At 31.8% G+C, this 223,388-nt stretch overlaps 8 protein-coding genes and 6 long non-coding RNA genes across 20 annotated transcripts; 5 read left to right on the forward strand and 9 right to left on the reverse strand.

The window, feature by feature from the left end:
* Window positions 1-299: 299 nt before the first annotated feature.
* Window positions 300-4,437, reverse strand: LOC105322028 (uncharacterized). The gene is made up of 4 exons (XM_020064762.3): window positions 4,314-4,437; window positions 1,691-2,130; window positions 1,432-1,494; window positions 300-1,263 (listed from the first exon to the last, which is right to left on the reverse strand). The coding sequence occupies exons 2-4, from the start codon at window positions 2,021-2,023 to the stop codon at window positions 949-951; spliced, it is 711 nt and encodes a 236-aa protein (XP_019920321.3). The 5' UTR covers window positions 2,024-2,130; window positions 4,314-4,437; the 3' UTR covers window positions 300-948.
* Window positions 4,438-5,523: 1,086 nt separating this feature from the next.
* On the reverse strand, window positions 5,524-8,321 carry LOC136270971 (uncharacterized). Its single transcript, XM_066070011.1, has 4 exons — window positions 8,193-8,321; window positions 7,660-7,877; window positions 7,115-7,177; window positions 5,524-7,014 (listed from the first exon to the last, which is right to left on the reverse strand). The coding sequence occupies exons 1-4, from the start codon at window positions 8,212-8,214 to the stop codon at window positions 6,667-6,669; spliced, it is 651 nt and encodes a 216-aa protein (XP_065926083.1). The 5' UTR covers window positions 8,215-8,321; the 3' UTR covers window positions 5,524-6,666.
* A 3,851-nt stretch (window positions 8,322-12,172) lies between these two features.
* On the reverse strand, window positions 12,173-13,869 carry LOC105322029 (uncharacterized). Its single transcript, XR_010708829.1, has 3 exons — window positions 13,685-13,869; window positions 13,216-13,284; window positions 12,173-12,736 (listed from the first exon to the last, which is right to left on the reverse strand). It is a non-coding gene; the product is annotated as an uncharacterized lncRNA (long non-coding RNA).
* Window positions 13,870-26,938: 13,069 nt separating this feature from the next.
* On the reverse strand, window positions 26,939-28,848 carry LOC136270942 (uncharacterized). Its single transcript, XR_010708800.1, has 4 exons — window positions 28,795-28,848; window positions 28,420-28,613; window positions 28,104-28,193; window positions 26,939-27,964 (listed from the first exon to the last, which is right to left on the reverse strand). It is a non-coding gene; the product is annotated as an uncharacterized lncRNA (long non-coding RNA).
* Window positions 28,849-30,919: 2,071 nt separating this feature from the next.
* On the reverse strand, window positions 30,920-40,551 carry LOC117686754 (uncharacterized). The gene is made up of 5 exons (XM_034462454.2): window positions 40,413-40,551; window positions 40,085-40,287; window positions 39,864-39,947; window positions 39,280-39,654; window positions 30,920-31,003 (listed from the first exon to the last, which is right to left on the reverse strand). Exons 1-5 carry the CDS (start codon window positions 40,420-40,422, stop codon window positions 30,920-30,922), a joined length of 756 nt encoding a protein of 251 aa, XP_034318345.2. The 5' UTR covers window positions 40,423-40,551.
* Window positions 40,552-57,022: 16,471 nt separating this feature from the next.
* Window positions 57,023-125,635, reverse strand: LOC105347492 (alpha-1A adrenergic receptor-like). Of its 3 annotated transcripts, XM_066068725.1 has the most exons (5): window positions 125,458-125,635; window positions 113,726-114,883; window positions 58,770-58,894; window positions 57,462-57,542; window positions 57,023-57,329 (listed from the first exon to the last, which is right to left on the reverse strand). In XM_066068725.1, the coding sequence occupies exons 2-5, from the start codon at window positions 114,600-114,602 to the stop codon at window positions 57,033-57,035; spliced, it is 1,380 nt and encodes a 459-aa protein (XP_065924797.1). In that variant the 5' UTR covers window positions 114,603-114,883; window positions 125,458-125,635; the 3' UTR covers window positions 57,023-57,032. The 3 variants fall into 3 exon arrangements, with proteins under 3 accessions (XP_065924797.1, XP_065924796.1, XP_065924798.1); XM_066068724.1 differs by lacking the exon at window positions 125,458-125,635 and having other exon boundaries at window positions 113,726-115,124; XM_066068726.1 differs by lacking the exons at window positions 57,023-57,329; window positions 57,462-57,542; window positions 58,770-58,894; window positions 125,458-125,635 and adding an exon at window positions 72,497-73,082 and having other exon boundaries at window positions 113,726-115,110.
* LOC136270603 (uncharacterized) lies at window positions 78,124-83,519 on the forward strand. Its single transcript, XR_010708439.1, has 2 exons — window positions 78,124-78,487; window positions 83,228-83,519. It is a non-coding gene; the product is annotated as an uncharacterized lncRNA (long non-coding RNA).
* A 7,100-nt stretch (window positions 125,636-132,735) lies between the features above and the next one.
* Window positions 132,736-133,793, forward strand: LOC136271088 (uncharacterized). The gene is made up of 3 exons (XR_010708907.1): window positions 132,736-132,879; window positions 133,072-133,227; window positions 133,631-133,793. It is a non-coding gene; the product is annotated as an uncharacterized lncRNA (long non-coding RNA).
* A 1,852-nt stretch (window positions 133,794-135,645) lies between these two features.
* On the forward strand, window positions 135,646-136,524 carry LOC105324640 (uncharacterized). Its single transcript, XR_010708279.1, has 3 exons — window positions 135,646-135,801; window positions 136,137-136,283; window positions 136,439-136,524. It is a non-coding gene; the product is annotated as an uncharacterized lncRNA (long non-coding RNA).
* A 4,542-nt stretch (window positions 136,525-141,066) lies between these two features.
* LOC105324639 (uncharacterized) lies at window positions 141,067-143,559 on the forward strand. The gene is made up of 3 exons (XR_899603.4): window positions 141,067-141,358; window positions 143,195-143,341; window positions 143,459-143,559. It is a non-coding gene; the product is annotated as an uncharacterized lncRNA (long non-coding RNA).
* Window positions 143,560-148,678: 5,119 nt separating this feature from the next.
* LOC105324638 (uncharacterized) lies at window positions 148,679-184,697 on the reverse strand. Of its 3 annotated transcripts, XM_011423761.4 has the most exons (22): window positions 184,559-184,697; window positions 184,396-184,471; window positions 174,343-174,491; window positions 171,433-171,511; window positions 170,833-171,014; window positions 167,583-167,712; window positions 166,203-166,301; window positions 163,954-164,030; window positions 163,213-163,384; window positions 162,372-162,592; window positions 162,144-162,264; window positions 161,534-161,575; window positions 161,039-161,175; window positions 160,234-160,429; window positions 159,700-159,884; window positions 159,023-159,107; window positions 157,725-157,778; window positions 157,355-157,419; window positions 156,822-157,036; window positions 156,248-156,385; window positions 155,898-156,059; window positions 148,679-149,260 (listed from the first exon to the last, which is right to left on the reverse strand). In XM_011423761.4, exons 3-22 carry the CDS (start codon window positions 174,475-174,477, stop codon window positions 148,816-148,818), a joined length of 2,940 nt encoding a protein of 979 aa, XP_011422063.3. In that variant the 5' UTR covers window positions 174,478-174,491; window positions 184,396-184,471; window positions 184,559-184,697; the 3' UTR covers window positions 148,679-148,815. The 3 variants fall into 3 exon arrangements, with proteins under 3 accessions (XP_011422063.3, XP_011422062.3, XP_011422061.3); XM_011423760.4 differs by lacking the exons at window positions 184,396-184,471; window positions 184,559-184,697 and adding an exon at window positions 176,026-176,091; XM_011423759.4 differs by lacking the exons at window positions 184,396-184,471; window positions 184,559-184,697 and adding an exon at window positions 176,026-176,091 and having other exon boundaries at window positions 174,343-174,519.
* Window positions 184,698-196,372: 11,675 nt separating this feature from the next.
* On the forward strand, window positions 196,373-203,325 carry LOC105324636 (organic cation transporter protein). Of its 2 annotated transcripts, XM_034473559.2 has the most exons (11): window positions 196,373-196,509; window positions 196,873-197,024; window positions 198,368-198,763; window positions 199,073-199,494; window positions 199,748-199,978; window positions 200,215-200,349; window positions 201,677-201,759; window positions 202,096-202,213; window positions 202,310-202,382; window positions 202,474-202,627; window positions 202,760-203,325. In XM_034473559.2, exons 3-11 carry the CDS (start codon window positions 198,431-198,433, stop codon window positions 202,792-202,794), a joined length of 1,584 nt encoding a protein of 527 aa, XP_034329450.2. In that variant the 5' UTR covers window positions 196,373-196,509; window positions 196,873-197,024; window positions 198,368-198,430; the 3' UTR covers window positions 202,795-203,325. The 2 variants fall into 2 exon arrangements, with proteins under 2 accessions (XP_034329450.2, XP_011422060.2); XM_011423758.4 differs by lacking the exon at window positions 196,373-196,509 and having other exon boundaries at window positions 196,850-197,024.
* LOC105345908 (solute carrier family 22 member 6-A) lies at window positions 202,944-209,976 on the reverse strand. The gene is made up of 8 exons (XM_034473561.2): window positions 209,561-209,976; window positions 208,783-209,204; window positions 207,444-207,668; window positions 206,505-206,639; window positions 205,752-205,834; window positions 205,207-205,324; window positions 203,565-203,637; window positions 202,944-203,365 (listed from the first exon to the last, which is right to left on the reverse strand). The coding sequence occupies exons 1-8, from the start codon at window positions 209,882-209,884 to the stop codon at window positions 203,183-203,185; spliced, it is 1,563 nt and encodes a 520-aa protein (XP_034329452.2). The 5' UTR covers window positions 209,885-209,976; the 3' UTR covers window positions 202,944-203,182.
* A 3,737-nt stretch (window positions 209,977-213,713) lies between these two features.
* On the reverse strand, window positions 213,714-220,736 carry LOC105339738 (uncharacterized). Of its 2 annotated transcripts, none has more exons than XM_066068696.1 (2): window positions 220,659-220,736; window positions 213,714-215,945 (listed from the first exon to the last, which is right to left on the reverse strand). In XM_066068696.1, exon 2 carries the CDS (start codon window positions 215,344-215,346, stop codon window positions 213,832-213,834), a length of 1,515 nt encoding a protein of 504 aa, XP_065924768.1. In that variant the 5' UTR covers window positions 215,347-215,945; window positions 220,659-220,736; the 3' UTR covers window positions 213,714-213,831. The 2 variants fall into 2 exon arrangements, with proteins under 2 accessions (XP_065924768.1, XP_034329449.2); XM_034473558.2 differs by lacking the exon at window positions 220,659-220,736 and adding an exon at window positions 219,298-219,549.
* Between the last annotated feature and the right edge of the window lie 2,652 nt (window positions 220,737-223,388).

The raw sequence follows: 223,388 nt of genomic DNA on the forward strand, positions 1-223,388 counted from the left end.
TAACACAAATGAAACCAAGGGGAAAAAGATAAAGACTTGCACAGGTATTAAAAGTTTTTCATAAGATGATAATTCATGTTATTGCACTTAATTTTTTTAAATGGTTTTATATTGATATTATATCACTTTCCTGCTAAACTGAGTGTCTGTAAAAGAAAGATATTTACAGAAAACGATGAATCTTGAACCATTTTGTTGACAAAGGTGTTAAAAAATGAACAAAGATGCCGTTTTCTTGTGGTTTATTCTGTAATTACAATATTCAACACGACATATTGCTAAAAAATTCATGAAATTAATTGTAGCCAAAAATTAGAAAATTATGTTTTTCAACAAACAAGACTGGGTTAAGTCATTAAAAGAATATAAATTTACTGCATAATAAATACAAACAGAAAAGCAAGCAATATAAACATACATAAAAAAATATTCCAAACTTTCCAAAATGGTTTGGTTTAGCTGCCAAGAAGTGTTTGGATGAGAATCATCAATCATGCTTAGCATGTAACATAAAAAATAAATGTTTTCATTCCATGGATAATACTGACAAATCATAAAACGAATTGAGTGAATTGCAGTGTCTGAAACATTTTTTTTCTACCTACAAGAAACCAAAACGCAAACTAATTCAAATTCTATAGATCTGCCATACCGATTGAGTACAATATGACTCGAGATCAGAGAACACACAATTTTAAAATCACAAATGCAGAGATATTTAAAGTTAATATTTTAGAGAGTATTAAAAACAATTTTATATCTAGTTGTAAAACTAGAAGAACAGTTTAGAAGAACAGAAAGGACAAAATCATTACCAAAAATCAAATCATGTTGTTCTTGAAAACAAATAAGTAAGATGAGGATACTTTAAAAAACATAGAAAAAAAAAAACATGCAAAAATCTTAAAAAAAACCCATAAAAAATAAACTAAATGGAAATAGTAATCTCTAATTTGTATGACAGCGATCCCAAGTCATCGCAACAGTGGCATCTGTGTGCAGGCATTGCAGAATGTAGATAGTTTGTGAGAGAAAAGTTGTCGAATCACGTGACAAACATGTGGTTAGAGATGGCGGTACTATGGGCATACCGTTGTCAAGGTCACATAACACAGAGAGCAGGTTATGTCTGATGAAGTCAAATTGTAGAGATTTGAGTTGAGAGAACTTCGCTGAGTAGATGGAGCTAGCCTCAGACAGATAGAGAAAGTAGGTTTGAAGTGAGTTCTCCAATTCCTTGAGTTGGGCGTCTAGAGGTGTTGTCTGTGAAAAAAAATGTTCAGCCTTAATGTATATGATTTTATTTTTCTTGTACATTGTATTCTTAACCCTTTATTTTCAATGTTAACAGAAGTACCAGCTATAGGGTATTTGATTAATTGCAAAATCACAAATTTTGACTCTTTTAAATAAATTATAACGACTTCTTACTTTGCTCAGCCTGTCCAACTTTATATCCGGAATACCACTGTCGCCATCGAAAGTAAAATTAGTCTGTCAAAACATTAATAACTCTTAAATATGTTTTCTATGTATAAATAAGTTGTGTACTTTATTACTTATCATTTTATCATTATCCTTATATTATCATTCAGCGTTAGGAAATCTTATTCAAAGATACTTTAGAAATTCTTTCATAATATAATATAAACACTTTCACTTTGCTTGCATTTAAGAAAAAAACACTTACAAGCGTTTGAAGCAGCATCTTAGCGCCCTGTTTCACGTGAAATATATTGTTGATGTTACAAACACTTCGTCTGGGTGGCTCCCGTACCCCACAAGGCGAGGCCAGGTAGCTCCTTGTCCTCTGGGACACACACTCAGCGTCCGAGTGCTTCATGCCATCGGTGGGTTCTTGGGACCAGTTGACGTCATCATCTGTTTCGGTAGTTTCTAGATCCTTCCACGGATCCGTTGTCAAATTCCCAGCATTCCCCTCCTCATGGACTATAGTTGTATTTTCGACGTCCAAAGACTGAATTGTTGCATTCAGAGGGTTGGGGGTGGTACTGTTAAACATGGCGTCCTCTACGACAGCAAGATTGGTGACATTTTGATGTTGATCACTTCGAGGTAAAGGATACGACTGCGCATGGGCGCAAAGTGTTATAAAAATGATAAAAAGACCTGTAAAAACAAAAAGGTGAATAAGAACAAAATAACCTTAGGAAATATATTATTGTGTTTTGTATATTAAATTTAAGATCATAATTTAAAACAAAACTTTTGTGAATATGACATAAAAATGCACGTATTTACACGGAATATAAGGTTATAGTTACTTAATAAACGATTTTGCATCACAAAAATGATTTGTTAACATAGAAAACAAATCCAATAAAACTTACACATCTTTAAAACTCGTTTGTGGGTTTTCTTTACACTATCAGTAAGTTTAAATAAAATTTTGTGGATAGATTGTACTCTGACGTTGTAATTGACAAGTTCTAGCCACAGAGAAAAACTATGAATGAATGCTTTACAACAACCAAAGATGTTTAATTATATGAATTAATGAAAAACCCCTGGTGTAAATTTAGTATTTCATTGACCTTGTTGCATTTACCGGCTGCTGAAACCAAGGGTCTATTTTTAGTAATTTAGACCAAGGGTTACCCTCTGGTTACGGTTACCCGATGGTCGATTGTTGTTTAACCAATCAATTACACCGTTACAATTTTATCGTTAGGTTATCTCGTATGTTGACATTATCACTTATATGAACAGTAGCAAATCTATATTAAACAATGCATGAAGTACTATAAGTACTTCAGTTTCAACAATAAACAAACAAAAGAAGAATACCCAATTCGCAGAGATTTTCCTAAAGAGGGGGCGATAATGTCTACTCTGTGACACAAACTCAAAAAATATAATAGAAATTTGACCTAACGTGCAAATGTTGGCTAATATAATTTGCAATATAAGTAGCAACAAAATACGTATCAAATCAAATAGTTTCGCATCCAAATATTGAATTCTTCAATCATAATAAGACATTGCGATTCAATTGCATTGCGCACCAGTTTTGTAACTTTGCAATGGGTTTGAAATATATAAAAAAAACAACAACAAACAAGACAGTTTTTGAATTAATTGAATCACAATATAAGGTTAATACCAAGAATTGCATTCAAGAGTTATCTAAATCAACTATTGAGAGAAAGAAAAAAAAAGAGAGAGAGAGAGAGAGAGCTAAACAATATCAGCTTATATTCTATATAATAGATGAAATTAAAACAAAATTGTAATTGAACTTAACTTTAAGAACAATACGAAGAGAGATTAGAAACGCTTCGCCATAAATGATCACTTAATTTACTTTAAGATTATCTCACTTTAGTTCTACAGTTTGGCAAATGTTTTTCATAGATGATGCAAAATAAAACAATATGATACTTACGCATTATTTCTAATTTTGAATATATGAGGTTTGTACTGTATCCTTCAGATTTAGCAATGCAATTTATAGCTTCTGTTTTACCTGTGTAACACCTTTACTAACTTCTAATGAAATGATGCTCGCCATGTTTAATTATATATGTCTATGTTTAAAATTTCTAAAACCCATAATGATATTACATTTGGGGAAAATATGAGCGTTTGACAATCTATCTGCAGATGCAGTCAATCAGCAGTTACGAGCCATCCTTATAGAAAGGGGTAAACCTTTGGTTGCAGTTTGCGCTTGCATTATACTATAGACCAAACCAGTCAATCATCCAATCACAACGACGGAGTGACGTCATCTCATCGTTATCACTGATATGTATGTAAATATTATAAAGTATATGTGAGTTTATCGATATCATAATATTTCTTAAAGCTTAAAGGATATTTGCTAGAGAGTTGTTTTATAATAACGCATTTTCTCGATGGTGCTTATTGTTTGCATGTCTTTTTCGAAAGCACTTTTAAAAAGGTTCATCCTAGAATGTCAGATATGTATAATTGCAAGGCAAACATGATTTACTATACGATGCAGAAGAGTGTTGCACAGATTGAGCATTTAATTACCTCTCTAATTTAAGGATTCTATGGATACATCAAAAGAAGCATAAAAAAACCTCATCTCTTCCTTCAGACTGAAAGAAGCAAGCAAAACCAGAGCCATCCCCCACCCCTCGCCTAAAAAACAAACAAAATAATAGTTGTTTAACAAATGATTGTCAAATTTTATTTCTAGCAACTGGAAGATATTATTTGTTTCACAGAATGAACATTTTGTTCTTTTGATAATAGCATGTATGTAACTTGGTAGCCCAAGAAAAAAGATATAACTGAAAGCCTCCAATTAGGAAAATACTTACCCTTTTTTATAACATTGTCTCATCTGTATGGAATTCCCAGTCATCTACGTGTACTAGAATCGTCTCTTTCAACCTCATCCTCGTATGCCCTCCAACTATAGGGTTCATATCTATAAGCATGTCGTTATCGCATGGTAGAGTCCGACTCATAATCTTATCTTACTATAATTTGAAGAAATGTCAAAGTTTGAATGGCTGTCATGAAATGGAAGGCAAAATGATAAAAAATATACGCTTAAGTTTATAATCTTGAAAAAAGAAACTTAAATGGTGTAGCAATTTTATTCTGTTGCTTTTATAATTATTAAGTCTTTACTTTTTGCATTATATATTTTAAATCAGAATGATTACATGTATTGTTTTATTGGAGTAAACTAATTCAACATACAACTTTTTTTGTTATACGAGTAATATCATTCACTGGAATGTGTTAACAATTTATTTTGAAATTAAATTATTTTTTCTTTTAAATAGTTTTAATGAAAAGAAAAAAATAATAATCTGTGAAACAAGTATATCAATATAAGACGGATGTTTATTGCAAACAGATAATAGTAACTGTTATTAATTGCAATTATTTCTTTATCTGTTATCAATGTTTTTTTAATAGCAATTAAATATATATGAGAGAAATAAGAAATACTGACGTTTCTAGTCAATAAGTTTATTCATCTATTATAATAGTCTGTTGGATTTCCGAATTGTTCTTGTTTCACATTTTCGAGTTTACTCGCAAGATATATCTTAATCAACGTAAAACATTTAGGATTTAACATTTTCTAGGAATATTTGTATTATCCTATAATATGTTCAATATATTTGCGAATAAATCATATATTAACATATATTTAGAATAATATTTGTCATTAGTGTTCCTTTTTTATTTTTTCAAATATGTTACCAGACACTGAGAAAAAAGTTTCATATTTTGCATATATTTAGATATACATTTATATCATAAAGTTGAAGACGATATCCAGAATAGATTATACATGTGCATTTCTCGTGAACGAGTTATTTTCCATACGGAGAATTGATTTAATTTTCAAAGCACAAAAAAGAAAGAATTGTAATGATAGATATTGTAAAATATGGTGCTCCCATCACAGTGATAGAAACAAGTATTTGATACAAACAAAGGAAGCCACACGATTATGAATTGAGCGTAATAAAGCTTATTTTATTAAATTAAATAAATAATATCAAATACAAAAGACATCAGAAATAAATTATAATGCAACATTAAGAGATCAGTACAAACATAATACATATGTCTAAAACATACAACATTTCTACACAATAAAATGAGACATTTCAAATATAATGATGATGTAGAGTATAAAATCAAGAAAATTAATATAATGTCTGTAGTAATCATCAAAGTCATCTGAGTTTCATCAAAGGGATATTTGTGAGATTTTTTTTTTTGGAAATAAAACATTTAAATTTTTGAAATTACATGTATGAAGAAGAAAAAGGGCACGTAAGTGTACGATAAATACAGTCAACACGATCTGACGATACAGAGAAACTTTGTTACAAAAAAGTTGAGTATCGAAGAATAAAATATTATGATGATCAAACAGTCTGATGAACATAACTATCAATAAATTAAATAAAACACATGTACACAGAGACACTGAAATTAAATAAGATTGAAAAGGCAATATAAGCACATTTGTTACAGAAATTTTATCACAAAATTGTCTACGAAATCTTAGAAAAAACATGTACGTGTATATTTCAATGGCCGACAAAATACTAGAGTAGCATAAAATATCATTCAGACGATCTTGTTATCATTCAAACAATAAATAAAACATTTATTCCATTCATATGCTAAGCTTGCTCTCTTTACCGTGTAAGTTACAAATAGGTGAAACAGCTTACCAAAAGAGGATTGACTCTGAGACATAAACTTATGTATAACGGAGTTATTATTTCATTTTATTTTAAGACAGCAGGGATTGCAAGAAGCTGTTTAGCGTAAGAAAAAAGGCATTATCATTAAAAAATGTTTTCTATATATCTACATGGCTTATAAATAAATATTCTTTGGTTTCACACAGAAAATGGGACTAACTTGAGATCAATTCTACATTTCCCTGAGAAGGATTCTCCTTTTTTCAATGAGGAAACACAAAACAAAATTTAGACTCTACTGATCGTTCTACAAGTCTTATTTTCGTTTTAAACAAGTTCTGAATATAATAGATAAAAATTGTACTTACTGATTTCACTTAAACTACATTTTTGCTGCAATTTATTCATCTGGGTTTTTTTGTGTTTTTCCTCAAATAAAAGAAGAATACGAAAAACGAAATATACTCAAACACTTCACAAGAATTCCTTTTCAACAAACGGATGTTGTTTCTCCACCATTGTGTTTCATGATAGCACACAAAAATCCATGGAATCTTTCAAATAGCTCCTTAAAAGTGTAGTGGTAGTTAGGAGTGGGGACCTTTACGGACGATTTGATAGCCTTCGATCTTTCCTGGAGCTCGATTTGATTTGTTTCTCCCATTCTGTACAGGTTACATAGTATCTTGATGATAGCTCTGTTGATGATGCAGAGTTTGTCCGGGATTTCGTTTTGTAGCTGGCGCTGTTGTTCTTTAAGAATCAACTGCTCCACATACAGAAACATGGACTCCATGGTATGCTTGATTTGCGTGGTATTTCTTGAGATGGACACATCCTGTACAGAAAAAAGACGTTAATGAAGAACACAACATCAATAATTAGAAAATAAACAGACGTCAATCCGCGATGACGGAAGTAAATAATAACAATGTTACCTGGACTGGCTTAGGTAAGAGGATGTCTACGCTTGGATTTGGAGAATGGTAGCGTTCCTTTTTCTAGAGGAATATATATAAAAATAAAATGAAGAATGCAATCAAATGGTCGTAAAAAATACGTTACACACAATTAATATGTTTATTGAGAGTAGTTTCTGCTTCGTAAACGTGTGTAGTCCGTAACATAAGAACAATAATTTCTTTGATTACTCATAATTTGCAATTTTTTTTTTCCTTAACCACAATTAACGATAAACGATATGAGAAATTAAGGTGGTGTTTCTTTCATTGAGGAAAAACATGTTGATCATATGATGCATTGGGTATGAAACATTTTCTGATTGAGCTTCCTGTGTAACAAAAAGTGCATGCTTTTTTGTTTTTCATAAGATGATATACTTCTAGATTTAAAACTTCTATGTTAAAGGGGAAATTCTGATCGAAAGAAAATTTGCAAACCACCAATCATGTCTTTTTAAAACACAGAAGTAAATTAATGATTTTATAAATGTGGAGGTGGATAGTGAACATGAAATACCTACCACAACATCCAGTACGCTTTTGATATGAACTCTCAAATCTCCAGCGTGCTTGCCAATGAGTTGAAGAGTTCTGTTTTCCGCAGCTGGTTTCACCTTGTTAACGTGGTCATCGCATGGATTTTGTAGAATACTCAGGGCAGACGGGTTGATACATGATGTTGGTATGGCTGCTGAGTAGATCTGTGGAGCGCTATGCAGCAAGAAGATGGCAAAGTAAACTGCAAAAGAAAAATAAAGACGAAGATGAGGAAATAGTCATCGTTAGATTAACCTATGAGCAGCTTTTTAAAAAGAATTAAGAATCTTCATTTTAATAAAAAAAATGACGAACTAAAATAAAAAAAAAGATATAAAGATTAAAAAGACCGTAAAAACAAATTTGTAATGAAATATTCATGTAAATCCAGGTCCATATATTTCAAATAAAATCAATCTTCATGTAAGCATAAAAGATGACATATCAAAATAGAGTTGTATATCTCTTTTAATTAGCGATGAGCCTAAACAATTTTGATAAAGGCCCTTTTGCTTACAGATAACTTGAACAGATTCCATTGTGACCGTAGCTGTACAATCTTTGACGATATCGGCGTGAACTGAGAATTTATACCGTGTCGCCGGGTTTTACACAGAAATCCCTTTTTGCGGAAGTTAAGCGTTTCCACTTCGAAAATTACGTTGTCACGGTCAATCCACCTGCAGGGATACAAACAATGTCGGAATAGTTTTCTAGAGCACCTTTTTTCAATTTAAGTGTCGTCTGCCAAAAAAAGAAGAACACCTACCACTAAATAAAAAATTTGGATCGAGAAAGTGCCGCTTAACCTTTGAATTCTAACGGTTTTCCAATCAAATCAAAGAATTCATGGAAAGTAATAAAAATTCATTGATTCAAATTGCATTAGTTAATGATTTTTGTCGATGCTAATTATCAGTCAAGGACGATTTGTGATTTGCGGTTTTGGGTACAATACATTTATTTATAATATTTGGAACATTAGCTGTATATAGTGTGATGCTTTTGATGTGATGTTTATCTATTATTTCTATTCAAGTTTGTATTAAACAGTTTATTCCGCCAATGTGTTTGATGAATAAAATTGTTACTTTAAGATTATTTATTCAAAATAACCTTTAATTCACTATCTATATTAGTTATCGGCTTCGTTTTATTTATTTGTCATCAGTTCATCAACGACATTGATTATCAATCACTGTGATTAATCAATCAAATAATTTATCGAAAGAGTAAGAAACTGCATGTTAACTAAAAAGCTGTTCATCGAAGGTCAAATATCTGTCAGTCAAGAGGTATGCATCCCATCGTGAGTCGATTCATTAATATTCATGTATGCTTATAGAGGTCATGAACCACTTGTATACGTCGATGTAATAGACTTGCACGTGTATATCTGTCATTTTATCAGGTAGTGTACTTAAGACTGTCATCCCCTCCAGGTAAAGGTAATTGAAATACAGCCGACCGTATTGAAGTGAATTATCTTTCAAGTAAATATGTTAAAATGCTACGATTGTTTTCCGCCCCTTCAAGGACCCAGGGATTTAAGGAGTTATCCGTTATACAATGAGGAAATGGGCTGCAAGTCGAAACGGAAAAAAAGGAAATATACTCAAAGTGGCCACTTTTATCATGCAGGAAGGCACCTTGAGCATTTTAAGAATAAACATTTTAAAAGTTGATGTATTGCTTAATTCGCGATGATATTTCCGACGAAAGTTAATCCATGATATAAGTAGCATAATGTAATTAATAAATACGATTGCAAAATACATATGGACTTGATATAATTTATAAACGGACATGGTATACAAATATGCACTCGATGACACAAGAATGCCCGAACTTAGAAATGCGCATAAAAAAGTATTACTCAGCGGCAAAATGCATCTTGGGACATGATAACTTGTTAAAAAAAATATTAAAATGAAAATAAATAAATAAATAAAATGTTATGCTAAAGTGAAAAATAAATGTCTATATACACATACATAAAAACGAATGTTTTCTTTGACAATAGACATTATAATGATTATTTACTATGCATAACGGTCCATGTTATAGCTATAAGCCCCGTTTGAATATTCCATCATGAAAAATTAAATTATTGGTAACATGTTTTCATGGACAGCATTACCAAATGAAACATTAAAATTAAAAAAAAAATGATATATTACTAATATTCAAGTCAACTGTCTTTATTTTTACTGCATATGTAATTTGTCCTCAGGAAACAAAAAAAAAATGATAAACAAATTAAAAAATACCCTGAAATATAATGATAAAGCATAATACATATTGTCTAATATTGCTGCTTTGATTTTGATACACAAAGCATATACATTAGAAGTCATTTTGAAATCAGTCTCTCGATACGAAGTTACAATAGTTTCCCCTAATTCCCCTAGAGTCTATAAATTGAGTAAGATTTTGATTAATAACCGTTATGAAACGTAGTTCAGACAAACGTACGTCACTCTGAAAGGTGCTGCTTCTAATTATACAATTACAACTTTTAGCTGTAGAGAAGTTATTAATGGCAAGGATGTTTCATTATCATGGCAATCCGGAAGACAATACCATTATAACTGTTTATAGATGTCAAACGTCAATTACAGTCCCCTAAGTGACACAGCATAAACGTTTTAGGAGTTGTAAATGTATTTATGATCACTTTCAAGATGAAACTGATTTTGAATGATGTATTTTAGTGCTTGTACACCGACCTTGTCTTAATTTTAGTCTGAAATTGATTCTACGTTAGAACTACTCCTTATGCATCTTGGTCAATTTTAGACTTTGCATTAAGTTATTGACATGGGACTGGTCATTTTATTCTTGAAATGTTCTTTTTGCATCCATGTCTTGCTTTACGAATTACTATTGAATGAAATATATTAGTTTTAAAGAAATCAGACTTTGTATACATATTTTATTTCACAACTGTAACTGTAGCTACATGTATGTAAGGTTTGTCTTTGACCATGAATAATTATGATGTATCAACTTTCCGAATGCATAAGAAAATTTTGTTATCATATTATATTCATTACATTCTATAAGATTATCGAACTATTGTTTTTTTTCAACATTTTAAAATTTGCTTCATTCAATAGTCTGTCAAGTACTTTTTATAACAATGTGTCGATGTATCGATCTATTTATTGATGAATCCGATACATCGATATTGTATTCGATACATATGTTTGATCAATACGATAGACGCTGTTACTTCTTTTTCTCAACTCAAACTATAGTGGAAACCAGTGAACTATTTGATCAGCATTTGCTTTTCAGTAATGTCATTCAACACAAGAATACGGTGCCTGCAATTAATGAAGCGAGTCACCATATGGCGGTCTTAAGTTCTAATTTTTCTAAACAAAATTAGCATACTTAATTCTTAGACTGCTCTCGATAAGAGAGGAATAACACAAAGGTAATTTTTGGGCGTCTTCCAGAAAGAAATTTAGTGTTTACAGAAAAGGTAATAAATTATGCTTTAACGGCTGAAAAATTCTAAATATGGTATACATTACGAGCTATAATTTTCCCTTCGGAGTTTGATCCTGTATCATCTTTATATACGCAGGCAAACAAATATGCATGTATTGATATTAAATTAAATTGTTTTGATCTAGAAAATGGTCATGTCAAAAACCAGGAAATGAAATGTTCTAAAATATAGAATTATATGGAAATTGAAATATATTGGGGGGGAAACTTTTTCAGATTACGTCAATATTACATACCTGTAGCTGATATTTGACGTAACTATGTCTTACCTTCTAAAGAAAATATAAATGTCACAACACTCCATATTTCTTCATACCGTTAATAAAATTTGATCCAGTTACATAAATGGCATTTAATAGGTCTTTTTTTGTTTTCACAGTTAGTAAAGTAAAACAGTTCCATCAAGAATTAAAATCGTTGCGTAACCTACTGCGTTTCTCATTTTTCTGTTTTAGAAATTACGAACTTAAGGAAAGTCCGCGATAACAGTAATTACAATCGGTGCTATTGATCACTAGCATCATTGAGGTAAAGTTGTTCTTTGTTTTGTTTTGTTAAACATCTTTCATGACTGTTAAGTAATGCTTTTCGGAAAATATCAATCAGATTAAATTCAATCTTTATAAAATCATTCTGAAAATTAATGAATTTTTGTATAAGCTACCTGTTATTTACAAAGACGACATTGTGGCATTTTGTTTAATTTTTGAAATTGAATTACTTTTCAATTTTCGAATTCGGTTTTTTAATGTTAATCATTGTGTCTGTGTTCGTTCATGTTCTTCTATTTTGTTCGGACAGTATTACCTACTTTATTAAGAATTGCTTTAAATCAGTTTGATACCTAATGCATATAAACTTGTAAAATAGATAACATGATGCCTACTAAACAGGGGCTTGCAAATTATATTACTACTGCAACACATCACATTATGTTTTCTATAATTACTGTTTGAATGAATAAAAACATGCTTATTAAAAGAGAAGTTTATTTAAAGACAAATGAACATAAAAAAGTACAAATAGTAAAAAGACTGTAAAATAAATGCTTACAAAAATTATTAAAAGGATAAAAAATAAAACAACAACATGGATGTAAAAAAATAAATGTATACACTAAAATACGAGTTTTACATGTACATGTGTTTTTCTTTGTTTTTGAACAAACCTGCTGCATGCATCTACACAAATAACTAAACAGTATTTCAAACACTATGCGGACAATCCGAATAAACGTAAACTTTGGAAATATGAGTTTAAATTTTTCATGATGATTTGCTTTTGTGTTTGATGTCTCAATAATTCTGTTGATAAACAGTGTCGAGATACAATTGGAATTTGAGCAACAAAATGTGCGTCTTGCAACCCGGCAGCAATGTCTCTCATAATATGCAACAATGTCATATCAATGTAATTTATGAAGTGTGGTGGAGAGAATTGTAAATTTGAATCTTGCTCAAACTGTTTAACTTGCAAACAGAATGTGAAGTATATTGCAAGATCCACATATGTTCGTTTTAATGTTTCTTCATATGTATCCATCTAAAAAAGAAGAAAAAGAGAACAAAAATTAAAATTGTAAATTAAAAACTGTCAATAAATTTTACTTTAGATCTAGATTTTACAAAGTTTACCTTTGTACTCAATATTTTTTATTTCAGAATTAAATCAATACTTTTACCTGTGTATATATGTATCATGAGAATGTTTTAAAACTCAAGTGTAGTAAATCTTTCACTATAGGTCTTTTTATTTCTTATTTTGGCCTTTACTTCCAAAACATGGCGAGGGCGTTTAAGATTACCAAAGAAAACCCACTGTAAAACTTTAAATAATGCATAAGTTCATTACCATAAAAATGTTAGGCCAATGTTCCAAATCTTTTAGTCAAATTTGCAAGAATCGTGTTCGAGAAAAATAAAAATCTACATAATAAAAGTACGCTTCTTATATTCATATCACTTGAGTACATAGCCCCTTTGAATTGTAAGTCGGGATCATATAATATTATATAAACGTACCTTTTGAAATAATGGGAAATTCATATGGTCAAGCTCTGGACTCGTTTGTTGGAAAATGAAAGTTCTACTCTACAAAAAACAAATACAACAAATGCACAAAAAGATGTAAACTTTCAATGTAACAAGAAATTAAAAAGAAGATGTGTAGGGTACAAATACAGACATTTCTAGTGAGACAAAATAATGAACTACATAGCTAAAACTAATAGTGTTAATTGTACGTTATGATAGGATGTATATTAGCAAGTATTTATCTATAAAGCTCAGTATTGTTTTCAATATTATAATGTAGTAAATCAATAAGATTATCATTCAATTTATCAATCAATCAATCTATTCATTCTATTTATTAAAATATAATGATTGAGATAAGTTTTATGATTGATTTAAAAGTATTTTCAAATTATTTGTCATTCATCAATCATTTCAATTTATTTATCAAAAAAAATAATCGAGGTTGTTTTCTTACTTGACTTAGGTAACTGGCTATTTCCTTATTTGCCCTTCCCGCCATATTCGAAACTTGCGTCATCACAGAGTCACGGGTAAGGTGTAAACACAGTCCCCCGCAGGGATTAGAGTAGTATTGATGAGCTTGGTTTATTGTAACCTTGCATCCCGGATCTATTTCTGTGGTCGGGGCACTTTGCACACTGCACACAATGAAGACTGCTATCCCTGTAATTTCTAATAGAAATAGTGTTTGTAAGCGATATTTTGAGGACTTCTTGACAAAAGTTACTTTCTTATATAAGTAAACTATCATAATTTCCTATTTAGAATTACCCTGCTCCTATCAGTTTTATTTCTAACTAAATAGCATGTTACAACGTTAGCGATAAACAATATATTGCGTATCATTGATGTACTATAATTTAAAAAATAGCGCAATGTTTTAATGAATTATAGCTCTCCATTCATAAATGCAATCGTATTTGCAATGCATCTTTTTCAATAGAAACAACACGAACAGACTTTATGTTACCAAGAATTGACAATACAATATTATATTGCTAATTAACCATTATTCTTCATTTCTAAAAGGTGTGTTAATTTTTCTTTAGATAATACGCAGTGTTTATAAATCTAAATCTAAATATAACTAACATGTTTTGTCATACTTATGCCATTAACGAATTGGGATGTATATATCTGCGTTTTAATATATTTACAATACTTAATATTAAACCAATTAATATTAAACTAATTAATTTGAGAGAGAATGTAAATGTGCATACTTATTTCCATTGTTTTCTATTTACCTTGTTTGATTGCCATGATGCTAACATAAGCAAACTCAATCCAATGCAAAGGTGTTCAAGTCAATATCTTTCTAAGTATATAATATGTTAACTATTAACAAATATATATAACCGATTAATGAAAATTTCTTAAGAACTATATAACCAATGAGGTTTTTCTTTACATTGAAACCAAATATAAATACGATACAAATTCTGTATGATATAAGACTTATAGATAATAGTTTATAGATAATGGTCTTCATACATATTTATATCTTTGAATGGTACTTTTGTGAATTGGATTATCCACTAAGGCCACTGCAATGTTTCTCGTCACGATAATGGTGGTTTTGGTTCCAAATTACCAAACAGTGATAGAATATTCTAGACTTATGTTTATTCGTCCATCTGTGGATTTGTAATTACTGCTCAATAAAATGGATATCTTTATCGAATATGGTTTCATTTTCTCTTAAGAAGGTTATATTAACGTTCATGGAGAAGTAAAAAAAGACATAAATATATTACGCATTTAGTTTTATAAAAAAGAAAATCGCCTTTGATAATTATCTGTAACAACTTGCCTTACAGTGCTGCCATATTTAACATTTTTGAGTGAGGCACGTATAACTTTCTAGTTGTTTTCAGTTTTATAAATAGTTTAAAAGAAACTGAGCTTTAAAGACGTTTCTCATGAGGTGTATGTCAAGAAAAACTGATCTCTTTGATGAAGTCCAGAAAAAGAAACAGAAATATCACCCCAATGTTTTATTTCTTTGCTTTGCAAAGTTCTTACAGGTGTTTATCATAATCTCGTCCTTTAACATGCTGAGTCAGTCATAAAGATCATTATACTTCGGGGTCGTTAAATGAATACTATAACAAGGTAGACCGTTTAAAAGGTGAGAAATTTTTTTTAAGAAGTACAGTTTGAATATTACACTGACAAAATGAAGGTTACAACTTTTTAATACGTTTTGGTGGTTTATAACTACTTTAGCCATGGGTCAAACCTTTAATATTCCAAATATATTTAAAATTGACATGGTTCAAAAATTCTAAAATAACAAAACCTTCATGCTAGTTATATGACAATTACTTTTGTAATAACATTTACTAAGTATTTTTAGAAATTTAATTGCTTTAGAGGTATCCATTTAATAATTCTTTTGAATGATTAAACCTTGTAATCAAAAACATAAAGCAAGAATATGGTCTAGTCTAGGTAACGTAAAGTAAACAAACTGCTTGTTGCGTGAATTTTTTTCGAAATAAAGAAATTCACAGAACAACTGCTTTTTTGCATGTATCATGTATAACGAGTGACAAATACCTATAAAGAAACCTTTTTTGTTTTTTTACAATTTAAAGATAGCCTCAACCAAAATTAAATTCAATAAGATAAACAATCATATTGCACTATTGGGTAAAATAATACATTTTGAGATCTTAAAGTCATGATTCTTCGATATACCAAAAGTCGAAAAAAAATCATTAAGAATACGTCTGTAAAAAGAATATAATGTGTACATCTAAGTGATCATTCATCATATCATTATGCACGTATTATTTCGATCGCTCAACTACACTCCCACACCTTATTCTTATGTGTCAATGCGGATTCACAAACAAAACAATGATTCGCTTAAACAGCATAAGAGGTACTTAAGGTTGCTCACTACAAAAAGTTTAATACTTTTAGTGACACAACGTCACAAAGTGGCGATTGAAATGTTTTGTAAAATCGTTTATATTGGTCAATTTAATTGAATATCATCATATATATGTAGATAAGTGGTTGAGGTGTTTTGTGAACAGCTGATCCCATGTTCGCATTCGCCTACGACTTTTCATATTTACAAAATTAAAGTGTAGAAAATCCTATTTTCCTTAAAATCTTGCCGATCTTTCGCCTATTTGACGTATAAACTTCTTATGCATCGAGCTATCTTTTAAAATAATTATCTGCTGACTTTAAAAAATCATTAAAGTATATTGAGTTACATTATTTAATTGTGTTTTTAAAGAATATGATATTAAAGGGATGTCATAATGTCAATTTGAACGAATAACTAATATGGTAAAGCAGTTCATGTTTTTTTTATCAACAACAATGACATTTTTAAAGTTTTCCACATGAATTATTTTATAACATCTGAACACTCTATGCTGTCATATAATACAAGTTATAGCAGATGGGGTATGACACCGTTAAAATTCGTATCGGTGAATGGCCTTTGTTGATATTCAATATGAGAATAGTGTGGCTTAGTCTTGATTTAATATAAAAAAAGAATTAAACTGACCCTTTAATAAAGCAAAGCTATAGATCTGTTTTAACATCAGTGTAATAACAAGGACGATTTGATAGAAATCAATGGCCAGCAGAGTGGATAAAGCAGTAACTTCCCCACAATTATCAGTCTCATAAAACTATACAGTCTTTTCTCCAGCTTTTGTCTGCATGACTGATAGTCATTTTGATCCGACGTAAAAAAAAATGCGGATTGCAAAACATAGTACATAGAATCATCCCCTATAACCGATTGAAAATTTGTTGAATGCTGATTTTTTAATTTGAACTATGAAGGGAATTCACGTACACTTTATTTTTCCGTAATTGGTATTTCCATTCATGTTTAAGTCGGACAAAGCAATGCGGTTTACCAGTATTGTTTTGGTATGCCACTATTCGCAAGCCTAGTGATACTCCCAACAACTTAAACAACTTACATTGAGGATGTAAGACATTAATGAACACAACTCCAACACATTGTAATCAGCATTCATAAAATAGTTTCCTTTACCTGGAAACCTTCGAACAAGTACTAGAAAAATATTCCAAATATTCTCACTCGCCGATTACACAAAAAGTGAAGTGTAGAACTTCAAAGAATTCCAGATACTGATTTTCATAGAAAAAAATAACAACTGATCGTTCTTGAAATTCAATTTATGTTAGAAGTGTAAACAAAACAAATTTAGGTAAATAAAAAAAGGTAATACATAAATATCTGACATTAAAAAAGTATCAAATAAATAACACAACAAAATTATTTCATAATCAATGTACAAAATTCACAATGTGCATGCATATCACAAGTACAAAAAATATAAGTAAGAAAGAAAAATGGATTACTGTAAAGGGGAAATAATAAAGTGAGACGAACACATTCAAAATAAATATGAACACATCATTAACATGAACACTGTTCATATGAAATGGCCGTACTTCAAGGACTTAAAAAGCTTTTATCCGAATTAGGCAATTGTCAGTTACTTTTTTGTGGTTTACATCGACGCTTACCTCTAATTTTATGGGTACCGATCTTAGAAAGTAAATTTTCGAACACCCTAAAAGTTGACTGAATATATATAGCATCAGGGCTTACGCAAATACTCTCGATTTCCTTCTTTTGTTTGAGACCTTCATTCCTATATACACGACACAAAATATGGATCACAAGTCTTTGTATTTGTAGCAATCTCTTCTTAGAACCATTCTTAAGGGGATTCGAATGTTCTTTTTCTAAAAGTTGGACTGAATAAGTGTACACCGCCTCCAACACTCGTTTAATTGGTTTAAAGCCATTTTCCAAACGTTTGCCCTATAAAAAAATGCGCTTCAAAGGTAACACAACTAGTACAGTTCAAAAATTAAAATATAGTAGTAATAAATTTTTTAAAGATGAAATAAAAGTCAATTGTGTTGAATATTAACTTTTGTACACTTTCCCACAACAACTCTGCACTAACGTTAAATTTCGATATGGTATTTGCAGTCAGACGTTGAAAACTATTTCAGACATGTGCAGTAATGTGTCGTAAGAACTCTTGTTCTCACGCCTTTTAAGACACTGGACATTATTGAGGAATTTGATTTGGTAAGCAGCATGCTTTGTACTTCTTAGTACTCGACACGTTAACATGTCAAACGACATAAACTGTATAAAATATTTACCTTAATCAACTCAGGAAACAGTCTCGGTAGGTCACTTCGGAGCGTTGATTGATAGCGTATTCTTCCCTGTTAAGAACATTATTGAAATACATTAGCAAACATTTGCACGTAAACATAAATAAAGCAGACATTCCATTGCAAGGAAAAGTGATTTGTCCTCTTATCTCAACTTTATTCGTTTTGTTGTACGTTTCAAAAGGAATGAAATATCAGATTGTTTGTAATGGGGTGCAATATGTACATCCAATATAAACCACATTCACTTGAGTAGACCGAGTGTTGCATTTTCTTTAACTATAGAATCGTCTTTTTCATATTTAGAGATTTCGTATATAATCAATAATATACCAGTTATATTCTCTAAAATGATTTTATATATAAATAATTTCAGCAAAAAGCAATGTTTTGTGATTGTTTAAAAAAATATAAAACTCTTATTCCCCTCTTTTCAAAAACTTTCTGTGCAATTAACAAACAAAGATATACTTTTGTACCAATGTAGTCAAATTACATAAGCATAGCTGACATGAAGTTTTCGACCCTATTATTTTTTTTCACTTTTAAGCAGGGTCTTTTATTTAGAATTCATCATTTCAAAATGATTAAAATTATTTACTCTGTTAATGAATCCAAACATAAATGGTAGGCGTTTCATAATAAATATTTGTACCATATGTTTAAGCTCGTAATATTGTAGATCAAGGTGGGTAAAGAGAATTTGCAGTAGACTCGAACTCGTTACTTTTGAATTAGCAAATTCCTATCAGAAAGAACATTTGAAAGCTTTTACAAACGTTTAGCAGACAGTCAGAGCAGCAGAGCAGATTCGAAGTTGTATGCTTAAAAAATCCACATTAATCAACAAATAAAGCGTACTGGAGTTGAATGTGAGAGAAAAAAGAAAGCCTCAATTCTTGCTACACAGATCACTACCTGTTTTTTCATGATGGCTTTAATTTTTTGTCTTAAACGCGTGATCTGCTGAAGCACAACTTTCTTTTCCGCCATATACTTTTTATGGCATTGAGTCTGTGATCCGTGGCATGCAGTGAAGTCGCAAGACAACGATATGTTAACAGCACAACTGGGTGGATCGAGTTCGTCACGGTGCACGGGTATGGCCCCAATAAAACCAGCGCCTATCACAAGAACTGAAAAAGAGTATCCTCTGGTTTGTAAAAAAATAACGTGTGTTATACAAGTTTTAACAGTTTTTCCGGCAATTTGATTTAATGTCGATTATAGATATTTTTGACGTGCTTGTTTTTATCTAATTCACATTCTATTTAACCAAATATCATAGGTATTTAAAAAAACAATCCTTGTCATATATGACATATTGCTTTCTTTCAGAACTTACTTATAGTCCTGACCAACATTTTGCTTTTGAAAGACTGCCATAAACATTGTCTTATATACTAAAAAGGTTCGAAAGTAAAAGAAATAAAAAAAAATATATACTAAAAAGTGAAAAATTACAAAATAAATTGAACGTATATGTTCCCATATACCAGTGTTACCTTGGTTTCGGTGTTTATTCGCATTACACTTTATATTACCTTTCATTGTTAAAAAAACCTTCCGGGTATTTAAATATAACTTTATCCTTAACAGGTGAAAAATATAAATATATATATTCTTTTTTTCAATTGCTAAAAATAAGCATAGTAAAAATTGACATGTGTTTCTAAAGAGCCTGAAAAAGACTATGTATAGTGCATAGAATACTCTTTTCTTTTTAGAAGACATAATTTGCAGTATCACTAATATATAATATAATAAATCTAAATATATTACTCTAACTGAGTTATGTGTTGCGTTTTGTGCATGTAGTTTCTAAACAGAGTTCGTTTTTTAATACAACGATGCTTATAATTCAAAACCTAGCTAATTAGGTTTATAACATTAAAATGTCTAAATATAACACGACATTGACCGTCTTATTAATTACTTTGAGACAGGTTGTATGCGTTTTTAATATAAATGTAACCATCTGAATACATTAATCGACTTTGTTCATTGATTTTGGTTTATCAAAAACGGAGCTTCCTCATGTCCATATATCTATGTACTACTTGTTTTATAAAAGCCTGAATCACAAGTATTTTGTTAAAATACATTTATGACACTATAGATTAATTAAATCTATTACCATATACATTTCTAGTTTTTCTTTTCCTGCAAAACGTTATTTTAAGCTCTGTATTTACATGTAATTTAGCCTTTCTCATTTTATAAAGAGGACCATAAGGTTTATGGCATTTATTGAATTTAATCTAAATTCGCATTTCGAAATACTCTAAACAAAAGTTCACATATTATATTTCTATAGCGTGACATTTTCATACCATTTCTTTAAAATAAGATATTTTTATCATAGCTTGGCAGTAAAAAAAATATTAAATATGACGGAAATCCAAAAAAAAGTTAACATCATCAACAATTTGCTAGTTCGTCATTACCGCAAAATATATTTTAAGCGAAAAAGAAACAATTAATGTATGTTGAAAATTAACAAATTTTGAGAAAAACAAATTTCTTGTCACGTATCAATAATGACTCGAATAACTCTTTGCAGAAAGCAACGCAAATGTTTGTTTGCCTTTTTTTATTAAAAAAAAAGAAATTTATCATGTTTTATATTTATTTCATATTTAAACAAACTTTTGAAAGCACAATTTTTCATATAAACTTTCTAGCATGTTGATATAATTTTTTTTTTTACGAAAAAAATAAAAAATTGTATTCAATGTATGCTTATTGTCATAGATATTAATTCATATAAAATTACTCTCTTTGGTAAAATAGATAGAAATAATGACTGTGAACTTATGTGTGTTTTAAATGTGTTTTGCTTTTATCATGCGAGATAGAATTATAAATAATTATCTTAAAAGAATCTTCGATTTGAAATTTATTGCACATTAAGATAAACCATGTTTTGTTTTTGCATTTTTTGGAAGTGAAAAAGATGTTTCCAAAAATTAACTCTTAAGTTTTGGAAAAAAGGAAAGGGATAGGAAACAAACATTTAACGCGTAAGTGGGCTGATAAAGAAATGTATAAGCATATAAAAAGCCCATTAAGGGAAAGTATCTGGAATGTTCAATAACTAAATGGCAAGGTATTACTGAATACAAAAAAGAAATGTGTTTACTGTGGATTACTGAAATGTTAAAACAATTTTTAAAAGGATATGTTTTCGAACTCTAAGATGAGTATGATACCATTTTTTCACACTAATAAGCAATTAAACTTATTAATAGTTAAACAATGAACATTTGTTTTACCTCAAAACAGAAAAATTCTGACAGTAAGTTAAAAGACGACACGAAAAAAAAAATAAAGGAAAAAAATAACAGAAATTTGTAGAAAGACTGCATGTAAATGCACTGATTGATAAGATATATTGTGTCATTGTTTTGAGTTTTACTTTTTAATTTTTTAAATCTTAAATTTTGTTGTTAATTTTGTTGTTTGTTCACATGAAGCAGCCCTTTATAACGCTCTACCGCGTGTTTTATTTTAGCACAAGACTGTAGCTTCACGAAATGTACGGGTTATAAATTAGTTTGCACTCTACGAATCGGTGAAGTAAATGCATTGTACTTCACATCATATACTGCTGATAGGAGAAATGGCTTCATAGATATATTTATATATATTTCCTGTATTAAATGAAACAGTTTTATATTTTTAACATGCGCGCGTATTTGAATGAAATCTAAAGATGTAGTCGATGTGACAGTTCATGCAAGTATAATATAGTTAATTTTCTGAAATTAACAAGCATATGCTTTAATTACTGCAGTTGAATGCAGTAAGTTCTTCGGAAGGTCGGTGATAAATTTGACCAATGAAACAAATATTAGGAAAAGATTTTTGATATTGTATCAATTTGATTGGCCAAAACATTTGATGTCAACAAAACAATTAGAGAAATTACATTTCCGTATACGCACATAAAACGGGTCTATTTTTTAGCTATATAATAATGAGTTTTTTCTCAATTAACAACATTTAACATTTATTGTGACACAAAGTGTGACATCGTTTCCTTTCTTAGAATTTTACAATCAATCATAGTTAGTGCATATGCATATAAGAATAAATCTTGTTGTGATCAGCAATATTAAAACGAAGGGAACAAAACGATAAAGAGGTCTTGTGTTTTAAAGTTTACGTAAACTAACGATTGGTGTTTTTAAAGCGATTTGAAACAAATATAATTACTATAAAAAATATCAGTATATCCCAAACATTACCTTTTAGAAACACAGATTTATATTTAAAACGTTTGAACATTACAACCAAAAAGATGTACATCCTTGAAGACTTGCTATCATCTAAAAGTTTTATTTTCGAAAAAAAAAAGTAAAATATAAAACAAAATTAATGAACTTCTACGAAGTCAACAAGGAAAATTAACATTCATTACTGGAAAACATCAAATTAAACAAACACAATTTTTTCAAAGAAAAATAATAAAAAAATGTTTATCAAAATGTTTTAGTTTAGGGATTATTTTAGTAAAGTTTAGTTTTAGGAATATTTACAAGTTGATTGACCGTAAAAGCGCCAGACTAATCCTTTTTGGCATCACAGCTAAATATCTACCACCGCAATAAATTTATGTGCCCCTTAACAAAAATCATTTGAACTTTACAGCATTTAAATACAACAAAATTGGTCCATATTCCATTAAACGCAATTTCGGCTTCACATTCACATAGATCGAAAACTTTCTCGACTTTACGTGCTAATGTAATTCTTCTTACATTCTCCAGTTAACTTAACTATAAATATGTGTAATCGTTAATATTTATTTGTACTGATGGCCTACTCAGCTGAACAGTTAATAAGAACTGAATTGGACTGAATTGACCGGCGAAAAACTACAAAGAACAGCGATTGAACAACGTGAGAATACACATATATCTGTACGAAAATGTATAATTAAACACTTATTCACTTATTATTTGTCATTTTTTATACTTGTTGTAACTCTCCTTTTAGTTAAAAGTGACCGTTTTGATCATTCGTCCAATACTTTTTATTATTTTGCCTGTAATACAACTACGTGGAATGTCTACGTTAGTGCTGATTAGCTGTTCTTCCTAAAATGTATAAATTATCTCAATGTTTTGTTATATTTCATAGATAAATAATTGAACGCATATACATGTATATTTGGCCCAATGCATGAAAAATTTAAGAAATCAATGAGCAGACTGCTACTAAAAAAACCACAAAAACAATTTAAAAAAACACATTTTGATACAAAATACTGCAACTTAATACTAGTTATGAAATTCGTAATTTGCGTGAACAATTTTTACATTGGACACTTTTTTGTTTTTCCGAGGCTAATTCGATGTCAATATGTTCTTTTTAAATCGATTATAAGCAGATTATAGTACATGCATCTTTTTTAAACATATAGGTTAATTACCTAATCATTTGTGCTTTTATCTGTTGGGTAAACTTATTATTGATTCTTTAAAATAATGTTGTTTCACACTTTGCGCCATAGTAAAGTTTTAGATTATGAAGCGGTTTTTTTTTTAGAAACGTTTGATCAATTCAAATATAGATTGATTTGCCTTTATTAGTGTGTTATATTATAATATCTTAATAAATGATACCGATGATAATATTAAATCAGCTATTTAGCTAATTAAATACGTAATTTTAGAAGACGATAATATATTGTTAGAGAGTTTGTTAAAGGAAATTTGAATTTTAGTAATATAGTATTAATTTGAAAAAAGAAAAAAAAAACTTCTTACAATGACATTTGTTCATTTTCTAATAACCAGAGATATTACAGTAATTTTATCCTACACGAGTCCCGTTCCGTTGATCACATGTCCTGTTTCTTTCCAAATAATTATCATTTCTCATACCGTTATAATTTTGCGCTTCGTCTAAGAACAAGGTACTTTTTATCAAATTAGATATCTTAATTAATTTTTTTCATTCTGTTTGACATGAAATGTTGAGAGTAATTGGAAATGAAAGCATATTCAATGCATTGTTGTAAAAACTTTTTTAATCACTTTAAATCATTCTGTTTGTTTCAACTTCAATCTGTATTCAAACAATGCATATGTATAAATTCATACTGGATATGAAACAAGGAGATATAATATATTTGTAAAAAAGCTGCTTATATATTGTCATTAAATCTTTGGTTTTTTGATAAAGATTTATTCCTAATTGATCATCTTTTTAGACATAACTCCTTAAAATAGTTTCAACAATTTTTATCCAATCAATTTCTTTACTCACGCTTAAAGAAATTATTGGTTTTCTAGCTGACCAATGTAAATAAGATTTGCTTTGTGGACATTTCCGAAACTTATTCTAAATATAAGTTACACTATTGTACATTGTGTGCTAAAAGATTTCTATAAATAAATTTGAAAGTGAAAGTAAAATTTCATTCGTCGTTCTTATCAGGTACATGTAAGGAGTTGTCAAGATAAAGTTCAATTTCGTCATAACCTTATAAGAAATTGAGGTATGTTACTTTGTCGTTGTATCTACACTATAGCAATGAACATACTTCCTGAAATGATACATTTCTATATTTCTTTATATATATCTTTTGACCTTTCCTTGAGCGCTTTCATTAACAACTGTGATATCCGATTGTTTAAGACCATATGCGTCATTGTTGCATTAAATTTATCTTTATTTGTGTACCGTATTGATTCCTTTTCTCACGATTTAATATCGTAGTTATAATGCAATTTGCTTTAATGTTCTTATCTAACAGTCTATTATAGTATCGTGTTTAATCTTTTGAAAATGAATTCAATAAATATGTAAATTAATAGGCCCAGTAATCCTTACCCTTCAAAACGGATTGGTTGCGTTCGTGTGCAAATATTGATTTCTATTAAAACAATGTAAAAAAAGAATTGCCTTAATATTAGAATTATTTTATTAGAGAATTATAAAAATTATAGAGAGTTATAAAAAAAAAGTGCTGTCACATGGGAAATGTCATAAGCGACTGTTACCCATCTCTCCAAAAACTTGTAGTTTGTGATATTATATAACAGTTTTCATATCATAGTTTTCTTGGAAGTTGTCATTGTTTGTCATCCTGCATCACCAGTTCCCGTCAGTGATGGGTGAATACAGCGTAGGGAAAAACTTTTTTAGAATACATCAGGAAATAGGCGAGGCGTACCGTTGATTTTGGAGACAAAATTATTAAAGTTTATATGAATTTATGCTGCATATGTACACAGATATTACATAACATTGATCTATGTTTAATTCATCCGATCATTAAAAAACACTGGTTCCTTTATCTGTACAGATGAAACTTAACACATTTCAGTTTTAAGTTCTACATATCTCTTCAAAGATATATTAAGCTATGTATTACCATAAATTAAAGTTTATTATAATTAGCCTCTCTGCAAATATTTAACTTTAAAGAAAGTGTTATAAGCTGTGTTGTAACAACAAATTTTAATTTAAGTTAAATTGAATATTCTGCAATATCAAATAAGTTATATGCATACATAAATAAAATTATGTCAGTTGAAGGTTGTTATCTTATTAAATTATTAGGTAATTGTTGAAAATTGTATGCGTTTTTGTGTCAATTTGTTAATGAAGCTATGCATCCCTGGATAGTCAACGCCATCAGGTTATCAGTTTTCTATGCTTTATAACACACGAATGTTTCATGATGAAAAGTAATACCAAAGTAATATTTCTAATAATGCTAATTTTCTTTTTATATTATGTGTTTTCACTGCTTTTTCTCAATGAATGCATATATTACTGGGTGATCAATAAAGTTTCTTATACAAGTTCAAACGATTATAGAACACCTTTTAATATAGACTGCTGGAAATTTCTAGAATCTAAATATATGCAGAAAGTAAAACTATATCTACATTATTCTCCTATTAGATCAAAGCATTTGTCTGAGAATGAAATTCAGGGTTATTACTATATAAGCGCCCCTATATCGAGGAGCAATTTTCGGAAAACGTGCGCAACGTTTTCTTAAAATCCTATAAATAGAAGTTGGATTTCTGTCTCTTTATAAATAGAAAATAAGCACAGGTAAATTCTTTCGGTAACTTGACCTGGTTGTGGGCGGAATGAACTAGGTCAAATGAATTCTTCCATTCTCATCGACACTGATAAAACACCTTGTTAGCTCAGATGATTCATGTATGTAGAGAAAACTGAGTTTTCATGAATGAATTATAGACGGATCTTTTGAAATACCTACACAAAGAAACTTAAATAGGTGTTATACCGTGCGACGGATTTATACAGAAAAAGCAAGACGATATACCTCTAAAATTGTCAGATTAGTGTTAACAACTTTAAATTCAAAAAAACAAAATCTTTTAATACTTGCATTTTTAATCTAATTTCTGCTTCTCTGTATTAGATTTTAGTCTTGAAATCTTAAACAGTAATAAACTAAGATTTGTAGAGATATGTAAAATTACATATTTTACATCAATCGAAACCAGTACTGTGATGTATATATTTAACAATATATAATTACCAAGATGAGCTATAAAACGTCCTATGTTTAAATATTTTGTTAATGCTCTAAGTATTACCCATGAAATACATAAGTAACCAATTTCAGTAATCTTATTCAACGATTAAACTATTTTCATAATACTTAATCTTTAAGAAAAAGATGTTTTTACTGACGATTGCGTGCTAAACACAATAAGATACAATAATTGCTTTATTATTCAAAGTATATATTTGCTCTTAGACGATTCTTAACAACAAAGCTATACGTTATAGACATAAAAAACATAACTAATGGCATAAAACAGCAAAAAGAATATAATTTCAAGAAATACAAAAGATTAAGGGTCTGTTAGGTATTATATAATATAATTATAAAATGAGTCGGATATTATATAATTCATGCATTTTGTAATTAATGGTACAATTTGCTGCCTTTTTTATGATAAACAAATATCACAGATAATGCAAAACTGTCTTTAGGTATAAGCACTGATAATTGACGGTAATCAGTATGCCTTATATATAATGAAAGTTTTGGTTTTCGTCTTCTTCCTCGTGATTGTGAATTCCTTTTTTAGTGTTAACTTTTTCTTTTGCATTTCTTCTTGTTTTTTCTACGTCTACACTTTCGCCTCAAAAAGAGATGGCCCCTCTTATATCTAACACAATCCTTCCAAAACGAAAGAGTATTATTCAATATCTCAAGAGTCGTACGAGTACCTACCAAAGCTCTGCGTTCAATACACTTATTAGATTCAGAGCAATTTTTTGCAGACTTTGATCGTCCTTTTTTGAAAGACTTAATTTTGTTTTTCTTACAACTAGTTGTAGCACTGAAAGTTAATGCTTTCTTTGGACAATGAAATCTATTATTTTCCTGATGCATTAGGCACAACAGATTTTTAACACGTTTCAAGATATTTGTTCCATTAATGTCAAAGACATCGCCAACTCTTTCCAGCACGTGATATACAAATGTTAAATTTTCATAGGTTTCATGGATGAATCTAATCTGAAAAATGAAACATAATTTCATAAACATTTTCACTTAACAGAGGTGTAACTTTCTTTCATTAGTAAAGAAACTATACTTTATTTGCATTCAACGTAAACTTTTAGAATTAAACAAAGAAAAACTGCCAGTTTCTTACCTTTTTGTGGATTTTCTTGCGTTTCCTTAATCGACAAGGCAAGTGTTCTTTAGAAAATTCACTTGTTTTTATCATGTTGAGCTTTTCTTCCTGTTTGCAGTAAAAGAGCACGGAATAAGCAAATTTTGTATAACCTTGTTTTACTTTCGCTTTTTATGAACGAAAATAACATTGAAAAAATCAAAATGTCTTCCTGTGACTTTTTTTGCAAAACATTTTTTTCAGTCGAAGAGCAATAAAATCTATAAGACTTATTTGGAGAAAGAGAAATATTTTTATAACAAATCAGAACATCTTATTTAGGATAAATTCTTACCTCCTTTTCTATCAATTTGTCAATATCCGATAGTAACGAATCCATATTCTGAATAACATTATCCTTATGGACGCTGTGATTACAATTTGAAATGTTTTTTGTTTGTTCTCCATGGCACATAGAGCACACATTTGTAGTAAAAACCAAACGTGCAAAACAACCAGCTATCAATAAAGCACTATATAGCGTAAATGCTGAAAAAGATAAAGCGTCTTGTTAAACATTTAAAAAATTCCCAGGTAAGGATATTTTAGGTCACTCAGTGCAAGACTCCTAATCTATTTTACGTATGCTTTTTTCATTAATTGAGATAATTCATTTGCAAACATAAATTTATGATTTAATAAAATGCAAACTATTAATTAGAAATGTTACCATAATCCATAGTGCCTCATTAGGCGGTCGGATAAAATTGAAATTGTCGGAGGCTATATTTATAGTGGAAGTTTCAGAAATACCAAATTACTCGGATTGTAAATCGCCTACTATATCCGTATTTATTTTAAGGGTTTTTCTTATGAATGAGACCCTGATTTTGCTTTCCAATGCTATTTTGAATATTTTCCATAATTGCACAATTTTAGTCTTTTACATATAAAAGAAAAGTGCATTCTAACGTTATACTGTTTTGTTTTTAATTCAGTTTATTTTGAAGCAGTGTGTTCATAGTGGAAGAGGCTTAAATAAGGAGTCTATCCTCTTTAGAAACAACAGCAAAAAATATTCTGAGACTATTAAACATTGGTACAATAAGAATATTTACATAGATATACAATTATTGTTGATGCATTTTAATTTATCATGCACTTTCTGACATAATGTTTGTCTGCACTGGGAATACGTATAACTGTATTCCGCATTGTTAAGATAGTATCTTGTTTCCTGATAATTAACTTTGCATATAACCTCACATATTTAATCTCTTATTCATGGTACGTTGCTTCGACATTCTGCATATATGTGCAATTAATGTTTTTGACAATAGTGCATTCAGAGCTTACTACTTTCCTATTATTTAGTTATGTATGTATTAGCAATAGAAAAAAATATATAAAACTTTTTTTTTGTCAGCATTATATTTTTTTATGTTCATAACATTACCTATATGATAAGTATTTGACAATTTCATTTCTTGATGTGAAGGAAATGCGGACTTTGTATTGAGAATAATAAACTAATATAAACTTCGTGGGAGAGCTATTTCAATAGTCAAACGTATTTCAGTATTATATTAGAGGGCTGTAACCTCTTTTTGTGAAGGCAATCGGTGTGTTTGTCTGACGGTATATTTCCAGATATTTTTCATTCATGCACTGATATTGCTAGAACGACCACACTTGGAATTGAAGGGATATATGCCAAAATTGATGAAATATATTTTCACCAGATAATAGATAATATAACTGCAGCTGTTAGATAGATAGATAGATAGATAGATAGATAGATAGATAGATAGATAGATAGATAGATAGATAGATAGATGAGTGGATGGATGGATTGATAGATACATTTTCAAGCAATAGTGCAGTAAAATTTAAAATAAATACCTGAGGGATTCAGTGAATCATTCTTATCATTTATGCAATACACATAGACTGATGTCTGCTTTTTTAAATTTGACAGGTTGTTAAATTTACGGAATTTCTGAGATGTTTATGCAATCAAGTGGAAAGTTTTCTTATTTGTTGTCTTTCTCTAAATTAAGTCAATACAAAAAGCAATTGTAATTATCTTTGTTAAAATAAAGAGTAAAATGTATATACATCGTTTGCAGTACCATGGCATATGATGCTTTCTTAGCATACATATAGCTAATCAAAAGGGAGAATCCTTAACTTGAAAAAAAAATGAATAATAAAAATATATGTTTGTGATACATGTATCTATAGCAAAATTTGCAAAGCTGTTTTAAAAATGCATACAATTTTTTGGTGATAAGTCATTCTCTTTAAATATAAATGTTAATGACTGGTAGAGAAATGATCAGGCTTTATTGTATTAAAAATTCGGAGCACTAATAAGACGATTTAATTAGATATACATTCAACCACTTATTATTATGGTAAAAAAAAACCGTTACAAACAGGGATTAAGCTTTAAGAAATTGTGTCTATTTGTATTAGAAATCTGCGATTTTAAGAAATGAAATATAGTTATCCATACTTAAACGAATATATCCCGGGTCAAATTCTTTTTTCGCCAAAATTTGTTTTTGTTTTCAGTACTAGCAGTAGTAGTAGTAGTAGTAGTAGTAGTAGTAGTAGTAGTAGTATTAGTAGTAGTAGTAGTAGGAGTAGTAGTACTAGCAGTAGTAGTTGAAGTAGTAGTAGTAGTAGTAGTAGTAGTAGAAGTAGTAGTAGTAGTAGTACTAGCAGTAGTAGTAGTAGTAGTAGTACTAGCAGTAGTAGTAGTAGTAGTAGTAGTAGTAGTAGAAGTAGTAGTAGTCGTAGTAGTAGAAGTAGTAGTAGTAGTAGTAGTAGTAGTAGTAGGAGTAGTAGTACTAGCAGTAGTAGTTGAAGTAGTAGTAGTAGTAGTAGTAGTAGTAGTAGTAGTAGTAGTACTTGTAGTAGTAGGAGTAGTAGTACTAGCAGTAGTAGTAAAAGTGGTAGTAGTAGTAGTAGTAGCAGTAGTAGTACTAGTAGTAGTAGTAATTAGTAGTAGTACTAATTGTAATACTAGTAGTAGCAATAGAAGTAGTAGTAGTAGCAGTAGTAATAATAATAGTAGTAGTAAGAGTTGTAAGTAGAAGTCGTTGCTGTAGTGGGGGATTAAGTAATAGTAGTAATTCAAATATTACAGCATCGGCATAGCATAGGGAAGTAATTTGAAAAAAAGTATGTGTACAATAATGTTTACGATTCTTGGAATACATGTATTTGCATTCTACGCATTGTACAAATATTTAAATCACCATGATTCATACTTTTAAACTGAAGGTAAAGTGAATGGCAAACTTAACTGGAATTCGGCCAGCTTGAGGGAGTAGTATGTAGAAATATATCTAAGCAGTTATAAATTAGTTAGTCATGGGAAATGAACATCTGGAAATTTTTGGGTTATGATGTTTCACAGAAATGTAGCATTTGAAGAGCAGTTTACAATAATGCATAAATAGTAAAAATCTTTATTCACCTTAGTCGCTTTAAAAAAAGTTTCTTAGGTTTTTATAATTTTTGACAAAAGTTTTCTTTCTTAACATGTAACTATAAGACAAAGAAGTTGAAACAAGCCTTCATAAGTGTTCGATATGCAACCCTTTTGTTGCATGGTTTCTTGATCGAGTGATCGAATGTTTTAGCTGCAGCACGTAGTTAGATGGACATACAGATTGCATATATATTTTTGAGATATATTCACAAATATCATAGTAAACATAGATCTATCCAATCATTAAATATTATTATTCATTTAAAAGGAAACTCAACCTGAGCAATCATTTGAGTAAAATATTAAAAAAGAAGATGATCACCATGCTCATATATGACAGTTACCGTTCAGGGCCGTTTACCTGAGATTTTAAATGAAAACAGCCAAACATGAAATCCTAGAGAACTACATCCTTATGAATCAGTGAAACAGAGACCTACATTTATATGCATATTATTGTGTCTTATATCAAGAGTCAAGTTTTTTTATCACGAAAATATTGATAAAAAACTGTTTAAGTACCTTTCGTTATTGTACATACATACTTGGATACTATCAAATTAGAGTTAATAGCTTTAACCTAAGTGATGTAGTTGACTATTGTCAGTGACACCTCTTGACTAAATCAGCAACATAATGTGCCACAAATTTTTCGATCTCTACACCTGAAGTTATTCTCTGTGTTGAATGAAGTTGTTTATTGTAATGTTTAATAAAATGTCCAAATGCATTTTGATACTAAAACCATTATAGGCCTCACACAAATATATGATTTTTTTTCTTTTGGAATATATTAACTTTAAAACCTAGAAAAGATACCATTTTCAGAGTTTATTTTTTTAATTTATTCTGATAAATTCAATTTTTTAATACATTTATAACGTACACAAAGGAGCAATTTACTCATGTATATCGTTTTGCAGTAAGTCAAAATTTATATTGACTTTACCTTGATGTAAGTTAAGTAATAGATCAGCTTTTAAAACCTTTAAACAGTTAAGAAATAAAGATTATTGATAAGGCAATGCTCAAATATTTACATCCCGTTTGAAAATTGATTCATCATTTTCAATTAAAAATATAGTTTAGTTTCTCAACCATAGTATGTTTATGCATTGGATTGAAAATTTTTTTTAAAGAATATGAATGAGCAAAATGAAATTTTACCTATGTAAAGGTGCATGTATTACAGAAAAATCAATGTCAAGGGCATGCTAAATAGCCTTACTGAATTTTAAAAATAAACCAGGATACAATTTCACCCTTCCTTCTCACTGGTAAATTCTTTAAATATCTTGACCCACATATACGGGAAAATACTTTCATCAGCTCAACATTTTTAGAATCAGTTTTGCAAATTCTTGGCATAACTTGCATGTAACAATATCAGTGTTTACCTTTCTAATAAAATTCAAAGTGGCATTGATAAGTAATAGAGTTATTTTCATTTAACCGGAATCGCCAAATTTGTCGGATTTACCCTCCGCCTATCACTGAAAACCACATTGCCATCTAATACAGTTTACAACATAATATTACAAATGACTTTTAATTTTTGAGAATACGTTTGATCAAATGATAAATGTTATATCTTTTTAATGTTGTGACCATTTACCTTTGTATTTGTGACGTTGTTAACCGTTTCTCTAATCCATAAGTACATACTTTTTCTATAATGTAACCTACTTGACAACGTTTGATTGAAGGCATCTTTGATATGCCTTTTTTAATAATTGAATTGATAAAATATTATGATAAACAATATACTCACCAATTGGTAGATCGTTAGTTCTCAGTTTTATGAAACTTGTATTTACCTGAGATTAAAAAAATGAAAGAGCATACATAAAGTTACATATATTGCTTTTATGACAATGGCAATCATTAATACAACAGATGCTTGCCCGTTGTAATTGGAAAAATGAAAAAGGAGCGTTCCTAAATAGTTTGCTTAACAAAAGGGTCTGATTGAATGTTAATATTCTTTGCAGGGGATTGGTTGCACCATCACTGTACATCTTTATTTTTTAAGGGCATCAAAACGATTTTTTGGAAAATACAAATTTTGACATTGTAATATATTGATTCATTTTTTAGGGTTAAAAATATGGCTTTTTACATTTTTATATTGATTTTTTCAGAGCAGAATACTTTGGGTAAATATTTTTAATGTTACCTATAAGACTGTATTAGACTATCTTATATATATATAATTTCTTATGATTGGTGATAACACATGATTATTATCCAAAAAAATTGCAATATCTGGGAAAGAGAATGAATAGATAAAAATTAGATACATGGATTCACTGAGGTTTACTGTAAAAAAAACCACCCAAAATTAAAGTCAATATCTACTAAATGAATCCAAGGTGTCTTTTTGTGTTGAACCATTCTGACCTCATAATCGATTTGATAAATCTGTTCCCCCTACTTTATAGCTTCAAAAGGATTATGTAGAAAATGAAACAATTTACAAAAATCAATTTGACATTATATGACCTTAAATGAACATCATCATTTTACTGTAATTCTCCGTTTTCTTTGTACAGAAATATATGTGATGTTTCTACATTATTTTCATTTTGATTCACCTGCCCGCAGTTTAGAAACACAACTTCGTAAAGACAATCTTTTCCCGCCATTTTTGCATTTTTAGCTTAAAACAGCTTGTTTTCAAAGTTTTTCTTTCAGAAAACATAGAGCTCATGCTTGAACAAACAAAATATTTTAACCAGAGATGTATCTAGCCAAGATTAAAAAGTGAGAGAAAAATTTTCCTTGTTCGAGCATGCGCTCTATATTTCCCATTCGTTAAAAGTAAATGCCAATTTTTGACTGATTTTGACTTTATTATAGAAATGGCGTTCCTTCTGACGTCATACACTGCCAGTGAGTGCAAATAAATAAAAAAAAATTCGGTGAAAAAATATTTTATTTCAACTCTTCTAAAAAATAACATTACATTTTATTGTGCCCAAAACACTTTCAAAAATGGCAAATTATGGGGGCCAAATTCAACTCATATTATATAAAGTTTTTTGTTTAATATTTCATAAATATTTCATGGAACACGACAGCTAATAGCACGATTCTCCAAAATATTGTGTTTACCAAATATTTAGCCCCAACATACCATTTCAAACAAACATTTTGTCATTAAGCATCATTAAAAAATATATATTGATTTTCATCAATCTGTAGCTATAGGCTACTTTTTACTAGATATTGACCTTAAAGTTTTTCATCTACTCCAAATTGGTGCATACTTGTATTGAATGCTATACACACTTTTTGAAACTAAATTGTTTTCAAAATATTTTGAAAGCTTTACAAACCAATGAATGTGTATTTTTGAAAAGATTATCCTATGTAAGCACTTGTTTACTTATAATTGCGGCACATATATGGGTCAAGATTTGTGTAGCACGAACACTGATACATGTACAGACAAATCTTGGATATAGCAAAGTTTTGTGGAATCCCCGGCAAGATTCATAACAAACTTTTGCTTTACTGCTATGACAAAGTAGGTTAAAACGAATTTACTGATATTACAAACTGATTTTGAGTCCCGTAGAGGTGAAGAATAACGAAATTTTACATTTTTTACAGCGAATAGTTTTGATAACTTCAAAATTTTGAAATACTAATTGACACAGTGTATTAAGCCATAAACCCTTCACTTAACTAGTATTGCAAAGTTTATAAACTGATCCCAAATTCTAATGTTTACACGGTTTGACATGTCCAATATTTTAAAACAGTTTTATTTTGTTGAAAGTATTTCAATATTTATCAAAGCAAAATATAAAGGAATGCATTTCTTGGTAGCATTGCATTTGGTTTCTTTAAAAAAATAATGGTTTACGTTTTGATTTCTTATTTGATCATAAAAATGGTAAAAGAAATAGTATCACGCCATCTGTAATCTGTTAAGCTTGGCTTAGAGTGTTCTCCTCCTATATGCAGAATGATAGTCAAGCTTAGTTAATATCTTTTTACCTACTAGGAATAAAGAGATAAACAATAAAAAACAACATAAGAATGTTTTTTTTTTCATTCCAAGGTAGATGTTGGTAGGGTATAATTCATTTGTTCTATATCTATACATGTATGTGTCATTCAGATTAAAAAAGAAATCGTAAAAGTTTTATGATATCTCATCTTATAAGTTTTGTTTTGGTCGTGTACATACGACTTAGATATATTCTGTGTTCGATGTAATATCCCATTATATTGACTTTTTTTTTCTTGTTTTTGTTATTTAAGATATCGTATCCCTTGTTTCCAACTACATGTGAACATTGTTCATCAACAATCATGAAAACTTAGTCGAGAGTAAATTTTGTTGAACATATTTGTTTTTATTTGTTGAAAATTCCATCAAGAATAGTCAACGAAAACCTGAAAAGGCATATAGGGGATGTCTCCCATGAAGCAATTTAATTTATGCAGATACTCAAATTAGCGCGTCTATATCCGTGTTCAAAGCATAACCTAACCTCATGTCCAACTATAAAAATAAATATTCATTTGATTTCAAACTATTTTTATATAATCTTGATCGTACAAGTATTATCTGATTGAGGGTTGTTATTTTCAAAATTGTATCCAACATTTTCCCATGGGCAGAATAGTCCACCCTATTTACAGGGATGGGTTCTAGACCATGAGTCCTCCATTTAAATATTTAAACATTTGCATGGATTCAAAAAGAATTTTAAAGATGATGTTATCATAGCAAATAGAAATATTTTTAACGCCAACATCATTAAATTAATTTGAGCACGTATTGGTATAGGACCCAGACATACTGAATAATTACACTGATCTCAAGGGAAAAAGGACAAATATTTGAAAAGGATGGATTATATTACTTATTCCACAATTCTTGACGAATACTATAAAACAATTGAATTTACATGTACAACGACTTACTATGTTATTGTACATATCGGTTTAAGAAATAATATATTTTAGTTGTAACTCGTTATTTTTTGAAAGATATGTTGTCTTTTAATTGTAGCCCCCCCCCCCCCCCCCCTGTGCATACAAATTCAGTAACATGCGTTAACGCGTTATGGATTTTTTGCACGTTGATGTAATTATGAGATTATATATTTCATAAAATAATGATTTAATGCTAATATGTAATTTTTTATACCTAATCAAAACAATATTATCCGTAGGGCATGTTCAAATTAATGGAAGTGCTCTCATTACATCCAAAAACGTGAACTTTGATTTTTGCATTTGACGTTGCAGTTTAACCACTTTTAATATTATATCATTTTACCCTCTCTTTGTGTTATGATAGTGTATCTGCAGTAGCTTTTCACAAACCATATATGCAAAAATTATTCAATGTGAAAATATGTATATAACATATTATATAAATATTGTATTTTCGTAAAAACTAAAATGCACCCTCTTATGCTAAATAAACAACACAGCGAATAAAATAATATTGTTGGTAGTTTTTAAATCTATCTCCTCCTTTTTCAGTTTCAGTTCGATTTGTACAGGAACACGAATTTAAGCCACAAGTTTCCCGGATAGAATTTAATGAAAAAGGATTTATGCATGTATTCAGGTTTTTGATTCTTTATACTGTGGAATCATTAAAATTTGTAGTGGCTCAAAATTCGTGGTATTCATGATACAAATTTACATCCTTGACGAAAACATAATTTTTTAAATAGTTATATTACTGATACTGAAAACTGATCCATAAATGAAATTATATCCCCAGGAATGAGCAAAAAAGTAGAAAAAAAGATCAAAATATAATAAAATTAGCCCTCACGAATTTAAATGATTCCATACTATACTAAACTAAATAATTATAATGAAAAAGCTTATAAAACAAAGTCCAGCATTGAATCATTATTTTTAAAATATATGCGCTGTGTGCCTAGCGCGTTGTGAAAAATTATGAGAACCGTTAGGGAGACTATATATTTAAAAAAAACACACATTAATTTAATGCATAAATTTACATTTTGTTAACTTAATGCCTTGTCTGTAGAGTAGTTTATACCTCAAAATTACAGTATTTTAGTAAGGGTAAGTTGAAATACACGAAAGATCTATTGTAGCAGCAACAAGCATGCACTTGATTTTTTAGCTTGTGATTGTAACATTTCATTCTAACAGCGTTTAACGTTTGTGATATCATACTAAATCTCTTAATATTTTACGTTTAAGTTATTTGTTTGTGCTATGGGGGTATATCTGCTGTAATTTGCTGTGCAAAATATATGTAAAAATCTTGAATTCTTAGTTCATTGGGATTATGTATAACTGATCAGAATAAACCTCTTTGATGATCTGTTAATTTGATATTTGCAATAAAAATACTTTTCGTAAATATCTTAATATCTGTGATCGTGTTACAATATAGCTTTATTGGTAAATTATAAATAATACAGGATGGGCTGATAGGCATTCGCTCAAATTACACCTAAGATTTATGGAACGCGTTGGAATGAACAGCATCGCTCTTCTTAGAAAATTGTCGTTTCCTTATCTCAGTTTTAAACTTTTTGCTTTATTTAGCCACCTTACGATAGTCAATAACAAACGTTTATCGATGAATTACGTTTCCTTTAAACCAATATCATTAATTCAGTACTAAGACAAAATTCACCTGCATTCTAATTAAAAAAAACATCCAGCAGACCTCCAAGAGATGTTTCAAAAATCAAGTGACATTTTTTTTTACCAAAAAACCTGTAAATTCAGGAGGGACGGAACAATCTTGTCGTCCCAAAGGAGTTCTTGTTGTATCCAGTGAACGATTAATCGAAATTGGAATTAAAAAAAGAACGTATACGCAACGAAAAACCAGAAAAGGTATTTACTTTTTCGTAAAAAAGGTGATCATTATATTATTATTACCCTTATCATTATATTAAATATCTTCCGATGTAGATATGATTTTTCAGTTCAAACCCTAATTTTACATGTTCTAAGAGCAATTTTCCTTAATCAGGCTATGCATATTATTAGAAAAAGACAAAGTTGTCTTACCTAAGAATGGTTTTTCTCATATCATATATATTCCGGAAAACATTTTAGGGCAGTCAAAGCATTTTAGTATTGCAAATATATTTGTTTTTCCGGCAATTTAATCTGATAATCAATGTACATGTTTTAAAGAAAAAAAAAATTGTTAAATTACTTGTTTAAAGAAGAAACAATAACAATATTTCTTTAATTATTTTATAGATTTATTTCAAGTATAAAGACAAAATAAATAGATGTGATACAACATTACACGTTCAATATTTGAGATGGATATAAAATCAAGCTTTGATGAAAGCATTATCAACTTTTATATTTATACAAATACATTTGTTATTGAAAGCTTAATATCATTGCGATATACATAAAAATGTTGGGAAATTTTTTAATGACTTGATATAATTTACATATTTAGGATGACAATTTTAAGCATAAAGAAAAAATATCAGGTAATCAGCAATTATAAAGATGAACTATTTTTCATTTGAATTTTTTGTAAAAGAAAACACATATTTGGAAGATTAAAATAAAAATTAAACAAATTTATTTTATTTTGTTAGAAAAATCCTATTTTTTCTCTTTTCAAAAGTATTGTTTTTTGTTTTTTCTTGAATTTTTGTGTTTCCTGTTTTTTCTTCTGCGGGATTTCCGAAGACGGTTTCTTTTTCTTATGTTCAGGTTTACTTTTTTGCCTTTTTTGGCAATTACTAATCGGCCTCTCTTTTTTTCAAAAACATAATTCTCCCAAAACTCCAGTGTTTTAACTAAAATTACAGCAGCAGATTTTGCTTGGTTCAAGGCTTGTAATTCCTTTGGTGTTGTTTTATTCCGTTCAAAATCATTTATTTTACAAGCTCCAGACTTACGAAAGTCTATCCACTTTCTTCTCTTTTTTATCTTTTTACACTGTAGTTTTTCGTTGACCTGGTACAATGTACACCTACCGTTGCGGAGGAGACTTGTTAGATTCTTTTCGTTGTATGGGAATGTTCTAAGAACACCTGATATCAGGTTTTGTACGTGCGTAAAATTTGCATATGTCTCATGCACAAAAGATATCTAAGAAAGAAAGAAAACAATTTGATCATTAAAAATTAATTATATTCTATAATCGGTAATGAATCGTTTTGTAAGATTTTAAGAACATTTTACATTACATTAAAAGTACACTGTACTTCTTTTTCATAGTATTTCAAGTAATGACACATGTTAATGTGTCAATAAAAAATTCTTTGAAAAGTATTCTTAGTTCTCTTTCTTTATCTTACTTTTCTGTTAACTTTTGGAAAGGCTAGGGGCAATTGTAATTGGGTCTTAAAGGCTGCAGTGTGTACCATGTTCAGTTTGTTCTCCTGTGTATGGTTAAAGAAATACATAAAGGAATGACAAAAAATATTGCTAAATATTCTATGAGATTTTTTTTTAAAACTTAGGCCTATATTAAAAATTTCTAATAGATTTCTACCTGTTAAAAGATAAAAATTCTTACAATGTTTTCAATAAGTTTGTTGAGACCGTTGATGGTATCGTTGATGTTCTTTTTAACGTCTTTTAGTAAAACGACATGGTCACAGGATCGGATTTCATCGTTGGTTTTTGTAGATATCCCTACTTCACACGGGTCACACAGATGACTTTGACTTGCAAACGTTAGTTTAAGTGCTACGGCAAAAATGCCAGCAGTTTGCAGAGCTGTAATAAAATCCCAGAATCAATAACAAATGAACGACAAGTCCTCTATTTCAAACCGAAAGTAAACGACTATAATTTTATACTTTGATATTTACTAATTAAATGCTTAATTAATGCAAACTTACCAAATGCCATATGCTATTCCGTAAGTTGTGTACATGTATCCGAACATCGCAAATATTTATAGTATTTTTCTTTAAGGAAAACCAAGGTCTTAGGAACTCGCCTACCAGTATCCGTGTTGAAATGAGTAATCAAACTTTGGCGAAAACGGAAAAATCCCATGCTATCCGAGACAAGTCTAAGCTCTCCAATTATCATTGTTATTGATTTGATTGGATGTGCTTTTTGTATATTGTACTATACATATATCTATGCTTTTTAATTGAATGGATTATGAGTAAATTTTGAATTTTTGCATTAAAATTTCTGCGAGAAAATTTTATTTTTAATTTGTCATTTTAGACACTTTGAGCGAACACCAATAGAGTGAAAAATATGCAATTTCTTTATAAATCAAAAATACATACTGAACTATGACTGTGCAACATATTTTATTAAAAACATACGCTAGAAAAGAAACTTATGAGACGTTGGCGCCAAACAATATATTACAAAATGAAAGTACTACGTGTAAACACTGTCTATTAACCGACTTTTTTTCCTTGTTTGCAAAGGAAACAGCGGAGTTACTATGACAATCGCCTTAAGTTTTCACAATCTAATTTTTAATAGAAATATTTTATAAAACAATGAACTATAATTAAAAATGCATATTGTAGTCTTCTACCGGATTGTCTTATGTGGTCTATAGCAAATATATTTAAGAATATTCATAAGAAGAAGCTCTGCAATTCAGTTAACTAAATATCAACTGTAAGGTCTGGAAAGGAAGCTAATGGCAGAACCTATGCCGTGTCTTAATACCCTTAAATACCCTCTGAAATTTAAATACCTCTCAGTAACTATTTGTAAACAGAATATCAGAGTTATTTCCTGTGATCCGAATTAAAAACTACCCAACACTACCATGAAGTCATTAGAATCGGTGTTGGCACAAATTTGTGGTATTCGTGATTAGCCCTGCCCAACCAATTTACATCCTAAACGAAAAGAAATTTCGAGAGACTGATCTTTTCTACATACATTAAAAACCGAAAATACATTCCCGCGAATAAGCAAAAAAATCCCAACCCACGAACATTGTCCCCCACGAATCTAAATGATTTCCCAGTATATGTTGAATATTCTGTAGTATCAATTTTACAAAGCAAAGTCGCAATTTGCAATTCAAATATCAAGGTTTATCATGAATAGTTGGCCTCCAATATTTTCATAGCTTTACGTCTTACATCCAAATTTTAAATATAACCTTAAGTACAGTCAAATGTCTTAATTTAACACATAAATAAGTGAAAGTTGCAATTTAAAAACATAGAAGCATTAAATTTTGACGCCCTCTTTATATAGAAAGCCTGGGTTTTAAATCGAGAAAATTCTAAACCATGAAGTCTTGAATCCTACATGTAGGTTTGTGTTATTCTCTTGAAAAGAGAGAGGTGGATTGACTTCATACTCTAAAAAGCATTTTGTGAATCAGATGATAGAAATGGCGACAATATTTTGTATCTGCGGTTTTGTACGAATAAAACACTCTTCTGGATGACTGCTTTCTTTGAAATTTTTGCCACAGAGTAAAAGAAGCAAAATAATCTTATAATCATGTTACAAGTGTTACATAATTTATACGGCACATATTTTTCCGTTCAGATTTAAAAGTAACTTTTAATTGCTGTTAAAGGCCAAAACCATTTCTTTGTGTAAATGAAAAAACCCATCTCATGACTTTTTCCACCAACAGCCTAAACTATCGTCTGGACGACACAATCATGAAGCTGATGAAATTCGAGCACTGTCATAACAAATTATATTGCATTTCAAAATAACTTAATTTTTAGTGAACTATTTGTTATCAAATTTCATTAAAATATGTTGAAATTAACATACAACGTACCCAAGCTTCTTGTAGTGTAGCAATTATAACTCTTAGATAAAAAAAACGGAAATAAATCTTTTGTTAATTTACGATTATTATGATCTTTAAAAAGAATGTGATCATTAAAAAAATTGAAAAGATCGAATGAAATGAAACAGGGAATGTGTAGTTGAAAAAAAAAAATATAGAACACACTTGATTGATTTCGAAGATAAATCAACGTATCCAACTTTTGCCACAAATATATGACGTTGCCGTTTATTCTAAATATGGAACATGATTATACTCGTATTTTTTTAACCACTGTGAAACTTGGTTATAGCAAAGTCCTTGGGACCATTTGTTTAACTTCGTTATATCCGTAATTCGTTCTTATCGTATAACGAATTCGTAATAATTACTATTGCGAATTCACTATATGTTTTTATTTATTATTTTTTTTTATTATATATGTTTTTTTTTCACCAGACTACAATTTTTGCTAATTGAGGCTTTGAATGAAAATATGCTTTTTAGTACCATTGATAATCGTCTTGTAAATTTAAGAATTTATGTGAAAATAAATTCACTTAAACTGTTTTGTGAAATTATGATTTAATCTTTTTTAACTGTCAAGAAATTCGTTATAAAAGGATTCAATTTCGTCATTATTCAGCTCTAAGGAATTCGGAATCAGATTGCTTTATCCGTAAATTCGTTGTAACCGAATTCATTATAACCGTTAAGAGTGTTACTTGGAACTAAAAAAAAAACTCAGAAATTTCGCTATAGCCAATTTTGTACTTAACAAATTTTACTGTAAACGATTAGCAATTTTTTCATAATTCATAAATGATGCATGTTTAAACGACTGTTGCGTAAATATCAGCTTATTGTCTCATCAGACTAAAATACAAACACCCATTGACATGACACTTTTAAAAACTGGAAAAAACCCACTGAATATATATTCATATTATGAATGTGAAAATTTGAAAATGAAAAACATAAATCAACATCTTTGCCATGGCAATGAAGCAGATGTTTGTCTTGCCGATGCAAATCTTCAACTATTTCCGACAGTTGGTAAGATTAATAATGACCAGTTGCTTAACGAGATTTGTTCCTTTATTAGATATCACTTCGGTTTGGTTGAATTTCTCCCAGATCTTTCTTGGTTTCTGGTGGAAAAGACGTGACACTGATCATAGCCATGAAAAAAAAATCTTAATTTTTTTAAACAGATTGCCAAACATTTAGAACAATAAAGAGGACACAATGAACGCTAAATTAAAATCAAGCATATCCAGTGGTAAGAACAATCCAGACGCTAATAATCCCTAGGCTTTAGCTTGTTCCACAATGATCAATCACCCAATTTTAAATGTCATACATTTGAAACTGTTACAAAGACATACCAATTGCAAAGAGAAGCAATTTATCAGAAAACATGTGCTAAAAATTACCAATTTCGAGGTTTTAAGATTTGTCTCAGATAACTACAATTTTACATTTCACTGTGTCGCATGCTGACTGACGTTTTTTATATGAACTGTTCGACCATAAATATTCATCTTATTGTCTACGGAATTTTCTGTTTTTTCCCCGATTACCACAAAGAGCACACGGCGGGTGTGACCAGTCAGCAGAGAATGCTCACTCTTCTTTGGCACCTGATCCTACATCTATCTTTTTACAGGTTTGTGTTGCACTGCTTTGAATTTGTATTTCGTTTTACGGATTTTTGAGATGGTTGGCAATTTGTTATTGTCATATTTTCTCAAGCATGTGCTAAAAAAAACTAATTTCTTGATTCTGGGATTCGCCTCATATAATTGCTTTCAATCGATGTTTTTATTTATTATTTGTGCTATTCTTTATGAAGACAAATCGTATACACAATTTTAAAATTACATTTCACCAGAAATTTCAATATTTATATCAAAACTTGTTTATATGATAAAAAATTCTAAATTGAAAAAAAAACCAGTACTTGGGCCCCAGGAGGGTTTTCAGACCCAACCTAACACAAGAGTAAACCCAAACTAAACCCCAGGTTTCCTTTCAGGATTTACTTGGGGTTTTACTCTGGGTCCTGATTTGAAAATTTGCGTCCATCCAGGGGTTACTTTTGGTCCATTCAGGGTTTACTTGTGTTTACTTTTGGGGTCCACTTTACGCACTGAATTGTGAAGCAGACCCGTCTTTTATCTTGCCATCTTACTGCCTGTAATTCTTGCCCCTTGTTCATTCCAAGTACAAATGTAGCTTCTGCTTTCAGGGGTATACTTCTGATTAGGATTTACCCTCTGTGTCTAACTTGGGTTCACTTTGGGTTTACTCCAGGTTTACTAGAGTAGACCCAGAGTAAATTCAGAGTAAACCCTGTAATTAAACCAAGGGTTTAGTTTGACATCATTGACAAAATGAACATATCTATTAAAGGAAACTAAAAGAAACGTTACAACTAAATGTAATTAAAATACGTTTCACAGCAGATTTAAAATTTTAAACGAAAGAGTATGTATGTATTGTTTTTTAAAAAACAAAAGGAGGTTAAATCTCAATTCATCAAAATAAAGTTCTTTGAATTTACCCTAAGAGAAAACAAATCTTAAAAACAAAAGATAAATAATGCATTCATTACCAATCTAATATACTCCAGTTCGCCTTTGAAAAAATAGTTCAGGAAACATTGAACGCAAGCATGGAGAGATAAAACAATGCCATCAATAGTTTATATACTGGTAACTAAATCCTATCTGTAACTGACTAATAATTATTGAAAGTTCCGTTCAATGTTCCCTTTTTGGTAAATATGAAGAAAAATGTGTCTCATTTTTCATTGAATTCTAAAAATTGTGGTAATTTTGATGTCGGTTTCTGCCACCGATTAAATGATGCAAATAGATGAAAAGCATTTCTTTAATCAACTCCTCTTTAAAATAAAAAACAACCAAACATAGCCATAAACTTTTAAAATTACGATCTTATGGGCGAATTTGAAACTTTGAAAATAGTTCATTTAATATATATAAAGTATGTCTTTAACTTTTTTAACACACATTATGACTTTACCGCTGCTGAACAATTTAGTAGTGATATTAACATCAAGGGATGGGCTTTTTTAAAATACATTTGCAAAGTCACATTTGCTTGCATTTGTACTTAAAGATAAACCCGCATTGCTTTGATTTGGAAAAAGAGCCCTTCCTGTTAAAGTATGCATCGATTTTCACATAAATACTTAAACATCTCGACTGCATACCTTTCATGAGAAAACATAGTCTACAAAAACTTATATATCCGGTCTTTAAAAAATTACATTCTAATATTGACAAAATAAGCTGAACGAACAACACAATGATGATTTCAATGATTTTATTGTTTTTAATGGTAATGTTATGCATTTGATATAACATCTTGTTAATTTATGTACAATTAATAGAAGTTCATTTTACTATTTCTTCCAGCATTTGAATCTACAATCTATTCGAACAATTTAGAAATCTTTTGCACAATATAACAATCTATTGCACAATGTATTACTTACGATCAGTTTATGATATTTAATATGTAAACGTTGTCGTGGAAACAATTGGCGATGACCACTTTTAAAAAGCGAGACCCCCCCCCCCCCGAAAAAAAAAGTACAAAAAAAATTTAATTTTAAACATGAAAAAAACAACAAAACAATCAAACCAACATTTTTACAATGTATCTCTAGAAATGAAATGAAAGTAAAAGAATATGAACAAATAGAAATTACCTTTAAATCATATGTATAGTAGTTGGTAATATCGACAATTATTATCATATAAAAAGACTAGGTATGCAAAAGGCTATCATTTCATACATTAATAATGTGTTAATATATACATGTAACATAACTTTTGGCGAACATAGTTTGTACTCTACACAGCATGTAAATTATTTTTCGGACATAATCACTCTTGCTTTCTCAATTCTCACATACTCACTTTTTCTTCCTATATTGTAATACTTATAGTAATAAAGAACAGGATAGTTGCTCGAGATAATTTTAAAATTGATTGCCTTAAATAAGCAGTACAAGTACAATTCGTGAGAAAAAAGAAGAATAAACAGAAGAAATGCTTAAGTGATGTACTATTGCACTTATGTCACATCTTACACTGCCATTTGATTAATAAGACAATTCCATTGAGACCATGCTTTTTTCAAATTCTTCAATATCTGATTTCTGAATATAAATAGACTTTTCAATTTTGTTTCTTTGATTTATATAGTCTAAAAAACCCTAAAACAGTTGGCGTCTTATTTTGTTTTAAGCATGAAAATCTATTTTGCATTGTAAAATTCTGTTCTCTCCGTTAAAGGGATAAACTAGAAAAGACATTACAAACATTAAAACTAAAAAAATTGTAGCATTGTTTATATATAAGAATACTAGGTGCATTCCATTTTCAGATATATCGATACAAAACGAACAGCAATCAGGTAGAATTTTTAATTTTTCACCTGCAAAATACTTTATGATGCGATATGAAAGAAATAATAGTATGTGATAAAGATCTTCTAATGGCAAACATCTTGACCCTTAACAATTATTTTAGTTTTTAAGTGCTTGACATTTATTTTTGGGAGTTGATTTTAATCAACTCTCCTATGCAGTTACTCAGACAAACCGAAAGTGAAACAGTGTTTGGACCTCAGCACAAATCATTGCTGCTGACAAGACTTAGTTCTTGAAAATAATTGATAAATTCGATGTAATGTATACTAAAGCATTGTTTTTCAAGGAAGCTTATTTACAAATACCTTAAAAATGGTCAGATTTTAAATGGTACGAACAAATTAAATATTTTTTGTAGTCATATGTATTCCTACGCCGGAGTTTAATATAGTCTTGTTCAAATTGACGCTCGGCTGTCTCCGTAAATCCTTGTCGGAGATTTACGGTGTCAGCCGAGCGTTTGGGTGAACGAGACTAGAGTTTAATATTGCTTAAATCCATCCAATTTTCGAGAAATATTTCTATTACTGATACATAGTTTGATTGAATTAATTTTATCTTTAAATATTATTTAACATGATTCATATGGGGGTTGCTCGACATTCTTTCGAAAAAGTCCAAAAATTCATATTATAAAAATGTGCGAAATTCAAATTAGAAATTACATCTTAGTACATGTACTTGTCATGCAAAATAACATATCATTGATTTTAAAATAGATAAACATCGACAAAATCAACTCCCGTCAGTTCTTCAGTACTTTGATTCATTTTGATACTTAATGTATAACCTTTTTTTTTTTTTTTAGATACGTTAGACGTATAATTATCAATTTAGAATGTATCTTTACATTACTGCATTCAATGAAATTCTAAGGTTTCTCATTTAGAGTTTAATTTTAAATTCCCATTCCCCCTTAATTCCCATTTTGAATATATTGTCCATATACGCCATTTTTGGATTGTTCTTTTGACATTTTCTTGCAACCATTAATCGATTTCTTCTATTTTCTACAACACAATTTTTCCAGAATTCCAAAGTTTCCTTTAGGATTGCTGCAGCTGACTTCGCATGTATCAAAGACTGCAATTCTTTTGGATACAGTCCGTCCAAATTTCGATCTTTTATGTCATCTTTGACTTTGCAAGCTCCAGACCTCTGGAAGTCTATCCATCTTTTATTCTTTTTAATTCTTTTACACTGCAGTTTTGCGTTGACTTGGTACAAGAAACACAAGACTGGTCGAACTGATAAATCCAAATCGTTGTACGAAAAGGTCCTTAAAACACTTGTGATAAGGTCTTCTACTATTATTAAGATATAATAAGTTTTATGAACAAACGATATCTGAAATACAAGGAGAAGAGTGGAAGGAATTAAATATTTAAAAAAAGAATGGCAATGGGATTTGCAAAACAAATATACATGTATATATTTGTATGAAACTATCATCTTACCTTTTTGTTGACTTTCAGAGGGACAAATGCTATTTGGTTCTGGTTTGCTCCTACATCTGCGATGTCAATTATATTCATTTGTTTTTCCTTTAAGTAATAGAACAAAAACAAAAAAAAATTGCTTGTAGAATGAATTTTAGAGTCTTTTTTATGATAAAAATTAATTTTCCAATAACAACTGAGCATACTCGCGTTTGTATCAGTTACATTGTAAAACTATTTTGAAATAAAAAGTGTAATGATTGACCATTCTTATTCCTTAACTAATGTCTTTAGATGAATTGTGTCAAACAGTACATGACCATATTATTCAATTATTACAGTTACAGCCTAAATTTAAAAATTCCTATAATACACTTTGAAGTAACTGTATTACTTTTCAAATTGGTATATGTTATATATAAACACCCACTCTATAACGTAAGCAGGTTATGATATAATAGATTGTGTACTTACTATACTTTGAATAAGTAGGTTAAACTTGTTAATAGTCGTATTCAATGAACTTGTTATGCTGTCAACAGGTACAGCATGATCACATGAACGCTCTGCATGGTTTGATTTTGTTAATATTCCATACACACATGGTGAGCAAATTTCACTAGTAGCTACCAAGTGTAAGGAGACCACCAAAATGCCAATGATATGAAGTACTGAAATATAATTACAAAATCAGTGTGAACACAGGAAGATAACCCTTGTAAAATCAAATTTAATGTTGATATTAAATGCCATAAAGTATGCAAACTTACCAAATGCCATATTTCGATTTTGCTTGACTTTTTTCGCGACATGGCATACATTTATAGTATCTTTCTTTGAGAAAAACCGATGTCTTTGGAAATCGCACCTTCACCAATATCCGTGATTAAATGAGTAACCCCATTTTAACCAAAAGTAGGAAAATCCCGGGCTATCCGAGAGAGATCTTAATTCCTTAATTTTGAGAATAAGTTGTGATCTAATAATTAGCGTGTGAATCTGTATTACTTTTATTTATGTACCATCTCCGAGGTGGTTTGCATACTATTGGTCTTATTCATATTTCTTATTTTAGAAACATCGAAACCGGTAATTATGCTTACGGATATATGCTCTAACTGAATCATTGATGCCTGAATTAATCAAAAGCTTTGAATGATTTGAAATTGAAATTTAAATAATTCTAAATTCATTCAATATATTAGTACAAACTGCAATGTTTGTAATGAGCCCCACTGACATAGTAAGGTTGTGAATACTATCAGTAAATGGGCATTATGTGTTCCTAAAAACTTTTTCTTAACAGCAATTTTGGTTGTTTGAACGTGCATGCAACTTGCAGCTTTCAGAGCTTCCTCGAATTACAAATGGCCATAATAAGATTATTTGTTTATTGTTTGTCCCAAGATATTTAATGTTTCACCTTTGGACAATAGTTAATAAAAGTACACGTACCGATGAAAAAGTGCAATTGAAATCGATTGAAGGGAAAATATCTAAGATAACTTCATTAGCAGACTAGCATTTTTTCACCCGGAAAACTCATTTCTAACGGAGATTTATAATGGTTAATGTTGAGATCTTTTTCTTCATTCGAAAGTCACTCGGACTACCTCGCTCATATGTTTAACTTTATCATGCAAGTCTCTTGTAATGTTAAATTGCCATAGGCGCCTTTGTTTTTAGCCTTGTATTGAAACCTTATAAGCTAGAGGGGCGTTTTACTGGAAATCTCTTGGATATTTTTTTTCTCTTTTGAATGAACATCGCCTGAGGTATCGAGTAATTAAGCAAAATGCGTATATAGGATATTTTTGGACAAAGTATAGTACACGATCGTTTAGCCAATGGAGGGCATTTTTTACCTCCTCAATTAAAACAGCGGGATTTTAGATATCTGCAGGCATCGAAACAATGGCATTTTTTCAATAGCCATTTACTCCTTCCCGGGGTTATAAAGCAGATTAACTATTTGCTTATTCTTCCCTACAGGAAAGGTTGCTTTTTAATGTGATTGTCTTATATCCTTTCCTTTCCAATATTTTGTATGGTCAACTATTCGTCACCACATATAGCAACATTAGATAAGACATCAATATGTTTAATTTAAAATAGATATATATGTGACTGCCTGTACGAGAAAAGGACCAAAAAGGTCAGAATTTTACAATTCATACTTTTTGTCAAATTTGAGTGCGCAGCACTTTCTAAATATAAATGTAAGTACATGTATAAAAATAACTGTTAAGATAACAATTACGATTACAATGGAATCGAACGCTAACCTGATCTCATGAATTGCTAAGTTAACAAAAAAACTAGATAGACAATTATTTTTTAAAAGTTCTTTTATATGTTTTTTAGAATTAGATATATCTCTGGAGACATAGATGATCAATTGTGACTTCTTGGGCTGAGGACACTAACTACTTCAAGGTAAGTAACATTGACCACCATGTTTTCAAGCAACGCTCATCATAAATATCTTTTGTTATTACCCTTTGTATGAGTTGGAGAAAAACACTTCGCCACCACTCATAGCTCCCATAATTAATCAATACTGTCCCCTAACAAATAAATATTTGTTAAGCGTTATCAAGCAAAGTTAATGATAGAAAATAACCGAATAAAAAATGTGTTGTACATGTATTAGTTTTTCATATCAAAACGCGAGTAATACCGGTATATACAAAAGCAGTACTGGCTTTAATAAAAATAAATAGAAAAGCATTGATTGCAAGCTACTTAATTTGTTGATATGCATTCCAACCATAAAATCATTTGTTAAAAGCAGAATGTTTAATTTAATTAATATTCAACTACTGAAAATTTTAGGGTCAGAAATCACTGCAAAAAAAGTGCATGCATAATGATCTAATTTTGAATTGGATTCCAGTATATATAAAAGTAACAAAAATTGATAGTGTTCGTTTCGATCATACCGGTATTAAATCGTTCTTCTTCAAATTTCAATTTTCCGTAATCTTTTATAATTTCATTTTTTTCCCACCTTTTCTCTACTTCTTTTTTTTTTTTTTGTTTCTTTGAATTTTCAGATTTATTCATGGAGACTTTTGTGAAACCGGTATTCTGCCTTGTTTTTCAACCATATATTTTCCCCAACATCCAAAAGTCCTTACTAATATTGAAACAACAGATTCGAATCTTTCCAGGATTGCAATTTGTTTGGATTTTTTATGCCCCTTTTTTAATTTGAATTATTTTTATTAAGTGTACAAGCTCCAGATCTGTCAAAATCTATTAATACTATTCATGTTTCTTTGCATTTTTCTTTCACAGCAGTTTTCTGTTTGTCTGTTGCAGTAAGTACAAAGAATGTCAAAGATAAAGAATAAAAAATTAAGTAGGTGTAAAAAAAAAAAAAGATATTTGAAGATTTAAAATCATTTAGCTCAAAAATGATAAAAGTATGATGTAAGACGAGTTACATGCAGGCCAGTAAATTTATGTTTCCTTTTTCTTGACAATTTTGAAGACTGAAAGATTTATGTTTTGGGATATTTGCAGTACCGTCATTATGTACTATGTTCATTTTGGTCTCCTGGAAAAGTTAAGACTATTTTAATCTAGTTTTTTTTAATGTTTTTTCACAATAAAAATATAAGACAATTGATAGAAATTGATAGAAAACATTTGTTTAAAAACAGTTTAAGAAGGTAAACATTTTAACACTTTACTGATGAGAATGTCGTTGAATACTCAAAGTCTGTAGTTTGCCTTGTAAAAAGGTCAGTGTATCGATTTCACTTAAAAAGTAATTTTCATATGGTTTTATCTCTATAAATTGTTTTAGTCAAACTCTAGTTTGTCCCCAAAATTGCATCCTTTCTGTTATCCAAATGCCAAATGCCTCTTAACATATCTAGATTCTTTTATCATGAATTATGTAAGATTTTCGTTATAAAAACCAAAGAAATATAAAATGATAAAAATAGTGGTTTTTTTAAGTGATTGTTATTTTGTTATATTTTTACTTCTTTGCAGTGGGTGTCTCTCTTATTTAAATGCATTGCAATTTCTAATATATTGATTCACGAAAGTATACTCCAGTTAAATATTTTTCTATTAAAGTCACTACATATAAACCATAAGGCAGCATGATCATTTTATCACGATGCCAACATATTATTAGTCAGCGAGAGAAATCAACTAAGTTGTATGTGAGGTCTCTAGAATGCTGGTTTTAAGGTCTCAAACAAATGTTAAAAAAGCACAAATGCACAATGTATTCAAAAACAAATTAAGTTGATTACAAAATGACAAAAAAATGTGTTTAAAAACCAAAACATTTATTTTCATTTATATTTGGTTGAAAAGGTACATGAATGAAATAATATGTACATGTGGTAAAAATTAATATATATCTAAAGGGTCAATGTATCTGGAACATATTGATGTCTCAATTGCAAGCAATATTCATTTTTTCTCTCATTTCAACATTAATTAAAAGAATATTTTGTTTTAGAGTAAGCTAACATTCAAATGTCAAAACCCGTCACATACTTATATAATATACATTCATCATAAGTATGATCTTTAATACTTCTACATGGAATCATAAGCCCAATCGTGAAATAATTAGCTCAGTTCTTCCAGTTCTTACAATTAAGGTTTTTGAATTTGTTCATGATCATGTCTAAAGAGTGTTTTTGGAAATTTGTCTACAGAAACAATGTCAGTACAGGAAACCTTGCATTTGTGATTCGCTTTTCTTTTATGACTTTACAAAATGACTAAATATCATTTTCAACAGTTAAAAAACAACCAAACGTAAGCCAATACATTTGAACAAAATATTGTTAAAAAAATGAAATTTGTGAAGATAACTTTTTTAAACCGAAAGTACAACAAAAAAACAAACATAAGGGGGATTCTATAGTTTATGCTTATCATGAAAACTAATGCAAGATTCTCAAGAATCCACATTTTAATTCCTAATGATAATAGTTTTAGATTTTTAAGGTCCAATTGCAATAAAACTGTCTGTCCTTGGGAAACTCGCCTACTTGTATCCAAAATTGAGTAACCCAAATTTGCTGGAAAAGGAAAAATCCCCACGTTATTCGAGATTATGCTTAGGCGTTAGATGCAATTAGACTAAGGTAACTCTAAGCATATTTCTATTCTTACAGCGATGTCTGGTTAGCTATTAAATATAAGTAAGTCTAGTTTATTTGTTGAAGTCGAAATGTCTTTTTTTTTCAAATTCAGTACTTATGAGAGTTTGCGCAGTAGCGAAGATTTGTAATCGATACACACAACATACAGACAGCGTGTCATTGTTTGGCTTGATTATTTCAATCTGTGTTTCAATCAACTCACTGCTTGCCACAGCACGGTTACCGGTGGACGGAATGTAAACAAACCAAACTGAATTTTAATTAAAAAAAAAAAATCCGTCGATATAAATTAGGTTGATGCAAAAATACTTTTTAATATATTATGTCAAAAACAGACATAGTAGCAGGTTTGCAAATTATGTTATCTTCAGACTGATATTTAACATACATTTACAATACAATATTTTTTCTCAATAACAAAAAAAAAACCAAAAAAAAAAAAACCAAAAAAAAAAAAAATAAAATACAAAAAACCAAAACACCCACTGAATTATTTTGATTAACAACGTACGTGTACACAGAGCACTACCAGAAATAGTAATTATGAACATTTTGTTAAAGTTAAAAATGCTTGCGTGAAAAATTATAATAGGTACCAAATAATTCTGCACTGCTTAATTAATAATATTACCAACCATCCACCCACCCCAATTAGTTTGCTTCTGAAGCAAGTTTATTAACTATTTTCAAATATCTCTACAGGATATCAGCATATGAAACATTAAAATAATTAAAAACTGGTACCGTCAATATTGAAAACTTTGTCATGAAATGCAACTTCTATCATTCTACTGTTTTTTCGACAGTGATTATTATCTGTTATTCATAACTGGTAAAAAGAGACCGAAAGGAAACTGTGAAATTTAATAGGGATTTTTATGCGTTTATGGACCATTTCCATAACAATGTTGACAAGAATGACAGACCCGTTGTACTTTTGATTTACCAAATGCTATCGACTTAATATAACCCTAGCTTAGTGTTTACAGAGTAAATATTGTGTTAAGAACCGTGAACATGTTAGTTCCTGGATTGTTCTTACGACAGGATGAACGTACGTTTAATTATTTGTTTATATCGTCCTCGAAAATTATCTGGATGTTCGGAAATAAGTTTTTAAAAAGTTATTTTTCGATATTTTCATCTGATATAAGTGGTACGTTTTGTTCATCGATAGTACAGTAATCTATAAGCTCTGGGCTTATCTTAACCCAACTGGAAGTGGTAGTGCTATTATCTAGCAAACACCTAAATCTAGGGTCGCAATCAAAGGTAAAGATTGCTTTAATAGTTCTTAACCACTTGATAGTTACGAGGAAATCAGTAAAAACAAAGGCAAGAGAAACGAATGTGATATTTCGTATGATCAAGACATTAAGTGTGTTTAACCTCACGAATTATTTTAATTTTTTGAAACCTATGTATTGCAAATTTCATAATATTGTTCATATATAAGTTTCGTATCATTGATTTGTAATGATAACACATTTTGGTTATGCAACATTGTGGCAACCCTTGGATTTGGAAAAATATTTAATATATAAATAAAAACAAATAGTATCATAAATAAAATTTTATCGACGCTATATACATGCTATATGACTTGGATAGCAACACCAACAACAACAACATAAGATGTGCAGGGTACGAATGCAAAGAGAGGAGTGTTTAGCTGCCTTCAAAATTGTCTAGTGTTTATATACAATGCCGGACAACAGAGCATAATATTTGAATTGTCCTTCTTTTCAAAACGCTAATCCTTTCCCCGTATCTTTCTACTTCTTTTACTTTTTCCTCCATTTCGCTGCTTTCTGATTTTACCCTTTCGAAATTTCTTGAAAGTTTGTTTTTTTCTGGAAAATCGTTTCGCTGCTCGACATTTTTTTGCTACAATTAGTCGACCTCTCTTTTTTTCTACTACACAAGTTTCCCAATACTCCAAAGTATTCACTAAAATTGCAGCTGCAGATTTTGCATGCTTCAGGGCTTCAAATTCTTTTAGATTAACACCGTCCTGTTTTAGGTTCCGCATGCTATTATTTATTTTACATGCCCCAGACCTCTCAAAGTTTGTCCATTTTCTATTACGTTTTATTCTTTTACATTGAAGTTTTGAGTTAACTTGATATAACATACACATTATGGGTTGCAAAGATAAGTCCACTTTGTAAAATATGAAGTACTCTAAAAAGCTTTTCGTAAGGGTTTGCACCAAGGTCAAATTGGCGTATGTCTCATGCACAAAAAATATCTGAAATTGAGATTAAGAAAATATTAAGTTATTGTTTTAAAATGAGGAAATGAAAGAACGAAGTATTTTAATATCACAAACGTATATTTGATGATATACAAAATTTAAAGTATCAAATAAAATGAAAATATCACATGTTCTTTCAAAGGTACATTGTGCATGTATGAAATATAATTTATCTGACCTTTCTGTTGACTTGTCGAGAAAGTAAGGGTTTATGGCTGTGAATTCTGCGAATGTTGGTATAATGCACCATATTTATCTTCTTTTCCTTAGGAATTAAATTAAATAGTTTATAAATCAAAAGGAATAAATAGATAAAAGCAGTTTCTTTAAATCTTACGTCGTATCAAATATGAAATTATATATATATATATATATATATATATATATATATATATATATATATATATTTATATATATATATATATATATATATATATATATATATATATAAAATATTAGCTTGTATATAAAAATATACACACTGACCAACTGTTTAGCAATTATTGAATCAAATGCATGTACTTACAAGGCTGTGTATCAGAATTTTAAAGTTGTTGATTGTGCTATTTATGGAGTTTTTGATGATATCCAAAGAGACAATATGATTACATGATATTTCTACATTGTTGCTTTTCGCATTTTCTCCAATATCACATGGTGAACAAATTTCACTTGCTACTGTCAATTGCAAAACGATGACTGAAACGCCAAGAAATGCTGTAACAAATCATGAAATCCTTGAGAGGAAGATAACTCGTTGTTGTAAAATCGAAAGTAGAGTATTATAGTTAAAATACAATTATGCTCAAACGGGGGGAAAGTTTACAAGCCAATAATGCCAAAACTAATGCAAACTCACCCAATACCATGTTTTGATTCTGCTTGGTCGGTATCTCGCCATTGCTTGTTTTTATAGTCTGGTTCTTGATGAAAACCCATTGTCTTGGAATACTGGTAAATGAGTCACCCTCCCCGCCAAAATAGAAAAAAATCCCCATGTTATCCAAGATAAGTCGAAGTACAAGAATTTCAAGTAGATTATTTTATACAATAGTTTCTATTTATTTGTCTTCCTTTTATTAGTTAAGAACAATCAACCGTAATTGTATGTTAAATTTCATTTCTATATCAAGATTTTATGCCAAGACGTCATGATGAAAAAACATTAACTGAATGCTTTAATTATAATTGATCAGGTGAAGAATATATTTTAAGATATATGTTTTAAATTTTACTCTCAGTTGACTTAATATGCTTTCATCATGTGAAAAGTGAAGAAAATAACAGACTGAAGATATTTCAGATAATAAATTAAAAACCACTTAAACGCTATAATTCTCAAATATTTTATTTTTAATCTTTGAAAAAAAACACAAAAACAATAACATACAAAGTAATTCATTTGAAAAACTTATTTATAATACTTTGTAAATACTATTTAACAAGAACGTATAATAGTGTGGGTATAAGTCTGTAAACTATATATATGACTTAAAATGCAAGATCTATTTGTAAAACGAAGGCGGAAAAACTCGATAGTCTCATGTTCACAACATGGCACTTCGCCCAGAAGCTCTGTTGTAAGAATCTGAATGTTCACTATTGAAGGCAAGATGAACCTGGATATGAACGGCGAAAAATCATGCGGCACCTCTCCTCGGCTAGTTTTTAGTATTTCTTCCTCGTGCAAAAACAACATGAAAATTTCCATCCGATGTATGACCAAAGGTAAGTTCTATAGATGAAATACGAAAAAAAAATCATAAGTTGACCATATTGTTCTAATTTTAATAAATTGTGTACGAGGGAATTCATGGATATAAAAATCAAAACAAAATATGTATACGAGGTTTCGTATTTACCATACCTCGAATGAATCGAGCTGTCTTGATACCGGACATCTGTTATTTGGTATTATGTAGGATAATGGAAGATTGTCTTGCTTTAACTAAAATAAATGAGTAGAAATAATGTCATTTGTGTCCTTTGATCGTAATCATTTAATTATTTGTCATCTCTAGTCCGTATTTTTTTGCACCAAATAAAACATTGACATTGAACACGTAAGACCTTAAAACTGATTTGCATTTATTTGTGGTCGTTATTTGGACAAAGTTACGCAGATAATACATCAAATGGAAAATGGGAATCTATTTAATCAAACTGTTTTCAAACCATAGCAAATTACTCGTGTTATTAAACCCGCTGAATCTTTTTTTTCATAAATTATTTAAACGCTGTAGAGTTCTCTTAAAATGACATTTTTTGGGGGCAGTGACTTCCTGTTCAAAATATTAAGGAAAATTTATTAGGCTATTTGTTTGATGGAATAGGAATTTTTTGCAAATAGTTGTAAATTATTTTATTTCAAGTTTATTTAATTGTGATGCCCGTGATTTAAACAGCTTTTCCTGATTAAAAATACATATCAAATATATCAAACCCGATGACTAGAGATGTACAAAAAACCTATCATAAGCACATTTAAATAGTAGGACATGCACCCTTTGTATTGTCTTTATTAAAGCCAGTAAACTCATCCCAAAAAAGATAACAAAGTTCTATGATTTCGAAAGTCTTAAAAGTTGTTTGTCTAAAGTCAGACACCCTTTAACAATGTGTACGATTGCTACACGTTTGTGATGTTCGATTTGCCGCAAACGTAACTTTAAATTTGTCGCCTTTTTAAAGAACAATCTATTTTTCTATAGACATTGACATGACAGTCTCTTCTAAAATGACAAAATTTCTTCGAGAAACAGGCAAGAACGAGCTAGTGAGTTGTTTTTTTTTTAATTTATCCTAAACGTGAACAGTTTTCTGAAATGCTACATGGTAATTTTTACGTTGTATTAAACTTTGAGAAAAATTCATCCGTTTATGGGCCATGAACCAGCAACCAGTCTTGAACAAGTGCTATACACTACTTTGAGAGACGTGCGGCACGTCTACTTTTTCGAATGAACATTAATTTAGGGGAATCAGTTACTTTCTTTAACTGTGACTTTTCATTCGCGATTCGATTCGCAACGCTATCAAGTAAATGAATACACATTGTTTCGTGGAAAAAATACCACATATAACTAACCAAATGTGTTTGCCATTACATGTACTACAATTTTTCAGACTGAGTGTCGTTCAAAACCATCCCCTACCACCTAAACAAATTACTTACCATTTTTCGCAGTAGTGAAGAAATAGAACGGTGTAATAGAGTCATGTGTGGTAACACAGCTCTGCAGTTTTCTACCGTGTCACGAAGTGGGGTCGGTAACACTGGAGTTACAACCACCAACAGAACTGTAATATAACACCATACCATACATGTTTTACATAGTAAATATAGTTCGTAGGGTCTATGTTCACTACACTTTCATACAAAAAGGTATTTAATCTTAAAGATTAGATTTCATGTTAAATCTTCCTTTTCAAAAAGCACATTTGTATAATGTTTTGCACTATTATCAAATTCTAATAAACATACCAGGGTACCTGAACATCATCTAGCAGCAGCGATGAATTTGATAATGTGACATAAGAAATCAATATGTATGATTTGATGAACAGAACATTTCAGTAATGAGTGCATTACTTTGACTTCAATTTAATTACTTTACAATTGTGTTTTATTTTTTTTCCTTAAACACTTCCTTATCAAAAATTTGGATAAATGTCGATTGCTTGCCGACTCTCTACTTTTTTATCTAAAGATGTATAATGACATTCTCTAGCAATTATAATCTATATACGTAAAAAAAAAGCAAAGAGTATCAATAAAACAAATTTCATATTTTAAGATTAAAAAAAGATGATTAATAACAATTACTTACTTGCATGAAGAATAATTTTCCGTTTCATTGTATAGAAATAAGTTAAATAAAAGAGTGATAACAAATTATCTGTGAGTGTTTCGATTTCTGTCTAGATTTATATAAGCATTGTCTGTGTTATATTTCAAGGAAAAGCCCAGTGGAAAAACAATTACTTAAAGCTGTAATTTAATGAAACACAATATTTTACATGGGTCGCAATACCTTATTGGATTATTGTAGTATGGGAATATGACAATTTTCAAGAATGCCTATCCCTTGTTTCATATCTTTTTTCCATAGTATCAGACAGCTAAGCATTGGTGTATCACGTTAAAAAGAAAGAAAATGATATAAAAATATATTTTCTATTTAGATTTTAGGTAAACGCTTTTGTTTGAAGAAAATTAAAGTACATTTGATTCTGTTTCCTAGTATAATGTATCAAGAAAGAGATTAATTGTCGTTATATATAACAGTACAAATTGGATACATTCGTGTCGATCGATTACCTATGTTGCATACATTCCGTCAAAAGGTTTTGTCAGTACAATTACAACTCACCTACATTTACCTTTCTTCGGTAGAAAAAGATAAATGTTTGTTCAATTGATTGATTTTTTGAAAACATCATTTCGTTTTAATGATAACCAATGTTAAAAAGATTATACTTGTATTAAAGTGTGTAGGATTTATTTTATTATAACATGTAGCTGTATGTATATACTGGTACTGTGCTATAAAAAAGAAACAAATAAAAACAATGTAGCTATGTTTAATTATAGATTTTGCAATCTTGACTTTAGGACATTCTTTAACCAAAATCAGATTTATATTGTGTTGTCCTCCTATAATCTCTTACGTTATTAATTATTTTATGACATTCCCCAGGCAGTGCGAGGATAAAGATAGTTGATCGTCATCATTAACCTAACAATTGTGAACCTCGATTAAAAGATATTATTACTGTGATAACATTATAAAATTAAAATAAAGCATGCAATATTCATAGGTTTGGATGATAGATAAGTTTAATCCCATGTTAAAAATCATAAGAAGAAACAAACCTGTCATTCTATAGTTTAAATGTATGTCAAAACCCTGTATTTTATGGATCAATGGGACAAATTTAAACCTATCCAAATTGAACTGTCATCTTTTCTACGAAATAGGTAGTGAGATATCTTGGAGGGGATTAAAAAAGAAACTCCCCTTTAAATACTACACATATCAAGTAAAAACTGGTCCGTATCTGAATAGTTTAATTTCAAATAGTTTAAATATTTGAAATACAGAAGTCATGAAAAATTTACATAGTAAGCAAACGGGGTCTTTCTTGATATGATGCATCAACATAAACTACATGTTCGGAAAAACTTGCATGTAACCTAACCAAATTTATAAAATATTGAAATGTATTACTGAAAACTTTCTTCTTTACACAGTTTGTTGTTAAAACAATGCAAGCTGTACGAACGGTCCTTTATTATAACATGTGGTAATATGCAAAACAGTTGCACATTGACTCTACTTTTACCATATTCAATTTGTACATAAATTTCGTTGGTTGATGCAAACCTTCTGTTCTTAACAACATTAAATTTTAATGAGACCGATAGGGACTCGTTTCTGGTTTTTTTAATGAATGATTTATCTTAAATCCTTGGCTAATTGATTACCGCCCACACTTCTTAAGGCGTATTTGAATTCACTGAAGGGTGTACTTTAAAACAAAACAAATTCATCAAACCTATTAAGATTCATTCTAGCTGTTTGTGAAGAATATTGATTTCTCTCTATACATATGCATACAAAATCCATCAAGTCTCCCAAATTGCGTCAAATGTTCAATATGGAACAAGGTTAAGATATTTAAAGATAACTAAAGAATGCGGAGATTTAAAGAACACTTAAGAACGCTGTTGCCTACATTTACTGCTAGAGTTTTCGTTTTATGAATCACCTTTAAATTTTAGTTTTTTCGATATGTTTGTATCATTGTCATTTTTTTATTTTCTATAATACGTTCGCACCTCTTACTTTCACACTTATCAAGTAAAATTTCGTCAGATGTTTTATGCGATTGTAGGGGAAAATACTTTTTCCTAAAGGAAATTTCTATAGTTTCTATAAAACATTACAAACACAAAATGCCATAAAACATTGAGTTTTTAAAACATTTCTTCGGTTTTCGTCAGCAAAAGTTAAAATCAGTACTATGTAAATACTATTTTCAGGAAAAGAATCTTAAGCAATATATATAAGAAAAACAAACTAAGTCGAAAATCTATCAACAAAAATCAAAGGGTTTTCAATTGCCTTTTAAAAAAATAATGAAATGTAGAATATTCCTTATTATCAAGATAACTGAAAACTCATGATTAATAAAAGTACATTAAGTACAATAAGTGCGTATAAATATCTATAAAGTTCAGAATGTTTTTCTTACCCTAAAATCATCCCATCAACACCTGTGTCGGTTTGTCATTATTGTTTACGGTGTGTTCGTTTGGAGCCTAGTACAGAAGAGATCGCCGATGAGTCGTGTGGATATGTTCGTGCATAAGAATTTTATATTAATGTGTAATCTTTAGCTTGTTTTTTCCTTGTCTTCTTTCTTTTTTTTCAGTACACATCAAGTAAATACCAGAAATGATTAAAAAACGATAAAATGCATAAACAATACACTGATTTATAAAACAGTTAAAAAGGGGAAAGCTAAAAAGGAAATACATATACATGATAGCAGTTTGGTTTGAACAAAAGTGAATCATTTGATGAAATGTTGCCTTTATTACATTTAACTACAATTACATGTTTCATGGTGCAAAAAGCTCCGATGATTGATATGAACTCTGCTCAACAAAAATATCTCTATAGTAATGAAATGTGAAATAAATTTAATATAGTAGCGGGAAAAAGTGTGAATCTATTCTTTTTTTCTTCAAAGGAAGTAGTGGTCATTATAATTTGTCTAAATGAATTCAGAGAAAAAAGAAAATAAAAAAAATTAGCTAAAATTTATACCAATGGTTTCATACATTTGCCTTTTATCAAATTCAACCCTTAACAATAACTGAAAAAGTTTAAAAAAAAATCAACAAATCTAACAGAGAAAAGATTAAAAATAAAACGTAAAAATTGAATGTAAAATATTTAAACGATTCTTAAAATCTGTTTATTACACTACTATGCTCTTTCAGGAGTAGTCTTAAATTTTAAATCATCATTTTAAGTTAATTATTGATTTCAACAACGCATGTTCTACAATAGTGAATATTCAATATTTATGCAATGATCGGCAGATTATATTGTTACCCTTTTGGAAAATAAAATGTCGGCAATGGGTTTGCGAAATATCAAGTGACGTAATTTAACTTTACTAATTAAATAAAATGTGTAGAGTGTATAACTTTAAGCATAAACGGAATTGGGTTTTTTTTCACCATGAATCATGCATATGGATTGCAGAGTAATACAAAAACATACTATTTCAAAGACATACAAATGGATATGTAGAAATATTCTTATCGTAGACACTGTAAAAATTGACCTTTAAAATTTGTTTTTTTTAAACTGAATTTAGTGAGCTTATATCTACATTTATACTTCAAAGATTCCCATATGCAAATTCGGTAAGGACAATTACATTATTTTGCACAAAACTGAAAACATCTTTAATATAAAAACAATGTGCAAAATTTCATCTTACATGTACATGCATCAAACATTATTTAACGAATACGTAACGTGTAAATTACAGTCATGCGAAAATGTACGATAAGATTAAGTAAATGACCATGAAACATTTATCTCAAGGTAAGTCTCTGATCTAGCACAGATGTGAATCGGTTCTGTAAATTCAGGGGGAGCTCAAAATAAGGTTTGATGCTTAGTGACGTTATAGTACAATTTTTGTCGACCATATTCTCAAACATTGTGTTTACTTTTACTATGCAAGTTGACTCGAAATCTATTCAATACATAGACATCTTCATACTTCAAAGTTTTTCAAAACAATTAACATGTTGATCAGTAATAGTATTAAAACATCAAGTTCACGTGTTAAGAATATTGCTTTTTTTTCTCCAATAGAAAGATAATTGAAAAACTATATTTTTTATGATTTGTTCATTATACCTTCATAACAAATTAAAGCAAACAACTGATCATCAAACATACATATTCGCTACCATAGAACCAGTACAAAAGACAAAAGTAAAGAACATGGATTACCAGTTATTAACGATAGTACACTCTGTTTGTTTATTGATATTAAACTTTTCATCAAAAGATCTTCAAACTTTCTTACGACCAACAAATACATGAGCATGAACAATTTTTGGATAAAATCTCGCATTGCTTAATACCACTAGGGTATTTCATTATAGTGTATGTTTGTTGATGTGCTAAAGTATGAGTGTGTGCAAAATCTTGTGAGCAAGATAAACATTAGACAGATGCATGTCAATTTTTATGTACATTTACAATGTGATTAAAAAAACATCAAGTCACAATAAATAAAATTTCGCTGTTTGGTAGTAAAATATAAGGTTACAAAAAGCCGTAAGCATTAATTTTATAAACGTTTCATATTGCAAAGATTTTTTCCGCCTGCCTTGCGCTGTCCCATTTTATTTGTTTAAGGTTAGAAACCTGGTTTGCTTTTACATATAATACAGCTTAAAACAGCTTAAATGTTAGTTGGCAAATATGCTCTTAAATGTGTTCTTTTAGTAGCAAATATATGCCGTATATGATTGCAATTGGGTTTTTTTTACAACCTTTGAACTTTCGAAATATAGTGGCATAAAACCACTAATACATAAAATAAGACAATGTACTTCAAAGAGTGAATAAACCTGACATTTTCATAAATTATTGGAAATCAAAATCCTAGCAATATACACACCTCTGATATATGTACAATTGATCTGCAAAAGAACAACTTCCTATCTTGAAAACTGTAGGAAGACTTATCCGTACAATGAGGGGACCCTATATGCAATATTTTGCCAAAAAAATGACACAATTTCAAAAGCTGGTATTTTTTTTCATAAATTATCGGAAATCAAAATCCTAGCAATATGCACACCTCTGATATATGTAAAATTGATCTGCAAAATAACAACTTCTTATCTTGAAAACTGGAGGAGAAGTTTTCCGTACAATGAGGGTACTCTTTTGGCAGCTGCCCGCCGCCCGCCTGCCCGCCCGCCATTTTCATCATTTTAATAACCGGATTTTTCCTTCGGAAAACCCGGTTAAATAAAACTTTAATATTGTTTTATAGATTGATGTATCGAGTTCGCTTTCATTTAAACTTTATAACAACTGTACATATGCAATATGCAATAATATTAACTGCATACTTCGTAATAAAACTGCGCCATTATATTGTTTTTCTCGGAATAAAAAAAATATGCATGGACACTTTTCCAAGAAAATGAGCCCTTCATTGAGATTTCAATTAATATTCAGATTAGAATTAAAAGAATAGATTTTTTTGGTCATTTATGTCATTTGGCAGAAACGACAGAGGAACGTTATGTATGTAAATGCTTTTTCAAAATAAGTTTAAAAACTTTGATTTGCATTGAAATATCGTTTTTAAGTCATCACATTTTTTTTTCAATTTTAGGAAATAAAATGATAAAAATATATTCTTTTTATTGACATTCATAAATATCCCACAAAACGTAAACTGTGTTTATCCGTATAAGAATAGTTCTGACTTTAAAAGATATAATATAATAAATAAAAATTTAGTTATTATATCTTCAAATGCAAAGATTATAACAAATAAAACAATGGGGCTATATACCGAACGTAAAAATGACGTTGATGAAATCATAACTTAACGTCGCAAGGTGAACCACGTAATAGGTAAGAAAATCCATAACTTTAAATGCCAAATAAAGATATTTGTCGTACTAAGTGGATCTTCATGAAACATCATAACTTTAATATTCTGACAAGTATATATATATTAAAATCCATAAAAATCTGGAATTGTGAAATAATGCCATAAGGACCCTTTTCTCATGGGCGCAATCATATAATTATGTATAAATTTTTTTTCAAATCTTAAAGTTGCACCGGCCGTTTTTTTAGCAGGTCAAACGTCTGATTTTCATTTCACCTTGGTATTCGAATACAGATGTATTTTTAGATTACAACTAACAATCAGAGATTGACGACTATTTGAATCAAATTACATACTTGACAATGAATCATATTCCAAAAGTCTGTACATGTTACACCTTAATGGCAATCTTTTTTCTAAGTTTTCTACGAGGGCATGAATTGCACTTGACAATATGACTATAGTTTCATTAATTATGACTGAATTAAAAACACATGGATTTTAATCTCAATATCTAAATGATTGGAAATATTTACGGTTTAATGAAATAATTAGAGAGGTTGAGATTTAAAACGTGTACGGGTACGCGTACGTGTGTTAAAACTACATGTACACGTACATGTTTTTGTAATTTATCAGTTGAGATTTCTTAACTTGTAGGATATAAATGTGTACGTAAATCGACGCAGTTTTGTGACATGAATTTATTTAGTTAATTCCAAAAAAATGGTAAATTTCTTATCAATTTTCATGCAAATGAAGTTTAAAAATCTATATAATGTATCACAAGAATACATTCACTCATCAATAAGATTTTATTTGTTGTATAAAGCTATACGTTTGTACTTACGTGTAGACGACACTCTACAAGTTTAGAGAACGTGTAGAAACCATGTCGTCACAAAAACTGATGACGTAATACGCGAAGAATTTAGGTGATTCCCCTAGTTCACGTACACGTACCCGTACACGTTTGAAATCTCAACCTCTCCATTAAAACAATTAGATGAAACATATTCAAAAACACCTTAGATAAGTAATAGGAGTTTAGTTTCTTTCCAAACTATTGTTCAAAGCGAAACAACTCTAACAGAATTACATAACTGTATTTTAGAGGAACCGTATTAATAAATGTATGGTCATTTATAATGTACAGTTATTCTTTAAACGACTAAGTGATCAACAAATAATTTCTTTCATATGAAGAATTGTGTTCAATTGTATTGGTTTTATATGTTTGACGTGCAGACTGCATGTACTTGAGCTTTCCATTCTCGTTAATACTCCTTTGACTTTTCCAAGAAAGTGTTTCCTTTTGAAACAGAAACAAACTAAATATTGTGAAAAAAGTCGAATCGGTCATTTTGTTTCAAAACAATGCAAAATATTTTTTTTAATGTGTCAATTTAGCCATTTGAAAAAGTGAACATAATAAATTCATAGATGGCAAAACCTTTTTCCTGCTTAATAAAGACGTTTATTTGCCATATACGCATTTTTACTTTCCATTGCACTTAATACACCAAGATATGATTTTCTAATAGTTGTTCTAGAACGCCAAGGCAGCCCCCCCCCCCCCCCAAAAAAAAAAATAGGTGGGAACTTTAAGTACGTTATAGCTTAGGATCGGCGATAATTCACTCAAAGACACTAAATGACGCATTATCCTCAACATGAACAAGGTCAAGTAAGAGATGAATGAATACTATCAGTTATCCAGGATCAATCAATGGTGTCGTTGGATCTACACCGGGTGTTTTCCAAACACCCGTAGGCCAAAACAAACAACCCAGTGTAAATTTCCGAACACATTTGATTGGACCTTGATTTATTTATAAAGAATCTATTTCCTATGTAAACTTAAAAAATATGTTTCCCATGTCTATTCAAGGATGTACTACACTTTCAAGATATACCATTTACGCATTTTATGCATTGTGACGTCATATTTCATGCATTATGATAATAGTTTTGACTTTTGAATAAAAAATGTTACCTTGATAAAGTAAAGGGAAGACGTAGAATCGTATATAGATAACGTAAGCAGCTCAAATGAAACTATGATAGTAAATAAACATCGAGTAAACAAAATTTAGCATTTTACAGACAAAGTTTGGCATAACTAGACTTTTTATTATACTTAAACGTTGAAATAATAGGGGATGGATTTTGGATTTGTCCTGATACTTTTCTATAAAAAATGAAGCTTAATAAAGAGGCGATAAATAAGTTTATTTTATGTTTTTGATCACTACATCATTTTTTGGCAAAATACTGGAAAAAACATTGTTGGCATACTGAGCCTGAATATAATTAAATTGTGAACACTGGTAAATATATATTCCTAATCCCTTTCTTCGGATTCATATGACAAAAACTACTATTTTATTACAGAATTGCGAAGAAAGAAAAATTTGAAGCGATAAAATCAACCAACCTGAAACCATGTTCATGTACCTAATGAGTTTCATCGCCCAACAGTAATGAAGGTACTCACTACATCAAACCTATACTTTTTAAGACACTATATGGCGATTTAAATGTTTTGTTATTTTTTAATATTGATTAATTTGGTTAAATATCATCTTGCTTCATTGGTCGAATTGTCGCTTAAAGTATCGTTCATATTTACTGAATTTTGAAAATCATTTATGATTATTTTTATCCAAACTCGCATATGTTTCGCCTAATTGGCTTATTTTCTTTCTGTGCATCATGCTTTTAAACACAATCAAGTTATTCTTTTGCTGATTTAAGAAACTATTTGAAGGTTTAGTTTGACACCATATTATACAACCGTAGATACAAGCGCTGAATCAAGCACAGACACAATATAGACAGTGATTGATTTCTCGAGCAATTACATTTCATTACATTACATCGTATGCAAATAAACCCCATTAAATCTAATGTGTAATACTTACTTCAATACGGATAATAAACGTGAGCCATAGGTTTTTTCCAAAACAAAAAACACTATTCTGAAAACACGAGAGAAACAGGAGAATAAATGCTTAAAAAGTTCATTGTAACACACTGTATTTAATTACAATAAATAGTCTGCTTTAACCAAATTTGAGCCAGCTTGCCCTTTGAAAATTCTATTGTTTAAACATAAAATACATGATTTCTAAAATAGTTGGCTTTATTAGAAAAGTTGTATGTCATGTATAAAGGAAAACAAAACAAAAAAGCCTAAATTTGTTTTTACTACAAAGAGCATTAAGTTCACATTAAGTTCAACATTAAGATGTACATCGGGGGGAGGGGCGAAGGGTGCTGTTTTCTTTGATATCATCGATAATGTTTTACTATTGAAATTTGAATATTAAGGTACTTCACTACACCGAAACTTATACTTTTTAAGACACTACGTCACAAGATGGCGATTTAAATGTTTTGTTAAACTGTTTGTATCAATCGATTCAGATGTACATCGGCATAGCCTAGTGGTTAAAGTATCAGACTTGTGATCATGAGTTCGAATCCGCCTGGGGCTTTTGTTTATATTCACTGAATGAAATTTTTAAAAATATCATTTTTTTTATCTAAAATTGCACCTTTTTTCGCCTATTTGACATATATACTTCTTATCCATCATACTTTCTATCATAATCAAGTAATTCTCTGCTGATATGATATTTTTTTCAAGGTGTAGTGAGGCACCTTAAGGGTAAAGGCATAATAATTCGTTTTCTTTTTGACATTTTGAGATTTTATAACGGTACTCGGTAAACTTTAAACTTTATTTTTTCGTAAAATTCAGTCTTTATTCATGGATAGAAATCTAGAAATTGTTTTAAAATAAAAATGATTGCATTTGAAATGTTTAGTTTGTGTAAACTCTCTTCCTTCTATGGTTAAAAACGCAATAATATAGAAAATGTATTTAAATATATAGACCAATTGTTAAAAGTAGTGATCAATTTGAGGCAATTTTAGCTACTTTAATTCATTATTTTTCTTTTTAAACTCATAGAAAGAAGTATATGTAAAGAACAATATAAATATAACTTTTTATTTAACATCACTTATGAGAAAAAATGTACATTCTTTCTTTCAGTGTCCTTGTTGTTTAATAAAGGCATGCAATATAAGTTACTGTCTTACCGAATCGCATCCAACGTGGAGAATTCGACGAATAATCTACTGGATGATGATTTGATACAAAAAATGCACATAGTCAGTTTGTTATTCGGATTAAGCTATTCTGCAGACTAAATTATACTAGATGTTAGTGTGAACAGATATAAAGTTACCTCATATTACATAAGCTACAATATTCGGTACAAAAAAGTGTTTGCTATTTACAAATGTACAAAACATGCACTAGTGTTGAAGAAACTTTTTTAACAAACTATAACGAATTCTCCAAAGTGGTTTTGATTAAATATTTAAGAAATAAAGTACGAGTTTTCGTGAATGTTGCTGAATAACCTCCGAGGTCGAGAAATTTGTTTTGAAATATAAAAGCCGAGGCTTTTATATTTCAAACAACATTTCGAGACCGAGGAGGTTATCCTGCAACATTCACGAAAACAGGAACTTTATTTCTATTCTACTAACAGCTCAGTATTTCTACAGATCGTTTCTCTTATAGAGAGACGATCTAGATCATTTTGACGGCTGTTCCGTGTAACCCCAACGGTTTTGTTAGTAATGTTTACTTGTGTATCCATCAAAGGAATCATATGCAGACGACAGACTTTTTCTTAGGATTTTAATACTCTTCACTTATTTATAAAATATCTTTGAATCATATTCCTAATATTTTAAGGGCAATTTAATACGATTAAATCTACTACACGTTATATATTTTATGTAAAAACACGCTGTGAAAATGTGCTAAGGAGGTCCTAGGAACAGCCGCATTGATCTCTTAAAAATAAAGATTTGAGGCAATACACATTGTTTTGGCGGGAACTAACACGTGAAATTGACATGGTTTTAAAACTTTTTACGGTTTGAAGTTGTACTTCCATGATCAGTGCGAGACAAATAGGTATTTCTGATCTGATAATTTACTGATGACGTTCGTGGTATATTGGAGAGTAATGTCCGCGGCATCTCTTTGATCTCGGCAATAACTGTAGAAGAATGATACATACATCTGATTTACTACAACGTTAGACAGTCTAATCAATTTGTGATACTCAATTTATTAACGATAAAAAAGACCAAAGATATATAAAACTTTAAAAGGATGCGACATAAAGCAGCGGTGTTTTTCCAGAGTGAATCCTCTAGACATTGTCTTAATGGTTTATTTTACATTGTCAAGACGTTTGTATTATTTTTTATGTGGTATATTAAATTCGTTTGTCTCTTTTAATCGTAAATATTCGAGTCCCTGCTCTTCAACTTGCAATAATTCGAGAACATTGTCACTTATAGATAATGATCTACAGCCAAAATATTTGATCTTTTATGGAAATGTATTATGTATAATAACATTTTTTATATATATAATCCAAATTGAGCTTAATGTTCAGTTATTTTTTAATCTGAGCAGGGCTCGAGGTTCGACTATTTATTATCTCAATAATATTTGCTTAAGTTATGTACACAAATCTAGTATGAATTAACGTAGTGGAGAAACTAAATTTCCCGTACTTTCGGCATAGAATGCTTCAGATGGCACGTTCTTTTCTAATTGGGTCAACAATCGAAAGACATTAAACACCTTCGCCTTCTCGGCTTTAAAAAAACATAAATATGATCATATATTTATTTTATCCACTTTGGGGTAACCAGCACTCCACATGCGTAGGTTTCCATTCCAGTAAGTATCAACATTTCAATTCAGCAACAGGAATTGTTAATTGATTTTAATAAAAATCAAAAGGGAAGCATGCTCAAGTTTTGAGCAGAAATCTTTCTCAGTTTTTCTTTTCCCATGTTCTTCATTAGGAATGCTTTAGTTAGATATTTTGACTGATCATCCAGAGTATCAGTGTCGGTGTCCCATTTTTATGTTCTGTATATAGTTGCTGTCTGTAAATTCGTTTTCAGGACCACAATGTGAACTAGTTTTGTAAACTAATTGTGCTATCCTATATAAATAAAGGACATTATTCTTATTTATTATTATTATGTAAAAAACATAACACACTACTCTTTAACATGCAAACAAAATTCAGGCCATGTTCCTGCTAACCTGGACATTAAATGCTGAATAAATTTCAAACAAAACACTTGCAACTGTGTATTGGAGTTCAATACGAAAATGGAAGATTAAAACATCTACTTCAAAACGATTTTTAGTACTTGAGTTTACAACTAGAATTGTGACTCCGTATTTTTCATATACTATAGTAACTTCACAACTGACATTCAATTTAAACTGACCATTAAAAAAATATATCCCAACGAGGTATTTAAAATATTAAAAATAGAACAATAAAATTTTAAAGAAAATTGAACGGGAAGATTTTAGCCTCGTCTATAAGACACAATAATTTCAATTGAGGTTAAGTGATTATTCCTTGTTTTACCGGACAATGTCTTTATGATTAGAACATGTATCTTGATAAACTGTGAAATGAAATTTTGTGACTGAAATACCATATTTCTAGACAAGAAGCTGTCGCGGTTTCTACATGCAGTTTTCTTTGATATGACGTAAACCAAGAAGATGTTTGCAAACCTCAAAAACCCAAACGTCTGCTCACGAGAGATCATCATATTAACTATGTCCTGCACGTGACCTGCACATAATCAATATTTCGTATAATGTTCTTTTTTGTATTGTTCAATGAATATATATTCAAAATAAATTTAAATACATTAGCTAGTAGCAATTTAAATTAGTTTGAATCAATCAATGTTTTGACATACCGACTTTGAACATTATCGATGAAATCATATGCCCATAACCTTCTATATAAACAACCGAAATATAATGTCTGATATTTTACATGCAATTACAACTATTATTCTCTGTAACAGTTTGGGTGAGAAGAATAAAATATTTTCTCAGCAGTTGATTAATAAAAAAAAAATGATATTTGGCCATTCAGGGAAGGACCATTTTTTATGTTGGGCCTGCCAATACAAAAAATGGAACTGGAGAAAATAGTAGTAAAAGGGACAGAATATCTAAGTCCAAATAAGTTCTATGGGCATACCAAACATTCAAGTAATGCAAAGTACACATGTGTTTTTATTCTTTGAATACTTTACTGTCGCAGTGATAGTCCTATTATTCATAAATTCATAAATTCAGACTTGTTTTTTCCTTACACTTTAATATCATCTGGGACATATGTCCCATAAATTGACAATTAATAATAAATAACTCTTCGATGTGATATGCAAAATTCATTGATCAATTTAAGTTTGTCATCTTATGGCTTCTGTTGTTCCTCTCTCAAATCCTCGAGAACATTATCACTTATAGACACAGATTCACTGTCAAAACTTTGTGGATTTGTAGAAAGGAAGGATTTATCATGAGGCGGTAAGTAATTTAAATCGAGATCGGCATTCTGTTGCGATCTTAGGCTCGGAGTTCCACTGTCAGATTCCCTTATGAAATCATTACTTACGTTGAGTTTAAGGGACTTCATTTTCTCGTTGGGAGATGAAAAATTGCTATTTGATCGTTCATGGTGATCGTAGAATGAATAGCGCTGTATTTGCCTAAATCTTTGGCTTTTCCTGCATTTACAGCTAAGGATGTTACGGAAGGCACGTTTGAATTCTTTGCTTGAGAAGCCATAAATCACTGGATTCATCATCGAGTTACAGTAACCGAGCCAGAAAATCACTTTGAACAAATCCTCGGGGGGTGAACATTTACTACACAATGCACCTGAAAGTAAAAAAATCAACACAGAACTGTTTAAATATTATAACATGATGTTGAAAGAAAAAAATGCGAATTGTTGCTCTCTCATGATCATTCTGTGAAGCAATGTGGCAAGTACGCAAATTAGAAATATTATATTTCGCTCATGATAAATATTTAATTTCAATATGCTGTAAAAATGTAATTAGTTTCGTGCATAATAATGTTACGTGGCAACAGATCTGACCTTCTGAATAGGTGGTCTTTCATATAAGTGTCCTTAACGATTTGAAATCGAAAATCTGATAAGAAGATACAATAACTAATGAAATACATGTAGTTGATGTGGCGCATATTCATCGACTTGTACTATATGTATAAGCGTCTGTATGTCAAACTGTAATCAGTATTCGAGTATCATAACGATAATTTTAGGTCTCTGGTTCTAAGGAGATGAAAATTGGATTTCAAAGCAAGGCTCTTTTAATACCTTTTGGTAATACAACCGTAAAAAAGTAAAAGTGATTAACACTGGCATTTGAAATCCCGTGTCATTGAAAGCCAATACCCTCTACACTCAACGCCCCAGCCTAACGAACTAATAGTAGAAATTTCTGAATGAATGAACCGCATTACTCGATCCTGGCCTTTTCAAACCAAGTGGAGCGAAAATTATTTTTTTTTACATTATACATGTATCTCTCTATCAACATGATGTTATTTCTAGTTTAGAACCTTAAAAATGTTTAGCCTTCTCATTTTCTTTCGCTTTAAAGACTGATACGACAGTTTAACAAGTGTGATATTTGCGTAACTTGTACTGAAGCACTTAAAATGTGGCTAGAAATAGATACATTTGACTTTCCTATCCATTCGTCGTGTATCGGACACTTCCTTTTTGGAGAACTCAGCTATGTTTGAAAGTCTAAGTTGAAACAAGATAGCAACTGTGTATTTAATATTATTGTACTGGGTATAAAGGGTCGGAGACATTTTTAAAAGATAATGTCTTGTTTATTGTTAAAGGGGTAGTGAAGATATAAAAAGGTTCAGCACAACTGGCGACCCAATAAACGTTGAAAAATACAGCCATTGAAAATGACAGTAAAAATCAATTAACAAAACAGTGTCTGCTGTCAAATCACATTAAGTTCAAAGTGAATGAAAAAAAAACATAGTAAATATAGGTTCGTTAAAAAAAACTTGAAATAAATAACCTCAGTCTGTAAACAAGTAACTCTCTTTGGCGGTCCAACATATAATTAAACGACATAAAATATTTTTAAAAAAAAACCCTATTGTTTCAAAATCGTTAACCTGGAATGTAGAATGTTTCACGCATATAGCCACATCTTTTATCGGAGTTATTATCTTGATGCCCATAAAGACTTTGGGCTTTTCTGTCACTTCGATTCTTTTATCAGTATTTCTTGTCTGTTTGCCAACAAAATTAAATTTTCCTATTACTGTGCAATAACTTTTGATGAAACCACAAAGACAATATAAATTTTGCTTGAACAATAGAAGCTCTCTATATCTATTTTCGTATTTCATTAAACTGTCTGGTTTTGGTCCATTTTTTGTTCCTGTGTTCAAGAATAAGGCAGAGTTGCACCGCAGTATTATTGAGTTCCGAGTGTCATGGTAGTAAAACGATGCCAATAATTTCAGTTTAATAACAAAACATCAAAAAAGAAAATGCAGAATTTTCTGTTGGCTATATTTTCAGCTTGCATCTAGAATATAATGACAGCTGAATGCTAAAAATAATAATCGTGGAAAAAAAGTTACAGAGCTCGCGTAATAAATGGAAATCCAAACATGGAAAGGAAATTCGCAGACGTTTATGGTTATACTATTCTCTTCCCTGTTTCATATATTCCTTGTTGTAATTTCACACCTGTAACATTTCTGTAAGATATTAGAAATGTTTCCTTGCTCATTCGCCGAATTCCCATTAAGTACCCTGCTACATTTTCTTTTCTTATTACCAACAACATAGTGTCTGGAAATCGGGTTCAACAAGTATATTAAATTAAATGGGTATGAATTTTCTAACTAAATGACGTCGAATAGAAGTAAATATGTTACGTCCAGGTACTTCTCAATGCAGATGTGGAAAAGTACATGTATGCATAAACATTCAGCATACCGGTATTAGAACCATTTTGACAAGAGCCTGGACTTTGGTTTGTTGTTTCAAACAGCAATGTGACGTAGGCATGTCCATTTCATTACTGGCCACTCAGCCATAACTCTTTGAAATCAGCAACATTTGTCTGGCTTTGAGGCAAGATTACGCAATCGGTGCATATTTCGCTTGAAATCGCGTTATTTTCAACTCGTTTTGACGTACGAATTAGATAGCCACGTCCTACTGAAAGTCCAAGGGCTTGTTAAAATGGTTCCAAGACCTCGTAGCTTTCAGGATAAGTAAGGTATGACCGAGAGAATCCTGTAGGGCTAAGTCCAAGTTCAGGGAAAGAACCGAGCAATGTTCTTTTGTGTAGGTAGTGTTCATTGGGAAACGTTACACCAGACACCTTCACCAATACTTGTACATCCTATATATATATATAAGTCACGCATCTTACATATCAATCAAATAATGATTTTCACAGTTAAATCTTTGACCTATTTGTAATGAATTGATCTACGAAAACCGAATTTGGTCACAGTGAGTTTATTTTGACAGAAATTAAAACGCTACGTGTAATTTAATTTCATTAGCATAGAGGTCAGACGACGGGACATCGTGATGGAAACAGCAACTAACCTGATATCCAAACACACATCAATCCATGATTTGACAAGGTAATGTCACTCAAGTTACATCGGGATCGAAAATTTAGCACTGTAATGATGACCAGGCATGCATTAAATTCTCTTAATCAAGCATGCTGTCTCTTCAATGTTTCTGTAATGAACTGATCCAGGAACTATGGAAACCTCATTAGGGAGAATATCAGGATTGACGGGAAGAGGAAAAATTTCATATAATGGACCTGTACCTTTTTAATTAAATGCATCAAAACAATGAGTTTTTGTTTTTATTGCACCTAACGTGTATTTTCACTCATATAAATAACAGGCTTGATTAATGTCACCTCGGGTGTTTTTTTTAATTTGTTAACTATATGTTTCATAACATGATTTTCATTTATATCTAGCATTTGTTTGAACATAAGACGTTTGCTCACAACTTCATGCTGATCTATAACTTAGTTATGGACAGCATTCGTACTAACCACCTGCTCACAAAACTTTCAGTAAATCAAGATGGCCACCCAAGCGACCCTTTGTAATTAGGGTCTTCCGTTTCCAACGGAAGACCCTCTTGTTATTCTTCGGTTTCTTTTTAGGGTCTTCCGTTTTCAACGGAAGACCCTCTTGTTATTCTTCGGTTTCTTTCTATTATTAGGGTCTTCCGTTTTCAACGGAAGACCCTCTTGTTATTCTTCGGTTTCTTTTTATTATTAGGGTCTTCCGTTTTCCAACGGAAGACCCTTTTGTTTTTCTTCGGTTTCTTTTTAGGGTCTTCCGTTTTCAACGGAAGACCCTCTTGTTATTCTATTGTTTTTTTTTATTATTATTATTCTTCTTGTTTTTCCTTCTGACTTCTTTTTTGCTTTATATCTCAAAAACTATTCAACCGATTTGCAAGAAATTTTCAGGGATTATGTAAGATACTTGTCCCTTGAATCTTTTAAACATTGAGTCATTAAGTCACTTCCGTTTTCTAGTTACGTCATTTTAAAGATTTTCAAAAAGTGATTTTGTCCAGGACTTTTCTCGTAAACGGTTGTTTATAAAGACTTGAAATTTTCTGTGATTGTAAATCTGCGGATTTACTTATGGCATTTGAAGAAAAAAAATTATTTTGTCACTTCCGGTAGATACCGGAAGTGATTTTAATTTTTCGAAAAATTGAATTTTTTGATCGAATCAAAAACGAATATGTGTTTTGTAGAGCTTTTTAAGTTGAACCTAACACTGAAAACCGTTTTAAAATCGGACGATGCATTACAGAGAAATTTGGCTTTAAAAATTGATTTTTCCGGAAATTTTGATTCCGCTTTTTTGGTTAAGAAAGTAGTATCAAGTTCTTGGTTTAATTAACTTGTACCTAAAAATTAATAGTTAAGTCGCACTGTAACACATTCGGATTTTTTTTGTTAAGTCGTTCTTGAAATCGGAAAGGTTTTTGTTAAGTCGTACTTAAAATCATTCGGATTTTGTTAAGTCGTACCAGGAATGATTCGATTTTTTCATCTTTTTATTTTCGTTACTCTTGTTATTGGTTTAAGAGCTCTGCTTCTTACAGGAACTTCCAGCTTTACTTCCGACATGAACGGAAGACCCACTCGTTGCTTTGCAACGAGCTTTGCTCTAGTTATTATTATTATACTTTTTCTTTTTTTTCTGACTCCTTTTTTGCTTCATAACTCAAAAAGTTTTCAACCGATTTCAATGAAACTTCCAGAGATTTTAGCAAGTTATCGTCCCTCCAAGATGTTAAAGTTTTAAAGACAACGTCACTTCCGTTTTGACGTTACGTCATTTTTTAAATTAAAAAAAAGTGATTTTGTCCGGGAGTTTTCTAAAAAACGCTTTAAAATAGAGGCTTGAAATTTTCAATGGTTATGATTTGGTCGATTTACCTCTGTAATGAGGCTATATAATAAAAATCCGTCACTTCCGGTCGAAACTGGAAGCGAATCAAATTTTTCGAAAAATTGAATTTTTTGATCAAACAAAAAACGTATACGTATTTTGTAGAGATTTTTAAGCTGAATCTAATGCTGAAAACCGTTTAAAATTCGGAGGATGCATTACAGAGATATCGGGGTTTAAAAACTGATTTTCCCGGAAATTTTGTTGCCGCGTTCTTGGTTTCAAAAATAGTGCAAAATTCACACTGAAAGTAACTTCTACTGTAACAATTCGTACTGGTCATAAAACTTTATATAAAACATAAAATTATATGCATATTGTATAGTTTGCAAAGCTGAATACAAAACTTAAATTCGTTTTAAAATCGGATACTGCATTGCAGAGATATCGGGGTTTAAATATTGATTTTTCCGGAAATGTGGATTCCTCGTTATTGGTTTAAAAAATAGTGCAAACTTCGCACTGAAAGTAACTCCCGCTGAAAAGATTTCGTACAGGTCATAAAACCGAACTCCTTTTTTATATAGTTAATCAGAGTGTTTATCGAAACGATTTCCTTACTTCGATCGATAATTACGTTGTTAGTTTTTATTAGTCTTATTAGTTTTAATCGAAATAATTATCGTACGATTCCCCATGTCAAGTCGCCATGTTTTGACCGCGAACAACAGCTGATAGCGGTGAGTCAGAAGAATGGCCTGCAAGACCGCGATAGTGGAAATTTCAGCTCAACTAACGTATGACAGATTATAAAGGTATGTTTCAATACAGGATATGTCGTATTGACTTTTTCTTTTCAAAGTGTTTGTGCACTTTTCAATCTAATCCGACATTCCTCTGACTCTAACATCCGCTTTTGACGTGCGAAACAATATAAAAGCGGGCATTTGCTTCTGAGAAATCTCGCGATATTATCTGTCCAATGTATTTTCACGTGTATGTTTTGCACACTACTCTTTTGAATTTCTATTTATTATTATGTATGTGATAGTGGGTTGTCCCAAAGAAACAAACAAATCCACTTTAAGGGTTCTTCATTTATTCGGATAAAGGATTTAAAGGATTTAAACCCTGTTTATGGAACAAGGTTTCATGCACAATCCTGCAGATTACTCTGACAATGGTAGCTAGTCTATAACTACAAGTATTAAAGATGGCAACAATAACTAACCTTTCATATATATTAGAAATGAGATAATATAGCTTAGATATCAAAACTATGAATTACTGGGATAATTTATAAAATACATTCTTTCATAAATAAGGTATTATAACCTCAAACAAGTAGAATTAGCCAAATGTACCAATTAACAGAAAATATCATTATCATCTATTAAATTATATATTAAAGTTCAAGAATACCAAAAAATAGAACACTTACTATAAATGACTGCTTCAAATATGTTAATGAAATAAATAAATAAGTGAAATCGTCTCTTGAAGAAATTAGGTCTTACTCCTAGGAATACTAGCCTTGGTCTGTCACAAAGGCTACTCAGTTAAAGCGGGAAAAAATCATAAAAACATACTATTGGCTAAGTAAACCACCTGATCCTGTCCACATGTATGTAAGTGACCATACAGGTGAAATGACTTAGGGCTATAAAATATCAGAAGCCACTAGAATATGTAATTAAATAATGATTACTTGATAGATGCATAAAAGACAGGGAGTTATAGGGATAGTAGTCCGTTTCTAAATATGTACATGTAAAATAGAGAATATAGGATGATGATGATGATGTTGAAGATGAAATATGAATAATATGCATGAATGTAATTATCATAAAATGCACCCTATTACATGTATATGTATGTCTTATTTTGTATTGAACAACACACCACACACTGTAAAACAGTGCTATTAAAAGGGGTGGGGGTCCAAAGGCACACAAGAGTAGAAAGTTGTAATTAGAGTGCATGTTTGCATGATGATAACTTTACCCTAAATATTTGAATATAGCAGATCTTTACCATATCACCTCCACTTAATTAATGAATTAAAGAACTCGGACAGGCTTGTGCTTAATTAAATAAATATATTTGACATGGTAAATTATTAGTCTAATTAAAATTAGAACTTTTGTCTGGCTCGCCGTTATATATGATTATCGCCTGTGAAAGAGCATGTAAAACAAAGTGCAAGGTGAAAAGAACTTTAAGTTCAGATTTTAAGTTAATGTTCCCTGATATCTATAAAACATTCTTCTCAAGATTTGATTATTTCACAGAACATTGTAAATTCTTTGAGATTAGTTTATCTTTTATATATATTGAATTTTATTGATTCAGTTTAGGTAAACTTTACATGCAGAACACATCTACATTGTAAACAATTTTTACAGTAAGACAAATGTATGTAATAATATTTACTACATGTGCCTCAGATCTCTCTCTCTCTCTCTCTCTGCCATGCTTTTAATCTTGGCAAAGCATCACAGAGCAACATCATTTTGTGCATATCTCTATCTAGGAAAAGAAATCAACAATGCTTTAAATTTGAAAATGAGCATGTATTATCGTGCAATCCCTCATTTTTTCATTGTGCAACTAAAATCCAAAGCTTTGTAAAATTGTTTATGGAATTTTATACATACTAAACATGATATTGTTTTTAAAACCTGTCATTAATAAGAAAAGAGAAAAAAATCCTCGCTAAATTTATTTGCAAAAAAAAAAACCCAGTAGATTTCATTTTAAAAAAATGGTATAGCAGAAAATTATACTTTGAGGCTGTTCGGATGAAATACTGTAAGTCGTTTTAATTCCACCGTGTTAAAATTTCATGATTTTGACTAAAGTATCAATTGCGATGGTTTTAATTTCACGCTGCTTAAAAATTCAATTGATCAGAATAGAAGCATTTAAATTTCATAATATTTGGTTAAAGTGTTCAAACTAATGCTTCTTAGGAAAATCAAAAAATAGGGGGAGGGTATACATGTAAGGGTATTTATAAGTGATGTGATGCTTTTGTCATGATAATATCCTGTATATGTATGTAGTTTTGAATAAGGTTTCTTATTTAGGGAGGTTGAACAACAGTTGACCTCTAAAAGATTAGGTAAAGATGCTTTATTTATGGAGAGCCCTATAAATCTGTGTTAAATAAAAGAAAGTGGAAATGCTGGGTTCACTTAAATGGCCATATTTTTCTTAATCCTTAATAGAATTGGCAAAATGGGGTATACTTTTTCTCAGAATTGCATAAGCTTTGTAAGTTTAAGACAAGATGACTTTTTAGAGAATGTTGGTGTTAGTTTCAAGACTACATGGTATTTTCAGATTTCTCATTTAACTGTAATTTTGAGTGGATTTTGTACCAAAAGTAGTCTATTTTGGGAAAATGGATGATTTTGTTGGTTATATATGTCATTACATGATGTATTAGCTATAATATACAAGGGAAGTAAATCCCTTTTAAATGTGTAGAATGACCACCACTAGAGTAAATTGGCTTAGAAAGTAGGTATTTCCTATCCTGATGACAATTAATAGGCTTAAGTTAATTACCGAGATAAGAATTAATACTGCACAGTAAAAGGGTTTTGATCAATTGAATTATTTAAATTATAAATTTGCAGCAATTTTGCTGTCTGATTTCATGAAATAACATTAAGCAACCTGACTTATATAACTCAATTTTTTTAAAACAGCATATTTTTCTTTCAAATAAAATTCACATGTAGACAAATGCAGTTATCAAAGTATACAATATGTCAAAAAACTCAAGTTCTTGCTCCTTCCTATCCAAAAGTGATATTTTAGATATATTAACAGAATTCAAAAAGCTACCCCCTCTTTCCAATTGTCTCCATTACCATTACATGTTGGATATGTAAATGTACATTTGACCTTGAAATAACATCTGCTATAATAATTACTCTCGAAATGACCAAGAAACAACAAATGTTTACCCTTTTATTGTATATATGCATCAAAAATGTAGGAAAACATGTAAAATTTGAACATTTATCATGGAATTCTCATCCGTCCCCAGGTACCCGGTTGTGTTTGAATTTCATTTTAATTAAGAGCAGACATCACACTTGTAGGTCTTACTATTTTAGCAAAGTTAAAAGGAGACTAGAAACCAGAATAAATAAGATAATCACTAAAAATGATTATAAGCTTACTGTTTCATGAAAACAAGAAATCACATGTATGGCTGCATGTCTTTTTGTGAAAAAAAATGTTACATTTCATCCATTTATCAAGAAAAGATCAATTTTCAATATCAGTGATGGTTGTTTTTAAATATGTGTGAGAAATGACTCAAGGGAATTGCCACAAGTTTCATAATATTAGGTTAAAGTGTTCAAACTTATGCTTCTTAGGAAAATCAAAAAATAGGGGGAGGGTATACATGTAAGGGTATTTCTAAGTGATGTGATGCTTTTGTCATGATAATATCATGTATATGTATGTAGTTTTGAATAAGGTTTCTTATTTAGGGAGGTTGAACAACAGTTGACCACTATAAGATTAGGTACAGATGCTTTATTTATGGAGAGCCCTATGAATCTGTGTTAAATAGAAGAAAGTGGAAATGCTGGGTTCACTTAAATGGCCATATTTTTCTTAATCCTTAATAGAATTGGCAAAATGAGGTATACTTTTTCTCAGAATAGCATAAGCTTTGTAAGTTTAAGACAAGATGACTTTTCAGAGAATGTTAGTGTAAGTTAAAGGCAGCAAGGGACAGTTTACGGATAAAGTACCCGTCAATATTTTTGTAAAATTGAGAGTTGGTGTACTTGAAGGCTTATGAGTGTTGCTAAAATTCATGAAATGATTTTTAATGATTATCATTAGTTAGAGGGATGTCTCTTGTTGAAATTGATATTCAATATGTAGGCCCCATATGTTAGGTACATGAGATTCAGAAGTAAAATGCGAAACCTGCGGCTATGACTGTTGTGTTGACTTTAGACAGTGAAAATGCAAGTTACAGACGGGAGGGTAATTAACACGATAAGTAGGTGGACGGGGCATTATAAACTATACACCGGTAAGTTTCTGACATGTGATGGTGCAACATACACATGGTACGGAAGGTCAACCCTTTGCAGGGAATTAGCTGGGGGAGGTCTAAAAAGCTGAAAAATCATGAAAAATTAGCAAAATATGGAAGGGTCAAAATCTCATAAAAACCAGTATGTAGAAAATTTAACAGGTTAATTGACAAGTAATTTTCTTCAGAAATTGGTGATTGGCCTTATAAAGAGTGAATTAAAGGTATTTGTGGTGAATGGGAACTGAGGAACTTCTAGTTACAGGGTTTCGAAGACACACGTCCCCAGGCTACAATAAAATGTATCAAAAAAACTGTCCTGTGCCATCTAATGTCACGTATTGGGATATGTCACACTATTTACACTGCATGGTCAGTGTATTTTTTTTTTCAGAAATACTATGCATATGTTAATGTAAACACAGCTATTATTAGTACCGGTACATGTATTAACACAGCTTATTAATTTTTTTAATTTCAGCTATTGGTGGCCACATGGTTTTTACCTGTTGATTCTTTTCAGCTCTTGAGGTTAACCTGTCACCTCTACCCACATGCATATTCCTTAATGTGTTCTACAGACTATTTACCAGTAATTCAAATTAAATCGGATAATTCATGAACAGTTACTGTAATGGAACTTTAAGATAACATCATGCCTTGTTGTGGTTTGTGTTTCATAAGAAATTATAACAAACAAAATTATGGCTGTTCAAAGTAATTTACAATTGTTAGCTGTGAAAAATTGTTTTTCAATAAAAGTATGCAATAATGTTTCCTTTATTTTGTTTTTAGCTCACCTGAGCCAAAGGCTCAAGTGAGCTTTTCTGATCACAATTTGTCGTTGTCGTTGTTGTAAACTTTTCATATTTTCATCTTCTTCTCAAGAACCACTGGGCAGATTTCAACCAAATTTGGCACTAAGCACCACCACTAGGTGAAGGGGATTCAAGTTTGTTTAAATGAAGGGCCACGCCCTCTTTAAAGGGGAGGTAATTGAGAATTATTGAAAATTTGTTGGTATTTTTCAAAAATCTTCTTCTCAAAAACAATTCGGCCTGAAAAGCTTAAACTTGTGTGGAGGCATCCTCAGGTAGTGTAGATTCAAGTTTGATCAAATCATGGTCCCCGTGGGTAGGGAGGGGCCACAAGAGGGGGATCAAGTTTTACATAGGAATATATAGAGAAAATCTTTGAAAATCTTCTTCCCAAAAACTATTAGGCCTGAAAAGCTCAAATTAAAGTGGAAGCATCCTCAGGTAGTGTAGATTCAAGTTTGTTCAAATCATAGTCCCAGGTGGTATGGTGGGGTCACAATGGGGGGAATGGATTTTTACATATTAGGAATATATAGAGAAAATCTTTAAAAATCTTTTTCTCAGAAACTAATCAGCCAGGAAATTGATTTTTCAGAAATTTTGATTCTGCGTTTTTGGTTTCAAAAATAGCGTAAAATTCAAACTCGTACCAAAAATAATTCGAATTTTGTTAAGTACTTTGACAGCTTCGGAATGATATTTTTGTTAAGTCGTTCTTAGAATCGTTAAGGTTTTTGTTAATTCGTACATAGTATCATTCGTATTTATTTTTATCTTTTACTTTAAGTTGCTCTTGTTATTGATTTAAACACTCTGCTTCTTGCAGGAACATCAAGCTTTACTCTTGACATTAACGGAAGACCCACTCGTTGCTTTGCAACGAGCTTTGCTCTAGTTATTATTATTATTCTTTTTCTTTTCTTCTGACTCCTTTTTTGCTTCATAACTCAAAAGGTTTTTAACTGATTTTGATGAAATTTTCAGAGATTATTGCACGTTAGCGTCCCTCAAAAATGTTAAAGTTTTAAAGAGAACGTCACCTCCGTTTTGACGCGACGTCATTTTTAAAAAATTTAAAAAGTCATTTTGTCCCGGACTTTTCTCGAAAACGCTTTAAGATAGAGGCTTGAAATTTTCAATGGTTATGATTTGGTCGATTTACCTCTGTAATAAGGCTCGAAATGAAAATCTGTCACTTCCGGTCGAAACCGGAAGTGAAACAATTTTTTTGAAAAAATGAATTTTCGGATCGAATCAAAAATGAATATGTGTTTTGTAGACCTTATTAAGCTGAATCTAACACTGAAAGTCGTTTTAAAATCGGACAATGCATTACAGAGATATCGGGGTTTAAAAATTGATTTTTCCGGAAATTTTGATTCCGCGTCCTTGGTTTAAAAAATAGCGTAGTGTTCAAAGTAAAATTAACTCGTACCAAAAATAATTGATAAGTCGTACTGGAACACATTCGGATCTTTTTTGTTAAGTCGTTCTTGAAATCAGACAGGTTTTTGTTAAGTCGTACTTAAAATCATTCGTATTTTGTTAAGTCGTACCAGGAATAATTCGATTTTTTCATCTTTTTAATTTTGTTACTCTTGTTATTGGTTAAAGAGATCTGCTTCTTACAGGAACTTCCAGCTTTACTTCTGACATTAACGGAAGACCCACTCGTTGCTTTGCAACGAGCTTTGCTCTAGTTATTATACTTTTTCTTTTTTTTTCTGACTCCTTTTCGGCTTCATAACTCAAAAAGTTTTTGACCGATTTTTATGAAACTTTCAGAGATAATGTGTAGCTATTATCCCTCAAAGATGTTAAAGTTTTCTTGACAACGTCACTTCCGTTTTGACGTAACGTCATTTTTAAAATTTTCAAAAAGTCATTTTGTCCGCGGCCTTTCTCAAAAACGCTTTAAGATAGAGGCTTGAAATTTTCAATGCTGATGATTTGGTCGATTTACCTCTGTAATAAGGCTGGAAATGAAAATCTGTCACTTCCGGTCGAAACCGGAAGTGAAACAAATTTTTCGAAAAAATGAATTTTCTGATCAAATCAAAAATGAATATGTGTTTTGTAGAGCTTATTAAGCTGTATGTAACACTGAAAGCCGTTTTAAAATCAGACGATGCATTACAGAGATATTGGGGTTTAAAAATTGATTTTTCCGGAAATTTTGATTCCGCGTCCTTGGTTTTAAAAATAGCGTAATGTAAAAAGTAAAATTAACTCGTACCAAAAATATTTGTTAAGTCGTACTGTAACACATTCGGAATTTTTTTGTTAAGTCGTACTTGAAATCGGAAAAGTTTTTGTTAAGTCGTACTTAAAATCATTCGGATTTTGTTAAGTCGTACCAGGAATAATTCGATTTTTTTTCATTTTTTTCTTTTAGTTACTCTTGTTGTTGGTTTAAGAGCTCTGCTTCTTACAGGAACTTCCAGCTTTAATTCCGACATTGACGGAAGACCCACTCGTTGCTTTGCAACGAGCTTTGCTCTAGTTATTATTATTCTTTTTATTTTTTTTTCTGACTCCTTTTCGGCTTTATAACTCAAAAAGTTTACAACCGATTTTGATGAAATTTTCAGAGGTTGTGTGCAACTATAATACCTCAAAGTTTGTGAAGTTTCTTTGAAAACATCACTTCCGTTTTTACGTTACGTCATTTTTAAAATTTTCAAAAAGTCATTTTGTCCGCGGCGTTTCTCAAAAATGCTTTAAGATAGAGGCTTGAAATTTTCAATGGTTATGATTTAATCGATTTACCTCTGTAATAAGGCTGGAAATGAAAATCTGTCACTTGCGGTCGAAACCGGAAGGGAATCAAATTTTTCGAAAAAATAAATTTTCTGATCAAATCAAAAATGAATATGTGTTTTATAGAGCTTATTAAGCTGAATCTAACACTGAAAGTCGTTTTAAAATCGGACTATGCATTACAGAGATATACGAGTTCAAAAAATGATTTTTCCGGAAATTTTGATTCCGCGTTTTTGGTTAAGAAACTAGTATCAAGTTCTTGGTTAAATTAACTTGTACCTAAAAATTAATTGTTAAGTCGTACTGTAACACATTCGGATTTTTTTTTGTTAAGTCGTTCTTGAAATCGGAAAGGTTTTTGTTAAGTCGTACGTAAAATTATTCGGTTTTTGTTAAGTCGTACCAGGAATAATTCGATTTTTTCATGTTTTTATTTAAGGTACTCTTGTTATTGGTTTAAGAGCTCTGCTTCTTACTGGAACTTCCAGCTTTACTTCCGACATTAACGGAAGACCCACTCGTTGCTTTGCAACGAGCTTTGCTCTAGTTATTATTATTATACTTTTTCTTTTTTTTTCTGACTCTTTCTCGGCTTTATAACTCAAAAAGTTTCCAATTGATTTTGATGAAATTTTCAGAGATAATGTGAAACTATTATATCGCAAAGATGTTAAAGTTTTCTTGACCACGTCACTTCCGTTTTTACGTTACGTCATTTTAAAAATTTTCAAAAAGTCATTTTGTCCGCGGCGTTTCTCGAAAACGCTTTAAGATAGAGGCTTGAAATTTTCAATGGTTATGATTTGGTCGATTTACCTCTGTAATAAGGCTGGAAATGAAAATCTGTCACTTCCGGTCGAAACCGGAAGTGAAACAAATTTTTCGAAAAAATGAATTTTCTGATCAAATCAAAAATGAATATGGGTTTTGTAGAGATTATTAAGCTGAATGTAACACTGAAAGCCGTTTTAAAATCGGACGATGCATTACAGAGATATTGGGCTTTAAAAATTGATTTTTCCGGAAATTTTGATTCCGCGTCCTTGGTTTAAAAAATAGCGTAATGTTCAAAGTAAAATTAACTCGTACCAAAAATATTTGTTAAGTCGTACTGTAACACATTCGGAATTTTTTTTGTTAAGTCGTACTTGAAATCGGAAAAGTTTTTGTTAAGTCATACTTAAAATCATTCGTATTTTGTTAAGTCGTACCAGGAATAATTCGATTTTTTTCATTTTTTTCATTTAGTTACTCTTGTTGTTGGTTTAAGAGCTCTGCTTCTTACAGGAACTTCCAGCTTTACTTCCGACATTGACGGAAGACCCACTCGTTGCTTTGCAACGAGCTTTGCTCTAGTTTTATTTATAATCCGAGGAAGTTACTTATGGCTTTAATAATATGATATTTAATGAGTTTTTTCATACCAGGATGCTAAAGAGTTTGTAGATTATTCAAAAACTACCCCTCTGTTCCATTAAATAAATTTTTGATGAAGAGATACAATCTTTGTGAGCGTTATCTCTCTTTTCACAGACACATTGTGCCTTAAGCAGTCGAAGTTACTTCCCTTATCAAGTGATATGTGTACCGTAAAGTTTTTAGACCCGAACAGAAAGTCAAAAACCAGGCGGTGATACTGTTATCTCTTTATACAGATTATAATTTAATAATGTTTGATTTCTTTTGTTCCGGAAATACATGTCTGACATTCTGCAATACCGTTTCCCCCTTAATGTCGCACTATCTCCTGATCAGTTTTGTCCATTTGATTTTTGTGTTGTTTTTGCAGAACTACATCTAATTTTACTTAACAACCAATCTTGCCTTACAGCTAACATGCATGCAGATTGTACTTCTTTTTCATTACAAAAGAGGTTAAATATGATCAAATAATTCTGTTTGATTCAGATTATCAGATAGGCCGGTTTTCGATGCAGTGTCTGCGGTTTTTAGTAAAAAGCAATATCGTTTACTTAAACGGTTTCCTACTATTTAGGTTTTCGTTCGGATCTTGAAAGAGAACGTCGTATCTGACACATTATTTCGCTTTTTATTTAATTTTTGTGTTGCAGAAAAAAACCATAACACGTCAAGTTTAACAAGTTTCCAACGGCATCAATTGTTACGAAATGAAACGAATTCATCTTTTTTGAAAACCAATAAAAAAACAAAATAATAAAAACAGAATGATTGACCTTTAAACAACAAAGTAATAATCATCAAAACACAACTTTTAGCACCATAATAATGCTACAGCTTACATGTATACATGGTATTATATCACATACAGTAGTTTAACTGAAGATATATGTCTCCAGTTTCAGTTTTATGGGATCTACTTTCAAGTAGGGCACTACTAACAAAGTTACAGCAAGGCCGTGTTAAAGAGTCTCTGGGGATAAGTGATACCAGCTTTACATATACATGTTACAAAATAGTACATCGTGGTACGGTTGCCATAGAATCGTTCGTCTGTATGTTTGATTATCAGTGCTGCTCTCTTTGATACTTTAAATGATGCCAATCTAGAGTATAAAATATATTTTTTTTTTAAACAAAGTGAAATATTGACAAAGTGATAGAGAAAAAAACAACAAAGAGAATTAAAAAAGTCTACACATGTCATTGCTATCGTAGTTGTTAAAAATATTTGACAAATGAACGATTTGAAAAAAATACTACCAAAAGACATTGTAATACAATGTCCCTTACAGAGTAAAAGATTAAAATAAATATTTCTTTAAAACATACCAAAAAGGGTACAATAATATTTGTATATTTGATGAATAACTTTGTAAAACCTAGCTGCTTAACTGTACAGTATCTACACGAGATATTTTGCACAATTTCGAAATTTTTCCGTAGATTTACAGTTTAGCAGCTGAATACACATATAACATAGGCTATTCATATGAAATATAGCTTCCATATTTTACCATGATAAAAAAATTGCAATCCTTTGGTAAACTTCTATATTACAGTTATGAATTAATTCAATCTTCGACGGAGAGGTTTTGGATAATTGAAAGGCTGTTCGGTATAGATGCATTATCATTATTGGCGAAAAGGTATATGAAACTCTTTGGTATGCAATAGCTTGTTTCTAATTATCAAGATATCTTTCTACTTAAACTGAGCTGGTGTTAAATACAGGAATGTTAAGTTCCCTTGTTACTTGGAAAAGGAGAGAAAGACATTTTCAACATTACTATAATATAATATAATATAATTAAAATTAATATTAAACTTGTTCTTCTCGATCTTTTGCTCATATTCCTAGAAGTCAGTGCATGATACTCTTCTGAAAGCGAAAGGAGCAGGGTTGATCAAATTGTAAAACTCCTTAAAACATTGACATGTTCTTTCTAGGAATACTCTATTTCAAATACACTTCATGATGTGTTATAACCATGATCAGAAACTAGTTGCTTACGATACTTTTCGGTTCTACATATGCATTTTTAAAGCAAGTGAATTCACAGATGTTTGAGGACAGGACAAAGCCCACCCCTTCCTTCTCCCGATTTAAACCCTTGGGGTGGTTTACTTTATGGTGAAAATTCCTTTTTAGTCATGTACAAACGAAGTTCCATTTCAAATACCTAAAATTAACGGAAAACAGACGATTTAAGTAACCCTCCTTGCATATAAAACCATATGCATGTAGCGGTTGTTTTAAATAAATTGTTTTTTTCAATAAATTTTCTGATATTTCATATGGAACATGTGGTGTACAAGACTTTAAAGGAATCTTTATCCAAAAAAGCGTCAACAACATGTATCGGGAGCGGGGGGGGATCATATCCACCAGCACCTGTGAACAAAATATCATATTTCAGAGTTTGACTGGTAAAACGATACTATGTTTCAAGTCTCCATTTTGTTTTGTTTCTGTACAATAACTGCAGAGTGGAATGACGGAAAGGATTTTACATGTAAATACATGTACAACTACATGTAAATATAATTAAAATGTTTCTTAAAAATCATTATCAATAATTCTGTCATGAATAAGATCAGAAATAAGTGTAACAGGTGAAATGACGTGGACAGCTTTTGGGGGGTTTTTTAAAGTTTTTTTTCTTCTTTTTTTCTTTGTTCGTTTGTTTGTTTTTGTTTTGTTTTTTTTTAAAGGGGAGGGGTGGGAATAAAATCATTTTTTGTCTCACCGATATTACCATAATATCATGTTTACTATGTTTTCACGATATAAATATTGCTGGTATTAGAAAAAGCATCGTAAAGTGGTTTATGTCTTGCATTAAGACTCGAATATTATGCAAAAACGTGAAATTCAGGATAGCTACTTGTTATGAATATGATACAAAATAAACAAAATGAATTCCTCGCACATGTTATTGCATTTTGTTTTTCTTCAAAAATATCCAAGGACATCACTATTTGCAGCTTCGTTTGATCCCTTGTAATGCATATCGTATTCTACTTCGTGACAACATACTCTCTAAAGTATGTTTTGCATACTTTGGGGGTAAAACATAGATTACCAGCAATAACTGGGTCTTTTATCTGCAGAGTATCGAATTTTAGGGTCGGTTAAAAAATATATTGCATTAAGGAGTTTATTGTGATTAAGAGATATAACATCCCTATAGATATTAGAAGAAAATGTCATTCATTTGCATTGATAGGCATGGTTTGAATTTTTCCCAGAGGCTCTGATAATGCATTGAGCTTTGCTTCGAATTCTACGCAGATCTACTGATTCAAATAACATCCCGAAGAATGAAAAAAACAATTATATTAACAACATCTGATAGTTGAATCAACAGAATAAATTGCATATATGTAGCATGTTGAAAAGATACATGTAGTAAAAAAAGATCCTAAGAGGAAATATTAATTTGTATAAATTCAACCATACATGTGCGTTGTCAAATTAAATATAATACAAATTGAGCCATCTACCCTTGACAAAACACGAGTATCTCGTGCTAGAGCAATTTACGTGTTAATTTTTTATTACAAAATAGTATTTAAAAAATAATTCCTTGGAACTTTTGTGTCTCTGATGAAAAAAAGTCATCTTTAATTTTTCTTCCTACAGCAACATTACGTATTTTCGATGATACATTCAAGTAGCGTTCTTTTGGATAGAAAAAGTATAAAAAAGGTAAACGATCATATTTGATGTAATGCTCAAGGGTATAGATGAAACGCAGCAAATTCACAATATATGTATACTTAAATCTATTATACTAGCTATAACAGAACTACAAAACCATTTGTTTACAACTGTAAACGGGTGACATTACTCTATACGTATGTACCTCACGATAAACGTATACATTACATGTATTAATATCTCTCTCCCTCTTTTCTTCTCGTTCTCCCATTTATCTCCAGTTGCATCTCTCTCTCTCTCTCTCTCTCTCTCTCTCTCTCTGATACTTAATTTTTCAGAATCATAAAACTTTAAAAACACACTATTTTTTCTATGATTTCTGACGCATTTAACATCTAATTACGTAACGCCTCATCACTGTCCGCCTAGTTGCTATTTATCTATCCATTCCTCTCACTTTGTAAGCAGCTAACAAATAATAGATTACTTTGATGAATTCACTTATCGTCAAAATCATACAATAAAAAACCTTGAAAATCTACTTAGAAAAGGAACATTACTTAAATATCTAAAGATGTCGATTTTTCAGAAAACTCTTTTATCATGTTATAATTATACGCGTGTATTCTTTTGATTTTCTAACGATTTTCAATACATTGCATTCTGGGTCTTGAAGTTTCGGCCTTTATAGAAGAAAAATGGAATATGCTTTAAAAAACGGAAAAGAATGCAGATAAATGGAGAAATGTTTCAAAGATATCATTTTATGTTTGTAAATGTGATAAATGTCATTTGTAAGGAAGTCATTACAAATGATTTATCTTTCTTACATGTAGCAAAACAGCTGTTATGCATATCTTTAACAGAACGGACAGATATAAACACTTAGACAAATGTACCCTCCTTAAGGTTTTCTAGGTCAACCGTCCAAATGTATGGGATAAGATTATCACAGCACTTGACCATTTAATTGACAATTCAACAGTTCTGACGTAACATATTTCAAAAAAGTGATAGATTTACAGATCTTAGTGTTGGTTGTTTTTACTAGAAACATGTATCAAAAAGCTCAAATGGCTATGTTTGATTGATTCTTGGTCTAGACCCTCTCTCTCTCTCTCTCTCTCTCTCTCTCTCTCTCTCTCTCTCTCTCTCTATTTCATAGTTGAATTCATAGAGTTTTAGATACAAGTAGGATATTTAAAACAGCAGACTCCGCTGCATCTGTTTCGAGTTCTTTTAACTGAAGAACGTACGTAAACCTATATGTTCGTAAGATTAGCATGCTTATTTTGATAAATAAAAGCAGAAACGCGCACTAATGATTGTATAAATTAACTGTAAATAAGATAACAAAAACTTTTAAGAAATACCCCCTCATACCCGAAAAAACGCGGTTTTTTTTAAAGCCAAACCAGATGTGTTCATATGTCGCATTTGAACCTGATTCATGGTGCAAACCTGTAAAAGTCTTAACACACTATTGATAAAGTATCAAGTTATTCAAATTAATGATTGTGGATTAAAATGTCCCAAGGATGTATATCTTTTCAAAATTTCAATGAAGTGATTAATATGGTAGCTTTGATTCACTGTAATTTTCCAATGTTTGCATTCTGGAATCGAATCGATTATCTTTACACGATAGTACACGTCTCTCTCTTTCTCTCTCTCTCTCTCTCTCTCTCTCTCTCTCTCTCTCTCTCTCTCTCTCTCTCTCCTACCCTTTAGAATGTAAAACTGATAAAGTCTTTAATGTATGTATTTATGTAAATATCCTTAATGATTTCTTTTGCTCGATGCTGATAATGGACTAGTAGGTCAGATCTACTTAAAGACATATGATATGAAGAGGTAACGAAATGTATGCCTATTTATGCTTCAGGAAGAAACAAATCTTTTCAATAAGAGCCTGAGACAAAGATAAAAATCATGTACAGCAGTGTTCCCGCCGTCCAACCTCGCATTCAATAATTAGAATTTGCATTACTACAAAAGTTCGATATCTAATATTTTGTTTAAAAAAATGTAACTGTAAATATTTTTTTTCTTAAAGCAATATGAGCTGCAATTTTCATGATGAAATTTTTTTTAACGAAAATGTTATTTTCTACTAAAATGACAAAAATATCATGGTTTTTAATTTTTTTTTTTTCGTCAAATTTTGGTGTACAAAAATTGATTTCCTATATGTTCCTTAGAAGAGATATCTTTCCTCTGACAAAAATTAATGATTTTTACAAACCTTATTTATCATAAAAGTTTAAGTTAAATGAAGGCTTCCCATACTAGCAGGTTTTTACAGCAAAATAAAATTCTTAAAAATGCAGCTCATATTGCTTTGTTTCCTATGGCATATAATCTAAGAAAAAATAGTTTTTGTTTAATCGCGTTGTTGTATAATCCCGTTTTATTAAAGAAACAGATCAATGTGTTTCTCTTACTTTTAAAATCTTATTTAACAGGTCATCAAATTTGATTTTTTTTTTCTGTTATCGAACTGTCAGTGTTACAAACTGTTTTAACGCACCGTGTATTTAAATCAACCATTCTTTACAAGGAAGGGTAACCTTAAAATAACAAAAACAAAAAAATCCATCATAAACAAAAAACGATAGAAAGTGCAAACCATCTTAAAAGATGCATCTTGAGCATAAAAGACGAACCGTTATTTTTACGAATTTAATAAAACAGAGCTTAGTCAAGTTGATGTGCTTTACAATTCTTTGAATTTATTTCATGAGTGGGTTGAACACGTTAACCAAGTGTTCATTAGAAGAACAAAGCTCTTAAACTTCTTCAAAAGTTACAATGTTACAGGAGATAAGAATATATCATGTCTTTTGTTTGAAATGATCTTCATCCCTTACAAAAACCATAAGTTCAACCAAGCAATTTACAGTCTTCTTTGAGATTTTCCATATTCCAAAAGCTATAAATTCTACAGCCAACCTTAATTAAAGAACTTAAGATTTTTGGAATTCAAAATTCAGGAGAGAGAGAGAGAGAGAGAGAGAGAGAGAGAGAGAGAGAGAGAGAGAGAGAGAGATGGGGAAAGAGAGGGTACAAAGCGCCAACTAGATGTACTCTAAGGCTGTTGTATTTGTTCTGAATATACTTTCTTCTGACTTACAATTCAATGACTTATGTGTGATGAAAACACTTAACCGACGCTATAAACGTGTTTTTCCCGAAACACTTTAATATCTTTAATAAGTTATTAAATCTACTAAATATTAGATTTTTGATCCGCTTACATGTATACTAGATCGCCAGTTGAAGCAGATCAAAGATCTAAGTTTTATAAGATTGGTTAGATAAATATTATTTACTTATGAAATTGAAAAAAAAATGTTCTGAAAAAGACGCAATACATTATAAGTAAAAGTAGCATACTGAATTTAGATAGAATATTCAATTTAGTGAAACTGTAACATTAGACATCATTACACATCAGAGAGAGGTCATGGTGTGTCAGTGTGTGTGCCTGTGGGAGGGGGTGTATTTACATGTATATAATGAAGGCTTGAATCTGTGAAATTGACATGTAATATAGGAATTCAAAACAAGCTTTTATGAGGAATTTGATAGATTTATTCCAAATCTTTGGGCTTTTTAAAGGGGCATAGTCAAGATATTGGTCAAAAATCATTTTTCCGATTTTAGTGTTTACAATGCTTTAGTATGGCATTTTTAATAGGCAATCACAATTTGAGTGCCATTCGCTGAGTTATATGCAAGTTACAGAGCTTAATAGTCCTGTTCATTACTATGAAAGCAAAGCTTTTGTTTACATTTTGAATGTTGATGTGAAAATTCCAGTTTTAGACTTAAATGAATGTGTTAAACGTTAGGAAAATCAGCTTAAAAGAGATTTTATACTGGCATATTGAACCTTTGTAAACAAAACAGGGCACGAGCCTTGTTTATGTGAAAAGAATTGTGAGCCCTGTATCTTGGTTATAACTCTGCGAATGACTCTCAAATTCTATTTGGTCATTTGAAATGCATTCCTTAAACATTTTAAATAATAACAAGAGGCCCAGGGGCCACTTCGCTCACCTGAGCAACATTTGCCTTAATTCTGATCAAATTAGCATTACAGTATCAAAATATCTTGACAACTAAGTACAGTAGATCTTGCTAAAAAAAAAATGAAAATCTGCCAATTTTTATCCACATCTTTCTTTTGGTAAATACCAAGCCCCTTTTGTTGTTGTACCTGTAAGATGATTTTTCTCTTTTCCTGTATACCCCCCCCCCCCATTTTGTTGCCCCACTTTTCTTTAGGGTATCATGGTTTCATCAAACTTATATCTGCATAACCTGTGCTTTCACACTAAGTACTGAGTTTTGGACCGAAAAACTTTCCCAGAATATTTTTAAAGATTTTCTCTATACATGTATATGTAAAAATTCAAACCGCCATCACGGCCCCGCCCTACCACTAGGGACTGTGATTTTGAATTTACATTACCCGAGGGTGCCTCTACACAAGTTAAAGCTTTTCTGGCCAAAAGGTCTTTAAAAAGAAGATTTTTAAAGATTTTCTCTATATATTCCTATGTAAAACTTTATCCCCCAATTGTGGCCCCACCCTACCCCCAGGGATCATGATTTGAACAAACTTGAATCTACACTACCTGAGGATGCTTACATTTAAATTTGAGCTTTCTGGCCTAATAGTTTTTGATAAGGAGATTTTCTCTATATATTCCTATGTAAAAATTGATCCCCCCATTGTGGCCCCGCCCTACCCCCAGGGATCATGATTTGAACAAACTTGAATCTACACTACCTGTGGATGCTTCCATTTTAATTTGATCTTTTCTGGCCTAATAGTTTTTAAGAAGAAGATTTTTAAAGATTTTCTCTATATATTCCCATGTAAAAATTCATCCCCCTATTGTGGCCCCACCCTACCCCCGGGGACCATGATTTGAACGAACTTGAATCTACACTATCTGAGGATGCTTCCACTCAAATTTGAGCTTTCCTGGCCTAATAGTTTTGAGAAGAAGATTTTTAAAGATTTTCTCTATATATTCCTATGTAAAACTTTATCCCCCAATTGTGGCCCCACCCTACCCCCAGGGACCATGATTTGAACGAAATTGAATCTACACTACCTGTGGATGCTCCCATTTTAATTTGAGCTTTCCTGGCCCAATAGTTTTTGAGAAGAAGATTTTTAAAGATTTTCTCTATATATTCCTATGTAAAAATTCATCCCCCTAATGTGGCCCCACCCTACCCCCGGGGACCATGATTTGAACAAACTTGAATCTACACTACCTGAGGATGCCTCCACACAAGTTTTAGCTTTTCAGGCCAAATAGTTTTTGAGAAGAAGATTTTTGAAAAATACCAACAAATTTTCAATAATTCTCAATTATCTCCCCTTTAAAGAGGGTGTGGCCCTTCATTTGAACAAACTTGAATCCCCTTCACCTAGTGGTGCTTTGTGCCAAATTTGGTTGAAATCTGCCCAGTGGTTCTTGAGAAGAAGATGAAAATGTGAAAAGTTAACGACAACGACGACGACAACGACGACGACAACGACAGACAACAGACAAATTGTGATCAGAAAAGCTCACTTGAGCCTTTGGCTCAGGTGAGCTAAAAACACAAAAAAAAGTGTCCAAAATCGGGACCATGCCCTTTTAAAGGCTTACAAGAAGTGTTTTAATTCTTTAATAATCAATTAATCAAAAAATGCAGACAAAAAATGCTTGGCGAATCGAGGCATATAATTTGATAAGCGAGATAGCTGTAGCTGATTCTCATATTATAACCACTGCGGGGCGTGTATACACGTCAATCCTAGGGTCTCGTTTTGATTTGTATTTAACTTTAATTTTTTTTTACCTGTTTCCTTCTGCTAAATACTTTAGTTAGGGTTTGGAGTTATTTGTATATGTTTGTTTTAAATTCAAAAGACCTTTATTTTGTGTGAGGGGTTTTCTTTTCTTTCTTTTATTTTCTTTTTTTCATGTTTTTTTTTCTTTTGTTTGTTTGTTTTTTTTGGGTGTTTTTTTCCCCTTTGTTTGTTTTCCATTTTAAGGATATCATTTTGTATACATAAAACGTATAAGTAAAATCTCTTTTAATTATATTTCTTTGCATAAAAAAACATTGATTTATCTTCTTTTTTTCGCCATAAAGCTTTACACAATCTTCGTTTTCATTTCCCCTTTCCATTTCTCGTGATCCTTTGCTTAGATCTAAAACTGTTCTTCTACACGAGCATTTGATTATATTAGTTTCTACGTATATTACATCATCCGTCCACCTATTTCTTTGTTTGGTTGTTTGTTTGGGTTTCTCTGATTTGTTTGTTTTTTATTTGTTTTGTGGCCTTTACTGTCCTTTACCAAAAAATTAGATTATTGAGAATCAAAACTTGTATATGTACAAACTTTGATTCTCAATAATCTAAATTTGTACATATACAAATTTTGATTCTCAATAATATAAATTTGTACATGAAAATACATGTCTTTCAACTATTCATCAAAACATTCTTTTGCTACATGTAGGGTTTGGCCGATATCATACTGTACATTTCATACTGTCCGTAGAATTCTAATCACCGCATTCTATTTAAATATTTAGGACGATTGCCGTAGAACTAGTTTTCATCAAAAGCTCTTTAATGATGATGAACTCTGTACACAACTCAATTGCTACAACCGCGTTTCTTCTGTAAATTGCTCTTATCATGATACCACCAAGGCCCGCATTTCATTAAATTAAGGGTTTATTAAATGAAAGAAAACCATCCTTGTGATTATTGCCAACGGTAAAAGTCTTTCATCTCAAATAAATTTTCTTCAATTCTATTTGTCAGCAATGTCCATGAACTAGGATATTTGCAGGACAGCTTTCGTGATCCGATGGGACCAATTAGTGATTAGTCCTATACCCGGTCCGTGCACTTTTGGACAAGGTCGCATTTAGCATTATGGGACATTAGCTCTGGGAACGGAAAATGAATGTCGTACAAGGGATATACACAAAGAGAACAAGAAAGCGAAATTTTCTTCTATACATCTTTGTAAAATGTCGCAACCCTATATGGATTCACGATAATTCACCCAGACGCTTGTCATATATATTACAGTAACTGATATACGTTACCATAGTAACCTTTTATTCAACTTGTTGCGTAGGAATCAACGCTAAACTATCTGTATACGATGTGTGCACTTATTTAACTTGTAGGAAATATTAAAACAAACCCATAGCACAATAAACTTAGGTCAATTTGAATCTTAACGTTTTCAATTTGAATCTTAACGTTTTCAATTTGCCTCTGTCATTTTAAAAGTAATCGATGATTTTTTTTCTCTCTCCGATATCATCTACTGAAACGTCTAAACTCAGATAACTGTGATACCTATAACATGATAAAGAAAAGAGTTTACTTGTGCATTGACAATGTGAAAGAGAAATTCCAATTTATAAGCATACATGTATATCATGTATCAAGACTCGGGGCTAGGTCAATCGTGATCTCAGTCTTTAAAAAAAATTATTTCGTTGAAAAGTGAGACCAAGATAAAAAGTAAGCCCACCTAGTAAGCTTTTCAGCCCTCGGGCCTGCGTTTACGTTGTGTGAATAACAGAAACGCACTAATTTTCCTGCTCCAGTATGTCTCTTGTAAAGTTTCACTTACATAAGAACTCTTATTATGAAATATCGCAACATTCACCCTCTATTACATTTCATTTGTTTTCTTTTCTAAGGACAAAGTTATGCTATTCAGATAACTGAATCCTCAATCAAAGGTCTGCCAAGTGTTTGCGTAGTCACATAATAGAGGGAATCTTAAAGGTCAATAAGAAAAGTAAGATTTTAGAAAATTGTACGTAGACAAAGTGATCTTACATAAGTCCCTACTAGGCTGCGCACATACAGAGTGATCACGGCCCCTGTTGTACTTCCGGAATCGCCATGTTATCGCAGAAAAAAGTAAAAATTTTTAGGAAATCTTCAAGATAGTTGAATGCGCTCAAACTGAGTGCTTATGGCGTTATTGGGGTTGCCACTTCGCGTTCACAACGTGCTGGATGTGTGTGCAGTGGTTTGATTGCGTGAACAAACAGTCATTTCACTTCCTAGATCTATGATTCTGCTGCGTTCTTCTGAGATGCGCAAGTAGAGTCTCTTATAGCGCCGCAATAACGCAACAGTATCTTTATTTGTCGCAGTAGGATCGTCTAGAACGCCATGCGACGTTGCGCAATTTGAGCAAGCACAGAGTATAAGCGTGCGCCGTAACTCTGCGTTCGCATACACATTTAGTAGAAACGAAGTGGGATCGCCGTAGAGGCAATGTAAGGTCTCCAAAAGCGCAATTAGAGATCTGTAGGTGCACTTATGTAGCGCACATAATCACAGCATATACGCAGAGATACGTTAATTGCGCTTGCACGTGAACAGTGACTTTTCGGGGTCATTTGGAATGTCATAACCTCTCCTCGCTAATGCGCTTTCATTGGCCATCTTCAGCGTTCAAAAGTGTTGGCACCATTTATTTACTCCCTTCGCTTTAACGTCTACCTGTATAAGCGTTTGAAACGCCCCTCAAAGGTGTTTCTGGTGCGTTGTTTGCCAGTCCACCAGAACTTAAGCAATGCTGTTATACAACAGTAAGCTATGTATAGCGCTCTCAAAAATAATAAAGACGTTGTAATTTGTTGTGTTTCCAAATATCGCAGGACCAGTTACAGGACGTACATTTGTAATATATTATTCTTGAAATTTTTGTATGTTGCTAGTTCCTCTCTGTTTTCTTGTTACTTAATACTTTTATCCGTATGACCTCTTCCCTTTTTGGGTTTTTTTTTAAAAATTATTTTATCTATTAACAAATTAATTCATAGACAGTGTAATTTATATCTACCCCTCATCGCATTAAGCACGCTGATCAGAACGCGAGGTGAAAACCCTTAGCACGTCATAAACACTCAGCGGAGGCACAAACAGTTGTCAAGTAGAACTCTGTTTGTAGATGTATATACGCATTCACACGCCGCAGAAGTTACATGTACGTAGGTCGCTATCAACTGTTTCACTTGTAATTTCATATAAAATTGTAAAACTTTTCATGAATTTCCCTACGACCCAATGGCGATCCCATAATGTTTACAACGCCGTGAAAACACTGTGGGAACGCAACTTAGGGTGATAACGGTGAGTGAGACAATTTCTTCGCAACCTCAGTGACACGTCTTCATTTGTACTGCCTGCGTGACAGAATGCATGCCTGCGTACTGTGCTTGCTCAAAGTGTCGAGCTGCAATCTGTTATAGCCGCTTTAATTTGCTGTTGCAGTGCTGTAGGAGGCCGTATTGCAGACATCTTTTCGGTTCTTTTCGGTTCTGCTGTTTTCATGGCCGACCCTGAATCACCGTTTTGACACAGGCCTTATGCTTTGAGTTCAGTTCTTTTCTATAAGAACCATCGTTAGTCAATCATAATAAGATCATTTTCTTTCTGCAATTGAATACGCTTAGTCCGATTCATTTATTAATGCAGTGGTTTCTCTTCTCAATTATTAGTATTCGTTTTACTGAGTATTTGTTAAATCTTAAATAAGTCACTAACTAATTGTGTTACGACTTTGACTTATTATGCTGTATGAATGATGGGAACTCTCATCATACAGTGTATCAGGGTTATCGCAAATTGTTTCTTTGCTTTATATTGCAATAAAAATTGATTATAAGTGTTTTTGATTGGAACTCTATAATCATATTAGAATTATATTGAGTGGATTTTTACAGTCACTTTGTCACACCGAATAGCTTTAGTTTTATTCCAAAACCATGAGTTATTAATACTCTTATTGGAGACCGATCTTAGCCTGGTGGTAGATCAAGCACTACGATATGATTGTAATCATCGTAATGTGTAACAATGTTCGACCAAATCCGTGCGTTTTATGATATAACTTAAGCCCTGGTAAACCAATATGCCTGCAATAAAGATCTCCAATACAATAATAATTCAACATTCCTATACATAGACGCTCCAAATGGGCGATCTTCAATGATATCGGTTCTTAGAAGTAAAATTTGTATGTAGTTCAATGGCTAATTTAGGGAAGCCCCTGGATTTGACATTTAAGGTGAAAGTTTTATTCCTGGTACACAAAATAATCATTTTCAAAAGCTTATTTAAGCTCTGGTGATATTTGTTCGTTGATAACAAATCCTACAGTATGAAATGTAATCTCATACTTTTCTAAATGATACTGCTGCAACGACGTTGAAATATTGGGTCGAATAATATCTGAAAAAACTCTCATCAGTATAACATGTTAACAAAATTGTCATAAATAAAGAAATAAATAAAATGGCAAAGGTTTCTTCTATGATTAATCCGGATTTTTTGGTACGTTCATGTAATAAAGTTTGTGATTTTATACTTTTGAGTTTCCTGTCACACAGGAAGAATTCTGTTCATGCCGACCATAATGAACTGTTCGCAGAGAGAAGTGAAGGTGAATTAAATTATTGTAGTTGTATTAGATTTCTTTTGTGGTAGGCGGTACGAGAAACAATCAATGCCATGCCACACAAAACTAAAACATAAGCTGATGTTATACAGTTTCGGTGTCAGAAAAATCAAAAATAAACCAAAATAAAAGATACAAAAAACGGTTGCACTTTCCGGCTTTTTTACAGTCCTTTATAACTAAACAACTTCTGGTTTCTGTTTTAGTGCACTAGGTTAGTTTATCTTAGCGCTGATTTTGGCAGTACGAAATGTAAATTATGTAATTCAAATAACAAACCTTGTCTCTTGGGCTTATAATTAAACGCAGACCGCGGTAAGTCAATTGTATACCACAGCAATGGGAGCATATCTTGACAGTTTCATTCCATTTATTTATCTTTAGAGGTTTTCCCACAGCAATTCACCTTTTAGCATTGACGAACTATAAAACATTCTGAGAAAATTGCATAAGCAATACATGAACGTTAATCTCAAACGGCATGCATTTGAGATTAGATATTTTTTAACCAGAATTTCATTCTGTTTATATTATAGAGACAACGTTTCGAGATAATTGGAAAAAAATATAAAAATGTAATGTTGGTTTGAACGCAAAAATAAAATAGAACCATTTTAACAAGACCTTTGACTTTCAGTAGGACGTAACTATCTATTTCTTGCGTCAAAACAAGTTAAAAATAATGCCGGTTTCAAGCGAAATATGCACCGAAGTCTTAGCTCAAACGCCGGAAAAATCTTGTTGATTGTTAAGGAGCCATGGCTGAGGAGTGGCCTACAATGAAATAGACAGGCCTGTGTTACATTGCCGTTTGACACAACTACCCAAAGTCCAAGCTCTTGTTAAAACGAGAAGACTGTTAACGAATCTTTGTGAAAATATATACAATGTACTTTTCGCAATACATTGGGTATTCTTATTTTTTTATGAATTGTTTACAATATATTTTGTATCCTACATAAATTCGTGATTTCTGTTCACAAATTATCATTAATATCTTCTTTGCCATGCGGGCAAAACAATGTAATGTTTAAAAACAAAACAGAAAATGTTTCATAATCTTTTTCCGAGTAGCATAGCTACATGTGTAAAATTGAGTTATACAAGAATCTGACGAAATGAAGTTATTTTCTACTATTAACACATGTCAATGTACGCCTGATTTCGGATCCATTATTCAGTTGCTCAAGCCTCTCAGATAAGTCAGATTTTGACAGATCGGTCAATTTTGTTATGGATCAAATACGAGAGCCCGGCTTTTTTATATTCAGAACCCCGCTCTGTGGTGGCCCTATACTATAGCCGGGCTATAGTGATTAGTCTGTTCGCCCGGAATAACGTGTACGGAGCATATATCTCTATCCTTAGCCCAATCTGGCTTACAACAACAAAGTGTCTTTGGGCAAAGAGTGTGCAGTGACATTGAAACAAAATCATGCACCAAAGATGAAGGTCATAGCAGACGTGTAAATTTCTTGTCAGGACGATATTCCCCCCTACCCCCTTAACTCAATCTATTTAATTTTTCTCACATGCAAAGAGCCTTTTTATGAAGGGTGTGCAGTTACTTGTACCGTGAACCCGTTTCCAGATCAAAGGTACCGGTCGAAGTGAAATTGAAAAATATGTTAAAAACCTTTTTCCATAACATATATATTCCCCCATGAGCCTCCTCTGGCTCATACTTCACCTAAAGAGTGCTTGTGTGTGCAATGACTTTGATTCAAGATTTAAGGTCAAAGGTTAAGGTAATAACAGATCTTTTTAGATCCAGTTCTGGACCATTTATTCTCTTCTATTTACCAAATCTTGCTAAGACTACCTTTAGGCAATGAGTGCACAGTACAGAGACCTTTACACAAGTGTCAATGTGGAAAGTTCGATGTCATATCAGACTTCTGTGTAAAATTCTTATCCACGCGGTATTTTTTTTCTCTTTGTTTTATCTGCCTTATTCTACACCCTTACATGTACAATGCCTTCATGATGTATGATACGTTCAGAAAAAAAATCAAGTTAGAGGTCAAGGTCAAGCAAAGTCCTCTTACTCTAATTTCGAGGCTCTTGGAAATAGTAAGAAATAAAATAAATTAATGTTGTGGCATTGAACAAATGCAAAGGTTTTGGATAAAACCATCTTCACAATTACATAAATCAGAAAAATGTAACTAACGCCCAATCCCCACCTCAAACCAAAGCAAGAAAAATATATTTCATCGCTGCTCTTAAGGTGATAGTGTTAAGAAATGAAGAAAAAAATTAATAGACATTGATATGAGCAACACTGCTCAAACAGGTAAGCTAAGATAATAACCGATACAATTGACAGAGTTAAGATTAGAATGGTAATGGCATGTCTGATATTAATACATTTTTAAAAAGTATTCCATGAAAACTCAGACTCTTTCATGTAAAGGTAAATATATTACCTTGATACCACGCTAGATCTGGTTAATCTTCTGCATGATGAATCTTTTGATAAAGTAAGAGTAATTGGCATCAAACACACATTTTCTGATTCGCACGCACACACATGCATAGTGCGAGTATAATCAACAATGCATATTCTTTTGATCTGTAGATTTTTTTCAGCACAAGAGGCCCATGGGCCACAAATCGCTCACCTGAACAATAGTCCTTGTATCATTTTATTTCGAAAGGGTTTATTATGAAGTGAACTCTGAATAAATATTGTAAAACTCATATATTTCAAGATTTTGCCATATATTAAACAATACATAAAAAGAAGAAACAATTTTATCTTTGGCATGTTTTTATTCATAGTTATTTTACACATCAACTGAGACTGAATTTTAAGCTCTAAAATACCCATTTGCAGTAAAAAAAAAAATCCAATTTCACTGAAAAAATTGAATTATATTCATTAAATAATTAAAAGATGGTATTGGCATCTGTTTTGTATTTCAATCATTAAAAGCTTCTTTATCGATTCATCAAATAAAAATATTGCAGGTGTGATGAGGACATTAGGCATGTTAGATTTTGCATTTTCATCGATCATCTGTCTTATAGACTAAACTCAAAAAACATGGAAAGTCTATATATAGTTGATAAAGTCTATCAATGATTCCTACTTTTTTTCCATATCTTTTGTTCCTTTATCTTTCCTAACTGTGTGTTTGTGAATCAAAACTTCGTAAAAACTAAGATCCACACCTTTTTGAAATTGTTTGAATTTATGATCTTTGATCCCGATCACTTGTATCCCGATATGTGAGTAATTGATGTCGGGATTGAAATTCCGAAAAAACAAAAAACTAGTCGATAAACATACACATGTGTAACCAGATAATTTAACGATGATAATCTTATCATGGAAATTTCTTTTTTCTTTTTTTAATACTTCATTTAATAAAACATGATTTAAACAATTTAGAATCTGCACTATCTCAGAATGATTGCACAGTAATCTCACAAACTGTAGCATTGTAATTCTTAAAAAGAAGAGTTTAAAACATTTTCCCATTATATAAGTCTATGTTAAACTTTGAACATATTTTGGAGCCGTATGTAGTATTAGTCCGGGGATCACGGTTTTCACAATTTAGAATCTACACTTTTAGGGTACTTGTATATTAATCTCACTAATTTTAGAACTGTAGTCCTTGAGAATACATTTTTAAAAACATTTCCCCCCATATATTTCTATGTTTAATTTGTCTTTTTTAATCAACTTTGAACCCCTCTTGAGACCCCAGTATTGACCCGGGGATCGCGATTTTTACAATTTAGAATCTTCACTATATATACAAGCTTTGGTGTAAATATTGGCATATCTGGTGTAGTGGTTCTTAAGAAGAAGATTTTTTAAGACACCCACCCAATTTTCGCAGTTTCGCAATTATCTCCCTTTTAAAAAGTGTTGTGACCTTTATTTTAACAATTTAGAATCCCCTTCTCATAAGGATGCTTTGTCTCAAGATTGGTTAAATTTGGCTCAGTGGTTCTAGAGAAGAAGTCAAAAATGTGAAAAGTTTACAGACGGACGGACAGACAGACGGACGGACGGACGGACGGACGGACGACGGACAACAGGTGATCAGAAAAGCTCACTTGAACCTTCGGTTCAGGTGAGCTAAAAAAGCAGATACATTGGGTTTTTAAAGATACTCAAGCGACCGCAAAAGAAAACATGCGATGGAGTTTCGATATGGATGCATATTATTTGGCTAACAAATCAGTCGTTACAGGAAGTTAACAAGACGCACATGTATCCTGATATCGTTTTTTAAGTTTTGATGATTTATTTCTCTAAAATTTTATTATTATTTTTTTTATTATATTTAATACTATTAATATTAATTATAAAAAAGTGCAATAAAATTCTTTTAAGTACAGTTTGTATAGACATGTAAACTTATTTAAAAAACAAAAACAAATATACTGAGTGATATAATACTATGCGGCACGCTCTCGGTATTAGAGGTGCATAAAATATGGAGATCCTTTAGTTAATGGGGTAGGAATAATGATTCCTTGATAAATAAAAATATTGCCGAATAAAATGTCACTATTCTGGCCTACGTCATGTTGTCAAACGTCTAATTTCAATAGTAAATATTTACATTCAGTGTATATGTCACCTATCTTTGCATTGGAAATCTGCGACGTTTAATTTCCTGCGACGTTCAATTTCCTTTGGATAGACTTGGATACACATGCGCAATGAGCACAAATATAAACGTCATCAGCCGGTTTTTTTTACCATCACATTAACCTTACATATTAACCAACTTCCTATGTACTGATGAAAAATAATCGATAAATAAATTCTATTTATCAATTGAAAAAACATGTTTTTCGACAAAAGTTTCTAGCACTATATTTTCAGTCGCGCAAGCGAACTAAATAAATGTTAGTATAGCTTTTCCATGTATGTTTCATGTCCCTTATTAAAAGCGCTTATAATGCATGGCTTTATAGCGACGATACACAAATATTTCATACTAATTGACATTGGAATGAATATAAATGTAAGCATTGAATGCTTATTTTTTAGATGGCATCGGCACTATAACCCACCAAGCGGTGCAGACAAATTATCATACTGTGCTAATGCATAATTTGTCTGAACCGCATGGTGTGTTATAGGACTGATGACATCCAAAAACAAGCATTCGATGCTTAAATGTAGCTTCACAATTTGAAACATTACTCTTAGAGGCCTAACAGTTGGCTAATAACTTCAGTTATTGAACGTTGATGATGAACATATTTTTTAATTAATTCATGATTTCTTTTCCAGCAGTGCAAATACATATTTATAAAAAAGCCTTGGGATGTATGTATATGTTGTTTTATGTTTTAATATCAATGTACCCAACATGGCTATAGAATAGATGAATGAATTAAAGTGCCGTAAATATTATGAAAACGCAATCAATTATTCTATTAATTCCCTTAAATGTTTAATATCCTTATAAAAGTCTTTTCTTGTTGATAATCGCACAATTTTACACTATAGAAATAATTAAAGCAAAAAATATAAGAGATCAACAAAAAGCAATGCACAAAATTACACAAGGAATTTTGGGGCAAAAGACAGAGGATGCATACAGAGATTCTCCGAGTAGGTGTGATCTAGAACTATAGTAGACGGAGTGTGATTAACGTAAAATGGCAATGCTCCTATCAGCTTTACTGTCAAAAATCAATGTGTTTTATCAGAAATTATCTACGACAACCGCGATCAAATTTCATTTTTTTTTCACAACAGATCTCTAGGATTCATGATCGTTACTAACGGTAAATATGATATAAACCATGAGATATTGTATAAAAATATTACATAAATCATCGTAAATTTCACTAGCTCTAGATTCTTTTAGACGTCCGTTATCATAACTTTGACAACGAAAATCATTGGATTTGATATCAAACCGAAAAACAAAAGAACATGATATCTTTGAAACATTCAATAAGAGTATAAATGATATCCAAAAAAGGTCACAAAATGTCACGAGCATACTTTCTAACACAGGACAGTCTATAGAAAAAAGATTAATGTTTCTAGCTATATAAAGACATGAACATGTAAACGCCGTGTAAGTGAATGGTTGATATTCGATATTCAGAGAGCAAAGTCGCTGGTGTAATGTATTCTTTTATCACCAACATAAGTAAGAGTATCGCACGGACCATCGTGTTAATGGCAGTTAATGGAAATGTCAGTCTTTGGATAGAGCACAGCAGATAAAACTTTGACAATATATAGATATTGGAAGGATATAAAGACAGTTTTGAAGGATTAATGTTACATGTACCTTCTTTATGTGGACCATTATGCACAAAAACGAATACCTATTACTATGCCCAAATTTGTATTGACCGGATAAGTATGGAACACCTACTCTATCTGATCACGGCCAACCTAACTTCATTTAATTTGATGCTTATATGTCATAATGTGGTTTTTTCATACCATTATGTGGTGTGACTTTGTCATTATGTGATGTGCTTATATCATTATGTTGTGCACTTGATATATCATTATGTAGTGTGCTTATATCATTATGCAGTGTGCTTACATCTTTATGTAGCTTGTAGTGTGCTTATATCATTATGTAGTGTGGGTGTGCTGATATCATTATATAGTGTGCTTATATCATTATGTAGTGTGCTGATATCATTATGTAGTGTGCTGATATCATTATGTAGCGTGCTTATATCATTATGTAGTGTGGGTGTGCTGATATCATTATATAGTGTGCTTATATCATTATGTAGTGTGCTGATATCATTATGTAGTGTGCTGATATCATTATGTAGCGTGCTTATATCATTATGTAGTGTGCATATCATTATGTAGTGTGCTTTTATTATTATGTAGTGTGCTTATTTCATTATCTAGTGTGCTTATTTCATTATGTAGTGGGCTTATATCATTATGTAGTGTGCTTATATTATAATGTAGTGTGGGTGTGCTGATATCATTATGTAGTGTGCTGATATCATTATATAGTGTGCTTATATCATTATGTAGTGTGCTGATATTATTATGTAGTCTGCTGAGATCATTATGTAGTGTGCTGAGAAAATTATGGAGTGTGCTGATATCATTATGTATTGTGCTGATATCATTATGTAGTGTGCTGATGTCATTATATAATACTGGTGTGCGTATATCATTATGTAGCATGTAGTGTGCTGATATCATTATGTAGTGTGCTGAGATCATTATGTAGTGTGCTGAGATCATTATGTAGTGTGCTTATATCATTATGTAGTGTGCTGATATCATTGTGTATAAAGTGTGCTGATATCATTTTGTATTGTGTTTGTATCATTATGTAGTATTGGTGTGCCGAAATTATTATGTTGTATGCTGATATCATTATGTAGTGTGCTGATATCATTATGTAGTGTGCTGATGTCATTATGTAGTGCACTGATATCTTTATGTTGTGTGCTGATATCATTATGTAGTGCACTGATATCTTTATGAAGTGTGCTGATATCATTATGTAGTGTGCTGATATCTATATGTAGTGTGCTGATATCATTATGTAGTGTGCTAACATCATTATGTAGTATAAAGTGTGCTGATAACATTATGTAGTGCGCTGATATTACTATAAAGTGTGCTTACATCATAATGTAGTCTATAGTGTGCTGATATTCTTATGTAGTGTGCTTAATTATTAGTATGCTGTGTGCTCAGTAAAACATTATGTAGTTTGCATATATCATTATAAAGTTTGCTTACATCATTATGTAGTATAAAGTGTGCTGATAACATTATGTAGTGTGCTGATATCATTGTAAAGTGTGCTAAAATGATTATGTAGTATAAAGTGTGCTGATATCGTTATGTAGTGTGCTTATATAATCATATAGTGTGCTTAATATATCAATATGTACTGTGCTTAATATATCATTAGTGTGCTTATAGTGTAAGGTAGTGTACAAAGAAGTGTGCTTTTGTCATTATAAAGTGTACAGTATATTTGTAATGATGTGATGTACAGATGTCATTTTCAGGTGTGTTTTGGGTTTTCCTGGAAATGAAATAATAAGATTCCATTATTTGCAGGTCAATGTATAGTTGAAAATAATAAAAAAATAATATCATTGAAAAGAGAATTAAGAGTAACTTTTGTTGTCAAAACTCTCCAATTCATGTATAGTTGTAAGCAGATCAGTCATCATGAAGCATTTAAATAAATGTAAACGTTGATTAATATGAAATCAAAGTAGAAAATAAGGACCAAATTAGATATTAAACTAATTTTTTTTTAACATTTCCTTCCAAGTAGTATTTTGTATTTCAGTATGAGTCGTTCACAAATCACAATTGTTTCTATAATTAAAATGCTTTACTTCTATGCTTACCAGGACATAACTGGCATTGAAACTTCAGTCAAACTTTAACAAATATATAAACATTAATACATTGATGACAGAAACAAGCAATAGCTGTGCTTTCTTATGTCGTATATTTTATTAGACTGAGCCAAAAAATATGACGTCATTCCAAAACAATAATCATAACACTGCTTGAACATCACATAAAGGGGTTTGCACAGCGTATGAATAGTTAAGTAACTATGTCTTTTTGATTACGTAAGGAATATGATATAAAGAGAAATGTATGTTACATCTATTTCGCAAGGCATTTATTTGTAAATGAACATCAATTATAAGCTAAGCAACAGTACATTACATGATGAAAAAAGTAAAGCACAAAAAAAAACCAAACAAAAAACAAAATTTAAAAAAAAAACCGAAATAACCCCCCCCCCCCCAAAAAAAAAAATACACCACATGACAATATCTCATTACATGACACAAGAACGCCTTATAATGATAAAAACTTATTATAAAATAATAAAAGAACTCCACACAATGACAAGAGCACACCAAATCACGATGAATCATGCAGAATGATCACATAAAAAGGTAATGAGCTGAATAAGAGAGCTATGCTTTCTTAATTTTTTTCTTTATGTCATATATTTTATCAGACTGAGCTGAAAAATATGACGTCATTGCAAGACAATCGTCATAACGATGCTTGAAACATGCAAAAGCACACAACATATTGATTTATAAAATCACAGAACAAACTCAGTTTAGACAACTCAATCGTTCCATGGATAAACATATACACGATTATGAAAAAAGAGTCGCTGGCTGAACAGTAAAACTACTCCTGCACAATCACAATTTTTTTTTATTGCGCGTGTTTTGCCATGGCTAAAAACCCTAGCTACATGTATCTAATGGCTCACAACGAGGCCCCGACAGCGATATCGGCCTGAGCTACCCAGGACGCTAATATTTCGGGGAGCAATACCAGCATCCCCTACAGCTATACGTCGTTTAACAGCAAATTAAAAGGACAGAGGATATAGAAAGAAATTGGTTTCTTCCTAGAATATTCTCTCTCTCTCTCTCTCTCTCTCTCTCTCTCTCTCTCTCTCTCTCTCTCTCTCTCTGATGTAAGAATTCATATGAATGCAAATAAATGACTTTGAAAACATACAATGCATCATAAAATTAAGTAAAAAATGTGGTTTCTTTCCATCAACGTAAATTAATTATTATTTAAAAAGCTATTCAAATGTATATAAAATGCATATAGATTACCTGATTTAAAATATGCTAACTCTGTATTTATGACCGCTCCCTATTATTGTTTGTTTTCTTTTTTTAAATGAAAATGTTTTATTACCTTAAGTTTAATGCTTTCGATGCCGTGTCTGTTTAAAAAAGGATAATTAATATTTCATTTTATTGCAATTTAGCTTTACAAAATCCGGGAAAACTTTTACCGGAACCTCCTTTATTGTTACACCTCGCTGGCCATCGAAAGGTGTTTCTGAACTGCTTTAGAAAGCAATTCATAGTGGAAAACCATTTGCTACAAGAAGGGATCCATCGGACCAGCATCGAAAGTGATTAACCACAGATAATAAAACCGTTATTAACAGGCATTGGCTACCTATTTCATCTGAATAAAGGGATGTATTGACTTATTTACACATAAAGAACAAGTCCGTGAAGAACTGTAAAGGTGTCTTTTTTAACTCTTGTAGGGCATAGTATCTGAAGTCATCGATAAATGAAACGAAATTAAAGAGCTGACACGAACCTATGTACCGTGACCAATGAATGATGATAAATCAATGACGTTTGTATAAGAGAGAGAGAGAGAGAGAAAGAGAGAGAGAGAGAGAGAGAGAGAGAGAGTCTTAAACTGAAATATTTCTGTCAAAAGAGAAAGTAAATAGAATAGAGCAAACTACAAGTCAATTTAAAACTTCGCACATCAATTTAAAAAATGTGTTTGTCATAGTTTCTTATTTTTTTGCAATACCGAAGTAAGCAGATTCACAAGTTACATGTAGAGATGGCGGTTAATATTAATTTTTTATGGCAAAAAACGAACGAAGGGGGTCTTAGATCGAACAATGCATTGAATAGATGAGATATGATTGAATGATAAAAAACCGACCAACATTGATTCAGCTTTGGTGTTCATTACCCGTTTACTTCAACTGTGTCTTGTCAGCATCTGTTTAAATTCCATTCAGTGCATGACGACATATTTAATTCTACAGTATATTTACATCTTTATCAACGTTTAACGTTGTCTAGTTCTTAACATTGCTCCATTCAAACAGATCTTTACGTAAAACAATACCACAACCTCCTACTATGACATTATACCTGTTTTCCCCGAATATGACCCAGAATATGACCTTCCCTACTAATTTACAAAAATATGCCCCCAAAAAGTTCTCTTATTAAAAATAAAAACTTGAATTGAAGGATTACCAATTACAGTACCCTTTTTAAGATGTTTGTTTCTTTCAACTAGAGTAATAAGAGATGCGAGTATTATGTTGAAGAAATAAGACTAGCTGACTTGCTGGGCACTTAAAGATAATAATAAATGATTTTTATATTTTTAAAAGGATCACCCTGCATATTTATGCATAGTTTCAGGAGAAGAAACCATATAAAGGGTGAAAGAAAGGGCACTTTGAATCAATCGATAGAATTAGTTCGGCATATCAGTACGACAGCCAATATACAAGTATATACATACGTATAGGACAGTCATGTATGTTATTATGTCATAAAATGGCCGATTTTAACCCCCTACTTATACGATAGTTTAAAAACTGAATAATGGTACAAATCGTCAGAGTACAATTGTATCATATGCAAAATATCTCTGCATTAGCTGATTTGCTCGGCACTTAAAGATAATAATAAATGATTTGCATATTTCTTAAATGATCACCCTGCATATTTATGCATAATATCAAGAGAAGAAAATCATCCAAAGATTTATCATCTCTCTAAAGGAAACTTAAACTCACTATTTGCAAGTTAAACGAAATCTGTATGCACACCTCTTAACTTTACTCGGTGCCAGAAAGAGGAATACTAAGTTAGCTTCATCACGCATTGCATTTATTATAATGAGCAAGTGGTAAATAAATTCATCACAAAAATTCTTTTCGTGCCATTCTTTAAAATATTCTCAAGAAAATATTAAAATTATCGGATAATCTTTTGTCTTCCTTTTTTTAAGAATGACATTTCGGGTATTATTAAATAAATAACTTTATCTTATTAAAAATGTAGCAACCGTTATGTACCAATTGAATTTGTTTGTTTTGTAGTAAACTATGTAGTTACATTTATAGTAAAGAGGTTAGGCATTGATTCATCAAAATTATTTTTAATTTGCACAGACCTATCGTTATTTTTTTCTGCAATAGAAAAAAAATTGTCATTATCAAAAGAGTACTTACCTAAAGGTAGGACCAAAAAGAAGGGAAACCAGCAAAGGAGGAAGACCCCGACTACGATTCCAAGCGTTTTAGCGGCCTTTTTCTGCCGACTGAATTTTATTAATCGCTCGGACATATTCTGTTTTGAGTTTCCGTTCAATATCGTGTTGCAACTCGACCGACCGGTGTGGATTCGTAACTTTACTTTTTTGGTGGATGACTTTCCCCAAGACATGGTGGTCTCCCCTTTCTGAAGATTTTTTGAGTGTTCGTTGACAGTTTTGAAGATGCGGCTGTATACGAAGACAATTATGAACAATGGGATATAAAATGATCCCGTCACTGAAAATAAAACGTACGCGGGCTCTCTGTTCACATGACAATTTTGAGCGCTTGCTAACTTCCGGTCATGTCGCCAACCAAACACCGGTCCGATAGAGATCGCAAGGGAGACAATCCACACAAGGGAAATAATCCAGCAAGCTCTCCTCTCGGACATGATAATTCCATGTTGGAGAGGTCGAGTTATTCCTATATAACGGTCAACGCTGATGACACACAGTGTTATTATGGAGCCAGTACACCACAACACATCCACCGACGTCCAGAAAATGCACAGGGTCGGACCAAAGGGCCAATATCCAAGAATATCCAACATCGCCGAAAATGGCAGAACTGACAACCCCAGCAGAAGGTCAGCACAGGCTAAATTCACAATAAAGTAATTTGTCGTGTGTCGCAAATTCTTGTAAATGGCCACAGAAAGTAACACTAACAGGTTTCCAAACACAGTCATGAATAATATACTGAAAAGCACAGTTCCCGTCGCAATGGCGTAAGGTAGAGAAAGTTCCCCTGAATGCGGGTTCTGTTCCGCTGTATCATTTGTGTCGTTCATGTTGAAGAATCAACAGTGGGTGAACTGCTGCTCACTGCAATAGTGAATACTGATCTGGCGGTGAAACCCTGTTGCCTTTATGAAACCGTTCGATGGCATAAGACTGCCGATAGAAATACATACCGTAAAGAGTTCTCGCCTATGGTCGATTTCATTTCCTCAATATCACAAGTCCAGCGATCTTCTCGAGTTGCAACGAAGAAAAAAATTAATAAAAGAGCGAGAAAATTCTGCACCCGTCATCACTAAAGTGTCACTGGCGAAAAACACACGGCAAGGTGCTGAAATATAATCAGAGAAGTATTAATTATGTGAAGTAGTGTCTCAAACAAAAAAAAAAAAAACGTTCACGAGTTTCTTAACACTTCCACTGGGCGTTACTGCGTTGTCTGGGTCCATACGCTAAAGCGAGATAATTATCGACTATCATTTTCTTTGCGTCATTATAATGTACAGTGTGTTTAATTGGAGCAACAGCAGCACTTCCTATTCACAGCGCGCTCATATCACCCTAGGAGACGGAGAGAGAGAGAGAGAGAGAGAGAGAGAGAGAGAGAGAGAGAGAGAGAGAGAGAGAGAGTGTGTGTGTGTGTGTGTGTTGTATTGGACATAGGTGGCATATCTCTTATCTTGAAATATCTACAAACTCAATTATTTATTCTTTTGACAGTCCGTGGTTTTATGTTATATTTTACAATCGGTGCAACGAATACAAGTTAACCCAAATAAAAGCCATTTAAACTTTTAATCTTTGGGGTGTCGTTTTTACTGCTGACATGCAATGCCTGTGTTTAAGTAACCACTTGAAGTTGGGGGAGCTTCTAAAAATCGTTTAAATAGCTGCATGGTGACACATGCTGATCTTAGGATCGCGGTCTCAAAGTGTCAGGGCGGCAGATGTGGGACTTGGGTCGTCCTGAATAATTTTTGTGCAATATCATTGTCAATGTCGTTAAAGATTAATCCATTAACATTAAGCACATAAAAACTGTATTCAAGAAACAAAAATAATACACCCTAAAGAGGTTCTAGTATAAGTGGCATATTGAGTGTCGTCCCCGTAACCAACTTTTCTTATACGAGTTAAATGCTATCATGAAATAAATTTTCGGAACCGCCATCGATGTGCAAAAACAATAATATAAATTGTTTAAGGTTCGTTTGTAAGACAATAAAGCGACTTGACAACTTACTATTTCAAATACGGATAAAACGCGTTCAAATGAATCTTGTATATATACAAGATATACCATACGAGATGGCATGTTCCCTCTTTTAATGATTTTGATAACGCAACATAAGCCTTATCAACTTTTCAATCTTTTGAATCAGGCCATCATTTTTTATCAGTATGATAAGTCATGTATAAGACAATTTTCTGACAACTAAGCTATTTTTTATCGGTATTTATCGGGACACTGGGTATATTATGTAATAGAAGGGGAAACACCGATTTCCATATGCATACTTAAAAAATGATTGATGTTGTTGTCAATTTGAATATGAAGGATAACCCACATTCAAAGGCTATCGTGTTTATGTTTTAAAAGAGATTACGAGATCACGTGACAATGGATATTTCTAAAGGTTCGTTTTAGAATAAATTCATTGATAAATATTTACATTTTCCAGTGTCTTTGCCTGTGATAACAATACGTATCGATTTTGTACTATATAACCCGTAACTTCAAATGACGCCAAATTGAGGCGCCAGCGGGGTTTGCTTATTCATATTTAAAAATCTAATCGTACGATGGCTTAAAATTGTATATATATATAAGTAATAAGGAATCATTTTTTGAATATTATGAGGTGGTCATTTCGGTCGGGGCGTGATCAAATCTATCATAAAGCATTTTGGGCTTTATTCGATTTGATCACGCCCCGACCAAAATTATCACCTCATAATACTCAAAGAATGATTCCTTATTTCTTAAGTATCTTGTGTTTGAGTATAAAAAAGGATTATTTAAACCAGCCCGGAAGTCTTCTACGTGTGTGATGAGATAAAATTTGACCAGGGAAACAAACATGCTGAGAGTATTGCATAAGCAATACACGTCCCCTACCGGTTTGTATTATTATATGAGAGCTTCGAAGCCTACAACTTTACAGAACTATTATAAACGAGATGTTATTATTTAATAAGATAACAGATATAAAAGAACAGAGGAAATCCAAACTATACAGTTGGTAATATTGAAATCAAATACAATGTGGGTAAAATACTACTCTTTATTTTATCTCCTGCATTTTCGCATTGCTGGTAGAAATTTTGAAAGCAATGTACTTTTATGCACAATATAATTTCTTACCTTCTTCTGGACCCCAAACCAAACCAAACAATTAAATAGCTCAACCCGATAACGAACCCGATTGTAAAAATACCCCCAAAAATACTGCCGATTAAATTTACAACACAACATTGCACAATTTTTCAGAACTTACAGTATCTGTTTGTTAGAAATGATAAAAGTAATGATACAAGTAACGCACGATATTATTACTGACCACATGCTGGCCTCGTTCATTTGATACACATCGAACCACGGTCGGATAACGAACCTAAACATTAAAAAAATGGAATTTAATGAATTCGTTTTATCGTATAAATGTCGACCAGACCCTACGAAAGTGTAAACTTGATCGGTGGAAATTTTGGACCTCTTCAACAAGTTTCATACATGTATGACAAGTATTCCTCAAACGCATAAAGAAAACAAAAGTGTGGAAAACTGATGTGGGACAGACAGAAGGACAGGCGGACTGACGGACGCAGAGGAAAAGCCAGTATAGGACAAATAACACCTAGATAGGTAACGTCCTTTTTAGTCATTGAACACAAAATACTTGTTTGATGGAGAGAGAGAGAGAGAGAGAGAGAGAGAGAGAGAGAGAGAGAGAGAGAGAGTTAATGCATACATTCATCGAACAAAAATTGTATAAAGTTCAAATTATTTTATACAATGATAACATGTGTACTTAAACTGCACATGCACTTCCTATGGACTTCAATGTAAAATACAAGATGCATTCAAATGCTTTAGGTTTTCATAATGATCGCCATTTTTATACCTTTATAAACAAAAGAGTTGCACTAATGCCTTATTGTATTGGTGATTAAAGAATATTGAATATTTATGAGAACAAAAATAATTAAATAGGTTAGCTATTGGTCACATAGCGTACAGTATATAAGAGTGGGCGTAAGATTTCGACGCTGATGTAATTAGAATTAGAAATTAGAAAAGTTAAAATTTTCACTATTCACTTTTTATTCTTTTTTTAGGTTAACGGAATATATTTACCTCTACCGAGTATGATTCCCTCTATTTCTTTCGAAAACTTATAGTAAATTCATAGCTTTATAGAAACAGCCAGACTGAAATCTACACGCGCCCGTTTATCGATTGGTCGAAGCCTCTTGCGAAAAATCATGGACTGCACGAAATAAGTATGGAGATGTCAGACTCAAATTCCCATAGGAGATGATTTGGCTGTTTCCTAAGCTAACCTACTGATGCACATTAGGAGTAATTTAGTGAATTTGTCTTCCTTTTTATAATAAATGTATTAATTTGTTGAAGGAAAGGTGTACAAAACAAACAATAAATTGCTTTCTTTGATGACTCATGCAGGTTCTGAAGGTAGAGATCAAGGCAGAAATAAATGACATGCAAACGCGTAAATAAAAAAAAATAAGATGATTGGTGCTTAAGAGTTTCAAAAGCATGGATGTTAAAAGGAAATAACAATAGACATATTTTAATGGTGAATTGATATAATTATCTGTAACATTTTTGAAATCTTTTACAGGTTATATTTAAAAATGTTTTTTGTGTATTTTTCTTGGAGCGGAACAACCTATTTACCAGTATTGAATGGGCAATCACTTTCTCTCAACAAAACATTGGCATCGACGTTCTATATTTTGATAGCATTAAAGCATACTTTTCTTAGAATCAAGGGGAAAGAAAATGACATATTATATGTTCTGCTCCGCTAGTTTCTGCGATGATCGATTAAATTGGATCCCCTCCATTGAGTATCACACAATGGGAACACGGTAAAAAGCGAACTAAAATACACCACAGAGTGCGGGCTGTTTCGTTCCTGCAATGCTATTATATGGTTTCCAGTCGCTCTGACATACGCCATCACCCTGACACAAAATTTATTTAAAATGACGTACGTTGCTTATCATGGGTTGCGCTAAATTGAAATTTATTAAAATTACAAAGGAAATTGCGAAACTCTAACCAAATTTGGCAAACTTGAACATCCCTTCGACACCCAACCCCCTTGGAAAATCGTAATGCGAAACATCGTTTAAATTTGTACGTTTACGTGTCGTAACGGCGAGAATTTGATCTATTATACGTGCTGTTTTGGTTTTTGCAATGGTTCTATCCGGACACCATATATGCCCTCATGTAAGAAGAAAGAGAGCTATATTGTATATTGCGAGCTGAATCTTCGGGTTACATACTCCTATGATAGCTTGTTTTTATTCGTATTAATATGATTCCCTTATATATTTGGGCTCAAATTCTTCAGGAACTTTTGTCAACTGCATGTTCATAAAGAACAAGATGCAGATTTAACCTAATTTGGCCGGCTTATTATGTTCAACAGTTACACGTTTTTGAACTGCATTGCAATTAACATCTTTGATATGATAGCAATTTCAAAGATGTACTACATGTACATTTGGAAATCATTACCTATGCATTGTTTAAATACATCTTAAAAGTATTCATTATTTAATGTAAATGAGATATTTTCTTTTATCTTTGTGGGTCAAGAGTTTTAAGTCGTTTGTGGGAGGAAGCGGATTGAACAGAAAACATTCATCTTTGCTAGCCAAGGGTTTTTCGGTCCACTCCACTCGCTGTGAGGAGCAGTGCGGATCAGAAACCCCTGATGTAGAAGATGAAAAACCCTAGGCTTGCATAGATATATTTATGTTTCATCTTCACAGATATGCAAATGTTTATGTAACAAAACTGCTGAACTGGAGAAAGCGATGCCTCGTTCACGATTGAAAGTAAATTTATGTGCATACGGATGAGATATCTAATAGAGATCTTGCTGTCAAGAACAACAACAAACTTTTTGAGGCCCTTCTGTTGATGGATCGGCGGCGTTGGAACTCTAGCAGGTGAAAAGAAAAACTAAGTTTTGAAAACTGATAATTTCTATGTTATCTAATAGGATTGAATTAAGTGAAACAGATAATTATCTATAATTATGTTAAGTTCATGTACACTTAAAGGGACCTAGACACAATTTGAGACACGAATTTAAATTTCATAATTTATATGTATAAAATGGTTTACTTGTGCATTTTGAATGATTGTCCAACATTTGAATGTTATAAGTTATAAGAAATGTACAGAAGTTAAAATTCATTGTTATATGTAAACAAAGCGTTTAAGTCTTATATTTATTTACAAATAATGTAAAGATGTAAAGTAAGGAAAAACCTTTCTTTGACAAAATTACTCGTGACAAACAAGATAAGTTGAATAAACATTAAAACATACATGTATACCAATAAAAAATTTATGTAAATCAATAACGAAACTTGAGCCTTGTTTACAAGAACAAGATATTCAAACTCTGTATCTTGCTTGTAGCTCAATATTTGACTTTCAAATTTTAATGAAGTATTGAAAAACACCATATTAACCATTCTAAACATTAAAAATGGAAAAATGAAATTTAGAATTTGGAGTGCAAATTCTGTGTAGGTCCCTTTAACCGGAAGACGATACCATGCGTAAAACAAATGACAAAATTCTCCACTTGCGTGCGTTTTCTATCCTTTTCTTGTTCGGCAAACACCGGTAATTTCAGCGTTCGGAGATATCCTATGAAGATTATGTTCTACGGCAAAACATTTTTAAGCAACCTCAAAACTTGGAACGGGGAGTACCAAGGTGAGTAACCGTTTAAAGGAAGGTATAGTAGTTATGGATTTAAATGCGTTTTGTTCAGAACTCATTGGATTAGTTTCTTGTACTTGACTGCTTGTATTGATGGAATTTAGACTTGAGTCAGAAAAGGACAAAATTTTATACCAGTTGTAAAAAAGGAAAAGCTGTACTGTCTTTTTTGTTATCAGTTCACAAACGTCAGACTTCTGTTTAAAAATCATTTTGAAAATATCTATGCGTTCACACTGGAAAAAAAACAATGTTCATGAAATCTTCAAAAGTAAAAACATTGAAATTGTAGATTAGACTGGTACAGAAATTTTAAATTTTATGAATTTTGAAGCCAAACATAATGGAACTCTATTCAACACATTTTATTAGTCCCTTACTGGTTTCATCGGAGGGTACTATAGCTTTCCTCTGCGTCCGTCGGTCCGTCCGTCTGTCTGTCCCACTTCAATTTTCCAACACTTTTTTTTATTTATGCGTTTGAGGAATAATATGAAATTTGCTGAACAGCTTCAAAATGTCAAACTAAAGATCAAGTTTACACTTTTGTAGCAGCGTCTGGTTGACATATTTTCGAGAAAATTATTTTTTTATGTTCCAATCTTTTAATGTTCGGGTTCGTTATCGAGTTCAATGAGTATTGAATAAACGAGGAGAGTATGTTGTCAGTAATAATATCGTTCATTACTTATACCATTCCTTGTATTGTTTTTAACAAACAAATAAGTTCTGTAAAATAGTGTCAAGCATTGTGTAGTAAAAACCGACAGGGTTTTTTGTATTACATGTATTACAATCGTGTTCGTTATTGGCTTGGTCTGTTGATTCGGGGTAAAGAAGACGGTAAGAAATGATATTCTGCATAACAGTGCATCGTTTTAACCGGTAGGGGACGTGTATTGCTTATGCAATACTCTCACAATGCTTGTTGTGATTGATTTTTTTTTTCGATTGAGATTTTCCGCAAAGTGAACATGTAGGACTTACAGAAAATGCGAGCTTTACGATCATTTCCTGTTGTATGAAATTGAAAAGCTAACATATTTCAATTTCCCAACCTATGAAGATACTAATAAAAGAAAATTAACAACTGCGATAAAAAGACGTAAAAGATAAACATCTTTAATTTCCCTAAAAAGTTTATCTGCCAGGTGGATTGAAACCCTTTATAATACAGATAAAGATGTTTTGAATTATTCGTAGTTTTTACCAAATTCCAAAGCTTATCTTCTCTTCACGATCAATATTAATTATATATTTTCTGTATGATCAAAATTTTTTACAGCATCATGGAGATACAACGCAACATAAGCATTGATTAGTGTTATTTTGCGGAAAGAAAAGGGTTGTTACATGCCCATTTACTCAGCATTGATTAAAACTGTAGCAAAAGTATAAAGTTAGCTCTATCTCTGCGCCAGCTTGTGGGAATTATTAACACCCTCTAGACAATGCATGTTGAAGAACATGCAAGATTCTCTCATCACTCATCTTGTACTATGTTTAATTCTTTTTTCAATTTAGTGGCGCATTTTTGTTCGATAACATTAAATCATAATATATAGTTTCGTTATCTTTTCTTTCCGAAATTGTCATTCTATTACGATTTTTCTTTCATTTAAAGGGGCATAGTCACGGTATAGTCATAGTTTTGGTCAAATTCGATTTTTCTGGTTTTAGTATTTACAAAGCTTTAGGAATGCATTTTTAATGATCAGAGTCAGTCGTAGAGTTATAAGCAAGACACACGACTCAAAATTCTTTGTCATGTAAACAAAGCTCGTGCACTGTTTTTGTTTACACAGGTTCAATATACAAGTAAATATAGTTTTCAACCTGTTTTGTCTATGTTGTAATTCATTTTGAGCATAAATAAACAGTTCATAGCGTATAACGCATTCATTTTAGATCCTAAACTGAATTTTTAACATTTCAACATTCAAAATGTAAACTAAAGCTTTCTATACGTAGCAAAGAGTTGTAAGCTCTGTAACTCGCTTAAAACTCAATGAATGACACCCTAGTTTTGGTTTCCTATTAAAAACGCCTTACTGAAGCATTGTAAACATTAAACTCGGGAAACTAATATTTGACCAAAATCGTAACCAAGCCCCTTTAAGGGTCTGGGATTTTTTTACGGGAGTAGAGGGGTAGCGTTTTCGGAATGGGTAGGCCTTAAAGGATATTATCTTTTAAAAATAGATTTGATATAGTATATATGTCGAATCTACTGACAAATCATTGACCAACTAAAGGTATGGAAAAATCACATATGATTTGTAATAAGGATTTAGGGGTTTAGAAATAAAAATTCAGGCGCTGGGTTCTGGGTTTTTTTTTCTCTGTTGAATTGAAATAGAACTTTTATCACTTGACACCGATGTGGCCAGTTACGACTGACGCTGGCAGGCTACGTCATTGTGGCGGTTCAAATGTCCAGTGGACGAGCCCAGCTTAATGACGTCTACTTATGTTTTTTTAAGGATCGATTTTCGGGAGCCATATACATTTTGAATAAGCTATTAAGGTACAACTGTATATGATCAGTATGCTGTTCATTCACTTGTGTTTGTTGAATCAGCTATTCAGGTACAACTGTATATAATCAATATGCTGTTCATTCATTTGTGTTTGTTGAATAAGCTATTTAAGTATAACTGTACATGTATATAATCAGTAAGCTGTTCACTAATTTGTGTTTGTTGAATAAGCTACTCAAGTACAACTGTATATAATCAGTATGCTGTTCATTCGTTTGTGTTTGTTTCTTTAGAAAATGAAGTTAATTATTGACTTCTTGTGGACGCAATTCTAACTTTTCATTTAACAAACATTTACAGAGGCATTCAACATTCCGCAACCTGTATGATTTGTTTACAAATAGATTTTATAATCAAATTCCACGATGCAGGAAGTAAGAATAAAACAGTGAGATAACGTGTGGCTCATGCTTATCTAAAGGGGTGTGACTGAGTTTATGAAAAATTTCAAAAATATTGCATTGAATGCCAGGGATAATTTTTTTAGCAATAAACAAATCAAGAACGTGAAACATGTTTTACGATTACATGCCTTCAAGTCAGGTTTCCATCACATGGTAAATTTAAATGAGAAATTGTTTTTAATGATAACATTTACTACAATATACATGTATTTTATCTTTTCTTTTTTTTCTGGAAAAATAGCGTATCTTTAACTGTAGTGATTGGATCCTTTGGTTTCTAGGCTCTAACATTAATCAGGTTTAAAAATCGATTTGAGGAAAGTCATGAGACACACTTCAACCAAGACGCCATATGTTGATTACTATTTATGTTGAAATTTAGATTTGGCCGCATGTAGCACAAATTAAACGTTTGAAAATGGCTGAAGTTTTATATTCTTAATCTTGTGGAATCGTAAACCGAAAAAAATGGTTTAAGGGGAAAGTGTTGATCCATATGTTAAATTAGATAGAAAATTAATACAGAAATAAAAATAAACCATGCTATGTTTATTTTTAGTTTTTCTTATTGAAATTGAACGCTTTTACATATCATATCCTGTAGAAGCTTCCTTCACTTAACACGGATACTGGCTTTTAAAGGGTAGTAATCAGTCTCTTTTCATAATAATAAGTTAACTATGAGTTCCTCAGCTATCTAGTTACTGCCAATACGCTTCTCACTAACTACAAGTATATGGCAAATTATATCTGGGCTCTACAGCAGGACTCCACATAAATCCTACTCTATACGTTATTAATATCGATAACAACACACATATATCACAATATACTCGGGGGCACACTTCAATTTGGTTGTTTAGACAACAAGATATGAAATAATTTATTATTGTTCGATTGAAAATAACTCTCTCTTGTATAATTTGAATATTCTGAGCATGTACACGTGATTATAATTTTTTTGATATTTTATTCATGTGCATCGGATCCAAACCGAAGTTTCAAGTATGACTGGTAACTATTTTCCTTATCGCATGCAAGCAACACTATAAAAATTCTTCTTTAGTTTTAGCACAAGTCCTACTTTCCACGTACCCAATATTCCTGCTAATGAAGACTCTAAGAGGCTCAAGAGAAATTGACTTGTGATTTGGCGAACATGCAAGATAATGGATTTGGGTTGTCTCTCTGTACAAATACCAACTGCAGTGAGATCATAATACAACGCGCTCAAATGTTCGTGGATTTTGTTCTCGTAGACGTTTGTATTACACGTGGATGCAATGCTAACCGACTACATAGTGCAATGCCTGCTTCACAAACGTGCTATCACTGAGCTCGATTTTATTATATGAACAGATATACAGTTAATTAAGTAACAGCAGTAATTATGATATCAAGAATTGACCGAGTGATCGATGTTACCCGAAAACATACTGAATTCTTTCTTGAACTGTTGAACGTTGCATATCTAACAAATAATTTCCACTATGTACATGTACAAAGCAAGTCGGCTTGAAGTTCGATAGAAAACATCAATAAAGACTCGTTAAGTCTCGAATCATTATGTATTTGACTGCAAGTGCTCTCTCTCTCTCTCTCTCTCTCTCTCTCTCTCTCTCTCTCTCTCTCTCTTCCGTGGGCAGAATATTTTATCGTTAACATTATTCATAATTACTGCGAAGAACAAACAAACTGACAAAGATCTAATTTTTACGCAACCCTGAAGTGGGTGGCAGACAAATTTTTTCGATCAAAAACAGCGACTTACAGATTAAAATGATCGGAGCAAACTAGGAGCCTTCACGTACAATAAGATGTTATATCGCTTTTATGAAATATTTGCCTGACATTTCATACCCTCTTTCCCTTACTTTTCGTCAGTTTAAGTTCTGCACAGCCCAGATACATTCTTTACAAGCAACTATGCTTATTTCAACTTTTAAAATGAACATGTACATACCTTCAGTCAATACGATATTTTCTTCCTGTAAAACCAGTAGATATCAGAAGAATATTCGTTAATTCAACTAAAGGATGAAATTAAGCAGTGACACACCCTGAGTCTCGATTTTGTGTGTGTGTTCCTTATTCCTAGTCCCTCAAACAGAGAATCGACAAGTACCTTAACAATGTGCTAATTTGTATGAAATGTTTCTAATAGCTACTGTGCATCACTATAAATGATGCAATATACGTTCCCAAAAATGCATAATGAGAATTTTATAAGTAATTATATAAAAACAGTGACTCACTGCTGGAGCTAGAAATTCACGTAGTAATGTGACAATTAAAGACATCTGTCATCTACAAGTGTTTGAAAGAACGTTGATCTGCGGGCAATAGAGAGTCTATGTTCTTCGCAGATAAAAAAAAAATCAGAAAAATAAGTAGGAAAAATGGTCATGCAATGACACAACTTTCTAGATCACTTGTAACTTCAAAACGAGACAAACTCAAATAGATTACATAGTATCACATGTACTTAGTCTACAGAATCCAACAAAATATGTATTGATAACATAAAAATCATAATATTGCAACTGATATGAAAAGAGGAGACAAATTGCTACAAAACGGTTTTGTGCTTACCACAACAAAAATCATATCTTTAAACATTATGTTGTTATTCGGTGGATTCGTTTCCTGTGATAAATGCTAGAAATGACACATGAGAGACACTGATGCTGGTATTCATGTATACAGTTCTAACATTGTCTCTGTATGAGCCCATTTTTTTCTCGACCACTCGGATGTCTTTGGCTTCTAATTAGTCTGCTTTGAGTTTGAAAATGGGCCTATGCTGTCAAACGATCATAAAACCAATATCATTTTCCATAATATTAAACGTTCTTCTACGCAAATAACAAATTCAATATGACAAGCAGACATCTGGTCCTGAGCATGTATATTTGTGGTAAAGACCTTGTAAGTTGTCTGAACTTGTGTCCTAGCCATTTGTGTGTGTGTGTGTGTGTGTGTGTGTGTGTGTGTGTGTGTGTGGTACACAAAATAAAATATGTTCAAATCAAATCAAATCAAATTTTCCATACCACTGTTATTTCCGGTGATCATACACTAACTGAAACCATTGTTTTATTCCTGTTGTAATTAGTAATTACTGTGTGACGAGTTGTTTTTGAAATAATTAATAACAGGTTAGATATCATATAAAAGGAAAGTAAATGCATAAAGGAAAATACGGCGATTGTATTTATGTTTAGGCTAATTGATTATCAACAACATACTTAGTTTATTTTTGAAATAAAAAATGTTAATTAAGAGGTTGTTTTATTAAATCCTGTTTATTAATTTGAAAAGATTTCCAACACATAGTTTTATGTGTCACATGAATGCCTTACTAACAAACTATTTCATAAATCATTTCATTTTGGCAAAAGTATACAAAAACAGTTCCCTCAGAAATATTCATAGCATGTAATGACTGTTGAACAGTTGGCAGTATGTATAACTAGGCTAACAACTGAACTGAATCAAAGTTCTAAGTGTTCTACCATTTATTTAATGAAATGAAGACAATCATTTTCTTGTCATAGCCTAATCACACTTTGCGAAAAATGTTTTCCTTTGTGGGACAGCACAGAGGTCTAAAGGGAAAAACCTACCTTCCCATTCTTAATGCTATCAAATATTTGGGCATTGTAAGATGAAATCTCTTCGAATTGATGAATTCCTTCAATGTGTGAGTTACTCCATTCTATGGCAAGCAAAATACACTGAAACAGATTTTTAATGTCAAATAACGTAGTTACACAGTTTTGAATTACAAAAGGTATTGTAAAAATCTATAGGTTTTCCCAAGATGGGCGTCAAGGAACATAAATTTTGTAAAGTGTTGTTAGGTATGTCGAGGAGGCTGATTTCCATCATATTCTTAAAAACGATTTTGCAATCTTGACCGCTTGCTTCGACACAAGACCTGGACTTAAGACGTCAACACTGTTCCGGATAATAGTGCCAGTGGCAAGGTGGAATTTTCGCACCCGTCTAAGCTGCATGTATCGACAATTTCAAATATGCCATATAAAAGATGAGCCATTGCTTATAATTAAGAAATGAAATCAATGTCTACCCAAGTTATGCAAGTATAACCTGGGATTGGACAGTTTACGTTTTATAATCCACAAAGCGGATTACACATGTATTAAAAAAGCGTAAATTGACTAAAATAACTTTGGTTGATATTGAGTTCATAACTTACATGTATAATTTAATTTCCTGTGATTTAATGTACAAATTGAGTGTGTTTTACTTCTAAAAATAATATTAATCTGTTTAAAATTCAAGCGTAACGTCAAGCGGATTAGTACGTTTTTGGCGTTGGTTCTTTGTGACGTGTAAACCAGGTTATACAAATTTAACTTAATTTTTCTATCCAATCAAATGCCACGTTACAACCAGTATTAAATATATAAATGTAGGATCTCTCTTGATTTGCGATGAAATATGGTTTTTATCCAACGACTTGTGTGTTTTCTATCCTCGAACCTTGCCGAGGGGATAGAAAACACACAACAAGTTGGATAAAAATTATATACCATTGCAAATCATGAGAGATTCTTTTCATCGCATGTTTTACAACAATTTAAACCTCAATTTTTTTTTAAACTCAATCTTTCTGTAAACATTATAGTTGTAAGCCGCGGAACACATTCACTACAAGACGTCAACAACTTTATGCATGTAAAAAAAGTTCCTTAAAGATTAACATTTTTTTTTCTGGTATATTTTTATCAATATAAAAAAAAAAATGAAACAATTTTAAATAATGACGTCACGTGGCGTAAGAACACACAGTGGAATATAAAAAATTTATCCCATGATTGATACCCACCGTATATTGACATAGACATGTGATAAAAATCGTTAAATGATTGAAACGAAACAATATAAGGGACGAAATAAAAAGTAAATGTGAAAAGTAGATAAAATAAATAATTTCACAAGGAGTTTATAACTATCTTTTGTTATCATTGTATCTCACCTGTCAGATGAGATATTTATCTGTAAAAAGTAAATTCCTACAGGAAAATAATTTTTTCCTATTGAAAAATCAATTTTCCTATAGGATATTTTGAATTTCCTACTGGAGTATAAGAACTTCCTATTGGAATTTAAATTCTTTATAAAAGCCCCTTAAGATTTTAAAATCTGATAGTAAATCTTAAATTCCTACAGGAAAACTACATGTGTACCTGTCTAAATCAAATTCCGGCAGGGAATACTTTTCTCCTAAGGAAAAATATTACTCCAACATATTTTTTAGAGAATTCAAAATTTCATGCAGGAAAATTATTTCTACAATGGGAACTATTATTATCCTATGGGATATTCATTGTAATTGCTAAACATATCACCTGTGTCACATCTCACCTGTGTCAGGTGAATATACAAAAAACAAAATTAATAATATACTCTCTAGACAACGGTCTATCATTTAGTATGTATAGGGATTTTTTAAGAAACTGCATCTTAAGGTGGAATAGCATACATTGTACCTGGAAAAAGTAACTCAATTTAGATGTAAATTATTTGATTATGAAAGATACCATGTTAAATTAACTGTACATCTATCAAATAAACCAAAAATTAGTTTAAGAATAAAAAAATGAACATCTAAAAAAACGATCATTTTAGTAAGTAACAACAAAAACCCCTCCGGGATTCGATATCGAGATGTATGTATCACAAGCCCGACACGTTATCCACTCGGCTATGGGATAAGTTACATTTTGTTCTTGATAAAAAGCCTTTTAATAAAACAATATGAAGTTTTGATCAGAGGCCAGCAATTTTGTGATGGTGTGTTATTCCATCTTTTCGGCGGGCGCAACAATGCCACCTCGGCACTGACATTTATCCGGTACAGTGTTTATCATGAATTCCTGTTTAGCCGACATTCGGATTGCTGCTTGTGGTTCATGGAATGACGATGTCAGGATTGTCTCTAAAAATTGAAGTAGAAGGAAGAAACAAAAAAGTAGAAAGAGGATCTGGGGGTCTTGCTTATAGATACATTATGTTGAAATGCAATAATAGCCAGGGAATTCCCCGCCTCCTGGGTCTTAGAGACAACCCTGCGATGTACTCATAACCTTGATCGAAATTTAAAAAAAAAATAATAACTATTTATAGACTTTGCCAAATAATTAGCTGTTTATATAAATTGTTTGATAATTGAAACAACATCAGGGACGAAATGAAAAGTAGATTTATTATAATAGTAAGTACAACATGTTGTAAGAACAATTCAAACAGCAACATTTCAACTGCTCTGATTTTTTTCTCTCCTTATTTACATGCATTATGCACATTAATTATAGGTATTTATTTTTAAGACCATTATCAGAGACTAATGTCAGTTTAAAAAGGTTTTTGTTAAGCTATAAGGCACGACCTCAAAACGCCAATCCCTTGTTTTGAGGTTTCTTCACGGGTAACTGATTTCAGTCAGTTTTATTTAATGTGCTATTGATGAAAAGACATATTGCTTCTGTAATTTTGAACATTTTTTATATCATTTTATTTTATGATTTTTAAATTATGCTACATTTAGCAGGCTGAATAGTTGGTAGTTTTGTTAAATGAGGGAATAAGAAAGGTTACCATTCTTTGAGTATGTTTGGCAATTTAGCTTTATGATATATTCGATCATGTCCCGACCATGATTTCTAATCACAACACAATGTGATAAGAAGACCTAGAGTAAGAAGGCTCAGGTGACCTTAAAAACCGAAAGTTCACGTTCACATTAATACCCGGTATGTGTTTATCCCTTCAAACCCAATGATTTTTTTTATTAATTTCTTCCCAGCGTTTAATTGTTATCCACATCAAGTTATCTCTCTCTCTGTCTCTCTCTCTCTGTCTCTCTCTCTCTGTCTCTCTCTGTCTCTCTCTGTCTCTGTCTCTCTCTCTCTCTCTCTCTCTCTCTCTCTCTCTCTCTCTCTCTCTCTCTCTCTCTCTCTCTCTCTCTTTGAAACAGCTTTATGGTTTCAAGTCTTATTTCCTAATACATCTCCATTCCTTTAAGTGTGTTCGTCTGCCATGACTTCTTTACACAAATTGATTCTTAGATCAACAGCCATTTGCATTACGGATGGGATACCGTATTGGAAAAAAGTACAACTGGAGTTGTGGTACTGTGTCGGTTTCATTTATCGTAGTCTTGCGTCTTGCAAAGCTTAATATTGATCTATCTTTGATGAGACAATCTAATGTTCTCATATACATGTAATTGAATATGTGATTTCTCTAATACTACATAAGTAGTCTTTTGTTCATATATTTTTAGGATACATACATATATAACATATTTTTTAAAAATATTTTTTTATACACAAATATGTACCGGTATAAGTGATTTTTATAAATAATGATCTTTGAATTGACCTTTTTTCTGCGGCTAGATGCAATTAATTAATATCAAATTTTTGGATGAAATCTGGTTTTTTATGCCACTGTTTGTTTTGCAAAAGTTTTATTATTACGTAATACTAACATTTTCTCTCTCTGTGATTTGCATATTTATTAATATCAACTTACAAAGTGTATTGTATGTTAATAAATTTTGATTATAAAACACTGTGCCGGATAATTATGCCTGTGCAAAGGTGGCATTTTTGCACCCGTCTAAGCTGCACATATCGAAAAATTTAAATATGCCACATGATAGATCATTGCTTCAATAGTTTAAAACCTCCTTTGTTATCATCGTAACTCACCTGTCAGGTGAGATATTTACCTTTCAAAAATAAATTCCTACAGGAAAATAATCTACAGAAAAATCGAAATTTCCTATCAGAATACAAGTACTTCCTACAGGAGTTTCAATTCCGGCAGGATTTGATAAAAACCTATAGGAGATACTAGTTTCCTATAAGAGAATCATTTCTCCTATGGGAATTATAATTTTCCTATGGGATATTTATTTTTAAAGGTAAATATCTCACCTGTCAGCTGAATCACATTAAAAACAGAAGTGGTTATATACTTTCTAGACAACGGTCTATCATATTTAATGTATGAATTTTTCTGAAACTGCATCTTAAGCGTGTGCAAAAAAGTCACCCTTGCACTGGCATAATTATCCGGCACAGTGTTATAAGTATAAAGATGTTATATCTTATCATTTTTATTTTCACTTTACGTCTAATAATCTATCAAACTAAATATAACAATCTTAGAGTTTATTGCGCATACTTTTGCGCACTCTAGTAAAATTCCGTGTATGCACATGCATGACATTTATTTATTGCCATACATTGTTAAGTTTATGAAAGAATTTGCTGTATATGAGGGTTGTTCGAATATTTTTTGAGACAACTATTCTTATTCCCTTGGGAAAAAAGATAAATCCTTGAAATTTAACCAAAACGTACACAGGAGTATAATCGTAAAAACTTCCCAGTCACGTAATATTTCTGGATCGTTTCTGGTAAGTTGTCAAACTTGCCTTTGTCCAGTGACTCGGAGCAACCACAAACTTATCGCAATTTTCGCATATTTTAACGCTTTGCATTGCTCCTATGCTTTTAACACCTTACATATATGTATAAGCAGAAATTCAATTTCATCTTTTGTTTTCATTTTAAAATGCCAGCATTGAAACATTTTCTCCATTCTTGATTTTTTGGTAAAAGAGCGGTCGGGAGTTCTTTTTAACCGAAAGTTAAATTACTTTGAAACTTCTTTTACAGTCATTCTGTACATACGTTACACATTTTGGCATCAGTTGGATTGTACACGTACTTAATCCCTTTGTTTCAACTCTATTTAAACAATCGGTACAAAAGATTATAAACTGAAGCTCTAGATCCCTTTCCATCGTTTAGGTTTTGTTTAAGTAATTGCAGAGCTGGCCTTACAAAGCGGCGGTACACAACAGAAGAATAAGATTGGCACACAATTCTATTAAAATCATAGTTTTGACATAAAATTATGGTTATGATCAATAATAATTTTTCAAATAATTACAAATAAAACCCGCATTTATATTCATTTATTTGTCTTTTTCTGTACATCGATATATGTTAGTTGCCTTTAATTTTGGTATTGTGGTTAATGTCTCATACTTTCATAAATATATTAGAATTAACGAATTATATTAATTTGTGACAATGAACTTAAGGTTAAATATGAAAAACTGAAATGTCACTAAACATTATGCAATGATATGAACACATCCCCAAATTCGAATATTTGTCAATGTATATACATCACGTGATTACGGTCATCAGGTAGGCAGGGCATGTCTCTGTGTATAAAATGCAAACATGGGACTTCTAAACAATATTACTGAGCAACATGCGCAGAGTTTCACTGATCGCCGTTGTCTTCTTCTTCGCTGTCAACTTGTCGGCAGGTAAGAACTTACTTTTATTCTGCTTTGTTCAACTCTACTTCAATTAACAAAAACAAGTAGATTATATTTTTAATATTTTAAAAATCATTGTTTGTTTTGATGTTTGAACCATATACAGTTACTTGTATGAGTATTTTTAATCGCTAGCATAATATGTTTTATAACTTATTGAATGATGAAATTTTTGAACAGGACGGTATCCAATTCCACCTCTAAACGGGCCCTGCCCAGGAGGAACCTACCCCACGGTATACACGGCATGTATACATAGCATTCAATGCCCCTACCGACAATACTGTTTTATCGAAAAACCTTCAAGTTTTCAAGACCATGGATTCTGTTGTCCTAGTAAGTAAAGATAGAAAGCTGTCCTTGGTATACGTCAATTTCGGGGGTGGGGGGGGGGGAGTGGTTAATTGAAAAAAAACGGGGCGTATTCGGTAACGGAAAGAAATTACGAATAAAAGGGATAATGGAAATGAAAATATCAACTTTTTCAATCAGATACGTATTCCAACTTATTTCTTGGAACATTTTTTTAAATTTTGACTTTGTTGGGGAATATTTTAAATAATCTTACAACTGTATTTGTTACACGATTCAAAATGAAATATTGCATTGCAATAATGTATTTACTAGGTTAATTATAAGAAATAAATGCTAAGACTTTGTCGTATATATAAATAATTGAATTTTCATTTTTTGTCTCTCAATATATTCACACTTCTCAAATTCACATTATTTTTTTCAGAGCCACCAAAACCGCACTACTACTAGGCCTACAGGTGTATGGCATTTGAAATAAAATTTTTAAAAAAAGCAAAACTCAGAAAAACAATCAATGTCATGTTTGATACTGTGGAAATGACATAATAAAATTGCATTGATAAATAAAGGTTTTCATGCAGATGATACTTTGCTTTTTTTTTGTCCTTGGAAAGATAATTTTGCTTTTGTATTGTTTCTTGTTAAAGCTTGTGAAAATCTAAAAAGCAATTGTTTTGGGAAGTTTCCAATGTCATTAAAATATACCTTATTTTGGCATTTTCTGAACATCAATGTACTTCACAATGTTTAATTACATACCTCCAAACTTTGTAAAATCCTTATCATAAAAGAAGAATGCAATTTTCTGATTAACTGTAAATAAGAATATTATAAGAAATTCATTTATAATGAATAATATTCAATCAAGAAAAACTCAACAACGAGATATCATTCATAAAAGTTTTCTTTAACAAGATCTAAATTTTTGACCATGTTCATGATCGAATCTTAAGATTTATCCTAAGACATGTACTAGGATACATCTTAGGACAAACCTTTAGTTAAAACAACTTTAATACGTGTCTTTAGAAGTAAACCAAGCTAACTTAGACGAATCTTAAGATATCCAGATAAACTAAATTCCCTTTATAAAAAATAAAAATATATAACTCCATAGGTAGGGATGAAAGGGAGTGTGGATTTTTAAGTCAATGGAAGAAGAACCCACAGGAACCTGACGTTATACATCTTTCTCATAATAAAAATATATACCCTCAATCTAATAATACACAAGGTACCCATCGCCGCCATTTTGTTTTTCAAACTGTCACATCAGATTGAAATTTTACAGTGTGTCGGTGCCTTAAGAGTTTTGGTTAATATAGAACCCGACGATCGCATAGGATAACCCACCAAAGCTTTGTGTGACTAATAAAGGATTGCGTTTAGTAGATTACATCTAATTAGATAGGAAAACCTATAATCATTAATTGCACCAGAATTTTGCAGTACGCATTTTATCCTGTATGAGAAAAAAAATATTTTTAGTCTTGTCTGCTAAGCCCATTATATATGTTTCTGACATGTGATAGTGCAACATGCAAGCGGTACAGAAGGTCAACCCTCTGCAGGGAATAAGATGGGGGAGGTCTAAAAAGCTGAAAAATCATGAAAAATAAGCAAAATATGAAAGGGTCAAAATCTCATAAAAACCAGTATGTAGAGAATTTTACAGGTTTTGATTAGTAATTTTCTCCAGAAATTGGTGATTGGCCTTATAAAGAGTGAATTAAAGGTATTTGTGCTGAATGGGACCTGAGGAAATTTTAGTTACAGAGTTCGGAAGACATGCATCACTTGGCTACAATGAATTGTATAAAAAAAACTGTCCCCGGCCACCTTACCTAAATCAAATTGTTTACATTTTTATACCTTTAAAAAGAAGTTTTTTTTCTCATTAGTATATGTTGCAATTTTAAATTATTCAGATGAAAATGTTTAACACCCGGTCATTTGACCTGATTATTGGTTGGTTTTTACAATTCAAACATTTTTCCACAGCGCGTTGACATAAGTCTTTTTTCTAAGATCAGTATAACCCCACTTTTAAATCTCTCCAATTGAGAGTGATATAAGCTTGGCGGAATTAAATTTAGCCAAACAGATTATTACAAAATAAAGGTTTACTACAAAGCAGATGACAGCCCCGTAAAATTAAACAGCTCAAAACAGAAATTTTAACATGAAGGTTCCACGGTATTGGGTACACCATTTCATTCAACACTTTGCTGCGTGCTTTATTTTTCAGTTTTATATTCTTACCTATTCAATTGGTTTTCGTACCTTTGATACAAGGTTTCTTACCATACCTTTAACAACATGCAACAAAGTAACAAATATGTTGACATAAAACTGGGACGTCTGAGTTGTTAACTTTGAAACCATCAATCATTATGTAATTTAATGATCATAACACGTTTACGGAAAAGTCTACGTTTTAAGAAGCACGTGATTGTGATCTTAAGGTAGGCAGTGTATGTGTTCCTGCTGTATAAAAAGCTTACACAAATTGTCAAAACCAATATTCATCGCACAACATGCGCAACGTTTTACTAGTCGCCTGTCTTATATTGGCAAGTGTTTGTTTTTCGGCAGGTAAGATTCTTGCCAATTAGTAATCTTTCGTTTATTTTCAATTAATCAAATACAACATACTAAGATTCTGCTTCCTTCAATGTAAATACTGAAAAAAAAAATTAATGCCTTTTTTCAAATAATATTCTTTGCAGCAAGAAACTTATTGATTTACTTTCAATCATACATGAATACAACAATTATAATTTGGAGTTAACAGTCACTGAAAATTCATTTTGTTTTAAAATTTATTTTTAAAAAATCACTTTTTGGGGTTTTTTTAAAAATTCAATTCAGGATTTTTCGAATGTCCAAATGATGCTCAAAAATGTATTGACCGAATCTTATATTAATAGGACTGCTACCTGTCCAAGGAAATGGGCCGTGCCCTGGGGGTACCTACCCCACGGTCTATACGGGATGCAGGAGAGACTGGCACTGCCCCCGAGGGCAATACTGCTTCCTTGAAAACCCATTAACTGGCTACAGTTTTTGTTGCCCCTGTGAGTATTGATAACGATTATGTTATTGCATATTTACTTCATTTTGTAAGTGTGTGATGTAACTACATTGTAAAGTTTATTGACAGTTTTAATCATTATGTAAATCGTGTGGTAGATGACTCTAATAATTTGTTTATTTTTCTTCTACTTTTTAGATCCGCCGAAACCATTTTACTGATTAAATTTTGGGGGAGAAAATTTTGATGGAAAGTACAAAAAATAAAAGTTGATAATGCAAAAATGTTATTTCTCATCAATTAACATAAAGTATTCATGTTTAACGAATAATTAAAATGGATAAAATTTCGAAACCAAAATGATAAGCAATATTGAAGCTTTCTATCGATAGACGTTTTTATATTGGTTAAAATACGCTTAATTGTAAAATTATAATTCACTAGATAATTTATTTAATACAACTTCTTATTAGATTAAAGGACTATGTGCGGTTTTATGCATGTTTTGCCCCCAAATTCAAAGTTTTAGAAAGAGCTTTAAAAATAAGGTGAAAGATAGTTAAAATCATATTGGAAATAAAGGCGTTAAAGGTTATCACCACAGTGACGTCATAATGTAGAAATGACGTCATGAAGATTGCATTATTTTGATAAATTGATGTTTTGTAGCAAAATATGGATGTTTTCCGATGGTTTTTCGACTGGGAAACATTGAGCGCAGGCTTGCTCAAGTACCATATTTTAGTAAAATGTGTATAACTATTTGAAGAAAAACATATGTTAAAATCGCACTTGAGCAGAACTGCGCTCTATACTTCCGAATGCAAAATATAGAGCAAAAATGAGAATATTTTCATTTGTTTGCAAATTTGCGGGAATTAGGTCATTTAGTTGACGTCATAGATAAGCAACGAATGAGCAAAGATAACTTAAATCAAGATTGCAGTTATAGGCATCCTCTATACAATGATTTGTGAAGATTTTATTTTTATATGATACTATTTAAAAATTGGTTGAAATCGGGGGTAGACATTTGACCATACCGCGCATTGTCCTTTGACATAGCTTGTGTGCATACAATTAAGCATTGAATGCTTATTGATGGATGTCGTCGGTCCTGTAACACACTAAGCAGTGTAGATAAAATGAATACCACGCGTTTGAGCCATCCAAAAATAAGCAGTCTGTGCTTATATTCATATTCATACTGATGTCTTTTTGTATACAATATATGTGTATTGTCGCTGTAAAGCCATTATATACGCTTTCAGTAAGGGAATAAAATATACCTGGAACAGCCATATTAGCATGTTCCGCTTCTGCGACTTGAAATATAGTGCCAGAAACTTTGTAGAGAACATTTTTTTCTATCAAGGAGTTCATATAATTTAATGATTTTTTTAAAAAGTACATATCAAATTATGTGTGTATGTATGTACGATTGAAAGTTTCATTTAATATTATCCCCCCCCCCAAAAAAAAACCCACATAAAATACGTGAAGACGTTTATATTTGTGCTCATGGCGCATGAATTAGCAGAGTATTCATATAACTATGATATTATGTGATTGTTTATTGACACCACCGAGAGACATATTGATTATGATACATTTCAATAATATGACAATTCTTTTGAGAAATAAACGTCATTTTCTTTCTAACATACTTGACCTACCTTAACCTAAGTTTTGTCAAGACATTTATTAGATTTAACATTTTAATTGATATAAACATTGTTTAACAAATGCTATCATACAGTGTTCTCAACCTCTTCTTTGACTACTTTTGTTATTTAAGTAAAACCAAGTTTCATTCTATCTAATTATTAATATGTTCTACAACCAAAGCATATAAATGTAACCACAATCAATTTCTATCGCAAAATAATAATCATATATTACTTCTTATCAAAAATACAAATGTTTATAAAACCAGAAAAAAGATACATTCAAGAACGATTTAAAAGCGATTAAAGATATAAAAATAATTGCAAGTTCTAATGAAAAAAAAAACCTTCTTGTCCAAAATAAATAATATTTACTAATTCGTATTGTAACATGATGCACAATGTATAATGCATACTTACCTTTAGAAAACCTTTCCGGTTCATTCGGTAAGTATTACTTAATTATACTTATGGATTAACAAAAGTATGTTTATGTGTAGTAAAAATATCAGCAACTCAAAATTTTTTTGGGTCTTTTTAGAAAGTCCATATTGATAGAAATCTATCTATATTTTGTACGATCTAATTCTAGAAATTAATAATTGTAAGTTGATAGAAAAGGTTATTCTCAAAACGTTTGATAAACTTACTTCTTTTATATTTAAATTTCCTTTTAAAAAATAATTTTTTTTTACAATGAAATTGAAATATAAAAGAACGGCAAAAACCCCTTTTAAAATGTTTTACTTAATATATTTACTGAATTTTGAAAATACAAGTAAAAGAAAACAACTTTTAATTCATTTAAGCAAGTTTCGAATATTATAATACAGTTGACATTTTAAAAGTATAATCAAAAGATGTTCATAGCTTTTTTAAAGAAGTTAATAAATAAACATTAAAGTCGATGTTGATTTATGTACGGGTACAGGGGCGCGTACTTTATAAGCAATGCTTTGTTTTAACTAGGCCAGTTTTCATCAAAACCGCCCGGTAACTGCCACGGCGGGTTCCTAGCAATGATTAGAACGGCCTGTTCCCTTCCTTTACAGTGTCTGAGTGGCGCTTTCAGTTGGCTTTAACCTAGCAATATTATGGAATTTGTTGTTCAATCCGTATGATTTATGCGTGTTTCCTCTAGTGGCATGTTGGTTTATTTGACATTTGCATACATTTTGCTGGTGTGACTCTTTTGTTAAATGATTTTTTGTGTGTTTCGTCAGTTTGCAATTGGTGGTATTTATAAAATCACTGTTAGATATCACCATTTTTGTATATTTTGTAAATTTTTACCACACATCCTTAACTGAAAAGCTCTGTTGTTTTATGTGAATTATCAGCAAAATAAAGCTAATTGGAAAGTATATATGCTCTGAGATAAAGATATTTTGCACGGTCCGATACGACCTTGACCCTTAACCTACAAAGTTCATTAAGGTTACTGCACACCCCTTGTGATTGAAGTATGAGCCGGATTCGACCAAGGGAAGAGAAGATATTCCCCTGACAAGAATTTTATATATAATTCTGCTATGAACTTAACCTTCGAACTAGAAAGGCCACTGCACATTTTTTACTCAAATGCACAAGTGGGTGAAGTATGAGCCAGATTGTGCCAAGGAGAGAAAAGATATGCCCCGGCCAGGCAATCTCAAACGGACAGACGGACTGAAAGACTGAATGACGGAGTGATCACTATAGGGCGCCCACAGAGCGGGTCCCTATTAAAATCAATTGTTACAAAATATATCTTAACATTGTTTTTTAATAGATAACCTGTGATAAAATTTCCCTGCCTATTCTTTTGTTTAGCATTGAACCCCTTCGTTACAGGATGATTCTACAGTCTATCACATATCGAGCATTGCAGTACTTTTTCAGAAGATCTGAGACAACCGTTAATATGTAGATTTTAAACCTACGTCAAATTTGAACCCCTTGTGAGGTCAAGAAATTTTCCAGGAGCTAAAATCTATACAATTTTAAAGAATCAACAGTTAATTAAAATGCTTGCATATAATTAAAACCATAAATAATAACACTTGAGTCTTTGTAAATTATATCAATGTTTTCCTTTGTAAAATTGGAGCCCCCCCCCCCTCCTTAATGTCTGCTAAGTTACTCTAAAGGATTATGATTTTGACAAATTTTAATCTACGCTTAGAATGCTTCCGCACCAGTAATACCTTTTCTGGCTGTTCAGTTTCTGAAATGATTTTTAAAAGTTTTCCCTATAAATTTCTTCCTATAGAAATTTGACCTCCAAACTTTTGGCTCACCCTACCCCGGGGGGTAATGATTTAAACAAACTTGAATCTACCATATCTGACGATGCTTCCAATCGGGTAACAGGTTTTCTTGCCGATCGGTTTCTAAAAGAAGATTTTTAAAGATTTTTCTCTTTAACTTCCTATGTAAAAAAAATCACCCCATATTTTGGTCCCCATGTTACCTCTTGGGGTCATAATTTGAACAAACATTGGGATGTTTCCACAAAGTTTAGCTTTTCAGGCCAATTGATTTCTGAAGAGACGATTTTTGAAAGATACCAAAAATGATTTTTGATTTTTTTGTTTTAAAAGAGGGCGTGGCCCTTCATTTTAACAAATTTGAATCCCCTTTTTCAAAGACTGCTTCGACCAAGTTTGATTGAAATGGGCCCAATAATTTTGGAGAAGATAGAAATGAGAAAAGTTGAAAACGACACAACTTAGACTAATTTTGATCAGAAAAGCTCACTTCAGCCTTCGGCTCAGGATAGGTAAGAAGTGTTATAGAACTTGCCTGTAAAAAGTGAAATAAAAAAAAATAAATACATGGAATTTAAATTGAATTGGTATTTATACAAGATGGCTGTTTTAATCTAAACAGGATACGTTCTGATTATTTTCCCCAATTCAGTATTAACAATTTTTACGATCATTTAGAAATTAAAACGCTGTAGCAAAATTCAATGAGATGTGTTGAAGAAAGTATTCAAATTGTTGTTTTTTAACTGAACAATTCTTTTTTTAACAAGAAAAATATTAACAAAATAGTTTGTTTTTTCGGTTGAATAATACTTGGTGAAAAGATCGAGTTACCTTTTCTCTAAGTGCGTATTTATCATATGTAACATTTACCTGCATTCCATGGGATGTTAACATTTTCTTAATTATTTTAGTCCGAATTTCTGCCTCGTAATGCTATGGAACGTGACGAATGTCAGGGCAACTATGCACAATGTTGTCGTTACTGCTGTAAACAACAAACTAAATTGATTATGTTAAATGCATATTAACAAAGCAAAACCACAGTTCTGTCCGTTCAGCGTGATTTATTGTTGTTCTTTTTCTTACAGAACCGAATAAAAGGACAATGCTTGTTTTGTGATTTTATAGCATTGTTAAAATGAAGAACAGAACTGCATTCTTATTATTAATTGTGTTTTTAAGCTGCTCTAAAACCTTTGGTGAGTATATGAACTACTACATGTTTATCTTTATCACATTATCTTAAACTATAGCTAAACGTATTTGGATGTGTTGACAAAATAGTTTACACAAATCGCATTATGATTTAGTGATCAGTTTATTATCATTAAAAATACATATAATTGTTCATAATTAAGGTCTTCCGTTTCCAACGGAAGACCTTCTTGTTATTGCTTTGTTTCTGTTTCCCTTATTATTATTCTTTTTTTTTCTTACGCATTTTTGTGCACGCGAGTTCTCGGGAACGGCTTGGTTGATTTTATTGAAACTTTCAGAACTAACAGATATTGATCTGAACCTTATTGGAAATTTTTTACATTGATGACGTCATTTCCGTTTTAGAGATATTGACGTTTTTACGATTTTTAGAGGGTCGGCTTGTCCGGTGTTTTTCTCCCAAACGAAAACAGATATTTGATTCAAATTTTCACGGTTTGTAGACCTATGTTTGTAGATATGACAGAAGCATTTTCATTGTTCTGTGACAAAAAACACCGAAGCTCGCCTGCGCTTAAAAATTGAGATAAAAAGCGTCATGATTTGTTTGTGGTTTTCTTTGAATATCTTTTTTCTCAAAAGTATTTTGTTAAGACTTATAGAACAAAAAAACTTTAAAAAGTCAAGAACTTTCATTTGACATTAGGGAAAAGAGGCTGACCCTTTAAATTAAGGGCCGAAAGGGCTCTAAAGTATTCTAATAATATCTTTTTAATGTAAAATATTTTGTTATACATTATAGAAGCAATTATGTTCATCGTAACGTTATGTACCTACACATGACAGTTGTTTACTCCTTTGTTACGTATTTAGGAATTTTAAGGGGCCAGCAGTCCGAAATTTTGATCTTATATATCTGAAAATGGAGAGAAATGTTGAAAAGCAACGTTGAACAAAAAATACTCCAAATAATGTCGTTAACAATTTGCAACCATAATTTTTTTGTTATCCGGTCCCTAAAAGGAGTTATAGGGTCGGCCCTTAAAACGATCTCTTCCAGACATCTCGAGAACGGTACATAATTTCTACATACTTGTTGAACAAAATGTGTTTAAAATGACAAGAGCTTTCTTTTTATATCACGAAAAAGGGGCTGGCTATTCAAATTAGGAGCCGATAGAGTTCTAAAGTCTTTTAATCATAACCTTTAATTGTGAAATATTTTGTAATACATTACGGAAGCAATTATGTTAATCGAAATGTTATGTACCTATACATGAAAATTGTTTACTCCTATGTTATGTAATAAGGGATTTTAAGGGGTCAAAAGTCCGAACTTATCATCAACGTCCCAAAATTAAAAAAAAGCAATTTTAAGGAGCATTATTGAACAAAATACGCTAAAAATTGTGATTAACAATCTGCAACCAAAACTTGTTTGTTATCCGTTCCCACGATCTCTTCCAGATAAATCAAGAACGGTTACAAATAACTTTTTACACAAAATGTATCGAAATCAAAAGACCTCTTATTTGATATGAAATAAAATGTGGCTGGTCCCTAAATTAGGGATCCAACGGGGTGTATAATCCTTCATCCATCGCTCTTTTAGATCACATCTGCATTTCCTGATATGTTTCGTTGATGAAGATAAAAGGCAAAGTCATTTCCTCTTCTCAAAATCGGACGGAAGACCTCCTCGTTGCTCGCAACGAGATCGTGTCTAGTTACATTTTTACATTCTGTAAACGACACTCCAGGTGTAATTGTATTTCAGGTGCCAACCTTTTGAAAAAGGACAATTATGGCTTTCATTGCATCCAACAATGTTTTGTATGTTTTTCAACAATCACTCAATGTGGGCGTTTTTATTACAGGGCAGAGTCAACCAACCCCACGAGGGGATTGCCCAGGTGGCTATTTTCAGGTGAGCAGAACGGCATGTTTCCGCCATTCTCAGTGCCCAGATCGCTCATTTTGTTGGTTTACACCAACTAGAACTCATGGGATATGTTGCCCTTATTGTAAGTACAAAGTACATGCTATTTTAGTTGTCCCCCTTCAAATTAGTGTTATTTCTCGAATTATATGTATATGGTGTTCTTTTTTCCTATTTTTATTATTTCTGGGTTTTCTTTTAGTTTGGTTGTACTAAGAAGATATACACAAGTAAAGAAAGCGAATCATCACTGACAATTGATTTTACAACTTTGTCTGATAAGGAATAAAATTTATGATTTTTTATAGTTTGTTTTTCTCATGTACATTTTTAAAAAAATTATAAATATGAAATAAAAAATTTAAGAAAAAAATCGATTAAATGCATACAAAATGTACATACATATTTACAGAAACATTACTTTTATATAGACCATTTATTTGAAATGGAATATTTTTAGCTACATATGTTTATCAAATTTATAAACAATAGAGAAAAAAAATCAAAATTGTAAAATGTTTAAACTGAACCTATATAGACTGTTGATAAACATGTTGATAGAATTAGACAACAAGTGATCAGAATATATCTAATGAACCTTTAACTCAGTAACGATAGTTAAATCGTGAAAAGCAAAACTCAAGATAGCCATGTACTATTAAATATTTTTTGGATACGATTTCATGATATATGGTTTGATTAGATTGTTTTGTAAAATGCAAGAAATAGGGTGAACTAAACAGACTTTCAAACTAATTCCTTGAAAGGTTTTGGATATATGTAGTGAATTATTTTGATTATTTTTCTCTGTGATCCTACAATATATAACTTAAAAATAACACACAATTTATTCGTTTAGTACTTACTAGAAAAGCGAACGCGTAGGAATTTAACGCTTTATTTTTTTTAAACCAGTGAGTTGGTTATTACATATGTAATGTGTTACAACTCAAAATAATGTCCTTTAGGTCAGATTGGTTCGCTCCACTTTCTAAAAGTGCTGTTTTCCAAAAGCATTGATAAAATTTAGACCGAACATTTTTAATTTAGATTTTTTGTTGGACTTTTAACTATTGATTTTTTTAAAAATCTTTGTTTGAGTGCTGAATTCGATAGCACCGTGTTTAACACACAATTGAATGTATCAAACTTTAGAGTTGATAAAAACAAGTTGATAAAATAGGACTATCAACAGTCTCGTTTAAAATCATCTTTTCGTAAGTTTTATGGTCGTTACAACGACTTTGTCAGCAAATACAATCTTCGGCTGGGTCGCATGCTGACTGAATTTTTCATACTAATTCTTAGACCATAATTTATCACCTAATTCTCTACGGACTTTTCCGGGGTTTTTCCTGATTAGGACATAGAGCACACGACGGGTGTGACCGTTCAGCAGAGGATGCTCACTCCTCCATGACACCTGATCCTACCTCTATCTTTTTACAGGTCCGTGTTGCTGGTCTGCTTTGAATTTGTTTTTCGTTTTATAGATTTTTGAGATGGTTGACAGTTTGTTATTGTAATTTTCAATAGATAGATAGATAGATAGATAGATAGATAGATAGATAGATAGATAGATAGATAGATAGATAGATAGATAGATAGATATATCAACACGATTTTATTTATAATTTCTGGGGAAGGCATTCCAGAAAATTATTTCTTTTGAAGGAATGATCGGCATGTGATATCAGTTGTCATGAAAACAGAAGATAAACTAAAACGTCATATAAAGTTTTATGTATCTGTAAGTTAAATACTCATTCAACAATTTGATTTGAATGCTGTAAATACAGCACAAAATAATTGTATGAATAAGAGGTATATTGACTTCTGTTATTGAAAACACAATCAAAATACAATTAGATAAAGTTATAAAATAAAACGGAGCAAGTATAAAGGCCCTTATACATTTTAATATTTCTGGGCCGCGTTCAAGATCGTAGCAGCTAGCCGAAGACTAATTACACCGACATAATGTATTAATTTCAAGCGGAAATATACATTAAAATTCATTAAAACTAAAAAGATGAATATCACTTAGTAAATAGATGTCGTGTTTGTTACCAAGTGGCTACTAAGGTAGCCATCTTGAATTTGATCCTTTGCATAAAATATTTAGGCGATGAATATATACAGAGTGGATAGGCTAGCTTACCGTTCAACTACGTAGCCCTACGTAGCAGCTACGATCTTGAACGCAGCCCTGACTTTTGGGGTTTTGAATGAATTTAAATGAGATTCATGCAACTCATCCTGCTTTCCAACGTAATATATACAAACCAAATTTTGAGTCATTTTGGCATAGTTTTAAAAGATATATTAAATACAACGTCACATATAAAACAAGCATGTACAAACAAAGAGGGCATTAACAGATATATTTAGAACGTTCTGACTTTGGGGGTTTTGAATGAATTTAAATGAGATTCATGCATTTCATCCTGCTTTTTACGTGAGGTATACAAACCACATTTTGGGGCATTTTAGCATAGTTTTAAAAGATATATTAAATAAATGTCACATATAAAACAAGCATGTACGCATGAGGAAGACATTTTCAGATATATTCAAAATGTTGCTTATATATTCCTCTGTAATTTACATGTATATTCGTCAATGTGTTTTTGGTTTACTTTTTATATCTATATGTAAACATGACGAATGCAAAATGATTTCAAGATGATTACACTATATAAGAACATGTCTGCAAATTGATTGTGATTGTTTTTGTTTAAAAAAGAGCTTTTGCTATTTGTTTTTGGTAAGTTAATAATTGTAGTTCTGCGAAATGTTTTCAACGACATTGTTACCGATTCTAGCTTGTTTACCATGCTAATAATACTAAACGGACATCATGATGCCACCATCGCAAATTGCTTTAGATTTCACAATTCTTCGATAATTTTTTTTAACTCAAGAAGTCGGTGTCATATGTTAATGATTAAGCTGATTTTTACTCTGACATCAAACTACAACTTTCTAGTTAACATCGTTTTTAATCGAAAAGAACTTTGGTATTTATTTGAAACACAGAAAGTGCATAACAATAACATTAATAATCGTATTATCTTGCCATAAGTCTAGTTTCATAGAAAGGGGATAGTATTGATCTGTTTTGCATTGTTTTCTTTCAATCTGTTTTCCAATAATTAAGATTAATATTTTTATACAAGAATTTTCCGATTTCTTTTTATCTTGATAATTTAAACATATTCAAAAATTTTAACAGATAGAAACAAGAAAACTATTGATATATAAAATATGTCTTTCAGAAGAGTATGTGAATCAATTTGTAATGCGTTCGATGTTTACAAATCAAACCTGCAATGATTATATACCGTAATTAAAAAAATGTAATACCTATATTTAATTCCATAATGGTTTAATGTTGATCAAACATGTGAATGAATATTTATTGTATATCAATTTTCGTTCTAATAATAGAACCGAACTTTATTTAAGTATATTTCATATTTGAGCAATTCATCACCTTTACATTGTTAGTTGATAGTACCGTAGTTATATATCTTAAAAATGTCCCAAATTCTAGTCTATATATTGAACGGTATTCCAAATCTAATATAAGGTGCTTGTTTTATCAAAAACTATGAGCTTTGTCAAATGGTCACATTGATTACACCGTCTTTTTAGTAAATTCAATTACACGTTCTTTTTACTCGACAGTGCACATGCGCCGGAGAGCAAATTTATTGTGTAGAATTTTCTCTAAAACTGCTGATCCAAATATTTTTATTGTCATACTAGAACTATCAATTGAAAATAAAGTGGCTTGGAGTTTTTTGCTTTGTTTACTTTGTCATTTCTGAGATCGTTCATGTCAGAACGTAAACTACAAAAAAAATTCATTGATACATGGATACCTTTTCAGGACTACTTCCTCATATACATTTTTAAAGATTTACTCTATATATTCATATATAAAAATTCAACCCCATTGTTGCTCCACCCTACCCGCGAGGGTCATGATTTTCACAACCCTAATTTTACCCTAGTTTTACACTACCTGAGGATGCTTCCATATAAGTGTCAGCTTTCCTGGCCAAATTGTTCTTGAGAAGAAGATATTTAAAGATTTACTCTTTATATTCTTATGTAAAATTTGACCCCCATTGTGGCCCCACCCAACCCCGGAGGGTCATGATTTTTACAACTCTAAATTACATTAGCTAAGGATGCATCACATAAGTTTCATCTTTCCTTGCCAATTGGTTCTTGAGAAGATTTTTGAAAGATTTACTCTACATATTCCTATGTAAAAAGTCGACCCTCCCCCCATTAAGGCTCCACCCTACCCCCTAGGGTCATGATTTTTCACAACTTAGAATCTACACTACCCGAGGATGCATCCACACAAATGTCAGCTTTCATGGCTGATTGCTTGATTGGTTCTTGAGAAGAAGATTTTTGAAAATTCTCGAAAATTTTCAATGATACCAAATTACAAGTATCTCTTTTTGCAAAGGGGCGTGGTCCTTAATTTTCACAACTCTGAATTCCCTGCTTTGTACCAAATTTGGTTGAAATTGGCCCAGTGGTTCTTGAGAAGATGTGAAAAGTTTACAGACAGACAGACGGATAGACAAACGGGCAACAGACAAAATGTGACCAGAATAGCGCACTTGAGCTTTCAGCTCAGGTGCGCTAAGAAAGGTTACCTCCTATTCTAGTTGACATTTATTTTACCGATTCAATACTTACTTAACGGAGTAAGTTTGTTTTATTTAATTGTTACATTCGAGAAAAGAAATCACTTTATCATTATTAAAACTTTTTTATTTTTACAAGTTGAACATTTGTTTGGGATAAGTAGTAAAATAAAAGCTGATTATTGTGTTTCTTTCACAGAACCATTGAAAATATAAACACATTGTTTATCGATTGGGTTTTGAGCAAAAAAACAAATAAGTGATAAAAATAAAAAAAAGAAATTTGTTTCGATAGTCCCTCACATTTTCGATCAGTTTAAAAACGTGTATATGATCAATTTCTCCATGACATCAAATAAAAGGGTATAAGAGATAAAATCAATACAAGGATTCATTTAATGGCGAATTTTTCCGTGACACATATACATGGTTACATATGTATCATTATGAATTAAAACAAAATGTTAAAATAATTTTATCTATAAATTACAATGTGTGGCTTTAATACAGTTTGTAAATAAATGTTTACACAAAATATTCATCCTTAAATTATTGTGTTCATGTAATTGACTGCCTTTTACTTAGTTTTGCAGGTTTCATAAGTTTCAAAATTGTTTCATATAAAATTCTGTTTTTTACGAATGCGGAATGTGATCATTTTAATATGCTTTTGAGATTTTAAAACGTAATTTTTAAGTATAACGAGTAACATGTCTATTGCATTGTATCGGTACATTTACTAAAATATATACTTCATATACGTTTAATATAATTTACATATCTTGCACAATGATCTTATAAGGCACATTAAGTAATGTACATTGCATAAATTAGACGGATACGTTTTAGTTAAAATTGTTTTATTGAAAATGCGTCTTTAAAATAACTAAGTTGTTATAAAAACACAGGATTGGTCAACAGAATTCTGCGTAACTTCAACTGCACTAATATCCAAGTATCCGTTCTTTCTCCCGTTTCGGTTCTTTCTAATTTCGCCGTTTGACTGCGATGACGTAAGATCTTTCAGTGACTTTACAGAATGAACCCCATCCTGTTTGTTCTTCGTACCCGTCTTACACAGAGCGCAAGGTAAACTTCGACACATATCGCACAGTTCTGTGTTGAAACCACACGCCATTTCCTGCCCATGTACACAGGCACTCTTACATTCAGTCAAAGAGTTTGATAGCACGTTTTGTGGAAGGGACAGATAGGTGTTTGGAATGACTGGTGACGGAGTCGTCTCCCCCTGAGTATTCATTACTAAGTAGGACGTTCTACTTCCGGTACTATCTGTCACGCTATCCGGTACAGAATTGGGAGATGAATCCCTAAAAATGCAAATGAAATTGGCCGCCATATAGTTGCAAACGAAGTAAGAAATAAACAAAAGACACACAATCACGAATAAGATCACAATATTGCATTGAATGTGTAACTAACATGTAATAACCTAGAGACTGCAGCAAATGAATTAACAAAATAGTTATCTAGACAAGGTAACATTGCTTGCATTTGATGAAAAGAAGTACATGTATCTATGAATTAAAGCTTCCACTAAGTACGTTGTCTTCGAGAAAGTGACAAGATACTGTTTAAAAGACTAAGAAATATGAAATTTATTGCCGAAGTTATTGTTAAATCGTTTTTTTTCCCAAACATTTACAATTGAGAGTATCAAGTCCTCCAAAATAAAAAAAAATTGATTGTTTCCTTCTTTAAGGAAGTTTTCTTTCTGGAATAAAAATTAATCCCACTTTAGGCATACGAAGATCATCATTGTTAAATGTTAAATCGGTTTTTTTTCAAACATTTACAAGTGAGTGCATCATGTCCTCTAAATGAAATTTTGATTGTTTCCTTCTTTAAGGAACTTTGCTTTCTGGAATAAAAATTAATCCTACTTTAGGCTTACGAATATCATCATAAGGTGTTAAAACAGTTTATTTTAACCACGTGTATCATTCAACAAACCTAGTAAAACATTGTTATAAGTATAAAAACGGGACTTTAGAGGCCATTTCAATTTGAGGCAGATAGTATAGTTCAATTCAATATAAGTTTCCCTCAACTTCTAGAATATGATTGAAATTATCTTATTTTTTTTATCTATTTTTAATTGTGAAAATTACATTTCTGTGTTTAAGTATTCCAAGACGAATACATTTTTACTTGCCTAAGTGTATAAATTGTTCAAGCCAATTGATTCAAATCGAACTTGTATAATAGCGTCATTAATGGACATATATGTAGCTACGTTTACTAGTTGAAATGGCCTTTAAAACAACAACTTTGTTTAATTTTATAATAGATCTCAAAAGTTCGTAAAAAGAGTCAATGAATTGTTCAATCCTGGTTTTAGTATGCCTGCTCACTGCATCAAATTACATTGATCAATCTAGTTTTAGTGATGTTCATGTACAATCTCCGTTTTCATAGTTGTCATATTAAGAACCGTGTTACTTAGTTATCGTAGTTTTACATCCTTCATTACCATAAAAAAGGCATGTTTCAAATTATCTGTAGATCAATGAGTTTATCATCGAAACTGATAGTGCGGACACGCTCTTAGAGTCTCATTAGACTGCTTCCATAAAGATCGGCCGGTGGACCTCATTAGACTCAGGTTTTCATTAAAGGCTAGAGAAATACCGACACGTTTATTATTTTAATTCCTAAGCAACCACAATGTTAGCGATAACAATAAAAAATGACCAGGGATTGATTAAATTGTGTGCTTAAAAAAGGGTAATTTCAGTGAATACTATTCCTCTAAGTGCTTTACATTAAGAGCACTCTTTCATTACTGGAATCGTTTGTGATCGTGATGTTCCATCTGAAAGAACAAGTTACGATCGCAAGGCGATGTCCTGTAAGTGTGTATATTATTTAAAGCATCCATCGCGCTGATGCTTGTTCATATGAAGTATGTTCGTTAAGTACGTTCGTGTTAATCTTAAATATATTGTGCTAACATCACATTTTGGTAACGTAAGTTTTTACGGAAAACTATGAATAGAAGATGAAATTTAATGTAGTCAAATTAACACATTTATATAACCATTACGCAGAATAACCTGTTGTCATTGATTAAATTATTGTTGAGAACATTAAAATGTAAAATGAAGTGTTTTTTCTCTACGACTTAAGATTTGGGAAAAAGGGATTGTGCACTCAGCAACATAATATCATAACGAAATATTACAGAAATTGGTTAAAGTGGATTGGCTTTACAGATAACGAATAATTGTTTATATTCATAGAAAAGTGGGTAATTAAGTCCAGTGATGAACGTGTCTGCACCGGGTCAGAAATTATGAATAAAATACTATGGAAGACCACGGTCCTTCAGAACATTGGTATGGACTTGAGCTCATGTATTTATAAGGTTAGCGATGGATATACTGTCGAGTTTTTTAAATTCTTTTGGGTTGACCTAAAGGAATTTATTCTGAAGTCAATAAATTGTATTTTCTCCAAAAAGGAACTTCCTATTTCTCAACGTTTGGGAATTATATCATGTTTGCCGAAGGGAGATAAACCTAGACAATTTTTAAAAAACTGGCGACCGATTACACTTTTGAATGTTATATATAAACTTATTTCAGGTTGTCTTAGTTCGAGAATTAAATCTACTTTGGATAATCTTATTTCTGACACTCAGTCGGGCTTTATTAAAGGAAGATACATTGGAGAAAATACCAGATTTATATATGACTTAATGCATTTTACTGAAGTTAAGAAAATACCAGGACTATTAGTGTTAATAGATTTTGAAAAAGCCTTCGTTTCAATTTCTTGGTCTTTTATTTACAAAGTCTTAAAGTTTTTCGGATTTCGTGAATACATTATACAATGGGTTAAGATTCTTAACACTAATTTCAAGGCAGCTGTTTTACAAAGTGGTTTTTTATCAGACCAACTTTGTGTTGAGAGAGGATGTAGGCAAGGAGACCCTGTTGCACCTTATTTATTTCTTCTTTGTGCTGAGATTCTATCAGCCTTGATAAAGGAAAATAATGATATTAAGGGCATTCTGATACATGGTAAGGAACATAAAATAAGTCAATATACTGATGATACATCTTTAATTCTTGATGGCTCACCTAATTCACTATTTACAGCTTTTGATACTTTAGAATTTTTTTCAAAACTATCTGGGTTGAAAGTAAATAGCTCTAAAACAAAAATAATTTGGATAGATCGAAAAAAATTTCAAATCAGGTGTTTCATCACTCTAGATGGAAACTTGATTGGGGTTCAACAACATTTAACTTATTGGGTATCTGTTTTTCTGTTGATTTAGAACAAATTACTGACCTAAACTACTCTATGCAGATTCCTAAAATAAAAAGTATGATAAAACATTGGAATAGAAGATTTATATCATTGCCGACACCCAGAAGGGAGACAATTTTATCTCTCAATAAAGACATTTTTGAATTTGTTTGGAATGCAAAGTGTGACAAAATAAAGCGTTCAGTTATAACTCAAGACTATCAACAAGGAGGGTTAAAAATGTTAGAAATGAACAAATTTATTATGTCATTGAAATGCTCATGGTTGAAAAGGTTGATTAAAGGTAAAAAATCATGGATAGATATTTTTGAAGCTATTAATGGTGTACAAATTGTTAACAAATTACTTGATTTTGGTGATGCATTCATATCAGAATGTGTAATTCCAAAAAATAATGTTTTTTGGCAAGATGTTTTCAATTCTTTTCTCTGTGTTATTAAATCTTTTAATGGGAGTTTCGTCAAAGAAAACATCCCTAGTATTCCTGTTTGGTATAACACAAATATTAAAGTGGGTATAAAAACACTATTTATAAAAAGCTGGTATGAAAAGGGTGTCAAAATAATCAGTGATTTTCTTGATGTGGATGGAAATCTTTTACCACATGATATTTTTCAACATAGATTCAATATGAATATCTGCATTATGCAGTATAACAGTGTAATAAGTGCCATATCAAGATATCTTAAATCTTTTCTTACAAAAAATTCATACCAAGGGTTTATTACTCCATACATTCCAATATATTATAAATTTTTGTTGTTGCATAATAAATGTACTAATGTAGTGTATAGACAATTAAACTCTTGTAATGTAATTCCTACTTCCATATCCAAGTGGGAATCAGAGTTAGTTCAATATGGAGCCAAAATATGTGTTAATGATGCTTTTAATGTATGCTTTAAAACAACCAAAGACACTCAGCTACAATGGTTACAATTTAGATTACTTCATAGAATTCTACCTGTGAATCATTACTTAAAGAAAATTAAAGTGGTGTCCTCTGACTGTTGCTCATTTTGTAAACATGAAGTTGAGACAATTCAGCATGTCTTCATAAACTGTGAAAAAGTATCCACAATATGGAGCAACCTAAGCTTGCATATTTACCATGCAACGTCCTTAAGACTTGGTTTTAATGTAGTTAATATTTTGTTTGGTGAACTTCCAATGTCTAAAAACAACAAAGTTATTAATTTAATTATTCTATGTTCGAAACAATATTTGTTTACTTGTTTAAAAAAAGGCAAACTGGCATGCCTTTCTTGACTTTTATCTTATTTATTCAACAAATACAAGGTTGAAAAATATATAGCTTGTAAAAATTTTGAAATGCAAAAATACCTGGCAACCCTGGTATTCTATCTTTGACACTATGATTCAATCTTAGTCATGTTATTTGTCTTAATTAACACTTTGTTCATTAATTACCAATTTATGTGCTTTCATCCGTTCTAATATTCTTACTCTTTTATATTTACCATATGATTTTTTTGTTTTTGTTTTTCTTTTGTTTTTTGGTTTAATTCTTTTGTTATTTTTTCAATTTAAGCAGCCTCTACCAATTAGATTGAGTGTGAGAGAGTGAGCATGCGTGAAAGAATATTTAAAAAACTGTATTGAATTTATTTATTATGTCTCTTGAAAGTAAAAAAAAAAAAAAAAAAAAGGTTAGGAAATTTGAGGTGCAGGGTCCGTGTGTATAAAAATGTGGTTCGGGGAAAGCAGCTCTCCAGTAGTCATCTGGAAGCTGTCTTTTGCCTCCTCTTTTTGTACAGGTAATATCATATTGAGATACTTGCGGGTTTTTAATACAAGTTAACGAAAATGATTCAGGGGGTTCAAGTAAATATAAAATTCTATTTTTAAGATTTTTTGTAATCAATGTTTTTTGTTATTTGTTATACATTATATTATATTGTGGAGTTTAATCCGAATGTTTTATAAGTAAAATACTTTAAATAAAAGAAGTAGTTATCTGGAAGCTGTCTTTTGCCTCCTCTTTTTGCACAGGGAAAAGGGCTACTCCCCAGGCAGAGGAGGAGATAGTTATGTGTTATATAACGTGGCACCGGCAACGTCAGGTGTCTGGTCAAGGACGAATAAGGTCCCGAAGATAAAATTAACTGAAATATTGTATTGAGCGAAATCATAGTACGATATAGTGGTGGGGAATTTGGGTTTCCAACTTGTCCTAGCCAAGCAACTGGAGAGCCATCAACGACCTAACGAACACAATTGGGCCACAAACGTAAAGCAACGGCGCCTCCATGGCATCGTCTGATCATTACACAGGACGCAAACGCCAGGGCTGCTCTTCAACACCCGGGACCGAAGCGATTCCCTGGACGTATTCAACGCTTACAGCACATCAACGCGGCCGGATACATTGCTCCGGACGCACACCAAGTCCCGGACATTCACAACGCACTGGAGAACCTCCCTCGCGTCTGCTAGGAATATGTTTCAACGGGAATTATTAAACAGTGCAATCAGCAGGTAGAAACTGTTTTTGTATACCTTTCAAAATGTGTTTAATTATCAAATTAGAAAAATTTAATGGAGATGGTACTCAAGATGTCAAAGCATGGTTACACAGTTTTACGCAGTGGGCCAAATGTCATGGTTTACCCGATTCCAAGACGGTTAATGCGTTTCCGTTTTATTTAGAGGGTCATGCCAAAGTATGATATGATTCCTTACCGTATGAACATAAAATTAACCCAACGTTACTGACATCTGTTTTTCAGGAAAGATTTAGAGAATTATACATTTTTTGGATTTGTCAATATTGAAACAAGACAAAACAGAATCTGTTGAAGATTTTTTAACAAGACTTTTTAAAAAAGAAACTATTAATAATGATCCAGACAATATTTTACTTTCGGTTGCAATGAATTGTTTAAGATCTGAGACAAGAACATTTGTTGTTACTCAAAATCCTAATTCAATTGAACAATTGAAAAAAATGCTATTTGAGCTAAAAAAAAAAGTTCAATTAAGTCAAAGTATAACGTTGGAAAATTATGAACGTTTGTTAACAGAAATTCAAATTTCGAAAGAGAAAATTAAGACACACTCAGAAATAAATGATATCAAAGGTTTTGAAGGCAAAATCAAAATCAATCTCAATATTTTGCATCACAAAATTTGAAGAATTGCCACCGGTAGAAAATCAGAAAATGTATTTCTTCGACAACACAATACCTAAATGTATGACAAAACGTCACAATATCAGAGTTAGAAGGTCAGGAATAACTAGGTACGAGCTGCCCGAGGTCAATGTAACACCTACTGCAAAGCAGCAGCAGCTAACACAACACCCCCGCATCATCGCTCCGCAATGTTTAATAAAAATTATACTGAACGTCATTTTAACTTAAGCAATCTTTTATATTAATTTCCTGAAACTAATACGTGACATTAAGTTTTTAAACATTTTTCAGTTTTTAAATGTTTGTTAATGTTTTGCGCTTTCTTCATGTAGGTAGGTTGCCTGTTTAATAGATTGCTCTCGTTTTTCCTCGGTACGTGAACGATGTTCTAATGAAGAACCAAGTTGGATCAACATCACGGCGCCTCAGACAATTTCTTGAAAACATTATCAAAATATATCATTAGGTGTTGATAGCTGAATTAACTTAGGTCATCTCAAATTTAAGATATTACCTTGAAGAGTTGTCGTTCGTGTAGTAATCTTGAGAGACACTAACAGACAAATTGATGTAAGATTTCGTTGCTTCCAGCATAGTCTCCAGCTTAAGTCTAATGTCATTGAAACTTGGCCGACATTCTGCATTAGGATGCCAAGCCGACAACATCATTTGATATCTATAATAAAAAAAATTCTCCTTGAAAAATTACCATTTTGTATAAGTTTAAATATTGATCAAAACACAAAAGGGTTCAATTTCAATGTTATTGAAAAATGCGATGCGTACTTTGGAATAGTCTGTTTAAAAATATATAAAGCAAATGAATAGGTAAAATATTAAAGTCTGGCAAAAAAGTGACATTACATGTCTGGGGAACAATTTTCCGGTTTGTCCATCCGATATCCATCCTTAAGAAGACGAAATAAATCTTCATTTGGTATACCTGGATATGGACTTCCACCCAACGTAACTATTTCCCATAATACAATTCCAAAGGACCAACTGTTAGCAAAAAGAAAAAAGGAAAACAATTGTGAAAAAACTCGATATCTAAAATAGCATCATTTATTGTTGTTAAAATCGACCAATTCATTCATCATATTTGCGTCAGCTTCCATTAATGTACATTAATGATTATTAGCATTTAGATGGAAAAAGGTCATACAAATATTTCCTATTAACTCTATTGTCCACATGGATCGGCAGTTACATGAACATTAAATTTAATTAATACACGGCTTCCTTTCCTCTCACATAATTTTGTTCAAAGACAGTACTTCAAATATTCAATATATAGGGCCAATTTTTGTCAAATATCAAAGGACGAAAACCCTATTGTGCACTTTTTGATGATCGGAAGAAAAAATGTTTCATACATTAAATGATGCTTTTAGATATCTAAAAAAAAATTACTCGATCACCCTCAAAATTGACTTACACATCGGATTTTATTGTGAATATCTGATCAAAAATGGATTCAATCGCCATCCATTTATACGGAAGTTTACGGGATGAAGTCGGCTGGTACATATTTGTTTCGTATATATCACGTGTCAAACCAAAATCCGAAATTTTCAATCTTCTATTATCCACCATCAGAATGTTTCTTGCGGCTAAATCCCTGTGAATGAATTTCTTCTGAGATAGGAATTCCTAAAAGATATTGTAGTTGATAGAGTCATACACAACCTATCACTACTTCATTAAGTTGCTTTTCTTTGACATAAGTTGTCAATTTGGATCTTGTTTGAATCTGTTTGATTATAATTATTCCGTTTTATAGAAATTAAGCTGAACGCTGTGAAATAACATACTAGTATGATTAATGAAAGAGATGGTATTCTGACCTGAAATATGCATTAATCAAATTTCTTTGCTGACAGTGACTAATTGTAGAGTAACAAAAAGCATTATTAAATATATTTATCTTTAATTAATGGTGAATGTGAATAAAGAAAGATTAGTACTTGCCATTCCGATAGCTATCTGACGAGCATATGACAAGAGTGTGGATTCGTGAATGCAACACTCAGAATCTGTAGATGAAATGAAAGAAAACCTTAAAATGTCTACCATGATCATGTTAACTACCAGTATACTGTTAATTTTACGTCAATTCCTTCACAGAATTAAATTCATTATTTGAAACCTTTTGAAAATTTGTTTTGCACTATATATTTAATAACTTTTTGGACCAATATTTCAGTATCATGTACTTTGTCTGAAGGCGGATACAGATAACAAATGCATAATTCATAATTGTCCTGCAATTTACGGTTGGTTTATAGAGACTTTTTTATCGTGCCTGATGTCTGATTTATCTATTGTGTAAGAGGCATACCACAGCTATCAGGCAGAGCAGAAGCCTCTTCTGTTTCATCGGACTCAACAGGAACTGAAAGGAAATATGAATACTTTTAATACTATCGATCTAAAAAAATGTTTCTCTATCAACTGCCAGTTTGAGGACAGTTCATTTTATTAAAACAAATTATGATTGGTTCAAGATAAAAGGAAGAAGATCTACGAGGTTCTAGTTTCTCCATCTCCCTGTTTCTTGCTCGTTACTGTCAGGCAAGGCTAGACATTCACAGATAACATATATTGCAAAAAGCAGCACGATTAGAAATGGTCTCATATCTTCATGTGAGATTTTATGGTGATAGACTTTAAACATATTTTGGCAATTATTTTTGTGATCGTATTTATCTTCACAAGACTAGATTTGCCTGGACGGTGCATTATTTAAACAAAAAACAACATATGATATACTTTAGCATAGATAAAGATGAATCATGTAGAAAAGTGGTACCGAATTTGTTTTTTCGCTCGGTTTAAATGTAAAACATTGTGTAATAACTAAACTATTATATCTGTTCATCTTACTTGTTTCATATTCAAACCCACTTAAATATGGAACTAATTTTATACATCACTAAAATCACAATATGTAAGAGTTGGATATCAGTACATCAGAAAAGATGGTATAGAATATACACCTTTAAACAAAATATTATGATCAGAATTAACTTTTTTCAAATGGCCTTCATTTATGATCAATCATTCGTTGGCAAATTTAATATAAACAATTAAGGTTTCAAACAAAACACATTAGGTATTTTGTTTTCAATTGACCGTTTGCCAGAAATTTTAAAGCTTCCGATAGCAAATGTTAAGATAAAATTTCCATTTAATATGAAGACCGATGATACTTCATGACAAAACAAATCAATAAAAATCAAATCGATGTAAAACTTTAGTCAGCTTTACTGCTAGATACTATTTGTGCTTTTTAATAAAGAGCGATGAAGCAATAAAAGTATAATGGTTATATCTGATAATTATATATAATTAATTATATATTATAAATATGTATCAATTTATAATTATTATTTATTATATTATACATAATATACTATAATATCAGGTAACAAAATTGCTGATAAATAAATTTCAAATGAGTCGGGAGAATACAGAAATGTTCTAATATACAGTTACTTTTTTTCTTTGTCAAGTGTGATAACATAATTTCTTTCAGTTTATTTACCATAGAAACACGCACTCTTACTGCTAAATCAAAGGTCATTTTCAAGATGCGATTTCCTTTTTCGAAGTTTTCAATAGTACAATATTACTTACAAAATACGGGCGTCTTTCCTCTCTCACATCCAGGACTGATCCCACTGTCTGAGCCCCTCTTGACTTGTTGACCTGTTCTCATCATCTACAATATGTTGTGGAAGGATTTCATTATTTCAATTATCAAACACGATATAAAAAAATACAACCTGTTTATGATAATTATACAGCCATGTATTCATATTCTTATTACTTTGTATTCAAAATGTGTACATGTATTAATAAATCGCAATCGGTCAATGTTTCACTCAGGTTAGAGTTACAATAGATTGAATTTAAACTTGAGAGCACTGAAGTCTCTGAAAAAATAGAGAAGTCAACAAAATGTGCATGTTTCATTATATGTAACTATCTAGTATTCTCTTTATTGTCGACTCAAATCAATAAATGTCAGATATTTTGATTCAACACTGAGAACTGATTATGTTGATATTTAATGATCAAAGTGCTTCAGCAATACTTCATTTTATCTCACAAATAGGCTAGTAGAACTAGTTTTTATGATTTATGGAAATCAGTTGATGCATTTGTCACCAACTAAATATTTTGCTCCAAATGCTGAAGATACCACATTTCATGTCTGTGGGGGTGCCTTGTGATGCGTAGGCGAAAGACAAGGAACAGACCACGTTCACTGAAAGTGTTTGGTTAATGGCATTGACAGCTTAATCGCTAACCTGGTGCCTGCAGTTGAGGAGATACTGGCGTAGATCTCCGAGAGGACAGAAGTCCATGATTAGACACAGGGAAGAGGACTGAGTACAGTAACCCAACATCCCCACGATGTTTGGATGATTTCCCAGCTGTTTCATGGCTTCAATCTCTTTCAATAGGCTTTTCTCCTCCGTTTTATCAGCAAATTCTACAGAATTAGAACAGCACTTTGCAGTTTATAGAAAAATGTAACCGTGCTAGGAAGATAATTTAATTAGGGATTGACATATTTTATTATTGAATAGACATTTTGAAAAGAATAATGTATATATAAAGTTCAGTTTTACCTTATGATAATTTTGCCCCAGAAACTTTTTTATATGTATGAGACTTCAAAAACAAAACGATGCATTTGACTGATATTTTGCCATAATCATTATTTGAAAGCAGCTGTTCTGAAAAAGTCGTTGTTCAGTTTCATATGTTTCTTATAAGTCAAAATATGATTTAATTTTTTAGCAATCACATTGACAAAACCAAAACTTGATGCCACTAACCTTTAAGCATTTTTACCGCCACAATGGAGAGTTTTCCGTTATCTTGTCGGTATTCTCCTTTATGGACTTTACCGAAGGCTCCCTCCCCGATGACTTCTAAAAGTTGGAGATTCTCTAAGCAGATCTCCATGTCATCAATAAGGAGTGGTTCTTGACAGGAAGAGTGGGGTGTGGCAACATACAGAGGATTAAAGGCCTACAAAGAAACCTACAAACATAATAGAGATACACATACAGGTAGAGAAAACTACAACATTACTGTTCACCTTGAGAGAAAAAATTGCAAGTATAAATGCGGTGTTCATTTTTGGTAACAAAAAGCCTACAAGTAGAGTTCGGAAAAAAATGAAATTTAAACAGAAAACTTTTCGCTGTTAATGATGTATTAAAATTAATGAACATGAAATTTTTATTAAATGTCTTCAGTTATTTTTTTTTCATTCATTTGATTTTTTTTTTTTGATTGATTAGCTTTCTTTCAAACTTGAAAACAAGTATCATATATCGAATTTAAAAGTTTGGGTTCAGTTATATGTTTTTATCAGTAACTCATATTTTACACATTATCTTTATCTAACAGTTATCATAACTTCATAATAATGTGTCAAGAAAAATGCTAACTTGCGTCTCGTAGTAAATCCTTTTACATATAATACCAACTTTTTTTTTTACTTTCGAATGTACATACACATACATAAACAATGTGCTACATTTATAAAGAAGATATCGGAAAGGAAAGATGCATTCAAATGATCCTAGATGGTCATAATGTAAAACTCACAAAGTGAATTAACACATTGTTTACCTCATCACTAGTTTTTCTCTTCGCTTCTTCTTGACGAGTTTTCCTTCGTTTAATGATGCATATGATGAAAAAGGCGACGAAAATTCCTAACACTACAACAACAACTGCAATCACAGCCTCGTTTTGGGTACCCTTTTCTGAAAATATTAATGCGGTTAATTTAAACTAAGATTCAGCGATAAAAAAGTTAAAACGAGACCTAAGGGTAAAGTTACTTATTTCATTTATAAGAAACATTGCAAATCAAAACAATAGAGTTCCAGAAATATGATATCCAAATTCTGTTATAAAAGTTAGCGTTTTCAAGAATTATGAAAACATATTAATAAAATGTAGAAGTTTTGTTAATACCTGTAATATCTGCTCACCAATTAAAGTTTATATTGTAATTACATGTAACACGTGCTCACAAATATATGTAAAAGTTTGTATCGTTATTACATATATGATGTGCTCACCAATAACATTTGTAAAGATGGTGATCATCTCAATTACCTTTGGGGTTTTCTGTTTTACTTGTAAACTCAAAGAACTCCCCTGAAATGACATAATAAAAAACCAATACTGATTACATTGAAAATATCTGTAAAATTTTAAGTTTATATTTTCAAATGCAACACGCTGCTCTTTTTTAACAAAAAAACCTAATTGATCTCTTTTGACGGTTCTGAATTTTCAAAAATAAACAAATTATGGAAAAGAATTGACAGTTTTTATATTTCAGGATTTTGTTTAAAGTTTATAAACATCTACGGTTAACTCATTTTAGTCATTAACTTATGTTGGAAAAACGTGTTTGGAAAAGTGTGCTTACAGCACAAGTATTGATCCCTTTTATTCTTAGAAAAAGTTATTCCTCTTGGTACATACAGTGTATTTGTAAAAAATAAATTTGTTCGGACATTTTAGTTAAGTAGATTTAAGATTTTTATACCATTTAATTTCAGTCATGATATAATTTGATGGGAATGATTTTACATAGCAAACAATAATTATACACATTTTTATAGCTGGTATGATTTTTATATTGGTAGGATTTTTCTTTACAAAAAAATCCATCAAAAAAGTCTGGTAATCTTTATGAAGATAATATGTATGTAGCTACCTAGTTTGAAAGTCTGTGCACAGTCGTCGTCTTTGCTTTTACCACCAGCTGAAATTGCAGTGATTGAAAACCGATAGTCATTGAACCAGTGTAGTTGTTTGATAATGACCCAGGTTTGACTCTACAAAAAAAAAATCAACACATTTGTTTGTGTCGGTCGTTTTTAAAACAAGATTTGCATAGACCAAATCTTAGCCGTATGAATGTGCACTTTCAACATTTTCTTACCCCAGGTACGTCTGTGTAGTTAACATGAGGAACAAGGTACTGTAGGTGATGAAGTGGACCCTCTTTACGGAACTTTATACGGTAGAAATTGATTTTGTTCCGCGCGCTGACGTTCGACGGTGGTTTCCATGACAACATGATGTCTCCTGCCGACATGTTGTGGGTATCATCCACGTAAGTTTTTACCGTTTTTATGGTGATTTCAGACGGTGCATCTGGTGCTGGAAACGAAGAAAGTTTCGATTCATTATTTTAAGTCTTTTTGATTCAAGGAACTCGCTCTGCATACTGTGACAGTTGGCATAAAGAGCGACTGATCGTATGTTAGCCTACACTTGTATTTTCTTAATTCAAACAAAAGGCTTCTTTTTACAGAAACATGTAAATATTTTTTTATAAATGTGTAACATTCCGATGTTTAAGAGAGTACATTGTATCCATAAAATATTACGATTATGACATTGAAGATATATATTTATATATATATATATATCCATGCCTTTTATTTACAAAACTAACAACTTATTATAAATACATGATTAACTACAAAAATCACTGATTTACGCTTGTTACAGCTAGGAAAAGTGAATAAATCAATAAATACAATACGAAGCATTGACCATTATTTCAAACAGATACTATTGTTCAGGATCCAACTATTTCCTCAACATGTGTTTTATCTATATTTTTACTTACTATATGTTTTTTTATTGTTCGTCATATTCCGGCCATTGAGAGAGAGAGAGAGCGAAAAAGAGAGAGAAAAATAAGAGAGAAAAATAAGGAGAGAGAAACCGAGAAAAACAGAGAGAGAAATAGAGAGAGAGAATTTCAAACTTGCCACAAAGACTGTAGTTGTAGGAAGTTGCTGGCAGACAGTCCATTGTGCGATAAGACATGTTTCTGAAGTCACTGACAGAGGTAAAGAACGAGTCTAGGGAACTCTGGATTTTAAATTCATATGGACAGCTAACTCCTAGTCTGGTCACCCAGACAGAAGGTTCTGGTAGTGTCTACAAAATGTAGATATATGTTTTACAAATTGCACAACATTATGAAAGCTTTGTATGATGCAAAATGCATAAGCGTCGGAACCGGGAAAGGGATTAAGCGACTTAGCCTTACCCTCCCTACTTGTTGCAAAGTTAAACATAACCATAACCAAAACTTGCTTATCAAGATTTCTGGTACATACGTTAGTCTTGCCCCCCCCCCCCCCCCCCCCCCCCGTTCAATTTGCTTCTGACGTCACCCTAATGTGAAGTAAAACAATGTTTTGTCAATTGCAAAGTTATCTTTTCCAAATTAATATATGAACCCCAATTTGTAAAAACATATGCTTTACATTTCAATAAAAATGTGGAATACAGTGTTAAAACACATTTAAACTTGAATACGGTTCAAGATGCAAAATTTACGCTGCAAAATATGCCATTATAACCCACCAAAAAAATCTGAGAAATACATAGTTATCTGTTGATTTAAAATGAATTGCTTGTTCTTATTACGTTGGGCTAGGTGATTAAAGGTGGTAGCATTTGAATCAACCTGAATGGTGTTTTTTTATTTTAATCAGACTTACCGTAAGATCCAAATCCCGAGATCGCGATACATCACATTTTGCGGACATCCAGAATAATCTGTACAAACACGGTCGCTCTGTATGAAAAGAATATGAACATGAATTGACAAACTTCTCTACTACTAAAAAAGTTTTCATTTTACCAATATGTTTCATTCTATGCAATCACTGTTATTCCAAAACATACATTTACATTTTTCACGTTAATTATCAAAACAACATTTATTAATTTTACAGATTCTTTAAACTTCTCTTGTTCTGTAAATATGATAAAATAAGTATTCCGACTAATCGCAATATCGATCTCAAATAAGATTAAAAACAATCTGTATTCTCTACCAAAACTTCGATTCTGCCTGCAGTCCAAATGATATAAAAATAATAATTGTGAAAATCCTTTTGTGCAACTTTTGTGATCGAAATTCAACATTGCATTCCTACAAATATGGCTTTAAAACACAGTTTACCTTTTAAAAAACACAATAAAATACAAGAGGCCAATTGGCCTTAACGGTCACCTGAGTAGCATACAAATGTATAACCCACACACTAACTTGTCTAGAAGTCTCATTAATGCATTTAATAATTAGGTTTCATTCTGGAGTACAAAAACCATAAATTTGTAATGACGACCACCTCTCTGCCTGAAATCTTTCAAAAAGAACTATGAAACCTATAATTTTGGCAAAAACTTTTAGATCTGGTCTACAAAATCATGAATATAGTTTTCCTTTCAGGTGTGTGGGAGTAAATATATATTTTTAATTTTATGCATATACATTATACATCCATTTTGGCCATGCCCTAGAGTCAAAACCCACACCCCAGGGAACATGAAAATTAAAATTTCAGTAGATGACTTCCTGATAAACATTATTATAAGTCAGTTTTTTATTCAGATCTGTGAGAATAGAGAAGAAAATTTTTAAACATTATATGCATTATATTGCCATATTGCCCTCCCTCCCTATGTCCTGAATCCCTGATCCAGGGGCCATGAATTTCACAATGTAGGTAGAGGAGTTCGTAGAAATTGTAACTATGTATTCAGTTTTTGCCCACATGTATGGGAGTAGAGAAGAAGATTTTTTAAGATTTAATACATTTTTACTATATGGCCATATTGGCCCAACCCTAGAGCCTGAACCCCAACAAAGGGGTCATGAATTTCACAATTTTGGTAGAGGGCTTCATGGACATTATAACCAGGCATTTAGTTTTTAACAAAAATATGTGAGAGTAGAGAAGAAGATTTTCTAAGATTTAACACATGTTTACTATATGGCCATATTGGCCCTACCCTAGAGCCTGAACCCCTGACCCAGAGGTCATAAATTTCACAATTAGAGGGCCTCATGGAAATCATATTCATGCATTTAGTTTTTAACAAATATATATTGGAGTGGAGAAGATTTTTTAAGATTTAAAACATTTTAACTGTATGGCCATATTAGCCCCACCCTAGATCCTAACCCCTGACCCAGGGGTCATGAATTTCACAATTTTGGTAGAGAGCCTCATGAAAATCATATTCATGCATTTAGTTTTTAACAAATTTATAGTGGAGTAGAGAAGATTTTCTAAGATTTAATACATTTTCACAATATGGCCATATTAGCCCCACCCTAGACCTGACCCAGGGGTCATGAATTTCACAATTTTTGTAGAGAGCCTCATGGAAATCATATTCATGCATTTAGTTTTTAGCAAATTTAAATGGGAGTAGAGAAGAAGATTTTTTAAGATTTAAAACATTTTTACTGGCTTTTATTGGCCCCACCCTAGAGCCTGAACCCCAACAAAGGGGTCATGAATTTCACAATTTTGGTAGAGGGCTTCATGGACATCATAACTATGCAACCAGTTTTTTCCTCACATGTGTGGGAGTCGAGAAGAAGATTTTTGAAAATTTGGCTTTTTTTGCATATTTGGCCCCACATGTGGCGTCCCGGGGATGGTATAGCCATACATATCACAATTTAAAGTCTTCTTACCATAGAGATGCCTCACACGAAAAATGGTAACAAATGGCCTTGTAGTTTTTAATAAGAAGTTAAAAATTTAAATTGTTAACGCACGACGCACGAAAACGGATAGCAATAGGTCACCTGAGTTTACTCAGGTGACTTTAAAACTGAAAAATTGTTGTTGTTTTTTTGGTAGCAGGCGAGGTTATAAGATGACAATTCTCTACCACTCTTACTGTCTGTATTCATGCAGCATATTCCTGTCAGGGGTATAGGACTTACCCAAGGTAGGTTCCCAAGACAGAAGAACTTTTACAGATGTCCCATTCACGGTTTCGTTGGACACAGAGATACGTAGAGGTCGATTTGCAGAGCCATTTTCTGTGGGGAAAAGAGTATGTGGTTGTTACATGTTTGTTAATACTTAAAGGAACGAATAACAATCAAATCATCTGCTTAGTTACCCTTAATATTCTCACTCCTTACGTTTTGATTTCACTGTGCAGATGTTCATTTTTAATAAATATGATTTTCTTAATACATGTATAATCCTCACGGAAAGATCATCATTTTATAACTACACAACATGCTTAAAGAAGATCCATTTGGATTAAAATAACAAACAAGTTTTGGTGGGAACTATTTTTTTTTGTGCGGAAGGTTTTTAAGACGAAAATGATAGAAACAAGCAATTTTATAAATTTTCGATATAATTTTCTTTTTATCATACTTTATTCATATTCACATTTTTAACATTTGATAGATTTGTGACTTGTTATATAGGTCCCGTGTGACTTGTACAAAACTAAAGTTTTAGAGAATGATAGCCGTTTAGCATAAAATCATGCAAATATATAGACAATGTATAAACATTTTTTTAGCCAAATCTTGTGAGAATTTTATCTTTGAAGCCATATATCTAAAATTTAATATCACTGACCCCCATGTTTTATTATGTCAAAATGATCCTGAATACATATATAAGCAAATTGGATTAATCTTATAAAATTCTTAATATTCCAAATGTTTTCATTTCAAATCAAATTGCAACTATTATAGAAATCTTCGGTTTTAAGGGGAAACATGTCACACAAAAAATTTATCCAGCTTTTCATACAATTTTTTATTCGTAATACATCCATTCAGTGTGCTCATTGTGCAAAATTGAAAATGATATTTTAAGGAAAAAGTATGCTTTATCAAAAACGCTGACAACAAATCCTAATCAGTTTGAAATCGCACTTTCGGTGCAAAAAGGTCAAATTACGTTGACCATAACTCGGAGGGATGAATGCTGACCTCCAATAATCTTTGTATTTTTCAAATATGATTTGTCTTCAGATTACAATGATATACTTCTCAAGAAATTCTTGATATAACATTAAGGAGTGGGATTCCTTGAAGAAGTTTTATACTTCTGGTTAGATTTGAGTACGAAAATAGTACTACATTGTGGTTAAAATAGGAAGCACTACAAAAAAGAACTGTTTTGAAATCTTTCCTTTATATACATCTCAATTTTTTGGGCTAAGTCTTTATGCAAATGTTATTATGTTACTTACATTTATTTGTCATCTTTTTTTAGCTATTGATATTAAAGCATTTTTGTTTCTATTGATTTACTGAAATAAATAAAATTGACATTTTAAAATAAGCTCTTACCTGGAAGTGCGCGTACCCATCTTGTTTCTAAGGGCTGTAAAATGACATCGACAACAGTCACGGGAACTACTTTAAACATGTAGTCTATATCAGGTGCAATGTCGTCTATTTTCAAAACTGTATCGTTTGTCTAAAAAATATAACAAATGTAAAGTTTATTCGTGTCTAGTATACTACAATATATCTAGAAGTCGTTGGATAATGTTTAATGTCAATGCTAGTATCTAAAGCCCCTTTCACAATTGGCGCACGACCACTTTACACCACTTTGCGATCGAAATTTTTGAGCTTCACACGAGCTCTCGCATAAGTTGCACGAGCCCTCGCTTACGCTGCAAGAGCTCTCGCATTCGTTGCATACGTTTTACTGGTCGCATCAAGTCTCCTCTGAATAGTGGACATGCACACTATTCAGACGCGACCGAACGCGATCCAAATTATCGCAGTGCAGCGCACGAACATTAGTACGAACGTTTTACAACGTTGTGTGTACTCGCAAAAGTGATACACGATTTATAAAGATCGTAAGATAAATTATGCGTCTGTTTTGTTACTGTGAGACTGTTACTCAACGTGTCCCATGTAATCTTGCAACGTTATACTATCATTGCACGAATTATCAGCCTTAATATGCCATGCTTTGCTACTAGTATATATACCCTGTATAAGTATCTCTGTTTCAGAACAAAATTTACAATATACATTTATTGCATGATGGTGAGGGAAATACATGTACATGTATGAAGATTTATTCCCTCAAGAAAAATCATATTTCCCGAGGGTTTTGGCCGGGAAAAATTTGTTTTCTGGGGAATATATCTTCATATTCCCTGAACATTAATGCAATAAACGTTTTATTATACCAAGCAACATGTGATTACACAGAATACGTTAATTTCTAATAATAATTGACTTTTCAACAGTCGCAACTTTAACGTCGTGATAGTTTGATTTTCCATGCAACTATCTCACTTTTCTTTCATAAATCATAGATAGTTAAGTTGGTTCTGAGATATAAAGAGAATCATAATGATTTAATATTTTTGATTTAATCATATTTGTCTACATCGTATGCTCATATCGACTTTCTCATTCCTATGACATCGCCCTGTCTTTTGACTTTCTAGACCAATCAGATATAATAGAATAATCATTTTGAGGTATAATAATAGCTGCTGCATATCTGTATCTTCTTAGGCGGCATTTTTTCTCGCTTTCAACTATGTCTACTGAATATTGGCGCTGTATATACCCCCTCTGACTCGCACGATCATTCGTACCATGGAACGCATAATCGCACGTCCAATCACATTGGCGTGCGTTCAATCGTCCGATCACTTAGTCTCTCGTGCGTTCCTATATGTATTATCTTTCAACATTTGCTTTCATTGTACAACAGTCGCATACAAGATATATCGCAAGATTCAATGTGTTTACATCGCACAACACTCGCTTAGATCGTGCGAAATTCGTACGAATACTTTTTCACATGCGATTATTTTGGCAACAAATGACGATTTATATCTATTTTTTCGGTCGCACGAATATTTGGTCGCTTCTGCTCGTGCGCCAATTGTGAAAAGGGCTTATGATGATGGAGTGAAATGAAAACATTCTGCCTCGCTCATGGCATTGTACCTCTGTCGCGTGTAGTGTAGGCATTTAAAATTACCGCTTTGTTTCCACGTTCAGATTTATTTAAAAATCTTGAATAATTGATGTATCAATATTTGTAAAATTCCTTTTGGTGCCATTTTAGTTACCGTTTCATTCCTCTTACTTTGATCTAAACATTAATATTGCATACCCAATTTCTGTAAAGAGGGGTTTTACATATTTTGTAAATATGCATATATATACATGTACAGCATATACTTGCCTGTTTGTGTATAGAATTCTTTCTTTCGTTAATTACGTGGAATGCAATGAAATGTTTTAAGGAGGCTGGTGATCATCACATTAACCATCAAATTACCCTAACTCTTACATTTTAGAGGCAATTCTTTAGCTATGAACCATTGTTTTAATAACAAAATATTCCAGATATTTTAGTTTTGAATTTTTTTCCTCCATGAGCTGTATTTTTAAGGAGACAGGTATAATCTTAAGATGGTTACGAATTACCAGTCCTCCTGAATTTAAGTCATTGATTGAATGGGATCGACCGAATTTAACGTGTTAGGACCTCATCAAAAAGTCAGTAAATCTTCGGTTTTTATGACCTCTCTTGCTTTTGTAGCTTCCGGTAAATTATAGAACATAAAATGGCACTCATTAAAAACGAATCCATAGGCAAGAGAATGTAAAATAAGGATTGGTGTTTCGTACTATATCCGCAATAATTTAGAAAAACATAAAAAAGCTATTTTTTTTCCCTTTTTGTTGCTAATGATTTATTAAGGCATTTCTGATGTGTTACCAAACCGGGAAATCGGTTTTCAAGTTAAAGGCGAAATACAGACCTATATTTACCTTTCCAAATATATTACCTTATATGAACTTACAGACAAGCGAAAACGATCAATTCTGTGTGAACTTTTCATAACGTCACAATGATTACCACACGCGTTGATCATTTGACGTTTGGATTATTGTAAAATTAAAAACACAGTGATTTTAATGAATATGGACGCATTGCCTTTTACAAACGTAAATACGTGTTTAGTAATAAACATCAATATTAAAAAGTTCACTTGAACTTGGTTGGTACGTGATCAAATCTACTGAGAAACTAACACGTAACGAAACGAACCAAGTTCATGTCCGGTGAACATTAAACCTGCTGTTTATCTTTAAGTAAAGCTCGTGTCATGTTTTTGTTTTCCCCTTATGTCATTCGGAACATTTTGACAATAACATGCATATTGAAAATTACATAAGATTATCGGCATGCAATAAACTACACTATATGACATGTCGTCTTTAATTTCGATGCAAAATTAATTTCAATGCATAAAATTGCTTTGATAATTTTAAAGTAAATAATCAACAAAATAAGAAAAATATTCAATCGTGAGTATTAAAAGTGAGGAAAGAAATGTCATTGCATTTAACAACACAAATGGTTTCAAGGTCAAGGCAGTGAATAGTCCAATCTGCTTTCTGATTTTTAGAGGCAGTTGGCTGTTTAAACTGATACATAAGTTTAAAATTGAAGAGAAAAGGATTTCTGATGAAATATATAATAGCTCTGCTTTTTGATACCACTGCATAGCATATACATGTACACTGTATACATATACTAACTTACCGAGCAGACGAATTGCCAGTCCCTGTCTTCAAATTCCAGTTTCCTCCATACTGTATATGTAATAATTTCAGCATCTAATTTCCCATAATTCCATTTCAAAACGATGTTAAAAGTTCTGGATTTGTTTACTCTAGGAGGCTCATTATAAGCACACGTGTTGATAGACGGGCTGCCCAAGGTTGCTACAAGACATAATATGATACGCTATTTTTTTATATTACATATTCTTGATATAAACTTGATAATGTATTAACATTTTTAGCATTTTAGAATGTTTAATCATGTTATTTATATTAATAAACACTTAACATAGTGAAGCGTAGTACTTTAAGTAGGGTCCTTTAAAATTATATCAATATAGTAAAAAAAAACATTATGACAGTGTATCATTTCATATTATTGGTTTTTGGATAAAGAATGACAAGCAATCTTTGTAATTAGCAAATACATACAATTTTGCTATTTTGTAAAGCGATTACTACATTTTTTTAAGTATTATTAGTATATTTTTGGCATATCATCATATTGTTCTTTTATCTTATTTTGGGAGAGAGAGAGGGGGAGAGAGAGAAGAGTGTGAAGTTTTCTCGTCTTACACACCTGTTGATAAAACCCGTTGACTGGATAGTTCAGATAGAGACAGCAAACAACTAGATAAGCAATCCTGTTGATTGATTTCCTTCAAAAAATAGAAAATAAACAATGACAGTAAAAACCACAGATTTCGACATCTTCATTAGCTTATTTCTATATGCAACAAAATATCAACGTTATCATAGAACAGCATTTCATTTGATTTATATGTGGTACCTTAGAATTGCCCATTACTACAGTACTGTTTTTGCTAGTAACATTTTTGCAATAAATTAAGCTTTCCTTTATCAATCATTCTTCTGAGCATGTTCTTTATAGCAACAACAATGACTGAAAAGTGTTCGGTTAAATTGTAAGTATTTAATTTTTAATCCTATGAAAATGACAGTTATATACATGTATATACACAATGGTAGAGAGCAAATTTAATTTTTTCCACAATCAGATATACGTGTGTAAGTAAATGATAACCTACAGCTAGTTTTTAATCATAATTGGAACAATAGGATAGGTGGTAAAAAAAACCTCAAATATCAGACTATGTTTAATAATTATATATAATATAATTAATTCTTTTATAATAAGCACTTGCACAGAACACGCTTCATCATTGCTTATTTAAATGAAAACTTAGGAATATTTATAAGTCCTTGCTGTACATGTACATCAATGATTGATTTTTTTCTCTTTCAAAGCATCATTAAACTACCTTGAAATATAGAAAAAAATGGCACAGGACCAAGACTTCGAACACGATGGTAAATGTTTTTATCTCTTTTTCCCTTAAGATATGCTATAAGTACGAGCATAGAAAATGGGTGTTTGCGGTTTTTATGATTTCAATGACAAAGATGTACTTTTTTCTTATTTTGAATGTTATAAATTTGTTCTGTATTCAAATGCAGTTGTCATGATGTAGGATTTTATCATTTGTTTTTTTTTTCAGCGGTCATTGTCCCCTGTCGTAATTGGGGAAAAGAACTCAATTTGACTTGAATTCGTGTGGGGTCAACTCAGGCTATTAACATATTTTGTTGTCATATAACAAATGTTTGTCTAGAAAATTCTTCATACATAACACATTAACATTTGAAAGGAAAAACTAAAATGGTACAGATTAATTCTGTTTAATTCATTTTACAGACATAAAATGACAATTATAAACAACCAAAAACGATAGATAAATTTATGACCTGTTATAGTTAAATACCTCGTTTTCATTAAGTGTAAAAAGGTTGCCTATTATTTAAACTTGTTTTTTTTTCTTTACATGTATAAAAACCGTATTTAATTCCCACTGGGACACAAAACATTGCATCAATGATTTAGAAAAAAGTTAAATAACTTGGTCCACAGCTGTGACACTTGTCTAAGACTGGCGGTAGGTCGCCGACGATGCTTTGTTATTCAAACTCTTTTCGCGTGGTTGTATGTGGTTTTGTTTTCTATGTGGTAGACCAGATACAAACATCATTATTTTATTTCATGTCGTGTCTGTAGATACTTTTTCTCCAAGGCGGTCTTATTAAATGGTTGTTTATTATATCAAGACGTTGAAAAACAGTCGGAAAGTTCATAAATAAGACTTAGTACAAAAAAAACAAAATAATTTGGACATAATGCCAACCTTCACACACTTCATAAATGGATGACATAAATTTTTGCTTCCTTTTGCAGTCTCTTGATAAAGATAAGTTTAATATTCATCTCTCTCTCTCTCTCTCTCTCTCTCTCTCTCTCTCTCTCTCTCTCTGATTTTAACATTCAATGTCATAAATTTCAATTTCGGGATATATACAGAAAATATGCATAAAATGGTTATATTTATGTAACGTATTCGTATTTGCACAAAGCATGTCATAAATTAATTACAGGTGTGTGAAAATGGTTCAACCACAAATTCCTTCGGGCATATTTCATTGTGCAGCTTTCTTGTTAACTATCCGCAGGGATGATTGATGAACTCGTTATTAAGTGTATGGATTATATTTCAACATTTTCAACACGTGGACTTGAATATTTTATCGATACTTCTGACAGAGAAAACATTAATGATTGAACAATTTATACAAGCATAAATATAAGCATAAATACATATAATGGATGATGATTTCCTATTAAATGTTTGTTTAGCTTTCATTTTCGACCGAAAAATGTTAAACTAATTTTTGCACTTATAACTTACTAATATTTGTTGACTATTCTAGGAAGATCCTCATAAAGTTTGATATAAATCGGGTTTCTTAGTCTTATGAAATTTTATATTTGTTCTTACGTATTATCAAAAATATTTTTTTTCACAACAAAGTCAGAAAAAAAAATCCAATTCAATATCATAAAATATAAATATAGAGGTCTATGGCACGATACTTGTACTGTAAAAAATCAAATATAACAAAATCAGTGGTTTTCCAATTTGGATTTAGTGGTAGAGCAACTACATGTATATGCATTGCAAATCACTTTAGCATAGAGGGATGATTTATTCACGCAATTGACGGTTAATGACATTTATTTTCTTTACCATTTCAAACACTATGATGAAAAACCCAAAAACATTTCTTAATATCAGCTGAACTGTTAACATTTAATTTACAACAACTTAAATCTTATTTCCTATGCATTTTAAAGGGACCTTACATTGTTTTACTTTGATATGATGAAAAGAAGCAGAGATAGAGAGAGAATAAATGAATTGTTACATAAATTTAGAAAGTTATATATATTTTGATATGCTATAGTCATGATAGCCATATACATGTACCATGGTCTCTTGTTATGATGTATAAGCTAATTATTTTATACTTCTTGCAATCACAGTTATTTTGCACTTTATTTCGAATTACATATAAAATAAAAACAGAAATCGGAGTTTGTTTGTTTGTTTTTTAAAAGAAATACAAGTTTCTGGTTTACCTTAATAGCGCATCTAGCTTTGCATTGCTCGGCCAATATGGTTGGTGTGTACTCTGTAGTTTTGGCGATGACTTCTTCCCACCACAACAGCATCAGCAAGATCGGGAATTCACGCGTTATTCCTGTTTTTCTCATTCTCGTCCAGTTTTCTACAACAGGTAGTATTAACAGTGGTTTCTGATAAAAGGAAAAAAAAAATAAAATGGTCTCCTTTAAACACGAGTAAAGCTGACGAAGATTTAAAAGACTCTACTTTTATATTGTTTATTTCATCTTTTCAATACACCAAAAAAAATGACATGATTAAATGCAGTTTTTAGGATAACATTAAAAAGATACCATTCTGAACCTTACAGATTCTATCAGTCATCTTGATGTATGAACTAAAACTAGCATCCAAAGATCATGATTATTTTTTTAAAATCCTGGTCTTGGGTTTAATATTTGTATATTGATTTGTCCTCCTAGGCCTATGACGTTATCTAGAAAATGGAATCCTTGAGACGAGATGGTCATACCGATAGTGCGTAGCATATATCCACCTACATGTTGCAGGTTTAGGAAACTAAATGAACTTGGAGCTAAACTACTACCAGCGCAAAACAGAAAAAAATGATCACAGAAAATTGCAGACCTTGTGAATTACCAATCTAAAATCATTACAAGAAATCATTGAAATATCAGGGTTTATTTCCGATTGTAAATGATTGAATAAACCTGTGCTATCAGTAAATTGAACATTTATATATGTTGTTGATAAATACTAGCACAACCCTGATCTAAATATGATTGATATGTAAATGGTGTGATTATGAACATCGTTAGAGGTAAAATGAAGCAATAAAAGTTGAGATATTTATATTTGTTCTGTATATCATTTGAATTGTTCTCAATACAAGTCCCCAACGGGCTTACATTAATGTGGTTATAAAAACAAACCCTCTTTCGTAACGAAAAAATTGAATTTTTTTTCCTTTTTTTTTCTTTGAGATAACAATAGAAATCTAAAAATCACAATATTATTTTTATCAATACTGGTCCACTGAAATTGCGTACTAATTCTTTTCATTTTTGATCTTGTACGACTATGTCACATCTCTTAACTGTTAAGTACAAAAAATTAGAACTTCTCAGCGCTTATGACAATAAAAAATAAAATAGCAGTATTTTTGGGTTATCTGATGTAGTGCCATCCTGCTTTCGACTAATATGAATGCACTAAGGTTGACAATTAAAGACTGCTATTTGCTACGATTATGTAACCTTTACAGTTGTTATGCACAAAGGAAAGTTCGACCAATAGTTAATGCAAAAAAACCCCCAAAAAACTAAAGTATACTTCAGGCCTTAGTTTGGGATTTGTTTGATATAGCAACATTAAATAGATGCCTTTATGACTTTCATATCTAAAAATGAAAATACAGAGGTTTTTTTATCCTTATTGAATTTCTTAGAAATTGCAGTCATGTAGTTCATGTAAAATGAGTTTACATAAGCAACATCCTTCACCAGTTGTTTTTATTTTCAAAATTGGAATACAAATAAAACGTTAAATACAATCCCACGACTTGACATGTTCATGACTAATCGTGTCCAAAAAAAAAACCTTTGTGACAGTATATAATGAAAATAAGAACAATATTTTCTATAATTACTTTTCGTCTACATTCTGTTAAGACTTACCATTGAAAAGAAGAAAAGCCTTCGGCATTACACTTCTTACCACAGCTCCCTATCCAAGACTATGTCTTGCACTAATGATGCTTTAGAACAATAAACAAAATTCCAGGTTGTGTTTTCTAATTGTTTTGTAAGGTCATTTCCTTGTAGCATTTGTTATGAAATTTGAAGAAGATTTTTTTTTCAATGACATAGATTTATGTCGTCTTAGTTTTAATAAAAACAGAAACTAGTTATGTCAGTTTTTTACATAGTAGCATTTGTCAAAGTAGTGGTGTTATATTGCCTAGACTAGGCTATGAAATAGACTTATCCTAATTAGTTTCCACCAAGAGACTGCGTCCGTTTATTTATAACGAGACAAGGCTAATTAAAATTCTCCATAGCTTTGTTAATTGTTCTACTTACCTGAAAAATGTTCAGCGAATGAGTCTAGGATTGATAGTAAACTGGCCCCTAATGTGTATGTATCTTAGTTTATTGATTGACAATAAATAATACAATACTAGAAAGCTAAGGGAAAACTAGTTCTCTCTCTCTCTCTCTCTCTCTCTCTCTCTCTCTCTCTCTCTCTCTCTCATTGTTTCAATGCCCTTCTCATATCAGTTCATAAAAATAACAATAACAAATACAGACTTGGATTATGTAGATGAAATTTAAAAAAATGAATTTTTAAACAAAATTGTAAATATTGTGTTGGTGGGCCAATAAAATGTCATTTTGTCATGCTCTTCAGATCGGGCTTTACCAATCTCTCTGTTCTTTGATTTATTTATATTCATGTATGGAAAAATATACATCAAATGGCAATGAAAAAGAAACTAGGTTGTAAATTCCACCAAACTATGAATTTATATGTGGCAATATTAAGTTATTTTAGTTCATTGAATCCTGTTCATTATTCAAAGGTGAAAAACAGAACCAAAAGAAAACGAAAATGAAGGATATGTTAAATGAGAAAACTGGTGATATGTCGGTGTATTCATCTTGTATACTGGGGTAGGGTGTGTTTTGTTATATTAATTGAAATTCGTTTGTAGCATATTGGACGAAATTTAGCCAATCAGTCAACTGGGCATATATATATATAAATGAAAAGCAGAACTATGCCTTTAGTATCTTCCAGCCACCTTTCAGTTGACAAAATGGCAAAGCTTCATCCTGTGACAATCGTTCTAATAAGGGATACGAACGTTGTTAATTTTCATTAAATTGAATCATATCAATGTTTAAGTTTGTCTCCAAATGGTTGCTTATGCATGTACCCTTTAAGTTAAGCATAACAATTAATTGACGATGTAATTGAAATGATAAAAAAAAAAAACAAATAAGGTCCAACAGCATTTTTATTTTTAAACTCCTTACAAATAAACTTTATTCTTTAGCTCCATGGGCAAAACACTTGTTTCAACATTCCAAACATAGAATTTTTCATCAAAACATGTTACATACAAAATTCAAGAACATCGCTTTATTGCAGATTTTTATCTGAGTACATTTGGTTGAAAAAAACGAGCGAGGTATTTAATTCACATCCCTTGTTGTTACCATTGAGATTCTCTATTATTTTTTCTGTAATTTAAAAAATCAATCTGCCATCAGCAATTCGTAATTGACTAACTCTGTGTTTCAAATAAATTTTATGGGTTATGAACTAATTTTTTTTCCGGAATGAACAAGATGCTTATCAAAACAATGTCCTCTTTGTGGAATGATTCTGACGCAAATAGAAAAATTGTTAAGTAACTATTGCATTTGGTAATGACATTGTCTGAGTTTCATACGTTATCAGATACAAAAGGAGACGAGGTGATCTAATTTATATTCAATGATATTCTTCTCTTGTAAAGAAAAATGTTATTTCATTGATATTATTTTTCCCTTGTCAAATAATTTCTAAATTGAATTGAATATGTTTACTGCTAAAGCAGACATTTTTTATTTGTTCTTGATTGAAATAACATTTCAGAAAAATTTGTACAACATTTTTATACACCATACACATGCTACTTTTTATGTTTTTCTATTTTGTTTTATTTTCAAACACTGTTACCTCATGACTTTGCAGTTTTATTCATGCATTTTCTATTTGTTAAGTAGTGTTTTCATTTAACAATGTATGAAATACATTAGGATAATGAATCATTTTTTCTTTACTCTTATGTTTCAGCTTTAAAAGAGAATCAAATATAATTTTCTCATTTTAAACCTCCAGTAATGTGCAATAACACAATTTAATTATACATTTTTTATCTTTATCTTCTTTAACGTCTTAAAGCTTCATTGATTGATGTTTATTATATTTCTATCAATACTATTTCACTTTATTCAAACTTAAATTTGTTAAATATTATAAAGGCATTTTGCAAATTTCATTTCTTATACATATATCATTAAAAGTAAAAATAATCTTAGTTGTTTAAGAACTGTTCATCTACCCCTTCTGTCCGCGTGACAGATGAGAAAGTAGAAAAAGAAATTAACTTTTACAAGAATCTTAATCACATTGATTTCAGATTATCTCTAGATCGAGTCTCGAGTCAAAACAAATTCGAAGGCAGATAATGTAGTGAACGGCAAACACTGCGAAGTTAATTGCACCGTGAAACATGACCTTGTAATATCCATGTTCATGTTAATGCGCATGTATCTGAAAGTATCTCTTATACCAAAACAAAATGCAAACCTTCATATTTCAATCATTTTGTGGACAATTTTCTTTAAATATGTTCAATCTTGGACCTTCAGTAAGGCCCGATGTTATGATATAAATCAGTTTCTTGGCTAATTACTATCCTTACAAACATAAATACATGTAATAACTGTTGAAAGATTAATTGTCGTCATGTTGTAAAACAAAATAAAAATGATTTATGACTAAACCAAGCGCCGTTGTCAAATCATTTAAGCATGTTCTGTGCATGTTCTTAATGAGACCATTGTTTATTTATGTACCTTTGAATATTTAATGTAACATGAAAAATGGGTAATTAAACTTATAAACGTCACAATCTCAAAAACGAGAGCAGGAATTTTATTGATAATGTTTTGTCAACTGTGTTTGCAAAATGTGTTTTTTTATGGTTATAATTTCTACTTTGAAGAAATGAATGTTTTTAAAGCAAATCAACATTTTTGTCGTCTTTGTTTTAAGGTATATTTCATAACAAGGTTAGTTACATAAACTGCACATTCTATCACCTAAATTGACAAAATATTGTTAATTTGTACTCTGCAGACTCAGCAAACTATGAGTAAAAAATCCGCCACTATCTTAAACGGATCTACATATGCAATTAGGTCCTTCAGGTAGTTTATATATATAACAACATTAGTCCATAATTCCTTACGTGTCCATCAAATTGTATGTATTGGATTACTATTTTACTCTAAGGCTAGGAATCTTGTAATTCTCTCAGTATTTTCCATTGAAAGCTATATCGTGGTACAAAAAAAGTTGTGATTAGAGTTAACCTCTGCTTAGTCATGTGTGCCAAGTTTTCAATTCCCTAGGCATATTGAAAATACATTTTGTCTATCTTGAAAGTACATGTAGAGACATCTGGATTAATGTTCAGAATTTAATGCTTTTTTAGAGTGTAAAACGGATTTCCCTTCTACCCCGATTATCTCTTTTCTGATTTTTTTGTACGTAGTAAATTGCATGATATTGAAATGAGATTGAAGCTATCATCCCGTCCATAGATTCGTGTCACTCCGATGAGAGAAGGTAGATCCGGTTATATCAGAATGATTTAGCGTTTGCTTCTTTTTTAGTCCCCTACCGGTTTTCACCGGAGGGGACTATAGTTTTCTTCTGCGTCCGTCCGTCCGTCCATCCGTCTGTCTGTCTGTCTGTCCGTCCGTCTGTCTGTCCCACTTCAGTTTTCCACTGTTTTTTTCTTTATGCGTTGGGCGAATTATATGAAACTTGATGGGCAGCTTCAAAAAAACTTAAGAATCTCATACGAGAAACCCTACAAACGCATCTGTAAGAGGTTTCACTTATTATTTCTCATGCGAGTTTTCCTTTCCCTTGCAACAATCTCTCTTTACTTAATAATTCTTATAAAACAGGAGAAACATATGAACAAATCTAAATTCTCATTTATAAACAGGTTGCAAAAATGAAAAAAAAAGTCATTACTTACTTATACATTGAGTAAAGTCGATGTGATGTAGTAGGAATCTGACGTCACAATCACAATGTGTCTTTATGTAACATAGGTAACTCTAACAACTCTAACAAGAAGAATTTGGGGTAAAAATGTGAAGAATTTACATGTTTATTTGTCTGACAATAACTGCTATATAATGCGAGATAACAGTATAGTGTGGCTCAAAACATTAAATTTAGCTCCTTATCTTGTTTATTTTATTTAATGATTTTAACAGTTTTGAAATACTTCCGAGAGGGTATGTGCTATCGTAAAGTTTTCTCTTACAATAAAAAAATAATCTTAAGATTTTCTTGTGAAAAGGGCTACAGGATATTATGAAGCTATGGTGTAAACGAGAAACCACATAGATCTGACTCATTGCATTCGTATGGCTGTTATACAGATGTATGCCTTAATGTGAAATCATACGAGTCTAGCTCTGACAGCGTTAGGTTTACAGTATGGCTGTTATAAAGATGTTGTGTATGTCTTTATTGTATTGAGAAATGCCGTATATATTTTGCAATGGTAGAATCATTGTATTGATTTGGTATAAGTGTGTATGCTTGAGGTGATTAAAATGTTACATGTGTCTTGATATAATTAAACAGATTGTATATGTTTCACTGTGATAAACTAATTGCATATTTCAAGCTGAGAAAAAATATTTTGCAGTGATTAAAACATGTTTACGTTTCGACGTGACAACGATAATGTATAAGTAGCGAAATATGCAGATTTACAGAATTTAGACGTCTATCTTCGATAGGGTCTGTTTGTAATTGACACATTTTATTGTTGTTGCTATGAATTGCATGGAAATTCTTATGCTGTAAAAAGTGGTTAGCTTTAAAATATATATAATAAGTTGGTTAGATCTCATTTTCTAGCAGAAGTATCAGAAGCTTTCAAGAAAATGCGAATGAAATGGCTGTGCAAAAAACGTGTTTTTTTTTTAATTTTATATTTATTATATTACAATTGCTAGATTTTGCGTGATAAACGGCTTCAGACATCAGCTGCAACAGCGCTTAGCCCGATAGCCTTAGTTGCCCCCTTGTGGCTAGAAATCGTTCCATAATCTCAATAATTACAGACAGATTTAATTACTGTCTCCTAAAAGATGGGTCGTCTTATACCGTTTTTATTGATTTCCTATAAAACATCACAGAAAAACGAGTATAACAATACTTTGGTCATACGGAAAGCAAATTCACATTGTAAAGACAAACTATGTCATATGAAAGCATTTTTATTGTGTGTTTAAAAATATGGATATAAACTTTCTGGCCTTAACACATTTTAACAAGCTTTTCCTGATTTTAAACAGGTTTTTGTGGTTTCTGTATATCATGGAGTTAGTGTTCTTTTTAATATTCACATTTTTTGTTCAACCGCTGAGCGGCTTCAGACATCCTGGCACAAGACAAACAAGCGTTCCTTCCAATTGAAAATAAAACCTGTCCTTCATATAAGATTAAAAAATGACTTATCATCATTAAAACCGTTCATTCTGTTTTTAATTCTCATCAAGAGAATCTAGCAGGAAAAGGGTGTTCAATTTCTCAATGAAATTGACAGATTTGGTACTTTTCTAGTTTTATTGGCCGAAGGTTGACTTATTATTTGATTGGAAAAACCTAAATTTTAATGCAACCCTTTATTAGGGAACGGTGAAGGAGGTGTGACTCTCTATTTTTAGATTCTATTTTTTTTATAGAAACGATGTAAAATTAGTAAAGGAGTGAGTTAAACTATTTTTAAAATATGATTTGTTAATTTTAAGCATTATTTCGAAACTAGAACTGGCACTGGAGAGGAATCAAAATAATACAATATAAGATGACATATTCAGGAGGCCCACTTTAGATTTCATTGCGCATGTTTCTGCGCATTCTAGTAAAAACAATAAATATTTACCTTTTAGCAAACCATTGTTTCGATATCATTTACATATATTAAAATGACCACGATAAACAAAATACAGATAAAAATATTTAGAACAATTTAAGAAAATTTTATTTTTAAACGATTTTTCCGTTGTTCAGTAGGTGAGTATTTTCATTATGCTTTTATGATGTTACCATAAAATGAAGTTTCATAGGAGTACGTTACAAAATAACATAAAAAATGTAACGAGTGTACGCCTTTGAAATTTTACACACAGAATAATGCTATCGTCGTGGTTATTTTCTTCATTTTTTTAATGAATTCATTGTACCGATATACATTTGTAAGATAATACCAAAACTGTAACAAAAGTTGGTGTATTTTTAATATTTTGTGATGACCCCCACAAAAAACCAGACGTTAGAGTGTAATATTTTCATAGATTTTTTTTTAATTTTGTGATGACGCCCACTAAAAACCAGACGTTAGAGTGTAATATTTTTATAGAATTTTTTTTTTATATTTTGTGATGATCTCCACTAAACACCTGTCGTTATAGTGTAATATTTTCACAGATTTTTTTTAATAAATTTGTATCTCTTTCTTTGCGGAAACACAACTTTTTACAGACAGTCTGTTTTGTAATAATTGTGGAACGTCAGCAATACTTAATATAGGACCATTGATCTTTAACACAACACCATGCATCTATGCGACACTGATTAATAAGTATCGCTAACAAATCATCATAAAACAATTTTCATCTCTTACTGACTCGCCTTTGTGATAATGAGAGCCCTAGTCTTAATAAAGAGAGCTCAATAATCGTGACCGTTTTTAGACTTTATTAATCTCCTTAAGAAAAATAACTTTTTATAAAGATATAGGGTACCATTCAAATTATAAGGTTAAGCTAAACAAAATCTATTTTCTTAACCCCAAAATAGTTTATGAATAAAATGATTAGTTTTTGCACCCAGTCTCTTTATGGTTTTTTTCAGCAATATAGCGGGAGGCATCGATCCTCGCGTGATATTGTTCGAATTTCAAAGTAGAAGAAACCGATTTTTCCTTTTGACTAAAGAAACAGATGACACGTGCAGAGTTTGAAGTATACATTAGATTATTGGCTAAAATTCCTATTGGAATGAGAATAAAAGGCTGAAAAAGCAATGTTCAAAAGACAACTAGAAAATAAACGTTGTATTACGTATGCTGAAAGCTAAACCAGTACGTGTGGAATAAAGTAACAACTGCCTGTTGGCGGTTAAGTTGACAGGCAAAAAATTGAACTAACACATTTAATTGCCTACTAGGGTTTTCTATGCATATCGGTAAAGTTAATGTCAACATACCGCAAGAAAATCAATGTTTTCAATTTCTTCTTTACAATTCATTTGTCAATGGAAGATGATTTTTTCCATTCTTATGTCGCCTTTAGTCGCGATTGTCTATTATATCAAATAACATCTATATGAATTTGTCAGTGGCAGATTGTCGCTTCCTTTCTTATGCCACGCCACCTTCTGTTTAGTAGCAATTTCCTATTTTATCAGATTGGGTCCATATTGAGTAAGTTAATGACTTACCAAAAAATCGATTTTTAACATTAGTGGAAGAAACACAGATTGCTTACAACGAAAGTGTCTTATCGTTTCTAATCTATTAAGATTATTGTTATATTTTCTAATTTGGGGATTGATGGTCGACAACTTGTTCTTACCCTTGTTCGAAACTCGATGATGATCAGATTTGGACAACCTGAACACAACCAAGGTCGCGTATTAAATATATTAAATCTTTACAATATATATTTCCCAGTAAAACTATACACCTAAATCTAAAAAAATATATATATCAAATAACATAATCATATAATTAGGGGTGGAAATCTTAGATTGCGCGCTGAAATAGGAAAAAAAGAAAATTATTGAAGATAGGTCGCGTATGATCTTAAACGAATTTAGAATTGTAAAGGTGAATCAATGTTTTTAACTTTGATAAACAATGTATGTTCTCTACAAAATCTAAAAAAAAATGAAATTAAGGTAAAAGTTTGATATATTTGTATCTTATCAATCAATAGTTTTAATTTGCGCTAAACATCTGATCAAATTATTTCGTCTATTAAGCTAAAGCAACATACGCAATATTGAATGGCAGATATATATACCAGGTTATAACTAGATATTATAATAATGTTGCACTTAATTCTTAAAAACCCCATCAGATCCTGCTTAGAAAATAAACAGACGTATTGATAGAAGTATTTAGCTTGTAAATTCGTGATGAAACAAAAAAAAAAAAACATAAATATACTTACCCTATAAGTCGAGTTGGTCCTCGTTTGAAAATTCCGTTTGTTTTCTTCACAGGACGTTGCAGCAATTCGACGTTACCTGTAAAAAGTTATAATACCTGTAATCTGCATCTCATTTCACTGCATTTAGTAGACTATACGGATCCTTTATTCATGCTATACATACCTTTTGGAATGTTAAATGCGACGGCTTTTTCCTGTGCTAATCTTCAAATTGGACCATGTCTGCAGTTGCAGGAGAATTTGAATTTTTCATAACCATTTCCCGATTCCTTATGACCGACTTTCTAGATAAAATAAACTCAAAATTTACGGCGTTTCCATGATGAATCCCCTTGCATATAATCAACAACGATATTTGGTTTTTTCAAAATAACTTTCGCTAAGTCAATGAGGATTTGTCAGTTAGACATTTCTTTGCTATGCTTACAAGACACTGGCCATTTGTTTCATGAAGACCCTTTTCTCTCCTTAACTATCTCATATGGTAGCTATCATATTGATTTTCTTTTTATTCTGCTATGGAATGATGAAGGCTGGCTTGGCAATTGTTTTGAGAAATATATAAACCTATAAAAAGCTTAACTTAAATGGTTCATTAGTTCCTTTCAGAAAAATAGTTTTAATATTATTTATTAAAAAGAAAAACCAGTAAAACCATTATAAGTATTTTGTGTCCTGTATTTCTTATTAAAAAAAACCACGTATGTGTTTAAATAGTTTTCTAAAACGTTTTAGTTAGATGTTAATGTTTTGATAATCTCTCTTTCTTAAACTACCTAATTTCTTTAAAGAAAAGAATTTAGCTGTAGACAGGTACCCAGGATTATTATTTCTTTATTATAAAGGTTTTCAACCTTTTAAACGCAAACTTTATGAATACCATGCTTAAAACAGTAAATAGCAAAAACTTCCATATTAGTTTGTATTACGAAATACTTAAATAGACAAAAATGTTTAAAAAAAAATTAAAAAAAAATAAAATAACAAAATAATTTAGTTAAAGAGTGTGATATTTTTATTAAAGTTTTACACTGATATAATAAAAAACCAGTCCATGTGCAATAATTTTTACTCACCTACATTCACTAAAAAGGTAGATGTCAGTTCATGCTATATACACATCACATTTTATGTAATAATGCATAATATTTAGATTTAATTTCTATATATCAGTGAGAGGTTAAGAAAGGTAGGGACTTCACTTTATAATTAGAAATTACCTGGGCTTTAATGTCACTGATTTTACCACAAGAAATAATATATATCATACAGTTTTATTCGGTTGTGTTTGTGTATCCTCTAAGATTATTAAAACACGTTCAAATATACATCTTAATATAAAATATAATATATAAATTCCTTAAAATTATAAAACACGTTTCAAATATTCAAATAAACATCTATGTATAAAATATATAAATTTGCTTCGAAAAACATACTGTCTTCCATTAAGCGTTGCAAGTACAAATTCGTAATTATGTCTTAAAAGGTTCACTGTAGTTATTACAATCCTAATATATTAATATATAACATAGTTATTTAAGTTAGTACCTATCATTAAACTACAATTATCTTTGGCAAAGCAATAACTCGTTTGCAATACCAACAACCATTAGGACAAATGAGTACTGCTCCTGAGTGCTTTAATTACAGACATAATTAATCTAAATTTATGCTGGAACAAATTAAGATTTTCGGAAAACTGGTTGATATTTAATTATATACAAAACTGTTCTTAATTGTAATTTATGTGCGATGATATTCTGGACATATTAATTCTAATGTAGATACCTTAAAATGTATACGTTAACGTGTACAATATATAGTAGTCTATCAATACGGCCTTGGACAGGTTTTTAATGTGGCCTACAAAACCTAAATCCTACTGTTTTACTTGACGTGTACATGTTAAATCATGTATGTGGTTTTTAGACCCCTACTTTAGGATGTTACGCTAAAAAAAAGTGGAAATAGTTCCGAGAAACCTATATCGACGAACCATAATATAACCGTTGTCTTTTTATTATTAGCGATGTAGCTGAATATTTGTGACTTTTCATTAATCTTTTTTTAAACAAAAATTCGTGTCAAAAGACCCTGGACCAAAAATTCATATCGGGGTTGTATATATGGTGACAAATCTGATAAAAAAAAAGAATTTAGAATACATATGGTATGCTTTCTTATATTATCAGAACGAATCACATTAACTGAAAACATTACCTCCAGCTGCAAGCGCAGAGCTGGATGTCGTCATTATCAAAGCCATGAGAAAAGAGTTGTCTTTTTTTTTCAAATATAAACAGTAAGACAGAAACTGTTACAGAAGTGGGCTATGTAGCATGTGGGCCTTTGAGAACGAGTGATGTTCTTATTTCCGCCGCGTTGCTTTTTTTGGGGTCGAATAGATTTCCTGTCAGCTTTCACTGCACGCCAGCGAACGCCTGGATCGTTTGGACCATTTTATCCCAGATTGACACAGTTAATTTTGCGTATTGTTGATGTCTCGATAACGTGTCAATTTTTAATCATGAGTGCTCATCCTTAGCAAACCTTCTTATCATTTTAAGGCTTACTTGCTGGTACTAAGCAGTCATAAAGAGTATACATGTATAAAGTTTTTGGGAGTTGATTTTAATCAACTCTCCTATGCAGTTACTCAGACAAACCGAAAATGAAACAGTGTTTGGACCTCAGCGCAAATTATTGCTGCTGACAAGACTTAGTTCTTGAAAATAATTAATAAATTCGATGTAATGTATGCTAAAGCATTGTTTTTCAGGGAAACTTATTTATAAATACCTTGAAAATGGTCAGATTTTAAATGGTACGAACAATATAAAAAAAAAAATTGTAGTCGTATGTATTCCTACGCCAGAGTTCAATATAGTCTTGTTCAACTCGACGCTCGGCTGTCTCCGTAAATCCTTGTCGGAGATTTACGGTGTCAGCCGAGCGTTTGGTTGAAAGAGACTAGAGTTCAATATTGCTTGGATCCATACAATTTTCGTGAAATATTTCTATTACTGATACATAGTTTGATTAAATTAATTTTATCTTTAAATATTATTTAACATGATTCATATGGGGGTTTCTCGACATTCTTGTCGAAAAAGTCCAAAACTTCATATTATAAAAATGTGCGTAATTCAAATTAATATAGAAACTACATGTACTTGTCATGCAAAATAACATATCATTGATTTGAAAATAAATAAACATCGACAAAATCAACTCCCGTCAGTTCTTCAGTACTTTGATTAATGTTTGAAGTGAACTGGGTTGTTTGAGTGTAAACACTAGAAGAACAAATTAGCATTTGGTAACATCTGCCATTTGAACTGTATTTATTTTGATAAACACTGGTCAAGTATGTAACTTGCATGTAATATGTATGTAAGAGTGTGTTTTACCACATGTTTAGGCCAATTTGCGGTGAATGTCAGTCATGGTATATATTTTTGTTTTACACTGTGAGGACGCCACAATTAACCTTTACGCATTTTTATCAAAATGGCGTTCTCTGGGTATTTTGCATTAAAAATCCTATGAAATAAGGATGAACACATAAAACATTGATGAAAACCTGATAAAAAGAATTTATTGTGGTTTGTGTTGGTATGGTACATGTTTAGATTATTATCGGACTCGTTGAGGATTTTCTATCCCCTGGCCAAGGCTCGGGGAAAGGAAACACAAAAATCATTGAATAAAACGCATACTAGTATACCATCACAAACCATGAGAGGTCATATAGGCATGTATATGAAATGATATGTATGTCGATTTGTAAATATGTTTACGTCTGCTTTTCTATAAATCATATATTGTGATACATTTGATTGTTTACAGCAATAAGTCATGCAGTCTTTTATACCTTTGATGGCTTTTAGTTGATAAATGAATTAGGTCAATTCAATTTCTTTCTATTTGACTTGCTTAGTCTTTCGGATAGAATATAAAATTGCGTCAAATCCGGTAAAAAAAAAAGTGGGTGGATTTATTTCGACTGCAAAATGTAACATATATGAATTTTGCCCTGGTAAAATGTTTCTTTTTTAAATTACTTCCTTGTAAGTTTGAAAGTTTTATTTTCATTTATTTGTTATTTAATTATTCGAGAACATTCCTTGAAGGCAAAAGAAAGAATCATGTAGTTTGATATAAAAAAAAATTAGATAGGTTATGACAATCATTTTTCTTTGAATGTTAGGCAAAGAAATGAAAATTTGCATATTTCACCCGTTTTGCAATAATTTTACGCATTAGAGTGTACCTTACACATGATTGATGTAAGTATATTTCGACCTAATTATTATTTCACATTTTATAACTTCCAGTAAAAAGATTCATCAAAAAAATGTTGGACCTTTTTTTTTATAAGGAATAAGGACTCATACATTTAGTATTATGAGGTATCCAACAAATAAACGCTTAAGTTTAAAACCATCTTTGATTGTTTCATTCAATCAATTATCTAAACTCAAGAACAGAGTTAAAAGTTATGATTTACGAGTATTGTTGATCAGCATGTTTCACAGACGGAACAGCCCATTTTACATACTGTGGAATCATTTAAATTCGTGGGGGGCAATTTTCGTGGATTGTGAATTTTTTGTTCATTCAAGGGGATGTAATTTCGTGGATGCGTCAGTTACTGTTTCAGTAACAAAGATAACTCTTTCTAAAATTGTATTCGTTGGGGATTAAAATTCGTGGGAGAGGACTACCCACGAATACCACGAAAATTGAGTCACCAAATATTAATGATTCCACAGTATATGTGTATAGTGAACCATGGTTTTTACAACTACTTGTACAAGAAAGTCCGAGGTCAGTCCTTGCTAGTCCACAGAGTTCGTGCTTCCAAAGTATCTAGTACACAAATATCAACACCAAAAGTATACAAAGAAGATATACATGAACGTTAAAATTATTTATTGTAGCTACTTGAATTAAACTTGACAATTAATTTACTATATAATGTATTTAAGAACATTTTTTATATTGCTGGAATGCGAAGTTTTTGCACTCAGACGGGTCGTTATACTGGGCCGCCTATATTTCAGTCTTAATTCGTTGTCACTTTCTGTAAGACACCAAGTAGATGTTAATTTATTACTTAGAACATATTTAACTTTTAATCGCTAGACTGATTATTATTCAGACCCCTAGCTTTCGTGCATCCATTCAGTGGTTCTTTTTATAGTACCATAAATAGACAATCTAATATGGATACTAGCGCAGTTGGATTTACACAGCAAGACTGGTTAAAAATGTGTTAGGTATTTCTAAGTTCGTGATTTGTTTTTGTCTTTGCTTTTAATTTGTTGTGTTTCTGTCTTAAATGTTTGTTATTACACTAAGAGTCGATTTTGTAACGTATAGTCACAAATATAGTTTTACAATTACGCGGTTGGGATGCAGGACGGGGTTTGAGTATATGTGCAAAATAAAAACAAAATTGAGAATGTCAGTTATTTAATATCTTATTAAAAAATAGCTAAAAATAATATAAACATAAGTATGAAGGAATTATCATTCTTTGAATATTATGAGATGATCAAATTTGGTCGAGCGTGATAAAATTTATTATAAATCCCTTCCATTTTTTTAATTTAATCACCCCGACCTTAGTTAATTTGATCACTTCATAAAAACTCATAGACTGATTTTTAACTCCTTAAATAATTAAGGTTGGTAACTGTCTTACTCTGTTTAATATATATGTAACACTGTGCCGGATAATTATGCCAGTGCCGGGATGACATTTCTGCACCCGTCTAAGCTGCATGTATTATATAATTATACAATGTCATATATATACAATATGATTGACCTTTGCTTGAATAATTCATAACCGCCTTTGTTATTTACGTATCCCACCTGTCTGCTGGTGAGATATTAACTTTTGAAAAATAAATTCCTACAGGAAAACAGTTTTCCCATAGGAAAAACAAGTTTCATCTAGGATATTTAGAATTTCCTACCGGAATAAAAGAACTTCCTATAGTAATTCCAATCCCGATAGGATTTAAACAAAACTCCCACAGGATTTTAAAATCCGATAAAAACTCTTAATATTCTATTAAAAACCTACCTGTCTGAATCAAATAACTGCAGGAAGTACTTCTCTCCTCTAGAAAATATAATTCCTACAGGATTTTAAAAAAAGGATTTTCAATATTTCCTGTAGGAAATTTTTTCTCCTATGGGAATTATTGTTTTCCTATGGGATATCATTTTTTAAAAGGTAAACACCTCACCTGTCAGGTGAAACAATCCAAAATCTAAAGTGGTTATATACTCTCTAGACAATAGTCTATCATTTGGTATACATGGATTTTTACGAATCTGCATCTTAAGGGTGTTATTTACTCAGGGTTTGAGTTCTCAAATTCCGATTGTTATAAAGTTCAATGTAATGAGTAAAATTCGTTCTAAACACAAAAAGTATTTATGAAATGAATTATTATTGACAAAACATTCAATAGTTTTACTTTATTATGAAATTAAGCTCAAACAAAAATTGACTTTTAGTCAAACAGAGGAAATTCGGACTAAATTTTGCAGATTTTGTTTTCTGCTAAAAGTTTTTTGGCAGTAGTCTAATATTAAAAGTTAGGATTTTATATTTAAGTGTATGTAATTTTGCATATTTTCCGTTAGTTTTACCTCACTTATTCATAAAAATAATCGTATGACACGAATAATAAAAATATTGAAAAAAAGCTTAAAAACGATAAAAGACACCATATCTCAAAGTTTTGATCATTGACCTCATATAAATTTTATGCCAACAGAATAAGGTAAATAAAAGTAGTTCAATACCATAAATGTTTCTGTATTATCATCATTCAATTTTTTGTAAAATTGAATCAAAAATGGGAAGGGGTTTGAAAAATGATAGAGGAAATTCGGACTGAATTATTTTTAAAAAGTTATGCTGAAATCTTAATGTTGTGTACTTATTTAGTGCCACTACCATTCATAAAGTGTATCGTATTTTTAAAAGTGTTTAATTATTTGTAATATTTTTTTAATTAAGAAAATCTCAATCGTAGTGTAAAATTTTATGGGATTTTTCTTGATTTTTCAATAAATATTCAATGGCCATTAACTCAAAAAGTAGGTCATTGACCTACGTTTCTGAAAGTGAAAAATAACAATACAAGCAAAGGTCTATAACACACAATAGATGGTTTTTCATTATCATCAGTGGATTTTTTTTCATTCTGAGTAAACGTCATCCTTAAGTGGATGCAAAAATACCACCTTGGCACTGGCATAATTATCCGACACGGTGTTAAGGCCCTGTCACACCAAGCTGCGTCCCCACGGCGTGTTCACGGTGTTGTAAAATCCATGGAATTGCCGTTGAATCGCAAGGAAAATTCAGAAAAAATGTACAGTTTTATTTGAAAATTTTACAAGTGGAGATGTCACGGCGTCCTAACGGCGACCGAGGCGTTCTTACGGAGTTCCTACGGCGTGTAACTGCGTTCTACTTGGCGATTACCTGCACTCTCCCTGAGTCTCCACCGAGCGCTCATGACGTGCTAGGAGTTTTTACCGCGCGAACACGGCGTGCTCTGCGAATTGACTGCGTGCACAAGACGTTCTTTATTTCCTGGTAGGTTAATATTAATTTGTATAACTACTAAATAAATTATTAAAAAATTGTTTTGATTTCATGAAAAGGTACGTTGTAATTGAAACATAACTACTTCTTACCAATTTGTGATGGACTAGGACAAAACTCTTAGTCAAGAGAGGCCGATGAACGCAGCAACAGCTCTTTGGGGTCGCTGTGTGAACGCAGCCAAATGAAAAACAACTTCTTCAAACGCTGTGGATGCGCAGTGAGAGCTCAGTGAGATCCCAAAGGACTCCGTGAGGCCTCCGTGCAAGTGCAATTGACTTATCACTGCGTCTACACTGCGATTAGCTGCGTTCCATGAGCGCGCCGACGGAGCTCTCGTGGCGCTGTTGGAGATCTTTCGGCGCTGTCACGGAGACCTCACTACGCTTCTACGGCGTGTTTATCAGAACGCAGAGCCACGGCGTGTACTTTGTGCTTGTTCAAAGTGCGCGCCGTCGCATGGCGTTCTAAAATGTTCATGGCGATCCCACCGCGATGGACGAAGATACCGTTGCGATGTTACGGCGCTATAGGAGACTCTACTGCGTTTACCTTGAAGTTTTACATTATTTAAGGACGCAGTAGGATCGCCGTGAGGACGCAGCTCCGGCGTGACAGGGGTTTTATGTAGTTAAAAGAGGGCGATGCAAAAATAAACAATGCAAATAAAGTTTTATGTTTTATCGAGGACCAAAAGCTAGACTGTCTCTAAATATAAGTATATATAACAAGCATAAGCAATACACGTCCCCTACCGGTTTGTATTGTTTTATGAAAGCTTCGAAGCATACATCTATTTCAAAACTATTATAAACAAGATGTTATACTTGAATCAGAGATAAAAGAACAGAGGAAATTCAAACTATATGTTGATATAAAGAAATTAAATTTTAAAAATGGGTAAATTGATACTCTTAATTTTATCTCCTGTAATTTTGCTAAGTCCATTAAGTATTTGTTGGTAGAAATTTGTGAAAACAATGCAAAATATCATTTCTTACCGTCTTCTGTACCCCGAATCAACAGACCAACCCGATAACAAACCCGATTGTAATAATACAAAAAACCATGTCGATTAAATTTACAACACAATGCTTGACACTACTTTAAAGAATTTATTTGTTTGTTAGAAACAATAAAAGGAATGGTACAAGTAACGCATGATATTATTACTGACAAAATACTTTCCTCGTTCATTCAATACACACCGATCCCGATAACGAATCCTAACATTAAAAATTGGAATATAAAAAAGTAATTTCTCGAAAATATGTCAACTAGACGCTACAAAAGTGTAAACTTGATTTGTAGTTTGACATTTTGAAGCTGTTCAGCAAATTTTATATTATTCTTCAAACGCATAAAGAAAAAAAAAGTGTAGAAAACTGAAGTGGGATAGACGAAAGACGGACGGACGAACAGACGGACGCAGAGGAAAGCTATAGTCCCCTCCGGTGAGACCGGTAGGGGACTAATAAAGACACGCGATGAATAAGACGTTAGGGCCATCATATTTTTGTCTATAGTCTTCGAATATGAATCAACTTTCCCAGCTTCTCTGTCTTATCAACAAACGAAACATTTTTTTTTTGCGCTCCGTCGAAAGGCAAAAAAGTGCATGTAGTTGGGGTTTAATGGTGTTTTTTTTTTCATTTAAAAATTGTTTTATTCGTTCGTTCCCATGTCACATTTGAGAATTTACTCACGCATGATAAAGCAAGATGACAAACTTAGGAATTTGGATGGTGTGCGAATGTACATTTTCTAGAATTCTTTCCGAAATATTACTCTTAAAAAAGGTACAAATTTGAACATGGAAAAAGAAATAAACAAATTCTGATTAAGATAATTTTTAACTCATGACGAATTGTATTATTTTTGGTATAAATGTCATAGGTCAGATTAACATTCCAAAGCCACTTTGGGTTTTTTTTTTCGTTATTATTTCTTTAATATTTTTATTATTTTGTTTTTGGCCATCTACTTTTTGTTTAATTTACACATTGAAAGAAAATCAATTTTTAAGCCAACTAGTCCCGCCACTTTTTAAAGACATCATAATCTACGTTTATCAAAGGAAGATGTTAATTGAAATTGTTAAGCTTTTTCCCTAAAGTCATACTGCGCTATTTTGTTGAAAAATGGTTTCTTGGAAAGATATGGTAATTTTTTTAACACCGGTCCAAATAAAGTGGAAAAGTAAAATACTGGTAAAGATGGAGAGGGAGAAACATACACCTAAAACCGTTACGAGCAAAGAGGTTCCCTGAGAATTCATTGAAAAACAGTTAATTCTAAAAGGAATCTCCGTAATAACGCGGACCTGAGGGAGAGTGTTATAAATAATCAATTAGAATGATTTTCAAAAATATAACACCAGAGACAAATGTGAAGATGGAGGGGTAAAAAATTGTTAAAATCCAATACCCCACAAAAGACTACCAGCATACCTGAATAATCTGTGCTCAAACGTTTGGTCTTCGTGTCTTTAATTTCGCTTACATGTAGATAAAGTCAGAAGCGCCATTCTTCTCTACTAGGGGTGTATTCGATTGTTAACTCTAGAACTGGTCCAGTATGTATCCAACGTCTACATGCTATTTAGAAAGTAGACAATGGAGATCTACCGGAGATACTGCAGAGGACACTGCGGATAACTCTTGTAGCTCTCCTATGGACCATACTATTATTCAAACGTGTTGTCAAAATCTACATATTTTGGATAAAGTGAAAAGACCGTGTAAGTTATGGTAATCAAAGTCGTCTCTAATCAATGTTAACATTTGAACAGAGTGTTTGTAAAATGAAACAAATAGTCCTTTTAAAGGAATGATCAGCATTTGATATCATTGGTCAGCTTCATGTTAATGTTATAAGAAATCATTTCATGCAATAATCTTGATAATTGAAATTGGACTTATCGCATCAATTGTTTGATCATTGAAATTGTAATTTGTAGGCCTTAGTAGTGTACTTCTGATTAAATTTCTTTCGCATGTAAAGAAAAACGTAATTTGAATAGTTATGTAACTGCAAAAATGTTTTAATCTCAAGGCAAACGCATTAGAATAATGTTTTTAAGTAATCTACATGTAATTAAAGATGTACACGAAGCCGTGTCTGCATAGTAAATAAAGTGGTTCCAGGAGCATTTATTACTAGTATGCTTGCGCAAATAGTAAAATGTGCCGCATACTATACGGACACAACTGTGATCGGCCGCCGATTACTCAAAGTTTTTTTTTAATTATTTCTAAGGGCTAAATTCTTTTTTTAAGGACAGAGTCAACATAAAACACTGACTTCAAATCGTTTCCGCCCAGTCATAGAGAATTTAAGGTCAGAATCAAAAGTGATTCATAAATTATCTTGTACACATTTTTGTGAGATATTTGTTTTTATATAAAGTATTTTCATTTATATCATTTCTGCAGTATATACTTTTGAACATTTCTATCAAGCAGTCTATATGAATGAGAGTGTTGGATGTAAAGAAAAAAATATATTTTAAACACCGAGAACGTCATTATTTATCTTTTTTAATAGACGTATCAACAAGGACTTGTACAAGAATTTCAACTTTATATGTTAATATGTAGATTTTCATATGGTTTTAACTCAAATGCAAAACAGTTTTCTTTCTGATATATATGTCAGATGCTCTATTAGAGAAAAAAAATCCTAAAACATGAGTGGTTTAGACAATAAAGAAGCTCCCGGCAGGAAGCACTGCTTCACATTGCTTTGTGAAGAGGGATAACTTGCTGTTCATTTTCCATTACACGCAACCAATTTTTCTGTTGACATTTAATCATTTACATTTAATGTGTGTATGTATGTTCTGTTAAACCAATATTTACTATAGTATACATTTCATGTATTTTTAGAATAGAATCTCCAACGTAAAATTTGATCAATATTTTTAATATCTATTTATTAATATAAGTGCAATTCTTTAATATCCAGTACAGTTTGAATCAGATGACTAGATGATCTTAACATCTACATATTGTATGTTATTTATCCATTAATTTGTAGTTACTTTGTGGTTTCAAAAATGTAGATAAGAAAAATTATATATATACTTATTAATTTCCCCTTCTTAAAACTGTTTAATTAACAGAATGTTATCTGATTTCTCGGATAACCACACTGTGGGTTTCTGAATTCAAATCAGTACTTCCAAAAAGTTACAATTGTATAAAGTGACTTAAAGGTAATATATTATATTTTGAATACCAACGTCATATATGCTTTTGTCGCGAGTGGATCAATCAAATACTGATGGATTTTAATATATTTGTTGTTTAAATGAAATATTTTTTTTAATGTGTCTAGAATACCAAGTGTCCGGCAAAATTTTCATAGGAATTTCCAACCTATCTATTTCCACCAACAAATCAATATCGCCGCCTTTCCCAACAGCAAGCAACCATCTTTGTATTTTGAAGCAAAGCCCCAAGAGATTACCGGTATTTTGCAAAATAGCATACGTTTGTAACATATATGCTTTATTTTCAAATACTTTTTGATTTATTATTCTTTCTCAATTCGACTCTCTCTCTCTCTCTCTCTCTCTCTCTCTCTCTCTCTCTCTCTCTCTTTCTCTCTCTTTCTCTCTCTCTCTCTCTCTGAGAGAGAGAGAGAGAGATTTATATTCACACGAATAGAAGCTAACAGATATGACCGCGACACTGACATTGGATGAAGGCCGAGGATAAAAACAAATCTTAATAGTGCACGACCATCACGTCATGGTTCGATTCATTTTTATGTCCACTTTTAACTGAACTTCGTATTTTGTTTGTTTAATGGTTAACTCTATATACATGTAGGACCTTCTGTCACGGGAAAAGCCCCATTCCTGGGTAGTGGTGATTGATTACCCTGCTATCCGATCCTCTGGAGGAATGTTATCTTTGTTTTGAAGACCCTTCTGACACTCGTCTCCATTCCACCAGCATTGAAAGTACATTTTTTAAATGGGGTAAGCTACTTTCTCTTTTTTTCTTTTTTTTTTATTGATTAATTTGACAAAAAAACTTTAATGAACAAAAAAAAATCGAGAAATGAATGAGTATTCAAGAAGACAATCGTTTTAAATAAAATACGTGTAACTATATAGATGTACATAGTTATATGTATATAGTTGATTAATTCCATTTTACATTTTACATGAGGTGGTTGGGGGGGGGGGGGGGGGTCCCACTGGGGGATGCAATTGAGAAACTCAACAAATAATTCATTATTTACCAATCAAGTTTTCAATTTTTTGTTTTTATTCTGATAAACAGTTTGCTACTGAATATTTGATTTCAAAATACTTATACGTACCGTTATTTATCACTATCTGTTTCACACGTAAAGGCAAGCAGGGATTGCAAGTATTAGCTCTCAATAATATTTGCTATGCAAACATACATGTATATCCCTCCTTAATCAGTTCATCTAAGTACATGATTTGTTTGTGTTAAACATACACTTACTATCCACTGGTATATCAACCTTAAAGAACATAGCGACTAATTGTATCATTAATTTTCTTCAACTTTGCTTTTAACCTTATTTTTTTACTTTCGTTTTGTCATTGTCTTTCATTATTGTTTTAATTTTGTTTTAGTTTTTAGAAATGATGAATTTTGGTTTTATTACAATGCGGCCATACTCATACTAATTAAGAGGGCTCGATAATCGTGCCCATATATTATAGACTATATGAATCTCCTTTAGAAAAAGAGTTCTGCATAATGATAGTGAAAATATTAAAAATTTAAAGTTCAAATATTTTGAAATTTTCTCTACTTATTATTAGTATATGTTTTTAGAGCTCAAAAGTTTATTTTTAAAAATTTAAAGGTAGACCTTGCGGGTAACTTGTTGACCACCGAGCCTCGTTAAACTTTTGTCACCTCAAAAATGTCCCCCGGCGGTAACCAATACATACATTGTACATAAAAAATCACCGCGCATCAAAGTAAAAAAAAGATTGCCAGTGTTAAAACGTGAACAGTATTTTTATATGTATTAGAATTCAAATGAAAAACAAATTTTACTCCTTGTTTTATTACGTTTATTGGGCAGCTTTTTTTTTTTTATAGATAAATAGAATTGATTTATGAAAGACAACTTATATTATTTTTGTATTCATAATAATCGGAACCTGATAAAAGCTATATCTATGTATACAGGTAGAGGGTGGGGAAGGCCGGGAGAAGATAAATGATTTAACAGTATATGTACATGTAGCTTATCTTTGTCATTCATTTGCCTCATGATAACCGGCTCTCAAAAATATCAACACCAACAAAAATGACATATTTTCATTCTTAGGTGCTGCACATTTTTCTTTCACAAGAAAAGGTTATAACTCGGTACCGGAAGTCCTGAGAAAGTATGGCGGACCCTGCCATGGTGGCCAACCTCCAAGAGGATGTGGACGAGATATTGGAGCGCGTGCTCGTGGAATGTGGCGGTCTTGGGAAACTGCAATGGATTCTGATATTCGTCGTCATCGGGAGCAAGCTCGCTATCACGTGGAGCATGCTGATGATGACGTTCGCAGGTGCGACTCCAGATTGGTGGTGCGCATGGCAAAACCAAACTTCCGGTTTCAATGACAGTTACGTGGAATCTTTGAAAACGTGCAGTCCTCCAGCGAACTACTCGGTCGGAGACACGTGTATGTCGATTCGCTTCAGTGATGATAAGAACACGATTGTGAATGAGGTTGGTTAATTCCCTTTGTTTGAATTGCTGACCAGAAGTCAGCAGTTAAATGTAATAATATCATGTTTTAAGGTTGGGGATGCAAAATTGCATTTTTTTTAAAAGACATGATTTATAAGAGAATCGGTTGATTGTATGTGGTATATGTTCCGGAACATAACACATTTGACATGCTCACGTTTAATAACATAATCTCATACTCATAATACTATATGCCATTATTTATTTTTTAAGAAAAAAAAAAGAATCAAAATTATGCTGATTATCAATTCATAATTCGTATTGAATAACTAGTATAACGTTTTACAGTGGAACTTGATTTGTGACGAGGAATGGATCGCCTCCACCATCACTACCATCCAGATGGGAGGACTCCTGGCCAGCGGCTTCATAGCCGGGCAAATCGCAGACCTGATCGGCCGGAAACCGACCTTCTTCCTGTCCCTTCTCTTGCTGACTGTCAGTAACCTCGTCTGTGGTTTCGCCGTCTCGTGGCAGATGTTCGCCGCTGCTCGCTTCGTCATCGGCCTGGCTTGCGGGATGTACCTGACGGTGTTCTTTAACTTCGTGCTGGAGTTTATCCCCATCCGGTACCGGGCCATGATTATGGCTATCCCTGCATGGCCGGTGTTTGCTGCGCTGAATGGCCTGGTTTCGTGGTGGCTGAGAGATTGGCAATATCTTCACTATGCATCCGCTATAATCACCGTACCATTTTTATTTGGAGTTTTGTGAGGAATTTTCTAATTGTTTCACAAGAGATGTTGATCCCTTAGAATTATTTCACTGTGGTTTTCTTAAACTGCATCAATTATACAGTATTTTAGGCTGTATAGTAGAAGGATTGAACATTTTCCAGACATTCATTAAGTATAGAAAATAATAGAATAATGGTGAACGTGGCAAAAAGTATGTTTTAGGAACCTGTTGTAATGGTTCCTATATCGACTTTCTGAAATAACTGTTAAAGGTTTTTTTTTACAGTGTAGTTCCGGAGAGCTTTCGCTGGCTTGTGTCTCACTATAAGACGAAACAGGCGGAAGTGGTGATCGCTCGAATTGCTGCCGTCAACGGCAAAAAGAAACCGGACGTGACGAAACTTATTGAAATAACCCGGAAAGAGGAAGAAATGAAGCAAGACAAGAAATACTCCATTCTTGATATTTTCCGACATAAATCGCTGATGAAGCATTCATTCCTGTTATGGTTTATATGGTAAGTAGCTTTTTACAAGTGCTGTCTAATTCTCTCTCTCTCTCTCTCTCTCTCTCTCTCTCTCTCTCTCTCTCTCTCTCTGCTTTATATTTTTCTAACACTGTGCTCACAGTTTCAATCAAACTTCGCGGGGCAAATTATAAATTATTGATAACTGACTGAAATTGTTAATATGCCTGAAATTGCTGCGCCCTCCAATTGTCTCTAACAGTACTAGTATTTCTATTCCCACACAGGCTTGCCAGTGGCTACTCCTACTACGCAATATCGTTCGGGGTTGAAGAACTTTCGGGAGACCTCTACTTAAACATGTTCCTACTGAGTGCGGTCGAAATTCCGGCACAAGCTGTCACGTGGTTCTTCAATAATTGGTAAGTATTGTTTATAAAAAAAAAGTTGGACATTAGAAACTATATAATGCATCAGAGAAAGGAACACTGAGTTTAATTTAGTAATCGAAAGTGGCTACAAGTCTGTCTTAAAGCTATACACGCTATAATTTGCGTCAATTTTGAATAAAGGGGAAAATGTTTGTGTTTGATTACTAATAAAAGTTACCTTTATTCTGTTAATTATAATGCTCATTTCGATCACGTAACAAATATATCAAATATTAAACAATAAAAAATATTTATTTTCCTGCCAGGAAAGTAATGCCTCCTCGTGAATATCAATCTATCACGTGATAGCGACAGCTAAATTTAGCCTATCATACCAAAACTGGTGAAGGGTCAACATCTTCATAATTGTGATAGTTTCACAAAGGAAAGGATATTTTCAGTAAAGCATAGATTTGTCCGATATACGAGTGCAAACAAAAGAAAAAAATACAAGCCTGTGAGTAGATATGAATACTTCCTTTAAAAAAATGACGTAGACCTGTGTTTTTCCCCTGTGTGCTATTTATAGATCCTATAAGTGTTAATGCAGAATTAAGGGTATCGTGAATGACAAACGTATTTTACTCATTATACATGTATGTATTTCAAATTAACAACTGTTAAGCATATTAAAAATCAAGTTGGATATTTAATTAAGCAAACAATAACGACCACCTAGTTCTCCGCGGACATGCGCAATGAGGTCGGTTTGCTCTTCCTTCATCAATATTCATAAAAAGATATATTTTCCTGGCAGGAAAATAAACAATTAAAAATCTATATCTTTGTAACGAGATGGAATTCACCCTTGTAATTTACAGATTAAGGATAACTTTTATAAGTAGACAAACACATGCGTTTTCACTGTCATTCAAAATTGACGTAAATTATAGCGTGTATAGCTTTAATGATCAGCGTGTTAGAGTGTAAATAATAAATTCTACTCACAGAAAACAAACATTTTTGTAGTGTGTATCTTTATATTGATTCATAAACTATTCTTTTGTAAATGACAGTTCCACAGGCCGTAATTCTTTGTAAAAAAAAAAAAAAAAAAAAAACAACCCAGAAACGAATTTAATATTTTATGTTCTTAACATGAAAATTGGCTGATGTTTTTGTATTTACATAAAACATGCTTTTTCTTTTCATGTATGTCCTATGCAACTTTATGAATTTTCTCCTTATTAATTTTAAATGAATCCCTGTTATTACGTGAATTAAGTCTTTTTTTAAATTCCAAAAAAATCAAATCAATATGCCCGAGTGCATGCAGATGTAATTTTGTGATTGTAGTATTTTAATTCTGCGATTGTAGCATCGGAAGAAAGTGGACCTGCTGCTTGTTTTACATGATCGCTGCTCTGGGAGGTTTGGCCGTTGGGGTAGTGCAAGTTCTCAGTAAGTGAATGTACTGGTCAAAGATGTAACATTCATACTCATATTCATTTAATCCAAGATTTTTTTGGTGAAAATTTGGTTCAAAATGATAGTCTTGAATATGGTTTAAATTTGGTGGACAAAATGTGAACAAAATTTGACCAGAAGCATTCTTGTGTTATTTTTTAACAATCTTTATAAGATTATTATTTTTAATAGTATATTATCCTTGTAGGGTTGTCTTTCTTTATCACAGAGATGATATACCTTAAAAGTATCTCGATATCTTTAATGAACAAAAAGATATTTAATAAAACAAAGTATTTTATACCTTTTTTTTAAACAATCTCCTCTCAGATCCAGCAAACAGCTCGGTTATTATAAATGGATGCGCGATGGTGGCAAAACTGGGTGTGGCTGCGGCGTGGGCGGCGTTAATGACGTTTACAACGGAAACGTACCCAACGGTTGTCAGGTGACGTCATCATACGTGTGAATACTAATACAAATATAAAAATTCGTAAAAAAAATTATTTACTTTAAAAATGTCTTTCCTGTTTTTCTATTCTAGAAATATAGGATATGGGTGTGCCAATTCTATTTCCCGTGTTGGTGCTATGGTTGCCCCGCAAATTGTTCAATTAGTAAGATCTTTTTAACTATCTGATGTTCGTTTTCTATGCTTTGGAACTAGTACCTTTATAAGAACTATTTTTTTCATTTTTTTTATTATAGAGTAAATCTGTTTCCGGTTTAATGTACTTTCTATGCGGGACTTTGATGTTTTTGTCCTCCATATCTGCAGCGCTAGTTCCGGAAACAAAAGGAAAAGTCATGGAAAATCAGATCCGGAAGTCCGGAAAAGCGGACGTGTACAAACTTGAGAGTGGTAAAGAGATGTTTTAGATAGAGAAACAATTTCATCATTTTATGAAAACGTTATTTTTTGCGGGTTTTTTTTAATTTGACTGTAATAATACTGCAAGGAATTGATATAACTATTTTTTCTTCTAATTTTTAGGTTCAGTAAATGCAGAAAAAAAGATAACAATATAGCCCTTCAGATGAATCAACATATAAACAATGTTATCGTTAATTTGATCTGTGCATGTAAAAACATTTTAGACATGATTACCTCGTTCTAGCTTCAATGAAGCCTTTCTTAAAAGGTTTTCTTTTTATAAAGTAAGAGTTGAAAAATGGACTGTAGGTTTGTGAATTTATTTACTCAATGTTTTTTATAATACATATTATTCTGGATCAGAGTAATGAAAATAGAGTACAAAATAGCATATTGCTCCAATACAATTTGAGGTTTGTATCTGAAATCGTCAATTCTTATAAAGTCTCGAAAACATCAAATATCAACGAACTCAGTTTGAATATTCCTGTAACAAGTGAGCACAATTGTTGATTTAAGAGTTTGTGCGCGATTAAATGTAATTCACTTCGATGTTTCGACGACGGTCTCACTGTCAGCCACTATAACTGTCTCTTCCACGTGACCCGAGCCGATTAGATCCTCCAGCGCCTTGTCCTTGGTTTCAGCAATGCAGAAAATTGATAAACCGGAAATAAAGCTCACAGCGCCACAGGAAAAGTACAGGAAGCCCGGAAGGGTGGCGCTCTAATCAAAACAAAATTAATTTTGCCTTGGTGATTGTAAGAGGACAACTGTGTACTTTAGTCTTTGTTTCAGAACTAATCATAGTACGTTTCATTAATTATTTCGAGTATGATATTCTAGACTTTCTTTTAATAATCATAATTAAGATTGTAAGCGGGGATATTAGCTAATGTGTGATGTAAACTGCATGATTCCATACCAGACTTAGGGAAAGCGGGGCAAGAATTGGACCAATTCTGCACAGAGAAGATGCCAAACCATATCCGGTTGTCCTAAATAGCAGAAGAAAAACAAATTGTCCATGAATAGAAAATACACCGTAGTTTATTTATGAAGAAGGATAGATTTTCGCCTCTCCGCATCTTCGGAAGGGTGAACGATCCATCCTGGTCCAAATATAGAGGAGCAGAGTGGATTGTAAACCTTTGGCTAGCGAAAATGGCTAGTCGAGACAATTTTAAAGCTACATTATCTATTGAATAAAAGGAGCTCTGATAAAGGAAAATACTCGAAGTTTTTGTTTTACTAAATAAAAGTTAATAGCTTAAATAATTTGTTACATGTAACCCTCCGGCCTCTCTAAAGAGTTTGAAACAAAATACACACAAATTATAGGTTTTGAGGGTTTTTTGTTCAGATTTTAGAATCAATAAATAATAGGTCACCATATAAATAAAATTGAAAAAGCAACCAGCTGTTGCAATATATCTTTTTGAAAGTTTTATTCAAATGAATGTCATTTTTCAAAACTGAATTAATTTTAAAAAGAAATAATTTTTAGTGCAATTAAAAGTCATAATTAACTTAAACAGTAACACTTGTACCACTCTTACATTGCTTGCTTTGATTAATTCTCTTATTTTAGCATAGGAGGTTTTGAGAACCAAGCATAAAGGCTTGCATAGTGTAATCATTTTTCCATTTTTAAAGGATGAAAAAAATTGTAAGATCCTTTATCTGTTCACAAGCATAGATTTGGTTTTACCTGATGAAACATCATTCAAGGAAATGGATAATAAGTGAAAAATCATATTTACCGCATTAATTATGTTTAAAATAGGGGAATTCCTATATTCAGTCCAAGATCCGCTACTGAATTTTCATTGGCCGTCACAAAATAAAACCAATAAAAGTAGGTGAACATGGCGGACAAATTCAACTTGCGTTGTTGACATGCATGAAAAATATCCGACATATGGACTATTCCTGATATTTTTTTTATTAATCTATGCCATACACAACTACAATGTTTGGGTTCAGGTAAAAAAAATGTAAATGTTATTACCAGTATGTACGATTTGAGCCGAAATCGTTGCGGAGGTAAATCACTCCCGCACTTGTACCAATATGGAGATCCTATGGAGTTGTAGCCCCCCCCCCCCCCCCCCTATGAAGTTGTAGCCCCCCCCCCCCCCCGACCAAATTGGGAGAGGGCCACATAATTGCAGCTTGGTAACATTCGGTGGTGACGACATGAACTTTAGTACAGTAGCGTGGTGGTAACAAAACGAACCATGGCACAGTGTGGTAACACTCGGTGGTGACGACACGTACCTCAGTACAGTAGGGAAACAGTCGGTGGAGACGAAACGTACTGTAGTGCACTAGGGTAACACTCAGTGGTCACGACACCAACCTCAGTACAATAGGGTAACACTTTGTGGTGACGGCACCAACCTTAGTACAGTAGGGTAATACTCTGTTGTGACGTCACCAACCTTAGTACAGTAGGGTAAAAATCGGTGGTGACGACACCAACCTTAGTACAGTAGGGTAAAAATCGGTGGTGACGACACCAACCTTAGTACAGTAAGGTAATACATGGTGATGACGACACGTACCTTAGTACAGTAGGGTAACTCTCGGTGGTGATGATAAACACACACGACCACGCGAGGCCTCCGCCAATTTTTGTCAAGAAAGCAAAGCCATTGATGACTGAGCCTTGATTGGTAAATTCTGAAAAAGAAGAACAAGGAAAAAGTGTTACAAAGAACATTTAAAAATAGCTTTGTTGAATAATTACCGGTAAACGTCATACAATTGATTTTATAAAGATGGTTTTTGCAATTAAAATTTTAAATGGACAAGTGTATATAATAAATTTATCATTGTAAGGATAGGAACTCGATCCATAGAGCCGGATAACGTTTCGTTTGTTGGCGCCTGGCAACTCGACGTGATCCGACCCTTTGGATCAAATTACCGTTATACTGATAAATATTTATCGGTACATTATATATCAAAGGGTATCATACTCTTACTTATAAAATTTTGAATATGTGGATCGACTGAACAAAAAATTAACAAAAGATTGTGTACAATCAATATTGATGAAATTGTTTTACTTAACTTTTATTAATTTTATGTACATTATACCCCTTACCTAAGTTTTCAGTCACTCCAACGGCTACGGCCCCAGCAGTCGACAGCATGGTGAAGATAAAGTAGGACTTCCGGCGTCCAATTCTGAAAGGAACAAACGTTAACTTTTAAGACAATTAAAACTGATTCTGTGGGTGAATGGGGGTGGGGTATTTAACTGTACAGGTTGATGTAAAATTAATTTATTTACAATGCATCTTAAGTGCGTCTTTTTTTTTATTAAGGTAATTTTATAAGCCATCTCAGATTGAGGTTAACATTAATTATGATTTGAATAAACATATGTTACATTTACTTACTCGCCCCTTTAACGGACTAATATGTTGATTAAACAAAACATGTCGTGTGATGTAAATTTTCCTATTAATTAAAGTATTTAAACAAAACACATCACGTTGAATTGATATTCTGATTCGTCATATTTACAATACATAGTTCAATGTATACATGTAATTTCACTGTCTTTATTGATAATACATCAATGAAACATATACTTTGGAATCATTAGAATTCGTGTGGCTCCATTTTCATGGAATTCGTGGGTAGCCCTCGTCAACGAAAAGTACTTATAAAAGATGAAACAAAAACCAGACGCGTCCATGAAATTACATCTCCACGAATAAGCAAAAACCCACAATCCATGCATGAAAATTGGCCGCCAGGAAAGGAAATGATTACACAGCATATTTGACTATTATAAAATGAATACACTTGTAATAAGACGCTAAAAATCGTAGAAATTCGCTTCACGTACTTGTTCATGAAAAACCAGGACAGGAAAGCTCCCGGAAATTCTAACACGCTTAGAATAAACATGTTTAGGTACAAGCTCCCAGATAACTTGTCTACTCCAAAGGAAATTCCATAATAATTGTAGGCCATAGCTATCCTAAAACATAAAACATTACAGATTAATTTAATATCAACTGTTGTCTACTGTAATTAAATGAATTTGTTTATCAGGAAATCGTCGGTACGTGAGAAAGGTGGGGGTGGAGGTGGTATGCTATTTTGAATTTTGAACTTCTTTGAGGATTTGTTTTCTGTTCATTATGTCATCAAAAGCATCGGCAATTAGAAACATTGAGCACTAATGGTTCTTTTAGGTATCACCACCATTTTTTCAAACCATTTATTCAGGATTGATATTACTGTATGGAAAGAGCTAAATAAATAAAAAATGATTTGACTTGCATCACCGGCTACACTTTTGTTGTATCTCAAATGTACTGTCTGCCCATTAGACAAAAAATGCAATATTTAAAACATTTGGTTAACTTCTATTAAAACTGCATCAAATTAGGCCTAAAAAAAAGTTGTGTGTTGAGGGTAACCCGACCTAACCTACAAAAATGCCCCGATCCTACCATTTTTAGATGTCTGTTTTTATTCGATTGTGACTTTTATATTATTTCTATTTAAAAATCCGTTTTTAAATATTTAACAAACAAACATTCTTACGATTCATGCAGAAAAAAATATGATAAAATAAAAAGAAAATGCCCAACCTACCTAACCTAATTTTTTCATCAGTGTTACCCTTAACACACAATTTTTTTTTAGGCCTTATTTAGACATTGCTATTTTTATTTTTTACAGTTTATTGTATTTTTCTTTCCCATTCATCACATTTTCGATTAGCACTCGCCATACAGTGGATATCAAAGATTTTAACACGGATTAGAAGATTTACCAAGCAAATGAGACTACTGCAGCTCTCTTCAGCAAATAACCGTGTCTACAAATGTCAAGTACAGTGTACTTCCGGTCGACCGTGTGCGACTTTTGTAAAGCGACCTCTATTTCCTTTAGGTCAGGTGCCGCAACTCTGTTCAACTTTGCTATTTTCTCGATCACTTCCTTTGCTTTATCTATTTTCTTATGAGAAACCAGCCATCGGAAACTTTCTGGAATAAAGCTAAATCAAACAAAAAATATTAGAATAGAAATTTTGTAGAATATTTTTCTTAATTTCGTGAATTTAGCGTTCGAATCAACCTAAGAATATTGCCAGATTGTAAGCATGGAATAATTAAATTATTTATTGTACTTAATTGTATTGTTCGTAAACACCCCTTTAAGTACTATGTATAACACTGTACCGAATAATAATTCTTATATGTCAGTGCCAAGGTGGCATTTTTGCACCCACTTAAAGGGACTTGGACACGATTTGAGATCAAAAATTTTATTTTTATTTTTTATGTATAAAATGGTTTACTGGAGCATTTTAAATGATTGACCAAAATATTAAATGTTAAAGTCAAGTTACAAGCGAGATAAAGAGGTAAGAATTGATAGTGTTGTAAACAAAGCTCGAGTCTTATAGTTGTTTACAAAATATGTAATGTAGAATTTTACCATTTCTTAGACAAAATGACATGTAAAAAACAATTTAAACTAATTCAATATCTTCATAAATACTATTATCAACAAAAGAAAGATACATTTGATTGAAACTTATACCAATACAACACATATGTAAAAATGACTATATTCGAGCTTTGTTTACAAAACAAAGAATTATGAACACTGTATCTTGCTTATAACTTGATATTCGAGTTTCAAATTTTGACATAGTATTATAAACTTCTATATTTATCAGTATAAACATTGAAAATGGAAAAACAAAATTTGAAAATTTTCAGTCAAATCGTGTCCAAGTCCCTTTAAGATGCAGTTTCGTAAAAATCTATATATTCATGAATATGATAGACCATACAGGTCGATGCAAAAATGCCACCTTGACAATGGCATAATTATCCGGCACAGTGTTGTATGATAGATGATTTGGGTCATTTGGGAAGGATTATGTGATTGGCTGAAACATCTTTATATCGAACACAATACAGTGTAACCGATTATTATCAAACTAGTTTATACATGTATTAGCCTTCTCATAAATACTGAGTTTTTAGTTAAAATGTGTTGCAGTAAGTTCAAGTTAATAAAATATGCATAAGTTAAATTAAAGTGAAACCCCTCGCCGATGTGAAATGCTTTGGATAAACTAATTGAACAATGTTTCTTACATCCAGCAGGCCAAGAAAGGTAACCCAACGGCCCCTGTAAGCATTTGTAAATATCTCCAATCATGAAGTAACCATGACAAGAGCCCGTATGCAGCGGCACCGAGAGACCACGAGGGCACAGCTTGGATCATCGGTCGGTATTTTTGAGGGGTGAACTCAATGAGGTAAGTCAGGTAGGTCGCCAGATAAAGACCGCAAGAAAAGCCAATCAGGAACCGGAAGCCAGCGAACATCTGCCAAGAGCTTGAGAAAGCAGCGGCAAAGTTTGTGATGGAGTTCAATAGAATGGCTAGAAAGAGAATCAACCGCCTCCCGAATAAGTCTGCTAGCTGGCCCGATAGGTACCCACTGGTCAATAGTCCCACCATTTGTATACTGATAATGACACCAGGGACCCAGCTCTCACCACACACCAGACCCCACTGTAAAAAAAACATTCGACAATTATTTTTTTTAAACATGATTTAATGTTTGAAATGTTTTGAAATATCTGAAACTGCATTGAATTCAAAGCATATTCAGACGTTGTCCTTTTGACATACCGTTGCTTCGTCTAATTCAAATTTTGGAATAAGCTTGGCTTTGGTAAGAAAATTTGTTCAAAGCAAAACAACAAAAACATATAATATTAAAAAGAAGTTCTGTTAACTTTAGTATCTATTTAGTTTCATTGTTATTGTTATTATCATATGCATCATTTTTTTTATTCAATCCCAACAGAACATTATATTGCAACATTTTAAAGATAAGTCCTTTGCAGATTGAATTTTCGCTTTACCTCGCTTATAACGGTATTCATATCGGGATCGAAATACCTATCATCACAGGCGACGGAACCGTTTACACTACACACTTGATACGATGACGTCATTAACCACTCGCTGCCATTAAGAGAATCTGTGTTTTGATTTGCTAGAGAACTATTCCTGGATCCGCCGCACCACCAGTCGGGGGTCGCTCCTCCAAACATCATCATTAACACAGACCACGTGACCGGAACCTTACACACATTGATAAGCGCGATGAGGATGAACTGAAATCGGCCTAACCCTCCCGTTTCCTCTAGCACATTCTCCAAGAGATTGTTAACCTCGTTTGCCATTGCTGCCTAATTTGTAAACGATGAACACTTGCATCCAGAATTAGACGACTTAGAGAGAGTGGGGAGTTCTAACTTCTACCCTAGGATCATATTAGCATACGTTTGTGACAACGCAAGCAGTAGACAACATTATAAGTATATATGTATTCTCAAATAGTTATCCTGTTTAAAATGTATACGATTTATTTGCATTTGTTATATGATACCGACACTTTATTCATCCACAGCGTTGACATTATTCATTATCTTTATCCTGAGCGTGTTGTATTTAAACAATATAATGCTTTCTTTGGTGATTTTTTCGGGCTAGGTAGCGAGATTGCAGTTATGTAATTTTGTTTCTGCCATGATCGCTACCTTCATACCCCGCAGAGATCGCATTTTATTGATGATATTTACATCTTCATGTGATAGATCAATTGAGTTAGTCATGCATATTATGTAAAAGTAATTTCAGTGAATTATTGTTATTGTACATCCGTGCATTACATTAATGAAGAAATTGCAATGTTTTCATAGTCTGGCATCATCTTATTTAGTTCGTGCAGTCCGTGATTTTCTTACGTTGCTGTAGGTTTCGACCAGTCGATATACTGGTTAGAACTTGATAGACCCTGTCATTTATATTATAGCACTATGAATAACAATTACATTGTGTATCGGTTTGCTTCAGAAATATGGAAGAAAATACACAGTGAATGTAAATAAATACAATGTTTATACAGATGTGACATCTATCTATCGTTACTGCGATAGAAAAATTGGTTTGGGTTTTTATAGCAAATTAAATTTACAAAAAAAACAAACCACAATTATATTTGATTTACAAGGGGACAAACAATTTGTTGATTAATATCTGTATAGTACAATGTACATTATTGAAATTATATGGAAGTGACATGATTTTACGAGAACAAACGGGAAAAATTAATGAAACATACCGGTAATATATAAAGTAATTGTTCAAATGATTAATTTATTTGAAATATATTTGTCTTAAGTATCGTTTAGTAATTCAATGTGCAGATGATTTTATTAGCGGTTTTTAAATCGTACACTGCTGTCATGTTGTAAATTTTGAATTTACTAGGTGGGTGTAAATACAAATTTTACAACATGACATTTCTCTGAATCGCTGAGCACACTTTGTGTTTATAATTTTATAAGTCTCTCTCTTACATGTAAATCATTTAAGACGCTCTCTTTAATACCTTTTATAAGGTGACATTTAAGTAAGGTAGATAACAAATATTCAGATATTCTATACAGTGATAAGTTGACCAAATTTCAATACAAATCACACTTGAGAGGTGGACTCGCGCCGGTTGGGTGTGTGTGTGTGTGTGTGGGGGGGGGGGGGGGGGGGGGCTCTGCACTGCGAGAATAATCACTATTTCATGAGTAATATTCAACATGTCCATACGTCTCCATAGCCATAGCTTATAATCTAAATACAAAAGTCAACAGCTTCATTTGTTTGTACATGCATATACACTGATTTCCATTAAAACACTGATACACCTAGAGCAGTTCAAGATTTAAAGGTGAAAATAACGGTTTCAGATAACAAAACTCAGATAGAGGGATCGCTCTGACTAGGAAATATTTTATACCGTGCTTGTAACCTGACACAATATAAGGGAGGAAGGGGTGGGGGGTAAACATACATGTATACATTGGACTTTTTTTTTGGGGGGGGGGGGGGGGTAAACATACATGTACTCATTGGATCTTTGTCCAAATTGAAATTTGTTTTTGCATAAGACTCAAAAATAAATAATGAGACCAACATGTTTATTTAATGAGTAATGAAAAATCAAAATGGCGATTATTGACATTCGAACTTTATTTGACCCCTTGAAACGCATTTATAAAGCATTGTAAATACTAAAAAATACTAAAAATGAAACAAATTTAAAATATTCCTCTCAAGTGTAATAGTTCCTTTTTCAGGACTAACTTGAAAGCTCTTTTTGATATGTACTTTTGGATGTTTGACAAAGACTATTTTTTTTTTATTGCAAAGCGATCGGAAGCTATAGTCTGCTCCCAAGTTATTGCTTTGCTCACATTTTGACAATTTCAACGAAAAAATTCTAATTCTCAATTAAGTACAATTTAAATTGTTGAACAGATTTTTTTATCTTTCCTGATACGTCACCTGTTTTACTCTGGTCAAACTTTCACGAATGAATTAAAACATATTTCTTACGGAGATTTCTAATAGAATATGTTGGCATCTTTTCTCTCTTCAAACATACTGGGACACCTCGCATACATTTAACATCATTAGGGGTACTTTCATGCCGTTTGCCATGCAATATCCCCCATAGTTTTAATTTTAGACGCACATTGAAAACCATTAAGCTAAAGGGAACTTATACAAATTATATTGGGATTTTCTCATGCTACTGAAAGTTGTCGTTCCCTAAGGTTTTAATGAATAACCAGGAATTGTAAGAAAATAAATATCCTGTGTCAAAGTTATTATACTATTTCAAAAAAAACCCACGCATATAATTATTGGCATGCATATTGATAATAGTAGGAATGCACCATTTTATACATGTTCATTTAATTAACTTCGCGTGGTAAACGTCACCTGTATTTATTACATATGCAACAAAGAAAGAAATAATTTATGTAATTTACAGTACTAACTATTGTCTAATGAAAATAGAAATACTGAAATTCCGAATTGGCACATACCGCAAATGCTGTTAAGTGATAGATCAATACATATGCGCAGATCTAGACGGATATCGGGCCCGAACCCCGCCCCCTTCTTTAAAATGTCTATTTATCTATTTATTTATTGTTGAAAATTTGAATTTTTTATTTACGGTTTACCCTGTTGCGTTGTTCAAAAACGTCATGAAGTATTTGATAAGTTTACTAGCATCTTTGCAAGACTAGCTAGTTAGTCAGCTAGTCAAAGATCGCCTAAATTTGTTTACCTTGCAAAACAACGATAGCACTTATGAATGACATCATTTTATTTATTGCATAATATATACGTGACCTGTAGAGTGAACATCTGTAGTCGGGTGGCAATAGCTGTGCAGAGGAAGGTTTTAGTTTGTAAATACCGCTTGCGTCAATATATCATTATTTCTCCAGGAGGGTTGTTAATTTTCCTGGCTAGTCAAATTTAATCTTTTGATGCCTTTGTTTCAAATAAGAAATATCTTGCGCTTGTACTGTATGCGTTGGTGCGAAATATCTCCATCGATTTTTGCATTACGTGCATCAAGATCTTAAGCCATGTGCAATGGTGTTGAAATCTTTTGTACAAACAAAAATTATACAAAACAGATTAATCACGGAGAAAACTGTATCGTATTATATATCAGTCCATAGGTCTGCAAAATTTTGGGGATAAATTCCCGTATCCAGTATGAGGGATTTTGAAATTCTTTTTTTTTTAAATTTGATTCTTCAGATAATCTTTTATAATTCTAATCTTGCGGGTTTTGAGATATAAACGGGAAAATATCATACCTGTATATAAGACAACAAGGAAATCGAGAGAAAATAGTTTTAATTTTCAAAATTCACATTACACAGTTACACACACTATATTTTACATGTACATGTACTAAGCTATACAAGATATTAACATATGAATCATAAACTCGCTTCTTTCTCGATAATGTACTCTTATTGACCTATATCCTATATAACCCAAGGTTTACTGAATAATGTTTCGATCGCATAAGAACCGTTTTATTGAATGCTGAAAATGAATAATATATAAAACTTCCGCCAAAATCTGTGGACTGCGCATTTCGATTTTCAGAATGCATAAATTCGATTTACGCTGGTGGTGTTTTAAACATTTTTCATTATTGTTCACCTTAGATATAGATTTACGGTTGAATCAAGTACTTAGCAAATGATATCAAGATATGATCTTTTATGTATACGTATGACAAATGAGGACCATTTTATTGACCAATATACTCCACTATCCAGATTTTGCTGGACAGTGTCCCCACCCACAGGCTCTGGTTCTCATCCACATCGAGGCCCCAGGGTGAGTACAGACCGTCCTCCACCGTGAGTATATACTGGAGAAAGACGCCATCTTGGTCCACAAGGTGAATGCGGAAGTGGCTATTGTCACCTATCAGAATATTTCCAAAGGAATCATGGGTAACGTAAAATGGCGAAAAGGTGTCCCCCTTCAACCCTCTGTAAGTGAAACGGAGGTTTCCTTCTTTATCAACAACTATGACACTATTTTCGGCTGAGTCTGCCACACAAATATCACCGTTAAGTGGACTTTCGGAAACTTTCGTCGGACTTCGATACAAATGGTGTCCGTTAGCATCGAACTGAATTTTTTGCAAGATCTTGCCAGAGGCATCCAAACGTAGAATTTTCCCCTCGTTTCGTTTTGCTAAACACGCAAGAATCTCGTTCTTTCTCGTTCTGCTGATTCCTTGAGAGTAGAATGGCGCTGCGTTGTAAAACTCCGTCATTTCACCATCTTGTATACTTTTGATTGTTTGTCCATTTGAAAGGAGCAAAGCATTTCCCAAAATAGCTAGATTGTAGGGATAGAAATCTAAAAACACCTCATTGAAAACGTCACCCTTGGAATTCACCAGTCGAACCGACTGAGCTCCTGTGCCAACCCATGCGTGACCATTCGGTAATGTTCGAATGCAATATGCCGCATCGTTGTTTGTGAGTGATAAGGTTGTCACGTGACCTATAATCACTTTGACGTGATTATGTAAGTCCCGATTTTCAAGTGTTTTTTTAGTTTCAATAAGAGCACTTGAACTGTCTTGCTGAAGGTATCCGTACAATTTTTCAATAGCATTTCTATTTATAGAATCACTCGTCACAAAGGTCGGAGGGCGAACGGGCTTAAACGGATTTTGAATCTTGACACTCGACAGTTTAAAGATTAGTTCTTGTGCAGATTTTACAAAAAGCTTGTCGTTTTCTTCTCGCATTGCCGAATCACACTCAAAAAGTAATGAAGAAATTTGTTTGAGTTCCTCTTTTGTTGCAAGAGCAGAGGAATCTAAGGACTTGATGTCAGAGTCCTCTCGATCTTGCAATTCGTGCAGGATTCCTTCACATGTAAAATCTAGCTGGGATTTTAGGAGCTTCGTTCTGTCCGTGATCTCCAGCCGAAGATAGGCGCCATGTTTAAGGTACTCTTCTCTGTTCATGTGAATCTCTTGAGACGCTCTTGTCTTTGCCGGGATGACAATCTTTTTAACATAATCCATTCGTTGCGCAAGCTGAATTCTCAGTTCCTCGGCGACTTTCATCACGTCTGCTTGCTCGTGGTTTATGTGTTGCTCTGTCCAGCACAGGTCACAAGCAAGAACTTTGCAGCTTTTGCAGAACCTTGTTAAATGTTGCTCTGTATGTTGCACACATTTTGTCCCAATGTTTTCGTTCTCCGTAAGAAGATTTACGTAACTCTGGCTGTCGCACATAGTTTTCTATAAAGTTGTATATACAATCATCAAAATGCTGTAACAAAGTTGCGAATACGTTTATAGTTATATCCACAGGATCATATATACGGTAGTAGAGATGGTACCGACACAATACATATCCCTGATAGGCTTATTTTAATACTCGAAATAAATGAGCCATGTAGTTTCCGTTTTGAAAATGCGATACAAGTACTAATTTGCCAGAAACCAGGAAATGGAAAACAAAAAATGCGGTGATGGTAAACTAATCGTTCTGTTGTTGAAACGAGTCCCGGACTGTCTCCTTTTGTGGGTTGATGTCGCAGTATGTCTGAGTTTTATCTCGACTGATTACGTAGATCAACAAACGGACAAAGTCTAACACTGATAGTCATCTTAAGAAATGCTACTCCTTTTGTTTACACTCCGTAGTCGGTCATTTCGTACGAAAGTTGCAGCAAACAGTGGACGGATCCGTCATATAAAGAAAAAAATCCTTTTGTCCTCTGTTTTAAAATGATGCATTCGAAGAAAAAGACAGCTGCTTTGCCGTTTGTTCTCTCTTTTCTTTCTTCAGTCTTCAAATCAATACATTTCCTCAAGAGATGATCTGAAAACTGAGAAATTAAAATCTTGTTTTATCTTATTATCTTCCACTGTGGGAACAGCAATTTTCTACATCTTTGAGTAACGTTAGCAACAAATGACACAGTTCTCCTGTATTTCCTTAGTAATTACATTAATTACTCATCAACAGATTCAAACTACACACATTTACACGGCGGAACGAGCTGATATACGAATCTATATTCACCAACAAGCATTTTGTCTGCTTCTACGAGAATGGATTAGAGTGCAACGTGGATAAAATTGAATAATATGATTATGACATCTGAAAAGGTCATATCCGATACACGGATTTTAGGAGAGACTTTTAGCTCGAACGCACCGTAGGTAAATTGAACAGCTAAAACCTTTCCGCTGGGAGCGATGGCTTTTTCATTTAAATTCGCAGAGTTTTATCGTCAATTTCTCGGCTGGATACGGGAATTCAGTTCCCATAACTCTGTATTGATCCCCCGCCTCTAAGCCCAAGTAATCTATTCCTCCAATACAAAACGAAATCGTGTTTAAAATTGCCATTGAAAAGAATTTTATTAACACAGTTAAATCTCTCTATACACATTCACTCAAATGAAGCTACGGGTATCTATGAACATTTTGAAATAAAAATGTAATTTTGATGTCATTGTAAACTTAGCAGGATTTTCTTTTTTGAAGTGATGACTTTAATTTCATGAGAAGAAATTTGTTCGAATGAAGGTATCCATTAAATGCAACAAAATACCAAAACCTTATCTATATTTTAATTTAAAAGCCACGGACATATTTTTCTACAAGAATGAACAGTTTATCTAATATAAAATCATGTATCCTCCAATATTAGTTAATTACATGTATATTGTGCACATAATGATTCAAAGAATATGTACTCTTTTGTGTTTTTATTATTAAAAACACGTTTATTTAGCTTTTGGGTAAAACGTTCAGGGCATCACCGTCACATAGGTTTTGTATGGGAATGGGGGGGGGGGGGGGGGGGGCTGACTTTGCCTTAATATAATCATTTGCCCAATTATTAATATTCAGCGTCGCCTTTAAGTATTGATTACTATGATTACAAAACTATGGCAGAAATATATATATATATATATATATATATATATATATATATATATATATATATATATATATATATATATATATATATATATATAAAACAGCCAAGAATACCATTAAAAATTAATATGCACAATGCGAAGCCTGTTATAAAGAACAGTGTCAAAATTTGTTCACATTTTTTTAAGATGGCCTACGATATATAAATAACCCATGGAAACTGAGAGGAGATAGATAAGTATCAGCATCTGTACAGTGATTGATGTCGGGAGCGACAAAATAGTCGCCAGCCCTAAGGGCAGATTGGCGTTAAATTATGAGTGGATTTTTTTTCTGCGCAACAATTTTTTTGCCCGCAATAAATACTCGGTATCTGGCATATTTAAGCGAGTTTACGTGTATTTACTATGTCACGCAGTGTCAGTGGCGTAGTTACCATGTATGCTTATATGCCTGAGCATGCACATCATTTGGGGAAAAAAGAAATTCAGTAAAAAAAAAAAAGAAAGAAAAAAATAAATAAAAAAAGAATTCAAGTATAAAGGTCCATACTTAGTTATTCCATCAACCCGTTTCCGTCACCCGGTCCTACTTAATTTATCCGGAATCAATGCTAAACAAAGACGTCTTAAGTACCAAATATAGACACGCAATATGGTCTTACATTACCATATTAAAGAAACAGTACACAATGCATGTACCTAATAAGGCAAAGATTTATTTTGTATTTCACCTTAGTTTGACACATCATTTTAAATTCCCCCAATAGAATATCACAGCTTTATTGAGATATTCATTACCATAAACTAAATAAAAATGAACTTAAGAATAAAAGCTTTGAGTGTGTCAAAAACAAGCGTCAAATGTTTTTTCTTCTTTTTAGCTTTTAAGTTTTAATTAGTGATTTTATTTTATGCCTAAACTATAACCAAAAAAATTTTTACTGCCTAAAATAGGTTTAAATAGCGAGCCTTCCGTTAAAAATCGTCAGAATCTATGAGCTTCCGGGGCCTTCGCCCCCTGGGTCCCCACCAGGCTTCACCATGGACCCACTGGGGGCCTCATGGCGGCCCCCACACCCCCTGTTTAGCTACGCCAATGGCTGTCTGCTTAGAAATTAATTATTAACCGATCTCTTTCTTTTTATTCTCACAATTTTCAATCATACGCATTCACATTAGTTACACGTATCACCATTGCCGTAGACTGCCCCAGTCTAAAACTCTCCAATATCATTACATTTTCTCACGTTAGTCAGTGGATGTCATTTGCTTTGTCCCTTTCGCCATGTGGGTCGATGATTCTAATAAATTCAAATCCTCGTAAAGTACGATGAACAGGACACAAAGACTCAGTAATATTGGACAGGGGTGATTGTGTTTCATTGTCAAACTTATTTACAATAAGAGTTTTTGCTTGAATTACTCTCGCTCCAGTATGAATTTATAAAAAAAAAAACCACAATGAATCTTAAAGATATTAACACATTTTATAAACAGATGATTTTAACTCATAAGAAACGTAAATGCATTACATATATGGGGTTGTAATAACTGCATGGCATTGGTTTGGTTGGATTTGAATGATCCACTGGAGGAAAGGGACGGACCAAATTACATGCATGTAATGCACCTTATCATTTTAAAAAGAATTACTTCATAATATTAATGCACTTGAATATATCTGTGCTCATCGAGTGTCAAGTTTCTTAGTAGAAGTACAAAGATTGGGACCATTTTATTTTAATACACAAACATTAACAAATAAAAAAAAGATTTTCATATCAATGTTATTGAATAAATTGATAAAAAATAATTTTAGTAATTTTAAAATGTATTATATGCATATGATTTCCGCACAATGAGGGTTTTTTTTTTTAACACCGTCTTTTTCATTATCTGATAGATAAATAATCACCCATTATGTCCTATACTCTTGATTTCTAAAAATAATATAAGTGCACTAAACTCAAAACATACCAGGATAATTTTAGGTCACTTAGGCCTTGTACATTCATTGTCTGTTGAAAAACGTGGTAGTACTCTATATCTTTCTCATAAAAATAGAATTCATTCAGATCAAAAGAGCACATTGAATTAATGAATACCAATCTTCGTAGATATATTTCTGCATAACATATTTATCAGATTAATAATATAAGTGCAAATAAGAACTCAAAATAATGGATCTTGCGGAAAAATTAACTATTGTAATCGAAGTATTTTCTATAATGGTTTGTAATTTTAATTTTTTTTTTGATCTGGTTAAAAATTGATTGATCAAGCCTACCTGATCTGGAATGTTTCTTTTTAGGAGTAGGTCTTTTCCAAAGAGCACTGTCTGTTCCCATGAACATTCCTGAACGCTTTCCATTTATCTTTCGTCGATATTATTTATTCTTTGATAAATGTGCACTGGACATGAAAACATGCATTTTAAGAATCTTAACATCTTCCTTGTACAATAGATTTGTATAAGTCTTCATTTGTCAGAGTAATGCTTACTTAACGAGTCTATGATGACAAATCGTTTTTGTTACACAAACTAAAGACCCAGGTTGGTCACCTTCAAATTGTTAAATATAAAAAGGGGGACCTTTAATGAAGAAAATTCAAAAGCATAAATGGTTTCTTTGTGTTTGTTAACTTATCGTTTTGGATGATTAGATTTCACAAGATAGCATGACTGTTGACAGTTGACACGTGCATTTTTTATCTTGCACTAAATAGTAAGGGATTTTACAAAAGAAATAGAAATAAATGTATGAGAGGTTTACAAACACCGAGTATGAAATACTTAAGAAATTTGGAATATGAACTGATAATATGAAAGACATTAAGTTACGAGGGAAAATAAGATATATAACAATAATGGGTACTTATATACGATTAAACAAATAAGGCAATTTAATGATGTTTACCAAGTAAAGTGTCAGTCTACTATAGTCTCTCCCCTCCTCCTACATTAGCGAACCAAAAAGATGTGCCCAACACCCGTTACGCTAATATTTTTATCTAACGTGTATTTAAGAATCAATTATAATGAACATATCTATGAAGTAAGTCTGCATAATGAAAAAAGTAATCTTGTTTTATTTTTTCGTAAACTTCAGGGAATTTTAATTTTTGCAAAAGGTCATATTTTTGTGGCTTAAGAGTTCTGAGTTCAATTCCAGGAGCAGAGTGTTCAGTTTATATATATCTCCTGAGAAAATTAAAAAATATCGACTATTGTTATTATCAAGAAGACTCTTATGAATGATTTTTTTTAATTTCACAGATCGAGACTTATGAGTCTATTCCAGAACATCGCGTGTATAATACTTAACTTTATAATTCAATCATAAAATATACGTGTATCATTGATTATGCGTATCCCATAAGTATGATTAGTTTTACAACTTTAGGCCTCGTTCATAGCTTGCTATAATTCTTACTAGCATCTATATCATACTTTTAAAAGTCAAAATTATTAATAGTTATTTATACTAACCTGTCTTGACCTATTCGTATATAAAATATTGTTAAAAAATAATATGATGCAAAATTGTGTTCAAATTGATAAATAATACGAAAAAAAATATTTTTTTTTATAATAGTTTGTTATTTTAAAAACGTCAAACTTTGGTTAAATTGATTGACAACGCTTACTTTTCCATAACTTTTCCCCTTCCTTCTAGTAGCATTTTTGTCCATTTCACCTGTGCTCTGTCGGTTTACATGAAAATTCCCGAACAAATTCTATTTACCCGTCATCGATAATATATACCCTTTAACAAAAATGCACTGGACATTAAAACATGTCTGTTTGTAATCTTAACATTTGTCTTGTTCATAGTACTGTATAGGTCTTCATTTGTCAAACTTATATTTATTCAATGAGTCTATATTGACAAATCGTTTTTGCTACACAAACTAAAGACCCAGGCTGGTCACCTTCAGTTGGTAAAATATCAAAAGGGGAAACTTTAACGGAGGGAATTCAAAAGTAAACATGTTTCCCTTGGGTTTGTTTACGTAAGAAACGTTAACTAACCGTTTTTGAGGATTGGTTTGTATAAGATAGCATTTCAGCTGACAGTTGACACGGGTATCGGTAATCTTGTGTTTAATGTGTTTTGGATAATTAAGGTGTACTTAGGTGTTGATATGTAAATGATAGAGCATTATAAATGCAGCTTTTATTCCACATGTCTTATTGAAAAATATGTATGCATTGTAGTTATTTGTATCTCATGTGCGTAGAGTGTGTTTTATGTGAAGAATATGCAAGAGAGAATGTTCTTTAAAATATTTACATTCTTAATGATTTGAAGAAAAAACAAACATTTACATATAAAATTTTTAAAATGCATTGACCATACCATAGACACATACTAATTTGGTATTTTATAATATCGATATAAAGGAATAAAAAAAATTACATACAATGAAATCCAGTTTACAAAAAATAAGAAAGAAGATGGGTGGATAAGGCGTGTAAAATGCCCATACACGGTCGGACAAGCTGCTGAAAAATCAAAATATCAATAAATCTGATATTTATTTTTTTTTTAAATTTAAAACAATATACGTTTTCCATATAATTGATTTTTAACCTATGAACATTTTTAATACTTGGAATATGTTGACTCAAAGAGGCGTATACGTATCAAATCCTGCAAATACTGTCATTCTTTAGAACTTCAATTAGGCATTTTCTTTTATAGAGTGGGTCTGTGCTCCATTTTTTTCTCATAGTGTAATTAAGGTCTATTGGAAAATAAACCGATTTCAATCAACAAAAAAGTGGAGAGATGACCCACTATGCATTAAAAATATAATTTTGTATCCCAACAATTGAACGTTTTGAAAAAATAATAGAAGTCCGTAAATTCGTGGTCAAAGTCACACATAATATTTAAACAGCCCACTTTGTTGTGTCTGAAATGGCTCAGTGGTTAGAGTACCTGACTTAAGCTAACCTTATATCTAGGGTTTTTATGTTATGGGTTCGATACCACAAAAATTTCTGGCAATACATTTTTTTTTCTTATCTGTTGTTAAATATATTTAAAACTGAATATAGTTAGAAATTGTGCTTTTTCAAACTTGTATTATAATATATATTAATCGATTTAATTGGGAAAAAATAAATTCAAAATTGTATTTCACTACTAAACCGAATGGGCATTTGCGCCATCTAATTCCCCCATCTTCTTTGCGATATAAAATGATACATGTAAAATACATAAAATTGGTTTACGACTGAAAAATATATCAGTAATACGTTCTGATCAACAATGATATAGGCATATATGGTGAAATCTAATAACAAGAGATTATACCAGATAAGATTCCGCCTACATCAGCAAAACAAAGAAATGTGAGCACCATTGTTAACGTGTCTCCAGTGTCTTGCTATTTAACGTGAACGTCGCGCTCTACATCATGTGCACCCTCTCAATTTTTATCCCCTCTCCCTACAGTATCACAATAAAATGTATCACATATTCAGCTTATGATTTAGTAACATTACTTATTTAAAAAAGGAATATCAACTGTTACAATAAGTGATATATAAATATATATTATACAAAAAGGTGATAACGGCTAGAATATTTCAATTCCAAGTTCTAATTAAACACATATCCCACTTTTATAATAAAAAGGTGATAGTACATATAATGATAAAGTGAATCTGATAAAATGGGTACCGGTGTTATATAGTGCCTTTTCCCCCTAGCCATCTTTCCCCCCGGAACAATGGCTATATAGCAGTTCTTCCACCGGAAAAAATGGCTATATAGTAGTTTTCCCCCACGGAAAGCTGACTATATAGTGGGCTTTCCCCCTTTATATAGCCAGATTACCCCCACGGAAAACCTACTATATAGTAAATTTTCCCTCATTTTTAATTTCCGACCATGTTGATTTTCTGTTTCTCTTTTTATGAATGAAAGTTTATTGATTTATTTATCTAGTTATTTATTATATCATTAGTCAATGAAAAAATTATTAAATGTTTTGAAGAATAATGAATTTACCCGCGTACCTTTGTTAAAAAAAATTGTTCGTAAATTTAAAAAGAAAAGCAGAATTAAACGTAATTTTCAATCATCTTGATAAAGAAATAGATGAGTGATTGTGCATTTTTAAATGATGTTTTTACTTAAGAAATGAAGATAATAATTTTTCTATTGATCGACGTATCAAAGAAAAAATTGTTAGGAACTGTTTATTTATGCTTAAAATGAATAAGATTATAGACAAATCATCTTGAAAAAGATTTTTACTGGTATATTGAACCTATGTAAACAAAAACAGGGCACGAGCCTTGTTTACATGACCAAGAAATGTGAGCCCTGTATCTTGCTTAAAGCTCAATGCCAGGCACCCAAA

Source organism: Magallana gigas, chromosome 8, assembly GCF_963853765.1.
Source record: "Magallana gigas chromosome 8, xbMagGiga1.1, whole genome shotgun sequence".
Lineage (NCBI taxonomy): Eukaryota > Metazoa > Mollusca > Bivalvia > Ostreida > Ostreidae > Magallana > Magallana gigas.

Coding starts and splice junctions, on each gene's coding strand:
- LOC105347492 (XM_066068725.1), bottom strand. CDS start 114,602: ATGAACGACACAAATGATACAGCGGAACAGAACCCGCATTCAGGGGAA. Junction 57,543..58,769: donor CTTCACTACTGCGAAAAATG/GTAAGTAATTTG, acceptor CATTTATTTTAG/TTAAAGCAAGACAATCTTCC. Junction 57,330..57,461: donor GACAGCTCGATTCATTCGAG/GTATGGTAAATA, acceptor TTTCATCTATAG/AACTTACCTTTGGTCATACA.
- LOC105339738 (XM_066068696.1), bottom strand. CDS start 215,346: ATGTGCGACAGCCAGAGTTACGTAAATCTTCTTACGGAGAACGAAAAC.
- LOC105345908 (XM_034473561.2), bottom strand. CDS start 209,884: ATGGCAAACGAGGTTAACAATCTCTTGGAGAATGTGCTAGAGGAAACG. Junction 209,205..209,560: donor TGAATACCGTTATAAGCGAG/GTAAAGCGAAAA, acceptor TTTTTTTTACAG/TGGGGTCTGGTGTGTGGTGA. Junction 205,325..205,751: donor TGGAGTGACTGAAAACTTAG/GTAAGGGGTATA, acceptor CTTCTTTTTCAG/AATTTACCAATCAAGGCTCA.
- LOC105324638 (XM_011423759.4), bottom strand. Junction 164,031..166,202: donor GTCTTGGGAACCTACCTTGG/GTAAGTCCTATA, acceptor CTTTTCATACAG/AGCGACCGTGTTTGTACAGA. Junction 163,385..163,953: donor CTCGGGATTTGGATCTTACG/GTAAGTCTGATT, acceptor TACATTTTGTAG/ACACTACCAGAACCTTCTGT.
- LOC105324636 (XM_034473559.2), top strand. CDS start 198,431: ATGGCGGACCCTGCCATGGTGGCCAACCTCCAAGAGGATGTGGACGAG. Junction 201,760..202,095: donor TGGGGTAGTGCAAGTTCTCA/GTAAGTGAATGT, acceptor ATCTCCTCTCAG/ATCCAGCAAACAGCTCGGTT. Junction 202,383..202,473: donor CCCCGCAAATTGTTCAATTA/GTAAGATCTTTT, acceptor TTTTTATTATAG/AGTAAATCTGTTTCCGGTTT.
- LOC136270971 (XM_066070011.1), bottom strand. CDS start 8,214: ATGGAATCTGTTCAAGTTATCT. Junction 7,878..8,192: donor GGAATCTGTTCAAGTTATCT/GTAAGCAAAAGG, acceptor TTTCTTTTGCAG/TTTACTTTGCCATCTTCTTG. Junction 7,178..7,659: donor AAAGCGTACTGGATGTTGTG/GTAGGTATTTCA, acceptor ATATTCCTCTAG/AAAAAGGAACGCTACCATTC.
- LOC117686754 (XM_034462454.2), bottom strand. Junction 39,948..40,084: donor ACAAACTTATTGAAAACATT/GTAAGAATTTTT, acceptor AACCATACACAG/GAGAACAAACTGAACATGGT. Junction 39,655..39,863: donor TTCCAAAAGTTAACAGAAAA/GTAAGATAAAGA, acceptor TTTCTTTCTTAG/ATATCTTTTGTGCATGAGAC.
- LOC105322028 (XM_020064762.3), bottom strand. CDS start 2,023: ATGTTTAACAGTACCACCCCCAACCCTCTGAATGCAACAATTCAGTCT. Junction 1,495..1,690: donor AGATGCTGCTTCAAACGCTT/GTAAGTGTTTTT, acceptor ATGTTTTGACAG/ACTAATTTTACTTTCGATGG. Junction 1,264..1,431: donor AGTTGGACAGGCTGAGCAAA/GTAAGAAGTCGT, acceptor TTTTTTTCACAG/ACAACACCTCTAGACGCCCA.